The sequence below is a fragment of the Schistocerca piceifrons genome, chromosome 3, assembly GCF_021461385.2.
Source record: "Schistocerca piceifrons isolate TAMUIC-IGC-003096 chromosome 3, iqSchPice1.1, whole genome shotgun sequence".
Lineage (NCBI taxonomy): Eukaryota > Metazoa > Arthropoda > Insecta > Orthoptera > Acrididae > Schistocerca > Schistocerca piceifrons.
The window spans coordinates 292,342,278-292,630,635 of NC_060140.1; the positions used below are offsets into that span (position 1 = coordinate 292,342,278).

General features: G+C 40.8%; 1 protein-coding gene across 2 annotated transcripts; it reads right to left on the reverse strand.

The window, feature by feature from the left end:
• Positions 1-4,453: 4,453 nt before the first annotated feature.
• Positions 4,454-127,945, reverse strand: LOC124787948 (histone-lysine N-methyltransferase NSD3). Of its 2 annotated transcripts, none has more exons than XM_047254947.1 (19): positions 127,782-127,945; positions 126,596-127,288; positions 121,557-121,699; positions 106,617-106,723; positions 106,395-106,536; positions 85,335-85,543; positions 66,199-67,283; positions 65,410-65,640; positions 65,196-65,327; positions 57,223-57,379; positions 56,949-57,099; positions 44,918-45,052; positions 44,694-44,839; positions 43,215-43,366; positions 42,843-42,999; positions 42,289-42,505; positions 16,535-16,706; positions 9,314-9,468; positions 4,454-7,168 (listed from the first exon to the last, which is right to left on the reverse strand). In XM_047254947.1, the coding sequence occupies exons 2-19, from the start codon at positions 127,242-127,244 to the stop codon at positions 5,594-5,596; spliced, it is 5,715 nt and encodes a 1,904-aa protein (XP_047110903.1). In that variant the 5' UTR covers positions 127,245-127,288; positions 127,782-127,945; the 3' UTR covers positions 4,454-5,593. The 2 variants fall into 2 exon arrangements, with proteins under 2 accessions (XP_047110903.1, XP_047110902.1); XM_047254946.1 differs by having other exon boundaries at positions 127,608-127,945.
• Between the last annotated feature and the right edge of the window lie 160,413 nt (positions 127,946-288,358).

The window sequence follows — 288,358 nt, forward strand, 5'->3', positions numbered from 1 at the left end:
AGCTGCATCAAACCAGTCTCAGGACTGAAGACCACAACAACAACATGAAATCTTAACTGTGTATTACTGTTGACAGACAAGAAAATTATAAAATTAACTTGGGGTACAAAACTACCATAACTTACGTTCAAATATTAGGAAAGTTCCCTGATTTTTTATCATTTTTATATCTAAATAGTTAGTTGATGTAAATGGTTACCTAGGAAATGTGTTCAAGTAAATTACCAAAAAAATTAATACAAAAATTCATATGAATGTCCAATATCATTAGAAATATCAGTACAGACTTCGGAGACAGAAAACTGAGTAAGTCCTAAAGGTATTTGCAGGCTACCATACTTGTATTTTGGATAAATAAAAAAATAAGAGGGCTGTATTTTATGTGGCGTCACAAAGGCAACTACTCTCCACTCCTTTATAAACTAAAAGACATGAGATAAGGGAAACTGCTTTGCAGTGAAGATCACATCTGTGAAAGAGGAAACTAAGTGAGGTTGGTTGTAACCTCAAATACTGTCATTCAATTATTTTACTTTTTTACATTAATGACTTACCTGTCAATGTAAATTCTCATTCATTATCATTCATAAATGATACTACAGTGCAGACTGAAAGAAATCTTAAGAAGCAAATTCTACCCAACGTTAAATTCTCTAAATATGATACCCAGTTTCAGCTAAACAGCTTAAACATTGAAAATTCCAAATGTTGACTTTTTAGGTACAGCAATCAAGAGGAAATGAACTTTAAATGATTCATAGAAACCATTAACTCAGGAAACAACATATCCAACACCTAGATATGTAGAACCTGTTGTGGGGTACACATGAAAGAATTTGGAATATAAATTAAATAGTTTAGTGCTCACCATGTGTTTACTAACCATGTCTAGAAGCATTATCACAGGAGTAGTAGTGTAATATTTCTGTTTTTGAAGTGGTACTCAGAAGTCAGTTTTTCCTTGAAGGAACACAAATAATATCCCAAAAATAATAATTACTATATATACATGTCATGCAAAACCTCAAGACTCATGCATTCTGGTCTTCAGCGATCAGAAGACACTACACATTCCTTCTACGTAGATCTTTAAGCTAGTTTACTTCAGCATAAAAACGAAAATTATTTGAAGATAATGTTTTCAATAAATATGTGAAACCAGAAACAGCGCCAGTTTCACAGTCTCTCCCCACAGGTTAAAACTGTATACTCATATCAACAGACAATTCGTCAAGCGATGTATGTAATGCTAACTGAACTGATTATGTTTGTTAATAATAGGTGATGCTTTAGTCATAAAATTTTATTTTCCTGTTTTAGACCAAACGTTGTGGGGCTACAACTAATTTTACACGAACTACAATGCCACCTGCCCCTCTATGCTTTCTTTTGCTTCAGTTTATCATCTTCATTCATCAAAGAAATATTCACTGATGCTGAAGATCAACAATTCAAGGCCAAATTAAGATGATATATTGAAGCTGATGTAACACCTGAAATGCATTGGACTGAAAACGTAAAGTAAAATATTCTACTGAAAATGGTGAATTACCAACAAAAATATTTTTCACAAGAATACTCAGACTCCACAACACACACACCATGAAAATTTAAAAAAACTGAAGGACCTAAATATCCAATCATAAAAAGTTGAGAACACTGAAAGAGACGCTAAACAGTGTCAAAATTCCTTGCAGGTAGTTCTGGATGACAATATAACATTAAATACAGAATGTAATACTCAAACTGTGTACTGTGAATCATAATGCTCATGTGTAACAAAGTTTCCAGTACAATAAGAAAATTATAAATTTTGGCAGGTCTCTTCTGTCATAAATCTATTAACCATTTTTTTTAAATTTTTTTTAAACCCTTTGAACAACTTAACTTGTGTGTGTGTGTGTGTGTGTGTGTGTGTGTGTGTGTGTGTGTGTGTGTCAGTTCCATAACACTATCTGTTTCCATAAATAATTTTGTACCTTTTGCAACTTTTATTTCATCTTTTTATTGTTTTGAATAAATTTCAATTTCACTCAGGGGAGAAACAAAGAACAAAGCCAGTGAGAGGGGAGGTTGCAGATTCCATGAATACGGTTGGTGCAAACCCCTGACCCCCCTCTCTTTTTTGCTAGGAACTGCTTGACATTTAACACTGTATGATTGGAAGCACTTTTGTGATGAGGCCCATTCTTTGATATCAGCAATGGAGGCAGTTCATCAAGGCAATACTGGTAAAATGTGCTACCACAAGGAACAAGTTCATGCTGAGCTACCCATTTGATGGTGAGAAAGAAATAAACATTATTTTCACAATGGTTCTCATCTGTTATGTTTTCTTAAGTCACAGTGATGAAGCACAATTCCACAGGCTTGCCTGTTGGTCATTTTCTTTGTCATGTCTATAACATCACACCTTGCCATCTGTAATAATTTCTGGGCAATAGTTCACATTAGCTGTTCTGCAGTGTTCAAAATCCATGCTTCTGCATGAATGACAGTTTATCAACCGATGCAAAACAGTGCATAGCAGAGCCACCTAGCAGAACAGCCCGTCAATACCTCTGTTGCAAAGGTTTTCAATTTATGGATTCAATCCCCAGAAGGTGAAGGCTACATATGGTTATGTACTCTCAAACCACACATTCCTACCTTCAAGGAGCACAACACAGAACTGCAAAATATGTCCCAAAAGTTTTATATAACTCATTGCTTGGAATAAAATACTTTATTCCACATTAGAACTGGCTGATTTCAACACAAAGTCATTTTTCAAATATGCAACAAAAGACAGTATGTACCTTCTATGAAGATACTGGGCAGTTATAACTGAAGTGTAGCTATTCATGGAGGTCCTGTGTGGGCTGTAATTATCATATGGCAGTATACTTTTAGATATGCTAATGTGGAACCGATATATGCTGGAAAAAAGTGTGTTCCAATTTTGGCCGCCAACAGGTGCAAATCTGGTGCTGTGCACTGTTTGTTTGATGGTATGACATCCATGCTGTCACGTGACAAACCATAATGTGAGTGAACAGTATGGATATTGCAAACACACTGTGCGCTGTTATTGAAACTGTTTTAGGTGAATGGCAGCAATTACAGTACTGAATTGAAAGAAAATCTCAGAGTGAAAGGTCTGAGGAAAGGACCGATATCATTAAATGATTTAAAGATTATGATAAAATTTGAAAACATGGGTGAGCTTGGTGTGGAGAAGAAGAGGAAGGCATCTTTTCCCAGTGGAAGTTATTGACGAGGTTGCTGTTGCTGTAACTGCTGTGCTGCATCAGTGCTTGTGCTCAAGTATTATCAAAAGAACTGTCCATCCCATGGTCACCAGTACGGAAAGTTTTGCGGTCTATTTTACACTGGTACCTGTAAAAGATTCAGATAGTGCAGCAACTGAAATCTCATGATCTGTAGAAAGATTCTGAATTTGCTCTTCAGTTTCTGGCATGATTTGATGATAACAATGTGACCAAGCATTATTCAACGAAGTGACGAGGCACATTTTTCACTATAGGAGGCAACGAATATACAGAACTTGGGATGCTGTTAAAAAGAATGTTGTGCACTAACTGTATGTTACTCACTGTATGTGACTGTGTGATGTGGATTCACAAGTAACTAAATTCTCGGCCCGTTGTTCTACAAAGAGAATACACGCAAAGGGCTTGGCAGGTGTACTGTGATGTCTGCTTATTACCGAGAATACCTTGTACAGCATGCGATTCTTGCTTTGGAAGATCACAATTGTGTGGAAATCTCTGCTTTCATGCAAGATAGGAACAAAAAAAAACTGTCACTCACCCAATGAATGATTTGCTCAATGCAACTTTCTATGAACATGTTATCTCCAACCGTTCATGTCTCCACCTGATCTGAAGGCTGGTGCAACTATTGATCAAGTCTTTTTATGGATGTAACATCTCACTGATGTCTCCGGTGCTCTCTTACACTAACAGTGTAAGCAGTTGTTAACAATAAAATCTACATTATTCCTTTCTCTGCTGTCCGAGCACCTCTACCCACGTCCCGTTCCTAATCCATTACACATGGAAACATTTCTATATGTCTTTCTTATATTCACACTGCCAGAATTGCACCTTGTGGCCAAAATTAGAATTAATTTTTTTTTCCAGTGTAAATCAGTTCCACATTAGTGCATTGCATATCTACCATGTTTTGCTGCCGTATGATAATTACAGCCCACACTTGACCTACGTGAGTAGCTGCCCTTTTAAATATAACCGCGTGAAACATTCGTATACCCCAGAATAAACTGCCACTTCAGTGTAACAGAATCCACAATGCTCTAAACACAATAGCATGTACACTTCAGTTCACTAGACCCCACTGTTTCACACATTCCAGTGGGCAGGACGACATTAATACAACAACTAGTTTTACTCCCACCCAACAGGACAAACAAAATGACATCATGCAATCATTATATGGACTGAAGTATTTTATTAGGTGACATAAGCAAGAAAACTTCTTTCAATATACAGTAAATGGTTTTCGGATCGTAGCCATAGCAGCCTGATGACGTAGAATAAACAACAAAGCTGTACCTAGGTGGATACAATAACATTTAAATAAGACACATACAAATAACACTTTCTGACATAATTTAAATGAAATGGTAAGTCAAAGACAAAATTCGGAGTGCTAAGACATTTAATCTTGTGAAGTACCTGGCATGCCAAATGACACACCAAGCAACTGGCCAAAGGCGAATGGAACAGTAAAATATGCTGTACACTAATATGTTCATGAAAATACATGACACATTTGATTCAGTAAGTATTAATAGAATTTACACAAATCAAGTAACATTAAGCAGAAATCATAGTTTCTAGAACAAGTATAGCACAAAGCAAAGGGAATAATAAAAAATCATTTTCAGAAACTTTATTTCTGTATTAATATTCAGTAGTTCATTGGAATAATATTTGTATTTGATGAAATTTTTGGCTAAAATTTCATTAAACAAATTGTGCCATATATATATGTACAACAAAAAAGAATCGAGACTAAAAAGTAATCATAACATCGCACACAAATTCATAAAAACTAAAAATTAAGAAATGTCAAATGTAAATATGTGAGATGTGTGTGGATGCTTGTAAATGATTGAAATGGATGTGATTATAAATGATGCTAATACAAAATATAGTCACTTTTCATAAACTAATTGCACATGCAGTGATGACAGCAGAATACGAGACCAATTTTCTAATGTCAGTTTTAGCAATGGCAGTCACATATGTTTAAAATTCATTTCACACAATTTTTGGTTTCAGCTGAAAAATTGTTGAACACAACTGGAAATCTTCACACAAGGAGGTCGAAGGTAGTACGCAACTAACACATCTATAACACATATAAATGCAATTTTAATTTTAGGTAAAAAACACACTTTTGGAAGAGGGAGAAAAAGGGATTCTAAAAACCTCTACTACTGACAGGAATGTTATCAATATCTATTCCAATTGGTTGTCAATTCTGTTGTCAAAAACAAGCCAATAACAACTACTCACACTAATATTCTCACCCATTAGTATAAAATTCACAGAGTCAATGAGATTCAACCATGTACTGGTAATAGTAACGGTGATATGCACGTCCTGTCTACTTTGTCTACTATTGATTTGTTTTCTAAACTACTTCGTAAAACACTAGCCTCTTCTGAAATTTCTGTTTCCATGCTGCCATCTAAATTGCTTCCAACAATTTTTGCTCCCTTTTTTGATTTAAAATGTGCTTCTTTTGACCACCTCCTTCTTTGTTCCGCAGGACTGCAAGATTTTAACTGGAACCTTGTTGCTCCCTGCAATGGCTTTCTCAATTTTGGGGTTTTCTGGGCAGGAACATCCTCAAAATCATCATAAAACCGATTTGGTATCCTGCCACGCTTTTTGGACGGGTGCTCATCACATTTATCAGGAGATACATCATTAGCAGTTACCCTAATACCATTCTTTTTAGCAGTATTTGTCTTGGCATTGCTGGATGTTTTACTGTCATCGGATCGATGGCTAATCAATTCTGCTGTTTCATCTTCATTAGCAATATTAGGTGATCTAACTGTTCCACTGCCTGGTAATTTCTTCCTTGCAAGATTTTTTTTTTGGTCTGCTGTTGAACCTGTTTCCACAACTTTACCTGCTAAATGACTCGTCCCATTTTCAGCTGTATGGCTGTCCTTATCCTTTGCTCGCTGGCCACTTAAAGTTTCCTTTGGCTTCAAACTTTTATTCCTTGAGTCTGTTTCTTGTAAACTAATAGGATATTGTTTTCCTTTTGCAGTTTCTTTTGATAACTTCGTAATCCCTTCACACTGCTGCTCGAGATCTGCACTGCGTATGGTAGTCAACGACACTTCTGATTCAACTGCACTCTCTGAAGCATTAAGTTTTTTTGAATCACTAGTTATTTCAGGTTTTAACAAAAACTTATCTATTGGTCCTTCCCCTGCAACATGTTTTCTTGGTCTGCCCCTTTTTCGAGGAACTGAAACTTGTTGAATAACTGTTGTATTGTTTGTGGTATGCGCACTTTTCTGAGACACATCAGAGACTCCCGGATCATTTACATTTGGTGTATTAGCTAAACTATCACTTCCTTTAGTTTGTTCCAACACCTGTTTGGAAGAACTTTTCTTACCAACACTCTCAGAAAACACTTCAGTCTCATCACCTGAGGATCCAATGCCACTTTGCCGAGTTTCCTTCTGGTTTCTTTCACTGTTATTATTGTAGATCGTCTTCCTTGTACGAACTTGTTTGTTTAAAAAGGATGTTGAATTATTTTTAGTATCAATATTATTTACATCTAACAAGTTCTGTGCATTGTTGCTGTTCACTCCAATGACACTACTTGCTGAAGCCTCACTGTGTATACCACTTTTTGAACTATCTTTTTCCACATCACTTTGAATATTCCCAGCACACGACGAAGTGCTCTGCAATTCATGCCTTTTTACTGACTGCTGTTTGTCAACAAAACTACTCTCAGCATTTCGGTTCTTCTTGGGGTCTTCAGCTGATTTTTCACTGTTACTGGTTTGTTTCATTACTTTATTCAATGGTGACTTCTGATTATGTTTTCCTGATGAGCTTGCTGCAGTCTTATCAACTGACTTTGATTTGGAGCTGCTACCCTGAAATCAAGCACAGGAAATGTTTAAAACATAATTAAGAGGCATATTTCAACCAATATTAATATAATTTTTATGACTGACATGTGGCAGAAATGTGATATTCACTAAAGGTGGCCAGTTCTGAATTATCAAAAATCTATTTTTTCAGTTGCTTCAGATAACAAATGTCAATATGAAATATAGCAGTCCCTTCCAAATTGTTGAAAAGGACAATGAAAAGAAAAACACAAGGATATTTCTTATCTTTAAATGTCATGAACGGACCCTCACTTTCTCTGTGTTACCTTTATGTGCGTGCATAAAACTTTGACCTCTGTAACGTGAAATTTTTCTTTCAATTTGTCTACATAATGCTTTAGACAAAGTAAAATCAAGCAATCACAACATTTCGAAATGAAGTTGCAGATAACGGACAAATTTATGAGGAGGCTAACTAACTTCTCTAAGTTTCGAGTTGTGCTATTCTTTTAAAACAACGGGCACAAATAGTTACCCTAAAACTTTTTGGGAAGTTGTTTGTATTATCTCCTGATATTTCGCCCTTTATTCTGAGCTCTTCCTGAAGAAGACTCCAAGATTAGGATCGAAACTTCAGGAAAGAATAACAGAAGAAGCAATGATGCAACATCAGTAATCAAAGTTTTATAGGAATAGATACAAAACACACAACTAGTCAGTGACTTCATTCTATAGTATCTCATGCATGATAAAGAAATAAGCGAACTAGTTTCAATAATTTGTATAATTGTTTTGTATCCGTAATTATTTTCTGTTTATGACACTTTTGCCATTCTCTATTTTTGATTTATGATAATTTGAATCTTTCCTATTTTAAATTATGAACAGTATAGGACTATCAGCATTATATCTCTCTTCACTTGATACAGAAAATCTGACTCCTATCTAATTCAATAAGGAAACTGGCCACTATGACAGCTCTCCTCTGCTAAGTGAAGCAGAAAGCATATTAGATGACACTTATTTGTATGGAAGTGATGGGCTAGCAACTTATACTTACAGCACCATCATTTTGTATGTGTGTTCCTTTATTTTGGCCAAAATAAAATTACAGACTGTCTTCAAAAACACACATGCACTGTGAACATTGAAAAAGAGAAAAATCAGATTTGAAGAATACTAAAGAAAACTGTAAAATGCTGACAGATTTCCTTCCAGTACATTCAAATAATGCTATGCATTGGAACAGCATGCATGCACTGTGGTAATATTTGAATATTTAAGCAAGTGAAGACAAAAACTGAACCAAAAGTGAAGGTAGATTAGCAGTATACTTTCCGGTAAATTCATTTTTTACTTTGTGTGTTTGAGCAGTGGAGATTCCTGCTTTCCACAACACACAATAAGAGTTTTCCATTTTTAACAGTCTGATTTTTGCACAAAAAATTAAGCACACGGATTGGCAAACATGACAGGAGAAAATACTTACCACTGTTCACTACATTTTTGAATTAAAGAGCATAAGATGGTCACACATGTAAGAAAACCAAATAAACATGCCATATAGTAATATAGTTACATGAATAATTCAGTAATGTGAAGTATTCATTATTCCAAGTTTTGAAATCAGCCAATAACAACAACTTATAGTGAAACTTCCTGGCAGATTAAAACTGTGTGCCAGACCGTGACTCGAGCTCGGGACCTTTGCCTTTCGCGGGCAAATGCTCTACCACTGGTGGTAGAAGACTTGCCCGCAAAAGGCAAAGGTCCCGAGTTCGAGTCTCAGTCCAGCACACAGTTTTAATCGGCCAGGAAGTTTCATATCAACGTACACTCCATTGCAGAGTGAAAATCTCATTCTGAACAACTTATAGTACTATCATTTTACAACTACATCAATTTTTGAGCTCTATATGAGATAAATTAGATGTTTTAATGGATCAGCACTATTAGCAATTATGTCTAGAAGAAAGAGTGGAAATACTGTACAAATTTCAAAACATATGGGCGACTACCACCGATTTCAAATTATAAAACTGGCAAGACAAATTTTCTCTCACATGACTAAATACAACCCCCCCTCCCAACTATATTACAACATTACAAGCTTTTTACAAAAGCAATTGTGTTTTTCTTGTACCCTGTCAATTATCTTCACATATACAACAACAATATAGTTATTACCTTATCATGATAAGGACAAAGGTAGCCTCGCTTCCCATCAGGTCGAATTCTCCCCTTAGCATGCTGTATACAAAACGAGTTTGTACACATGTTGCATTTCTGGACAGTTCGTTTGTTGCAGATGTTGCAGTAATGCCAAGGACACACCCATTTCTCTGAAACAGTACATATTAGTTTGCATATCTGAAATGGCTTAAGCATTCTTTACATACAAAAAAGTACCACACACATCCTTTTACTTGTTCATAAATCATGCAAGTCCAGGGGGGTGATAAAGAGGTTGTCATGTAATGCTCTGTAGCACAAAAGGTGCAAAAAAAAATTGAATTTTACTACTTTACCAATCCAAAGAGACTTACATTTTTCTTGTAGTGCAGAGCCATCAAGATGGAAATAGTGACCCAAGAAAATATGTAGGTACAACATATTTAGAGCAGAGAGATCAGTGCTTTGTTCAGTATGATAGTTTAAGGATATGGCGATAAGATGCAACATCTTGTCTCAATAATCTTCCAACACATAAAGAGGCAACAAATGCCATTCACCTACTTGAAACCATCTGCAAGCTTGAACACAATCAGCTGGCTTAGTTCACAGGTACTACACTTTTGAGGCTATAGGGTCTATCAAAGATTCATAAGGGAGTGGTCCACTTCAACCTGGCAGCAACATGGGTAGTCTGACATACTATCTTGTGAAATGACTGCTGCTGGTGTGAGCTCTCTGTGAGTAATAAACTCTTGAGGATTTTGTACGTTACCATTCAATTTGGTACTTTGACCACCTTTGGTATTTGGAAAGATTTTGCAAATTGTCAAAAGATGTGTCGTCCTACAAGAAACCCTTCAGAAACAATAACTGACTAAACAAAAAACAGCTTCTTGTGAAATTGCACAAAAGTAACATATGGATTTGCGGAAGTTACTGCAACAATAAAAGCTAGAGATTGCTGTTATGCACATTTCTTGTATGGTTGCCTAAATTTTGTACATTATTTGCAGCTATAATGTTGTGAAAAGGGGTGGTGGTGGTGGTGGTGGTGGTGGTGGTGGTGGAAAATCACATGCTAAGGATTAATGAGCAGCTCATGGAACCCTCGCAAAGAATTTGATGATATGTGACAAGTTTACACCAAAGGGGAGATCATAAACACACAGAAAGTGCTGGAAACAGTTAATTCAGCCACTTAAAGTAACAAAACACAATACTATTCTTTGTTCCTGTTACGCAAAGAAAACTGCCACACATCAATCCTGTGCTAAGTCTATGTGCAGTGAACACCAAATCAAACAACACCATCGCTCCTAACAGCAGGAAGTCAAATCATTGTGTTTCTTTTAACAAATAACATAATTTGTACTGAATAAAATAAAAGTTTGCTGTATTAAAATACACATGCACTATCATTTAAGTAATTTCTACATAATTCTGCTTAACACACAGATGTGGCAAATGTTGATTCCCGTAACGACCAAAATGACTTCTGGCTGTGAGGAAAAGCACATTAATGCAGAGAGAGTATGGACGCAGCCAATATTGACACTGGTTAGGGCCTGTGGAGAGGAGAAAAAACAAAAAAAATTGTGATTGTCTTGTGCTGCTTGGAAACAGAATGCAGTACTGAGTACACCAAGACTCCCTCCTCCTCAGACTCATTACCAAACAGGCTCCTTACATATGTGCAATAGATAATTCAGTTAATATAAACATTAGATATCATCTCAGTGAGACGGGGGATTTGGGGCTGGGTGTGCTTAAATAATGTTTACTGATGACTACAAATAATGAAGCAACAAGAGAAGTAAAAACACTATTTTGTGCCTTTGAATGCAGCAGCCCATCTGATTATGTTTGCCATCTTTCAACAGAACATGCTAGTATAATAACATCAGAGATGAGAACTATTGCTTTGAGCCTTTTCCCAGTTAGTGCTTGTGCATTACATGTTCCACTACAGCTCACACATCATCCTGATGGAATCTTCCACCCATGAACACCACTGCTAGATGACGAGTAAGACCTTTTGCAAAATAATGCAATGTAAGACACGAATGTCTTAGTAACATCCTAAAACAATTTACATGAGTAATGAATCAATGCAGTTCAGAAAATGTCACAAAGTAAACATTAACTAAAGGTATTATATCAAAACACAAAAGTACAAAAAGAAATTCTGAATCAAGTGTTCAAGGGATGAACTTCTTAACATCATCATCATCATCGAACACAACAATAATAATCATCAAACACAACAATAGTAATCATCAAACACAACAATAGTAATCATCAAACACAACAATAGTAATCATCAAACACAACAATAGTAATCATCAAACACAACAATAGTAATCATCAAACACAACGATAGTAATCATCAAACACAACGATAGTAATCATCAAACACAACGATAATAATCATCTTTCCTTGGAACCCTCTTGATTGTCTTGCCACACTACAGACAGTTTGGTGCAACGTTTAATGAGTTGTTGTTCTTGTCTGGCATGTTCCATGTGCATGAGTTGTTGATCTTGTACAGCATGTTGCATGCGCTACATCAAAGGCTATGAGGTACTCTATTGTTGGCCTAAATATGAACCAAAGCAAACACTACTGTACGACACTCATCTTCTAAGGCGTCTCAATATTGTAAAGTGGTAACTGGAATGCAGATAGACCCTCACTCCCCTATTAGCAGTGTCTGTGGGGAAAGAGAGCACAGTGATTATTTATGGAGATAACTCACCCGCTCAGTTTTAAAATATGTCTCTCTTCTGATAAGAGGATCTATACAACTCAGTCCCACACAGGTTACAGTAGTGCAACAAAACACGGTACAATATGTGCATCAAAATCCACCTTTGTATGATGGACATGGGAGCTGCAAGACGATATCAGTGAACCACCTCATCTTGGGTGCAAGGAGCTCAAAGTATAAGGAACATACTGTCTCCCTATTAAGCAGTTATAAGGGGGAGAGGTGAAACATTATACATGCTATGTTATCAAAAGTATCCGGACACACACACACACACACACACACACACACACACACACACAAAGTTTTTCATTTTAGATGCATTGTGCTGCCAGGTACTCCATATCAGCAACCTCAGTAGTCATTAGACATCTTGAGAGAGCAGAATCACTGTATCAGTACTGGTTCCTACTCATACCAAAACACCAGCCTTAAAAATTTCCAGCCCTGCAAGTGGGGCATCATAATCTGGAAACAATACTTGGGCCACTGAGCTAAAATGATTATCTAAACTAGTTATATGGACGTTATCTGTTACCTTTACTTTCAGTGTGACCATCAGACCTGAGATCACACGACCATTTCCTGAACATCAAAGATGATGTGACTGACTTCCTCAATTGTTCCTAATTAGTATAACACTTTCTGCAGCAAGGAGACACTAAAATTAGCCCAGCAACTCCTATTACATTTTTCCTCTGTTCAGCAGGCCACTTAAGTCTCCTCAGCTAACCAAGTTCCATGAAACCTGTGTGAGGAGAGGGGGAGCCCAAGTCCATGTACATTTGCACATTTACTCAAGTTCCTGCAGGTCCTGAGTCAACTTACTTGTGTTTTTAGCAGTTTATTAAACATATGCAAGTCAATAAACAATTTGTTTGGGGAGACAGTCATTGTACAGATACAGTTTAGTCCATCGGTACCACTGTGTCAGTCACATCTGTGAAGGAGTTAGAGACCGATGCAATGTCGCATTTCTTTCGACAGGCGAATACTTAAGGCACAGAGCACGCTCATATTGGACGAAGCAGTAGAGGCAAGACTGAAGGGGGGCATGTCGCCACAGTTGTAACACGCGCTGTTGCTGCTATGGCTGTAACCGGTGCTGACCCGTGCGATGCCGAGTAGGCAGTTGTACTGATGCTACAGCTTCCCCATCATCCTGAACAGCTGCACTGTGCCTAACAGGGTTTAACTGAGCAAGTTCTGATACCTCCCCCACACACCAATGTGATCACCTTGACTTGTGAACTTCAAATGACTGCTTTATTGAGCACATCCGTTACTGTCGGATTCTCACACTGAAGTGTTTTTTGTGGACTTCCCTATCCCAGGCTAGACAAGTAATAACACTGTGCACAACGTGATCAGTGTAAGACTTTTGATGGGTGCTGTAACAAATTTACAATGGTGGCTCAACCCATGTAATTCTGCAGTCCAGGATTTTTAAAACTCACTTGGGCCTTTCTGACAATGGGTAAAATTCTACATGCATTGCAATGACATGCATTCTGTTGCAGTAAGATGTCGAGAGACACTTGCACACATCATCAAACAATAAGCTGTCCAGGTCTTGGAAAGGCGCAAGTTGGCACAACTAACAAATCAGTGGTGAAAGCCAGAGAAAAAATAAAGCCCTACACAGGTGTGCATCAACCACGCAAAAAACCTGGAAATGCTGGTGTAACCGTTACTTGTAGGAGTCCCAATCTTCAGCGGATTCATCATATACCCGAAAGGGCAATGGTTGCATTGACGGGAGACTAGCCTCCCGTGAACATGAAGCTGCCACTTGACAGAGCTGCTGCTGTTCTGTGAAAGCTTTCTGCTGGACAGTGATAAGTTGGAGTATTTCTTTCATCGAGATATTTGTCAGGTGACTTAGCACTGACATTAACACATGGAGAAAATGCAACCCTCACTTGTTGCCAAGTTTGCTATAGCTAGATCAAACAAGATTTATGGAACACAGTACTTTACAGAATAACACATAAGATACAGTGTAGTACAGGTTGTGTGTAGCACTGAACACATCGACTAGACAACAGTAACAGAAGTTACAGAAATAGGCCAAGCACTTGTTTGTGATTGCTTAAATAACACTGTTTCTTTGGCGGCTCACTAGAGCCCACCTGGGATCTGACCAAGGTGGCCTCTGTACATAGATCTGTGAAGTGCATGAACGTGCAATCTCTGAAACTGCATGCATCACGAGTGAAGCTACATGACAATCACATATTTTCCTATTTTTATTATTTTTGATCTGTACAAGCTTGAGGCGTTCTGAACAACCCGTATGAGTATCATTCCTGTGAGTTGTGTTCATGTGCTTCCATATCAAATTTTATAAAGACTTCCAAAGTTGATAAATTATTACCGGCTGCATAGTAGGAGCATCCATGACAAAAAGGTCTCATCTATTATAGCTACAGTATTTAGTACTGTGACAGCATATAGACGTCACGGAAAAGTCATCTCCAAAACTTCACAGTGGAACAAAAACTGCTTGGTAGAGATACAATTGTAGTACAGAGAACTGTTACTTTTAATAAGACAATTGCTCCTATCAAAATGACAGTTCATCTAACGAACACAGTGGCAATGAAAGCAATGTGACCAGAGCTGCATAAGGATAAAACATTGTGAAACTGCTACTTCCAAACCTCCTGTAGCCAGGCGCACGTTAAGATAAGTAAGTGGCCCACTGATCAATGGAAAAATGTAACTTGAGTTGTTGGACTAACTTTACTCTCTCCTTGTTGCACAAAATGTCTTACTCATTATGAACAGTTGAGGAAGTCAGTCGCATCATCATGGATGTTCAGCAAACGGATTCGGCAGTTGCGTAATTTCAGGTCTGATTATTACACTGACAGTAAAGATAACACCCAGGTAACTAGTTTTGACAACCACTTTAGCTCAGTGGCCCATGTATTGTTTCCTGATTATGATGCACCACTATTGCTCAGCCCTGCATGTGCTTTTGCATGAAAATTTACCTTTTTCTGGTCCCCAGCTTGTGACCAAGTGTTCGCTTTGCTTAAATCTGCCTCATGTCTTGCCAATTTTCAGCTGAGTCAGCATTTTGTATTGGCTACTGAAGCCTCTCAGCACATTCTTGGTGCAGCATTGGCGCACAAATATGAGGATGGATCTGAATGACCCAAGGCTTATGCTTCTCAGGCTAACTCCCGCTGCTTTACACCATAATTTACTGATGTTTCTGCAGGTTTGCCACTGGAAGACCTCTTGCACCAAAGCTTTGGCTCACTGGCATGTATATTGGTCGGATATAGATGAAGACATTACACGGCTTCTTACCACTTGCACTCACTGTGTTCAGTAACAAGCAGCCCAATGGGCACCAAATTCTCCCTGGCTGACACTGCAGCTCCTGTGGAAATGTCTAAATATAAATTTTGATGGGTCCTTCCAAATAAGTACTGGCTCATTTTAGTGGATGACTATTCCAAGTTTCCCTACGTTGTGTGTTGTCTGTCCATGTCCGCAGCGGTCACATTTTGCTTCTGTCTCATAAGATTTTTGCAACTGAAGGACTTCCATGTACCGTGGTTACTGATAACGGTTCCCAGTTTGTTTCTCGATAATTTGCAACTTCTTGGCAGGCTGATGGCGTTTACCATCTCACAACTCCCTCTGTTTCATCCTCAATCTAATGGTGAGGTCGAACACATGGTTCGGACGCCTCAAACTCAGATGCAGAAGTATGTATCGAGCAGGTCCCCAAAAACTGCTTTTTTTTCACCTTTTCACTCCAGTGAAGGACAAGAGCCTGCCAGAGTTGGTACATGAACACCAACCATGGAGCCTTCTTCACCCGCTGCATACAATGCTCCCCGCCACACACTGCAGCAGCCGCAATCGTCGGGCGATGAAATGGATGTCCGTGTCAACACTAGTGTTTTCCATGGCTCATAATCTCAGTTCCTTGTGAAATCAGTGCTTTTTTTCAACCGTACCTTTTTCCTGCACTGTGCATTTTTCTGTGTTTTCTCACCCCCTAGAAGGGAAGAGTGGTGTACCTTCACACATGACACATGCAATTTCAGAGATCATGTGTCCATACGGTTCCCAGACCCGCTTACAGAGGCAACCTGGGGCGTTCCCCTGGAGCACCCTGGTGAGCCACTAAAAAAATAGTATCATTTAAGCAATCAAAATCAGTGCCCAGCCTATTTCTGTGACCTGTGTTACTGTTGTCCAGTCAATGTATTCAGAGCTATACACAACCTGTACTTCACTGTATCTTATGTGTTGCTCTATAAAGTGTTATGTTCCATAAATCATGTTTGTTCTTGCTATAGCAGATTGACAGACAAGACATTATGTACAACAATTTCATTGTTTTAAAAACAATCCCAACCACAATTGAGAATGTACGTATTAACATTCATTCCTGGCATTAACTACAAAAAATAATGGAGTTATTTAACTTCATACTTACTGTTATGAGGGTGAGAAAGACTGACACAGTCTTTGTGGTATGCCTTTGGACAGGTCTTGTGTTCACATACAATGAGGTCTCCAGCATCACCACAACTGAAGCAGATCTTTTCACCCCTCACTCGTTTCTCATCTGCTTTGGTTGGCCGAGGCCTCTGCTCTTCTTCTGCAGGCTGCAATTATGCAAATAATATGCATTATTATTACAGGCTAAATCAAAATCGTATGTCTCACCATTATTCAAAAGAAGTGTCACTAAATTTTTATATTTATATATTTATTATTTACATTCATTCAAAGATTTCCAAAATCAGTGTAATGTGTTAACAATGATGTATCTCCTCCACAAAGATACTGTAAATGTAACAATAACAACACTGACTCTATTGCAGCATCAGTCTCAGGCAAGCCATCACAGTTTGCAAAAGGATGACTACTGTGGGTTTAAAAGGACATTGTAACTGTAAGTCCCTTGGTGCCCTGCAAATTCATGTACAACCATGTTGAATGAAAAAGAATTGTCAGCTCCAGGGTATGTGATTTTGTCATCGAGGTTGACAATTTGGGTGACAGCAACTAAAGTCAGATGGTTACAAGTGAGATAAAACCCAGGTAGCTAAGAACTATAGCCGGTCACTGAAGTATAATGCAAGAAGAGTCATCATAGTCAGTACTACTAAAATGGGGAGAGAAAATAAAGACTGTACAAACTAGTTACCTAGCAACTTAAACTGTTAGATAAATAAAACACATACTCAAAAATTTAAAAATGCATGACAATGCAGAAGTAGAAAGTAGCTGGAGGCTACTCAGAGCACTTCTATGGTGAGAGGACAGCCACCACGAAATTCAGAAGTTTGGCACTAAAATAAAGCTGACATAGCATTTTGCAATGCAGCATTCCACAGTAGCAGTGAACTAGATAATAACATGTTGTAACACAATCATGCACTTCAGTGGCCAACTACATGTCACAACACAACTGCCTGGAGCAAGTATAAATGCTTTCCATTCGGCCATTAGCAGCACTTGTACTTCTGACTAAAGCCAGCACCACTGAGTCGAGGTCATCCCCCCAGATGCCATAGCCTGACACCCCAGCCAGCCTCTCTGAGGGTCCTGGGTTCTATGTGGAACATCTACGTGTCTTTGCCAGTCAGTTGCGGCTGCCTGCAGTATAAGCAATTCCAGCCCCAAGCTTGCGAGCTGCTGAGCTGACTCCAGTCTTGCATCTGCAAGGCGATGCACACCACTGTTATACTGCTGCATCATTCTGTTGCCTAAGCCTACCCACATGCTGCCTACTTGCCACAGCAGGCTCCTAGAAGCAGTGATACACTTCCTGTATGTACGCAATGATTACTAAAGGATGTTGTACACACATCAAAAAAAGTTTTGCATCACCCTGGTTCCCAGAGCTCCTGAAGATAGATGTTGACTGTGGATATTGTACCACAGACACAATCCCTTTGATTGTACAGAGATGTCACTAAACCTGCCCAAATATGTAAACAACCATGCATGAGCAGCACCTATTACATGGAGGTGGTCCGACAGCTGATCAGTTCCAGTCATTCCACCAGGAAGGAGGTACACGGCTCGTGTTGTCTGTAGTTCAACCATGCCTAGACAGTCAATACCACAGTTCGATTGTGTCCGCATTGTTACTTTGTGCCAGGAAGGGCTCTCAATAAGGGAAATGTCAGGGTGTCTCAGAGTGAACCAAAGCGATGTTGTTTGAACATTGACGAGATACAGAGAGACAGGGCCTGTCGAGGACAAGCCTCGCTCAGGCTGCCCAAGGGCTACTACTGCCGTGGATGACTGCTACCTATAGATTATGGCTCGGAGGAACACTGACAGCAACATCGCCATGTTGAATAATGCTTTTCGTGCAGCCACAGGACATCGTGTTAGACTCTAACTGTGCACAATAGGCTGCTTGGTGCGCAACTTCACTCCCGACGTCCATGGGAAAGCCCATCTTTGCAACCACAACATCACGCAGTGTGGTACACATGGGGCCAACAACATGCCAAATGGACTGCTCAGTATTGGCATCACGTTCTCTTCACCAATGAGTGTCGCATATGCCTTCAACCAGACAATTGCCGGAGACGTATTTGAAGCAACCCGGCCAGGCTGAATGCCTTAGACACACTGTCCAGCGAGTGCTCCAAGGTGGAGGTTCCCTGCTGTTTTGGGGTGGTGGTATGTGGGGCCGACGTATGCCGCTGGTGGTCATGGAAGGCACCATAATGGCTGTACGATATGTGAATGCTATCCTCCGTCCGATAGTGCAACCATATCGGTGAAGCATTCGTCTTCATGGATGACAATTCGCGCTACCATTGTGCACGTCTTGTGAATGACTTCCTCCAGGATAAAGACCTCGCTCGACCAGAGTGGTCAGCATGTTCTCCAGACATGAACCCTATCAAACATGCCTGGCATGGATTATAAAGGGATGTTTATGGACGATGTGACTGACCAACCACTCTGAGGGATCTACGCCGAATCGCCTTTGAGGAATGGGACAATCTGGACCAACAATGTCTTGATGAACTTGTAGATAGTATGCCATGACTAATACTGGCATGCACCAATGCTAGAGGACATGCTACTGGGTATTAGAGGTACTGGTGTGTACAGCGATCTGGACCACCACCTATGAAGGTCGCAGATAGACACAACAAGAAGACTTTCACAATTAAAGCTTTCAACCATTGGCCTTTATCAACAATACACACATGCACAACTGGAGCCTCAGGCAACTGAAACCACACTGCGAGCAGCAGCACCGGCGCATGACGGCACTGGTGACTGGGTGGGGGTAAAGAGGCCGAGGTGGGGAGGGGGAGGAATGGTATGGTGACAGTGAAGTGCTACAGGTTATATGGTGGGCAGGGGAGATGTGGGGAGGGGGGCGAAGTAGCGGTAAAGGAGAGAAATAAAAAGACTGGATGTGGTGGTGGTGGTGGTGGAGGAATGATGGCTGTGTAGTGCTGAATGGGAACTGGGAAGGGGCCAGATGGGTGAGGACAGTGATTAACAAAGGGTGAGGCCAGGAGGGTTAGGGAACGTAAAATGTATTCCAGGGAAAGTCCCCACCTGCGCAATTCAGAAAAGCTGGTGTTGGTGGGAAGGATCCATATGGCACAGGCTGTGAATCAGTCATTGAAATGAAGCATATCATGTTTGGCAGCTTTTTCAGCAACAGGGCAGTCCATTTGTTTCTTGGCCACAGTTTGTCGGTGGCCATTCATGCACACAGACAGCTTGTTGTTTGTCATGCCTACATAGAATGCAGCACAGTGGTTGCAGCCTAGGTTGTAGACCACACGACTGGTTTCACAGGTAGCTCTGCCTCTGATGGGAAAGGTGATGTTAGTGACTGGACTGGAGTGGGTTGTGGTGGGAGGATGTACGGACCTGGATTCAAGACCTGTCCCACACATCCTCCCATCACCATCTACTCCAGTCTCGTCACTAACATCACCTACCCCGTCAAAGACAGGGCTACCTGTGGAACCAGTCATGTGGTCTACAAGCTAAGCTGCAACCACTGTGCTGCATTCTATGCAGGCATGACAAACAACAAGCTGTCAGTCCGCATGAATGGCCACCGACAAAATGTGGCCAAGAAACAAGTCGACCACCCTGTTGCTGAACATGCTGCCGAACATAATATCCATCTTTTCAATGACTGCTTTGCAGCCTGGGCCATATGGATCCTTCCCACCAACACCAGCTTTTCTGAACTGTGCAAGTAGGAACTTACCCCGCAATACATCCTACATTCCCAATATCCCCCTGGCCTCAACATTTATTAGTCATGTCCTCACCCATCCAGCCCCTTCCATGGTCCCATTCCAGCACAACACAGCCGTCATTCCACCACCACACCGTGTCTTTCTCTCCTTTCCCACTGCCCCCCCCCCCACCCCCTCCCCACATCACCCCTGCCCTCTGTCTAATCTGTAGCACTTTACTGTCCGCAACCCCCACCCAGTTGAGACTCCTATCGTGCACTGGTGCTGCTTTAATCGTGAAAGTCTTCTGCGACTCGGCATCTCCACTATATGGCAAGTAGCAACTTTCCTTCTCATAATATTGTTGCATTCCATCCTGGATTTTCTATTGTTTGATTTCAATCTACAAATGAGATTTCTTCCAAATCACTTGTGCGATCAATTCTAGGGTACCTGCTCAAGTGTGTGGGATCCGTACCAAATAGGACTAACAGGGGATACTGAATGTATATATACACACAGAAGGGCAGGACAAATGGTCACAGGTTTGTTTAATCCATGGGAGTGTGTCACAGAGATACTGAAGGAACTGAAATGGCAGACACTTAAAGACAGATGTAAACTATCCCGAGAAAGTCTATTAACAAAGTTTCAAGAACCAGCTTTAAAAGATTTCTCAAGGAATGTACTATAATCCCCTATGTATCGCTCACATAGTAATCGTGGAGGTAAGATTAAAATAATTACTGCATGCAAAGAGGCATTCAAACAGTCATTCTTCCCATGCGCTAGATGTGAATGGAACAGGAACAAAGCCTAATAACTGGTACAATGGGAGGTACCCTCTGACATGCACCTCACGGTGGTTTGCAACGTACATATGTAGATGTAGAAATCCTTGGACACCACATAACATTTTGAATCTGATGAAAGGAGAAAATATCAAAAAGCAGAAAATGAAGCACACAAACGAGAATACAGATGTTTAAAAAAGAAGATTGACAGAATGTGCAAAATGTCTAAGCGAGCCTGTAGAAGCATATATAACTAGGGGAAAGATAGATACCACCTGTATGAAAATTACAGAAAACTGGAGAAAAGAGAAGCAGCTGTATGAATATCATGAGCTCAGATGGAAAATCGGTACTAAGCAAAGACGGGAAATCAGAAAGGAGGGAGGAATATACAGGATGTCCCTCATCAAGCGCATTTTTCTCGTGTGTTTCATTGTTTCGTCATTTTGTTTTAGGAATGTATAACCCAAACAACTACTGCTGATCACATCTTTCACCTGATGGCCAGTGTCTAAAGAAAAATGTTGGTTTGTTTCCCGTTACACACAAAATTATTTTTAAAGTGGAATTTTTTGTGACCGTTCGATAGATCGATCCCAAATTAGTCCCATGCAATGTGTGTTTTTCCATGCGTGTTAAAAGGGACAGTAAAACCTTAAGAATAACCATAATCCAGCAACAGCAGCTCCGCCCTGTCCTGCGCTAACTGCTACTCCCGTACAGAAGCACTGCTCAGTATTTTACAACCCCTGTTAATGCACATCGATAAAACAAATACCGGTATTACATTAGACTAATATGGGAGCACTCTATTGAATGGGCACATAAAATTCTGCTTTAAAAATAATTTTGTTTGTAACTGGAAACAAAATAATTTTGTTTTTAACTGGAAACAAAATAATTTTGTTTTTAACTGGAAACAAAATAATTTTGTTTTTAACTGGAAACAAAATAATTTTGTTTTTAACTGGAAACAAAATAATTTTGTTTTTAACTGGAAACAAAATAATTTTGTTTTTAACTGGAAACAAAATAATTTTGTTTTTAACTGGAAACAAAATAATTTTGTTTTTAACTGGAAACAAAATAATTTTGTTTTTAACTGGAAACAAAATAATTTTGTTTTTAACTGGAAACAAAATAATTTTGTTTTTAACTGGAAACAAAATAATTTTGTTTTTAACTGGAAACAAAATAATTTTGTTTTTAACTGGAAACAAAATAATTTTGTTTTTAACTGGAAACATATCGATGTTTCCAGTCGACTCTGGACGTCGCCTGAAAGCCGCCATGCGCTTGGGCTGACACCAGCAATATACTGCACAAAACTGCAAACAAGAAAAAATGAATGCGAATCAATACAAGCGCTATTAACTTGTAAGCAATATTATAGAAAAGGATGAGGTTTGTAGATGAAGATGAGATGCGAGATACAATACTGTGAGAAGAATTCGACAGAGTACTGAATGACTTAAGTCGGAACTACTGATATCCTAGGGAGAGCCAGCCATGACATAAGTATCACATCTGAAGTGCAAGATGTATGAGGCAGAGGAAATACCCTCAGACTTCAAAAATACTTAATAACTCAAATTACAAAGAAATATGATGCCAACAGCTGTCAATATCAGTCAACTATCAGTTAAAAGCCATGGTTGCAAAATACCGACTCAATTGTTCACAGAAGAATGGAAAAAACTGGTAGATACCACCCTCAGTGAAGCTCAGTTTGGGTTCCACGGAAACTGAGGAACACATAAAGCAATATCGTCCCTATAAGTTAGCTTAGAAGATAGTTACAAAAAGGCCAACCTACGTTTATAGCATCTGTAGACTCGGAGAAAGTTTTAGACATGTTGACTGGACTACTCTTTCAAATTTTGGAGGCATTAGGGGTAAAAAAAGGGAAGGGGGAGCAAAAGGCTGCATACAAATTGTATAGCAATCTGATGGCAGTTATGAGAGTGGATAGGTATAAAACAGTGCTGAGAACGGAGTGAGAGAGAATTTTAACGTGTCCCATGTTATTCAATCTACACATTGAGCAAAATTAAAGAAAACCAAGAAGGAGAAGGAATTAAAGCTCAGGGAGAAGAAATAAAAACCCTTGTGTTTGTTGATGACACCGTAATAATACTACTATCAAAGACAGCAAAGAACTTAGAAAATCAGTTGAACAGAATTGATAGTGTCTTGGAAATAGGTTGCAAGATGAACATCAACAAAAGCTATCAGAGAATTCAGTGCATATTTTGATCTAAAAATAACTCTAATTACAGGCATATGTGCAATACACAACCCACTATTCTGTTACAGAATGTGCCACGCCAGGATAAATCTGCCACGTCAGAATAATGTAAGAATGCTTTGTACAGTTCAAGTCAAATCTGCAGTTAAAAATCTCAGGAACTAATGTTGGTTCAAACCCAAGGTAAGTAAATGAAACTCGGACCTCATATTGTGGTCCCATCTACACTGCAAAATTAAATATTAAAGCAGGTGTGTGATCACATATTAGCAGAGCATGGAGAGCACAAAACACCAAATTACACGCAGCTGAACAATACTGATAGCGGACATGTACGCAGGTCATAGCACAATTCGTAAAGAACTAAGTACCATGTGTGCAACAAGCTGAATTAACGTTCAAATTTCAGGCTTGCAGCTGGTTGTCAATTCATTGCATGATATTTTAAAATTCATACCAAGGTGAATAAATTCATCAGTGTATTTCACGGCAGAGATTACTGGAAGCTGTAAACTGATGGAGGTTATAAAGTTGGACAACTTAGGTCCTTTTGGGTGAACGCCGGTAGGAAATCTTCGTGCGTTGGTGATAAACCATTTTTCACACTATGTAGAAATGACAGCCATTACAAATCAGCATACGCCATGATTACTAATCGATTATTAAAGTTCAGTACTCCAGAGACCTCGATTATGACCCAATGCAAGAACTTCATGTCGAAACTAATGAAGCACGGAATTTGTAAATTAAAAACAAGTATATTACACTCACTAGTACATGGAAGAATGGAACGAGTTCACGGGAATGATATGAAGGGTCTCAAGTCACTTTGGGAACTGCCTTCACAATGACTGGAATATGCTGTTACCTTACATTGTTGTGGTTTACAATTTGAAGATTCGTAAGAGTCTATGACTATAGAAAGTAGAGTATGTGTGGAAGATGCTTCTAAAATTTGAGATATGACACCCGTCGTGGTGGAAAAACAGTGCGTCAGTGCAGAGTTTTGTTAAGACCTTAAGGATGATATGGCGTCAAGTGCAAAAAGTGAATACCAAGGCCCTATAATGACAGAAGCACATGTTACATAGGAAGACAAGTTACCTAAATACCATGTAGGGCAGTGGATAATGTTGACCAGCCCCTACAGCCCAAGGGGAAATATTAAAAAAAGAATGCTCATTATCAAGGCCCCTAAAAAGTGGTCAAGACGACATTGCTGGTAAATATGAAATTAAAACTCTCAACCCTTTCAGAGTATGCTGTAGGCATCCATCTCAAAAAGGGCGGAAGAGGTAAGAAAGGAAAAGTGGCATGAAGAAGTGAACAAGCCACTCCAGCAGCTGATAATACTTACTTTGCCAGGTGTGTTAAGACCTAGAGTTAGGCAGAGAGAGAGAGAGAGAGAGAGAGAGAGAGAGAGAGAGAGAGAGAGAGAGAGAGGGGGGGGGGGGGGGGTGAACAATTGAAATATTTGAAAGAGACAATGACTATGTTATGAGGACGAAAGAAAATTGAATGAATGTAAGGCAAGTATCATAATAGCCCAGTCAGTGGCATTATCATTTATTAAGTGAAAAAGAGCACACTAGGATACTCTTGCTTTGTGTTACAGCTGTTCTGTACTGCCAGTGTAGCTAATTCTTGGAACACTGGAAGAGGTGGTCAACACAAGAAATATACACCTGATATATATAAAACAGGAAAGCAATGCCAACAGAATAATGTAGAGAAATGACATTCTGGGACTACATTTGTCTTGGTAACAAACGTAGGTGGTTAATGTTACAAGATCACAGGTTAATGTAGGTGCGAGATTAGCCACTGCAAATGTGAAAAGCTGGTACATTAATACATGGTGTAACCACCAGAATGTTGAACGCAAGCATGAAGATGTACATGCGTTGTGTTCTATAGATGCCAGATATCAGTTAGTGGAACAATGTACCACGTCTGTTGCACTTGGTTAGTCTATACAGGAATGGTTAATGTTGTTTGTGGATGACTCTGGAGTTGTCATCCGATGAAATCCCATATGTGCTCCACTGGAGACAGATCTGGTGAATGAGCAGGCCAAGGCAACATGTCGACACTCTGCAGAGCATGTTGGGTTGCACAGCGGTATGGGGGCAAGCATTTTGCTGTCGGAAAATACCTCCTAGAATGCTGTTCATGAGTAGCAGTACAACAGGTCAGAACTACACTTATGAACAAATCTGCAGTCAGGGTAGGTGGAATAGCCACGGAAGTGCTCCTGCTCCCCAGACCACAACTCAGGTGTAGGTCCAGTGTGTATAGCATGCACACAGTTTGGTAACAGGCCCTCACCTCCCTCCTCCTAACCAAAACAAGGCCATCACTGGCACTGAGGCAGAACAGCTTTCATCAGAAAAAACAACAGACCTCCAATAAGCTCTCGCATGACAACACTGAAGTTGCAAATGGTGGTGTTTTCAGGTTAGAAGAATGCACACTCAGGGTGTATACATGGACAAGGAAAAAAAATTCCCGGATTTCCCGGTTAAAAACACACTTTCTCCCGGGTGAAAACATACTTTTTCCCTGTTAACTGACAGTATATTTTCTTTACTAACAAAGAGATAGAGGGGCTGGCCAGTACTTACCTCAGCTCAGTACAGCCGATAGATACACATAAAACAGAACTGAAAATTTACATTCCTAGCTTTCGGAACTTTGTTCCTTCATCAGGGAGGAGAGAGGGGAAAAAAAGGGAAGAAGGGAAAGTGGATTCAGTTACTCACAACCCAGGTTATGAAGCAACAGGGAAAGGTAAACAGGGAGGGTAGCAAGGATGGAGGCATGGTTGTCCAAAACACTGAAGAAGAGAAAGTGTTAAGATGACAGACGTAAGTGATAGCTAACAAAAGGGACAAAACAATGAAGGATGTGGACCATATAGGTGATCTAAATGATTAATGGAAAATCTCATATAAGATGTGAAACAAATACTAACAAAGAGATAGAGGGGCTGGCCAGTACTTACCTCAGCTCAGTACAGCCGATAGATACACATAAAACAGAACTGAAAATTTACATTCCTAGCTTTCGGAACTTTGTTCCTTCATCAGGGAGGAGAGAGGGGAAAAAAAGGGAAGAAGGGAAAGTGGATTCAGTTACTCACAACCCAGGTTATGAAGCAACAGGGAAAGGTAAACAGGGAGGGTAGCAAGGATGGAGGCATGGTTGTCCATGACAACCATGCCTCCATCCTTGCTACCCTCCCTGTTTACCTTTCCCTGTTGCTTCATAACCTGGGTTGTGAGTAACTGAATCCACTTTCCCTTCTTCCCTTTTTTTCCCCTCTCTCCTCCCTGATGAAGGAACAAAGTTCCGAAAGCTAGGAATGTAAATTTTCAGTTCTGTTTTATGTGTATCTATCGGCTGTACTGAGCTGAGGTAAGTACTGGCCAGCCCCTCTATCTCTTTGTTAGTATTTGTTTCACATCTTATATGAGATTTTCCATTAATCATTTAGTATATTTTCTTTCTGAACTGTAAAAGTCCTTTGAATAATTATGGTTTTATACACGGGAATAGAATTTCCCCGCACTTTATAAAACTAAACGCAGGGGAAAAAAACGCGTTTTGGAAAGATCTTTGATGTGCAGCAATATGCACGCTGCATGTTTTCGTATAACAAAAGTATAAATTCGAATTCCACCGAACACAGCATGTTACTTTCCGAAGCATTGAAATCGACATTGCGATGCGATTTTGTAAGCCAGTCATAGCTCATGTCACATGATCTCGCCAGCCGATGACAGCGGGTATTCAGGGCTTAGGACACGTGATGTAGTCACCAATAGCAACATCACTGTTAAGTACCGCAAACACACAAACAGAAAAAGTTAATGGTTTAAATTAATATACATAGTGTTGCTACACGAAACATATAATATTGGTCTGTCAGATTAATACGCTGCAAGAGAAGCTATGCTTTCACATACAATGTTGGTCTTTTATGGGCGTATTACAATTTACGATATATCACACAAATGTGATTGTAAAATTTTTAATAACGACTTAAATGTCTGATCTTCTGGGCTTGAAATTCATCTAAATGGCTCGTCATTAAAGAGTTGATTTTTAAATGAGAGTCAAACGCTCTGTGATTTAAGAAATTCTTCGTACATTATTGCACATAGGTCCGTTGTTAACTGCCAGAATGGTACTTTGATGGTAACGCTTTTCAAACCACCATTCGGAATATTTTTCCATGACCTGTTAGAAATAGGTTCATTTCCGCAGTTGCCAGAGAGCGCCAGATGACAGGCGTCACCGCGCTTGCGCAGCTACGATGTTGCAGGGAGCCCGTATGTTCGTACGTGTAAAACATTAAAAGATCGTACATTAAGTCATAGAAGAAACAAGACATCAGAGGATACTCCAAAAGCATCGGAATTTTGAGACCCTCACTAAAATGTGCACATTTAAAGTGCACATTTGTATGGCCATATTCCCAGTTAAGTAGGCCACGACCTGATATTAAGCTTTTCAATGTGGTTTTCAGGATGTAAATTTTCTTGGAGTATCAGTACTGTGTTCTCTCATGTTTGGTTCTTTATTATGGTATAATGACATACATGCTAGAAGTTGAAAATGTGCACCTGAAATGCAGCGAACACTGTGTGGAATTAAAAAGAAAATTTCTTTAGCGAACCAACAAAAGTAACTTCATTGTTCTGCAAGGCAATTAATGCTTGACTGTCAGAAAGGTGGAAATGCATAAGACATGTGTGTTCGAGGAAATGTAAGACATGTTATTTGGTCTTAAGTGTGCCAAAGGGCAGTGCCTCGCCTCCTCACACAGCATTCTTCTATCGCACGACACTGTACTTCGCTCTGTGGAATTGAAACGTGTATATTTTGTAATGGATGCCATCAAACCGTATTCAGGATCAGGACAGTGGAAATTAAAATGTCCTGTGGTGCCTCTCCTGCTTACAATTGGCCGGTTTGACATCCTGCCCCTTTTTTTAAAAAAAAGAAGAAGAAGAAGAAAGAAAGAAAGAAAGAAAGAAAGAAAGAAAAAGAACTCTTCAGAAAATTTGCACACTCTATTCCCTATCAGCTAACAACTTGCTGCTTTGTGTGACATAAAATTGAATATAGGATACATAAACCCAGTAAAGACATGAGACAAGCAAGGCAATACACATTTCTTCAATCCTTAGATCCTAGAATTTTTTTCTCTCTAATCTTGCTACAGCTTTACATGGCGTCCTTTCCTTTCTGTGAAAGAATCTATTACCTCATCAAAGTTCGTCAAATGTTTTGCTACATGAAAAGTCAAAATGTCGTCCAATACCGTAAAAGCTGTTAATGCAAACAGGACCCAAGACTGGTGTGGTTTCCTGATCTGATTACCTCTATTTTGTCACTCTCTGCTAGATAAAACAAATAGGCCTTTCTAATATTGCAACAATTGTAATACACACCAAACAAACGAGACTGTTTTCTCACAAACGGTCTTTTATGTAACGACAGAATATAATTCATAAAGTACCAATATCAAATGCATATTAGGCCTAGAATGAGCAAAAAGCCTTACGTTAGGGAATAGTTTCACACTTCATTCATACTCTCCAGTTTCTCAAGTATGAGATCAAAAAGTAGTAGTACGAAATTTTTATACAAACTTGGAATCGTCATATTGTTCCATAATTTATGTGATGTCCACGTTTCTTCTCCCTCCTCGTTCTAACAAACAGTCTTGTTATCACTAATTCTGTAACTATTCCTGCCGATGTCAAAGCTTATTCGCAGGTTAACTCCACTAACTCTGCCAGAATCACCTGTTTAGTTATCCCGCGATTATTCTCCGGTTAGGCGTTGCTACATGTTCGTACAACACTTTTTCCGCGCTTCTTCCAGAATAGAATTTAAAGCGGCTGCTAGCCGGGGACTGTACAACTGGCCCTTACTAGTATACGAATCTGGCCAAAAATTTTCTGGCAACATTTCATTTTCTTAGATACACCGAGAAGGTAATACGTAATCTTTCTTACCTGTTATTCGTTTATTTCCACTCCCGTAGTCTGAATCTATGGATTTAGCTAGTAATTATAACAACGCTCATCATTCGCTAACCCGATCAACCACACAATCAGACAACGGTTGGCATTCATCCGTTCGGCCTTACTCCGCTCAGCTCGTAGGCCAATAGCCCCTTTTGTCTGTAGGATAGTTTGTTTCTACATGCAACGAGGATTCCCCTGACAGAGACATCACGTACACTATGCACACATTCACAAATCAAGTTACGATTCATTCAGAAATCAACTTAGAATGTGTTAAAAAATGTTCAAAAACTGACAGGGATGCGTTTCAAAGTCATATGAATAATCGATGGACTAACGTGCGCTGGATGCTAGTCGCATTGTGAAACAAGGTTTTTTCCCTCAATAGTATGAATTTGCCCCCCACCCACCTTCTAGAACTGGGCATGCTGCGCATGCAAGAATTTGGCAGCTTGGGCGCTCCAGTAAAATTTTTCCCGGTAGCATACAGCCACTTGCTGCAATTGCTTACACAGCCAACAGCCACATTTCTGAAGCCAGAAGTGGGAGAAGGTACTAGTCAACTGCACATGCACATGATCCCGCTTGTAACTGCGAAAACGAATCTAATGTAAACAGTTGTGACGTAACGTTCATCGGAGGCAATTTGTTGTTACGGAACATTGCATAGTCTTCCTAAAGCCTTTGACACATATTGCTGTTGGCAGAAGCTTGTATGAGCACTGTGTTTTGTTGCTGTATATGGCGCATTTCCTGTGCAATTTAAGTTTTATTTTCGTTTTTTCTCTCGTTCATGTTTTACTGTTGTAGTATTATTCTGAAATAGCGGTATACAGTAATATCCTTTGTTAGAGTATCGGTTCTCGCCACTCAATATTACAAAAATTTAACTGAAAACAAAAACAATGAAAACTTCCCGGAATTCTAAAAAATTCCCAGGTTTTTCCCGGATCTCCCGATTGTTCCGGGTCGTATACACCCTGACATTACAGAACATCTGGCTTGGAGCTGTGCTTGAAATAACCAGTTTATAACAGTTTGTCGTGCCACTGTGGTGTCAAGCACTGCTGATATTGCTGCTACAGATACAGTACAATGCGCAAGAGCCAAATGCAAAATACAATGGTCTTCCCTCTCGGTAGTGCCACATGGCCGTCCAGAGTCTGGCCTTCTAGTAACTGTACATTCTTGTGACGATCACAGGCAGCTCGTGTACAGTGGCTAAATTCCTGACAAGTCTTTCTGCAGAATCACAGAAGCAACATCCAGCTTCTTGTAGCCTTATTACACGAACTCATGCAAACTCAGAGAGGTGTTGATAATTTCGCCTTAAAGACATTCTTGACTAACATCAACTCCCTATGTCCAGTCTCAAAGGTAACTAATGCCCAAAAATGTTACAGAATGTATTTAAAGCAAATCTTATTTGCCTCCTCATAGTGGTGCTACTGGCACCACTTTTATGCAACTGATGTGAAATCTGAACAGATATCATCTTTCAGATGTACAAACAGGCCTATCTCAGCTCCTGCTCGGTATTGCCCCCCCCCACCCCCCCCCCCTTTTGCAGACTGTTGACACAAGGCCTATTCCATATATTTCAGTGTAATTATGCATGTTTTAGATTTATATGAAACACTAGAAAAGAAAGTAACCTACAGCTGGCATGTAGTGTAGCACTGGAGAGAGAGAGAGAGAGAGAGAGAGAGAGAGAGAGATGTAGTTGAATGGTTTTGGTGGGCAGTGATTTTTGCACATGTTCCTTCCAGGGTGGGGCAGAAAGAAAGCAGTGATCTATCATTAAGATGACAGCAGAAGAGCTGCACCAATGTGCAGGTATGATATTTCCCTGCCAGGTGGTCCAAATTCTCATAGGGACATATGAGATATGACTATTTCTCATGGATTGGTTGGTTTAAAAGGGGGGGAAAGGGACCAAACTGTGAAGTCATCGGTCCCTTGTTCCCAGTAGAACACTTACCCAAGGAAAAGAGGAAAACAAAGAAGACATATGGTGCAATAACAAGAGATAGGAAGAACAATAGGACAACAAACACTACAATGGACAAAACGGGACAACAAAACCACAGACACACGCAAGAAACAGGGAGAGGAGATTAAAAACAAGAAAGCAGATTACCATGGCTGGCTGGCCATGAGAATAAAAAAGGAGAAGCCAGCAACTCTGCAAAACATTAAAACCTACATCCTAAAAGTCCTAGGGTGGAGGACAAAGAGGGGCAAAGGACATGCGCTAAAACTCAGATCAAATGATAAAACCCACACTCACAAATAAAACGTAAAACTAAAGCTGCTGTTGAGGCATTGTTGGAAAGTTGAAAAGATGAAAGTCCACCACAGAGCACCTAAAAGTGGGCAATCCACCAACAGGTGGACGACCGTCACTTGGGAGCCACAGCGACACTGAGGTGGGTCCTCGTGACGGAGGAGGTAACCATGTGTGAGCCACGTATGGCCAATGCAGAGCCAACAGGGGACAACTGATTATCAGCGACAAGCCTGCAGGAACACTTCCGCACATTTGCAGTCTCCTTAATGACATGCAGTTTGTTGTGCATACTGTTATGCTAAGACAGAATGCAGGTGATTCTGACATGTCCTGGGGTCCACACAAACACCACTGAACGGCTGGACCATTCCAGGGCAGATATGGACTCCTACATGTTCACTACCAAAGGATGCGATGGTAGCACTCGTCGATAGCTTGTAAGCTGCTCAGGGAGTAAGAACAGAGAAGAAACGACTCACCAGAACAGGAACGGATGTACTGAAGTGCATGAGATATGCCCACAAGCTCTGCAATGAATACACTGCAGCCAGCAGGCGAGGAATGTTATTCAATATGGCCTCTGTGGGCATAGGCGAAGCCAACATTACCATCAGCCATCAAGCTGTCGCTGTAAACAACTTCAGAGCCCCAAAACACGTCAAGAATCGAGAGGAAGTGACAGTGGAGAGCGGCGGGGTTAACGGAGTCCTTAGGGCCATGCAGAAGGTCCAGATGAAGCTGTGGCCGAGATGTACACCATGGAGGTGTACGTGAATGGACTTCGAATAGAGGTGGTAGAGGGAAGGACTCCAGTTCGGAGAGAAGGGATTGCACGCAAACCGCAATCTTGAGCCTAACCTGGCCTGTCGATGCGGGAGATGAACTGCCGCAGGTGGGAAAAGTAGACGGTAATTCGGATTCTCAGGAGAACTACAAATGGGTGCAACACAAATGGTGAGCAGTTATGCACATCGCATCCGAAATGGAGGGACTCTGGCCTCCACCAGGGCACTGGTCACTGGACTCGTTCTAAAAGTTCCCATTGCTATGTGAATGCACTGCATCGAGTACACGCAACGCTGAGGGCACCATAAACCAGACTCCCATAGTCAAGGCGGGATTGAACAATGGCTCTGTAGAGCTGCAGCAGCGTAGAGTGACCTGCACCCCAGTTGGTGTTGCTCAGGCGTGGGAGGGCACTGAGGTGCTGCCAACACATCTACTTAAGCTAACGAAGGTGAGGTAGCGAAGTCAATCTGGTGTCAGAACACAATCCTAAGAATCGATATATCTCCATTACAGTGAGTGGATCATCATTAAGATAACTTTCTGATTCTGGATGAACAGTATGATGTCAACAGAAGTGCACGACATATGACTTCGTGGCTGAAAACTGGAAGCCATAAGCTAGAGTCCATGACTGCACCTTGTGAATGGCTCCCTAGAAGCGCCACTCAGCAACACCAATACTGGAGGAGCAATACGAAATGCAGAAGTCATCCACATACAGAGAAGGGGGACCAACGGCCCTACAGCTGCTGCTAGGATGTTAATGGTCACTAACAATAGAGATACAATTAATACAGAGCCCTGCGGAACACCATTCTCCTGAATACGTGGGAACTATGGGAGGCACCAACTTGGACACGGGACGTACGGAGTGACAGGAAGTTTTGGATAAAAATTGGGAGTGGGTTCCAGAGACCCCACTCATACAATACAGCATGGGTATCATGTTGAAAGTTCGTGTCGTACACTTTACGCAAGTCAAAAAAGACGGTAACCACATGTTGGTGTCTGGAAAAGGCTGTTTGGATGGCAGGCTTGAGGGACACAAGATTATCAGCTGTAGAGCGATCCTGTTGGAAGCCATCCTGACATGGAGCCCGTACGCCACATGACTCCAGGACCCAACCCAAATGCCGACACACCATACGTTCCAGCAGCTTACAGAGAATGTTGGTGAGGCTGATGGGCCGATAGCTATCCACATCAAGCAGATTTTTACCGGGTTCCAGCACTGGAATGATGGTGCCCTCCCACCATTGCGATGGAAAGACGCCATCGCACCAGATCCGGTTGTAGATGACAAGGAGATGTTGCTTGTAGTCAAATGAGAGATCTTGAAACATCTGGCTGCAGATCCAATCCGGACAAGGAGCTGTATCGGGGCAATGTGCGAGGGCGCTGAGGAGCTCCTACTCTGTAAAGGAGGTGTTATATGGTTCACTGTGGCATGTAGTGAATGACAGGACTTGCCTTTCCATCCGTTTGAGGGTGCGAAAGGATGGGGGTAGTTCTCTGATGCAGAGGCTCAAGCGTAGTGCTCAGCAAAGTGCTCAGCAATCACATCTGTGTCGGTAGAGAGCACGCCGCTGATGTTAATGCTATGGACACCTGTTGAGGTCTGGTACCCAAAAAGACATCTGATCTTCGTCCAGACTTGGGAAGGTGAAGTATCGCACCCAATGGTTGACACATACCTCTCCCAAAACTCCTGTTTCTGTCATTTTATGAGCAGGTGGACGTGAGCACGGAGCTGCTTAGAGGCTATTAGGTGCTCTATGGAAGGGTGCCACTTATGCCACTGTGGAGCTTGCAGACACTCTTTAATTGCCTCAGTGACGTCCTTTGACCACCAAGGGACTGTCTTTCACCGGGGGGCACCCTTGAGAATGAGGGACCACATTTTCTGCCACAGAAACGATTGTTGTAGTGACCTGCTCAATCACAATATCGATGGCACCATGAAGAGGGAGAGTCAACGGTGACAGCTGATGTGAAGGCTACCCAGTCTGCCTTGTTTAAAGCCCATCTGGGTAGGTGTCTGTGGGCATGACGCTGGGGGAGTGACAGGAAGATGGGGAAGTGGTCACTACCACACAGGTTGTTATGTGCTGTCCAGTGGATAGATTGGAGAAGTCCTGGGCTACAAATTGATAAATCAATGGCCGAGTAAATACCATGAGCCACACTGAAATGTGTGGCAGCCCCAGTATTTAAGAGGCAGAGGTCAAGTTGGGACAGTAAATTTTTGACACCTCTGCCACGGCCAGTAAGCGTGGTGCTACGCCACAAGGGGTTATGGGCGTTAAAATCTCCCAATAGTAGGAAAGGTTTAGGGAGTTGATCAATCACTGCAGCCAATGCGTTCAGGGGTACTGCAGCATCTGGAGGGAAATATACATTGCAGACAGTTATTTCCTGCGCCGTCCATATCCTGACAGCCACAGCTTCGAGAGGAGTTTGAACGGGCACAGGTTCCTACATATCGAGTTCAGGACATACATGCAAACTCCACCTGACACACTATTATATTCGCCACAGTTCCTGTAATATCCCCCGTCGCTGTGAAGGGCAGGGGACCACATTGCCAGGAACCAGGTTTCCTGGAGGGCCATGCAGAAAGCAGGTGTAATGCTTAACAGTTGCCATAGCTCAGCCAGGTGGTTGAAAAAAATGAAACAATTCCACTGGAGGAAGAAGTGATTGTGAGACTGGGATGTTATGAAACACTCAATGAGGCGGTCTACACTTCAGGGCCACCTGTTGCCACTGACATATTTCCTGAAAAGGCTATATCCATTGTGTCTCAGGGTCTGGCGAGATCTAGGGCCTCAGCAGACACCATAATCTTCACCTCATCCTCATGCACAGAGCTTGTAGACAGCGGCAGTGTGGGTGCCACTGCAATTGCCATGGTATTCGGGGTCTTCTTTCTGGATTTCTCTTGCTGATCCTTGGGTTTCTCTGGCTTAGAGAGCTTCACTGATTCTGTCCCAAGGGCGGACGATGATTGTTTAGCCCTACGACCAGCTGGTTTTGGACACTTCAGCCAATGGCGGGTGTCATCTTTTCCACTAGCAGACACCTGGGAAGGGAGTGGCCCCTTCCTAGTGAGAGGAGCTGAAGAAAACATACGCTTCTCTGGCTGAGAAGTGAGGACTGGTGTCTCCAATGGTTTGGGGGAGGGGGGGGGGGGGCAGTGCTCCCGAGGTAGGTTGTGGGAGCAACAACAGGGAGGGAAGTGCCCCCCCTCATCAAGGGGGCAAGTGTAGTCTTCCAGCTCACAGCCGACTGGAACCCATGAAACTGATGGGGCTACAACTGTTCTCATAGCAGCGGCATAAGGGGAGGTCATAGCCACAGGATGTAGGTGCTCTAATTTTCTCTTAGCCTCAGTGTAGGGTCTTGTATCCCATGATTTTCCTTTCCCACTGTAAAATCCTGCAGTCTGGTGAGTATGGGGAATGATGCTCTCCGCAGTTGACACAGATGGGAGGTGGGGCACATGGAGTATTGGGATGGGATGGACGTCCGCAATATCAACATGTGATGCTATTAGTACAGCGGGAAGCCATTTGGCCAAACATCGAGCACTTAAAGCACTGCATTGGGGGAGGGCTATATGGCTTGACATCACAGCGGTAGACATCACCTTGACCTTCTCGGGTACTGTGTCAGCCTTGGAGGTCAAGATGAAGGCAACATTGGCAACCTGATAATCCCTCGGACCCCGAAGCCCACGCCGGATGAAACGAACTGCTCGTCGTTCTAAGTTGGTGTGCAGCTCATTGTCGGACTGCAAAAGAAGGTCCCTGTGGAATATAATACTCTGGACCATATTTAAGCTCTTATGAGGCGTGATGGTAATGGAAACATCCCCCAGCTTATCAGAAGCAAGTAACGCTCATGACTGGGCAGAGGATGCCGTTTTTATCAAGACTGACCCTGACTGCATTTTGGACAAGCCCTCCACCTCCCCAAACTTGTCCTCTGAATGCTCTACAAAAAAACTGATGCTTCAGTGAGACAAAGGAGTCCCCATCAGGATCATACTGCCTTGCATTGTACTGAGACTTGGAACGCTTAGAGACTGCTGGCATTTGATCACCAACAAGTGATGATGAGGTACGCTTCATTGCGCATCATCCGCCCTGATTCCATCCACTCCGACCAGGGGCCCTTCCCACGGGTGCCACCCAGTCACAGCAAAGGCCACCTGGCAGGATGGCCATTGCCGGGCGTCCCGATGCCCCAGGGTGACGGACATCTACTCCTTGGCATACATGGGGAGTTAATGCCGCAGGCATCAGCAGAGCGATCCCCGTGTAGTTAGGGGGCTACAATCAACAGGGTACATGGTGGCCCCACCACAACGGTCTCGCTACCATACTGGATATGAGGTGCAAAGCATTCCATGGTCATTGTCGGCACAGAAAATGACATTGCATAATGGGTGGAGGAAAATGCACCCAGGAAGGTGTCCTCACCCAAGAGATGGGACTGCAATGCTACGATGAGAAAGTGGGCTAAAGATCTCAACACACGATGGACTCTATGCACCATGTAAGGCGCCCTTCTCCAATTGGCTCGCTCTTCGGGAAAATTTTGAAATATGGAGGTCAAACCCTACAGGGGACCGTCACACAAAGGCCGAAAGGTGTAAGACTCCTTTTAGTCACCCCTTAGAACAGGCGGGAATACCTCGGGCCTATTCTAACCCCCAGGCCCGCAGGGGGGTATTTCTCGTGAAACAGATGTGGGAGGATGCAAACTACGTATCCTTACCGGCCACCCACTTATTTTCATAAAGTAGTTCCTCACTGGCTGTGTTTATTGTATGACTCGATCCTAGTGATCACTGCCTTTTGTGAGCAAGGAAGCTCAAGGGGAACAGAACTATCTAAATTACCAAACAATGGGGTATTGTTTAATGGGACTCTGTGTGACATCTCGAGACAGACTTTTCGGCTTCCTGCGACAAGAGGCTACGACCCGAGACAGACTTTTCGGCTTGCTATGACCCTCAATCTAATGTGTCCTCTGCTACATCTAACTGACAATCCTTTTTAACTGAAAGGAGGGAGGGCAGGGGAGGGACAGGGTGGCACGGAAGACAATAAAAAACCTGAATAATACAACTGATACCACTATGCTTGTTTCTCTTTGAAAGTTCATAGCTGCACTGAATGGGCGCGTCAGTGCAGAACTGGTGTTCCAGACCATGTAACAATACCATGTTATTTTAGTAGCTCACATGTTCAGCAACAGCCTGACATTCTCCAAAAGTGGGATGAAATGTTGTGGTGCAGGGTGTATACATGGTCAAGAAAACAAAATCCTGTATTTTCCCAGTTAAAAATACACTTCTTTCCCCAGGTGAAAAAACACTTTTTCTATGGTGAAAATTCACTATAACCAGGGTGAAAGAACATTTTTTTCCATGTTGAGTGACAATACACTTTCTCTTGGTGCTATAAAACTTACAAATCCTTGAGTGATAATGATTTTATACAGCGGTGTAGAGCTTCTCACCACTTTAGGGGGGAGGGGGCGTTTTGGAAAGATCTTTTATGCATGGCAACATGTACACTGCATATCTTTGTATTAGGGAAATATAAACATGAATTCCATCAAATACAGCACGGTAACTTCTGAATCACTGACATCAATATTTCAATCCATTTTTATCAGCCAGTCACAGCTCATGTCACATGATTTGCCAGCCAATGGCAGCAGATATTTAGAGCATAGGACATGTGATGTAGTCAGACAGTAGCAACATCATTGCTGAGTAGCTGGTCCTTAAAGTGTTCAGTTTAGAACGAGATTCAAATGCTTCGTGATTTGAGAAATTTGTTGCACATTCTCACACTTAACACAATTCATCTTACCTAAAAGAAAATTTACTTTGACAATGTTTCTCACACCACCACTACACTTCTCAAACCACCATTTGCAGTGTTTCCCTGCGACCTATTATAAATGTACACAGACTTTCTTTTAAACCTTTTAACATATTTTGCTATCGGCAGATACTTGTGTGTACACTTTTGTTTAGTTGCTGCAAATGGTGCATTCTCTTTGCAACTAAAGTTTTATTTTGGTCTCTTGTTTATGTTTTATTGCTGCAGTATTAGGCTGCAGTAGCAGTAGCACACTATAGTAATTTTTTGTGTTAGATATCAGTTCTTATCAGTCAAAACTACAAAAATTTAACTGAAAACTAAAATAATGAAAAATGCCCAGAATTCTAAAAATTTCCGGGTATGAAAAAATTTCCAGGTTTATCTCTGTTTTCCTGTCTGTCCTGGAGCGTATAGATACTGTGGCGTCAGTATCCCATAAGCCATCACAATTAGCAAAGGGGTATGCAGGCTAGCCTCGTACAAAATTCAGGCATAGCATTCTGGAATGTAGTATTCCACAGTAGCAGTGGACTGGATTACTACATGTTTTAGCACAATGCTGAGCTTCTTTGGGCAACTACACGACTGGAAGCAGACTCTTGTCACAACACCCCCAGCTGGAGTGAATATAAATGCTTTCCATCCACCCATTAGCAACACTTGCACTAGGACTTTGACTTCCAACTTCTACTGGTTCCATGACAATATTCCATAAACTGCAAGCCACTGTACAGTCCATGGCGGAGAGTACCACCACTAGCCATTTCCTTTCCTGTTTCACATGCAAACAGAGCATGGGAAAAACGACTGTCTACAAGCCTCCATATGAGCCGTAATTCCTTTCAACTTATCTCCGTGGTCTTTACGTGAAATGTATGTCAGGGGTACTAGGATCATTCTGCAGTCAACCTCAAATGTCAGTTCTTGGAATTTCCTCGACAGTGCCTCATGAAAAGATCATCATCTTTCCACCTGGGATTCCCATTTGATTTCACGAAGCATCTCTGTGATACTTCCGTAATGACTGAACCTACTGGTAACAAATGTAGCAGCATGCCTCTGACCCGCTTCGATCTCTTTCTTTAATCTGATCTAGCGGGAATCCCAAACAATCTAGTAGTACTTGAGAATGGTTTGCACCAGCATTCTATATGCCATTTCTCTTACAGATGAACTATGCTGTCCCAAAATTCTTCCAATGAAATGAAGTCTACCCCTTGTCTTCCCTGCTACCTTACATGCTCATTCCACTTCATATCGCTTTACATATTTAACTGATGTTACTGTGTCAAGCAGCATCCCTTATCCTGTATTCAAATGTTACAAGATCTTTTTCTCTACTCATCGACATTAATTAATATTTTTCTACATTTAGAACAAGCTGTCATTCATCCATGACAAACTATCACAATTTCAAACTGGTACCATTGAGGTGAAGCCATCCCCTAAACTTCAGCCAGTCTGAGATTATCTTTTGAGTTTGACATGGAGCATTTGCATGCCCTTGCCAGCCATCTACAAATGAACTAGTTCAGCCGTAAGCTAACAGGTTACTGAGCTGAGTCCACATCGCTAACATCACCAGCCACTGTTACATCATGGCAGCACTCCATCACCTCAGCACTCCCATACAGCTCCTGCTAGCTATGGCTAGCTCTTTGATCAATCTTTGACCTCCTGTATGGAAGCAATCATTAATAAAGAATATTGTCACTGAGTAATCAGTCTTGACTCTGTGCTTGCCGTGGTACTGAAATATCTCAGCCCACAGATCCTGCACATGCCATTCTGGAGCAAAACTGGCCATCTTGCAAGTACTGGTGTCGGTGTTGATTCCGCATTCCCGATACCATTACAGCTTCTCATTTCATGATAAGTGCAAGTACGGACAATATAACCTTCTATGAACTGCTTTAATTCATCTGTTTTTTAATTATAAGCATTTGTGGACTATTTGTTTCCCCACAGCACAACAGTTGAATGAGGCTACCATTTGCTTTGTTGGCATGTAGACCTTAGAAACTGTTTCAGTCGTATTGGGCGACACAGAAAGTTGCCTCACATCGTGAAGTAGGTAATGAGTTTTGATGTGCTTGGACGAAACAGTATACTGCATACCGGTCTGAAAGACATAATCTGTCCAATTATTTCGGAGGCATCTATCGACTATTGCAAAATTAATAGTGTCACACATTATGTACGAGGGTCGGTCAAAAAGTAATGCCTCCCATTTTTTTTCTACTTAAAGAAATTAAGTTAAGTGAAAAATTTGAATTTGGCGCCATTCCTCAAACCTTCTTCTGCAATCCACTGCAGTAGTAACTTTCTGTGTCAACAGGTGGCAGCACAGCAGAAGTTTGTAAGATGGCCGACATCGATGTTCGTTTGAGACAGCGTTGTGTGATTGAATTCTTGAATGCAGAAGGTGAAACGCCCATACGCATTCATGAAAGACTGAAGAAGGTGTATGGTGTTGTGACAGTGGATGTCAGCACTGTTAGACGATGGGTTCGTCGTTGTAAGGAAGCTGAAGGGCAAACACCGTTGACTGACGAAAAGCGGAGCGGCAGGCCGGTGAGTGCAGTGACTCCACACAACATTCAGCAAGTTGATGACATCATTCCTGGTGACCGTCGGGTGACTGCAGATGAAGTGTGTCGCATTATTTCTCTTAGTAAAGGCAGTGTGATCACGATTATTAAACAATTGGGGTACTCAAAAGTTTGTGCACGGTGGGTTCCAAGAATGTTAACCGATCAGAATAAAGAGGCAAGGAAAACAATAGCCTCCCAACACTTGCAGCGCTTCCGTTTGGAGGGAGATGAGTTTCTGAAAAAAATTGTGACCGGGGACGAAACATGGGTGCATTTTTTTGAACCCGAATCAAAGAGGCAGTCAATGGAGTGGCGTCACACAAGCTCACCGAGGAAGAAAAAATTCAAAACTGTGCGATCGGCAGGGAAAGTTATGGCAACAGTTTTCTGGGATACAGAGGGTGTGATTCTGGTTGATTTTTTGGAGCAGGGATGCACAATAAATTCTGTTCAATACGTCACAACCCTCAACAAACTTAAAGCACGTCTTCAGCGAGTTCGCCCAACAAAATCAATGGCAGATGTTCTTCTTTTGCATGACAATGCAAGACCACACACCAGTCGTCACACCTCTGACGAGATTGTCAAAATTGGATGGGAAGTTTTGCCTCATCCCCCATACAGCCCTGACCTGGCACCATCAGACTTCTATCTGTTCGGGCCACTAAAAGAAGCTCATCGTGGGATTCATTTTGAAGATGAGGAGGCCGTCAAAACATTCGTGCGTCAATGGCTTAGGAAGCAGAGCTGTGATTTTTACCGTGCTGGGATACATGCCCTTGTTCAAAGATGGACCAAAACTGTAGAGATGGGCGGAGATTACATTGAAAAATGACAAAATGATCCTCAATGTTGTGGTTTTCAACCTATGTAATTGCATTTAAATTTCCTGACAATTAAACGCAGAAAAAAAAATAGGAGGCATTACTTTTTGACTGACCCTCGTATTTGTAAATTATAAAAAGAAATTTGTCAGACAATAGATCTTTGTGCTGTAAAGAAACAAGCATTAATAATCCTGAATGAATTCACATGGATTAAAAGTGATCTCAATGTGATCATTCCACCTCTCACCATGTGTACGTGAGAGAGTACTTTAGCACTTCCACAGGAAATCATGTTTTCCGTAACTTGAACTGGCAGTGTCATTTTGGTGACAATATTTTTTTTGTGCACATACTGATCTGTAAAAAAGCAGCAATTAAGGCCCTTTTCTCAAGACCAGTCTGTTAGCTACAAAAACTAAATGACATTTCACATCATTTCATGGTGGTATTAGTAACAAAGGAAAAATAGAATACTTTATTGAACAATAAAGACATAATTTAGTTTTTTTTTCCTCACCTTGTTATTATTGGCCTTAACACCAATGAAACCACTGCAGTTTGGTGCTCTGCACATACAGGGTTTCCTGTCTGTCCCAATTGACTCCAGATTATAATTAAATGTTAATTCCGTATTTGCAGGAATATCTTGCAAAGCAAAAAGACCCACTCTTGTATCACCATTTACTGTCCATTTTTGAGTTTCACAATTTGGCTGACAGGAATGATTCATGAACCTATAAAACACATATTTAACAGATAAAATATTTTTGCATTCAATACAAAATAGATAGTGAGAGGTATGGGGAAATAAGCAAATGGATTGCATTAATAGGCAAACCATTAACACCAAGTCAGTTGACAGACTACTGTATTCATACATCAAATATGGTCAGCAAATACATTACTTCTACAGTACACTGCTGAAAGGCTCCGCAGTGTGTTTTATTATTATTATTATTATTATTATTATTATTATTAAAGGAAGGATGATATGTGAGTTAATGAGTTCTTTTAAAAAATTGGTCATATTTACATCTATTGTACATGTTATTGTGTGTGTATAGTACTAACCGCGCAACATTCCCTTTGGGTCCAGCATCCAAGAGCCTATCTTTGTCTATAATAAGGAAGTAAAAGTTCTCATCCTTTTCTTCATGTTTACGTTGGATTCGTCGACGATATTCTTCCTCATTTATCATTTCACCAACATATTCAATAACAAACTGTCCTGGAAACGGTAAACACACAAGAGCAGTAATTTATGAGGAAATAATTTGTGCTTAAACAGTAAAATTTGGTTTCTGAAATATTTTTACTATCATCCCAAGTATCCCTCGGAAATCAGGTTACAACCACATTACATTATCAGTTAGCAGAAATGAGTTTAAGAACTAGTCATATTTCTTATGGATGTTATGTTAAACAAAAGACACTTTCACTGACCCTTTTTGAGATCTGTCAATGTTTTGAGGCCCCAACCACGATCTTCAGTGAGATATGGTTGCAGTTCAGGGTATTCTCTCTTCTCAAAACACTGATTGCCACAACGATCACCAGCTCTGCACACCAATGGTGAACATTCAACGAGTAGTATCCTATGCACAAACACAAAATTGTAGTATAATACTCCAACTCCTGACAGCTGATATCATCACATAGTGCAAGAAATGGACACTGAGAACCTCTCCTCGTGTAACATGTCACACGCAAATATAATAGTTCCAAAGTAGTCATAAATGAAACTAATTTACAACAGTGACAGGCTTCGCCTGCCAACCAAACATAAGCACATATTGGAGAAAGAAAATATACAACTTCCAAAAGAGGGTCAAAAGTAATGTGCATCTGGATTAAAGGCATTATGGGCAATGCAACGGCAGACTGGCTGCTGGCACGTAATCGGGCTGTGAAACGGTCACGATGATTCCGAGCTCAGAAATTCAGAAGCACTGATGGTGCTGTCAGCACAGCTCTGCCATAGTACACCAGGGTCTGGCAAGCTAGTGTACCACCACAGGTAGGGTAGTATGAGGTCTTATTCAGACATTTGAGTTCCTGGAACATCAGTTCCGTGGCCTGAGTGAAAGAATAGCTCATCAGTTATCAGGCGGTACTCAGTGGACTGTACTTTTGGTGATTTTTCATCTTGTAATTTCTTTTTAAAGACGCTATCTATTCCATCCAATTAATCTTCCAAGTCCTTTGCAGTCTATGACGTAATTCTGTCATCAGCGAAGAATCAAAAATTTCACTAATCCTTGAATTTTAAATCCCTTTCCAAATTTCTCACTGGTTTCCTTCACAGCTTGCTCAATGTACTGACCGAATAACATTGGAGATATTCTACAACGCTGTCTTACTCTCCTCAACTAAAGCTCCAATAAGGTCTATTGCTCTATTATATGCCATCTATATGTAACGAGACTAACAGAAGAGATGAAGTGTTAGCAAAAGGAAGGGTGCAAAAATCACAAGTTTATTTCTTGAAGGCTGAGTAACCACTATGTTGAGAAATTTTAACTGTCATGTGCTTTGCAAGAGATGATGTGCATCTCACAAAAACCTAAGAAACTCCAACATATGGCTTATGGAGTGGGTACTATGAACATTCGTCAGCTTACTAGGCATCACTGACTGTGAAGCTAAAATTAGACAAACAGCAGCTCATATCACGTAATCATACTTTTTATGGTCAGCTATGAATGAAGAAAGATGAAACCTTAATATATTTTTCAGTTAAATATATCCCTCTTCCTACACTTTACAGTAATTCACAGGGTACTAATGTAGACACCACTACCTTACTTGTTCTGAAGGAAAGGCTCTCAGTGTAGCAACAGCATCAAGGTCTTTTTTATACAATGAATGTACCAAATGTTTTAATTAAAATTTGGCTCTACCACTGTAGCCATGAGTACTCACCTGTTAAGACAATCACTATCTGGACCACATGGATTCTCGGATTTAGGATCACAATCACAAGGTGTCATGTTTGATACATCACCTTCCATATGCCGCACATTACCAACTGGTTTATTGGTTTTGATGCGAATATATGATGGTGGTTTCTAAAATTAAAAACAATCCGTTAGCATGTAAGATAGGAACAAGTGATTATCTTAATCTTACTAAGCACAGCTACTCACAATGGATGGTCTGACTTTAGCATCACGAGCCTCTTTTATTTCCACATATCTTTTAAGAGCATCTCTTGCTTCCTCCAGTGCTTTAAAAAAGGTTGTGTCTGTTTTGGTTTTGTTTACAGATGAGTGTACATCATCCTGGAAAACACACACAAATAAACCGACTTCAAGACTGAGTGACAGACAGAGACAACTTTTAATTGGATTACACAGTACAGGCAAAGCAGGAGGCTTATGCCTGTGAAACTAACGTTAAGTATTTTCCCAGTGATTTCCATTTGTTTATACAAAAATATAACACACATAGCAAAAACAAGAAGAAAAGTGTGAACAAATATGATTGATGGATCTCAACAAATCACCCCTAGTGAGTAATTTCTTTTAATAAAGTATAGTTCGACTTATTTTATATTTTACCTATTAGCAGTTAATTTCTTTGATGGTTACAATACTTCACTTTGCTTACGTTTATGCCAGTAGGCACAATAACATCTTTGCTAAATCAATGAAACAGTGGCAAAAGGTGTTTCTCTCAAAAGCGAAGAAAATATTACAGCAATAAATTCCACAATTCAAAATACTTCATCCTACGAAATTCACCTTTATTTACTTATTTATTTTTACAAATTACTCATGCCGCTAATGGCATTGGTAAGAAGTGATATTACTCTTGTTTTAAAATTTGTCATTTGTTATTACCAAAACGTCATTTGTTATTACCAAAACAGCAACAGCTCATAAGTTGACCAAGTAATTTGTCTACAGTGAGCATTTACAGAAACAGAGATGTAAAAAAAAAAAAAAATGGCAATTTCACACAGAAATTTTTGTTGAATGGGTTTTGTAAAGGTTTAACTCTGCAGCAACCATCTCAGGGACTTGAATCATTTCATTCAACCTTTAGTAATCAATCACCTTCATAAAAGCAATATCTTTAAAAAAATCTCTTTACTATAGTTTAAATTTCTCACCAATAGTGCAATATTTCCACACAACTACCTGTTTCCTCTAAAGCAATGTTTGAAATTTTATTATCAATACATAAAAACTGCTGTCATGAAGTCAGTTGCTGTGGTGTGCCTTGCACATATTATAATTGTAAGTATTATAACTCTAAAATTATGTTCCACTTAAGTTTCCCCATTACACTGCAGTGTACACTGTTGATACATGTCACACATTAGCACAGATTTTGGCATTATTACACGAAACTGCTAGATAATATTGACAAAATTCAAGACAAAGTTACCTTCAAGGAACCTGCAAATTTTATTCCAGGTTTTTCTCCTGCTAGAGCACAAACTAAAATCTTTTAGTGTGGATATTAAAAAGAACTTCCAACCCTTATACCTTAATATGTTCTGAAATTAAAACAGAATCAACAAAGCAAATTAAAAGTTACTTCTTTAGTGTTCAGGTAAATATTTTAAGAACCACAAGGCTGCCCCAATGTGAATACTGTTCTCAGGGATGGGATGAGTTTGTTGCTGTTTCTAAGTGGCTGAAAATCATTAACTGCTGTCGAGTCACTGGAAGCTGCTTAGAACGGGTGTGTTAGGCTAACTAGTGAGAGTCATGTACTAGGAAATTGCTAACCTCTCCTCTGGATGAACTGCAAGATTTATCACCTCTCACCCAATGACTTATTTGTGTCACCGGTAGATCTAGGGGCCATACACAGGGGAGAACGGATCAGGGCCAATTTGGGCCATTATGCCCATCCCTTAACCAACAAATATCTTCTACTTAAATTGAAACTGATCCAGTGAGACATGCTTCACCTGTTGGGAAAGTTGATGTGGCCCTTGATGCTGGAAAGCAAGAACAAAAGGGTAGGGAGGTCGATTAGCCAAGATACAGCTGTTGTCCTTCAGGAGGGATTTTTGCAGAAGAGCCTTGAACTTCTTTTACTACTTTCTTTATTATACCTTCCAACTGAAGACAACAGTATATACTGTTTAAAACAACATTTGGCTCCCACAGTAGAATCAGCATAATTCTGAGTGTATGAGAACTTTGTTTGCTGAAAGTGGATAATCTGCCTGACCATCTAGTTGATGGGTAAATATAACTTCCCTCTGTACGTATGTATTACAGAAATAGCTATTCACATATTCTCTCAGAATGTCATATTGATCTAGTAAAGAGTAATATGGGTATTTGCATACCCAATATAACCTCAATGACTGCCTCTTCAAGCACATTCTTCTAGAAGTACATTAGTTTTAAGCACACAAAAATCAAATATATTGTTTTCTGCTTTTCTGTGTTTTGCCTTAACATAAGTACACATGTGAAGATAAAACATTTTGTACAGCATGGGGCAAAGCTGTTTATTCAAGCCAAACCTATAAGATACAGGATTAAGTTTTGGTGTGGCGGGCCAAGTAATCGATATTTGACATGGCTTGAACCATACCAGGATGCTAGTACATTACCAGAAAAATATATATTTCCACAAAAATATGCTGACAATGGCCTTGGTTACAGAGCAGTCATGACATTTGTCAATCAGCTGGAAAAGCTACCTTGCAGATTGTATTTATTTACTTCATTTCATCTACTATGTGGATTGCATCTAAGAAATATTCAGGTCAAAGGTACAATAAGAGCCAACAGAATTATTACAGGTTGTGATCTACAGAAGGGGTGGGGTGGGGTGGGGGGGGATACAGAGACAGTGACATTAGACTTCAGATCTGACAGTTCAGCCAATATGTTAGTGGCTTCATCAAATGGTGACAGCATGGTGACACAGTCAACAAACTTTGATGCTATGCAAGTTGTCCAGTAATGTGACATTCACATCAGCAGAAAAGATGGACAGCAATTCAACCACCAAGAGTCATTTACCACTACAAGTTTATGGGTGAAACTGGTAGAGCTGAGCAAAATATTTCATTCTACAGAGTACCTATCAGGGGTAAGAAACGGTACTACACATTTTGTCAATGTGAACGAGCACACCTCATGACACTTATGGTGGTAAATTGGACCACAAAGCATTTTGTCGAATTGTCACTGCAATTCTGGAATTAAACTGGCTTGTTGCTATGCAAAGAGAATGAGCATTTAAATCACAAATTGATTTTAGACACTATAAACTGAAACATTACGTCACATATTTGCCACTAGATCCTGTTTCAAAAAATATGTTAGAAAAAAATCTGCAAGACAGTGTAATGTATCTTGTTTCATACTCGTCCATACAAAAGTAATAAATTAGTGACATTGTATTAAGCGCATGTGTATATACGACTGAGGTCCTTCCAGAAGGACGGGAAATTTTTCAAAAACTATGGAAATAAAAAATGTAAAACAACTGTATAAATACAATTTTTACTATGATTAAGTGATAATTAAAGTTTTATTAAAATGAAAACAAAAAATAATTTAGCCTTATCTGGGTTTATCAATGGAGGTTGAGGGTTGGTCCCCAGAGGTTCCCACTAAATGGGCCATATTGACACTAAACATCAGAGCCTGCTAAATAGAAGGTTGTCTGCTGCATGCACACAAGGGTTTTTAGCTTAGGCGATCCTCCAGTCAATCCTGATAATGACTATCGCCTGAGCCACCAAAGTACTAACGTAAGATTTGTGTGGTGATTAAACATTACTTTACGAAAGGCAAAACGCCCCAGGAGACTAAATAGAAGCTTGATAAACATTATGGTGCCTCTGCACCTTCGATTAGAACAGTTTATAAGTGGTTTCAAAATTTTTGGAGTGGCCATATGGGCACAAGTGATGCTGAACTTTCTGGATGCCCTGCGGAGGTTACAACTCCAGAAATCATTGATAAAATACATGATATGGTGATGGATGACAGAAGAGTTCAGGTGCGTGAGATTGCTAGTGCTGTGGGCATCTCGAATGAATGGGTACATAATATTTTGCATAAACATTTGGAAGTGAGACAGCTATCCGCAAGATGGGTTCCGCGATTGCTCACGCTTGACCAAAAACGGAATCATGTGAAGTGTTGCAAGGATGGTATGCAGCTGTTCATGAAGAATCTGCAGGACTTTAAGCATCATTTTGTCACTGTGGATGAAACATGGATACATTACTATACTCCCGAGACCAAATAACAATCTCAAAAATGGGTTACCAAGGGAGAATCTACATCAAAAAAGGCGAAGACCATTCCTTCAGCCGGAACGGTTATGCTGAGTCTTTTGGGATTCGCAAGGGATAATCCTCATCGACTATCTGGAAAAGGGTAAAACTATTACAGGTGCATAATATTCATCGTTATTGGACTGTTTGAAAACTGAGCTGCAAGAAAAACGCCAGCGATTGGACCACTAAAGTTCTTTTCCATAATAACAATGCACCAGCAAACACTTCAGCAGTTGTGGTCGCAAAATTAATGGAAATAGGGTTCCAACTCTTTTGCTATTATCCAGACTTGGCTCCCTCTGACTACTATTTGTTCCCCAATTTGAAGAAATGGCCATCGGGACAAAGATTTTATTCAATCCAGGAGGTGATGCAGCAACTAATAGCTATTTTGCAAACTTGGACAATTTCTATTATTCGGAAGGGATGAACAAATTAGAACTGCATTGGACGAATTGTATAAGTGTAAAAGGAGACTATGTCGAAAAATAAAAAAGGTTTACCCCAAACAAGTAAGTAGTTTTTATTTTTGCAGGGACTTTTCAAATGCCCCTTGTAGACAATCAGCACAATTGGTACTGAGAAACAACTAAAATTACACAAGGCTACAACGTGTGATGGAATCCCTATCAGACTCTATGCAGAATTTGCAGAGCTCACATTGTAACAATTCTATAAGGCCAATCCCTCAAATAGAACAATATGCCTGGTGATGCGAGGAAAGCACAGGCCACATCGGAACATGAAATGCAATGATTGCGTAAGCTGTTGGTTTGGGTTGTTTTGGGGGAGGAGACCAGACAGCGAGGTCATCGGTCTCGTCAGATTAGGAAAGGAAGTCGGCCATGCCCTTTCAAAGGAACCATCCCGGCATTTGCCTGTAGCAATTTAGGGAAATCACGGAAAACCTAAACCAGGATGGCCGGACACAGGATTGAACTGTAGCCCTCCTGAATGCGAGTCCAGTGTGCTAGCCAATGCGCCACCTGACTCGGTACATAGGCTGTGTAGGTTGTCAGATCTAGGTACTTTGGTAGGATACTGGGAAAATAGTCAGTCTATAAAGAAAATTGCTTACAAATCACTTGTGTGGCCCATCCTACAATAACCCTCATACGTGTGTGTTTGTTCTAGGGTGCAAAAACAACTAAAGTCGTAAGCACCCATATCATAACCTTAGATCATCAAGAAGTAAAGGAACTTAAAATATGTTGAGCCCAATCGACAGAAGGAACGTGAGCTAAGAACAAGGACTCATGAAGAAAGGTCCACAGAATACTCTGTAGACACAGCGAAAGTCCTGCACTAAAGATTAAATGTCCTCTGCCATATCACTATACGACAGATAAAAAGTAAAACACAGTTACCAGCCCGCATGTCATTCACTAAAATGGCTGATAATTCAGATAGCAAACATAAGTGGTTTAAAAAAAAGGGGGGGGGGGGGGGGCATTGCATCAGGAAATGGCGAATTGTCAAAGGTTAACGACAATGAGCATAAGGTCGTGGGGAATCACCACTTAACAAATAGCAATAGCAAAATCGACAGGGCCCAATACACAACCTAGCTAAAATGATCTCACAGCGAGAGGGCTGAGAGATGGTCAGCCATTCTGCTGGGAGATGTTTAATTCCCCACAGCTTGTTCCTATGAAGGGAAGACCAGTGGTGGTACTGAGGTGAGACTACCTGCTGACAAACAGCAACACAGAGACCATCAGAGGGAATGGAAGAACTAGTGGGCTGAGGTAGGAGGACTGCAGCCTTAGCAGCAGTGTCAGAAGCCTCATTTCCTGTCAGACTGACATGACCAGGAACCCACACGAACACTGCAGTAGCTCCCTCAAGAGTCAGCAAATGGAAGTTTTCTTGCACCCGTTGCACTAACAGATGGACTGTGTACAGCACACAGAGGCTCTGAAGGGCACCGAGAGGATCTGAGCACATGACAAAATTAAAAAGCTTGTGTCACCGAATGTTCTGGATGGCCTGATACAGGGCAAAGAGCTCTGCTGTGAATGTTTAGCAGTATTCTGGAGGCCAATACTGAAGATGGTCGGTACCACTGAGGAAAGCACACCCAACACCATGGTCGGCCTTAGAGCCACCAGTGTATACGAAGGTGCTGTCAGTAAAAGTTGGTGAGAAGGTCGAGAAACTAACTGCAATTGATCAAATCCGGAGTAGTTTCATTATGAAGCAGATGAAGTCCAAAATGAACATGGGTTACCACATGAAGCCACAGTGATGAAGGATAAAAAAACAAAGATGATGTGACTTACGAGACGAAAGCGCTGGCACGTCGATACACACACAAACAAACACAAACACACACACAAAATTCAAGCTTTCGCAACAAACTGTTGCCTCATCAGGAAAGAGGGAAGGAGAGGGAAAGACGAAAGGAAGTGGGTTTTAAGGGAGAGGGTAAGGAGTCATTCCAATCCCGGGAGCGGAAAGACTTACCTTAGGGGGAAAAAAGGACAGTTATACACTCGCGCACACACACACACATATCCATCCACACATATACAGACACAAGCAGACATATATGTATATGTGTGGATGGATATGTGCGTGTGCGCGCGCGAGTGTATACCCGTCCTTTTTTTTCCCCCTAGGGTAGGTCTTTCCGCTCCCGGGATTGGAATGACTCCTTACCCTCTCCCTTAAAACCCAAATCCTTTCGTCTTTCCCCCTCCTTCCCTCTTTCCTGACGAGGCAACCATTGGTTGCGAAAGCTAGAATTTTGTGTGTATGTTTGTGTGTCTATCGACGTGCCAGCGCTTTCGTTTGGTAAGTCACATCATCTTTGTTTTTAGATATATTTTTTCCCACGTGGAATGTTTCCTTACACACACACACACACACACACACACACACTGCCAGTGTAAGATGATGTAACTTACTTACCAAATGAAAGCGTTGGTATGTTGATAGACACACAAATAAACACACACACACACACACACACACACACACTCACAAAAGGCCTTTACAAATGTCTGCTTGTGTGTGTGTGTGTGTGTGTGTGTGTGTGTGTGTGTGTATACCTGTCCTTGAAGTCACCGAGCAGCAAAAAAGGGGTGAGGGAGTTGATCAATCACCTGAAGGAAGTCTGCCCTGGTGACATCGAATTACAGAGTGATGTAGATGTTGAAAAGAGAAAAGCTGAAGTGAGGGAGGATAATGTGGACTGCAACAGCTTGCAGCCAAGTGTTCAGTGAGATGGTTTGGCTACGATCATCATCCCGGATGAGCAGCATTACTCCCCCATGAGATGGAGTGCCGTCCTTGGGGGGAAGGTCAAAGTTGACCAGACAGAAATGGAAGAGGTCAAAGTGGTTGTGAGGTCACAATTTTGTTCCTTGGAGGCAGAGAACAAGTGGACGCTGGAGAAGAGTCATAACAGAGATTGTAGAGGAGGGAACAAATGAAGCGTAGTCACCTAGGCAGCTGCCGAGTGCCATCCTTCGGAGACTTATTGGTACAGGGCGCAGATGCTGAAAGGTCCTGTTGCATAAGATCTACAGAGGAGTTGGCATTCTCACCGGGTCAGCCTGAGGATTCCATGGCAGAAAAGCAGTAGAAGTTAAGCACTGGCAAAATGGAGGTCAACCAGATGAAAGTATCACATGACGATGCAATTAAGGAGGCTCTCCGAAAGGTCCTGTTGCATAAGATCTACAGAGGCGTTGGCATTCTCACTGGGTCAGCCTGCGGATTTGCCTTTGATTTCTTAGAGCCTTTGTGGTTGGCAGATGAAGACTCAGATGTTTGCTGGCTGGAGGGACATAAGAAGTCTTCACAGGAGTATTCCTTTATCTTTTCAGCCTGTTGGTTGTGTAGCAGGTGATTTCGTCGCTGGAGGAGAAGATTTGGTGACTTCTTGTACAGCTGGAGAAGGGGACAGGGATGCTACCGTGATAATGGGCAATTTTACAACTGCAGCGCTGAATTTAAGGTCACAAGTCTGTGTGGCCATGACCTACGTGGAGCGAGGCATGGCAAGTACAGTACTGTAAGTGCCAAATGATAAAACACAGGGCTTTCAACTAGCCAACAACTTGTGAGCAATAGGATACAGTACTTTTTCCTTTACCCCCGGATCTCCTGGATGGCCCATTCATTGAGATACATGGGACATTCTCGGGGTGAGGCTGCATGGTCACCACTCCAACTGATACAGTGGAAATGGAAATGAGCATACGGCATTGTGGGCCGGGAATCCGCCACTCGGGGAAGTTCTGCCCGCAAGGGTAAGTACTTACTGCATTCGATGCCACATTGGGCGACTTGTGTGTCGGAGATGTGGATGAAATAATGATGAGGACAACACAACACCCAGTCCATGAGCGAAGAAAATCTCTTGCCCCAGCTGGGAATCGAACCCAGGCCCCTTGGCGTGGCATTCCACCATGGACTGACACAGCGGAGAGGAGGCAGCAGGCAATCGCCCTTGTGAGCATCCCTACAAGTAACACATTTGGTCGTGTTTCGACAGGACATGCGAGTGTGACTAACGCTGAAACTGGTAGCAAAGCATTGTGTTTGCGATATATGCCGGACCGTGATGACTTCATAGCCTGCTTTGAAATTCGATGGAAGCACTGCTCTATCAAACATGAGAAAGAGTGTGTGTCGACACTAAGGTTGCCTAAACCTTTTGCATTACTCAATGAACTGGAGTGACACCCAGATAAGAGAGATAAATTTTGATTTCTCCCAGGGTCAGAACACTAAGCAAGCTAGTGTAAACAACACCACATGAAAAACCTCAGCATTTGCTGGGCCTTGACACAAACAGGATAGCCATGGAGGAGCAAAGCTGCAAGCAATTGTTGAGTTCAAGCATCACAATCGGTCTCCTATAGCAAAATTTCATTATATAAACTGGAGCAAGTATTTCACAGGACCTGCAAATGCATCAACATCTTTCTGAATAATAAAGGGATTAACAGTAGTAAAGGACTGACTTCCTTCCATGAGGAACCGAGGCACCACTGGGAAATTCTTTGAATCTTTACCCTCATTCCGTTAACGTTTAGTAGATGGAGACTGACATGGTGATCGGGTCATTGCCAGAAAATCTCCCATGATTGCCAACATCTCCGATGGTGGTCTCCTTCCAACTGTGGTAGTGGGGGAGGGAGGGAGGGGGGGGGGGCTTAGAGGGGGGCTCACCTGCCTTAGGCATTTGTTCACATCTCAGGTCACACCTCCCGAACTCCTGACAGAGGGACCAATTGACAATTTGGGGAGGTAACAGCTCCCCAATCACCCCTCCGTGGGCCTGGCCTGTACCAGTGGGTTAAGTGTGAACCCTATCTGTTGACCCTGCGGTTGGGAATTGCACATTACCCAGTCACATTAACTGTCAAACGCATGGGCCATCCTTCACAAAAAAAAAAAAAAAAAAAAAAAAAAAAAAAAAAAAAAAAAAAAAAAAAAAAAAAAGATGAACCTAAAACGCCAAAGCGGAGGAATGGTAGGAGATGGAGAATGAAGAAAGAAAGAAAAAGAGAGTTGAGTGACTGTTCTGGTGTCAGGCTACTAAATCTTCAGAACACATTCCCAAAAATATCCCCGACATGTTCCCCAAGCGACAGGAAAAAGAACAGCTGGAGAATGGACACAGGTGCCGCAAAGTATGGGGACCTTTGGTAACCAAGCACAAACCCACAAAAGAGTGGTGAGCCCAGGAGAGGGAGGGGGGGAGGCGGGAGGGCTCGCATGTGTGACATATACTCCAGACCAACAGAGGATACTGAATGTGTACTATACATAGTCACAGCCCTGTCTGAAGCGCAGAAGAGCGTAGTAGAAATGGTGAAAATTTTCAACTGGTACACTCTTGCAGATATATGCTAATCATGCTGCGAAAAGCAACTTCTAAAGTTTCAGGAACTAGTAGTTAAGTGACGAATCTATAAGTAAATTTTACTAGTTATAGAATGCAAGCAAGCTCTTAGGCAATCGTTATTCCCATCTTCCTTCCTACCCTCCATACGCAATTGGAACAGGAAGAATTCCTAACGTGCAACAAGAAGCATCCTCTGCCGTGCACTTTACAGTGGTTTGCAGAGCATAGATGCAGATGAGAGTGCTTACAATTACTTTGCACAATTTTGTCATGGTCGTACTTCCTTTGAGAATAAATTTTGTTCATTTGTTACAATAAACTTTGATATTATGCTCAACAGTCCTGCAGAAGGTAGGTGTATGATTTACCCTGAGACACGCATCTAGGTGTATCAAAGATTAAAGTACATTAAATTTTCCACAAACATTAAACTGCGAAGATCTGCTCCTGATGAATTCCACGCAATCTGGCCAAAGCTTGAATGCATGCTCCTGTCGGCTGGTGTAAGAAAACAAAAAATCCATATAAAACACCTTAATGGGAAACTAAACTTGGGGACATTCATATGAGCCAGAAACTCAGCAGCTATCAACTGCATGGGTGCTTCACAATGAACCAAAATCATAGGAAGTGACAAATTCGCAAAGCACTTCTATGAAAATGACTGCCAATTCTCAAAGCACTTCTACGAAAATAACTGAATTTTACTTTAGTTGCACTGGACATGTCAAACCCATTATTTTAGATGTTCAAAGAAAAGTTAATGCTAAATGCTATGCTACAATTTGCTTGTCCCAAGCTTCAACACGGAAAACAGTTGTTATTCTTCATCATGACAATACTCCTGTCACACACAACATGACAAGGGATTGATTATTGGATGCAGAAAAACATCAATGCAATGCCTTGTTGTCTGTATTCACCTGTTTACAACTTAACCACTTTCTGTTCCCTTATGTTAAACAAAAGATGTGTTGTCATTTTGTTCATCTTAAAAAGCTGTGGATGTCTTCCAAAATAATTCTTCAAGTACCAGAATTTGTTTGAAAGTAGGTAAAAGTGTATAAATTTGGAACATTAATATTTTGAGAATCTGTACTAAAAAAAAATGTTTGTCTGGAAATAAGAACACTTCCGTCAAGTTCATTTCTTGTGAAATAACTGGTTTCTCTTTGTAAAAACTTAAAAGGTAGTTTTCATGTTAATGGGAGTATGTGGAGGTGAAATTTTACTGAATTAAAAACCACTTCTAGCTTACAGGCATATCACAAAACTCTGCAGGAACAGCATATCTACCAGCACCAAAAGAAAACAGGCACGAAAGTTGAGACATTCATACTGCAAAAATTAACCCATTTCCATTACACTTTGCTTACATCACAGCTGACCATCTTAACACTCCAAAACAAAGCTCGCAAATCAAGTCACTTGCTAATCATCTGACTCTTTTCGTTTGGTATAAATGTTCACATCAAAGTGCTCAAGAATAATATATAAAACAATAAAATCAGTTACATGCTTTTATACACTAAACAGTTATTCATGTATTGCCAATACCTATTCACATATTATTCCAGGTAACATTCCGGAAATTTTTAGTTTTTTAAAGTTTCCGGTAATGGCCGGAACTCTGTCACAATATTTTCGCAGAGCTCATGACTACATTACAATAATCATTAATTACTATGAAACGGTATGCAAGGCACACTGCAAGGAGCTCACACTACAAACCAGTGGCATCTTTCATATTTATTGATACTCTGTCATGACTAGACTCTTTTCTTTATCATACTTAAAGTTACGCAAACAATAGAAACTCCAGGTAGGAAAATCAACATCATTTTTATGGTAAGTAGCAATGTGTCTTCTCCTACAAAACAGCAATAGCAATCTGTCTTTTCCTATACTGTTATTACTTAAATTAAGCTTTTATGATCACCCTATTTCATAATTTCTTCCACACCTCTTCAGACACTGTTGTCTTTATGTCCAGATGAAGTTCATTAATGCGTTTGGAGTTTTGTGTTCCGACAACGCAAATACTTACACCATCCTGATATAAAAAGACACGACCTCTGTTCACCCAGAAATGATCATTTGATCCAAAGAATTTCACACAGAATTCACCATAAGTGTGAGGTATTTTGTTCACATTTTCAGGAACTTCACTTGGGAACAGAATCCTTGCTGGCCACCACCTGAAATGTAAACATGACCTAGTAATGGTGGTTTCACTTAAAACCACAAGATTTATTTAAATTAAGGCAGTATACTCGCCACAAGAATGATCTGAGTAGTAATTATAGGATGAAGTATAATACCTGTAATGACCTAGTTTCACCCACACAATTTCTCCAAACAATGGATATCTTCCAGTTTCACAATCCTCACATATGAAACTGCCTTCTGGGGGTGATATTCGCAAACAGTCTGCGTGAAATGATGTTGGACATAAATCACAGCAAATTAGGGACCCACCTGAAAAGATGTGAAATAATGTAATTTATTAAAAATTATGCCATATGTTAAGGAACACATTCACAAATCTGATAAAAAAAAATGAACATATACCACACTGAGGAGTTTTATTTATTTAAAGAAGTCAACACTTGACTTCAGTAACAACAGTACAGAAAATAAATCTGTACATATATTTTAATAAAAAATGTAGTTGCTCATTTGTTCAATACAGCAGAACACAGATTTTTAGAACAGGAATACATTAAGTGATCATGAACCATTTCGGTGTGTCAGTATCCAAATTCAAATGTCCAGAATTCGATCTTCAGTTGGTTCATTTTTTTCTGTCATTTATTGCTCAGTAGTGATTTGTTAACATGAAAAATTCTGAATTCCACCATGATTGGAAATTCATATTACGCTGTAGGTCTCTCTCTAACCAACTGGGTAAATCACTTCAAATGTCAGAGTAATCCAACGGTACACCATATCCCACAGAACCACACCTAGTAACACACTGTGGTTTCCAAACCACCTTTCAGATTGACAGCTTTACCTTACTTTCAACTACTTCTGTTTTGAGAAGTGTCACAGAAAACACTAGTGAATTTCAGTTCTCACAATTACAAAATTTATGAATCAGTAACACATCCAAATGCATGCAACAAATATATTGTGACTGGGTGTGTAGAAATAAATCAAAGGCTTAACCTGAAAATACTGCTCACCCCAACTAGCACACCTGTCACAGCTGCGCTGCCAGTTACACAAAAAAATCCCATGAATTAAAACAATAATGCAGGAGTTAAGTTCTCATATAACATACAAAGTTGCAGGTTTGAGTCAGTAGTCTGTAAATTTGTGCTGTGTGTTATTGATGCCCAACAATACTTGGCAATGCTATAGTTAACTTGTAGCAAATCTGCCAAAAGTAACACACATGTTTATGGTAAAATACTTGGGGCATTCCCTTGTACCAGTGAGAATGACTGCTCCTACAACTCATGGCCGATTTCCAAATCATTATAATGCACTGCAATGACCTACTAGAATGCTATTCTAAATTTCCAAGTCATTATAATGCACTGTAGTGACCTACTAGAATGCTATTCTAAACTGCAGAGAACGAGCACTAGTGAGAAATATGTGTGGGGGAAGGAGAGGATTAGTGTATAACATGCATTAGACATCAATAAAGGGATTACCAAACCCAATGGTTACAGGATTCAACAATTTCCTTTTTCTGGCAACTTCCTGAAGAGTGGTTGAGTGGGAGAAGAGGAGAGATGGGGATAGGAGTAAGCAGAAAAAGAATCACTGTATGTGATACTTCCAGCCAGAAAAATACACTCACTGACAAAATAATACATGCACTGAAAACACTTCAGGAGTTGTTAATTGAAAATATCCGTGGTCCACATGTGTCTTTGATTCCTCTGCATTCTATCGACTTTTTAGCAGATTGAATGGTTGTTATACAGGCTTTTATGACAAAAGTAAAGTGCATACACACTCTTCACAACTACTCTTTTTGATAACTCTGTTCTCCTCTATTTCCTTATTTCCAAATGTTGGAAACACCCTGCTCCTGTCAAAAGTCCCCCCTCCCCGCCATGTGTGATACTTTCCCAGCATCAACATAAAAAATGACATTATTTTCACTCTCCGTAAAGAAGACACTAAGTTGCAGAGAGGCACAATTACAAGACACTAGCATGTAGCTTTCGGCCACAGTCTTAGTCAGTCTTACACACACACACACACACACACACACACTCAAGCATCTCGGGCTGGAATGCAACATCATGTGGGATGCAAGCAGCAGTTTGGAGAGGGTGGGGAAGGGGAAGTAGTGTCCAGGTAGAGAGAGAGAGAGAGAGAGAGAGAGAGAGAGAGAGAGAGAAATGCTGTCTGGTAGAGTGTGCAGGACTAAACTCCAACAGGCGCAGTGTCAGGCAGCTGTGGGGCAGGGAGGTGAGGAAAAAAAAGGAACAAAAAATTAAGAGAGTTGGGCAAAATGGGCAGATGCATTGGAAGAGGGCTGCTAATAAACAGGGTGGAAGACAAGAATGGGGAGGAGATGACAGGACATAGAGGGTGAAAACTGTTGGGTGGAGGGTATGGGGACAATATGTTACTGTCGGTTGAGGCCAGGATAACTGCGGAAGCAGAGAATGTGTTGTAAGGATATCTCCCACCTGCGCAGTTCAGAAAAGTTGGTGGTGGAGGGAAGGATCCAGATGGCTCAGGTAGTAAAGCAGCCATTGAAATCTGACATGTCATATTCAGCTGCTTGTTGTACCATGGGGTGATCTACTTTGCTCTTGGGTGCAGTTTGGCAGTGGTTATTCATCCTGGCAGACAGGTGGTTGGTAGTCATACCAATATTAAAAGCTGTGCAATGATGGCAGCAGAGCTGGTAAATGGCATGGCAGCTTTCACAGGTGGCCCGGCCCCTGATGGGGTACGATAAACCTGTGACGGGACTGGAATAAGAAGTGCTGGGTGGGTAGATTGGGCAGATTTTGCACCTGAGTCTTCCACAAGGATATCATCCTTGTGGCAGGGGTTGGGATTGGGAGTGGCACAAGGATGGACTAGGATGTTGTGGAGTTTGAGTAGACAATGGAACATCATTTTAGAAGGGGTAGGAAGTAGAGCTCTGCATTTCGATGAAAACAACCGCTCAAGCATTTCCCGTTTCGTGCCGCTGCTCGACGGCTGGGAAAGGCCCACGCTGCGATACGGCTGTGGCCGTCTAATGCGCCATGTGACCGGTTGTCCTCCACCTCTCGGTTATCGGTTGGACTCTCGAGCACTGCCGGGCGCTCGAGCGTACTCACAATCTCAGCCGGTGACAGTACAACCGCCGCGCACTCTACAGTGCCGAATCGCATTAGAAACTGTGTGTAAACGCAGTTGATGACCTGGCTTTGAGCAGCGCAGACAGCGTTATGGATAAATCAAGTATACGTCGTAAACGTTCCATTCATGAAACGAAGAGAAGTACTATGGAGAGAATTAGGAGCGGCTCATTAGTCCTGAAGAAGAAAGACATGTTGGAAGAGGAGGCGAAAAGTGAAGCTTGGAAATCGTTTGCACTTTTAGTGGATCCTGTCACGCAGGCTTCTGCTGGTTTCGTGCAATGTACCACATGCGATACCATACTTTCGTACCAGTCAAGCACAACAGGTATGATTCGGCACTGCAAAAGTAAATGCGGAAGAGAAGTCCACCGCCCATTTTCTGTACCAAGTAGCATAAAGAAAGTTGTTGTTGATAGGCTGGTCGATACGAGTGGAATAGATTTGCTACCGTTAAATACTTGTAGTAAGATTGGCTTCAAGATTTATTCACAGGAGCTCATTAATGTTGGCGCCACTTAACGGCAAAGTCAGTATAGCAGATGTTCTTCCGCACCCTACAACTGTATCGCGGCATATTAAAGAAAAGGCAGACAAAATACGGGTGACAATGGTGCCCAAGCTAATATGTGCCTTAAAGAACAAAATGTGCACTTTAGACGCTGGTCTTTGGTCTGATAACTACAAGAAGAGAAATTTTTTGACTGATGTCGCATTATGTGAATGATGAGTGGCAGCTGGAAATGCTTGTTTTGATAACAACAGAGTTTCCGGACATACCTAAGACAGGAGAGAACATACGGCACGAAATCGAAGAGCGGATGCTTGAGTTAGGAATTAACAAGAATGATCTTACGAAATGTTACTTTGTCACCGACCAAGGAGCTAATATGAAGAAGGCACTTGAATCTTACGACCGTTTGCCTTGCTTTGATCACTGCTTGATGACTGCGCTTCGTCACACATTTCAAGAGACTTTTTAGAAGACGAAGCCCCTGAAATCCTGTCGTGTCTACTAGCAGGCTATTTGAAGAGATCGGGTCACTCGGGGCGTCTGTGGCACTCTGTGAAGCAAGAAGGTGTAACTCGGTGGAACAGTATACTGTTAATGCTCAATTCCATCTTAGAAACCTTCCAAGAAGGGTGCGTACGAGACGTTGTCGCTTTTCTAGCCCCCTTTAAAGAAGCAAGTTTGGATTTGGAAACTGCAAAGATAACAACGCTGGAACGTGTGCTGCCGTGGTACAAGAGTCTGTTACATCATTGTGAACCAATAGACAGCGACAATGAGGTAAGAACACTTTCTACAGGTTACGATCCTTTATACAACTGTTGAATTATCAGAGTGCAGTTATGTATATTGGGTTTCCTTTTCAGCTCATGGCGAAAATAAAAAGGAGAGCAGCATATTTCATCACACAGAAGTGCAAAATTGAGTCTATCCATTATGTTGCCACGGTTCTACGGCCATCACGGCGTCATTTGAAGAAACTCACAGCAGACGAAAAGCAAGCCGCGTATGCTGAAGTTCGACGATTGTACTCGGAACTGCCCGTAAATGGTAAGGTTCATTCACTGAAACCAATTAGTAAACGAATGTTTGTTTGTCTAATCTGCCATCTTTCGTTAGAGTAACCAGTAATTCTAACTATGATGATATCTTATGGTTGTTTTCATTCATGTTTAGAGTCCATTCAAGCAAACAGTGACCAAGTTCATCACATGAAAAAGTCCAGGATGGACTGAAGTTCGGATGAGGACGACGAAGATGGACACACAGTTACTACCAATGAACTTGACAGGTATCTTTCGCTCTCCAAATCCGCCTGTAGTTGTGCCGAAGGACAAATTTTGCAGTGGTGGAAAACACACGCGGGGCTATTTCCAAGGCTGTAGGTAGTAGCTAGAAGAGTTCTCTGTATTCCTGCCACTAGTGCTGCCAGCGATAGAAATTTTAGCCAGGCCGGTCACCTGCTGTCCAGCAAAAGATCGTGCCTGGTATCAGACAAGGTTATTGATCTCTTATTGATCCATCACAATTACGTAAGTATTCACAACATACCACGTAATCACAAGGAAGGAAACATTCCTCAAACTCTATAAATGTATGATTCCACTTTCATTGACTTCACAGGAAGAAGTTCAAACCGCCAGCTGTAGTAATAGCTCCAGGAACACAAATGACGCCTGTGTATCAGGGAGCACCAATGACGAAAAACGAATTGTATAGTCATGATTCACTTGTAATGTTTTTACAGGTCATAATTTCTTCAGAAATTAATGTTTGTGCAACAAAATTTCGTGAGTATTACTTTTAACACCGTCATTCCTTCCCGATCCTGCATTCAATATTAGTACAACGTATACATGGCCGAGTTTGGAGATAGGTTACACATAGTCGATGATTAGACTACTGTGTTCCCGTTTGTCTACCGAACGGAACAAAATACTAAATACAGACATTACTGTTTTTAACGTTACAATTACTGGAATACATGATAACCTCAAAGGCGAAACTCCAGTAGTCTGCAACATATTAACAAACATCAAATTTAACATATACAAGAGTATTATTTAGGTCACAGAACTGGTAGTAAACAACGAAATACATTTGTAAAAGAAATAAGTGAGTGGTTAATGTGTAGCGGTGGCCTCTGATCTCAAGGAGTGTGACGAAGCGCCGCTCGCTGGCACTGAGTCCACCGGTTACTGGCGACCGGCCGAGCGTTTGGCACACTCGGCCAAGCGCTGGCGATCGGCTGCCCACGGCCGGTGGAAGAGGACGCTTGGCCGCACACTCTCGAGAGCCAGAGGGGTGAGTGGGACTCGCCGGTAAAAATCGGAGATAATGCAGACCTCTAGCGGAAACTATCTCGGGTAGGATGTCCCTAATATCAGGGCACAATGATAGGTAATCAAAGCCCTGCGAAGGATATGGTGCAGTTGTTCCAATCCGGGGTGGTACTGGATGACAAAGGGGACACTCCTTTGTGACTGGTTTTTGGGAGTGGTGGGAGGACTGGAGTTGTGAGGGGAAATGGCATGGGAGATCTGTTTGCGGACTAGGTCTGGGAAATAGTGTCTGTCTGTGAAGGCACTGCTGAGACCCTCAGCATACTGGGCTAGGGAGTTTTTGTCACTGCAGATACACCTTCTCCAGATAGCCAGGCAATATGGGAGGGATTTTTTGGTATGAAAGGAATGACAGCTGTCAAAATGCAGATACTGTTGGTGGGCTTAATATGGACAGAGTGCGGCTGGAGCCATCAGAGAGGAGGAGGTCAACATCTAGGAAGATGGCACACTGGGTTGAGGAGGACCATGTGAAGCAGATGAGAGAGGTGGTGGTGAGGTTGTGAAGGAACAAAGATAGGGTGTCTTGGCCCTGGGTCCAGATCATGAGGATATCATCAATGAATCTGAACCACACTAGGGGCTTGGTGTTTTGGGAGGCTAGGAAGGTCTCTTTTCGGTGGCCCATAAAAAGGTTGGCATAGGAAGGTGCCTTGCAGGTGTCCGTGTGTGTGCCATGGATTTTTTTATACACCATTCCTTCAAATGAGAAGTAGCATACCATATGACCTTGCATTCCAGTCCGAGATTCTGGAGTTGGTGGTCCTGAGCGTGAAGTGTGCTTGCTTGTGTGTATCTCTTTACTGACTAAGGCTATGGCCGATAGATACATGTAAGTGTCTTTTAATCATGCCTGTCTGCAAACAAGAAGTGTCTTCTTTATGGTAAGTAGCAATCTATCTTTTCCTATGGTGTTGATATTCCTACCTGGAGTATCCATTGTTTGATTATTTCCACTCTGAACTTTACCACTGCAGTCACACATTTCATTACCACTAAATAGAGTAAAAATTTCATCTGACAGCCAAAGCAATGACAGCTGCACACAAATCATTGCTAAACACAACTATACAGCGGTAGCAACCAAGGACATTAACAACTGCCCTTCAACTGATCTTGCTATCTTTAGAAAATACAAGCGGTTACTGATGTCTCTTGGTGGCCTCTTTCCTCTTGACTTCTTATGCTTGAGTCTACCTGGCCTCTGCATAAATCTGGTCCTGTTTACAATTCCCGCCTATTAGGAAGATAATTTAGTGTAGTTGATATGTAATTAAAATGTTCCAGATAATTTCATATCAATGCACTTTACACCATGTATTGATGGAATATTTTTTTAAGACAAAATATCTCTGTAACATCAATAATTTTAAGTCATTTTGACTGGATGAAGCAGAAAATGAGGCAATTATCATTCAGCTTTGGATTACTTCAATCAGTATTTCACAAACAAAAAATTTATCAAATTATATAAGCTTCCATATATTAATTCATGTATTCATGTCGCTCTTTTCCTTTCATGAGTACAAGTCTCAAAATACTGTTCATAATTTGCATAACACATTACCTAGGAGTTAGGTAAACTTCTGTCCTTTCCCCGGATACATTTACACAGGTTACGGAGTTTCACAGCATGTTATGCCCACCAGATTAGATTAGTTAGTACAAGAATCTTATGAAAAGGAGGACAAAATATGATTCAATTCCAGTACTCGCAAAGTGCTGGCCAGTGCCAAAACACTTTGTCTGATAAAAGATTCCTAATTCTTCAATAAATGCTATTTGTGAATCTAATTATAACCTTGGATCACATTAAATGCCACACTGTTGTTGATACTTCACTTAAGAATTTTTACACATGGCAACAACTCGGCAAGGTTATTACTATTTTACAACTATTTTAATATGCCAGTTTTACAATCACATGCAAAAATACAACAATCTGACCTTGTGGCATTATGAACCGATTTTGCAGGTTTTCAGAGTCTTGCAGTAATCATAATATAACAATGCACAATTTCAATTAATGGTACACATCACATTGTTGCTTTACAACTAAGACACCTATTAAACTTCACAACTTTTTTTGTTTGTTTCCTTACATCATTAATACTTACCCATTGAACAAAGGAAGCACCATGCGGTGTTAAAATGAGGAATTTTTGCACCTTTGAGTGGCTGGTAATGACGAGCACACAATATCTGGGTAGCTGACAAAACCTCAGATCCAGCAGGCACACAATAATCACCTGAGGGGGAAAAAAGCACTTCATTCAGTTAATGTGGAAAAGTAATGTAAAACTGATCCAAAAATCAATGTCAATCACAAACCTGCATGGTAAGCTGTTGGGCACCGAATACAGCGAACCATTACCTCATTCGTGTAACGTCCAACAGCGTTACGAGGATCATCAGAAACACAAGTGTGACATTTATGCTGTGGACAGACGAGATTAACAGATCCGTTGGGACCTTTGTTTTTATTTTTCCTTGATATGCCATTTGTTGTAGCTTGTGGCCACAATTTCAAGCATTCTGTATGGTAAATTTTGTTACAATGTGCTGTAACAGAAGTTACTGGGTGTAAATATTGCACAATGGTTTCCACATTCACAGTTAATTATGACAACTGAAGAGATAACAGCATTACTAGAAATATTACAATTTTTCAACAGACAACACAATACGCTTATAAGTTGGACCAAAGAGCCACTGACAGCTTTGAAATGAACTGATTCTTTTTCTGGACAAGATTACATGAACGCAGAAGAGTATGTTTTGTGGCAAATGCTTTCAGTTCTACCACATCTATTTTCTTACACTGCAATTTTACAATTCCCTTGTACATAACATGTCACATTACCTTCATGAAATCACATCACTCATTCTCAAAACCAAGTAGTTCTGAGTAATTTTTTTAAATATGAAGCAGCTGCTTTGCAAAACAAGTACACAAAGGAGATTCAATATTTTTGAAGAGCAAATTGTAAATTACAGAGCCAACAGATGTTAACTCACATTTACCTTTCCATACAAAGAACACACGCAAATTGTAAAGACAGCAATGTGACTGGAGAATTTAAACATGTTATTAGGTACTAAATAAGAAGTGACACTTACCCACAGAACAATACTGTATCTCTGATTCTTGTTGTTCACTCCCACAAACAAAACATTTTGGTTTAACTCCTTTCACACATTCATGACAAATGAAGTTCATCATAGCTTCTGCTTCCTTCTCAGCAACATTTTTCTCACTAGCGTTATCTCCCTCTTCATTGCCATTAGATTCTTCACTACTATCCCCATTGGGTGTTTTTGATTTCTTTTTTCCATTTCCTTCAAAACTTCCCGAAGTTGCATTTGAGTCAAATGCATTACTTACTTTAGAGTTCCCACTTGTACTGGTATGAGATTTTTGAGGCTGTTTTGTGTTACTACCCTTTCCTTTTTTGGGTTCTGCAGCTGTGAAATTGTCATCAGTACTGTCTCCAGCAATAGTATTTACCATTGCACTACCAGTAACAGAATCGGCCTTCTCAACTTCTTCTTTCTCAACTTCTTTTTTAATCTCATTTACTTCTAACAACTCAGAATTCTTATCATCTTTTGCGGTGGCTTCTTCCAAGTTATCAAACTTTGTTTCCACATCAGTGTCTTCATTTTCTACGATTTCTATTTTAATAGTAATATTAGTTTTCAAACTGTCATTGGTAGCTCCATTGGTAATCAGTCTGCTATTTCCAAACTGCGACGTACCTTCATTCTCTTTGTCACTCTTACTGTGTTCATCCACATTATCTGAAGATGTTTCTTTAATGGGAATAACTGTCTCAATGGGTTCAGTTTTGATTTTGATAGCTAGTTTCCTTGGGCGGCCCTTTTTCTTCTTCTTAAAAAATCTCTTTTTATCATCTTCAAGTGTAATACCATCAGCTAGGGCCTGTGCCCTACTTAGCTCAATCGCAACACATTCTGGGTGATAGTAATTCCCACAAATGCCACGACATTTGAAGGCATTCCCTGATTTGAGGCACAACAAACATGCTTTGTCCCGACGTACACCACGGAAAAGGCATCCCCCAGTTGTGCGTGCAACATCTGTCTCTGGACCTGCGGGACCACTCTCTGGAGTGCTTTCACGAGAACTCTGAACTGACTGTTCAGAGGAATCTGTTTTCCCAGAGTCAGCACTGCTTTCAGACCTGAAAAAATAACAATTTCAGTGTACAATAATCAATAACAATCAAAGCTACAATAAAAATATTCAAATTAATGAAACAAAATTTATCTTGGAAAGTAATATCTCGAGTAGAAGTGAAGGACCAACGGACCAGTTGATGAAACAAGGATGGATACTCACTTGAAGCATTCACAATCAGTAAATTCAACTGAAATCTTTAGCTTTTGAATGTTAAAAATTTCTTTACAAGGATAGTGATTTGTCTGTTTGTTTAGGTAGCTAGTGACCGCTTGTTGGCATTAGTCAGGCAGCAGCAGCCGGCCAAGACAGAAGCAGCAACAGGGAAGCAACCGATTTTGCGACTTTTACAAATTCCTAACGAGGAGCAAATTGTATAATTTCATCAGTGTGATTTGATAGTTTAGTTTCTTGAGTTTCTGCATGTTAATCTGATAGATAATAGCCACACTTCTTGCATTTTCGTTTGAGTCGGAAAGTAAACTGATTTTGTGACATATTACAGGGTCCTAATCGGGACAAATTTCACCAGAGTGCTTTGGTAGTTAGGTTTTTGAATCTCTGCGTACTAATCTAATTTATTAGACACAATTCCTGGATTTTTGTCAGCATCTACAGTAGAGTTCCATAGCACTGTCGATAGTCCGTTATCTGGGTAGTTTAGTTTTCCATGGTCTTTAGTATGCATAGGGACTGGGATTGTTGTATGTGGATGCGAGCCCAGTTGGTGACACTTTGCTCTCAGATCCAGGCTGTGATGGCTTCAATTACACAGCTTAAAGCTGCAGTGGATGGGCACCGCTGTTGTGGGCCAGCCGTGGAAATCCCACGGACATCCAGCACATCAGAGACCTCCGATCGGTCCTCACCAGTGGCTAGGCCATTTACTGCTAGCACTGAGGTTCACTCCTCAACCATGGTCAAGTGGGAGGTCGCCCGGGGCGTAGCAGGTGGTGAAAGACTTCCCAGGGAGCCACACATAAGGCCTGCCCAGTTAGTCTGACAAACAGGTTCCAGGTGCTGTCTGTGGCTGACACTGTTGCTCAGCCAAATGCTGTTGTCTGTCCTCTTTCAGAGAAAACCTCTCAACCTGCAAGATCCAGAAAATCACAGAGGGTGGGATTATTGACAATTGGGGGCTCCAACGTTAGGCACGTTATGGGGCCCCTTAGGAACATGGTTGCAGAGAAGGGGAAGAAAGCCAATGTGCACTCCGTATGCATACTGGGTGGAGTCATTCCAGATGTGGAAGAGATCCTTCCGCATGCCATGAAGAGCACAGGGTGCAGCCAATGTGGGAAGCAATGATGTGTCACTTTGGATCGGAAGAGATTCTCTCTGGTTTCAAACAGCTAAGAAAGTGGTAAAGGCTGTCAGGCTTGCTTGTGAGATTAAAGCAGAGCTGACCATTTGCAGCATAGTTGACAAGGACAGATTGCGAAACTCCAGTACAGAGCCAAGTGGAGGGTCTGAATCAGAGGCTCAGACGGCCCTGCAACCGTGTAGGCTGCAGATTCCTCGACTTGTGCCATAGGGTGGTTGGGTTTTGAGTTCGGCTGAATAGGTCAGGAGTCCCCTACACGCAGGAGGCATCTACACAGGTAGCTGTGTAGTGTGGCCTGGGCAGTATTTTTTACACTAGAGGGTCTCAGGAAAACACAGAAAGGGCTTCATTAACAAACGGTGCAGGCCAAACACAGGAAGAACGTAGATACAGTAACCATCGATATAACAGTTGTAAATTGTCTTAGCTCCAAGCGCTAATAGAAAGCACTGAAGTTCGCATTGTTAAAGGCATTGAAAACTGGATAAAGCCAGAGATAGGTTCACTCGAAATTTTTGCGAAGAATCTAGCGGTGATCCAAAACGACGGACTAAACACAGTTGGCGGTGGCATATTTGTTGCTGTTAGAAGTAGTTTACCTTGTCGCAAAATTGAAGTGGGTACTCCTCTGAGTTAGTATGGGCAGAGGTCATCCACTGTTGGCAACCGGAATAAAATAATAATTGGATCCTTTTACCAACCTCCCAATTCAGGTGATACAATTGCTGAAAGGTTCAAAGAAAACTCGAGTGTGAGTTCAAACACGTACCCGACTCATACAAATATAGTTGGCGATGACTTTAATTTACCCTCAATATGTTGGCGAAAATCCATGTTTAATTAGAAAACTAAAAATATACCTATTCAGAAAAGCAGATAATTCACTTGACGCCTTCCTGAGAGACTACTCTCCACTCCTTCCAAATTAACAATGTAAGTACAGACCAGATGTGGTTTGAATTCAAATAAATAGTATCAGCAGCAACTGAGAGATTTACACCAAGTAAATTAACAAACGATGGAGCTGATCCTCCTTGGCACCCAAAATAAGTCAGAATCTGTTGCAAAAACAACGAAAAAACATGCCAAATTCAAACAGATGAAAATCTCCAAGATTGGTGATCTTTACAGAAGCTTGAAATTTAGCGCGGACTTCAATGCGAGATGCTTATAACAGTTTCCATAATGAACTTTGTCTCCAAACCTGGCAGAAAATCCAAAGACATTCTGGTCATATGTGAAGTATACTAGTGGCAAGAAACAATCAATGCCTTTTCTCTGCAATAGCAATGGAGATATTATCGAAGACAGTGTTGTCAAAGCAGAGTTACTACACACAGCCTTCCAAATTGCCTTCACAAAATAAGGCGAAGTAAATATTCCAGAATTCGAATCAAGAACAGCTGTCAACTTGAGTAACATAGAAGTAGATATTCTTGGAATAGTGAAGCAGCTTAAATTACTTAACAAAAGCAAGTATTCCGGTCAGAATCATATACAATCATTCGCTCAACGGAAGATCCGTACCCAAAGACTGGAAAGTTGCACAGATCACACCAATATTCAAGAAAGGTAGTAGAAGTAATCCACTAAATTACAGGCCCATATCATTAATGTCGATATGCAGCAGGACTTTAGAACACATATTGTGTTCGAAAATTATGAATTACCTCGAAGAAAACGGTCTATTGGCACACAGTCAACACATCATTCTTGTTAAACACAACTAACTCTTTACTTGCAGGAAGTGTTGAGTGCTATCGACAAGGAATTTCAAATTGATTCTGTATTTCTGGAAGGCTTTTGATACTGTACCACACAAGCGGCTAGTAGAGAAATTGCGTGCCTATGGAGTATCGTCTCGGTTATGTGACTGGATTCGTGATTTCCTGTCTGAGAGGTCACAGTTCATAGTGACTAACGGAAAGTAATCGAGTAAAACAGAAGTGATTTCTGGCATACCCCAAGGTAGTGTTGTAGACTCTTTGCTGTTCATTATCTATATAAACGATTTGGGAGACAATCTGAGCAGCCGTCTTAGGTTGTTTGCAGATGATGCTGCTGTTTATCGATTAGTAAAGCCATCAGAAGATCACAACAAATTGCAAATGCAAAACGATTTAGAAAATATATATGTATGGTGAGAAAATTGGCAATTGACGCTAAATAACAGAAAGTGTGAAGTCATCCACAAGAGTACTAAAAGGAATCCGTCACACTTTGGTTGCACGATACATCAGTCAAATCTAAAGGCCATAAATTCAACTAAATACCTGGAAATTACAGTTACGAACAATTTAAATTGGAAGGAACACACTGAAAATGTTGTAGGGAAGGCTAACCAAAACTGCATTTTAATGGCAAGACACTTAGGAACTGAAATGGATCTACTAAGGAGACAGCATACACTACTTTTTCCACCCTCTTTTAGAATACTGCTGCGCAGTGTGGGATCCTTACCAGATAGGATTGATGGAGTACATTGAGGGGTTTAAAGAAAGGCAGCATGTTTTGTATTATCGCGAAAAAGGGGAGAGAATGTCACTGAAATGATAAAGTATTTAGGATGGACATAATTAAAACAAAGGCATTTTTCGCTGCGGAGGAATCTTCTCACGAAATTACAATCACCAACTTTCTCCTCTGAGTGCGAAAATATTTTGTTGATGTTGACCTACATAGGGAGAAACCATCACCTTGATAAAATAAGGGAAATCATAGCTCATATGGAAAGATATATGTAATCATTCTTTCCATGCACTATACGAGACTGGAATAATAGAGAATTGTGAAGGTGGTTTGATGAAACCTCTGTCAAGCACTTAAATATGACTTGCAGAGTTCCTATGTAGATGAAGAATAATAGTAAAAAGAATGACATTCAAAGCCCAAGAACAACTGACACAAGGGGGGGTAAAGAAATCAAATTTATCGTAAGAACTGTTCACAGAGTAAACGTGCAAGTCTAAGAAAACATTATTTTCCCAAATTACGTGGCACACACATTGGTTCATTTCATGGTATCACTTGTTCGCCACGTCTCCTGATGCTTAAAAAGTAGAATGGTCATGTTTATTGCAAATACTGTCAAATGTGAAGTTGGTGTTAAGATTTTCTGCACTTTTTTGAAACTAGCACGCTTGCATGAGCCAACTTTGAACCTCCATGAATTTTTTCTCGCCTGCAAGCAGCAGATAAGTGAAGTAGTGTTTTCATTGCAAGGGAAATGACGCAATGACTGAAGCAGCTCTAGTGCATCAAACTTTGCCAGAAACTGGGTAACAGTGAGGTGGAAACCATTTGCAAGATTCAGACAGCTTTGAGTGACAATACTTCAGACAGCTTTGAGTGACAATACTATGGGCACCACACAGATTAAGGAGTGGTTCAACTGACTGACAAACTGGTGCACTTCGGTGGACAATGAGAGACACTCCAATCGGCCATCAACATGCCAAAATGACCAGGTCATTGCCAATGTGAATGCTGTGGTGATGTAGGACCATTGTGTGACTATCAGAGAAATTGTGGAAGAGATAGGCATCAGTACTTTTTTTGGCACATATCACTGTGACTGAAAATTTGGCCATGAAGAGAGAGTTAGCGAAATTCGTGCCAAAGCTGCTGATGGGGGAACAAAAGCAATTTTATGATTTTTGGCGATAAAACAGATGCCTGTGCTTCAAAATGCCCCTTACTCTCCTGATATGGCCTCCTGCAACGTCACACTGTTCAAAAGGCCATTGAAACAACACAATTTCGGGAAAGAGAGCACACTATGGCAGCAGCGACAGCCAAACTAAACTGCTTTCCAAATGAGGTAGAAGTGGAGGATCATCAGCTGTGACTGATGAATTGATGCCAATGACTGAAGAAAAATTCAGACATGGTAAGCAGTTGACTGTTTATCATAAATGCCCAAATGTGTCAAACTGTTCTCGTCGAAATAGTAACAAAGAGAATGCATATCATACACTGTACACAGAAGTAAAGTAATGCTTTGCAGACTGGAACTGACACCACATGGTACCAACTGGCCACCATGTCACCCTCTGTCAGTGACGTCATTTGCATTTGGATGGAGGGTTATGGGGTGAACACACTGCTCTTCTTGCTGTTGTCGGCTTCCCACACCTTCAAGACACTGCATCTCACTCACTCATCTCCTCAAGTGGCATCATGGTACTGACTGCACCATGTTCCAGTCCTCCAACCAAGGAAAAACCCAAGCACTCTGGAAATCACACCTGGGTCCTCCACATAGCAATCAGACATTCTGGCCACTTAGCTATGGAGGCAGACACGGCACACGGTGGCTACTGAAAGTGCTAACTGAAGACCACAAACTAATTTCATTGGCTGATACAAGCATTTCCCACCATTCTGAATAAGATGACCGTTTGGAATGAACTGCAATTAGCAATAAGAATTGAGTACAAAATTGCAAGCTAATGTGCCGTCAATGAAGAGAAATAGAAGTGGAATACATCTACAACATTGAAGGAAAAAAGGGGAATCTCTTACAAAATGTATGAACACAGGAAGCATAATGTACAAAAGCAACAAAAGTATTATAAGAAGTGAATGAAAAACATAGTGCTTCAAAAATACTGTCTTTGTCTTCTAGCTTTCCCTTCCAGCCATCCCACATATTACATAAAAAGATTATAAATAAAATAAAAGTAACTGAAAGTCATCAGCCTGCAATACTCATACGAATAATTGTAACAGTAATAGAACTGAAGTGATCTTACCTTTACAGTAACCAAGAGGGACTACAGGCAAGACAGTGGCAACTGACACAAAACTTTGTAATTAGATGCCTTAGAAGAAATCTTTCTCAACCCCCCCCCCCCCCCCCCCTCCTTTCACTATGTCAGTACTGCAATGTTTACAAGGTCTGTCACAGCTGCAATATCATTTATGTAGGAACAACGCAAGAAATATTGAATTTAATCGATGAAAGGTGAAAATATAAACATGTCACAAATGAAGCAGATGAAAGGGAATGCAAAAGTCTAAAAAATGAGATCGACAGGAAGTGCAAAATAGCTAAGCAGAAAGAAGCATATATATCGCAAAGGGAAAGACAGATGCTGCCCGCAGGAAAATTAAAAAGATCTTTAGAGAAAAGATAACCACCTATATGAATATCAAGAGCTCAGATGGAAAACCAGTCCTAAGCATAAAAGGGAAAGCAGAAAGGTGGAAGGAATATATAGAGGGTCTACACAAGGCAGATGTACTTGAGGGCAATACTATGGAAACAGAAGAGGATGAGGATGTGAAGGGATATATGATACTGCTTGAACAATCTGACAGAGCACTGAAAGATCTAAATCGAAACAAGGTCCCGGGAGTAGACAAACATTCCGTTAGAACTACTGGTAGCCTTGGGAGAGTCAGCAACGAGAAAACTCTTCCGTATGGTGAGTAAGACATATGAGACAGGCGGATTACCCTCAGACTTCAAGAAGAATATTATAATTCCAATTCCAAAGAAAGCAGCTGCTGACAGTGTGAAAAACTGAACCATCAGTTTAATAAGTCACAGTTGCAAAATACTAACACAAGTCCTTTATAGAAGAATGGAAAAACTGGTAGAAGCTGAGCTTGGGAAAGACCAGTTTGGATTCCAGATAAATGTTAGAATACGCGAGGCAATATTGACCCTACAACTAATCTTAGAAGATAATTTAAGGGAAGGCGAATCTATGTTTCTAGCATTTGTACACTTACAGAAAGCTTTTGACAACGCTGACTGGAATACTCTCTTTTAAAGTCTAAAGTTGGCTGGGGCAGAATACAGGGAACGAAAGACTATCCACAATTTGTTCAGAAATCAGATGGCAGTTATAAGAGTCAAGGTGCATGAAAGGGAGCCACTGGTTGAGAAGGGAGTGAGGCAGGGTTATAGCCTATTCCCAGTGTTATTCAGCCTGTATATTGAGCAAGCAATAAAGGAAACAAAACAAAAAATTGGAATAGGAATTTAAGTCCAGGGAGAAGAAATAAAAACTGAGGTTTGCCAATGACATTGTAATTCTGTTGGAGACAGAAAATGACTTGCAAGAGCAGTTGAATGGAATGAACAGTGTCTTGAAAGAGGAAGTGAAGATCAACAAAAGCAAAAAGGAAGATAATGGAAAGTAGTGAAATTAAATCAGGTGACGATGAGGGAATTCCATTACGAAATGGGACAAGTAGGAGATGAGCTTCGCCATTTGAAAGCAAAGTAACTGATGACGGTCAAAGTAGGGAGGATATAAGGTGTAGACTGACAACAGCAAGAAAAGTGTGTCTGAAGAAAAGAAATTTGTTAACATCGAGTATAGATTTAAGAGTAAGGAAGTCCTTCGTGGAAGTATTTGTCTTGAGTGTAGCCATGTATGGAAGTTTAACTTGGATGACAAACAGTTTAGACAATAAGAGAATAGAAGCTTTTGAAATGTTGTGAAGATTGGGTGAGTATATCATGTAACTCATGAGGTGGTACTGAATAGAATTGAGGAGAAGACAAATTTGTGGCACAACCTGACTAGAAGGAGAAATCTGTTAGTGGGGCACATTCTGAGGTGTCAAGGGATCACCAATCTAATACAGGAGGGTAGCATGGGGGGTAAAAATCTTAGAGGAAGACTAAGAGATGAATACATTAAGCAGATTCAGAAAGATTGAGGTTGCAGTAGTTGCTCGAGGATGAAGAGGTTTGCACAGGATAGAGTAGCATGGAGAGCTGCTCTCAAACCACTCTCTGGACTGAAGACCGCAACCACCACCACCACCACCACCACCACCACCACCAACAACAACAGGGACAACTTTGTCAACAGTAGCAATGAGTCACTATATAGCACATACTTAAAAGTATTATGAAAAGGATAGATTGCTACTCCCTCTATAAATGAAGATGCTGAGTAGCAGACAGGCACAAAGATAAAGACTGTCATACAATTTAGCTTTCGACCAAAAGCCCTTCTTTCAAAGTAGAAAACACACACACACACACACACACACACACACACACACACACACACACACATTCACACAAGTACAACTCACTTATTCCTGTTATCTGTGTTTGTGTAAACGTGTGCTTTCTACTTCGGAACGAGGCCTTTTGACCGAAAGCTAAAATGAATAATAGTCTCTTCTTTGTGCTTGTATGCAACTCAGAATCTCCTCTACAGGGTGAGCAAAATTTCCTTTTCATACCAATGCTGTTAATCTATCTTAGACCTTCCATTGTCAGATATATTTAAGAGTGTACTTCAAGAAATTGTGTGTGTCTGAGAGGTTATTTCAATCATGGAAAAGGTAAGACACTCATATATTTATATTTCGTGACTACAGAATAGTTCTAAAACCTTCCAAATCCATGAAGTCAATAGCCAAGACCGAGATCTGTAGTGCAACTTGTGTGCTGACACATAAGCCAATTGGTTGTGTACCTGTATAAGAGCAGCTATGTGTGATACATAGCCTGACAAAGGTGGTACTGCATGACATTTGGCAGTACCTTGGCAGTTCCTCTTGTTTGTACTGCGTGATACAGGATACCTCTTATGCTACAGCCACCAACTTCAGTCAGGAAATTTCTTGTTCGAAGTTATTTGGTCGTGGCAATCATATGTGATTGCATGCATTGGTCTAATACTTTAATTTGAATTCTTTTGGCCAGACTAACATATCATCAACATCAGTGCCATTGGTAATTTACCACCCACGAAACTTATGTACCTGGGTTTGAGTCCTGCTCTGGCACACAGTTTTAACATGTTAAAAATGTTCCACACTTCATATACTCCACTAAAGTATAAATAAGACCTCTCAACATCTTATTTCTTGTTTACAACCAACATATGCTATGAAAAATGAGTATCCATCCCCCACTCAAGCTGTATGTCTGCCACATAGTTTTTATCAGTGCGCCCTCACATACACATTTACACATACTGCAACAAGTTCTACAGAAATGGATAGTTACTGAGGAACATATTTAGACAGTTATTGCAGGCACTATGGCAATAGTCCGAGTTTAACTGCATTGTGTGAAAAATAATGCATCTAACAACAGCTCATCACACGGACTATCTAATTGTTTACAGACCCTGTGAGTATGAGTCAGCAACTGCTGCAGAATACTACTGCTAGTACTTTCCTATAATAGCATTTCAGACTGAAATATGGTTGCCATAGTTTGAGATAGGATATCATTAGTACAGTGCATTTTCTAGTACTCAATGTCATCTGAACAAGTCCACTGACACAATGTGAAAGACGAGAAAAGCAAGATTACTGACAGGATACACTGTAGCCAAACAACCACTGCAATAGGCTCAACTGCTTTCATTTTCAGACTGTGCTAAAACTGTACAAAGGGCATAATTCCTAAGTACACACAATTTTGCTTTAGATACTGATGTGACTAGCTGTATGACTCTTCTGATATTTTGCAATTACAAAATTACTCACCACATATAAATCTGCAATCGTGATAAGTCATTTGTGGCCTCCCAGAGACAAAAACTCTCAATTTCTGGAAACATCCCCCAGAATGTGGCTAAGCCATGTCTCCGCAATATTTCTTTCAGGAGTGCTAGTTCTGCAAGGTTCCCAGGAGAGCTTCTGTAAAGTTTGGAAGGTAGGAGACGAGGTACTGGCAGAAGTAAAGCTGTGAGTACCGGGCGTGAGTCGTGCTTCGGTAGCTCAGTTGGTAGAGCACTTGCCCGCGAAAGGCAAAGGTCCCGAGTTCGAGTCTCGGTCGGGCACACAGTTTTAATCTGCCAGGAAGTTTCAAAAACTCTCAATATTGCAATTATAAAATTTTAATTTTATTTCTCAACAGGTGTGTGGTCTGTCTCAAACGGTTGGCAAATTTTTATGCACAATGTTGTACTTCAATCCAACAGGAAGCGTTCAACTACAATTTTTACCAAAAATGTCATTTTTATGTGATATAGTCTTACCACTTCTCAGCGAAAACTCAGATTATGATGCAAACTTAGGTTTAACATAGTCTGCCTTTTGCTTTTGTCACTCTACTTACACACCAGTAATCCAATCTCCCATTCAGTTTTCACATCTCTTGAATGATCTATTAGTATAATCATTAGCTGCCACATACTAAAATCTCCCTCCAGTGCCTTTCAACATTTATCAATTACTGTTTCCTTGCACTAACATGTTATTAGTAACTGATAGTCTGCCAATGGCTGTTTGATATTTATTCACCACCACCACCACGTCTGAATAATTTCATCTTTTAAGGTGTAAGAAGTCTAACACAACACTTAGTTTATTTCTGAATAAGCTAGCTTACAAAGAAATGGCAGCGAAGATGACTGGTGAAACAACTGTTCTCAACAAAAACAGCTGTATAACTGGTAGCCTGATACTTGGAGAACTCACCATACATGGATGTATTTTCACAATGTGTTACAAGATTTCTATTGTGTGTCCTTAGTACCTGTACAGGCGTGACAATAACACTAAACAGCAATGTCATCATAAAATACTGCAGGCTGGAGCCAGCAGTGGCTCAACAAGCCAGGGAACAGAACCCTGCCAGAGGAAATGCAATCCACTGTAAGTTAATCTATGGGGAAGCAGAAAGTCCGAAGCCATGTAGAGATGTGGACAGGGATGAATAGAACACACAGCAGGTTTGGGCAGCTGATGACTGAGTGCACGGCAATGGCAAGAGGGCAAGGTGAGACCCACAGTAGTTGAGCTCAGCATTAGAAATGCACCGCCCAGCTTGCTGTCGCCCATAGGTAAACACTTTGTTCGGTGGGTTTGCCTATACAATGTGTCATCTGTGAACCGTTTGTAGTCGTCTGTACTGGTCTGCTCCACTACCCACGCCAGCCCACCTGCCTCCACTGCACGTCCGCTAGTGGCAATACTGAAGTGTCAATTCTACAATATCTTCCAGAGATCTCCATGAAAAGCCTTGGTACTTTGACAAATGTTTCACGATACACACTCATTAATCTTCTTTGTCAATACAAATATCTCTCTTCTCGCAAACAAATATTGCAAAAATACACCTATACAAAAACAACCTCTACAAACACTTCAGAGGTTGACCATTAGTGCAGAAAGGAGTCAGATATATGGCTACATGTGCCTTCAACAATATACCAGAACATATTAAATGTCCTGTTGGTAATGTGGGATTTAAGACTGAGAAAGAATTTCCTGTTTGGCAACTCCTACTTCACTGAAGAGCATTTTTGCAGAAACTCCAGCTTACTGTTTTGTCATTACATTTTTTTGCAATTTAATAAAATATACATTTTTGATGATTTTCCATATCCCTCAGATTCATCCCTATGAGAACCATGGACCATGACATGACAAACTCAATGCGATTGAAACATAGGGGAATTTAATACTTTTGGTTGCTATATCTTCTAATTTAAAAGTAAACCAGTGCCAATTTACAAATTTCTTTTAGTGGACAACCAGCGACAAAATTATAGACACTGTCTAAAGGCGCTGTCCCGATCCATTTCTGCATGCTGCAAGGAAAACGGAAGGCAAATGTATATACAGACATGAGAGTGAATCCTATAATATACTAATGCTGCTGACAGAAACTGAAGCCTGCACTCACATATGCACTTCCAAGTAGACGTGAGAAAAAAAGACAGTTTGCACCTGTGCACTTCTCAACTTCCACACAGCACCAACCACGTAATTTTGAGGAACTCAAGTGTAGAATATTTGAAAATTTCCCTTAAGTATAAGAGGTGCTGAAATTTACTGTACACTCCTCATCTACAAATGAGCAAGCATGTGTAAATTTTTTGTAGCCTTGCTATCTATAAATGAGCAAATATACATGTACAATTCACTTTCTTACAATTTTAATAAGTGTGTGGGACAAAAAATGTTATTTGTATGTAGACGATATTCAGCGTATGTAGAGGTATTTGTTTCATTTTTTTATTTGTAGCAAATAATGAAAGTAGATTATTAATTCATTACAATTAAAGCAGTGTTTTGTACCTATTTAGAAATGTTGAGAAGTGAAGCTGCAGTAATCAAGGAATGTAATAAAGAAAGGTGAATAAGTCTGACTTGGACAAATGTTATATGTTTTTTTCCGAAAATTCAAAAAGAAGAGACTTATTGAAAAGCACACCCACATTATTTTAATTCTGACTCAACGATATCCAGAATTTACACCACTTTTACAGGACGGACATGCTGAAGACAATCTGTAAGAAGTTAGCAAATTCAGCCTACACTGTCATGCATGGGAGCATTACACTACAATGATTTAAGGCTAAGAAACTGTACCACTTAAAAATAATTTTGCGATCATTTCAGGTTTTATAATAAAACTGAAGACTGGTTTAAAAATTTTCTTTCTACCGCGAATTGACAGAATATTTTAAAGTGGTACCGAAGCACTGTGATTCAGTGGTGCGCGAGTTTCATGTACTTAACAGTGATGAAACATCAACAATCAGTTGAAGTCTGATTAATGCATCCAGAAGTTGTCAAATGCTATACTGTTTGAACATTAAACAATTTTAAAATCATTAATATTGCATTTGTGAAGTACAAAAGAGTGAGTTTTCATTGCAACATAAATAAACAATGCATCTCCAAAACATTCAATAGCGAGAACAAGAAGTAAGAACCATTGTTCCGCAATATTTACCAATAACTAGTAAATAAGAAGACTTTCTGAAAATTTAATTTAATTTTGAATAGTATTCAGCGATGAAGACTAAAAAGTTGAAAGTTGATAATACATACACTATAGAAGTGACAGGTGTGCAGCTTGTTTTCCGGGGAGAACCCAGACAGCGAAGTGGGTGTGCTCAACCTGCCTAGCAGTGATTCGCACTCAGTAATTGCAGTCAGCAGTTCCACACATTTGGGGAATTTGGCATAATGGACCTTCGGTGACGATCAAGCATATGTAGTCTTACAGAGTGTATACGGGGACAAGGAAAAAAAAATTCCCGGATTTCTCCCGGATATCCCGTTTAAAAATATGCTTTTTCCCGGGCGAAAATATACTTTTTCTGTGCTAAGTGACAGTAGGTTTTCCGTAGATTTTCCCTTGGAACTCATAAATTTATCACTCCTTTGAATGGTTAACGTTTAATACAATCGCATAGAACTTCCCGGAAAAAAAAGAAAAGACAAGGCAAAGAAGTTTTGGAGAGACTTAATAATTAAAAAAAAAAAAAAAAAAGGAGAGAAGTTCTGGAAAGACCTTTGATTTGCAGCAACATATACGCTGCATATTTTCGTATTACGAAAGTATAAATTCGAATTGCACCAAACACAGCGCGTTAGTTTCCGGAGCGTTGAAACCGAGGTTGCGATGTCCTTTCGTAGGCCAATCATATCTCATGCCACGAGATCTCATCAGCCGATGACAGCAGCTATTCAGAGCATATGACACGCATTATAGTCAGCCAATAGCAAGATCACTGGTTACGTAGCGCGAACACGCAAGAGGAAAAGTTAACGGTTTACATTAATGTACACAATACCATATATCTACAAGAAAAGCTAAGCTTTCACATGTAATATTTATCTTTTTTGCGTGTGTTATACTTTAAGACACATCACACAAATGTGCCAGTAAATTTAAAATTATGACATAAATGTCTCGGCTCAAAATTCTTGTTAAGTGGCTGGTCCTCAAATTGTTCAGTTTCAAACGCTCTGTGATTTTGATATCCATCCCACTTTCTCACACGTAACATAAATTCATCTTGCGTAAAAAGAAATTTACTTTGAAAGTAACGCTTTTCTAACCACCATTCGCAATACTATCCGGAGATTGTTAGAAATAGGTTCAATTTACCAGTTGCCAGAGAGCACCAGAAAACAGGCATTATTGAGCATGTGCAACTCCAGTGGTGTAGGAAGCCCGTATGCTTGTTTGTATAAAGCATGAAGAGAGCTTACATTACACCATAAAAGAAACAGTGCATCAGAGGATACTCCAAAGGGCATCGGAATTTCGTAAAACATACTAAAATGCATAATTCGGCTTGAAGTGCAAATTGGCTTTTTCCAGATTCACAATGAAGTAGGTCCCATCTGATATTAAGCTTTTCAGTGTGGTTTTTGGGATGTAAATTTTCTTGGAGTACCATTGCTCTACGATCTCATTTTTGGTTCTTTATTATGGCATAATGTCATATATGGCAGAAGATGATAACATGCACTTGAAATTCAGCGAACAGTTGGAACTAGCCAATACTGTAGAATGAAACACTTCGTTTCAAATAAAATGATTGCCTCAGCTGAAAGATTAATAAAGCCAAATTTCTTTAGCAAACTTGCAAAAATAACTTCACTGTTCTGCAAGGCGATTAATGCTTGACTGCTACAAACTTGGAAATAAAATAAAATCAGAAAACTGAAATTAATAATATATTTTTGCCCTCTGTAATTATGTGAATGTATTTTAATTCACTTGATAGCTCCCGGCCACAGAAATCTGTTTTGTTTTCATTTGACATGGGAGCTGAACACGAAGAGAATCAGCGAAATCACTTAACGTAAACACGGGTCATGTGGCGGTTAACCCCCTCCCCACTACAACTCGGACAACTCTGTGCAAGTGTGAATCTGGCAGCTAGGGCGCCCGAGAAAAATTTTTCTCGTTTGCATCTGGCTGCTTGCTGCTACTACCGATACAGCTAACAGCCAAACTTCAAGTAGCGGGAAGCAGGAGAAGGTACTGCTTATACGCGAGTCAAATGCGCATGCGCAACAGCCCGCTGGCAATTGGTCAAACGAACCTAATATGTACAGTTGTGACGTCATGCTCATAGCAAGCAGTTTATTGTTACGAAGAATTACAGTCTGTGCCCTACGACCTTTGACATATTTTTGCTATTTGCAGACGCTTGTGCGTGCATGGTTTTTTGTTGTTGTAAATTGCACATTTCCTTTGTCACTAAAGTTTTATTTTTTTCCCTCTCGTTTATATTTTATTGCTGCAGTATCATTCTCCAGTAGCAGGATACAATAACATTCTCTGCTAGAGAATCAATTCTGCAGTCAAAATTACAAAAATTTAACAAAGCTAAAACAATTAAAAATTCCCGGAATTCCGAAAAATTCCCGGTTTTCTCCCGGATGAAAAAATTCCTGGGTTTTTCCCGGAACTCCCGGTTGACCCGGATCGTATACACCCTGTCTTAACAGATAGGCAGCAGATGCGCCCTTTATGAACTCTAATTGGTATTCAATTTATCAAAACACAATGTGTTCTGCTCAAATAAGGTAATATTCATCATACAGTGGATTTTCAATTCCAATTCACACAGTGACCTTGTAAGGTGAATTCCAATTTATATAGTGATCTTCATTGGTTGTTGAACGATTGTGATAAAAAATATTTACTATTACAAGGTGTACAACTTTGCTTTTGCCGTTTTTTCCTCAACATTTGAGGCTTTAATGAAACAAATTGGTTATACATGTCTCATTCAAAGCATTTTCCATCACTGGCCACTACTTTTTCCTATCTTTCAGGCAGGGTACAAATCCCACGTCAAAAAAAATTGTTCATCTTTCGAAACAATCCACGAATCGATCCAATTTGTGACTTCTTCATGAGATCGGAAGTGCTGGTCAGCCAGGCCATGTGCCTTGATCTAAACAGGTGATAGTCAGAGGGAGCAATGTATGGAGAACAGAATGGGAATATTTCACCTTTCCACAATTACATAATACACGCAAATTCAGCAAAATATGCATCCCTGAAAGACTGATGATTATATCGTTTCTTAGTTGAACTCATCACGAAAACACTAAATCGCACACAAATTCGTCACATAGTTGCATGCATACCAGAACCACAACAAACACTGCATAAACAAAGCTTTCCCACTAACATGCAGTTGAAGCACAACACGTAAACACTAAATCTGACACCAATTCGTCACACAATTGCATGAATATCAGAACATACTGCATACACCACATAAAAGCAAGCATAAACAAAGCTTTCCCACTAACATGCATTCTAAGCACGAAGAGTATGCAGCAATAATCTGCGAGATGCGATTATCGATAGAACATTTGATCAACTTTCGCCAGCGGTGTTTCAAACACACAGAGTTAATGACAAAAGCACAGTGATATTCCGCACGAAGGTATTATCGATAATATTATTGGTCAACTTTCAGTCGAATTTCAAATACTCGCATCTCAGAACAGCAGCTATAATTTAAAGTCAAAACTGAAACGCAATATGAAAGCACAGGGTGGAAAGAAGCCCAGGAGTTGGAAAAAAATGTTCATCTGGAGAACTGGAAGGGAAGAAGACACAAGAAAAGTGGAAACAAAACATTACAACTGACCAGACAAAATGTAGGGTAAAGGCAGGGAGAATCTGGCCAATGTGGAGGCAAGGTCAAGGCCTCCATAACCAACATCTATGCAAATTGAGAGACTAAAATTCCAAATGAAAAATCAAGGATTTATACCCGAGACGACAAACCACTTTTGCAAAGAAAACCAAGGACAAGCATAACCAAGCGAGGGTCGTCCACTAACACTCGAGACAAGGAAGCTGGAAGTGCGAAGGGCCAAAAGGCTGGGGGAGATCAGCAAAATATGGATCACCATGAGGAGAACCCTGCAACTACAAGGGGTGATCAGCTCATTGCAGAGTAAAAAACCGGAGGTCAACCTAATATGGCCAATACGATGACGGCAGAGGGTAGTAGATTCCAGCCGAGAGAGGCAGAAGGAAGAACACCACATGGTCGGAGTCTCCTTGATGGTGCAAAGTTTATTAGAAAGAGGGGTAGCTCCCAAGAACTGGCCCACGATTGAGCAAAAAGGGATTTGATGTAAAGCCACAAATCCAGTCTCAGAGGTGTCGCCTAGAATGGTCAGCAAGTTCATTACCCAGGATACCAACGTGGCCAGGAACCCAAAGGAAATCAACCAAACAAGCAGCATCACCAAGATCAGCAAGAAGGTCAGGGTTGGCAGAGACTGAGGGGTGGCAGGAGAAACAACGAGCGATAGCCTGAAAGCCACTCATTGAGTCTGTACATAACAAAACTTGGGTGAGTGAGGACCATTTAAAGGAGCAGAGGGCCTCATAAATTGCCATCAATTCTGCAGTAAACACTCCATACATGGCGCACAGGGGATGGTGCCCCATACCAACAGAAGACTTGAAGGCATATCCCACATGATTGGCAGATGTAGAGCCATTGGTGTAAAAAACAATGGCATCCTGAAACTGCCTTATTCTTAACTTCCTATCTGTTTTACTTCGCGGATATATCAGAAGAAAATTTATTTGAGGAAACTAATAAATTACGAGACAGAATTATTCATCAGTACTTACCTATGATAAATATGTATTAATGCCAAAAGACACACATAAAATTAAAAGTGACATCACTATCCTAGCTTTCGGAACTGTTAGATCCTTGCCCGGTCAACAGAGGAGGACAGGTTGGGGATGACTGGAAAGGACAGGTGGGTCACTTAGACCCCGGGATGAGAGGGACTCACTTGTGAAGAGTATGTAGATAGGCAAGTAGGCATGGCATGGCATTACATCGCAACACACACACAAAATGAAAGAAAGAGAGAGAGAGAGAGAGAGAGAGAGAGAGAGAGAGAGCTTAAATATTCACACCACGGCTTAGAAGCAGGTTTTTTCCCCAGTAACAAAGTCTCTAGAAATAGGATTACTTTTTGACTTGAACTTACTTTGCTTTTGTGCTTTTCTTCACACTTTTCGGCTTTTTTTCTGTGATCTGCTTCAGTTCACCAGATTCTGCATTTTTGTCATCAGCTGAAGATTCTTCAGATCTGTCATTCACTGGGAAGTTTTTCACTGAATCCGGAACTGTACTGAGACTACTATTTGTGTCAGATGTATCATCAGATGTACTGTCCGGTGTTTTTTCCAGTTTTATCTGTTGAATATAGAAAGCAGATTTAAATCACCGTACATGTTTTGATAAACAAACTGAGTATGAAAACTCTCTCAAAGGAATAAATATTAAACTGCTGCAGCGCATGTAAAAGAAATTAAGACAGGGAGTCATTTGTAGCTGCCATTGCAATGGGTTAAAAAAACTAGTTTCCTACTGAACTCATAAAATGGACAGTTAAATATTCATTACTGTAGGAACTTTTATATTGTACAACATACCAGAAAACAAAGTAGTATTGACACATACGCTACTCTTACACTGCCAAACATCGACTGGAAAATGCTATGACCAGGAAATTACAATAACATAAAAACAGTAATATTAGATGTCTTGTATGGTTGAGATGGACATAAGCGCAAAGAGAGGGTGAGTGGGTGGATGTGGGTGTGAGGGAGAAAGGTACTTTAGAATGTAAGGTGAGAGGCATGGAGGACTCCAAGGTACATTGGACATAGCATGTTTCCCATCATCTATCTTGAACAACGTCATTAACAGCTTTCTAACTTAACATCTAAATAATCTCTTTTCCTATACATTGCCAAAACAAAGCACTCAAAAGGTAAGAATGAATTCATCTATGCTCCTGGCCATTAAAACTGCAACACCAAGAAAGTGACATGCAGAACACATCAAATTGGCATGAAAATAGCTTGTGGTCTTGTGGTAGCTTTCTCACTTTCCGCGCATGGGGTCCCGGGTTCGATTCGCAGCGGGGTCAGGGATTTTCCCTGCCTCCAGATAACTGGGTGGTGGTGTGTTATCATCATCATCATCATCATCATCATCATAAAACATGTAAAATATGAACAAGAGCCATGAGGGAGCAATAAGAGTGGGCGACCAAGAACAAAGTGCTTGGATAAAAAAGAACGTACGGGATGTAGTCTTCCAACACTACTGTTCAATTTACACATCAAAGAAGCAATGATGGGAATAAAAGATAGGTTCAGCAGAGGAATTAAAATTCAAGGTGAAAGAATATCAATGATGCAATTTGCTGATGGCATTGCTATTGTTAGTGAAAGGGAAGTGACGAAGAATTACATGATCTGCTGAATGGAATGAACAGTCTCATAAGCACAGAATATGGATAGAGAGTAAATCGAAGAAAGACGAAAGTAATGAGAAGCAGCAGAAATGAGAGCAGCGAGAAACTTATCAGGATTGATGGTCACGAAATATATGAAGTTAAGGAATTCTACTACGTAGATAGCAAAATAACCAGTGATGAACGGAGCAAGAACATCAAAAGCAGACTAGCACTGGCAAAAAGGGCATTCCTGGCAACAAGAAGTCTATTGGTATCAAACATAGGCCTTAATTTGAGGAAGAAATTTCTGAGAATGTACGTCTGGAGCACAGCATTGTATGGTAGTGATACAGGGACAATGCGAAAACTGGAACAGAAGAGAATCAAAGCATTTGAGATGTGGTGCTACACACAAATGTTGAAAATTAGGTGGACTGATAAGCTAAGGAATGAGGAAAAACAAAAACAGTAGAGAAAGCCAGAGATTGGAATACATTCCGCAAACAACTGAGGTCATAGGTTGCAAGTGCTACTCTAAGATGAAGAGATTGGGACAGGAGTGAAATTCGTGGCAGGCCACATCAAACCAATCAAAAGACCATTGATATAAAAAATAAATAAATAAATAAAACACATTTGTGATATGCAAATGATTACGTTTGCAGTATAACCATGCAAAAATAGATAGGGGTAACACCACCCACATTGTATAAGTGAAGCTTATGCCGTGGGTTCCTAATTCAGAAATCAAATTTCAATTATGGTTGCTTGTAAGAAGATTGTGTTATGCCTCACGTAACAAAGATACCTCTACCATCAAGTGTCAGAGTTTGATAGCAGCAGCACCATAGCCTACCAAGACTGTGGTTTATTGTTGGTTGGGATGCCACAATTCATGGAATTAATGTGTTCAGGAAGGACATACTCAACACCATGCAGGGTCTCAAATGGCCCCAAACAACTACAGTCAGAGAGGACATGCAGAATTTACAACCACATCACATATTTCAATACATTAAATAGGATTGTTCACAGTAAAGCCGGGAACGCACACATACAGTGCAATACTGTCTGTAACAGCATGAACAATCAACACTGCAACCATTTTTATGGCTTCCCTTGATGTGACCACAGACAGAGGTGCATTAACAGTGGTGGTCTCCAAGACAACATTGCACACGTGCGCACATGCATGCACACATGCACACGCACACAAAGTAGCACCACATCGACTTCTTGGAAATGTCACTGTTATGCATATAGTATCACAATGGACATACAGGTATTTATGTGTGGAGGCTCTTGAGGAGCGAAAGTTTCCAGATCACATTCATCATTGTCATACGGGGTCAGCACCTGAAGTGGTAGGACAAGGGTGCCGTAGGATACACAATTCACTCACCCCTTCTATGTATAGCTGGTAATCTGGACAGCAGCTGTTACATTTCTGATGTGTCAAGGTTAGTAGCTGTGCCCTATCTCTAACTTCTCTTCCAACAAGATAACACAAAATCATGTGTTGCCCACATCAAGCTGACCCAAATCAATACAAAAGTGTTAGGCTCTTGTCTTGGCAAGCACATAGACTGTTGTCTTGGTCAGTACATTTCTTAGTCATGTCACCCATTGAAAACATTTGGTCATCACTTGCCAAGAGATGGGCACACCTCTACTTGGCAGTTATACACAGATGAACCATCACAGTATGGAATGACCTACCCGTATCTGTCATCCAAGCTCACTTCAACTATGCCCAGTTGGGTTACAGCCAATGCTGCCAGAGGTCACAGTTCTGTGTACTAAATATCACACCTGTTATGAACACAAATCATCTACAAAATATATAATGTATTCTTCCAGTTATACAGCATACATACAGTAAGTAAAATTTTGTTATTCTCTATTCTGCCTAATGTTTCAGTTGTAATGGTCACCACTGTATTTCCACTGGTGTGTAAATTCCATTTGGTCTACATTTGTAAGTAGTTTTAGATTGTCCCAATATTTCTTTCTATTACTTTAACTGTAGCTCATAATGGAAATGAGGCAGTATGAATGACAGACTTAAATGTCACTTTTACATCTACACTCGTGCTCATAAATTAAGGATAATGCTGATACATGGTGAAACAACGCTCTGGTGGGCAGTTTGCAGGCATAATCACCTCGGGGTATGACCATGCAGTGCATTTGACCTGCGGTTGTCGCGCGGTGACACTGGCAGCAGTCCACATACACAGAAGTATGTTGGTGCATGTCAGAGCACGGTGTAGCGAGTAAGTGTGCAGACATTTGCAGACATGCTAATGGTGACTGTGTGTTGAAAATGGCTCAAAGAACATATATTGATGACGTTATGAGGAGTAGAATACTAGGGCGACTGGAGGCTGGTCAAACACAGTAGGTCGTAGCACGGGCCCTCTGTGTGCCACAAAGTGTGATCTCAAGATTATGGCAACGATTTCAGCAGACAGGAAACGTGTCCAGGCACTACAGTGTGGGACGTCCACAGTGTACAACACCACAAGAAGACCGATATCTAACAATCGGTGACCGCAGACAGCCCGGAGTACTGCAGGTACCCTTGCTCGGGACCTTACCGTATCCACTGAAACAGTTGTCTCCAGACATACAGTCTGCAGGCGACTGAACAGACATTTTTTATTCGCCTCGAGACCTGCAAGGTGCATTCCACTGGCCCCTGGTCACAGGAGAGCCCATAAAGCCTGGTGTCAAGAACACAGTATGTGGTCATTGGAGCAGTGGTCCCTGGTTATGTTCACGGATGAGTCCAGGTGTAATCTGAACAGTGATTCCCGCTGGGTTTTCATCTGGCGTGAACCAGGAACTGGATACCAACCCCTTAACGTCCTTGAAAGGAACCTGTATGGAGGTCGTGGTTTGATGGTGTGGGGGTGGGATTATGATTGGTGCACGTACACCCCTGCATGTCTTTGACAGGGGAACTGTAACAAGTCAGGTGTATCTGGACATCATTTTGCACCAGTATGTCCTCCCTTTCAAGGGTGCAGTGGGTCCCACCTTCCTCCCGATGGATGATAACGCATGTCCCCATTCAGCTGCCATCGTGGAGGATTACCTTGAAACAGAAGATATCAGGCAAATGGAGCGGCCTGCCTGTTCTCCAGACCTAAACCCCATCATGCACGTCTGGGATGCTCTCGATCGACGTATCGCTGCACGTCTTCAAACCCTTAGGACACTTCAGGAGCTCCGACAGGCATTGGTGCAAGAATTGGAGGCTATAACCCAGCAGCTGCTAGACAACCTGATCCAGAGTATGCCAACCCACTGTGCGGCCTGTGTACATGTGCATGGTGATCATATCCCATATTGATGTCGGGGTACATGTACAGGAAACAGTCGCGTTTTGTAGCGCTTGTTTTGGAACAGTTTTCTCAACTTATCACCAATACCGTGGGCTTACAGATCTGTGTCCGTGTGTGTTCCCTATGTGCTTATGCTATTAGCGCCAGTTTTGTGTAGTGCCACATTGTGTGGCATCACATTCTGCAATTATCCTTAATTTATGAGCATGAGTGTATATCTACATGTATACTCTGCAAATCACTGTGAGGTGCATGGTAGAGGGTACACCCCACTGTACCAGTTATTCAGATTTCTTCCTGTTCCATTCACGTATGGAGCATGTGAAGAATGACTGAAAGCCTCTAAGGCTGCAGTTATTATTGTAATCTTATCTTCATGACCCCTTTGTGAGCGATACATAGGAGGTTGTAGTATATTCTTAGGGTAACCACTTACAGCCAGTTCTTGAAACACATTTTCTTGAGATGGTTTATGCCTATCTTCAAGAGTATTCCAGTTCAGTTTCTTCAGTATCTCTGTGACACTTTCCCATGGATTAAACAAACCTTTGACTATTTGTGCTGCCCTCCTCTGTGTACATTCAATATCCTGTTAGCCCTGTCTGATACAATTCCACACACTTGGGCAATATTTGAGAATTGGTTGCACTAATGATTTGTAAGCGATCTCCTTTGTAGACAGATTGCACTTCCCCAATATTCTACCCATAAACTGAAGTCTAACACCAACTTTATCCACATTAACCTATGTCATACTTCCATTTCATACCCCTACAAAGTGTTACACCCAGATATTTGTATGAATTGACCAATTCCAACAGTGACTCATTATTATAGTCATCGGATATTATGTTTTTTTTCGTTTTGTGTAGTGCAGAATTTTACATTTCTGAATGTGTAGAGCAAGTTGCCAATGGCTGCACCACATAGAAATCTAATCAAGATCTGACTAAATACTTATGCAGCTTCTTCAGATAGTACTTCATTATAGGTAACTGCATCATTGGCCAAAAGCCCAATTTTACTACTAATATTGTTTACAATGTCATTAATACACAACATGAACAGCAAGAGTCCTAACACACTTCCCTGGGTTCACACCTGAAGTTACGTCTACATCTGACAATGACTATCCACCCAAGATAGCATGCTGTGTTCTCCGCACCAAAAATTCCTTGATCCAGTCACAAATTTCACTTGATATCCCATATGATCGTACATTTGACGAAAAATGTAGGAGTGATAACAGTCAAATGCTTTTTGGAAATCAAGAAATACAGCATCTACCTGACTGCCTTATCTTTTTCTTATAATTGGCCTTTGTTTTCTGCTGCTTCAAACTTTATTGCAAATCATTTTTGGTTAAATTTTTTGAATAACTAACCTGTATGTCTTCCGTTCCTCAATAACTAATATATCAATGTTCTTTATGGCTTTAAAATTTTATAGTATACACAAAAATGTGAAACATATTAATCTCCTTCACTATTTTATTAACAAATTTAAATGGAATACTGATTTTTCAAATAATTGTCATCTACTTCCCTATTTCCTATACTGACTGTTTAAATAAATCCAATTAATGTCAACATTACAAGCTCACATGCTCAACATTAAGGGGAGGGGGGGGGGGGGTCGCTGTAACAATACTGGCAGGGAGATAACCCCATCCCCCCCCCCCCCACACCACCTTTACCCCTTCCTTTTGCATTTTTACACATTCCAAACAATTTATTCTTTTCTAACTGTTAAATGCTCTCTCAATAGTGTTTCATTACTTCTACTTACTACACTGAAGAGCCAAAGACACTGGTACTCCAGCTTAATATTGCATAGGTTATCTGCAAGCTCGCAGAAATGCCGCAACATGACATGGGATAGACTAGACTAATGTCTGAAGTAGTTATGGTGGGAATTTAACAATAAATCCTGCAGGGCCATCCATAAATCTTTAAGAGTACATGGGGGTGGAGATCTCTTCTGAACAGCATGTTGCAAGGCATCCCAGATATGCTCAATAATGTTCATGTCTGGAGAGTCTGATGGCCAGCAGAAGTGTTTAAACTCAGAAGACTGTTGAAACTTCCTGGCAGATTAAAACTGTGTGCCTGACCGAGACTCGAACTCGGGACCTTTGCCTTTCGCGGGCAAGTGCTCTACCATCTGAGCTACCGAAGCACAACTCACGCCCGCGCGTCACAACTTTACTTCTGCCAGTATCTCGTCTCCTACCTTCCAAACTTTACAGAAGCTCTCCTGCGAACCTTGTAGAACTAGCACTCCTGAAAGAAAGGAGTGCTAGTTCTGCAAGATTTGCAGGAGAGCTTCTGTAAAGTTTGGAAGGTTTCATATCAGTGCACACTCCACTGCAGAGTGAAAATCTCATTCTCAGTAGACTGTTACTGGAGCCACTCTGTAGCAAGCCTGGGCGTGTGGACTGTCACACTGTCCCGCTGGAATTGTCCAAGTCCGTCGGAATGCACAATGGACACTAATGGATGCAGGTGATTGGACAGGATGCTTACGTACGTGTCACATGAAAGAGTCGTATCTAGACATATCAGGTATCCCATATCACTTCAACCGCACTCACCCCACACCATTACAGAGCCTCCACCAGCTTGAACAGTCCCCTTCTGACATGCAGAGTCCATGGATTCATGAGGTTGTCTCCATATCCGGACACATCCATCATGTTTCCAGTCAACATCAGCCCAATGTCGGTGTTAATAGGCCCAGGCGAGACATAAAGCCTGTGTCGTGCAGTCATCAAGGGTACATGAGTGGGCCTTTGACTCCAAAAGCCTGTATCTATGTTGTTTCATTGAACAGTTCACATGCTGATACTTTTTGCTGGCCCAGCACTGAAATCTGCAGCAATTTGTGGAAGGGTTGTACTTCTGTCACACTGAATGATTCTTTTCAGTCGTCGTCGGTGCCATTCTTGCAAGATCTTTTTCTGGCCGCTGCAATGTTGGACATTTGATGTCTGACCGGATTCTTGATATTCACGGTACACTCTTGAAATGGTCATATGGGACAATCCCCACTTCTGCTGTGTCCAATCACTCGTGCGCCGACCATTTTCAAACTCACTTAAATCTTGATAACCTGCCATTGTAGCAGCAGTAACTGATCTAACAACTGCACCAGACACTCGTTGACTCATATAGACGTTGCCCACCACAGTGCCGTATTCTGCCTGTTTACATATCTCTGTATTTGAATACACATGCCCATATCAGTTTCTTTGGCACTTCAGTATAAATGGTGAAACATTTTTAGCTCTTAGTCTTGTTGATCAATAGTGAAATGGCAATTAAAGATCCAATGATGATGAAATAATAATAATAATAATAATAATATTTGTTGTATTGGGTATGGATATTTCGATTAGTTGTGTTAATTTCTTCTTTTTATTGGTGAGTATGATGTCAGGTTTCTTATGTGGTGTTGTTTTATCTGTTGTAATGGTTCTGTTCCAGTATAATTTGTATTCATCATTCTCCAGTACATTTTGTGGTGCATACTTGTATGTGGGAACGTGTTGTTTTATAAGTTTATGTTGTAAGGCAAGCTGTTGATGTATTATTTTTGCTACATTGTCATGTCTTCTGGGGTATTCTGTATTTGCTAGTATTGTACATCCACTTGTGATGTGATCTACTGTTTCTATTTGTTGTTTGCAAAGTCTGCATTTATCTGTTGTGGTATTGGGATCTTTAATAATATGCTTGCTGTAATATCTGGTGTTTATTGTTTGATCCTGTATTGCAATCATGAATCCTTCCATCTCACTGTATATATTGCCTTTCCTTAGCCATGTGTTGGATCCGTCTTGATCGATGTGTGGCTGTGTTAGATGATACGGGTGCTTGCCATGTAGTGTTTTCTTTTTCCAATTTACTTTCTTCGTATCTGCTGATGTTACATGATCTAAAGGGTTGTAAAGGTGGTTATGAAATTGCAGTGGTGTAGCCGATGTATTTATATGAGTGATTGCTTTGTGTATTTTGCTAGTTTCTGCTCGTTCTAGAAAGAATTTTCTTAAATTGTCTACCCGTCCACAATGTAGGTTTTTTATGTCGATGAATCCCCTTCCTCCTTCCTTTCTGCTTAATGTGAATCTTTCTGTTGCTGAATGTATGTGATGTATTCTATATTTGTGGCATTGTGAACGTGTAAGTGTATTGAGTGCTTCTAGGTCTGTGTTACTCCATTTCACTACTCCAAATGAGTAGGTCAATATTGGTATAGCATAAATATTTATAGCTTTTGTCTTGTTTCTTGCTGTCAATTCTGTTTTCAGTATTTTGTTAGCCTTTGTCTATATTTTTCTTTTAGTTCTTCTTTAATATTTGTATTATCTATTCCTATTTTTTGTCTGTATCCTAGATATTTATAGGCATCTGTTTTTTCCATCGCTTCTATGGAGTCACTGTGGTTATTCAATATGTAATCTTCTTGTTTAGTGTGTTTTCCCTTGACTATGCTATTTTTCTTACATTTGTCTGTTCCAAAAGCCATATTTATATCATTGCTGAATACTTCTGTTATCTTTAGTAATTGGTAGAGTTGTTGATTGGTTGCTGCCAGTAGTTTTAGATCATCCATGTATAGCAAATGTGTGATTTTGTGTGGGTATGTTCCAGTAATATTATATCCATAATTTGTATTATTTAGCACGTTGGATAGTGGGTTCAGAGCAAGACAGAACCAGAAAGGACTTAATGAGTCTCCTTGGTATATGCCACGCTTAATCTGTATTGGCTGTGATGTGATGTTATCTGAATTTGTTTGAATATTAAGTGTGGTTTTCCAGTTTTTCATTACTATGTTTAGAAACTGTATCAATTTAGGATCTACTTTGTATATTTCCAATATCTGTAGTAACCATGAGTGGGGTACACTATCAAAGGCTTTTTGGTAATCAATGTATGCGTAGTGTAGCGACCTTTGTTTAGTTTTAGCTTGATATGTCACCTCTGTATCTATTATCAGTTGCTCTTTACATCCTCGTGCTCCTTTGCAGCAGCCTTTTTGTTCTTCATTTATAATATTGTTCTGTGTTGTATGTGTCATTAATTTCTGTGTAATGACTGAAGTTAATATTTTGTAGATTGTTGGTAGGCATGTTATGGGGCGATATTTAGCTGGGTTTGCTGTGTCTGCTTGATCTTTAGGTTTCAGATAGGTTATTCCATGTGCAAGTGTATCAGGGAATGTGTATGGGTCTGCAATGTAACTGTTAAATAATTTAGTTAGATGTGAATGTGTTGAGGTGAACTTCTTTAGCCAGTAATTTGCTATTTTATCATTTCCAGGGGCTTTCCAATTGTGTGTAGAATTAATTGCTCGGGTGACTTCATGTTGCAAAATTATCACTTCAGGCATTTGTGGTATCATCTTGTATGTGTCTGTTTCTGCTTGTATCCACTGTGCATGCCTGTTATGTTGTACCGGGTTTGATCATATGTTGCTCCAGAAGTGTTCCATGTCTGTTATGTTTGGTGGATTGTCTATTTTAATGTGTGTGTTATCTATTGTTTGGTAAAATCTCTTTTGGTTTGTGTTGAATGTTTGGTTTTGTTTCCTTCTATTTTCACTTTTTTTGTATCTTCTAAGTCGTTTGGCCAATGCATGTAATTTCTGCTTCTTTTCATCAAATTGCTCTATTGCTTCTTGTTGTGAGATTTTACCTAACCTTTTTCCTTTTTTGTCTGATATTTCATTTCTTATAAATTGTGTAAGCTGCCCGATGTCTTTTCTCAGTTTTTCTATTCTGATCTGTAGCCTGTGTTGCCATGCTGGTTTTGTGGGTTTCTTCTGTGTGTTGGTTGGTTCTGATCTCTGCCTAGTGTGTATATTTATTGTAGTGAGTGCTCCTATATAAACCAGTAGTTGTAACTCTTCCATAGTTGTGTTTTCATTTATTTTGTTGTGTATGATTGTGTTGATAGTTTTTATTGTTGTTTCGACTTGTGGGTTATTTAGCGGTCTATGCAAGAATGGTCTAATGTCTGTATTTGTGTCTTTGTATTCTATATATGTCAGCTGAAATTTCTCTTCTATATCTAACACGTGTGTCTCTTCGTGTTCTATTTGTGCTTGTTCTGGTGGCTGTCTTAAGATTTGTTTGCTCTGGGATGTTTGAGTCCATTACTGTATTTTCTTCTTCTTCTGATTGCACATTATTTTGTTCCAGTATTTGTTGTACTTGTTGTTTGATGTTTTCTAATTCTGACTGGGGTATCCTGTTATTTTTTATTATTACACGGATCTGATCAGCTAGTCGTCGTTCTGTTAAAAATTTTAATTCCGGGTATCTGGTAATAAATGTTGTGTATACTTGTGATCTGTATCCAGTTGTGTTGGTTCCTAGGTTTGTTGCTTGGTAATAACAGAACATGAGGTGTCGATTAACTTCATCTGACCATCTCATCCTCTGTCTTTTGTTTTCCTTCTAGGGTGGTTGCAGGAAGCATATCCTGCAAAACACCTCTATTTGGATTTAAATCATTTTCCAGTTGGCTAGCAGTGTCGTTACCATTGTGGGCGGGCATAGGGTTCAAGTGTCGTCCCCGACCATGACGCTTGTCCGAGGATTCTTTAGTTCTGTCCTGAACCAAGTAATCACACTAAAAGGGGGGTTAGCCCTATTAGTGGTTTGTTCTTTTCGTCGCGTTTTACGACTGGCAGAACATACCAGAGGCCTATTCTTTCCCCGGGCCTCCACCCAATACAACAAATATACAAAAGAAAACAGGAGAAAAAATTGAAAAATACATCCAACTGGCTGAGGAAGTCAAGGACATGTGGCATCAGGATAAAGTTGACATCATACCAATTATACTATCAACTACAGGAGTCATACCACACAATATCCACCATTACATCAATACAATACAGCTACATCCATACTTATATATACAATTACAGAAATCCGTAATTATTGATACATGTTCAATTACCCGAAAGTTCCTAAATGCAATATAACATATACCGTACAGTTAAAAGGAAGTGACGCTTGATCAAGGTCCGCGTCACGTCCCATTTTTAACCAGACTTAACGTCTGAGAAAGTAAAGAAATAATAATATAATAATAATAATAATTGTTGTTGTTGTTGTGGTCTTCAGTCCTGAGACTGGTTTGATGCAGCTCTCCATGCTACTCTATCCTGTGCAAGCTTTTTCATCTCCCAGTACCTACTGCAACCTACATCCTTCTGAATCTGCTTAGTGTATTCATCTCTTGGTCTCCCTCTACGATTTTTACCCTCCACGCTGCCCTCCAATACTAAATTGGTGATCCCTTGATGCCTCAGAACATGTCCTACCAACCGATCCCTTCTTCTGGTCAAGTTGTGCCACAAACTTCTCTTCTCCCCAATCCTATTCAATACTTCCTCATTAGTTATGTGATCTACCCATCTAATCTTCAGCATTCTTCTGTAGCACCACATTTCGAAAGCTTCTATTCTCTTCTTGTCCAAACTATTTATCGTCCATGTTTCACTTCCATACATGGCTACACTCCATACGAATACTTTCAGAAATGACTTCCTGACACTTAAATCAATACTGGATGTTAACAAATTTCTCTTCTTCAGGAACGCTTTCCTTGCCATTGCCAGCCTACATTTTATATCCCCTCTACTTCGACCATCATCAGTTATTTTGCTCCCCAAATAGCAAAACTCCTTTACTACTTTAAGTGCCTCATTTCCTAATCTAATTCCCTCAGCATCACCCGACTTAATTTGACTACATTCCATTATCCTTGTTTTGCTTTTGTTGATGTTCATCTTATATCCTCCTTTCAAGACACTGTCCATTCCATTCAACTGCTCTTCCGAGTCCTTTGCTGTCTCTGACAGAATTACAATGTCATCGGCGAACCTCAAAGTTTTTATTTCTTCTCCATGAATTTTAATACCTACTCCGAATTTTTCTTTTGTTTCCTTTACTGCTTGCTCAATATACAGATTGAACAACATCGGGGAGAGGCTACAACCCTGTCTTACTCCCTTCCCAACCACTGCTTCCCTTTCATGTCCCTCGACTCTTATAACTGCCATCTGGTTTCTGTACAAATTGTAAATAGCCTTTCGCTCCCTGTATTTTACCCCTGCCACCTTTAGAATTTGAAAGAGAGTATTCCAGTCAACATTGTCAAAAGCTTTCTCTAAGTCTACAAATGCTAGAAACGTAGGTTTGCCTTTCCGTAATCTTTCTTCTAAGATAAGTCGTAAGGTCAGTATTGCCTCACGTGTTCCAGTGTTTCTACGGAATCCAAACTGATCTTCCCCGAGGTTGGCTTCTACTAGTTTTTCCATTTGTCTGTAAAGAATTCGTGTTAGTATTTTGCCGCTGTGACTTATTAAGCTGATAGTTCGGTAATTTTCACATCTGTCAACACCTGCTTTCTTTGGGATTGGAATTATTATATTCTTCTTGAAGTCTGAGGGTATTTCGCCTGTTTCATACATCTTGCTCACCAGATGGTAGAGTTTTATCAGGACTGGCTCCCCCACGGCCGTCAGTAGTTCCAATGGAATATTGTCTACTCCGGGGGCCTTGTTTCGACTCAGGTCTTTCAGTGCTCTGTCAAACTCTTCACGCAGTATCATATCTCCCATTTCATCTTCATCTACATCCTCTTCCATTTCCATTATATTGTCCTCAAGTACATCGCCCTTGTATAGACCCTCTATATACTCCTTCCACCTTTCTGCTTTCCCTTCTTTGCTTAGAACTGGGTTTCCATCTGAGCTCTTGATATTCATACAAGTCGTTCTCTTATCTCCAAAGGTCTCTTTAATTTTCCTGTAGGCGGTATCTATCTTACTCCTAGTGAGATAGGCCTCTACATCCTTACATTTGTCCTCTAGCCATCCCTGCTTAGCCATTTTGCACTTCCTGTCGATCTCATTTTTGAGACGTTTGTATTCCTTTTTGCCTGTTTCACTTACTGCATTTTTATATTTTCTCCTTTCATCAATTAAATTCAATATTTCTTCTGTTACCCAAGGATTTCTACTAGCCCTCGTCTTTTTACCTACTTGATCCTCTGCTGCCTTCACTACTTCATCTCTCAAAGCTACCCATACTTCTTCTACTGTATTTATTTCCCCCATTCCTGTCAATTGCTCCCTTATGCTCTCCCTGAATCTCTGTACAACCTCTGGTTCTTTTAGTTTATCCAGGTCCCATCTCCTTAAATTCCCACCTTTTTGCAGTTTCTTCAGTTTTAATCTACAGGTCATAACCAATAGATTGTGGTCAGAGTCCACATCTGCCCCTGGAAATGTCTTACAATTTAAAACCTGGTTCCTAAATCTCTGTCTTACCATTATATAATCCATCTGATACCTTTTAGTATCTCCAGGGTTCTTCCATGTATACAACCTTCTTTCATGATTCTTAAACCAAGTGTTAGTTATGATTATGTTGTGCTCTGTGCAAAATTCGACCAGGCGGCTTCCTCTTTCATTTCTGTCCCCCAATCCATATTCACCTACTATGTTTCCTTCTCTCCCTTTTCCTACACTCTAATTCCAGTCACCCATGACTATTAAATTTTCGTCTCCCTTCACAATCTGAATAATTTCTTTTATTTCATCGTACATTTCTTCAATTTCTTCGTCATCTGCAGAGCTAGTTGGCATATAAACTTGTACTACTGTAGTAGGCGTGGGCTTCGTATCTATCTTGGCCACAATAATGCGCTCACTATGCTGTTTGTAGTAGCTTACCCGCATTCCTATTTTCCTGTTCATTATTAAACCTACTCCTGCATTACCCCTATTTGATTTTGTGTTTATAACCCTTTAGTCACCTGACCAGAAGTCTTGTTCCTCCTGCCACCGAACTTCACTAATTCCCACTATATCTAACTTCAACCTATCCATTTCCCTTTTTAAATTTTCTAACCTACCTGCCCGATTAAGGGATCTGACATTCCACGCTCCGATCCGTAGAACGCCAGTTTTCTTTCTCCTGATAACGACATCCTCTTGAGTAGTCCCCACCCGGAGATCCGAATGGGGGACTATTTTACCTCCGGAATATTTTACCCAAGAGGACGCCATCATCATGTAATCATACAGTAAAGCTGCACGCCCTCGGGAAAAATTACGGCTGTAGTTTCCCCTCGCTTTCAGCCGTTCGCAGTACCAGCACAGCAAGGCCGTTTTGGTTATTGTTACAAGGCCAGATCAGTCAATCACCCAGAATGTTGCCCTTGCAACTACTGAAAAGGCTGCTGCCCCTCTTCAGGAACCACACGTTTGTCTGGCCTCTCAACAGATACCCCTCCGTTGTGGTTGCACCTACGGTACGGCTATCTGTATCGCTGAGGCACGCAAGCCTCCCCACCAACGCCAAGGTCCATGGTTCATGGGTGGGGAATAATAATAATAATAATAATAATAATTATTATTATTATTATTATTAATTTTGTGTGGTTCAATGATGCGGTGCAAGCCTTTCTATTGGATGCCATTTCAGCAACTTGCCTGTCCCCCTATCCGACCTTAGTTATCCAACTCGGTTACGAGGACCTACACTTGGACATGAACTATGAACCATATGCTGTCGCTAGAGAATCTTCACATTACTGAGAGATGGATGTTATGTTAAAAGTAGACTGAAAGAACCCATGGTCTGACAGAGATTCGATCCCGTGACCTTTCAGTTTCCGGGCACTCACTTTATTCGGGTCTGGGGGTCTAGCACTAATCAATGGCTGTGACATATTAAGTATATGAAATATGTACAGACAATAAGAGCTTAATGCAAGAGATTTTGTTTGTTTTATGGCATTTAACACATTCCTCAAGTGCATGTGACCTTCACAATTGACTTGTCCCCTCCTGTCAACAAGAATCTACCCTTCTAGTAGCAGCCATAGGTTGATGATCAGTTATATGGAAAAAATTATGTCTTGTTAGAATGAAATGTATTGCCCACAACACCAACCAGCTGTCAAATATTGTTTCGAGTTGTTTAAAAATATTGTGATACTTACAATTAGGTACTAAAAATGCAGCACTTAAACAGTCTCTATGGAAGATAGATTTATGCTGCATATTAAGTTAGATGAACAGAAATATTTCACTAGGCATCTGAACAAAAATACTCATTTTTAAAGTGTACTGCTTGAATTATCCATTCCTTTGTTGAATTTTGATGCATCCTGTAATAATGTACTATCAACTAACAGACAATGTTAATCAAGCTAAATAATATTTAAAGATCATAATCTAAAATGAAAATAGAATTACAGTAATTAATGTCTGATGAAGAGTGAATTTTTGCAGCAAATATCACAAACAACAAATTAGTATCCAGTAGCAATGTTGTTAATACTGAATTATTTATTACTAACGCAAGCTGAATTAGTCTAAAGTTATGCTGAGGCAATTCTAACTCTCTTTTACATTAGCTCTGGAATTGGGTAGTCTCCCACCATAAATCATAATCGCTCTGGCCACATGAGCAAAATTTTCATTTTGGAAGGAACCAATGAGTGACTCTGTATACAATGTTTAGCAGCTTGGGTCGTTCTACTGAGTATGTCCACATGGTTCATTTACTGGTTGGGTTATAAAATTATTCCAACGTATTTTCCTGTCACTATTCCAGTCTGTATTGATCATGTAACTAAGTCATTAAATATTTTTGAAATAATTACATTAATAAAAAAATTCAAGTTTTCTGTTATAAAGTTGAAAATATTACTGGAAAGTCAATTACTTTACTACATTAACACTTGAAAAACTTTTTAATATTTCTCCTATAATAAGTCACTGTACAGTCATCAAAAGAAATTTATATTTTGTTGCAATCAAATCTAAAGACCGCAAATGTTTTACAGTTCGTTTACTATTTGATTGACTAGTTAGGACAGTTGATTTTAAAACAGTGTGGAACTGTCCGTTCCTTAAACTGTGTTTGTCAAAGTCATAAAGATCTCTATAAATCATAGTAAAACAAGATATATTTTTGGTTTAATAACATAAGAAATCTGGAGCCACAAAGGGAACTTGGCAGGTGAACAAAACAGTATTTCAGGAAAACTGTGAACCCCTAGTTGCTCATCTACCTAGACGACTGCTTTTTCTAGAGCAAGGGATGAAACAACTGCTGGGAGATTGAAAAGGCAGCTAGGAAATGTTTAATAGCCATTCAGATTTCAAATTTAACAATATCTTAAAGATACTTTGAAAGGCTGAGGGACAAGATACTGTGAATGTGTTCCTATTGGGATCAGTGTCATAGCTTGTTACTGTTTTCTAGCACCTATCCAGATTCTTCCTAGTTTTTTTCTCTTCTTCTTCTTCTTCTTCTTCTTCTTCTTCTTCTTCTCAGTGCTGTCAAGAGAGAATGTAAAACCCTCCTCATTATGCTACGTGTTTGAAAGCAAGGGCTGTTCTGATACTTGGAAGTAATAAAACACTTCCACAGCATGAATTAGTTTACTTTGCGAAGAATGTTTCCAACAACAGAAGTAACAAAGATGTGCAAAGCAGAAAACACACACACACACACTTAGCTTGGAAATATGCCAATATCACTCCAGTTGCAGTTTTCATGGTTATGTTATCAAAATATTTCAGGGCATTTTCCGCTCTACAACTTCCGAAGTTTCATAATAGATGGAAGAGTACCAACAAACCTCAAAGAAACAATTGTGAATTGGAAAGCGAAAAGGGGACCACTTTTCTGAGAAGTACAATTTTCAGTATAAGCAAAAACTTTCAGTACATTGTAGAAATTTACTTCATTCTGCACATACTCATATCTACTTGAAAGTTGTTTGAATCCACCCGAAGTCAATAATATCATTAAAAGCAATCAATGTCAGTCTTCTGAAAAAAGAAACACTTATCGTTATGGAGAAATAGAACTGGCCCGACAAGAAGGCCCTTTTCTAGATCTTACAGTTGTGTATGCAATGCTTCACAAAACACTACCTCCTAAATATTATTGTTATTTTAAGGAGCTGAGCAGCTTTGTATGAAAGAAGAATGTTTTATGAATATAATAACACCAAATAAGAGAAGCGGTCCGTTTTTATACGAGACTTAGGCCGCGTTCACACTGCGGGCCGGGCCGCCGCCCGCTTCGATATCAAACGCGGTGTTCACACTGGCGGCCGGGCCGCGCCGACACGGCGTGAGCCTCCCGGAGCCGAGCCGGCGACATCCCGAGTGTTTAATATTGCCGGCGCGAGCCGACCGCAGGCGCGAGCCTGTGGAGCAGCACTACAGCTTCTGCAGTACACGCATCACACGTCTCCCTTCTGCTTTCATCACAAGTGTGACTGCACACGTCTTTTATTTTAAGATGTTACCTCACATTTCACAATCAGTGAGGAAAAATTACGTTTATTATAATGATACATGCGAAATTACTTTTATTTCATTTATTTAATCTACCGTATTTACATGCATTTATAACAATAGCTTGCCAGCGATCGCGGCATTGCTGCCACTGAACAGTTCGCATTTACTTGTAAACGGAGACAGATATGAGTGTCACTGAGGGACGGAAATGTGTCCCTACCAGATGATAATGCAATTGTAAAGTCATGCTGTGGCAGATCCTTATCAGTGGAAATAGAACCACTAAGTCAAAGGGCATTATCTCAAAACTCTTCGCCTATCAATCTGTCTATCTTACAAGAAAATGAAAAGAATTCTGTGAGGTCATCAGCGGCTCCACATGATGAACCATTACCACTGCCAAGCGCTGCATCATGAAGAAAAAAGTTGGAAAATTCTGAAGGAGTATTTCTGCGATCCTTCATTGAAGGCACAGCAAGACATTACCTAAAATGACGAAGCTAATTACTTCCTAATGATTCTCAGGAGTCCCATAAACACTCTTCCCCTCAGAGGTAAGCGTTTGTGAAATTTAAAATGCAAAAGCATGACTACAATTAATTGGAGGTAGTGAATGCTGTACAAAGTTCTACTGCAAACCAAAAAGTGTGTACTAACGAATCTTACCTTATCGTTATACACAATTTTTCTTCTGCTGTTATACTTCTGCGAAAATTGGTGTTCTGTTTAGAAATTTTGCCTTGAATGTTCTGCAGCACATACTGAAATGTATTATGATTCATTCTGTAATTTGAATAAAATTTTTCAGGATAGTTTTTAAGTTCTTCATATAAAGAAAAAAACTCTCCTAAATGTCTGTCGCTATTTATGGGATGAATCCATAACCTCCTAGTTCTTCTGTACTTCAAAACTCGACGAGTTACTGCAGAGTCAAAACAATGCCAATAAAAGAATGAAGACATTGTTCTACACGACAGCACAGGCGAGCAACTGTTGACTGCAGCTGCGTTTTCTACTGACTTGCTTGTCAGCTGTCGAAGGGTGGGGATCTTTCTAAATTTATTTATTTGGCCTCCCGCCAGCCATTTAGCCAAAGAGTGGGGATTACCTTGACAGTGCAGCGCAGCCCGCCAAGGAAGACAAAAAAAAACAATGAAGAACAATGAAACGCACATCTGTGCCGATCTATAGTAGTTTCATTAACTCTCCACTATTTTTTCTGCCAAAGTAGACAACGGGACTACAGAATTGCGCTTCAGTTGTCTTTTAGTTCGAAATACGAAATGTACATCATACTAATTGTAGGATATTGATGACAAATAATTGTTTGTCTTTTGTGATGCAACGTGTGGCCAATTATAAAAGCACAGCAGATGATTGTCCAGTTTGCCGAGGGAAAAATTCTTATACATTTGGATTTATCTAGAGAATGAGACCATTAAAATAATAAGATGGGCCGGCACTAGGTCTGCTCTGATCACTAGTAGTTAGTTTTTTTTCTGTGCTGCATTATATGACTACACTACACCAAGCTGTAACCGCGCGTACTCCGTGGCTTGCGGACGCGGCACTGACGCCACTGAATAGCTCGCATTACTCGAGACCAGAGACAGATATCAGTATCATTATCATTTCAAAAACTTTTTGGTACTTTTAGCTACATTTCATTTCCAACAATGTATGGTCTAAAACAGATCTAACAGTAAGTTACCCGATACATACCTTTTTCACTACAAGATTTGTAAATCAAGTGCACAACGTTGACAAATAGCATCATTTCACAATGACTGTTAAGAAATATGGAAAGATAAATGATTCAATACGAAGCTAAGATGTTGCACTACCACGTGTACAAAAATCAGATTCTTTAGCCGCATACTTTCTTCAAAATCGGTTGGGAAGCGTTACGAAACTAAGAAATCACGCGAAACGAAAAGTAGACTTTTTCTTTTTTCACGACGTAAGTAACGCTTTTAAGGAAAAAATAAGTTCATAAAACGATGTGGCGAAGTCTTATATACCGCTAAGAATTTTTAAAACATGAAAATCGGAGAAGTAGATTTTCCCCCATTTCGCCGTCCCGGCTCGGCGCGGCGCACAATGTGAATGCACTACTCGTCGGCCTGAGCTGGCTAGGCATGAGCCGAGACAGTACGCGTCAGCCCGGCCCGGCCTGGCCGGCAGTGTGAACGCAGCCATATAAATGCCTACAGATGTCACCAATTTGCAGTTGGAGGCCCTAAAATGGTAGCTGACAGTTGGGATGACTGCAGCAACAAGAACCTACACTTAGAAGACATGTTAACACAACTGTTGCTGCTAGAAATCAGGAAGGTGAAGTTGCTATGAATACATATGACAGGCCAAATGTCTTTAAGAACGGTACTTCTAACATAACCAAGCATATCCATTTCGAATTTATCACCAGCTCCAAATGTAGAGTACACTACAAAATGGAAATTGATGGAAATCAGCTTGTGCACCACATCTTGCCTCAAGAAAATGGATGTGTTGGGTTTCCCAGTACTGTAATTCCACAGTAAGAACAACAAAACAAAAAGATTATCTTTTTGAAAACATCAGGACTATTACAAAGAGGAATAAAAAGGTGTTCTGTGTCCTTAAGCAAAACCAGAACCTCCAGACAGTGATAATGAGGATCCTGAGGAAGAAGCTTACCAGCCAGATATTCCAGAACAAAAAAAAAAAAAAAAAAGGAGGTGAAAATGCTGTTTGTGGGCAATCTCCAAACCTTCAGACGCAAGAATATTAGAAATGGAAAATCAAATCCACTAGCTACTATAAAACATAATATCTCAAAAATCTGTTCCTTGGGATTTTGTGAATTCAAAATTTTTGTTTGCAATACATATGCAGAATGTGTTTCTTAAATCTGTCAAATTAAACAGTGGTAACAAACTGAAACATTACTAAACATTACCTCAAACCATCTATTTTCCATTGGCAACATTCAACCGGCCAAAATTCAAATTTAAAAAAAAGAGGTCCCTTTTCACTTTCTGTCTCACAATTGCAGTAAATCAATGACTTGAATGTGCTAAATACTTTTCAAATAAATGACAATCATTACACAACTGACCTTCTTTACAGGTTTTCTCAAGTCTTCTTGAATGCTTAGCTTTCTCTTCTGTTGCTTTGTATATGCTGGCAAAAAATTCTCTCTGTCTTTAGTTTTCTGTGGCGGTGGATAATTTTTAGCAAACGTTTCTTGTCTTTCCTCTCTACAAACACATAATTAAATTACGTTAAGTGCAGCAAAGTAATACTATACATTACTACAGAATTATTAATCACAACAAACCTTGTCATATCAATCATCTCATTTGCCTCCTCTGCTGCAGACAAAAATTTTGCTCTTTGGGATCGTTTCACATGAAATGCAGACATCATTTTTGGATTCTTTCGTATCTGCAACAAGAAAAATGCATAAATATCACTATTGCTAAAAGACACTACCACAGTAACAACAATAAAGAGACAAAGTACCATCTCATACTGTCCAGTAAGTCTCCCATGAACCTGGTTTCTGGGTGACTTTTCTGCAACCCTCCCCAATTCCTAAACCTCACCAGTCATTTTACTTCATCCCTCTTCCTTCCCCTTCTGTCAGGAGGAGGAGCTAATGGCTCCCAAAGTTCACAAATTTCCTTAACTTTTTGGATGTGTTTTCTTGTGCCACTGCTTGCTGAGAAAATTTCTTATCCCCAATTATATTATCAAAAATTGCTTATTTTCGTTGCTATAGTAACTGCGTAACAATGATTGTAACGTTACAGATGACAGTGTTACTAAGCATGGCTACTGGACACAGTTTTCTTGCACCAAGATGATTCTGCCCAGAACATGAATCAAGAATAGCTACCTTGGAAGCAGATTCCTCAATCTAGTGAAGCAAATTTAGTTAATGAAGGCAAGTCTCCCAGTCCAGATAATATACCAATTAAGTTTCTTTCGGAGGACACAGACGAATTTTTAGCAATAGTGTACTCTTGTTCACTCAAGGAAAGATCCGTACCTGAAGAAGGAAAGTTGCACACAATATACCAATACACAAGAAAGGAAATATGGGGCTGTGTCGTAAAGTATTGTCTCTAAATTTTTATGAGAAAACTCTTACAACTTTTACAATACAATGAACATACTAACATTCTACATCTTTACTCTTCTTGTCTACATATTTATTTCCCAAAATAGTCGCTCTGACAATGAACACATTTTTCCAAACAAGATACCATTTTGTTGGTACTGTCACTGTACAATGTGTGACTTAGCTGACGGAGCCACAACCTCACCTCTGCTTGCACCACTTCATCACTATCAAAGTGAAGTCCTCGATGGCATTACTTCAGTTTTGGGAACGGATGAAACTCAGGTGGGATTAAGTCAGGACTGTAAGAGGAGGATCAATAATAGTGAAACCAAAGTGTCCATTTCCTGCAGATGTCACAGTGCTCGTGTGTTGTCTGGTATCGTCATGCAGATGGAGAGGATGCTCCATGTGTGGACAAACTCTTTGAATTGGAAACTCAATTACAACACGCCGTTTCCCAAGCAACAACATAGTTATGTCCCATACTGCTGTGTTTCATGCTACAATTCAGAGCCCTCTAGCACTAAAGGGCTGCATAAAAATGTAGAACATTAATAACATCCATTTTATTTAAAAATCTCTTAACAGTTTTCACATTGAAAATTTGGAGGCATTACTGTTCAGCATGTCCTCGTAGAAATAATCTGTTGAATTATAGACCCATGTCATTGACACGGATTTATAATACGATGCCACAATTTACTGTATTCCGACAACAAGAAATACCTCGAAGAAAATGATCTACTGACATATAACTAGCGTGTTACAGAAAATATCTTACTTGTGAAATGCTACTGGCTTCTCATTCACACAAAGTAATGAGTGCTATCAACAGGGAATCTCAAGTTAATTCCACTTTCCTAGATTTCCAGAAGGCTTTTGGCACTACCCCTTACAAGCATCTCCTATTAAAACTGCATGCCAAAAGAGGTTTGTTCCATTTGTGCTACAAGATGATTAGTGATTTCCCATGAATGGTCATACTTCATGTTATGTCCAATCGATGGAAGGAAAGAGAGCTAAAACCACGGACTTCCCCTCGGGGAAAGGCCCAAAAAATACACCACAGAGACAGCAGAGGTCACAAATCAAAGATTAAATGTCCTTCGCCATAATGCTACAACAGACAAAAAATAAATGTGGTCGACAGCCCACACATCATTCACTGAAACGGCCAATAGCTCTGACAACAAACATACACTAGAACACAAACACTCAAAACAAGGGCGTTCAGTCAGGAAATGGCGAATCTTCAAAGGTTGATGACAATGAACACAAAGTGGTGGGGGATTACCACTAAACAATGGCCAAAAAAGAACAGTCCTAAATATGCAACCTAGCTAAAATGATCTCCTCACGATGAGATAAGGTCAGCCGAGCCACTAGGAGAAGTTAAATTCCCCAGAGTTTGTTCCCTGAAGGGAAGACCAGTAGCGATGCCAATGACACCACCTGCCAATAAATGGCAACATGAAGATCATCCAAACAAATGGAAGAGCTAACAGGCTGAGATAGGAGATTATTTACAGATGGTGCTGTCATTTCCTATCTACTAAATTCATCATAAGATCAAAACAATTTAGACAAGATATCTGCACGGTATGAAAACTGACACCTGCCCTGAACAATGAGTAGTGTCAAGTTCTCCATACGAGTACTAAAAAATGCTAATATCTAGTGATTACAATTAAGAACAATTTAATTGTTAATGGTTAATAATTAACCAATCTACCAGAGAGACTGCCTACACTGGGGTTGACAGACGATATCAAAGAAGATCTAAGAGCGGCAGCTAGCTTTGTAATACCACAAAACAAGGGAGACAGTTTAACTGATACGATAAGTGAGTTGGGGTGACAAATACTGAGACAAAGACATTCATCACTGCAGCAAGATCTTTTCACAAAATGACAATAACCAACTTTCTTCCCCAAATGTAAAAACATTTTGTTGACTCACACCTACACTGTCAGAAATGATGATCATGATAAAATAAACAAAATCACAGCTCAAAGGGAAAGATGTAGATCTTAATTTTTCTTATGTACTGTTTGAGCATGGAATAGCTGAGAAAGTCTGAAAGTGGATCTAAAACTAGTTTCTCAAACTCTTGTGTGAAGTGTACAGTGATGATGGGCATGTACACAAGAGACAAGGCTTTGTTGTATGAATCTATTTGAGCTTTCTCGAATCAGTATCTACAACTTTAAGCCTTTTAGGAAGGATTGCAACAACTGTTGAGAAAGTGACAACATAAACCCCAGGTACAAAGCAGCCATAATACAATGTATACTTCAATAACTTTGTTCCTGGAGTTACAATGAGTGCAGTGGTGGGGGCAAGACATCACCTAACACAGCTGTGTCTCAGCCTACACGTACGTGCTATGTTGCCTGTTCTGCAGGCACAGGCAGAAGTGCCTTGCCAGGTGCTGCATAGGGTGGAAGGGAAGGGGATGGGAGGTGAGGTGATCATGTTATTGTACACATTGCCATCCCTATAGTTGCTGTAGTCACCACCACCACTTTATCTACTACCAAGAACGATTGTGATTACAGCCCACAAGTACCTCTCTCCCCCCCCCCCCCACACACACACACACACCAAGCACAACTATCAATCGTATGAGCAAGTGGCACACTGTGTACAAGCCAGTAACTTTGCTCCCTAGTACTGACATCTGTGAATCAAAAACTAATTTTATTCTAAGTATACAAACTAGTGATGTCATAGGCCACTATCAAACAAGACACATCCACATGGTTTGTTTAAACAACAATGCTTCATATATTGCTATCTCAAGCCTACTCTTTTGAAGGTCTTCCCCATTCCATCTGATGACATTGCAATAGCAACAATTAAATGATTCATCCATCTATCACGTAGACAAGAGTTAAGGTAGGTATTGACAAAAGGCAAGCAATTAATAAGAACTTAATTTGCACATTGTATCAACAGTAAACTATCGCTATACTGCTTGTATTATACTGTATTAAGCCGGGAACCTAGAAACGACAGAGAGGCTTCATCCTGCCATAACCCTCAGTGGTTCACAATCTCACAAGAGGCCACAGCAGTCCACCCACTCCACCGCCACCCCATACCGAACCCAGGGTTATTGTGCGGTTCAGCACCCAGTGGACTGGGAGGGCACCATGCTTCTTTCTCAACATGCTCCATTTGGATTCCATGTTTCCATTAAATATAACAGTACAAATTCCCAGCATCATGGTAAGCGAAGAAGATAGGCAAGGCGCATCTGCAATGGGATCAAGTGTAGGATTTGTCCAAATGATGGTTGCTGATGAGTGTTGAGGTCGCCATGCACAAATGCACATTTCAGTCGAAGGCACCAATATTTCAGGTGAACAGTCCTGTGGCATTCAGCAGAGAGCTGGGCCAGTCATGATGTGGTTCGGCATCATGTTCAGATGTGTGACACCAATCATCACTACTGAATGCATGGTTATGCTGCAGGCTACCCTGCTTGCACATAGTCGGCACAGCTCGATGATGATGAAACCAGCCTCCTGTTATCATCACCTTTACCCTGCAACATTGCTGCTTGAACACTACCACTTGCCAGTTGAGGATATCAAGCTGGTTTGTGTTAAGAGCAGGAACCATTGCCGGCCATCCTGAAATTTGAGCTGTGGTTGGTTGCTTCTTGGTCACTCTAGCAACACTGCTGTCAAGCAGATTATTCACAAACATTTTCTCTAACAACATGCACAGAAATTACTGTCCCTTTTTACCTGTGGAAATAATTCCAATAGTGAAAACTATGAATAATGATATTACACAGACACTTATCAGTTTTTGACAGTATGGCTATCTTGGACAAGTGGCATAAAGATGATCACAACTGCATCACATTGGATACTATTCGATGTGAGGCTTTTTTTTTTTTTTTTAAGGAGAAAAATAGTGGCACTAATCACTAAAAAACATCAGTTTTAACCAGAAAAATATCACAACAGAACTCAACATACGAAAGATTTGGGACAGGGATTAGACATAAATAAAACTGACAAAATATTACCTCACAGGAAATGTGAATTATCATTACTCCATCCTGGATCATCCCTTGTTTAGAATAAGGAAGGTTTATTGTGATGACCTTAAAATGATGTCTGTAACTGTCTGAAAAAGTGCTCCAGATAATTTCTGAGCTGTTGAAAGAACTGATGGAAATATCCGTAGTGTTAATGTTTTGCATTCAAATGTGCATTTCATACCACTTCCTCTTTCTCCTTACCAAGAACCGTAATTTCTGTCATACGTAAACATTACAATGTGCAACCAATGTGCTGTGCTTGTTCACTGCACAGAGCAGATGCCGAAAATTCATTTTCATCTCATATTAGAGGTAGCCAAATGGAAGACAGTAGGTGGCAGTCAATGAACAGCTATTGGCTAGATAAATCTTAATGCCACTGACATTCAAATTAATGTATTTTCTTCACATTTTGCTTCTGCTGTATATTGATGTTCCTATTATACACAGGATGAACCAGAACTCCAGTAAACAAACAAAGGCTGTTCAGGGACACCTACCAAGTATTTTGGTACAATATATACACCGCTCCGACAGCTCTTTGCGGAGTAATAGTGCAATTATGATTGATTCAGTTTATTACTGCAATCACCCCTGATTCTGTGAAAATACCTTCACTAAAGTGGAGATACCTGTAATACCCGATTACAAAAATGTACATTACACAACACTGAATGATGCAAACACCCTCAAATGAAACTACTGTGATGTGGCTCGCACCACTGCTGGAACAGTTCAGTATACGAGGTGTGGCTAGAAAAAAACCGGACTAGTACTGGTGAAACAATAAAACGAATGCAATAAGGCTGAAAGTCGCATGGCCTGTCACGTGACTCTCGCTCCGCCTACTGCTCGAGTTTCATCTGCCTCCTGCACTCAGTCTGCCCGTGGCGTCCGTTTTAAGTAGTTGACGTTTTGTCTGTGCGGCGGAAAATGTTGAGTGTACAGAAAGAACAGCGTGTTAACATCAAATTTTGTTTCAAACTAGGAAAATCTGCAAGTGAAACGTTTGTAATGTTACAACGAGTGTACGGCGATGATTGTTTATCGCGAACACAAGTGTTTGAGTGGTTTAAACGATTTAAAGATGGCCGCGAAGACACCAGTGATGACACTCGCACTGGCAGACCATTGTCAGCAAAAACTGATGCAAACATTGAAAAAATCGGTAAACTTGTTCGACAAGATCGCCGTTTAACAATCAGAGCAGTGTCTGAGTTAACAGGAGTTGACAAGGAAAGTGTTAGGCAGATTCTTCATGAAAGTTTCAACATGAACAAAGTGTGTTCAAAAATGGTTCCAAAGTGTCTCACAATTGAACAGAAGGAACGCCGAAGAATGATTTGTTCTGACATCCTGGAAAACATTGAAAGTGATCCCACTTTCTTACAAAATGTTATTACCTGCGATGAATCGTGGTTTTTTACTTACAATCCCGAAACTAAACGCCAATCGATGCATTGGAAAACTCCTGGTTCTCCACGACAAAAAAAGCACGAATGTCAAAATCGAAATTCAAGGCAATGATGATTTTTTTTTTGACATCAAAGGGATTGTGCACATTGATTGGGTACCAGAGGGACAAACAGTGAATCAGCATTACTACATTAGCGTCCTGGCTACCCTACGTGAGCGAGTACGGAGAAAACGGAACGATTTGTGGAGAAAAAAGTCATGGATCCTTCACCAAGACAATGCCCCAGCTCACAGTGCGTTGTCAGTGAAGACGTTTTTGGCAAAACACAACATTCCCATCTTAGATCATCCACCCTACTCACCTGATTTGGCCCCCTGTGACTTTTTTCTTTTCCCTAAAGTCAAGTCAGCTTTGAAAGAAACTAGATTTGAGACTGTTGAAGCAGTAAAAGAAAAAGCGATGGAAGTAATGTATGAACTTACCGAAAATGATCTGCAGCATTGCTATGAACAGTGGAAAATTCGTATGGAGCGGTGTAGAGACCGAGGTGGAGAGTACATTGAAGGAGATAACATGAAATTGTAAATAATTGTAAATAAATGTTTTTTCCAGCATCAGTCCGGTTTTTTTCTAGCCGCACCTCGTAGTGTTATTGTGCTACTCTTCCATTGCTTTCAGTGACCCAATACACGAGGTACATATCAGCCAACTATTTATCAGTAAACTTATCCATACAGATCTTGACGGAGTGCTCAACTTTACAGAGCATTTTCTAAGAACTGTCACTCAGATGAAGCGAAGAAACATATTGTATTAACTTTGTGGTACGATGTGGGTTTCATTGGTTCCAATACAACGAACTTCTTGACTGGTGTTTCCTGTGGCAGAATACTGTACTGCAGTCTGGATCAACAGCCCGTACACTACACTTGCTGAGTCACAGCTCAACCTTATGTGCGTCATCACAGGAACAACCAGACACACTCCAACTTTCTGGTTGCCTATTCTCAGCCATACAGCTCCCTCATTTTTGTGGCAAGGATATGCTCTCAAATGGGAGTTTACAAAAATAACTGTCAATCCCGTCTCCCTGTACATGACATTCCTGCACTCAATAAAAACAGAACTCACTCTTGTCACCCAGCTCTACAAGATCCAATTTTTTTTTTCAGACTGTGTATCACATTTGTACTTTTTATATTGACATGTTATTAATGATTCTATCTGAAATACAAATCTTGGTTGTGGTAATAACATGATATGAATCACTCATGAGAGGATGGCTCTTTCCTCATTTTCTGCTTTAGCTGTTTACAGACATTTCTGTTATTGGTACACACAGCACATTTGTACTAGAAACACCAAGCTATGGGAAAAGCAGAAAATGAAGACTCAAATTTAAATTATTTACTCTACGACTGTATTTGTCCTTGCAAACCAAGTGTTTTTGTTTGAAGATTCATTTCATTACACTCTAGCACCTGGTATGTTAAAATGGTTAAGTTAAGCATTTAATATTTCCACCGAGATAAAAAAAAAATCATCAGTACAAATCAACTGCTCCTCCATCAGTTTTCCATGACTGTTTGTGATAGGTGCTAGCAAATTAACTTCATGGTTCGAATGTGGATGGCCCCTCTTAAAGTTTTACTTTTTATCCTTTATGAATACTGTAACTGGTGTAAGATGATGCAGAGAGCATAGTTTTCATTTTACACAGCTGGAAATAATGTGCTCAGCTAACGAGGTGAACTGCTACAGCGCAAATACTCCACGCAAAAAGCGAGATGGCAGCGATGGCCGAGAGGTGTCAGCAGTGAGGCTGCAGTGTGTGGGAACCCTAATTTTAGGGCTGTACAACATTGGGAGAGGAGTTTCCTAACTATCGTTTAGCCCTACAGTGTTGGGTTCCTTTTCAAGACATGGGTACATGAAGTCTACCTTGTCAGGGTGTATACGTGGACAAGGAAAAAAAAATCCCGGATTTCCTGGTTAAAAATACACTTTCTCCCGGGTGACAATACATTTTCCCTTATCAATCCTTTGAATGGTTATGGTTTTATACACGGGCATACAATTTCCTGGCACTTCAGAAAACGAAACTCGGGGAAAAAGATGCGTTTTGGAAATATCTTTGATGTGCAGCAACATGTATGCTGTATATTTTCGTATTACGAAAGTATACATTGGAATTCCACCAAACACCGCATGTTACTTTCCAAATCATTGAAATTGAGATTTCAATGCGTTTTTGTAAGCCATTCGTAGCTCATGTCACGTGATCTCGCCAGCCGATGACAGCAAATATTCAGAGCATAGGACACCCGATGTAGTCAGCCAACAGCAACATCACTGTTAAGTAGCACAAACACATAAACAGGGAAAGTTAATAGTTTAAATTAATATACATAGTGATGCTACAAGAAAAGAAAAGCTTTCACATATAATATTGGTCTCAAGCTGCAAGAGAAGCTCAGCTTTCGCATATACTGTTGATCTTTTTTGCGCGTGTTACACTTTAAGATATATCACACAAATGTGCCAGTAAAATTTTTAATAATGACATAAATCTCTGATCTTCAGGGTTCAAAATTCTTCGAAATGGCTCATCATCAAAGAGTTGATTTTTAAATGAGAGTCAAATGCTCTGTGATTTAATAAATTCATGGTACATCGTTGCACATAGTTCAACTTACGTAAAAGGATATTTACTTTGAAAGTAACGTTTTTCAAACCACCATTCGCAATATTTTCCCGCGACCTGTTAGAAATAGGTTCGTTTCAGCAGTTGCCAGAGAGTGCAGATAACAGGCGACACCGCGTTTGAGTGGCTATCATGACGTAGGAAGCCCGTACGTACGTACGTGTAAAACATTGAAAGATTATACATTATGTCATAAAAGAAACAAGACATCAAAGGATACTGCAAGAGCATTGGAATTTCGTGAACCATAATAAAATGTGCACATTTAAAGTGCATACTTAAAGGGCACATTCGTATGTCCAGATTCCCAATGAAGTAGACCTCGACCCGATATTAAGCTTTTCAGTGTGATTTTCGGGATGTAAATTATCTTGGAGCACCAATACTGTATTATATCATGTTTGGTTCTTTATTATGGCAAAATGCCATACATGCTAGAAAATGAAAACGTAATTTCTTTAGCAAACAGACAAAAATAACTTCCTTGTTCCGCAAGGCGATTAATGCTTGACTGTCAGAAAGGTGGAAATAAAATGAAATCTTAAACTAATGACATATTTCAGCCTTCCGCGATTATGTGAATGTGTTTTAATTCACTTGAGAGCTCCCGGCCACAGATATCCATTTTGTTTTCATTTGAGATGAGAGTAAACGAAGGGGAAACAGCAAAATCACTAAATGTACACACGGGTCACGTGGAGACTACCCACCATAACTCAGACTGCTTTGCGCATCAGCCCCGGATCTACCACATTTGCGAACTGGGTCAATGCTAAAAAAAATTGAATTTTCAAAATATGTTCATCTGGTAGTGCACATCTTTCTGAAAAGTCTGAAACATAAAACATACGTATTCGAGGAAATTAAGACATATTATTTGGTCTTAAATATGCCAAAGTGCAGTGCCACGACTCTTCACAACGCATTTTGCTACCGCACGTCCAAACTATATTCAGGAGAAGGGAAATTTAAATGTCCTGTGGTGGCTCTCCTTCTCCCAGGCGGCCGATTTGACAGCCTGCCCCTCTTAAAAAAAAATCTCACAATTAATAGCAGATGGGATTATTTGTAATCGAGAGAACAAGAACTCGACAGAAAATCTTAACTCTTTATTGCCAATTAGTTAATAACTTGATGTTTTGTGTGACATAAAATTAAATATAGGATGTATAAAACCAATACTGACAAGAGTTAAGCAAAAATAAAAAAAAATTACACATTTCTTCAAACCTTAGCTCCAAGCATTTTCTCCTCTCTAATCTTGCTACAGCTTTACATAGCGTGCTTTCCTTTCTGCGAAAGAATCTATTAACTCAACAAAGTTCACAAACGTTTTGCTACATGAAAAATCGAAATGTCGTTATCTAATACTGAAAAAGCTGTTAATGCAAATAATACCCAAGACTGGTGTGGTTTCTCGATCTGATTACGTCTCTTTTGTCACTGTCTGCTAGATAAAACAAAATAGGCCTTTCTAATATGGCAGCAATTTTGTAACACACCAAATAAACAAGACTGTTTTGACACAAATGACCATTTTTATAACATGACAGAATATAATCCACTAAGTACCAACATCAAATGCCTTTTAGGCCTACTACAAGCAAAAAGCTTTATGTTAGGAAATAGTTTCACATTTCATTCATATGAACCAGCTTCTGAAGCATGAGATCGAAAAGTAGTATTACGAAATTTTTATATAAATTTGGAATCGTCTTATTCTTCCATAATTTGTGTGATGTCCCCATTTCTTCTCCTTCCTCATTCTAACAAACAATCTTGTCATCAAAAATTCTGTAGCTATTGCTGCCACTGTCAAAATTTGTTTGCCAATTAACTTCACAAACCCTGCCAAAATCACAGGTTTAATTATCCTGCGATTATTTTCCGGTTAGGCGTTATTACATGTTCGAACAACACATTTTCTGCGTTACTTCCAGAACAGAACTCACGCGGCTGCTAGCCACTAGTCTAGTGATCTGGCCAAAAATTTTCTGTCAAAATTTCATTTTCTTGGATACACCGAGAAGATAGATTACGTACTTTCTCACCTTTTTTTCCTGTCAGTCATTTATTTCCATTCTGGTAGTCTGAATCTATGGATTTCGATAGTAATTATAACAATGCTGATCATTCGTAAACCCAATCAACCGCATAATCAGACAGCGATTGGCATTCATCTGTTCGGCTTTGCTCCCTCAGCTCGTATAGCCCCGTCCCCTTTTGTCCGCGTAAAGTTTATTTCTAGATACAACAAGGATTCTCCTGACATACATCACGTGCACTATGCATGCATTCATAAGTCAACTTATGATTCATTCAGAAATCAACTTCAAATGTGTACAAAAATTTTCAAAAACTAACAGGGAAGTGTTTCAAAATCATATGAATAATCGATAGACAAACATGCGCTAACTAGGCTCTTTGTGAAACAAGTTTTTTTCCTCAAGAATATTAATTTGGCGTCCCCTTTTCCCGGTAGATTGGAGGCAATTTGTTGTTATGAAGTACTGCATAGTCTTCCTAAAGCCTTTGACACATTTTCAATTGGCAGGCGCTTGCATGAGCACTGTGTGTCATTGTTGTATTTGGCGCATTTCCTTCACAATTTAAGTTATTTTCGTTTTTTCCTCTCGTTTATGTTGTATTGTTGAAGTATTATTCTGCAGTAGTGGGATACAGTAATATCCTTTGTTAGAGTATCGGTTATTACCAGTCAAAATTACAAAAATCTACCTGAAAACTAAAAAACGAAAAATTCCCGGAATTCTAAAAATATCCCAGGTTTTTCCTGGTTTTCTCCCAGATGAAAAAATTCCCGGGTTTTTCCCGGATCTCCCAGTTGTCCCAGGCTGCATACACCCTGCTTGTGAACAGGAGACAGGAATCAACGAAATGGAATGGGCTGGTGTATCTGCTTACATGAACCTGATTTAGCATGCTTGGGAAAAGCTGACATTTGTGGTGCATCATCGCAGGAATCCTCCTCTCATCCTGGACAACCTCCAGAAGGCCACCACGAAGAGTGGGACAGGCTCAAGCAGCAATGTCTTTACCACCTTGCAGCAGCATGCTAAAGGCAACCAAAGCATGTTACAATACATGCATTGGAACACACAGTATTGAATGTTATCCAGCAGCAGATTTGGATTTTGCAATGTGCAAAAATGTGCACTTTCACCCAGACTTCCTTTGCCTTTATCATTGTTTAGGTTTTATTTATTATGTACACAGGATACTGTGGCAGTCAGCTGCGACCATACACAAATCAGAACTTAACACTGCCCGAGGCACGAGGGGCAATAAGCCCTGCCTCCCTCTTGAAGGGCTGCCATCCTACATCTGCATTCTGTGCTTCCATGAAAGCAGAACTGACAAAACGGTCACAGAGATTACTGATTCCTTTTGTTGTTGTGAGAGGCACATTTGAATCCCTTTGTGTACCAGGATTAGTCTCTTCATTCATTAAATAGAAGAAAAAACAAACAAGCAATCCACAACGGAAAGCAAATTGGAGCACACAAAGCATTTGGTAGTGCCTACAGCACAACTGCTTGCTGCAGTTGGCAGGGGTAGTTCAGGCCTGACCTCTAACAGTATCTTACGCGACAACAGTTCAAATCACTCCCCACCTAAAACTACCACAATATAGTGTCCACATAATAACAGTGAACTTGTGTTTTTGTTAATTTCACAAGTCTTTCCATTCCATACTCCCCTTCAAACAATGGAAACTCCAGATAGGAATATCAACAATACAGGAAAAAACAGATTGCTACTTACTGTAAGGAAGACACATTAAATTGTGTCTGCACAATTAAGAGACACTTACGTAAAGCTTTCAGCAACAGCTTTCATCAGCAAAACGGGAACACACACAATTCATACATACAACCAAGCACCTCATGCACACATGACTGCCAACTCCAGCATCTCAGGACAGAATTGCAGTCATGTGTGCATAAGGTGTGCTCGCTTAGTGTATGAATGGTGTGCATTTTTCTTTTGCTAGTGAAGGCTGTGTCCGACAGCTTTATAAAGTGTCTTTTAACAGTGCCTTTCTACAACGTAATATGTCTTTTTGATGGTAAGAATACTCCCCTTCAGTCTCGGCCCACATATTGCTCAGGGATATGTATGTGGCGCAAAACATTTTTGAAGCAATTTATTTAACACTCTGCTAAAGAATGACAAATTAGATGCTTTATGCTAACTGATATTTTAAATACTTTTCTTTAACACAGTTTTGAATTAAGTCATGGGGAAAGGAGAATTTCTCAGTCAAATAATTTTTAACACAGGATGAAGTTCATTCACTGCAATTGAGGGCCAGAAATGTGGGAAAGAGCAAACAACCCCATGATGTTTCGAAGTATACACAAAATAGTGCAAGGAAATGTGAAAATTATGTTATAATATGATTTACAAGACAGAACAGCAACACTATGGCACAATGCCAATGGCATTGGGGATGTGTTAAGAGTGAAAAAGTTAACGGGGGGGTGGGGGGGGGGGGGAGTGATGGTTAATGGGAATGAGTCGACAGAAGTGTCCGATCCCACACGTCGGCTTTGACCCGTGACGTGAGGGTGTTGTGTGTGACGTCACGATGGCGCGGAGTTTGGTTTGTGAGTGTGGCGCGTTTGTAGATGTCGTCGGGTTGTGGTTGGTTGTTTTCGACTGTGTGGTGTAATGGGCTCAGTTTGCTTTTGCTCATTATCCAGAATTGTTAGTGTCGGTTGTGTTTGTAATGGAATTCGTTTCAGTGAGTTAACGATTTTGTGTGAAGGTTAATTTAGTGCTGTTCGCTGTACATCGTGTCGTAATTTTGGTAAAATTAATCGGTTGTTGTTTTTGTTCAGGAATGGATATGACAGATAAAATTAACAGCGCGCAGGTCAAGGGAAGTGTTCGATACCAATGTGTGGCTGTGTATGTTGATACTGGTATCGAGAGATGTTTTTGAGCTATATACGCCAAGGGAAGTGTTTGATCCTAATTTATGGGATCGGGAGCTGCTGTTGAGTTATATAGGTCGAGGGAAGTGTCCGATTCCAGATGATGTGTTTAGTGGTATTTGGGAAGTTTTGTGACGTCGGTTTTTTTCGTCATTTTGTGTGGTTTTGTATAGGGGCGGGTGTCTAAATTTGTTTCTATTTAGTTTGCCCCCACCCAAAAACACCCTATTTCCCGCGCTTGTCCCGTTAGTGTCATTAGGCTTTTTGTGGAAAGCGTGTGTGTTTGTTTTTAGATGTATTTTCGTCCTCATAATGTGTACATACCAACTTTACATGCGCCATATTGGAATCATGGTTTATGGTCGTTTTAGTCATATTTGTGACGTCATGGGTTGTTTTTGTGTGTGTGTGTGTGTGTGTGTGTGTGTGTGTGTGGGGGGGGGGGGTTGCTTTTGTTTCTCATAGTTTTCGTAGTTTTATGTATAGGTATTGGTATCGTCAGCTGTGATCAAGGGCAATATCTGATTCCAATTTCCGTAGTTTTTGCTGTAGGCGTTGGTATTTCGGTATCATCAGCTGTGGTTGATCAACATAGGTCAAGGGAAGTGTCTTATTCCTGTAGATTTTGTAATTACCTTTATTTTAGGAGGGAGATGTTACTGTCTTATTTATACATATATTCGTGTTTATTGCCATGTGTATGTAGTAACATCACTGGCACCATATTGGAGACTCTTAGAATAACCATTTTCGCCATATTGATGAGGTCGTGTGTCAAAGCAGTACGGGTGGAATCGGACACTTCCATAATCCATATATACCATAATATACTGTCCATAGTAAACAGCAAAGGCAAACATGAACATCAGTCAGTACTTATATTTATCTGTAAAACAATACTAACTGTAATGGTTGCAGATAGCTAAACTCTATGTACTAGAATTTTGTTGCAGTGTTGCTTCATTTCTTTTCTACCCTTAATTAACTAAACGATATATTCTTATAATGGACTCACCTCAGCCAATTCTTCATTATTAGCCTCCACAAATGCAAATGAGCTGTAGGGCACAACAGATGAGTATGGCAGCCAACTATGTCTTCCCTGGTCTTTGAAAAACTGAACATGCAAATGAGGCTGAGACAGCACACGTCCAATGGCTGAAAAGTTGATTAATTATAATACAAAGGACAACAACTTACATACAAAGCGAATGAATGACACTTATACAAACATGCAGTTATTCAATGTCTGGCTAAAATGCTTATTACTGTTTTAACATACAAACCTGTGCAAATGTGTACACACATTGTAAGTCTGACCTGACATGGGAAAAAACATTACAAATAAATTAACTTTGTGCAATTTTTTCCTTAGTAAAGCATTCAACCAACACTAGCACTATCCAATCTGGTAGTCTCGAGATCCGTGATCAACATCACAAAATACACAATCTGACCAAAAATTACCTTTAAGAAATGAATCTACACGTACAAGCAATAGAAAAACACAAATATAGATTACAACACTTATAACTTCTATAATAATAACTTCATGCTTCCTGGCGGAAAGATACTGGTTCTGGAAGTTGGATAAGAAAGGGGGTTGCCAAGAAATTTGTGTGTTCCAGCAAACAGTATTTGGGATTTGCACCTTCTAAAGTTAAGTATTGGTCAGTATTTCTGTCCCTTATGTGAACAGTTTTCTGAATTCAGTTTTCCTTTTTATACATGGTGTATTTGAAGAGGTCTCAGCACATGCACAACAAATTGGAGGAGAGTGGGGGATTGCTTACTTGGCCTTTAGCAAATCAGTTGATATGGAGCGATTCTTGGGAGCAGACCGCGCATTCTGTATGTGAGAATTTCACAAAAATTGTGATTTAGCAACTGTAGGTTGGAGGAAATTTTGCAGCGATCATGGATTGCATTATGTGAATGAGAAATTAATCAAAACATTTCAGGAGACTGGTTCAGCCCTGGCCAAATCGAAATCCAAGTGATCAAGGCCATAGTGAACGGGCAACTCTGTGGAGTGTTTAACTCAATGTTTTTGATGATCCTAACATCTCCATTCGTATGCAGGAGAGTTCTTTCAGTGTGCACAAATAATCATTGCACCGAATTCTGCAGAAAGACCTTACACTGCACCCTTACAAAATCCAACTGACGGAAGAATTAAAGCCTCAGGACGCCAGACAGAGGCTGCAGTTCATTCATGATGTGACTGAGTGCCCTTCATTTAACAACATCTTGCCTCTGACCACACTCATTTTCACCTGAATGGTAACATCAATAAGCAAAATTGCCACTACTGGAAGGCAGCGAATCGTACACAGAAGCATGAGAAACTCTGCAGTGTCGGCTTGAGGAACAATAGCCTTGCACTTTCTCGATGACGAAAGCAGTTGTGCAGTTACAGTGAATATGCAACATTACGTGACAATGTTGAAAGACTTTTTGGTGCCTGAATTGCAAAACTTTCCTGGTTATAGCCAAAGAACATGGTTTCAGCAAGACTGAGCCGCAGCACACTTGTCCAACGCATCTACACTGCGAGTTCGTGAAATTTTCCCTGGCAAATTGATCTCCAGGAGTGAAAAAGTGGCAACCACGCAGTCCAGATTTGAGCCCTATAGATTTTTTCCTATGGGGATATGTCAAATCTATAATGTATGTCAATAATGCAACCTCTGCAGCAACTGAAAGAAAATATCCACAGCAATATGGCAGCCGTGCCAGTGTCTACATGCTGAGTCGTCTTGCAAAATTTTGTTCACCATTTAAATGAGTACCGTAGGCATGCTGGATTGCACTTAAATGACATTGTTTTTAAGAAGTACATTCCTAAACTGTATACTGCAATAATATATAAAAATTTCATGATAGACTTCAACCATATATTTTATTCTGAGACACAAAATACAAACTTTCTATTGGGACATCCTGAATGACTCTGAGATCTATTACTGTTTTACATTTGTTGCTGGACATTTCAGTTGCTCACAAGCTGTCTAGAATATATATCAATGATATCCAAGACAGTATAAGGCATGAAGAAAAAGTTCTTTTTTACTGATTACATCAACATCATAGTCACAGATAAAACTCTGATCTCTTATTTGAGAAAGCAAATGAAACCTTCAAGGATGTTCAGACATATAATAAACTAACAACGAATACCAAGAAAATAGTATGCAATTCAGAATGAAGAGGGAAAATAATTTTGTCACATTAAGTGTAGATGATAAGTCTACAAAATGTGAAACAACCACGTGGTTTTTACGGATGAATGCTGACTGTCTATTAACTTGGAATTATACAGAAAGATGTTGGCAAAAAGAATTTCATCAGCATGTTTCACTCCTTGGGTTCTCTCATTTTGTAACAGCCAATTTCATGTGAGATGTAATGCCTAATATCCCTACAGACACTCATTTCTTCGCTATGGGATTCTTTTCTGGGAACCAAAGGCACTACAGAAAATGGCTGTAAAATAAATCATAACTACAAGTAGTAGATGGGTTCATCACAATGAACAGTTTTAAAAAATTAAAAAACTGGGTATTCTTACTGCACCATGAGAATACATCTACCAATCTGTTACCCATATCAGGTAAAACAATAGATCTTATTTCACTAATATTCCATACTTCAATCACGGAACAAGAGCTAGTTTAGACTTACGTTTACCAAGGAAAAACAAACATCTAACTTTATAAACAACATTTTCTATCTGGAAATAGATGTTAACATAAATTGCGCAAAGAGATGAATTATATTATTAACATGAATCTGTTTAAAAATTCAGCTAATGCCTCAATAAGTAATGCATACTTCACAATCAAAGACAGAAAACAGAGAACAGGAGCTAACAACAAAAGAGGAAACTACAACACCCTGCCACATTACAATGCAAGTTCACTATGTAATGCTTCTGCAAGAAAAGCAAATGCCAAATACATAGTGTATGATAGTAATGTCTTTTTATTCCCCCGAGTTCAACATCTCTCTCATTATGGGAGGTTGCATACTCAGGTTTTCATATGGACTGAGGGGAGGACATGAAGACATTCATGGGGCGTAGCAGTATGTTTATGGACCTGGGCCAGTTTTATGAACTGTCTAAAGTTAATGCAAGGGGCATAGCAGTGTGGTCAAGGTTCACGAGTTAACAGTGGATGTCCTCGATATGTACAGCAATGAAGAGCAAAACTATGTTTATAATATATCTGATCTAGACCAAACTGTGTGTGTATACATCAAGGAAAACTGTACAATACTGACAACTGAATGAGGCAGTGATTGTTAAAGACCCTGACCTCATATTCAAGACGGAGTTTGCTTTGTCCAGCCATTCTTATACATGTATGTTATAAATATATATTATGCAAGGGTATAAATTTTAGAGCCATTTATTTTCATTGTATTATGACAAATTCTATATTATTGAACGGTGATCACTGGATGAATAAATAAACTGGATTCTAATAACGGGTTGCAAGTAATCTTACCGCTGTCAAATTAAGTTTAGCTGTGAAAACTATAATTAATAGTAGACGCCATAGTTTGCCAGTTATTTAACAGATTTCTACATCTAACACAAACATGAGTACATAGGGTACTGTTAAATGATCACCAATATGGTGTTGGAAAACCATTTCAAACAGCCACCTACATAACGCTCCCAGTGAAACATCAACTAGGACACTGGACACACATCTGGGAGGAATTTGGTTCAAAATCCCATATGGTTCAATGAATCACATCATCCACATCCTTTTTTCTGTAAGTTCTGTTAATACATTATGGTGAGAAAGGGTAATTTCCTTTAAACAAGATATGGCTGTATTCTTGACCAAATAAAGTTTATGCTCCACCACTAATGACCTTATTCATGGGGCATAAAATGGTAAAATCTAAATGACAGCGGCGGCCTAGTGTGCTGATGTCAGCAACCACCAGCCATGAAGTAAATAATTAATGTTATTCCTGCTCTATGGTTGACACATTATCGTTTGTATCCTTGTCCACTCAGTAAATTAATTATCCTCATAAAGTGACCATTTCAAAACAAAATGTTTGTGTTAGGCCTAATATGAACATCACATAATTGCGAGCATTCAACAGTTGTTGCCAACATCAGGAAACTACAAGGACACTGCCATAAGTAACATTTAAAACACAAAATATTAACCTCCTTTCCTTTTTTTTCTTCCGAGTAAATAAACAGTTCAGTTTGGATGGCATAGGCCTACTTCATGTAAATAAATCTGGAGGATAAATTATTGTGTAAGCTGAGAAATTTGTTAAGACGGAAGACTAGAATGTAGTTACGATCACCAGCAAAGTCAACTCTGCAGTGGAACACTAACACAGCCTCAGCTGCCATTCAAATACACTGTTTAGTATGCAATGGGTGGCTGGAAAGAATAAATAAACAACAAAAGATACATCACAATTTTAGATCATGAGGAAAACAATACAAATAAGCTTTCAATGAATCAGAGTAAAACTTTTTATCCACATTTGCAAGAAACCCCATACAATGGTGTTCACATCATTTTTTTGAATTCAGGGTGTAGGACGACGATATATTTGTTAGATTACAGGTGAAACCAGTAAAAAGATGAGCACCTGATTACTACCCACTAACCATGGCAGTTAACTACTTGATAGTACTTTTTATAATGAGGTAAACTTGGTACACAATATGTGCAGCAGTAAGTTTTTCTTTGGAATTTGCTATTTACAGGTGAAAAAGTTTTGAATTTTTAAGTACAGATGAAACAAGTTAGTCATACATTATTACCACCACACTGCCAACCTCATTAAAAAGTTGGAGACTGAACAAATAATGATAAAGAACTACAAATTTGAACATAAATGCTAACAAATTATCATACAAGTGACTGCTAAAACAACACTACTTATAGTAGTTCCATGATAACTAGGTTAAAAAAGAAATTAGAGATTTAAACCATACTCTTGTTACAATCTGCAGCCCAGTCAACTGCAATTAACTGACAGAATCAAACTGCAACTGAAGCACCTTACCTTTATTTTTTGTGAAGCCTTGCAACTCCCTGTCCAAAGTAATAAGTGCTGGCCAGAAAGGGTAACCATACACACGGGCCCATACTAAGTCACCAGCTTCCCAGCTAGGTGGTTCACATCCTAACTGACCCACAGGTTTAATCACATATTCCTTTACCACAAACTCAACCTTTTCACTATTTGGCAGCTCCTGATCTACCTGTTGATCTGTAGTGTTCTCTGAAATATTGTTACTTCCTCTCCTTTCTGCATCTGGGCTTGAAAATGGTGAAACACTGGGGGCCCTTAGTGCCTCTTGAAGCTGTCTAGCTTTCTGTCTTGCGCTTAAAGCAGCATTTCGGTTCGTAGCACTTGTATTTGCATTGTTTGGGCTTCGTTTCGGACTTTGGCCAAACATTGCACCTACTTTCCTGTCAGTCATTAAAAAATCGTCGGATATTTTTGGTTTATGTGCACGACCGTAGCGGCTTTTGCTACGTGGAGTTGTTATTTCGGTGTTGCTAGCGTTAAGGGACTGCACTTCATTATTAACCTCACTGTCTGGTTCTTGTGTTAAATCTTTTTCGTCATTCTCTGCTTCCAAAATATTTTTGTCCATTTTGTTCCTTTCTCCCAAAAGTATTGTGCTGTCGTCAGAACTTACTTCCATGAGATAAATATTGTTTTATAAAGCGATTAATTCTGCAACAAACTCTGAAAAAAAGGGGTACGTTAGTTTCAGTACAATCACTTCATTCAGCGCCCCAACATCACTTTCATGTCAAACCACAACAATAAATTTATCTAAAACAACTCCGATCAGTCAGAATTTGCTGTATGTACTACGTAAACACAATAAAACATAAAGGTTAAGAACATAAATGTGGTACTGCACTACATCATTTAGCAATGTAAACATCTTCAGTCATGTATTGGAACGGCGTTACGTGCTGCAGTATATGTATTCATACCATTTATAACAGTTTAGCTTTGATAATATACGTACATAATAGGACAAATTCATTAAACTTACCTAAGCATGTAAGAACTAACGTAAATATAACTGAACCCCTATCTTTTGCGGGCATCGTAGTTGCTACCATCCAACAGCACACCCAAGCAGAAACACAAAGCACTACACAATGATGGATAAACTAATATTCGTAACAAGTATTACATACTAGGCAGAAGCTGCGAGAACGCTTACTTTTGTCGCAAATCTATACAGTTAGACTCCTCACCACTAGCAACAACCCTGTTCACGTACACAGCTTCTTCTGGTGTCCATTGCTTTCCCGCGAAATTTTGATGCAATTTTATTGGTGAGTTTGAAAGTGATTTCTGCTGCGTACCCCGGTATTATATGTTGATGTTTAAATAGTGCTAATATTTTGCTAAATATCAGCCGGCGCACAGATCAGACGCCTTCATATACCTAAGTAGTTACAATGTACGTATTTGGAATAAAACAATTTCAGATGGTTGCCACCAGCGAACTGCAACAAACATCACTCTTCAGCTGAAACTACTAATTAGTTATGTGACACTAATAAATTTAATCGAATTCTACACCTAAAATGTTCAGAAAGTGAGACATATTTTAATTTTGTTTACCTTCACTTTTACTGCAGTCAGAAATTCATATAACTGATGCAAGGTAGATGGCTTCAGTGAAGAGACAAAATTTGTTGTGAGCAACTGCATTACCTGAAAATAAACTTTTCACGCCTTGTTAACATCAATAAATGGCATTTGATCGCGCGACACAACTGATTTCATACAAATAATGCGTCTTGTTAATGCCAATCAATGCATACATATTTAAATTGGTGCAGAATTGATGCACTTGTTGAACAAAAATTCAGAAGATAAAATAACCATCTGTTGTCTGTTTCTTTTTATCATTCACGTTACTACAAGGAAAATAGATTAAAATGTGAGGAAAATGATAGTAATTTGTTGATACTGACGCCTGATCATTAATCCAACGTTAGTGAATATGTTGAAAAGCTTTGTCTAATTTGTGGACATTAGGTTTTTACGGGGAGACGAATACAATTTGGTTTTTTTATGGAAAGACGATAACAATTTCCTCGTATTGCAAATTTTCTCCTGGTTAGGAAAGTGAATATTTCATTTATCAAATGTAACAGCGATGGCAGATAAAATGTGGAGAGTATGCCTATTGAACTTTCATGAGAGTGTGGCCTCTGACGCAGCAGTCCGAAACTCATGAGGTAATCCTATCCGTTCACCGCAACTTATGAGGGGCTAGTGCATTTAATGTGCATGTATATATGGGTATTATACTGGCCGCAAATGAGACGTGCTCGAAATTGTAAAACAGGAGAGAATTTACATTGTTGGAACATTCATATCCAGACTCTAAAGAAAATGTGTTACAGTTGGCCAAGAGTTTTGGCAAATAGAGCGAATGAGACTTTTCGTTGTTCGTTACTGCATGGCAAGAATCTTACAATTTACAATGCCCTGTTTCTTCCACAAACTTCGAAACCTAACCTATAAGGAAAATTTAGAACTTCACATGCAGCATTGATCTAGGAGCTTCCCAAACTGGCTATACTCTTACATCTTTTTGATAGTGTGCTACAGCGCTTACAGTTAGTTGTACCTAAAACAAGCAGCTATCCAGCTGTTATCAACGTATTCATTCAGTAAATATTAATTAATGATATTGGTTTTTTGTCCATCTAATTTAACAAATGCATTGCTTTTCGGTGGGTATAATCTTCAGTTACATAAAACGTTCCCAGTTAACGTAAGCATTTCATATTCTTTTGATCTTTTCATAAAAACATGCTTGTTTTATCTTTCGTATGATGAAATTTATCATCAACAGCTCCTGGTGAACACTAAGCAGAACATGCTATTTTCAGTAACTCAGCTACATAGGCAGTGGTAACTCCTTATGAAGCATGTAAGACCTCCCTGCCTTAGCTTTGACTGGAATTAGAGAGGATGAGGAGGAGGAGGAGGATGATGAGATTAGTGTTTAATGTCCCGTCGACAACAAGGCCATTAGAGATAGGTAATTATGGAGAAGTGCTCTATACAGATCTTGAATTAGAACTTTTATTTATTCATTTAATTCATCCAAATTATAGATTTTTGGATACAGTATAAATACTGTCAACGAATGTGTACACAAACGTAATGTGACACACACAAACTTACTCTTACACGCAGTACAGAAAATCTGACAGTAATTTTTCATTAAATAAATGACTTTTTGCTTTCCTGTTAAACAGAAATACTTATGTCATTTGGGTAACAAAAGTCATTTTGCAAGATAATCTTTGAATGCTGATATTGCCATAACAGTCTGAGTTAAGAAGTTTTTGTTGTTGTGCACAGTACATATTATTGCAGAGTTTTAAAATTGTTTGCTATTTGAAGATAAGTTTCCATAATTATTTTTCTTTCAGCTCAGTTTGAGAACAGTTTTATACCCTTCAAAGCTTTGCTCACTGCATTGGTGTTTTCCAGCAAAGTCCAGTATCGCCATTTTCTTACATAACCTTAAAGAATACTTTAACTTATTTGCTAGTTCACATTAATTGTTTCCCAAACAATGTTTTTTATGTAAATGGGGTAACATAAGCCACCTATAAAATCGTGGCATTGTGACTAAAGACAAGTTTCCTTGATTTTTGAAGAAGTCTACTGTTTATTAGATGAAGAAACCATCAAGAACAAATTGAAGATGGGTTTTAAAGGAGCAGAGATTGTGCCTCAGCACTGGCAGCATATTCAGTAGAGGATTCCAAGTAGTAAATTGGAAGAGGATCAAAATTTTTATTCTTACAATATCAGGCTTCAGTCATTTGAAGATTTTCTTCAAGAGAGCATAAAAATAGAGACATAACCTATAAGAACACAGAAGAAAAGGGATCTGAATATTCTAGCTGAAAGAAGTATTGAAGCACTTTGGAAGCCCAAGGCTGCGGCTTTGAGCCTGAACCAAGAACTTTGAGAAAGAGATGAAAAATTGCAAGTAATTTAAATGCAAGTGATGATGATGGGAAGTTCCCAGTGCCAGACTCTATTTGGATCTAGTTGTAAGTTATTCTTCTGATGCTGAGTTCAACATAGAAACTAAGCCAGAAGAAATAACTATGGAGCCAAAGAAAATAATAATGCAAATAGATTGTGGTAAACCTGATGACTGTACTGTTGTAACAATTATCTTTGATAAAAATGATCTACACTGTTGTAAGAAAAAGATAAACTTAAGGAAGAAAGCACAAGAGCAATTTTTTTGAAAAGGTTCCAAATTACTGTGAAACGGTTGTATGTTCCCAATAATGGATTATAAGATGACTACCCATTGTCAGTGCTGTAAAGCCTATAAAAGTTTGTGAGGGACATTGGGACATTAAACAATCTCTTTTGCATTTAAAGAGTAGGCTTTAACAAGCCAACATTGTAACAAAAATCTTGAGCTTCCTAGCTATCAAACTTGATACGAGCAGTATAAAACTGAGAACTATAAAGACTTAATGCACATTATCATTGATTTTGAGGCCTTAGATATATGGTTGCTCCTGACACCTGTTGACCTTATGGGAACCAGATTTATTTATATCTGTTGTCCCACACTGTGTATATGAACATTCATAAAAAGTTGTCTCACTGATTTCTCAGATATTCATTTCCATATAGGCCCAAAGAACAAAGTATAACATTGTTGCTCTGCACTGTTCAATTGTTATCTAGGGTACAAAACATAATTTAGTGTCTGTATCATGTATGTAGTGGTAATAGTTCATAATCAGAGCTGTATCAGCAGTTTTATCTGAACCTCAAGTCTCAGAATAACAAGGACCATGAAATGTTGGTAGGTGTCTTTAGTATCTGTCCTTTATGTTCTGATTTAGTTTCATATAAATTACAAATTTTGTAACTGTAAAAAGACACTATTGTCACTAGCCTGCATATGGAGGTTTTGTGAATTAACATTAATAATAAATATAATCTTAAATTAATATTTTATAACAAAAAGTGGGTACATTATTGTTTCATAGTACGTATAGGATCTTTAAGTTGGATAACAAATAATTCACACTTTTATAACTGTTAGTTTGTCCATAAATTTGATCTTCACAAACATCTATTTTTCGCAAAACTTTATTTCTGTTTTGTGTGTCCTAATAGTTCTCAGTGCCTCAGTTGTTTTCAATTTTTTTATCATAATTTGTGTTTCAAGCAATTGGTAAATTTGGTTTAGTACAGTGTACAATAATTTGTTATCCTAATCCGAGCTAACTTGAACAAAACATTGAATTCTAACCACTGGTCTTTATTACCCCATATCATCAGATAACTATATCCTACATATTTCCAGTTTATACTATCTGTCATACATGCTCTGAACATTTTGTTGTATCTAAATATAAATTAGAATTTCAATTAAATCAGTTGCTCTCTAATAGTTTTTGAACATTAATTATTTATAGTTGTAAATGGTTCAAGTAGCCCCATTTTGTTGCACCAATAGAACAACCTGCACTCTTTGCAGTATCAGATTATACATTATCTTGTTTGATGTCTGTTGTACCTCTCATGTTATAAAAATTCTGCTACTGGATAGAAGTAGTGAATTAATAAAAATGGCTTTAGGACTTTACAGAAACATTAGAATGATGAAATAATGTATATCTTTTGTGGAAGACTGTTGTAAATCTGTATCACACTGTTTTTGTTCGTTGTTTTAAAAGCTGATATCCTTTCTGAGTGGACATAGAACCTTTCTTTTTGGTGTGTATCTTATTTATGGATATTATAGTATTTAGATGCAAGGGAGTGGGAATGTTGACACCCTTTGAAAGAGGGGCTTACAATACTCTGTTTACGAAGCATGTTGCACTGCTCTTACAGCTCTTTTCCGAATTAATAAGCAGACTGAAGTATGTGGTGTATCACTTTAGAATATAGTTCTGTGCAGCAGGAAGCTGTGACATTGGGGATAGTATACACTTAGGACACTGTGAAGGCTAGATCTAACAGAAAGTAAATGTAGATTCTAACATATGTTAATTAGGTTTCCCTTTATTTTGCAAATACGTGTATGCTGCTTGAAGTCATCTTGAGCCCAAATCCATAAACCTTTGTTTCGAGAGAAGATAAAATCTGTTGATGTTTATTGTCACACTGGTGTTGCATCTATCATTTTTAATCAGAACTTTATGAATGTTGTTTGTTGGTGTTTATTAATAGCCTATTCTCTTCAAACCATAAATTTAGTTGGGCTGTTGCTTACTTGTGTTAAAAGGCGGTGGGCTACCTGTAGTAATGGTGCTTGTGTCATCTACTATGTATATGTGATTCAATGTTCAGATTCAAGTAATTAATGTACGAGGGCCGTTCAGAAAGTAACCTCCGGTTGATTTAAAAAAATACACCAAGTTAAATAAAAATATTTTAATATATACATCTTACAACTACATCTTTGCACTGTTTTTCTACATCGTCTCCATAGCGATTGAGGCACTTATTGTATCTCTTCACAAGCTTTGAAATTCCTTCTGCATAAAAATCACCCGCTTGTGCCTGGAGCCAGCCTGTGACCGCATCTTTGAGGTCTTCGTCATCATCAAACCGCTGTGACCCGAGCCATTTCTTCAAATTCATGAAGAGGTGATAATCACTTGGCGCCAGGTCTGGGCTGTAAGGTGGATGGTTGATAACGTCCCACTTGAAGGACTCAAGAAGGGCCGTTGTTCTGCGAGCAGAGTGAGGACGGGCGTTATCGTGCAAAAAAACGATACCGGAAGTCAGCATACCACGGAGTTTGTTCTGTATAGCCCGTTGTAACTTTTTTATTGTTTCACAGTACACATCTTGATTAATGGTCGTACCACGTTCCATGAATTCAACCAACAACACCCCTTTGGCATCCCAAAACACCGTTGCCATCAGTTTTCTGGCACAAAAATCTTGCGAGGCTTTTCTTGGTTTGGTAGGCGAATTTGAATGTGCCCACATCTTTGATTGTTCTTTTGTCTCAGGGTTCACGTACTTAATCCAGCTTTTGTCACCGGTCACGATTCTGTTTAACATTGGTTCTCCTTCGTCCTCATAACGTGACAGAAAGTCTAATGCAGAGGCCATTCTTTGAGTTTTGTGGTGGTCGGTAAGAATTTTGGGCACCCATCGTGCACAGAACTTACGGTAACCCAATCTTGCTGTCACTATCTCGTACAAGAGAGTCTTAGAAATCTGTGGAAAACCAGTAGACAACTCCGACATTGAGAAACGTCGATTTTCACGAACTTTTGCATCAACTGTCTGAACGAGTTCGTCAGTCACCAATGATGGTCTACCACTCCTCTCTTCATCATGAACGTTTTCTCATCCACTTTTAAATAAACGTACCCATTCACGGACAACTCCTTCACTCATAACTCTTGGTCCGTACACGGCACAAAGCTCACGATGAATAGCTGCTGCAGAATATCCTTTGGCTGTAAAAAACCTTATGAGAGCACGTACTTCACATTTGGCGGGGTTTTCTATTGCAGCACACATTTCAAACTGCCACAAAAACTAAACTAGCGCAGGTACGACGTTCACTCGACCACGGCTTGATGCCGACTGACCTGTTGAGTGCGTGAACGCACAGATGGCGTCGCTACTCCCCCCACAACCCGCACTGTGACCAATCGGAGGTTACTTTCTGAACCGCCCTCGTATATAGGGGGAAAAGGATTGGTCCACGAATGGATTCTTAAGAAACACCTTTTTGTAACAATTTTGTTATCTGACAAGCATGTCTTAGTATTTTCCTTTAGTTAATGTGTTATTTCGGTTTTCTGTTTCCTGTTTGTCAAGTGGGAGGTGAACTGTTTAAATTAATGTCTCTACAGCCATACACATTGAGCTTTTGTTTTTAACAACACACAGGAATTCAGTACTAAAAGCAATCCTCATTGTTTACCTGTTAGGTATGGCAACCAAGCTGAATTTTTTGAAACATAAGTTACTTTTCACAGTTAATTCCTGTTAGCAGAAAAAGATCAACCACAGTAAATGTATGCCACAAGATATTCATAGATACAGATCATAAAGCAGCATTTAGAACATAAATGGACTTGTATACATCCAGCGACAGATAATGGATTGCTACATATGGCTTTGTACATATGATTTTGTATGTATTATGATTATATTATGTAAAAATAAAATTCTTGCTTTGATAGGAAGAGAGTATTCTACCTCTTTTATCTTTTCTGCAACACACTATTGTTATTCATAACTAACAGGCACTGAAATTGGAATAAATAAACTAAAATCCTTATAGATTAAAACATGGTACAGTGATGGCAGTACACAAAGCTGATGAGAGTCATGTAATATTTAACTATCAGCCTGTCTCCCTGCTGATATTTCCTCCAAAAATATTTCACGTGATAACATATAACAGCATATATGAACACTTAACACAAAATGACTTACTGACATCCTTTCAGTTTAGTTTTCGCAAATGTCTCTCTTCAGGGGAAGGAATTTTCAGTCTTACAAAAAGTGTTTGTTAAACTGTAAGGCGATCCCTTGGGAGTTTTCTATAATTTCACTAAAGGTTTTGACTGTGTGAAACCTAACACATAACTATATAAACTCCTACAAATTGGCATCAAAGTCCAACCACTACATTGGCTAGAATCTTACATAACAGAAAATAAAAAGTCACCCTAACAGGTGCAGGTGAAACAATAAAACAGGAGTTGGGAACTATTAACTACGATGTTCGTCAAGGCTCAATTCTTGGACCATTGATCTTCTTAGTGCACATTAACGAGATATCAGATTCAGTGAATAATATGGAAAATATAGGAATTTTTGCTAACAAATCAAGTACCTTGACAAATTTGTAAAATCCTCACTGCTGATTACAGCAACTATACCGATGGTTCACAGCAAATAATCTATGATTAAATCTTTCGAAAATCATTCTAACGCCATTTCAGACAGCAAATAACAAGCTACAAGTTCCTGTAATAGATATCAGTAGATTGAAAATTAATGAAACCTCAAATATAATGTTTCTAGTCATATTGATGGATAATAGTTCATGTTGGAATGGACATATTGATCATGTACTCAAGAAAGCAAGCTCCACATGTTTTGTACTAAGAGTTTTTTGCCCTACATTGACAGGGAAACAATAGTGTTGCTAGATTTTTCATATTTCCATTCTATGATCTTCAGTGGTGCTACATTCTGGGGAAATGCTGCAAAAACGGGAAAAGTTTTTAGACTCTAAAAACGATGTTTGAGGCTGATCTGTGGTGTTACAAATCGGACATCTTGTAGGCAGTCTGCACGAAGTCTCAGTAACTCTCAATATAGTGGATAAAGGAATTATTCAATCTGAACTAAGAATTTTCAACAATCTCCCATTGAATATAAAAAATAACATTGACAACCCTTACATAATCGAGAGTAAACTGAAACAGTTCCTCCTAAACCATAACTTTAGGTGAATTTCTAGAGCCGTAAATTACGTAAAAGATGTATCATATTATAACTGATATTGTAACATTTCATGTCAAGTTATACACTATGTGATCGGAAGTATCAGGACACCTGGCTGAAAATGACTTACAAGTTCATGGCGCCCTCCATCGGTAATGCTGGAATTCAATACGGTGTCTTGATGACAGCTTCCACTCCCGCAGGCATACATTCAGTCAGGTCTTGAAGGTTTCTTGGGGAATGGCAGCCCATACTTCAAGGAGTGCTGCACTGAAGAGAGCTATCGATGTCGGTTGGTGAGGTCTGTCACGAAGTCGGCGTTCCAAAACATCCCAAAGGTGTCCTTTGGGATCCAGGCCAGGACTCTGTGCAGGCCAGTCCATTACAGAGATGTTATTGTCGTGTAACCAATCCGCCACAGTCCGTGCAATACGTACAGGTGCTGCATCATGTTGAAAGATGCAATAGCCACACCCTAATTTGTCTTCAACAGTGGGAAGCAGGAAGGTGCTTAAAACATCAATGTAGGCATGTGCTGTGATAGTGACATGCAAAACAACAGGGGGAGCAAGTCTCCTCCATGAAACACAAGATCACACCATAACACCACTGACTCTGAATTTTACTGTTGGCACTACACATGATGACGCTCACCGGGCATTCGCCATACCCACACTCTGTCATCAGATCGCCACATTGTATACCGAGATTCGTCACTCCACACAACGTTTTTCCACTGTTCAATCGTCCAATGTTTACGCTCCTTACACGAGGCGAGGCGTCGTTTGGCATTTAGCGGCATGATGTGTGGCTATGAGCAGCTGCTCGACCATGAAATCCAAGTTTTCTCACCTCCCACCTAACTGTCACAGTACTTCTATTGGATCCTGGTGCAGTTTGGAATTCCTGTGTGATTGCGTGGATAGATGTCTGCATATTACACATTACGAACCTCTTCAACTGTCGGCTGTCTCTGTCAGTCAACAGATGAGGTCAGCCTGTACACTTTTCTGCTGTACATGTCTCTTCACGTTTCCACTTCACTATCACATCGGAAACAGTAGACCTAGGGATGTGCAAATCTCACGTACAGACGTATGACACAAGTTACACTCAATCACCTGATCACATTCCAAGTCCATGAGTTCTGTGGAATGCCCCTTTTGCTCTGTCACGACGTCTAATGACTACTGAGGTCAATAATATGGAGTACCTGGCAGTAGGTGGCAGCACAATGCACCTAATATGAAAAAGGTATGTTTCTGTGGGTGTCCAGATACTTTTGATCATATGGTGTATAATATTATGCACCTTGTATGTATGTTGTTTCCATTATTATTTGCATTTCTTTTTTCTCCAGGTAATATTAGATTACTTGACTTGTGTTACCTTACAGTATTACCTTTGTACAGAATGTAATATAAAATTACCAAATAAAAACCAACTCAGTCAAATCAAATCAGATTTCCTTAGTAAAGCCATACATGACCATACATACCACACCCATGAAATATCAAATTGACAGTGAGAGTTCCAGAAGAAGCAGACAAAAGTTTTTTAACAAGCTACCAAACTCAATTAAGTAATAAAAGGAATTATTTAAAAAATCACTTAAAACTTATTGCAAAAAATGTACTTAAAGTATTAGTGAGTACTTGAAACGAAATCAAATGTTAGATGTTACAGTGTAACAGAAAATATACGGTAATATTTTATGTGTCTCCAAAGTGTATTCATGTTTTCTTTCACTGTACATTTATTGTAGTTACATTGTGTTTAAGCCTTCATGCGATGTAACATGTTAAATGCAGACAGAATAAAGATGTTATAGCCATCTTAGCCTGACTCTGAAAATTATCAGCTAAAATCCATAGTAAATAACAAATAAATATATAAATAAAAATTAAACTGATAGCCTTCTTTAAATATGAGCTCATGTGGGTAGTAATTATCTGATTTTTATCTACAAGTACAGTTATGAGACACTGAATTAGAGCGATTTACCAAGTAGCCCAGGCAAAGATGGAAATCCTTAACAAGACAAATCTACTAGCATCTTTACTGAGAACATACATTTGGAACACATATTGTATGGAAGCCATTCGAGGACTGTGAGAATGCTGGAAACAGAGAGACTTGAAGCTTTTAGGATGTGGTGTGACAGAAAAATGTTGAAAATGAAGCAGACTAACAAGGTAAAATATGAGGAGATTCTCCAAAGAATTGGCAAAGAAAGAAACATGGGGAGAACAGTGACTAGAAGAAGACACAGGATGATAGAAGATATGTTAAGAGATCATGGAATAACTTCCATAGCACTAGAGGAAGCCACAGAGGGTAAAAACTATGGGGGCAGAGAAACATTAAGATATATTCAACAAATAATCTACGACATTTCGTTTAAGCACTACCCTGAAATGAAATGGATAGAAGGAGAAAAAGCTGTGGCAGGACACATCAAATCATTGTGAAGCCTCATGTCCCCTCAGTAAATAATAAACAAATCTACTAACGATTTAGAATCTATTCCAGTCTTCATAACATCAACAACAAGGACTCTTTGAGCCACCAAAAATGTTGGGGAACCATCCTGCTATAGGTGACAACACAACCAGCTCCACAACTCATGGAGGTTAATCAGAGCTGTAGCTAAGGCAGACCCCTAAGGGAATCTCAGATTTCTAGAACCTAGATCACAGGATCAAGAGGGTCACACAATTAGTCTCTTATCCACATCCAAAAAATATCAATGTTCACTAAAGTCATTGAACTTTCATACAAAAAAGTGCTGAATCTGTGCCAATCAGAGTATGGTAATACATGTGATGTGGTGTTCCTATATTAGAGTGTCTGACAGAAGCATAATTTGTATGTTATTGCAAATTAATGTATCATCAATAAAAAAGAAGCATATTTACAAATATAACACAAAAAGTGCTTTTAATTTTGCAGCTGTAGTATTTGGTGAAGTTTGTTAATGACAAATTCTTATCAATTTCAGTCATCAGTTTGTTAAAAAATCAGTAGCTGAACAGGAACAATATGAATGATGGATTCTGAGAATGTATTATTATTTGAGAAAAACAAAGCGAAAAATTATAAATTATGGGATTATTTTGTAAGCAATCTGACAAAAGAAGATATTCATAAAATTTTTGAATGTGTCATCTAACACTAAATATCAAAGTGAAACACTCGCTGACAAAATTAAGCACAGAATCATTTGAACATTCTAAGATTAAATGAAAACTCTGATATGAACTAAAATTAAAACAACACTTGGCACACACACTACGAGTGTATAATAAATAAATTTCGACTTCTGAAATAATGAAGCTGTAGTTCCTGTGGTGCAGGAAAAGTATACTCAAATCTTTGACATGCTAGTACTCAGGAATCAGATAAACTGACACACACACACACACACATACACACACACACACACAGAGAGAGAGAGAGAGAGAGAGAGGGGGGGGGGGGGTGAGGGAGGGAGGGGAGGAGAGAGTGAGAATGTTAGATACTGCTGCTAACTGTCATAATCTGATTGTAGTGTTATGGCCAAAGATTGTTTGGTGTTCTTCTGAAATTCAGTGTTCTTGCTCACAGAGATTGAATAATCAACATACTAACAAATGAATTATGGGGCTGAAGAAAAAGTATTTCCAATATTGGTAACAATGAATTCAGTCATATATTGTACGAACAAAGAAATATGCACATATATTACTGAACATCATCTTCCCTTTTTGAAGGAGACTGGATGTAATCACAGCAACAACCATACTCATTGAATAATGTAAGTAATTTCAATACAAATTCAGTGAGGGTGTAGGAAGAGCGTATTTAATGAAAGTTTCTAAGAAATTTCTAATTATAAATGTAGTATCCTTACTGGCAGACATACACTATGCGATCAAAAGTATCCAGACAGATACAAAAATATATGTTTTTCATATTACGAGCATTGTGATGTCACCTACTGCCAGGTACCCCATATCAGTGACATCAGTAGTCATTAGACATCGTGAGAGAGCAGAATGGGGTGCTGCGCAGAACTCACGCAATTCAAACGTGAACAGGTGATTAGCTGTCACTTGTGTCATACGTCTGTATGCGAGATTTCCCTACTCCTAAACATCCCTAGGTCCACTATTTCCGATGTGATAGTGAAGTGGAAACATGAAGGGACACATACAGCACAAAAGTGTACAGGCCGGCCTTGTCTGTTAACTGACAAAGACTGCCAACAGTCGAAGAGGATCGTAATGTGTAATAGGCAGACATCTATCCAGATCATCACACAGTAATTCCAAACTGCATCAGGATCCACTGCAAGTACTGTGACAGTTAGGCAGAAGCTGAGAAACCTTGGATTTCATGGTCGAGCAGCTGCTCATAAGCCACACATCACGCTGCTAAATGCCAAACGACGCCTCGCTTCGTGTAAGGAGCGTAAACATTGGACGATTGAACAGTGGAAAACCGTTGTATGGAGTGATGAATCACGGTACACAATGTGGTGATCCGATGGCAGGGTGTGGGTATGGCGAGTGCCCGGTAACGTCATCTGCCATCGTGTGTAGTGCCAACAGTAAAATTTGGAGGCGGTAGTGTTATGGTGTGGTCGTGTTTTTCATGGAGGGGGCTTGCATCCCTTGTTGTTTTGCATTGCACTATCACAGAACAGGTCTACGTTGACGGTTTAAGCACCTTCTTGCTTCCAACTGTTGAAGAGCAATTCGGGGATGGCGACTGCATTTTTCAACACAATCGATCACCTGTTCGTAATGCACGGCCTGTGGCGGAGTGGTTACACGACAATAACATCTCTGTAGTGGACTGGACTGCACAGAGTGCTGGCCTGGATCCCATAGAACACCTTTGGGATGTTTTGGAACGCCGACTTCGTGACAGTCGTCACCGACCGACATCTATACCGCTCCTCAGTGCAGCACTCCGTGAAGAAACCTTCCAGCATCTCATTGAACGTAAACCTGAGTGAGTGGAAGCTTTCATCAAGACTAAGATTGGGCCAACACATATTGAACTGCAGCATTACCGATGGAGGGCGCCACGAACTTGTAAGTAATTTCTAGCCACATGTCTGGATTCTTTTGTTCACATAGAATACATATGGACAAAGATGAGCCAGCATATGTCTCACTGTTGAGTAGTGCAGGAAGCTATCAAAGACAGAATGAGTGGGTAGACCCATTGACACAAATGTTTATTTGCTGGTGGTGACAGACCGACCCAGTCAGTTCATGTGCTGAGACTGAACTAACAAGGACGTGGCATTTCCATCGTGCTGCTCTCTTGGTTCTGCATGCTAGTTGTTTGAATCATTCACGCTAACCACATTTGTGCTTTATCCACGCTAGTCCCTACACAATTTGGTGATACTCTGCTCCCCATGGACTGGCTACACCTTACATTTTTGGTTTTCCAGGGTTCAAGTCGGCTGGTTTCCTAGTTGAGCTGCTACTAACAGGTAGAATAGTGACATTTGCACTAACAAAACAGTTTAGAGACGTTGTCACGCCTGTGCAGATACGAAAATATTGAAGCAGAATGTTCTCACACATGTGATGCTTTTATTTATTTATTTATTTGAAACTGTTAATTTCTGGGCGTCATGGACCTGACACTTATGCAGTGCCAGCAGAAACAGTTAGACCTCCAGAAGCAACAACAACAGTTACAGCAGGTGCAGATTCAGTAGCTGCTCACACAGAATGCCGGACTGATCCGTTTTTGCACTGTACTAAGGGTGGTCAAGGCACCTGCAGTGAAACCTTCTACCCTGCCACCACCAACGCTGTTCACTATTCTGATGACTCTACGGAAAGGTGGGAGAATTAACTACACTTCTTCTTGCTGTTCTGCCAGGTAAGTTGCCTCGTTAATCCAGCTGATAAAGTGGCCTTGGCATTGTCCACCAGTGTGGGATTGCATGAAATCGTGCTCAATTTGAAGCACTCTACTGAGCCCTAGAAAATTAGCTTTGAGGAACTCTGTTGGTTGCTCACACAGTAATTTAGACATCAAACCCAAGTGGTGGCAGTATGCATGCAGTTCAACCAGCACTACAAGTGCCTTAGGCATATGCAGTCTGGATACCAACCTGCAAGATCTATCACACAAGCATCAGTTTGAATATCCCCATTGTGTAACCCCATATGCAGACTCGCTAATTAGAGATGCAGCCATCTGATTGGCACCTGACCCTGAGATCCAAACTCAGGTGTTGGCCTTCTTTGAGCCTTCTCCAGCAGAAGATGCCCAGATCGCTGAATCACATGAACTTACAGCACTGGCAAGAGACAAATTTCTGATAAATGGTAGGTGGTAAACAGGCATTGACGATCTCTGTGGTGGGTTAGGTGGCCTTGCGTTTCACTGAGCCACTGTGTGATGATGCCATTGACAATTCCAGTGTGGTGACATAGTAGTGCTGTCTGTCTTCACATGCTGTGAGCTCAGTATGTACTAGTAAGTCAAAATGTCAGGGATCCTGCTTGGGCTCTCAGCATCATTCTCCTTCTGCTCAATGGGCAAGTCAGTGGCCTTGCCTCCAATTGTTATTTGGTACACATTAGACAGAACTGGGCGTTTGTAGATACCATGTGAGAAGCAGTCTGCTAATGTTGGTCATGGATGGGCCACCAGTTGAGCTTTAGGTCAACATGGGGGCAATGGTCAGTCCAATTAACCTAAACACATACTGGCTCTTGGACTACCCTGTGTTGCAACAACCATTTGCATAAGTAGTATCTTATAGTAAACAGCATACACCATGTTAGGGGTAATTCTACATCTCAGCACATTATGAGAATGTGGAACAAAAGCTTACATTGTCTGTGATAAATTCACCATTGCTGCAAAATCAAGTATTTTTGGGCTTGACACTTTTTCTGTTCCCTTTAGTGTACCAATCAGTTACGTTTCAAGATTACGACTCGTTAATACAGTTGTACAACCAGTTGTTAGACAGTACCTTGGGTTGGTGGGAAAATTTCGAGGCCTATGTTTGCCTACGAAGTCAGCAGTACCTACATTTTGTCACCCCCACCCTATTCCAAAGGCCCAGGCCGAGTTGCAACATTAGCTGCAACTCGGCATTGTCTCTCCTATTTTATGTATTCAGTGGATCACTCATTGGTGGTGATTCGGAAGTCTGAGGGCGCCTTGCACCTTTCTACTATTTTAAATAGGCAGTCAACGATGTGTCACAGACTGGTATCTCAGTCCTCATATGCAGGCAAAGTAATCAGGGGGCAGGTATTTTTGTCACATCATTTTGCGCAGCACATACCTGCAGTTGCCATTAGATGCCGCTTCTCAGCATTTCTTAGTGCTCAGCACCTCATTTAACCTTTAGCTTTACCTTTAGTGCTTACCATTTCGAATTTCATCTGCTATGGGAATTATCAAAGATGTTTGGAGATTTGATTAAGGACATTTCTTGTTGTGTCAGCTATTTTGGCTACATCTGGGACATAGGCTCCACACAACAGGAGCATTTATGAAATCTGGAAGCGGTTTTCCAACACCTTCTGGAGAGTGGCCTTCACTGCAAATTGGAAAAAAGTCGTTTTTTATCTGAGAGTGCATTTTTTTGGATAATGAGTTTAGCAGTGATGGTATCAACCCTGTGAATGAGCAAATCAAGCCACTGTCAACCTGGCAGCACCCAATGACCTGAAGGAACTCCAGGCCTTTTGAAGTGAGATTTCTTATTACGCTAAGTTTCTTCTGCAGGCTGTGCACATCTTCCAACCCCTTAACTGGCTCCACCAGATGGGTGTCACGTTTGTGTAGTCTGTGAAGTTTCATGGGCTATTGAGTCTCTCAAGCAGTGTTTCTGTTCCATTCCCAGTGTGGCTTCTTTTACAATTGGTAAGCCATTAACCTTGGCCACAGGTATGCATTGGTGCAGTCCTGTTGCATTGTAGCTCAGATGGCTCCAAGCAACCCATCGCTTATGCATCGAAGAGTATCTCAGTGGCACAAACTAGCTATTCACAGGTGGAAAAAGAGGTACTGAATATCATTTTCAATATAAAAGTTTCATGTTCTTTTGTATGGAACGAAGTTCCTACTGATCACCAACCACAAACCATGAATATCAGTATTTTATCTCTGTCCCAAGGTACCAGATTGGATTTCTTGCTGACAGCAGATGTGGGTACTCTTCCTCAGTAATTTTTGCTATTATATTTGCAACCAGTCCACTGCATAATACACTAATGCAGATACACTATTGTGGTCGCTAGTGGATACCAATTCAGAGTTTGATCGAAAGGAGGCTCTCGTTTTTGCAGTGGACAAAACTTTGCAGCAAACACTGCTGGATTTTCTATTTACAGTGAAGAGGTCATGACCGCCACAGTGGGTGACCCCGTTCCCAGAAAATTAAATCAACAGTACAGAAGTATTGGCCTAAGTGAACATTGTCCAGGAATTCTCAGGGTTGTATGGAAAAGCAAAGCTGTTGAGTAGCCACCTCTCTGGCTTTGCATCCTCGCTTATTCCTGCTGCTGCATGTGTTGTGCTGGATATGCCTTATATGAAGTCTTTAGCATGGTGCCACGTCTGCTGGTGATTGATCATGAGACTGAACATCTTGTGCTAGTTTGCAGAGCCTCTGTACAGAACTAGACGGTGGCACTGTGGCAGTCTTCTTCTTGACCACTCTGTGGGAAGCTTGAGGTTATTGGTAGAGCATGACTTGCCCAATTTCCCCTACGTAGCCAAATTGTCCTCCATGACATCGACAGCAACTATCTACGCATTGTCAGTCATTGTTGCTATTGAGGGCTCCCCCTACCCCTCATATCTGATAACAGTCGGCAATTTGTAGTGTAGGAATTTGTATTTTCTATGGTATCCAGCATATGACTAATGCCCCATTTCATCTGGCTTCAACTCAGAAGCTGAGTGATTCCACTGAACTTTCAAGACCGAAATGATGAAGTCTGTGACTGTCCCATCCCACGGCGATGCACTGTCTAACTTTCTGGCTATGTATGGGGTGATGCTGTTTAACAGGTGCAGTCCAGAGGAATGTTTGCATGGATGTCTTGGCTTTGTTGCACCCTGAGTTGCATAGCCCAGGACATTGCAGCCAGCTGCTTTTCACTTGCAGGGTTGCAGTGTTTCGCCCAGCAGCAGGAGTGGTCAATAGGTGGAGTGGTGGGCCACAAAGGTTGGTATTTGTTTGTGATGGATGTTGGTTGGGAGCAGCTGACTCGTCATTCAAATTTTGTTGAGTCAATGACCATTTTGACCTGTGACAGTGCTGTCTCCATGTAAGCAGAGTGACAAGGTCAGTCACAGCATTTTCCCACTAGCAGGTTTCCAAATGCGACATTCACTACTGTTCCCACCACTCCTGCTGATTCCCTACTTTCATCTGTGGAGTAGGGCGCAGGTGACATAATATTTCACGAACAGCACGCCGGAAGATGATGGTCTCCTTCTTCTGTGATCAGTGTGCTGTTATTTTCATCGACTTTTTGGAACCTGGCTCCATTATTAACCGGGACGATTACTGTTTGTCATTGGACAGGCTCTGACGTGCCATCAAGCCCCACAGACCACAGCTTCAGGGTCAGTTCATCAGACTACACCATGACAATGCCAAACCCTATACAGCCCTTATGATGCAGGAGAAAATCAGGAAAATGGGTTGGAGAATTGTTCCTCATCCTCCCTACAGTCCGGACTTGGCTCCGTCCGATTTTTACCTCTATAGTCGCCTGAAGGCCCATCTACAGGGCAAAACATTTGATAGTGAGAAAGACCTTATTTCCTGTGCCAAGCGATGGTGTAAAAGTCAATCCCAAGAATTTTGCCAAAGTGCATTTACATCATGGGAAGAACATTGGGCCAGATTAGTCACAGCTGATGCAGGCTACATTAAGTAGGCTGAATGTATAGCTAAATGTTCCAAGTAAATTCACAAAAAAATCGTTCTCCTCCTGCAAAAAATAAAAAAATGGGAGACAACTGTGCAAAACTTTTTGAATGCCCTTTGTACTTTCGAATAATTTTAGTTCTCAACAGTGTCATCACTTATATTATGAATGTTGAAGTAACTACAATAAGAGTTTATTGTCAAAGTAGATGGTCTTTGTTATTTGTTGAACAGTTTCTAAATCCTGACACTGAACAGAGAAGAAAGTATTATTTAAAGAAGATTGACAAACAATCTCATATTGAAGAAGCAGTAATTACATTGTGTGTACAAATGCAAAAAATACTGTAAACTGTAAATATCATGTCACCTTTGAAACAGGTTAATGGCAGAGATAACGAAAATGATGAGATGATGTATGGCTTGGTAGTACACTTGAAGTCTAGAATTTCTGAAATCAGTCTCAGGATGATCATGAGATTTTTTTTATCTGGCACATAACACAGTTTTGAGCTACATTAAAGATGGCGGATATGGAAGACGCCGAGTTGTAACTTATTCGATATTCAGCAATGAATTGTAGCTTAATGCAACTTAACCCTTTGCCAGAGCAGCTTTTCAGATAAATGGAAAACAAATGAATACAATTTCCAATACAATTATGTACATTTTGTCATACACGAAAGCTAGTTATGGAGTATCCCGTAATAGATAAATTATTATTTTTAGTTTTGTGGATGATGTTTACAACATTTTTAAGCATTAGAGACAGTGTTGTTTTGGATAATAACATTCTTCTTTTAAAGGATATAGTGAAGTTGATTAACAGCAACTGCCAACTAAAGACACACAAAGATGTTTACAGACAACTACATTGCTCTAAGATAAATGTAGAAAAAATAAGTAACTAGGCTGTCATCATCTTGAAGATCGATTTGAACAATACAGAGCTTTACTAGACATAGTTCTAATGAAGGTAATATGCCCTTGGACTGACTTCACAACCACTTTATAATGGAGCCCACAATTTGACATAGGTTCCAAACAATGGTGCAGCTCGGTATTTTTCACTTTCAAATGTCATTGCCAAAGGAGGAAGAAGAGAGCAATATAATGTTAGAATTAGGAGACTACGGCATTGAATTTTACCTTACACAAAACTTTCAAAACTGTAGTTACAAGATGATTTAAAATGGGAACCATAAGAAGTCATGTCATACAATAACACAAGAAATTATTGTAGTAGAATGGGTAAAGGGCCTTTGGTGCACAGTTCAAGGGACTATTTCTAGCTTGCACTACAGTGATCGAAGGATCCAATGTGGTAGCTATGGGAAGTTTAAAAATGCAAATTGGTATTGGCAGAAAATTAAAAAATACAAGACAGTGATGGCAGGAAATTCAAAAATATCTATGATGTTGGTGGTGAGAAATTTTAAAAATTGAAGTGGCAGATATATCTCAGTTATATTTTGCAAGTCCACTGACACCATAATCCAAGATGGCGCTTTTTTCATAAGTATTTGAATTATTTATTGAAAACTATGTAAAGGTACTGACTTACAGTATTTCGATGTCAAAACTTTGTAAGGACACAAGGACACACACACACACACACACACACACACACACACACACACACACATCTGAGGAAGATTTACTATCACTCCCAGATTGGAGTGCAACTGGAAGGGTGAAGAAAAAGTTTCTGCAAAGGGAGTTACTACTTCAGTGCTGGTTAATGTACATCCCAGTAATGACCTTGTTAAGTCAGCTGAGCAGAGTTTGTTTCATGCCAGTTGCAGGTGACATATGATAAGACATGCCTCTCCCAAGATTACTGTCCTGAAGAGAAGCCAGCAGCCTAGTGTTGAAATTGCATTCTATGATGACCTATCATTATCAGTATAGATTCATGTTTGGGTTCTAAAAATATCAACAGATCCAAAGGTTCATGCTCTTGCAAATAAAAGTTTGGGAGCTATCAGTATTTCATCGATGTTTCACTGAATTTGAGATTTGATATATTAATATGATTGAAACTGCAAACACCAATGGTTTCATTATACATTATATTCGTGAGCTTAGTGTCAGACTGCATAGTTTTTTAGTTTTTGTGCAAATAAATTTTCACTTTTAGTAAACTCAAGTCAAAAGTTGATAATTTTGATAGTTGTATTCATCTTAAATATATTCATGAGACAGCTACTGCAGCTGATGTTTGATATTTTAAAAACATCATCAGATTACAATTTTAGTGTTTTCTCTTCTATTTCTTTATTACATACCAATATACACTCCTGGAAATGGAAAAAAGAACACATTGACACCGGTGTGTCAGACTCACCATACTTGCTCCGGACACTGCGAGAGGGCTGTATAAGCAATGATCACACGCACGGCACAGCGGACACACCAGGAACCACGGTGTTGGCCGTCGAATGGCGCTAGCTGCGCAGCATTTGTGCACCGCCGCCGTCAGTGTCAGCCAGTTTGCCGTGGCATACGGAGCTCCATCGCAGTCTTTAACACTGGTAGCATGCCGCGACAGCGTGGACGTGAACCGTATGTGCAGTTGACGGACTTTGAGCGAGGGCGTATAGTGGGCATGCGGGAGGCCGGGTGGACGTACCGCCGAATTGCTCAACACGTGGGGCGTGAGGTCTCCAAAGTACATCGATGTTGTCGCCAGTGGTCGGCGGAAGGTGCACGTGTCCGTCGACCTGGGACCGGACCGCAGCGACGCATGGATGCACGCCAAGACTGTAGGATCCTATGCAGTGCCGTAGGGGACCGCACCGCCACTTCCCAGCAAATTAGGGACACTGTTGCTCCTTGGGTATCGGCGAGGACCATTCGCAACCGTCTCCATGAAGCTGGGCTACGGTCCCGCACACCGTTAGGCCGTCTTCCGCTCACGCTCCAACATCGTGCAGCCCGCCTCCAGTGGTGTCGCGACAGGCGTGAATGGAGGGACGAATGGAGACGTGTCGTCTTCAGCGATGAGAGTCGCTTCTGCCTTGGTGGCAATGATGGTCGTATGCGTGTTTGGCGCCGTGCAGGTGAGCGCCACAATCAGGACTGCATACGACCGAGGCACACAGGGCCAACACCCGGCATCATGGTGTGGGGAGCGATCTCCTACACTGGCCGTACACCACTGGTGATCGTCGAGGGGACACTGAATAGTGCACGGTACATCCAAACCGTCATCGAACCCATCGTTCTACCATTCCTAGACCGGCAAGGGAACTTGCTGTTCCAACAGGACAATGCACGTCCGCATGTATCCCGTGCCACCCAACGTGCTCTAGAAGGTGTAAGTCAACTACCCTGGCCAGCAAGATCTCCGGATCTGTCCCCCATTGAGCATGTTTGGGACTGGATGAAGCGTCGTCTCACGCGGTCTGCACGTTCAGCACGAACGCTGGTCCAACTGAGGCGCCAGGTGGAAATGGCATGGCAAGACGTTCCACAGGACTACATCCAGCATCTCTACGATCGTCTCCATGGGAGAATAGCAGCCTGCATTGCTGCAAAAGGTGGATATACACTGTACTAGTGCCGACATTGTGCATGCTCTGTTGCCTGTGTCTATGTGCCTGTGGTTCTGTCAGTGTGATCATGTGATGTATCTGACCCCAGGAATGTGTCAATAAAGTTTCCCCTTCCTGGGACAATGAATTCATGGTGTTCTTATTTCAATTTCCAGGAGTGTAGATATCCAATATACTATGATAATGATTGTTATTTAAGCCATCATCTTTGCTTATAACTAGAAAATTGTATGCATTATCACTCCTTGCTCATTTAAACATTTCAGGGAACACATAAAATGTCCAATTGGGATTAACATGATTTCTGACTATATGTCTCAAATTATGTTCATCTTATTTGAAAAGAATAATTACATCGGCATTAACTCTAACTAACTTTTTTGCAGTTTTGCTAAATTTTTGACATGTAAAAATATGTCTAAACCATAATACATATCCATAGAAAAGTACACCTTCAAAAATGATAATCGAAAATGGTAGACCTTCGTTGGGTGATTTCACATCTTCCTTACTTGAAAATGTGAGAAATTCAGTATCATTCAACTCTGCACATACGTGTGGTAAAACACAGTTGGAAAGACCATATATAATGCATCTAATTGTCTCTGGAAATAGATCGCCATGTTTGCAATTTTTTGATTGTTATCCGTTTTCATCAGTAGTGGGACTCATGGAAAGTTGAAGTGCATGCTTCTTGAATCACATCTTTAAACACACTGTAGCTTGTGGTGCTTCAAATATGTCTCCTAGAGCTTCTTTGTGTGCAGGAGGAAAATCACTTTTCCTTCCTAAGTTCAGATCTGATTCACTTTCACTCTTTAATCTGATTTTCAGTGTGCTGAAATGCATTTTAAAATTGTTTGCAGACTTTCTAATCGATAAACCTTTGACATCAGCTTGTTTTACTTTTTTCAAATTTTTGGTGGTCCTTTTAGCTATATCTGTCTTTTTCTAACAACATGAAACATAAAAAATGGACACTGTTGGTTCATAAATAGCCAGTTCACAGGATGGCTGCCATTACTCCTCTACCATAGTGACTACTATTATACCAAATGCATGATATTATTCAACAATTTAAAAAATAATGTGCTTAAAATCCTTAATAAACAACTATGTGATTAAAAGTAGGGCTTACCCTGATGATGTGTAATCACTAATTTGTCGGCAGACATAGTGAATTGGGCAATTAACTGTTATTTATACTATTGCTTTGCTTCCAACAAACACTCTAACTCCCTCAACATGAAAACAAAGGCTGCAAAAATAGCCACACTGTGCCTACTTAGAAGGCACTCACCAATGTGAATGATGGTCTGTTGACAGGGTGACCACCATTAACCTGAATGCTATTGGATGTTGCAATTACGTTCAGATAAGAGGATGACTGTCATTACGGTGGTGCTGTTGGGTGGGGCATTGATGGTCAATTTACAGACTGACTACTGTTACCCTTAGACACAATTGGGTGGGGCAATGAAGGCCAATTCACAGGGTGACTGCCTTTGCTCTAGATAATGTTAGGTTGGGCAATGATAGCCAGCTCACACAGGTTTACTGCCATTACCATGGAAATTATTATGGGGAAATGATGCTCAGCTTACAGCATTACTGCGATAATCCCAGATCTATTGGGTGGAGAGGTGCAATGAAAGGCAGTTTCCAGGTTGACTGCCATTCCCCTCATTCATGATAACTACCATTACCCTGAACACATGATTTTATTTAACAGAAAAGTAAATTCTTAACAAACAACTATGTACTAGAGAATTAGAGCTTACCTTGACGCCATGTAATCCTTAGAATGTTTGCAGAAACAGTAAAACAGGCAAGTATTTGTGATGTGTGCTATGGCTTTGCTTACAACAAACACTCTATCTAGCCAGCATCCAAAGTGTTATGAAACGATTCTGCTGATTGCAACATATACAGTATGTTCCAGATTTCCTTTGAATGGCATTACACTCTTTTCCCCAGAGAATATCATAATGATGTTACTAAAAGTATAACGTTAAATTGACAGACAGCACAGTTACCCTCAAGTATTTCGAATTAAAGAGCAATTGCCCAGCAATCTGTTTTTGAAGATGGAGGGCAGTGGCTAGGGAATGACTGATAGCCGATAAGCTGTAGCTTGCTCATCACTAGTGTCGTTATATGCTGCCAAGTGGCAGTTAATTTAGCTGTGAAATTGTAGTTATTGCTATAAAGCCAGTCAATACAACTGTATCGTTAGTTATGCTGCTTAGAGTAGACGGGATGAAGACTACTGGAAGATACATTGGAGAATGTGTTACTTATTCCTTGACTGTGGATATGGTGACATGTCACTGAGAGCACATGTGAATTCTAGATTATGTAACTATTCCTTGATGGACAAGTCCTGGAAGTACAAGTGTATTCCAGTCATCTCATCAACCTATGACGATTCCTTTAATACACATATACACACAAACACACACACACACACACACACACACAACTTGCTGGCTAAGGCTTTTTGGTTCATGGAACAAATTCTAATTTATTGGAACAGGCGTCTGAGTTTGCTGATTCAGCAGGACGGTGTATTATAAAAGTCAGGCTGCTAGTTGGAGTAGCTTGTTTTCGATGTTGTGCCACCACAATCAACATCATTCAACGCATTTATTCTTGAACATGTGTATAACTCTCCAAAAATGTAAGTATGACATATATTACTACCAATGGTTTTGCCTACTGATTTCTTAGTGTAACTGAAGATCGTTTTTGTCACTCAGTGTTGTAGAATCTGCAGCAGCTGGGGGACAGAGGAGCAAATGTCGTCTTCCAGATAAAAACACTAGATTATAACGAAATTCGGAGTGGTGGTCGAAGGACTGCAAAAGACTAGAGACCAAGTTTTTCCCACTCTGGACAAATTTTGGTAGCTGAACAACGTGGGCATTGGCGACTTTGAGACTAAACCAGCTATATATTAGCTCAACAGCATGGGTCTGAATGTTTAGAAGTGAAGTGTCTTGCAAAAAATAGTGAGACAATATTTGAGATCAAGTTTAATTATTCTGGTTGTACTCTACATTTTGCCTGTTGCTTACAATAATCGTTTAACCATCTCCAAAGGATGTTAAATTAAATCCAACCAGTGATCCTGAATGGGTTTCCATTGAATGCACACTTCAGGGACGAATATCTATGGGTATGATAGTTAATCATGTTGGGTTAAAGAACACTAAACACTCCTGGAATGCCCATTTTTACGACTTTCAGAGTGGAGTGAATAAAATTTATCAGCCTCTTAAAAATTATATATTCACTAATCTACAATGTTCTCCTGGCTGAATCATGTGAGGTAAAATAAATGTACCTAAATTCAATGACTGTAAGTATAATGCCAACCGAAATAAGTGATGATTAGTAACCAACTGTTGTTAGTGATAACATTAAAGAAACTGGGCACATTTAAAGAGAGAAATTCGGTTGGGCGTTAAAATAAATAGTTACACTGTATGTTACCATTAATGCAAATAAAGGGTTTATACAGGAATGTACAAAAAAATTGATACGAAATAAAAATTGAGTAACAAACATTAACTCATATGATAATGCCTGTTTTAATGGTCAGTTCCACCTGGTTTGTATCCTGTATCTAAGTATACACAATGACTAAACATTTTCCCCCTATAAACAAATTTAACTTTGTTAACTTACCATGTTAACTAAGCATCTTCACATATGAGAAAAGCGGAACGAAAGCAGCTGTTAGCGTCTATGGCATCAAGTATTCTGATAATGGGTGGATGATTTTAGAAGACAAGAAGTGTGAGAAAGATTTTCGAATCATGCTATTATGTGTTGCAAAGCATAAAGCTGTTAATATTGCTGGTTACTAATGCAGGTATGTATCATTTTCATCACATAAAAAAACTTTAAAGACTAGTACTTAGCGGCATTACTGCTTATAAGTATTCAATGGAAATATGTGGGAGCTGCTTGCGCTATTTTTATTCCAAAGAGAAGATAGATGCACACTTGAATAACTAGGAATAGTTTAAGCCAGTCAACAGTATTATACCTATTTGTGGTCAACAAGTTTAGCAACAAACTAAAACAAACTAAAGCTTCCCTTTATAATATATGCTAATATAGAATACTTGGTAGAACCAGTTGCTGCTTGCAGTTGTAATAGTAACTCTGGTTCATATTCCACTCAAGTACATTTCATGCAATTTTCAGTATAGCCCATTACATACACTGTAGCTGTGATAAAGAATATTCAGAGCCTGTCTAGCAATTTGGACTATAGTATTAGGTGTGACCTGGATGTATTAGGAGCAGCAACAGCTCACACTTGTGTGGGGTTTGTGGATGTTTTGCAGCGCTATGACCAGCCCTTGGTTAACACGGCTGTTCACCGTGTTAACAGAGAGCTGGGAGGGGGGGGGGGAGATGGTTACCGTTGGCAGAAATTAAATCTCATATCTGTGCTGTGCCTGTTGATGCAATTGGGAGGTGCGGTTACACTAGTCATGGCCTGCACCTGAATAGGAGGGGGAAGGATAAATTAGTTTATCTTCTCGCAGAAAATGTAACGGGGGACACATGCACACAAGACAAGATACCTGTGATTACCAAAGTCAGAGGGACACAATTTTTAGGTTAGAGTCAGGACACAGACAGAGGGTTTTTAAAGAGATTAAAACAGAACAGTGCTGCAATGTCTGTAGCAGTACCCAAAGAAATAAAATTTGTGTGTTTCATCAGAACATTAGAGGATTGAAAAATAAGATAGATGAGCTTCTTGTACGCCTAGAAAATGGGGTAAATTATGAAGGTATAGATGTTTTGTGTCTCTCTGAACACCAGGTAACCACAGGGATGGAGAAGTTAAATTTAAGGGATTACAGATTAGCATCTTTTCATGTAGAGTCAACATGGAAAGAGGAGTTGCTACTTATATAAAAACTGGACACAAAGTCAAAAATATTGGAACAAATAGTTTTTTTGCAGATCAGATCCTTGAAGCATGTGCTTGTGAGTTGCTACTTCAATATACTTCTATAGTAATTGTAACAATCTACAGATCCCCTCAAGATAACTTTCAGCAATTCATGAAAAATCTAGAGGCATTATTGAACTACCTGTCAGATAAAAAGAAGCAGTTAGTGGTTTGTGGTGATTTTAGTGTAGATTTCTTAAAAGATACAGATAGGAAAAATGAACTAAAATCTTTGCTTGGTTGTTTCATTCTAGTATCTGTTGTAAATTTTCCAACTCGTGTGCAGCAGGGTAGTAGGTTACTTATCAATAACATTTTTGTAGACAGTGCTCAGGCAGAAACAATTAATGTGTTCCCAGTTGTTAATGGGCTATCTGATCACGATGCACAGTTAATGGAAATAACACATATAGCATCTTACAGGCTTCAGGTAGTTTCATATAAGGCAGTGGGGCTTATTGATGCTAATAGGGTACAGAGTTTTAAGAGCAGCCTAGAAGAGGTAGAATGAGTTGAAGTATACACAGAAAATGATGCTGATGCCAAATTCAATTTATTCCACCGTTAATTTGTCTCAATATTTGAGAGTTGCTTTCCTGAAACATTATTCGAAATTGCCATTACAAAGTCAAGTAAGCCATGGATTACTGAGCGAATTAAGATATTGTGTAAGAGGAAGAGGGAAATATATGTTCAGGCCAGAATAAGTCAGGATCTGATGTTACTTGCTTACTACAAAAGATACTGTAATCTTTTAAGTAAAGTCATTAAGAAGTCGAGAAGCTCCTGTGTTCTGACAGGAATTAAAAATGTGGATAATAAAATTAAAACTGTATGGAATATTGTCAACTGGGAGATGGGCAGCCTGACAGTGCACTGCATACCATAGCAATAAAGCTAAATAATGATGTTGTGAGTGACAATTCACAAGTTGCAAGTATTTTTAACGATCACTGCCTGAATGTAGCAGCAAAAATAGGATATAAGTGTAAAGTTGAATAAGAAAAAAATGTTAAAAATGTCATTCGCAGGACTTAAGGCCTTTAGAAATAGCACCAACATCCCCCACTGGAATTAAGGGAATTATAAATATACTGAAAAACAAGAGCTCATGTGGTATTGATGGAGTCTCTCTAACAGAATTTTGAAGTGTTGTTCTAATTTAATAAGTGGAGTCCTTAGTGATATATGTAATGCTTCGCTGGCACAGGGAACGTTTCCAGACAGATTGAAATATGCAGTTGTCAAACCTCTTCATAAGAAAGGGACAAGAATGACTTAAATAATTATAGACCAGTCTCATTGCTGATTCAGTTTCCAAAATATTCGAAAAAGTTATGTATTCAAGAGTAGTCTCACATTTAAGTGAAAATAATTTACTCAGCATATCTCAGTTCGGATTCTGGGAGTGTTACTCGACTGAGAATGCTATATACACATTTACCTATAAAATAGTACAAGCCCTAAATAATAAATTATTTCTAGTTGGAATTTATTGTGATCTTTTCAAGGTGTTTAACTGTGTGGATCATGTCACACTCTAAGAAAAACTCAGATTTTATGGAATTGAAGGCTATACACACATCTGATTTGAATCATACTTAACGAACAAAAAGCAAAACGTTTTGCTGAATAACACAAATAATGTTGGCAGGGTGGTAAATTCTAGTGAATGGGGAGTTATCACAAATGGAGTCCCAGAGGGTTCAATTTTGGCTCATCTGCTGTTTCTTATTCATGTGAATGACCTCTCATTTAACTTTCAAGAAGCAGAACTAGTACGTTTTGCAGATGACATAAATGCTATAATAAATCCCATTCCAGAAAAAGCAGCTGGAGATATTGTTACTGATGTCTTTCAAAGAATTATTAAGTGGTTCTCAGAAAATGGACTCTCCCTTAATTAAAAAAAAGAAACTCACTATGTCCAGTTCTGTGCACTGAACAGAGCCATACTGTCTATTGATGTATTATATGAACAGGGCTCAGTTAACAGGGTAGATTTCTCAAAAATTTTTGGATGTTCACATTGACGACAACTGGAACTGGAAGAAGCATATTACTGAGCTTCTCAAACAACTAAGTTCAGTTTCTTTCGCTCTTTTTATAATCGCCAGTCTTGGTAATAAACAGATCATCCTCCTAACGTACTCTGCATATTTCCACTCAATAATGTCTTATGGAATAGTTTTCTGGGGTAACTCACCACGTAGACATAAAGTATTGATTGCACAAAAGAGAGCAGTGAGAATAATTAGTGGTGTTCACCCAAGAACGTCATCTAGGCACCTATTCAAGGAGTTAGGTATTTTAACTGCACCATCATAATACATATATTCCCTAATGAAATTTGTTATAAATAACCCATCTCAATTCGTGAAGAACAGTGATGTTCATATGTACATCACTAGAGGGAAAAATTATCTTTACTATCTGTTATTGAAGCTGTCAGTTGCACAAAAAGGAGTACATTATACAGCAAGAAAAATCTTTGGTCATTTGCCCAACAACATAAAGGGTCTGGCAGGTAGCAGATGTAGTTTTAAATCTAGCTTAAAATCATTTCTTTTAGACAGCTCTTTCTATTCCATGGACGAGTTTCTCTTTCAGAACTGGTAAAAAAATTGTATCTCTAAACGTAGTAGCTTGTGTAGAACCAAAAATTTCAGTAATATTATTATTAGAAATATTCTTTTATATATATATATATATATATATATATATATATATATATATATATTTGTGTGTGTGTGTGTCTGTGTGTGTGTGTGTGTGTGTGTGTGTGTGTGTGTGTTGTAATCTGACTTGTTTCACATCGTATCGATAAAATAATTGTGAAAATGATCTACGGAACATGACATAACTAAACTAAACTGAACTAAATTGTACAGATGCAGCAGTTGCATGTAATGGCTCTGAACAGCTGTATAGAGTTCCTGACTGTAATAGAGTTTTACTGCAAAATAAAAAGCTGGACTTATGTCCTGTAGAAGATTTAGTATTTCGCTCAGCGGAGGTCTGTCGTAATTGCTGAGAATGGTTTAAGGAAACAGAGGTCACTGTCAATTTACTGATGTGTATGTATGTGCTGCATCTGCCAGCAGAAACTTGAACTATAGGCTTCACTTTACAGTCCCAGTCACATTTCACAATCTGTGCAATTGCAATGTTCACTTCTTGATCACAAAAATATGTGATAAAATAAAAATCGATAACAGACTGCAACAAAAAAGAAAAACTAAACCTGGGTCTGATTTCCCTATTATCATTGAACATGGAGAAGTACAAATTTATTACAAAGAGTTCTGCACTAATTCTCTGAGAGTCGAGATCCAATATCAATTTTTGATTTACAGATTTGCTTAACTTTGCCACTTGTTCCCTCACAAAGTCTGCAGCATACTTGAAATTGTAGGAACTCAAGAATGAAAACAAATTGTCCTGATCATAAATTAAAATTAGTGAATCAGAAAGGCGTATTTCTATATGAGTATATGAGCAATGAGTCATTATTAGAAGATCATTTTCAATTTAAGAAGTTTAAAAGTTTATTAACAAGAGAAACTGTAAAAAAAATAGAATATCAAAAAAGTGGCAATGGATGAAATTTATTCAAATGTAAGAAACTAAGAAAGTATTCTATTTATATTTGAAAACTAATGTGGTGTGGCTTCCTGTCATCTTCAAAACCTTTCATAGTTAGTATCTCAAAACATAGGAACTGTGTCACATTAAAACTTCAAAAATGTTTTAATAATTTAGGTTTCATTGTAAATAACACATATCACATTCCACTTGTAAATAAAAAGGAGGTGGGGTTAATGAAAGAAAATTTGAATGGTGAACCTGTTACTGAATTTGTTAGTCAGTAAGCTAACATGTATGTGCTCAACAATGAATTAGGACGTGAAATGCACAGAGAAAAGGGTGTGAAACAGTGTGCTATTATAGTGTTAACTGTCAACGAATATTGGCAATGTGCACTGAATTCTGAAGTTAAAACTATTGTATAGTATGTTATTCAATCCAAATGCCATGTAGATTCTCATGTTAAAAAGGACAAGATAATAAACATTTTAAAAAATGTATACTTTAGCTTGAGATTACTACCACCCGAAAAATGATGATGATGAATGGTTTTATTGTGTATGTGTAATAATGTAAAATGTAATTTGTAACTGGTCTTACTGATGTGTGAAAAATACAAAAACATTAAATGTGATTTATAACTGATTCATAGTGTACAAAGATATAACCAGCAATGAATACCAGCAATGTCTATTGAATTCCGATGTAAAAAACACCTGAACAGTAAGTTAATCAGTGCAAGTGCCATTTAATTTCTACTGTTAAAAAGCACGAGTTGTTAAACATTTTATACTTCTAGATAAAGTGAATATCTTAGCTTGGAATCACTATCACCTGGAAGATGACTGATTTTATGTATATGTATAGCAATATATGTTGTTGTTGTTGTTGTGGTCTTCAGTCCTGAGACTGGTTTGATGCAGCTACCCTATCCTGTGCAAGCTTCTTCATCTCCCAGTACCTACTTCAACCTACATCCATCTGAATCTGCTTGGTGTATTCATCTCTTGGTCTCCGTCTACGATTTTTACCCTCTATGCTGCCCTCCAATACTAAATTGGTGATCCCTTGATGCCTCAGAACATGTCCTACCAACCGATCCCTTCTTCTAGTCAAGTTGTGCCACAAACGTCTCTTCTCCCCAATCCTATTCAACACCTCATTAGATATGTGATCTACCCATCTAATCTTCAGCATCCTTCTGTAGCACCACATTTCGAAAGCTTCTATTCTCTTCTTGTCTAAACTATTTATCGTCCGTGTTTCACTTCCATACATGGCTACACTCCATACAAATACTATCAGAAACGACCTCCTGACACTTAAATCTATACGCGATGTTAACAAATTTCTCTTCTTCAGAAACGCTTTCCTTCCCATTGCCAGTCTACATATTATGTCCTCTCTACTTCGACCATCATCAGTTATTTTGCTCCCCAAATAGCAGAACTCCTTTACTATTTCAAGTGTCTGATTTGATAATCTAATTCCCTCAGTATCACCTGGTTTAATTCAGCTAGATTCCATTATCCTTGTTTTGCTTTTATTGATGTTAATCTTACAACCTCCTTTCAAGACACTGTCTATTCCATTCAACTGTTCTTCCAAGTCCTTTGCTATCTGACAGAATTACAGTGTCATCAGCAAACCTCAAAGTTTTCATTTCTTCTCCCTGGATTTTAATTCCTACTCCAAGTTTTTCTTTCGTTTCCTTTACTGCTTGCTCAATATATAGATTGAATAACATCGGGGAGATGCTACAACCCTGTCTCACTCCCTTGCCAACCAACATTTCTACGGAATCCAAACTGATCTTCCCCGAGGTCGGTTTCTACCCGTTTTTCCATTCGTCTGTAAAGAATTCGTGTTAGTATTTTTCAGTTGTGACTTATTAAACTGATAGTTTGGTAATTTTCACATCTGTCAACACCTGCTTTCTCTGTGGATTGGAATTATTATATTCTTCTTGAAGTCTGACGGTACTTCGCCTGTCTCAAAAATGTTCCTCACCAGATGGTAGAGTTTTGTCAGGACTGGCTCTCCCAAGGCCGTCAGTAGTTCTAATGGAATGTTGTCTACTCCCGAGGCCTTGTTTCGGCTCAGGTCTTTCAGATATAAAAAGCATTAAATGTGATTTGTAACTGATTTTAACATATGTTTGAAAACATTAAAAGTGATTTGTAACTGATTTAAATGTGTCAAAATAAACGAAAATAGTATATTACTTTTATTTGTGTCATCTCTAATTTCCTTCTATTTAATGGATGGTGGGCCATTAATCTGACATCTTAAAATGTTATTTTTGAATGTGGTAAAAATTTCAGATCTTTCTGATTGACTGTTTCGTTTTTGTGACTGGTAAAATATTGGGCTGCAGTTGGGAGAGCAAAATGTGTGTGTGTGTGTGTGTGTGTGTGTGTGTGTGTGTGTGTGTTTGTTTGTGTGTGTCTGTGTCTATGTATGTCTGTCTGTGCATCTGTGCACATATATGTGTGAGTGTATTTATGTAAACTAGCGAATTTTTGTTGTATAAATATCGTAAGTCAATATCATCATGCTTTATTGATAAATAATTCAGATCATTCAGGTACTTTTGATCAATAGTGCCATCTTCGATTGTTGCATCGGTATAACTTCAAAGCATAACGTGGCTAGCTCATTATCTTGGATTTTTAAATTTACTGTCACAACCACCTTGTATTTTTATATTTCCTGCCAATGCTATCTTACATTTTTTAATTTCCTCCTTTTGCTATCCCGGATTTTTCGGCAACTGCAACAGTGACTAGTAGTGCTAGCTTGAACTGTATGACAGAGACCTATAGCCATTCTACTTTCATATCTTACACCAACCTGACGAGCATTCATAATAACTATAATATCTTGTTATGTCTACTTCAGTATAATCATTGATTGTAGAGAAAATTCCAATAGTTAAAGTATGATGGATTTTATTTATTCTTTATTCCCACTTAATTCTTTTGTTGTGCAATATGTGTAATATAATGTTTATAAATCAATTTATAATATTTTGGAAATGTTGAAATTCATTCTGTATTCCACTGTCAGCTGGTGTGGTGGTGTATTGATAACATGGTAGCGTGATCACATACATACAGATTTAAATTTCTAGGAATATTTAAATAGACAGGCATGATTATATATACACTTAAAATAAAATAGTATTCAGTATACAGTATGTTTAAATAACATTAAATGTTTATATTTTAAGATATTCATTTCCTCTGCAGTTTATTTCACCAAACTGGAGGGTCTTAAAGACCCCTTTAAACAATGAAGTATATTCTTTATAGTTTTGATATGAAGGTGTAGTTTTTATAATTGTTTCCCATCTTGTTGCCCAAGCACTATTTGTGTATTTTCAGTTTGGATATTAAGTTTTTGTCTGATATTGTATGTGTGGAAATCTTGGTTCACCCATATTAGATTCCTTTCGGTATATGTAATTTTCTATATATATCTTGTTGGTTCTATGATATATTTATCGTAATATTTACAGCTTTTGATATCGTTACAGGACATAAGAGCTGTAAGAAATATGCGTGAAAAGGCCACCCACATTGTATATTTGCAGCAGTATAGTGTTAATATTGCTGACACGACTCTGCGCCATTGGCAAGAGATTATGTGGTTGGACGAACTAGCAGTTAGTGAGGGGATAGAGAAGTGTGTGGATACGTTTTTTCTTGGTGCAGATCCTTGTGCTGGTAGGATGTGCATTGTAAAATGGGGATGGATGTTGTTGTAATGTTTGAGTAGCGGAATTATTGACAACTAATAATATTTGGAACTTGGTGTCAATGAATAAGGTAATATTTTCTAAATACATTCTTTGCTCTTCAAAAAAAATGTTTCTTTTGCTAACCACATGCCTCCTAGTAGTTAGAGTCTATAGTAGTTAGAATCTTTTTATTTAGGTGGCTGTACCTGCTGCTTGTTGTAATTGCTGTAGTTTGTGTTATGAAGATTTTCTGTGAGGTAAGTAACTTATAAAAAAAGGGATCCATGATTGAAACGAATTTAGGCAATTAAAAGAGTTGGAGGTAGTGTCATATTTATTTAATTTTATATTTTTTGGATTTTTATTGTCGTTAAAATTTCTTGCAATTTAGGGCCATTCTTTTTTGTTAATTATTGGGAGTCATGTTGTCACTGTATAGCAGTCAGATTGCGTTGGGCTTGTATATTGTGGGTAATAAATGAATAGGTTAATTTTGAGGTGTCTTTGTCAGGGAAAATTCTGTAGATCACTGTTTAAATGATAAAAGTAATTAAAGAATAGTTTCACAGTTTGGGAGGGTCTTGGTGCATGGTTCCTATTTGAGCTACGACCATGGGATGAAAAGTTTTTAGTTTAACCTGGACCAGAAGTCAATTATACAGTTATTCGAACACTTGTCTTGCTGTAGCTTTGTTACAGTATGTTAACCAAGTTTTGAACGATGACCTGAATCGAGCGCCCTGAAAAATTGTGCTAATCGATTAATTCCTTCCACAAAAGATTTAAATTAACACCCAGTAAATGACACCATTTATATATGCACTGTTCGGATTTTAGCTGAAACAACAGTCACCCTCATTCAGATTTTATGTGCAAGAACATTCACCCTTAAATAATTCTGGACTGATGATTCAAATTTGGTCCATTGGTGTATAACTCGTTAGCCTTAGTTAAGTTTAACTGTCTGACAAAATCTTACTATGCTTGGATGTCAAGTGTGAAAACTCGTTTTTCTGGGAGGTTTTTAAAGTGCATCACTTTTATACTTTAAACTTGTACGACTTGTTTCAGACTATTCACGAAGGTAGATAAATGGATAAAGTGAAAACGAATTTTTTTTAGCTAACAATCTTTATCCATTGACGACACATGATGGTTCAAAGTCGAGTTGTACGTAACACATAGAATTCGTTCTTTTGTGTATAGAATGAAAGACATTGTTTAAAGTGAATTAAATAAAAGAAATGCAGTATTAGGATAAAATTGAATACTTACTTTCAATAATCTACTTTCAGTCAGATATATTGCGCAAAAAAACCGGTTTTAAGTTAGTAGTCTTACGTGTGCCATTTCTATGTTTCAGACTTTTTTGAATGGATTCAATTTTTGTATGAAGGTAGACAGAAACATTTAACTAATGGTCATTCTGTACTTTAGTCGAAGCTTTATCCATTATCCTAAATAGTTGCCTAAAGTTGCACATAAAATGCAATTAAAATATGGTTTTACACGAATCACACATGCTGAGATGGTTTAAAGTAATACACATGACAATAAAAAATACATTTTTACCATAATTATAAGAAATGTTTGCAAAAAAGTTTCATTGTTCCGCTTTTATTTCTCAAAAATCATGTGTTTTCACATGAAAATCTGTTTGGTTGAAATGTGTTGCATTTTAAGCACTGTATTTGGACGTAATTAAAAAAACTGATTATTGCAGTTGATTATCGTTTTGTTATCCACACAGAAAAGATTTCATTCATCCCTGGCTTAAAATTATGGAAAAATCTTTGAACATGCAAACCAATGAATGTACCAGAACAGAATTTTGCTCAGCCTTGTAGAAAATGATATACTTTTTGACTGATCATTTAAAACTTAATCGATAACCGCTCAGGAAATTAAATTAACCCGAAAATCGATATAAAAATAATTGTCTGTGGAAGAGTCACCTATTTCTAAACTGTGTTTTGTGTGTGGCTCCCTGCCACCGTTGGATAAGCAGCAGCCAGCAGCAAGTTGTACTCTGAGCTCACTTATTTGTTTTATTGTTTAATTCTTAATTTCTTTGAATAGTTTTTAGGCACTTGCATAGTTTCATTCATAAATTTTGGGCGTATTATAGTATTTGAGAGTTGTAGGATCGCGTTTTAGTACCTGAATAGTGTAAATTCGCGTAGTCGTCAGTCATCAGTTTTTGTTTTGAGTGGCCTGTGTCGGTTGGTCAGAGCCAGTGAGCTTCCTGCCGCCATTGGATAAGCAGCAGCCAGCAGCAAGTCGTACTCTGAGCTCACTTACTTGTTTTATTGTTTAATTCTTAATTTCTTTGAATGTTTTTTGGTACTTGCATAGTTTAATTCATAAATTTCGGGCGTATTATAGTATTTGAGATTCGTAGCATCGCGTTTTAGTACTCATATAGTGTAAATTCGCGTAGTCATCAGTCATCTATTTGTTTCGAACGGCTTGTGAGATAAAAGAGAGGAAAAAATTGTTAGGAATGGATAGGGACTGCACCTGTTGTGTACAGATTCAGGGGGAATTGGCCACCATCTATAAACCACTGGAAGCTGTGTTGGCCGTGGTCGACAGGCTCCAGGCTGTTGCCCTGGGCCGCGGTGACATTGGGACACCCGGGGTGAGCACTGTGGCCCCTGTAGCATCGCCTGGGATCTCTGATGCCATTACGCCCTCGGATTCTGACTGTGAATGGCGAACCTTGGCGTGGTCGCGAATCCCTGGGCAGAAGGCGAAAGTTGGTGCTGGCAGCAAGGCTGTACCCTTACGCCTCTGTAAGAGGTTTGAGGTGCTGCCCACTGCTAAAAGTACTTCTGAGCCAGCAAGGGCGGCCTCGCCTGTTGTGGCAGTGGTTGGTATTCCAGAGGTCCAGACAAGTGCAGAGGGTGGGATACTTGTGATTAGGAGCTCCAATGTTAGGTGGGTGATGGAGCCCCTTAGGGATATGGCAGCTACAGACGGGCGATGTTCTTGAGGACAGTATTATGGAAATGGAAGAGGATATAGATGAAGATGAAATGGGAGATACGATACTGTGTGAAGAGTTTGACAGAGCACTGAAAGACCTAAATCGAAACAAGGCTCCAGGAGTAGACAACATTCCATTACAACTACTGACAGCCTTGGGAGAGCCAGTCCTGACAAACCTCTACCATCTGGTGAGCAAGATGTATGAGACAGGCGAAATACCCTCAGACTTCAAGAAGAATATAATAATTCCAATCCCAAAGAAAGCAGGCGTTGACAGATGTGAAAATTACCGAACTATCAGTTTAATAAGTCATGTATGCAAAGTACTAACACGAATTCTTCACACACAAATGGAAAAACTGGTAGAAGCTGATCTCGGGGAAGATCAATTTGGATTCCGTAGAAATGTTGAAACACATGGGGCAATACTAACGCTATGACTTATTTTAGAAGATTGATTAATAACAGGCAAACGTTGCTAACATTTGTAGACTTAGAGAAACCTTTTTACAATGTTTACTGGAATACTCTCAAATTCTGAAAGACTAATTGTACAGTAACCAGATGGCAGTTTAAGAGTCGAGGGGCATGAAAAGGAAGCAGTGATTGAGAAGGGAGTGAGACAGGGATGTAGCCTATCCGTGATGTTATTCAATCTGTATATTGAGCTAACATTAAAGGGAACAAAAGAAAAATTTGGAGTAGGAATTAAAATCTATGGAGAAGAAATAAAAGCTTTAAGGTTTGCTGACGACTTTGTAATGTTGTCAGAAACAGCAAAGAACTTGGGAGAGCAGTTGAACGGAATGGTCAGTGTCTTGAAAAGAAGATATAAGATGAACATCAACAAAAGCTAAACGATAATAATGGAATGTATTAGAATTAAAACAGGTGATGTTGGGGGAATCAGATGAGGAAATGAGACACTTAAAGTAGTAGATGACTTTTGCTATTTGGGGAGCAAAATAACTGATGATGGTCGAGGTAGAGAGGATACAAAATGTAGACTGGCAATGGCAAGGAAAGCGTTTCTGAAGAAGAGAAATTTGTTAACATCAAGCATAGACTTAAGTGTCAGGAAGTCTTTTGTGAAAATATTTGTATGGCACATAGGCATGGATGGAAATGAAACATGAATGATACATAGTTTAGACAAGAAGAGAATAGATGCTTTCGAAATGTAGTGCTACAGAAGAATGCTGAAGATTAGATGGGTAGATCACATAACAAATGAGGAGGTACTGAATATAATTGTGGAGAAGAGGAATTTGTGGCACAACTTAACTGGAAGAAGGGATCGGTTGGTAGGACCCATTCTCAGGCATAAAGGTATCATCAGTTTAGTATTGGAGGGAAGTGTGGAGGGTAAAAATCGTAGATGGAGACCAAGACATGAATACACAATTCAAATTCAGAAGGATGTAGGTTGCAGTGGTTACTCAGAGATGAAGAAGCTTGCACAGGATACAGTAGCATGGAGAGCTGCATCAAAGCACTCTCTGGACTGAAGACCACAACAACAACAACAACAACAACAACAACAACAATGCTCTCCCCAGTAATCATTGTTTTAATCTACCACCCAAACCACTATTCATACATAAATATTTTAGTATGCTGCCTCCCACATCTGGCTTCACCAGAATTAAACAGGTTGAGGCAAATAAAAGTGGCTTAGGGAAAGGAGTTTCATGGCACAAAGAAACACAGCAGAGGACAGGAAATAACAGTACTCACCTGACTACAGCAGATGTTGAAATTGACCAGCATTCATCTCGTGGCACTTTTGGGGCCTGGTCAGGAAGTTGCTGAAGGCAGACTGAAGCTGGACTGCTGGAATTGCTGCAATATCTTCCAAAATGTTCTGCTGCAGTTCTTGAAGAGTATAAGTTTTGTTACAATGAAATTTAGACTTGAGAGCTCCCCACACAAAGTAATCACACTGTGACAGATCATGTGACTTGGGTGGCCAGCTAGGGCTGTGACCAGTGCGAGTTCTGCTAATGACTCTATAAGGTGCGAAGAGTATGTATATGTGCTCCAAAGTTTGGCTGGCTGTATGGGCAGTTGCTCCATCCTGTTGGGGTATGGTTATATGCATACATTCACTTCCAGTTGTATCATTTCATTGGGACCTCTTTTATTTGTCCCATTCTGTATCTTATCATTTTTATCGTATTTCACAACTTTAGTTTCTTGGCTCTACCTTTATTATGTTATGTTTCTCCTATAGCTTCACATCCACTTATAACAATCTCTGGTTACTTCACTTTTCTTCTGCCATCTGTACTATGTCTCTGAACATTATATTTGAACATCCCTCCTGTTTAGATGCACCCCACAAAGGCAAACAACTATAGATAAAGCAAGAGAGAAAGAGAATCAAACTACAGAAAGAAGAACTGTTCTTTACAGCTCAGGTGCACACAGTTGCCCAGCTGTGAGGTTTCCTAAAGCACAGGAAACTCCATAAGCTTTTACTTTAGGAAACTTTATCATCCCCCATCATGCATTCATCTGCCTGTCATTCATAATTTTCACTCCTATAGCACCCATTCTCTGCTTCTCTTTGAATTCTCAGATCATCAATTTATACTCTGCATTTCTTTTTTGTTATTCCTTTTGACCCTATTCTGAAGGGCAGTAGTTCGTTGGCTCATTTTAATGTATAAATGGTACCATGATGACTTTTCCTTTAACATACATTTTCATATATCACAATTTAAAGTTCAGCCTATAACCAAATAAATTCAACAAGTCAACACCTAAGATGCTGAAAAATGCGAGAATTTAAATATCAAACACATAATTATAGAATCTCAAATGAAAAAGCATTTTTAAAGAGAAAAAAGGTAAATTATATCATGAATATCTGAATTACAAGCTTGAGGCTCAGGCTGGACATTGAGTAGAATTCTTGAATTACAGTTAGCAATTAATAAATATATTCTGTTGGTGGGCTTATCATATGTTGAGGTACCAGAAAAAATATAAAGGCTTCCATTACCAACAAAAATAATGATCAATTATGTTTTTAATAGGTCATAGAATCTGCATCATACTTTGTAGGTAAACATGTTGATAGAGTGAGTTACAGTACACAAAAATGTAGGTGCTAATATTTATGAAAAACTTGACTATTTTGATTTTCCAGTAGGAACTGGTGATATTCCAGAAAGTGAGACTAAAACTATTGTGTCTGATTCCTATACCTATTTTTATCCAAAAAGCATTTGATCCTCCTTTTTCTGAAAATTCTAGCTATTTGGCAAAAAGTCCAAGAATTTCATTTGGAAGATAATAAATTTATTGATATGCATTTTTCTTTATCTTACACCACAAAATTCCTCCATTATTCTTCTATTAAATTCATATTTAATTTTCCCAAAGCTTTATTTACTTCTGGAATGTTAATATTATCTTTCAGTATAACAAAGCTCATTTTGTACTCCATATTTAGGTTTTATGACTCTATAGTGAAAAATCGTACATCAGATCTTTATATAGATTAAGTACTCCCTTACCAAGATAAATAGGTTAATTAAATACAATTTTAGTTTTATTCATATGAATTGCAAAAAGATTTTCATTAGTTACTGTTCTTCACTTAAAATTTAGTTTTGATATAAGTTTTTGGCCCGTTCTTATATTTTATCTTATTTTTCCAAAAAGTATTATTCCTTAATTTCTAGTTGCTTTTTTCAAAGTCATTTTGAGCCCCAGTCCTCATTGCTGTATTAAACTCTATATCTATTTTGATCCAAGCTGATTTTGTTTTGCTTTTGATACTTTATATATTTTTGTAGTTTCCATGCCTAGTGAAAAACATTATTTAAGATACTGTATCTATAGTGAACAACTTAGTTGTGTTTCTCATTGAAAGTAATCAATAATTTATTTATTTAGTGCTGGCACCTTTTTTATTTTCAGGAGAGAGCAGAAAATCTTTATGGAAGTCATGCAGTTTGCATATAAAGTAATTAAATAATTCGACTGTTCTTTACATTATAATTTTTCAGATATATATAGCTGGCTCAGAAGTATTATCAGCACTGGGTAGCACCTCGAATCTGTTGCTATGTAGTAAAGAGACACTCATGCGCACATTCCCTGTTGATCTTCTGCACAGTGACGTGCTAACCCACCACTGCAAAACCAAAAACAGTACATTCACACAATCACTTAACGCATCTACATGTATCATCCTGGAATCAGATCGTTGTTTAATGGTGCAAAAATACTCTTCCAAGAGTAAAGTCCATCTTGAGTGAGAACGGACCAGACAGATTTGCGTATTGAAATAGGCGGCAACAACCAGGCCACTACGGGATTCCAGCGGCACCAAAGATGTAGCAGGTCTTCTCAGCAGCGCCCAAATGTCGCTGCAGCTTTGAGAAGTAGTCTGTAGACTGTGGCCACTGCAGGTTCCAGCTGTTTACAGCCAACTGTCAATTCTCCTTCTGTCTGTTCACAACGAGCACAGACCCTAACCATATCGTTCTATGCAACAACGTAGATACGTAAAACGTGCAAGAGGGAACCCATTATGTGCTTATGAGAGTTGATAGCAGCAGACTATATTATTCGTTTCCGACCTCTTGATAAGTATGGAGGTGTGATTACGCATGTCAATCACATCGCGATTACGGGCAGCATGGGGTTCATGCCTGAGCCTCAGGACGTGCGCTAGCAGCGCATGTCGTGTGTTTCAAGCGTCAACTTCGCGTCTCAATATCTCGGGATGTAATGGGAATATTGCGATGCAATCAAGGCCATTGTGTATGTGCTTTGTCATGCTATGGATTGCTGAAGGAAAAATATAGGAGGTCCATTTAAAGAAACATAAGTTTGTGTTAAAAAGCACATATGCTTTCGTTTTAGAATGTTTCCAAATATGCACATTCATGGGCCCCAGCCCTACATTGATACCGGTGAAAGTCGTTTTCCAATAGCTGTTATTGTTCCAGAGATATTTTGGGTGGACAAGATAGCTGGCACACCCTGTATAACGGTAGACCGATACTGCCATTTTTCCAGTTAAGCTGTAGATTATCACAGCGCCACTGCAGCGCCACAGTGGCACGAAATCGAAGTGGCTAGCAGCCAACACAGGCATGCCATTCTTCACACTACCGAAAAGTGTGGTTAGAGTACGTGATACTGTTCAAATTTCGCTGACTATGGGCTCCCATGAACACATGATAATGATAGAATATTGACTGTGTTCTGGAAACTGTCGTAAATGTGACATTACGTCATTTTATTCTCATTCACATCGACGTCTTGTTTTGGATTTTACGTTTCGGAATATGAGTTGGAATGGAGTATAGTACCACATTTCATCTATAGAAACACCTGAAAAATTCATTGTTTCTGTTTTCCGTTGTCCCTTATTTGCTTCAAAATTCATGGAGGTACATTCCGTCTATGCTACTAATTAAAGGCAGTTTACTTATTGCCATACGTCTTTCGCTTCCTTTATTTGCGATGATACTTCACAAATAAAAGAAGTGAAATGTGTAGGGGAATAAACTGCCTTGAATTAGTTGCATAGATGGAACACATCTTCCTGAACTTGGAAAATTGTTTAAGAGAGTGTCAAAGAATAAGAAGATGCATGGAATGTGGTTGTAGCTCGCTCCTAGAGATCCAAATGATGGAGTAACCTACTTCCGTATGCGATACATCAACGATTTGCTTCATAAAAACAAAACTGAAAAAATTGCCTTTTCGAGAGTATGTGGCGAGAGCAGATATAGAAGTTCGTTGTAGTTTATAACATGCATCTGATGAATCAAAATTCTTCATGTATGGTCGTATAGTCTGAAAATATTGTGGTGGGAACCTTTCATCTCTGTCTACTATTGTTAAGGATTTGATCGAATTTACGTTGTGCTCTTAGATTCCTGTCTGACCACACTCTCGGAAATCGCTACATATTCCGAAAAAAATGGTGAATTATTTGTGACAAGAAGTAGTATAAATGTCACTGTCAGTTGTTTCATGCACAGTAATTCAATCTTTCATTTCTTAAACATATGGAAGTCACGAAATCGGAGATACTCGTTACCGAGAAAGCGCTCTCTTACGTGTAAATTACAACGAATATTTCAGAAAAATGCATAACTTTGACGATTAACGAAGTCTCAGAATGTGGTGCGAACACGAAGAGGGGAAAAAATATTTTCTCACCCAGCAGTATAAGAACCTACCCCCATTGCCACAGCAGTTCATCGCCTTACCAACTGCAACTGGCATGCTAGCTTTGCTTTATTTTATGTAATTCCTTGGAGAGAGACGCAGGCTGACTTCGTTGCCAAATGATATGGGTGTAAGCCGTAAATGCATGAAATTTTGGAAGGTTTCCTGTATCAGACTTCATAAAATTACTTTGCATTGTCACTTAAAAGTTTTAAACACTTTTCGATAATTGATAGGTAAACCATTTGCGGAAAAGAATATGTGAAGTCAGTAGTAATTTCAGCTAACAATCATGTAACATAAGTGAACAGAGCCGATGTCTTGATATTTAATGATCTTTAAACTCTTAATTGAATAAAATAACAGGTATTTTGAGAGAATATTGACTGAGAACGTTTCTTTTTGGATGTTGTAATCATTCACAGTAACAATGTAACCTAACCATAATTTTAACAAAAAAAAAACACTCCGTTATGAACTCACTTTCCAACAGAACGTGTCCTGTGGTGATTCTTTAGTAACACAATCACTAAATCCAAAGCTAAAACGGCTCAATATGTTTAAAATAACAAATTATAGATGTAAATAAACCACAGCTAACTGAGCGACAGGGCCATACTGAAATACAAAACCTGTCGGTATAGTTGTCGAAAAATCGTCGGGAGGACCGTTCGGTAACAGGTCTCAGAAACTTACTGAATAGGAAATTCAGAATTCGGATGAAGAACCGAAAATCACGTCACTACCGAGAGTAACCTACAGCACCGATCGGTATGAACGATATTTGAATAGGGACCCTGACGTTGTCTTTCAGCATTCCTCATGAGATCAGACGATCTCAGTAGACTTGCGATTTCAGGTAGCCCCACAATCAATAATTACACGGATTGCTGACTAGGAACCTGGGAAGCTAAACATGGAGGAAGTGGCGGCTAAGCACGCGGTCCTTACCAAACGATATGCGCAACAGATCTTTCATACATGTAGCAACGTGGAATGGAGTGCCTTGCTGTATAAAAGTTGTATCTTCTAGCAGGTGCTTATCAGCCAGGCTTGGAATTATATGGCTCCCTCTCTCCATTACAGCTCATTTTATACACGATTTGCATGCGGGGTCACTGACATGCTGCTGTCCAGAGCCATCTGTTGGCCAATTTTGCAGTTTATGTTCAAATAAAACCCCATTCATTTCAGGAATGTGTGTCAGTTTTTACCTTTCTGCCTATTCCGTGAATTAGTGCTTTTTCAAAAGTTAACGCATTTTTGTGTCACCCTGTATATAAGAAATGACAGAGGATTAAAAATATAATCTTGTGCAACACTGCATTTGAGATCTTAACATTTCTAATATGCATATTGTTTAAGTAGCCGAATTCGATGTCAGAAATCTCTCTCAGGCTAAAAATTTTAATGTCGTTGCCAAATAATGTATAACTACAATTTTATGTGTACGAAGTTACGTTCACGTTAAGATGTTTCTACATTAGAAATCGACACACTGCTGCCGGCGTAATTTGCGAAACGAACTTGCTTACACAACGGAGGAGAAGGTTCGCTCAAACTTCTAGCCAAATGATGAAGGGCGCACACCAAAAAGGCCTGGGAAGCCCTGATGTAAGTCACTGGCATTGTGAATCGCGGCGAAGCCCCAAAAGCGAGGCGGCAGGCGGAGGGTGTCGGGTGCAAACGACTGAGAGAGCGGGTGAGGGGTCGTCGGTCGATCCTCTGGCTACTTCGCTCAGACGCGCAGATCGATAACGGCGCCATTCGACGCTCGCGCGGCGTTCTTTCATCAAGGCGATAACTGGCTCTTGTCGCGCAGGTCGTAAAGTAACCCTGGCACATCTTCTGAACTCTGTACCATCACAGCATAGACAAGACAAGCTTATACTCACCAGAAGAAGTGCTTCGGCGACGTGGCGACACTGTTTACACGGTGTGGCCATATTTGGGTTTAAAAAGCATTATCATCTTTTATTTATTTTTCTACGGTGCAAACTATGTGACAAAGACCCGTTGCACAACAATAACAGGTCATACACTGCTACTCTACAAATTATATAACAGACAATCCACAATATTCACATCTATGTCAACAGAGTGTTCCAGGAGGAATGGTCAGTATTCAGGAGTATGATAGGAGCGATCATTACAGGCAAAAAAATCCAATAAACATGTACTCCAAAATGCATACCTTAAGAGCTATGAGCACTTGCTCATCTCGCCTACTGTGAAAGACGTATATTCTAATGAACTAGTGTTCATATGTGTAGCTTTTAAGGTGCGCATTTTAGAGCCAATGTTCACCAGAAAATTTTTCTTGCATAGGTTTATGCTGCCTCCTCCCATGATATAGAAAGTAAAGAGCTTGAAGGGATTTGTTTAACAGTGTAGAAGATGAACAAATGCTCACACTGCAGCTTAAACACATGTTTAACAGAATTTCACGGTTCGAATTATCATTTCTGTCATATCACTACATACCGATGGACCTTCTGGGACACCCTGTATACTCTGCAAGCCACTTGTTGGTGCGTCGTGGAGGGTATTTTGGGTCCCACTGTCACATCATTTTTCTGTTCCAGACAGGCATCATGCACGGAAGCAACAATTGTTGCTAATCCTCCATGTGAGCTCCACTCTCTCTAACTTCACCTTTACTGTTTTTGCACGAGATATGTGTGGGGGACTGCTAGGAAATTTTGCTCCCAAAACAATAAGTCACATTGTGATGCATAACGCCTGCCTTGCAGCATTTACCATCTGCCTCTCCAGTTGGATGAATAGCTACATTATTCTTTAGCACGTACTAATGGAACCTGTGGCCAAATGCTCTGGTCTTCTTTGGATCTTCTCTATTCCCTTTATCTAACCTATATGGTAAAGGGCTCGGAATGAACAGTAGTATTCAGGCATCAGTCAAGCAAGATATTCCAGTGGGGTGCACGTTGCTCGACTGCTGTTAGGTCCCCTCTGACAAAACTAGTTGCAGTCATACCCAAAATTTTTAGAAATTTTATAGAAAGTTATCAATTTTTTTAGATATTCCTGTCTTTCCTACTAATTCCCAAGCAGTCAGATCACTGAACGAAATGAAGTAGAAATATAATTATGACCGCAATGAAACTGAAATGGATGTGAAAGCAACTTGTAATCAGGCAAATGGATTGTAGTTGGACCAAGGATATTCTTTCCTGTATTCCAACGTATATCAAAAGACTGGGGGATCCATGAGGTCCTGAAACATGCAGAACCATCATCATCATCGTCTGCAAGAATTAGGTCTTTTGACCTTCAAGAGGGATGTCCAACATTCCTCTTGCCAGTTGGTTTATTGCCACTTTAGTTATTCTGTCATTAACATATGTTGGACATCGTCTTTCCAGTACAGTCGTTATTTTTCAGTTATATTTGCAATAGGTCCAACATTCAGTTCTTGTCTGAGATCGGTATTTATTTTACGGTGCAACAATGAATATCCCGCTACAAAGTGGAAGAACTTCTCCTCTGATGATTTGATTTGTCGTAACTGACAAGATTTAGGGTCCAACATTCGCTGTCATACAGTAGCAAAAGTAACGCTATTACTTTGTAGAGTTTAATTAATGTTTCTTTCCATACTTTATCTTTTAATGTACCTTGTATAGTTCCACAAAAAAGGCTGAATTTGGCCAATTTTACCTCTACATTATCTGACTTCGCAAATTTAAAACTGTGTCTTAAATATTTAATCTGTCTCTTGTTCAATTATCTGTCCATCTACAAAAGTTTTGGCTGTTATGGGTTCCAGTTCTTGAAATGTCGTCACTTTTGTTTTACCTGGCGTTATTCTCATTCGATATTTAGCGGCAGTTTGACTCAATTTGTGTTCTGAAACTTGAACCTTTTCTTCATATTATTCTCCTATTATAATCTGATCATCAGCAAATATCATCGTCATAAAATTAAAATTATCACTTCTTAATGTCTCATTTAATAAAATTAACTGTTTACGAGAATTATATTGTCAATGTAAACGTTAAAAAGGTTCCTGGGCAATGGACAGTCTTTTATGATTTATTAACTGATATGGGTAGATTCTGTCCCATTTCTCACAACAAAGATCCTCATTTTATTATTTTTGTATAATGACTGAATTGCTGTAATCAGTTGTGCTGGAACTCTCAATGCCTTAAGTGATTCCTACAGCAGTTTACACTTTTCCTTGTCAAACACCTTTTCATAGTCGATTAAAACATGGTAAGTTAGTAATCTAAATTCCTTTATTTTTTTTGGTTACTTGTGCCAAAGTAAAAAGACAATCAAAACATGAGATAACTTTTCTAAAACCATATTGTACATACATTCTTCCGCTATTGCTACTAATATCTTATTCATAATTTTAACAGACAGTTTGTAGTATGGATTTAGTAGACTTATTCCTTGGTAATTTGTCATTGTGATTTATCACCTTTCTTGTAAACAACGCATACCACAGCTTCATTACATTCGCCTGGAACACGCCTGCTCAGCCAGCAAACATTTATAAAGTTTAAGAGACTATGCTTTGATTGATCAGATGAACATTTAATCAGCTCCATTCGTATATTACGAGTACCAGCCAACTTTTGGCTTTTTTGTTTGTTTAATCATGTAGCTCTTCCTCTATGATGAGATCTAAGAGTCGCTGGTATTGGTGTTTATTTCTGGATCTTCTTCATTATAAGTCCACAGACATCTGAAGTATTTTAAACACTCTTTTTCGGATGTTATATTTAATTGTGAAGTATATCGTTCTTGTTCATTCAAGTGCTTCATGATCTTGTGTGCTTTGTTTTGTCTTCGATAAATATTATGTTCTATTTCACTCACATATTGGCACCATCTTTCCCATTCAAGTTTTCGTATATCTCTCTTTACTAAAGCAGATTTACTTTTACAATCCTCTCTGTAATTCACATTATTAGGTAATGACGAAATATTTAGATATACCTCCTTTTTATCTTTTATTAACTGGTTTATATGATCATTCGTTAATCGCCTTTTAGGGTAGCCTACTTCTCTTTTCTCATTCCTAATGCTTCAGCAGCTGTGCACATTATAATTTCGATAATGGTATTCCTGTTCTCTATTTGCGTTTTTCTTCGGTTTCTATGCTTCTCATTTTCGTTCGTTGGGAACTCAAATGTGCTTCGCGCTCTTCGTCTGTTTTTTTTTTTTTTTTTTTTTTTGCCGTTTTACTTCAGAACTGGCAAGATCTCCTCTTTTAGACTTGGACATTCTCTAAAGCATAAATCAAAAACTTTTTATTAACAAATACACTAAGTACACTTCAGACATTTTCACACTTTATTTTTGATTTATATTCAGCCACTGTACCACTTTCACAATTCACACTTACTGTTTGTTTTCATTCACTCACTGCACTACATTTTCGGATCCTCCCTTCTTCACTGACAAGAAGCTGACGTTCGAACCCGCGTACGCACACTTCAAGGAAGAAGATGTCCTCGTCTGGGAGCGAAGTACTAGCGCGCGAGGCGCTTCTCCTTCTAACATGCTGGTTTGGGGGGGAAAATCCTTGGCTTTATCGTATTTGCTTGACTTTGTGCTTTTTTCCTTTTTTTGTGATTTTGTATTATTTTTATATTAAAATAAGAAAGATTAAAGGATAGTGAGAGGGACAGTGAGCGAAGTAGAAAGACGTTCGAACCCACGACGGGTGTTGCTTTATATACCCCTACCAATGGGTAGCCCCACCATAATCCGTTCGTCATAAGAATAAACCGGAAATTACGAACACAAACGCGATGATTGGTCAGAAGCTGTAGTGCACGTGGACAGATGTTGTTACGCTCTTGGAAGTAGGTCCTACTTATGTGTTAGATATCTTTAAGTTACGTTAAATGAAACTTTAAGATATTCAAATTTATTAACAGCCATCAACATTTTTCTTATTCACGCTTTAGCTACGTAGTTTTTATGTCAAAACTCGTGTACATTCACAGCCTCTGCTGCGTTGTGCTCTGATTGCCGCGCTGTTAATACGCAGTATAAAAATGGCAGAGGCTGCTTTGTGTCCCGTAGTGAAATATGCGCGTGGAACACGGTTAAAAAGTGCCGAAAATAGCCTGTTCTTAAGGTTTCCATAACTTTACGGAGATAATAGGCTTTGAAGTTTTCCCATCGTTGTATATAACGCTGTTCGTTAAACGACCTCTAGATTGAACGAGTTGCGCAGTCGGTAGCGTAATCGTATTTGAATAAATTGCGGTGACTCGTACATTGGTACAAAGCTCCTTAGTATCATTTTTTCTCGTTCAATTTGAAATACCTACATCTCGTAATTATAAAAGTCATCATCATTTTTTATGAATAATGCACGTCTTCTTGTTTCTAATTAAATATTGGACGCGAAATTCCTGTTTCCATTTCAAAGACAAATTCTTAATTATCGATGTTTTATGAAATACTGTTCATAAAAGTTGTTTAAATTAAGAAAAAAACAATTTAATTTTTTGAGGCAAAAATGGAAAAGCGAATCCTCTTTATTTGGATCATTTTATACCACAGAGATAGATAAGTGTCGTAGAAACATGCAAAACATTTTCACAGCATCGGGCACATATACAAATGCTGCACCATTACAATATGAACCCAACAGAACTGATATGGAGCCAAGCTGCGGGATTTGGCCAGAGAAGTAACAAGACTGTTAAGCTGCCAGACGTACTGGAACTAACGTCGGAACTTTTTCACGTCACTGCCGAACGCTGGTGGGATATAGAACGGTTCGCCATAAAAGAAGAAGAGAAAATACTGCGTCTGGTTGGCTTCGTGAATTCTGTTGCTGATAGGCTCGTTATCAACGTAGCAGGTGACACTTCCAGAACTGAAATTTATTTCTACGATTCGGATAAGGAAGGAGCTAAGAGATTACCAGACGACTGAAAGTAATTCCTTAAGTGGCTTCAATATTTACCTATATGGTAAAATCCTTCAATACTCTCTTACGTTACATGCAGCTTATGCAGAAAAATTACCTTGTCGTTAAGTAAGGAATTTTCATCATTCTTGTTTTTAATTAGAACAGTAGGTCAGCTAAAAACGATAATGTGTTGTAGTTTTCGTCTAGTCGTCTAAGGAGTGTATAGTGGGAGATATGCAGTGTATTACTTCGTTCTGCTTAAAAATTAAATGACAAAGTCGATGTGCGCGTAACGTACAGCACAAAACGTACCCTTATTATCGTACTTGACAGTACTCGAGACAGCTTGGCTGCAGTCTTACGTGAAACGGAAATCCAATGAGGTTCCAGCCAACACGGAAGAATACATAGTGCAATGGTTAGCTCAGGTTTATTCTTATGATGAACGGATTATAGTGGCGAATTCCAGAACATACAAAAAAAAGGCTTCGTATGATCCACAATGTTCCAGAACATTCCACAACATTCCAGAGTGTTCTGGAATGGTCCACAATGATCTGGGATGTTCCGGAATGTTCCCGAACATTCTGAAATCTTCCTGAATGATCCAGACTATACCCGAACATTCCAGAACATCCGGGACCATTGTGGAACATTCAGGGATGTTGTGGAATGCTCTCGAATACTCTCGAATGTTCTATAATGTTTTCAAACACCTCTCGAATGTTCTGAAATGTTCTAGAAATTTCTAGAAGGCGAAACTTCCCAGCCCTTATATCTTGTAAAGCATGGCCGTCAGGTATAACTGGAAACCTTCTCCATGAATGGTGGATAGAGGGCTACCACGCCATATAACTCCCTTGATCGTACCAGGACTAGTTTGAGTTTTAGTGGAACGTACATTGTACATAATACAGAGTGTTGATTATTGAAGCTGTACCTCTAGCTGCACTGTATATTTTAAGAAGCTATTGGTTATTCGTAATTCTTTGTTTGTGGCAGACTATATTAGCTTGTTTCCATTGTTAATTAGCGTATTTCCACCCTCTGTACCTACTGTATCTTTAATGGGTCTCTTACCCACTCGGGCGTTTCAGTCTCCCATGAGAAGTGTAAAATCATTTTTATTTATTTTTCCTATAATGTTCTGTAACAGGACATAAAATTCAATAGAATTTTGAGTTCTTCCTCCATCTGGCCCATACAAAGCTGTACGAAGACGTATCCTCTACCAACTTTACGATGCAAAACTAGTATTCTTTCATTTATAAATGTGTACTAATGAATTCTGTACTTCAGCTCTTTTTGCAGCCAGATGGAGATTCCAGCAGCAACTATTTGTTCTTGCAAGACTCCGAAATAGATCATTACGTGATTTTGAAATTCGATCGTTCTCTGTAATTTACTTTTTGCTGCCCACAGTGCTGAAACGCTCCAGCAACTCAAATTGAAAGTACTGGATCATCCTTCATATAGTCCCGATCTTGCCCCTTATAACTATCACTTGTTTGGTCCACTCAAACAGGCATTAAAGGGCCGTCTATTTGCCTCGGACGAAGCAGTGGAAGAAGCGGTCCATTCCTGGCTCGCAGTTCAACCGAGAACCTTCTTTTATGAGGGCAACAGGAAGCTTGTACAACGATGGACCAAGTGCATTGAAACGCAAAGAGACTATGTCGAAAAATGGTGTTCTTGTAAGATTCCTATTTGCTTACAATAAAATTTTATAAATACTTCGCGGATAATAATTGACTTACCCTCGTATATTGAAAAAAAATCATCATGACTGAATCTTGATTTCCTCATTCCCGCTTTTTTCGCTCTTGGTGAATTTGGGCTTTCCCACTGCATGGATTGCCGCTTAGTTTCTCGAGCATAAGTGAAAAATCGAGATTCGTCAAATGTTATCACTCTTTCCAGGAATTAGTATCTTTTTCAGATTCAGAGTTTTTCCACAAGCTTATTTTTGTTCGATTGCGAGAATTTTCGGAACCTGTTTCGCACACACTTTTCTCGTGGCAAATTGGTCATGTAAAATTTGCCTTACGCATTCTTTTTCAATTCCCACAGTTTCAGAAATCGATCGAATACTGAACTGATTGTCATATCGAATCAGGTTAACTACTTTTTCTATATTTTCGTCCGTTGATGTTGAAGTACATTCTGGGCGTGGGTCATCATCAGCGTTTTCTAGGCCATCTTGGAAACGCTTTAACCACCCAAAAAAGCTCACGTACGTGGTAAACAGCCTTCACCGTACACCTCTTTTAATAAAAGAGGTTTCAGCAGCAGTTTTCCAAGGTTCTTGCGAAACTCCACAACAGTTCGTTGGTCTGTTGTTACACTTATCATTTTCCAGCAAAACGAAATAACAGCTCTTACACAAACGAAGACCACAGGCACACTGATTTGTCTGCATCTTATAAACTTGTAAACAAATACGTAATCTGTGCCGTTTGTTGCATTGTATAATGTTAATTACATCCGGAGATATTGTAACCTAAAGTTGACGCTTGAGTACCACTCCTCCGCTGTTCGATCGTGTGTATCAGAGAGCACCGAATTTCGTAGGGATCCAAAGGGAACGGTGATGGACCTTAGGTACAGAAGAGACTGGAACAGCACATTACGTCCACATGCTAACACCTTTTTATTGGTCTTTTTCACTGACGCACATGTACATTACCATGAGGGGTGAGGTACACGTACACACCTGGTTTCCGTTTTCAATTACGGAGTGGAATAGAGTGTGTCCCGACATGTCAGGCCAATAGATGTTCAATGTGGTGGCCATCATTTGCTGCACACAATTGCAATCTCTGGCGTAATGAATGTACACGCCGCAGTACATCTGGTGTAATGTCGCCGCAGGCTGCCACAATACGTTGTTTCATATCCTCTGGGGTTGTAGGCACATCACGGCACACATTCTCCTTTAACGTACCGCACAGAAAGAAGTCCAGAATTGTAAGATCAGGAGAACTGGCTGACCAATTTATGCGTCCTCCACGTCCTATGAAACGCCCGTCGAACATCCTGTCAAGGGTCAGCCTAGTGTTAATTGCGGAATGTGCAGGTGCACCATCATGCTGATACCACGTACGTCGACGCGTTTCCAGTGGAACATTTTCGAGCAACGTTGGCAGATTATTCTGTAAAAACGCGATGTATGTTGCAGCTGTTTGGGCCCCTGCAATGAAGTGAGGACCAATGAGGTGGTCGCCAATGATTCCGCACCATACATTTACAGTCCACGGTCGCTGTCGCTCTACCTGTCTGAGCCAGCGAGGATTGTCCACGGACCAGTAATGCATGTTCCGTAGATTCACTGCCCCGTGGTTTGTGAAACCCGCTTCATCGGTAAACAGGTAGAACTGCAACGCATTCTCTGTTAATGCCCATTGACAGAATTGCACTCGATGATTAAAGTCATCACCATGTAATTGCTGATGTAGCGACACATGAAACGGATGAAAGCGGTGACGATGCAGTATGCGCATGACACTACTTTGACTCAGTCCACCGGCTCTCGCAATGTCCCGTGTACTCATGTGTGGGTTCCTGGCAACAGCAACTATCACACCAACTGCACCCGCTTCTCCTGAGCCGGCCGAGGTGGCCGAGCGGTTCTAGGCGCTACAGTCTGGAACCGCGCGACCGCTACGGTCGCAGGTTCGAATCCTGCCTCGGGTATGGAAGTGTGTGATGTCCTTAGGTTAGTTAGGTTTAAGTAGTTCTAAGTTCTAGGGGACTGATGACCTCAGAAGTTAAGTCCCATAGTGCTCAGAGCCATTTGGACCAGCTTCTCCTGTGACGGGCCTGTTACGGACCCGTTTGCGTGCTACGACCATACCTGTTGCATACAGTTGGCGGCAGATGTTTTGCAATGTACGGCACGTTAGATGCTCTCTGTCCGGGTACCGTCCTGCATACACCCTGCAGGCTTCAGCTGCATTTCGTCGACACTCGCCATAGATGAGTATCATCTCCGCCTTTTCAGAGTTCGAATACACCATGGTCACAGTTCCTACAACACTACACTATCACAGACGTCAGGTAACACGGTGTACTACAGTTGGTCTGCGTGCAGACGAATGCAGAATAACAATAGCAGCAAGCGCTACATGCGGGCACTGCGACAGCTAGACCAAACCACAACAGTGCACTACAGCCACACTCGTAAACACGGTCGTCATCGTAAACATGTCCCTGCAGATGCTGCTCGCCGACCGTGGCCCGTGTTTGTTACAACACGCTGGCTGTCTCTGAGCACTATGGGACTCAAACAACACGCAACTGAACGTCGGAGGTTTCAAGCGTCAACTTTAGGTTAAAATATCTCCGGATGTAATTAACATTTTACAATGCAACAAACGGCACTGATTACGTATTTCTTTATATGTTCAGATGTGCTAACAAAACTAACGTGGTTCCATTTAAAAAAACGTAGGTTTATGTTAAAAAACATACTTCCGTGCATTTTTGTATGGTTTGTATTAAACAATTACACTAGCTCCTCTCCTCACGTTCGGTCTGTGGAATCGGTTCGTCAGTATTTGACGTGGTTTACGAAATATATCCAGCGGTAACGTTAGGTGACTCACCCTGTATATATATATATATATATATATATATATATATATATATATATATATATATATCTCAATTCATGACATCCATCTTTACAAATTTCTTTTTTCTGGCGAACACACGTCCAGATCGTCCGCTCTCAAAACTGTGGCATCTCTCTCTCTCCACATCCACCACTGCTGGCGGCTCACCTCCAACTGCACAACGCTATGCGCTGTTCACACCCAACTGCCCAACACTACAATAGCGAATATTCCAACAGTGAGTCCAACCAGCCACAGACTGCACACAGCGCAGTGATTTTCATACAGAGCGCTACGTGGTGTTACCAACATAAAAACCTAAACAGCATACTTACAACCTGTCTTTCGCCAAGCATATTGCAACACTGGCGTAGGACTTCGTTGCAGAAAACTGAATGTAAATCATACAGTGAAATTTGATGTTGAATTAACGCTCATGTATCTTCACTTGTTATTTGGGTATGTTGTAGTATTACGAAATCAGCAGTCCTTCTTATACAGAGCTTATAGTGCGAAAGAAGTAAACATCAACGGATTGGCTATATTTTGTTGTTTTCAGTGGCAAGATCTTCAGCATAACACCTTTGTTTGGAAAATTTGCATCTAGAAGAGTACAATCTGTATGTTCTGACTAGGAATCACACAGCTATAGACACTTTCCACTTGTCATACGTCCGCCAAGAATTGAAGTTAGTAAACGTTCCATGTGTTCTTTAGTCATTTTTCCACTTTCGGTCGCCTCCACATAAATATTTTGTGGGCACGTTGTTTCAACTTACTTTGAAATATTTGGGCCAAAAGTGCCTTCTGCCCCTTGAAAACAGATGTACGACTTGTTTACTTCCTTGCCTACCAGTGACAAAGCCACATCAGTTGTGCAACTGTGGGTACAGCTACGAACAGACTGTAACACACTAGCTGTAGTTTCATCTCCTCTGTGAGACAGTGTTGAGCATGAAGACATTTCATACTGGAATCGACTCTCGTCACTGTTTCGAACATTTTCTTTCTCCACACCGTGCTCTGTCATAAAAATGCTCACCTCCTGGATAAACTGTTGCTCCTTCTGTCATACCGTCTTCTATGTCGTTACATGTAACAAGCATAGTAATATTCCTGGATGAAATGCCTTATTCAGCCTTAAGATCGTCGATAAAAGTAATCGAAGCTATGGAATTGTCCAAGCCAGCCATTTCAGGCACTTCTAGTGTCCACATTTGCCGATGCCAATAGTGAACGGTAGATGCACACGACCTTGCTCTACCAAACTGCAATATAACATGATATTCTATAGCTTGTACTTGTGACATTCTATTTCCTTCGAAACGAGCTCCCTCTCGCCTCTTGTTAGACGCATAATTTAGAATCAATCTGCAATCTGATTTACTTTTAATGCACTTGTAGCGCCTCATTGGTTTCGTATAGTAATTGAAGCTACGATTGTAATACTCTTCATAGATGTTCTATAGTAAGCTGTCATCAGTGTCTTCTAATACACCGGTCCTCGACTATTTGGATGCAGGTAGTTCGTCCTTACTTCGACTGGCCTGTTCCTGTTGCTCTAGAGAAGAATGTCATGTATTGCTTGAACAGCCACCTTCAGGTTCAGATTCTTTCTGTCCTTCAGTATCAGTATATCTATCCAGTATAATGTCCTGTGTTTCTGTGTTATCCCCATTATATTTCTGAATTATTATGCTGTATATATATACAGGGTGTTACAAAAAGGTACGGCCAAACTTTCAGGAAACATTCCTCACACACAAAGAAAAAAAATATGTTATGTGGACATGTGTCCGGAAACGCTTACTTTCCATGTTAGAGCTCATTTTATTACTTCTGTTCAAATCACATTAATCATGGAATGGAAACACACAGCAACAGAACGTACCAGCGTGACTTCAAACACTTTGTTACAGGAAATGTTCAAAATGTCCTCCGTTAGCGAGGATACATGCATCCACCCTCCGTCGCATGGAATCCCTGATGCGCTGATGCAGCCCTGGAGAATGGCGTATTGTATCACAGCCGTCCACAATACGAGCACGAAGAGTCTCTACATTTGGTACCGGGGTTGCGTAGACAAGAGCTTTCAAATGCCCCCATATATGAAAGCCAAGAGAGTTGAGGTCAGGAGAGCGTGGAGGCCACGGAATTGGTCCGACTCTACCAATCCGTCGGTCACCGAATCTATTGTTGAGAAGAGTACGAACACTTCGACTGAAATGTGCAGTAGCTTCATCCTGCATGAACCACATGTTGTGTCGTACTTGTAAAGGCGCATGTTCTAGCACACAGGTAGCGTATCCCGTATGAAATCATGATAACGTGCTCCATTGAGCGTAGGTGGAAGAACATGGGGCCCAATCAAGACATCACCAACAATGCCTGCCCAAACGTTCACAGAAAATCTGTGTTGATGACGTGATTGCGCAATTGCGTGCGGATTCTCGTCAGCCCACACATGTTGATTGTGAAAAATTACAATTTGATCACGTTGGAATGAAGCCTCATCCGTAAAGAGAACATTTGCACTAAAATGAGGATTGACACATTGTTGGATGAACCATTCGCAGAAGTGTACCCGTGGAGGCCAATCAGCTGCTAACAGTGCCTGCATACGCTGTACATGGTACGGAAACAACTGGTTCTCCCGTAGCACTCTCCATATAGTGACGTGGTCAACGATACCTTCTACAGCAGCAACTTCTCTGACGCTGACATTAGGGTTATCGTCAACTGCACGAAGAATTGCCTCGTCCATTGCTGGAATGTTCCGTGCTCTCTACGACGCCGATCAATTGCTTCGAACGTCTTCCTGTCGGGACACCTTTGTTCTGGAAATCTGTCTCGATACAAACGTTACCGCGCCACGGCTACTGCACAGTGCTAAACCATATATCAAATGGGCATCTGCCAACTCCGCATTTGTAAACATTGCACTGACTGCAAAACAACGTTCGTGATGAACACTAACCAGTTGATGCTACGTACTGATGTGCTTGATGCTAGTACTGTAGAGCAATGAGTCGCATGTCAACACAAGCACCGAAGTCAACATTACCATCCTTCAATTGGGCCAACTGGCGGTGAATCTAGGAAGTACAGTACATACTGACGAAACTAAAATGAGCTCTAACACCGAAATTAAGCGTTTCTGGACACATGTCCACATAACATCTTTTCTTTTTTTGTGTGTGAGGAATGTTTCCTGAAGGTTTGGCACACACACACACACACACACACACACACACACATACACACATATATATATATATATATATATATATATATATATATATATATATATATATAGTTATAATAGAGGGAAACATTCCACGTAGGAAATATATATCTAAAAACAAAGATGATGTGACTTACCAAATGAAAGTGCTGGCAGGTCGACAGACACACAAACAAACACAAACATACACACAAAATTCAAGCTTTCGCAACAAACTGTTGCCTCATCAGGAAAGAGGGAAGGAGAGGGAAAGACGAAAGGAAGTGGGGTTTAAGGGAGAGGGTAAGGAGTCATTCCAATCCCGGGAGCGGAAAGACTTACCTTAGGGGGAAAAAAGGACGGGTATACACTCGCACACACACACATATCCATCCACACATATACAGACACAAGCAGACATATTTAAAGGTAAGTCTTTCCGCTCCCGGGATTGGAATGACTCCTTACCCTCTCCCTTAAAACCCACTTCCTTTCGTCTTTCCCTCTCCTTCCCTCTTTCCTCATGAGGCAACAGTTTGTTGCGAAAGCTTGAATTTTGTGTGTATGTTTGTGTTTGTTTGTGTGTCTGTCGACCTGCCAGCACTTTCATTTGGTAAGTCACATCATCTTTGTTTATATATATATATATATATATATATATATATATATATATATATATATATATATATATATATATGTGTGTGTGTGTGTGTGTGTGTGTGTGAGAGAGAGAGAGAGAGAGAGAGAGAGAGAGAGAGAGAGAGAGGGAGAGAGAGAGAGAGAGAGAGAGAGAGAGAGCCCTCCATCCTCAATCCCAATTTCAGTTCCACATTCAACACATTAAAATTTTGTCCCTAATATTTGGACCATATTCATAGGATTAATTCTCTTCATGATATCACTGTGCACAGTTTGCAGAGTAAACTGCATGCAAACACTGTAAGAGACACATTTGTGCTGCAGCTATGCCATTCACGCAAATTGATTATTTGTTAGTGCAGCTACAACATGCCACCATGTGATGGTGCTAGTAGACATGTGTGGAGTTTTTCATGGAAGTGACACAGACCACTGTTGTTTTTATGATCTTATGTTAGTATATGGTTTCATGTGGTACCAAGCATTTGAGGTCTCTAAAAGTGTCCCATGCGAGAATGTTTCAAACTTCAAAGCTATTGGTTGTTCATCTTTTTTGTATGTATACTTACTGTGTGACAGCATCAGTCCTGTTATTTTATAGCCACACCTCATATGCCACAGCATAGCCATGCCCAGAACTTGATTCTCAGCTATGTACTAGCAGAATAGTGCTATTCACCAATGTGTACAAATTGACTGCAAGAGAATCTAAACATGTGAATGTATGCCTACCACCCCTACGCCAGTTTGATGTAGTGATTGAGGTGGAGAACATTCAACATGTTGGTACTACAGTGCACTATGCATAGTGCAAATGGGACTATTTGTGTAGTATGGTAGAGCTTATACAGAGAAATATGATGACTGAATACATCCCATCATGTACTCCTATTAACATTAGCACATTAAAGGATGAGGCATCAAGTGTTGATATTTATGGAGTGGCAGTGCTGAAGTCAAAATCTGAAGTTACAGTCATGTACATTAAAGAAACAAGTGCAGTGAATTTAAAGAACACATACAATCCTTTACTGATTGTGGCAGACAGACCAAGCTGCTGATGTCTTTGCATTAGAGCTGCATACTCTGATTTTATTGACTATGAGCATGTGCACAGTGTGAATATAAATCAATTAGAACAGTGTATAAATCACCAGTTCATCCAGCAACAAAGTATTCATCTGAAAACCCCATAAGTATAAAAACTGTGGTGACCATATGTACTGAAGGAATGTCTATACATGTAAGTGCACCTGTGATTCAGGATGAATTCAAGACACACAGAAAAGAATTATTTGGACAATACTGTAATATAAACATATGACTTCTATTTGTTTCCATCCAACAATAATTTTTGTGGAAAAAGGATTTGGATCTTTTATAAATAAATAGACAGATCTAAAAAATCAACTTGTTGTTTATTGTTGTTAACAATACATTTTTCAACGTGATTTACAACTTTTACTAATTATTCTTTTTTGAAAAAGAGATTGGTAACGTACAGAGTTACATCACACTAATACAATTAGTTGTGTTATACATGACCAGCAGCATTTGATTGCTTATATGCAGAGAGAGATCATACTAGTACTAAAAGAGAAGGAAAATCATTTTATATGCAGTTCATTGTTTTTTATACATGACTATCAGAATGTGATTGCTTATATGCAGAGATCCATTATATTAATAACATAGGAGAAGAATGATTTTATATATAATATTTGCATAACAGCAGCTGATTGCTGTGATACATCACACTAATAACACTGCTATAGATTTTTATGTACCATACTTACATTGTATGGGGACTAACAGCTGCAGGTGAAGAAGAAAGAACTGCACATACATACAATATATATACAAGCACATATAGTGTGCAAGAAAACATGTACATGGTACACATTGTAATAACATGCATACTATTTGCAAGCATACATAGTGTGCAATGTTCCACGCACACACACACACACACACACACACACACACACACACACACACACACAATATCACTCAAACGAATATAGTGAGAACTGGAAGGTCGCCGATCCCATCTGCAGAAATGAATTGTTTGTTGTTATGATATGCCACACCGACTTTCACTTGCAGTGCAGTGTACCTCAGATGACCTCACTTCAATAGTAAGAGCCTTTGAGGGTGCACAAATATAGCTTTCTACATTGTCAGATATGACATTGACCTTATCATTCATCAGCCCAAAATCGCCAACAAAAAAAGCATGAAACTCGCTCAAATTACGCAAGAAGACAGGTATGTTTCATGGCAGTTGCTAGTTTCAAGTTGCATGCAATGTGAGCTGCACCACAGAACCTCCCCATTACCTCATAGTGGTCCCCATGTGGAGTTTCCACTTTTCTAATGGCAGCCCACAAATATAACATTCAACTGCCTATGGAACTGCAATATCTTGTCCCTGAAGGCAGCAGCAACTGCAGAGTAGTCTAATGTTGCTGCATGATTTACCTGGTGTTCATTAAAAGATGGACTTCGCGACTCATACTGCTGCTAGACCCAAGATATTGCCATGGTGATCAATCGCAAAGCGAGAACGGCACATGTGTGACATTCCAGGGCTGAGTGATGCGGTTACATGTGGCAGTGACTATGGAAAATGTGCCAGAGGCGATGGTTCACATCAAGCTGATACTCCAGGCTGAGATTACAGGGCTGCCACATGTGGTGCAATGAAGGAGTCACAAGTGATGGTCACTATGAGCGTGATGATCCAGGCTGTGGTGACAAGGCTACCATATGCAGTGGCCAGATTGACAACCTAGGCTGGGGTGATGATGAGCACACTGACATTGATGGATGGTGTGGTAAGTCAGCCTCCAGACAGTTCCAGTACAGCTGCACAGAAAGAGCTTTATTGACAGGTGCTGCACACACACACACACACACACACACACACACACACACACACACACACACACACAAACACAAGCAACAGATATATACATCCATCAATGATACTAATTTACAATAATTATGTTGTGGTTCACCAACACTAATAAGTGACTTTAGTTACTTGTCGTCACCATTAATTATTCAGGGTAATGAACATGTATTCTGATATTATTTTGCTCAATGAAACATTCACATCAATGGCTATGTTGTTATCAAATGCATCTACACTACTGGCCAATAAAATTGCTACACCAATAAGAAATGCATATGATAAACGGGTATTCATTGGACAAATATATTATACTTGAACTGACATGTGATTACATTTTTACGCAGTTTGAGTGCACAGGTCCTGAGAAATCAGTACACAGAATAACCACCTCTGGCCGTAATAACGGCCTTGATACGCCTGGGCATTGAGTCAAACTGAGCTGGATGGCGTGTACAGGTACAGCTGCCCATGCAGCTTCAACACGATACCATAGTTCACCAAGAGTAGTGACAGGCGTATTGTGACGAGCCACTTGCTTAGCCACCATGGGTGAGAGATCTGGAGAATGTGCTGGCCAGGGCAGCAGTCGAACATTTTTTGTATCCAGAAAGGTCCGTACAAGACCTGCAACATGCGGTTGTGCATTGTCCTGCTGAAATGTAGGGTTTCGCAGGGATCTAATGAAGGGTAGAGCCACGGGTCGTAACACATCTGAAATGTAACGTCCACTATTCAAAGTGCCGTCAATGCGAACAAGAGGTGACCGAGACGTGTAACCAATGGCACCCCATACCATCACGCCGGGTGATACACTAGTATGGCGATGACGAATACACGCTTCCAATGTGCGTTCACCGCGATGTCGCCAGACACAGATGCGACATCATGATGCTGTTAACAAAACATGGATTCATCCGAAAAAATGACGTTTTGCCATTCGTACACCCAGATTCGTCGTTGAGTACACCATCGCAGGCGCTCCTGTCTGTGATGCAGCCTCCAGGGTAACCGAGCCATGGTCTCCGAACTGATAGTCCATGCTGCTGCAAACGTCGTCGAACTGTTCGTGCAGATGGTTGTTGTCTTGCAAACATCCGCAACTGTTGACTCAGGGATCGAGACGTGGCTGCACGTTCCGTTACAGCCATGCGGATAAGATACCTGTCATCTCGACTGCTAGTGATACGAGGCCGTTGGGATCCAGCACTGCGTTCCGTATTATCCTCCTGAACCCACCGATTCCATATTCTGCTAACAGTCATTGGATCTCGACCAACGCGAGCAGCAATGTGGTGATACGATAAACCGCAATCGTGATAGGCTACAATCCGACCTTCATCAAAGTCGGAAACGTGATGGTACGCATTTGTCCTCCTTACACAAGGCATCACAACAACGTTTCACGAGGCAACGCCGGTCAACTGCTGTTTGTGTATGAGAAATCGGTTGAAAGCTTTCCTCATGTCAGCACGTTATAGGTGTCGCCACCGGCGCCAGCCTTGTGTGAATGCTCTGAAAAGCTAATCATTTGCATATCACAGCATCTTCTTCCTGTCGGTTAAATTTCGCGTCTGTAGCACGTCATCTTCGTGGTGTAGCAATTTTAATGGCCAGATGTGTAAAAAATAAGAAAAACACATCATAAGCACTCATTACCCATGAGCTATGACTACAAAATGGCGTTATGGCCTGTGACAGATTGACGTCGCTAGTACCTATAGAAAAAAATTGGAATGCATAAGCACTGCATGCAAATCTGAAATAAATTTAAGACACATGCATATAACTACGATTGCCCCCCCCCCCTGCAGATCACACATCAGGAAAGCCATAGTTTCATTGTTAATATGTAGCAGCATCTTGCCACTGTGCTGTTCACACATACTTATAAGAGAATTGTGATCCCATAGAAAAAAAATAATTTTATAAATACTGTCCACAGTATTTTTTTCTAAGTTATGCATAACACAAAAATATGTATACTTACATTCCTGCAAATTATTCAGTAGGAAAGCTATACTGTGCCCATCAATGAGTAGTGATAGATGTCACCATCACCCAATAAACAAGGATGCTTACCTACACCATCATCATTAGCACTGCCAGACTGACGGTTTATATTTGAACTATAGTTGTCGATGATGCCTGAAGTTAGGAGGAGGTGCTCAGACCAACTTTCATTTTCTCGACATATCCTGACAGGCCAGATCCTGGAAAGAAAGTATGACTACATGATGGCATATCATGGTACGGAAGCAGTCAGCACAAACATGTGTAATTTCGGGAATTCAAGTAACGCCAAACATCCTTTGCACTATTGAGAGGGCAGTGCATTCAGTAGTGATAGCTGCATGCAGACACGTAATTTTGGGATCTCAAATCACACCAAACATATGTTCTTGCAGTGTATGCAGTATCGTGCGGAACCTGGGCCTGGGCTTAGTTGACCAATGGCGTTTGCGGTGAACACAGATTGTGTGCCCTCAGGCCTGGCATTGCAGAACACGAAGGCTAGAAAAAGAGCACCCTTTCAAGATGAGATTTGTCTATCAATTCACATACGAAATGATTGGGAATCTACCATATATAGAGAGGTCTACTTTGGAATATGGCAGCTGCTGGACATGCACTGCTTCCGCTTCCAATCTCATATAGACGAAATCTCTAAAATTATTTCTCCAATTATTTATAAGCAACGTAAGCAATGTATGTTAAATGGTTGCCTGAAGCCTGTAAGTGGGGTGTTGGACACTATGAAGTGAATAAATAAATACAAAGCATTTTTCTAAAAAAATATTTGTTAGTAATCCAGCTTAAAAGTATTTATACATTTTCTGAAGCACACACATAACTGCTACTGTTGTTGTCACCATATGTTTGCTTGAGTCTTAGAATTGTGGGGTAACTGAAGTCCTCGAGATTGTGTATTGGTACACTCTTGAAGATATCATGCAGTCACAAAACTTTTTCACGGCCTTTCAAGTAAACTATGCTGTCACCATGATCATAGGTTCGGGGCAATGTCACCATATTTTTGTATGATACCTCGTCACGAACCCATCACAGTCCGTGACGGCAGCGAGTAAGCATGCAATGGTTTGATGAATCTTAGCAGAGTGTAATGTACAGAACGTTTTGGTGAAGTAGCGGTTGTGAAATATTTCGCTAATACTTGTTCAGCATTGGAGAATACAGTGAATGCAACATCTTTCAACACAAATTGTCGACATTCATCGTAATTAATTTGAATTAAACAAATAAAATGTTACAGTAGTAATTCTACCGACTTGGAGTTCTTACATTTCAATCGTTTCTACGTGCTCGAATAATGATTTTCAAAAGAAATGATGCGATGCGTTAAATTGCAATGAATTTCGACATATACTGTATTCTAACTGTTATGATGCTTCTGTTTGACAGTATAAACACCAAGCTGTAGCTCCACAGACCGCTCGAGTTGCGAACTCTGGCATTTCCGAACTTGGACATGCGCAGTGCTTTGTTCTTGAACTCTAAATTATTCGTGCCGGGCAACCTTGGGAGGAAACACACAAAATTCAAATGAAAAATTTGAACGCGTGTGTTTGGAAGTTAGCCCCCAAGCATTTGTACTCTGGTGCGAAGACTGTGGAGACGCGACTTTCCTGGCAGTGAGCAGCTTCATCGAAGGGTATTCAGCAATTCTGAAGACCATGACAACGATGGACGTCACCCTGGGACTCTGTTCGACGCAGTTCGCCCAGCATTCGAACGAGCGCCGGATTCAAGCGGCCGAAAACCGCTTGTCATCGGCCGTACGAGAGGCTCTGTAGCAGCGCCGGATGACCTAAATCGAGCAGAACAGCCTCTATGGAGAAGAGGAAGGAGTAGTTTATGGATCCGGAATAGCAGATTGAACGTAAGTTGCATAACACTGCATTTACATGTAGTCAAAACATCAAACGCGATTTTCTCGAAATGACTTTTTTTATCGCGTGGTATGGTAACTTCAAATTTACTGAACCGATTGGCATGATTCTTTGTCTCCGACGAAGCTAAATAAATTGTCTAGGAGCTGTAACAATTTTATTCCGATCCAGCAACTTTAAATAATTTTACTGGGCGACGAAGTCGAAAAATAGATGAAAAAACCCTGTTTTCTTTCAGGTGGCCTCCATTTTGTTCCCTATGGTCCAAATAACTTAAGCGAGGTACAACTCCTAAAGAATCTTATATACTTCGCTAACATCAACTCAATTTTGATTTTTTTTTTAAATGGTTCAAATGGCTCTGAGCACTATGGGACTCAACTTCTGAGGTCATCAGTCCCCTAGAACTTAGAACTACTTAAACCTAACTAACCTAAGGACATCACACACATCCATGCTCGGGGCAGGATTCGAGCCTGCGACCGTAGCGGTCTCGCGGTTCCAGACTATAACGCCTAGAACCGCAAAGGCCACTCCGGCCGGCAATTTTGATTTCAGACGAGCCGGCTGACCTGTGGCATACCGCGCGTGGAGGTCTACATCGAAATTTTGTTTCGTTCCCACAGCACTTCCGCTTTTGCTCTTCGACAATTCCCGTCGAAAAAAATCCAGTTTGTAAAAGAAATATCAATAAACATTTTGACCAAATTTGACATTGAAATCTATAACAAATCCCGAGAAAAAAATTCTCAAAGAACATGTTTTTTTCGGGTAAAAGATAGTAAACCGCCCTTAAACAGCCGGCCGCGGTGGTCTAGCGGTTCTAGGCGCGCAGTCCGGAACCGCGCGGCTGCTACGGTCGTAGGTTCGAATCCTGCCTCGGGCATGGATGTGTGTGATGTCCTTAGGTTAGTTAGGTTTAAGTAGTTCTAAGTTCTAGGGGACTGATGACCACAGATGTTAAGTCCCATAGTGCTCAGAGCCATTTGAACCCTTAAACAAAACAAACGTTATTAACATTCTTGATCTTTATTCTTCATGTCCACAAATTTCTTTCTCAACAGTCACCCTGGTGACGAACACATTTCTCCCAATGAGGGATCAGTTTGTTTATATCATCAGTGTAGAACGTTTGACTTTGTCGACGGAGTCACCGTACCACCTGTGCCTGCACCGCTTCATCACTATCAAGTGAAGTCATCGAAGATACTCTTTAAGTTTTGGAAACAGGTGAAACTCCGATGGGCCCAAGCCGAGACTGTACGGAGGATGATCGATCACAGTGAACCCAAGACATCGGATTATTGCAGCTGCGGCAGCTCTCGCGTGGGGACTGACATTGTCACGCTGGAGAGCGTACTGTGGACGAACTCTTCGAATTCGAAACTCGAGCAGAGAACACTGTTTCTCAATCACCGACATAGCTCCATTGCACACTGCCATGTTAACGCCAGAATGCAGAGTCCCCCAGTGGCAAAAGGCGGCAAACACCTAGACATGAAGAATAACGATGTACAATGTTAATAATGTTTGTTTAATTTTTAAAAAGTTTAAGAGCTTTCACATTAAAAAATTAGGAGTCGTTACTTTTCAGCATGTCCTCGTACATCCATACGTAACTGAATACTACGACTGCTGCTGCTAAATAATAATAGTAATAATACACTACTGGCCATTAAAATTGCTACACCAAGAAGAAATGCAGATGATAAACGGATATTCATTGGACAAATATATTATACTAGAACTGAAATGTGATTACATTTTCAAGCAATTTGGGTGTATAGATCCTGAGAAATCAGTACCCAGAACAGCCACCTCTGGCCGTAATAACGTCGTTGATACGCCTGGGCATTGAATCAAACAGAGCTTGGATGGCGTGTACATGTACAGCTGCCCATGCAGCTTCAACACGATACCGCAGTTCATCAACAGTAGTGATTGGCGTATTGTGACGATCCAGTTGCTCGGTCACCATTGACCAGACGTTTTCAATTGGTCAGAGATCTGGAGAATGTGCTGGCTAGGGCAGCAGTCGAACATTTTCTGTATCCAGAAAAGCCCGTACAGGACCTGCAACATGCGGTCGTGCATTATCATGCTAATAATAATGTCGTGTGACGAGGGCCTCCCGTCGGGTAGACCGCTCGCCTGGTGCAAGTCTTTCGATTAGACACCACTTCGGCGACATGCGCGTCGATGGGGACGAAATGATGATGATTAGGACAACACAACACATGCTGAAATGTAGGGTTTCGCAGGGATCGAATGAACTGTTCAAAATGCCGTCGGTGCGACCAAGAGGTGACCGAGACGTGTAACCAATGGCACCCCATAACATCACGCCGGGTGATACGCCAGTATGGCGATGACGAATACACGCTTCCAATGTGCGTTCACCGCGATGTCGCCAAACACGGATGCGACCATCATGATGCTGTAAATAGAATATGGATTCATCCGAAAAAATGACGTTTTGCCATTCGTGCACCCAGGTTTGTCGCTGAGTACACCATCGCAGGCGCTCCTGTCTGTGATGCAGCGTCAAGGATAACTGCAGCCATGGTCTCCGACCTGATAGTCCATGCTGCTGCAAACGTAGTCAAACTGTTCGTGCAGATTGTTGTCGTCTTGCAAACGTCCCCATCTGTTGACTCAGGGATCGAGACGTGGCTGCACGATCCGTTACAGCAATGCGGATAAAATGCCTGTCATCTCGACTGCTAGTGATACGAGGCCGTTGGGATCCTGTAAGGCGTTCCGTATTACCCTCCTGACCCCACCGATTCCATATTCTGCTAACAGTCATTGGATCTCGACCAACGCGAGCAGCAATGTGGCGATACAATAAACAGCAATCGCGATAGGCTACAATCCGACCTTTATTAAAGTCCGAAACGTGATGGTACGCATTTGTCCTCTTTACACAAGGCATCACAACAACGTTTCACCAGGCAACGCCGGTCAACTGCTGTTTGTGTATGAGAAATCTGTTGGAAACTTTCCTCATGTCAGCACGTTGTAGGTGTCGCCACCGGCGCCAACCTTGTGTGACTGCTCTGAAATGCTAATCATTTGCATATCACAGCATCTTCTTCCTGTCGGTTAAATTTCGCGCCTGTAGCACGTCATCTTCGTGGTGTAGCAATTTTAATGGCCAGTAGTAATAATAAAACCATCCACATTGAATTCACCATACTCAAGTCAGACAAATCTGTTTGTGGCGTGTTTTCTTTGTAGAATATTCGTCCATACATCGTCATAGTCTAATTGCTGTGTTATGACAGAATTCATGGAAATGGCGGCAAGACTGTCGACTCCGTCCTGCGACGTGAATGACCGCAAATAACTCTTGAGTCTTTTGAGAAGTGAGAAAGAGCGTTTGGCCGAACAATCGGTTGCAGCTGGTAACAAAAAGATTCGTAATGCAGACTCCAAAGTAGGAAACAGTTCTTGAACATGGTTTTCACGCAACTCTGTAAAGAAGGTACTTAGGAAGGAGTTTTTATTTCCTTGCTCTTCACGTCAGTATTAAAATGAATAACCTCATCATTCAAAAATTCTTCCGCATCGGCTACGTAACGCAGTTGCAGTTTTCCGCCATATTTCAGTAGTTCAGTGACGTCCCGTTCAGCAAAATTGCTTAGGAACTAAAAATTGCTATAAAACTCTTCGAATGATTTTTTTTCTTTTCTCCAATTGCGATATCACTCTGTCTGTAATAACTAGAAATGTATTCACCGAAACTTTTCCTTTCCTTCAAAAGTGATACCAGGCTCGACTGTTTTGTTCACTTTCAGTTTTACTGACTTTCTTCTTTTTTCGGCTCTTTTGTACATATTTATCTTGGTGTTTTCGATGCCAGCTTTTTCATAAGTGTCGTACGTAGAACGATTCTCTGGAACGTATTCAAGTAAAGAATCATACAGCTTTATTACATTATTACAGTCCCAATTTATTAGTAGCATTAAATCTCACACTGGACTCGCACTCGGGAGGGCGACGGTTCAATCCCGCATCCGGCCATCCTGATTTAGGTTTTCCGTGATTTCCCTAAATCGCTCCAGGCAAATGCCGGGATGGTTCCTTTGAAAGGGCACGGCCGACTTCCATCCCTGTCCTTCCCTGAGCCGATGAGATCGATGACCTCGCTGTCTCGTCTCCTCCCCCAAACAACCCAACCATTAAATCTCTTCAATATTGCTGACCAAAGCACTGTCATTATTGCAGTTTCCAGACTCTGTAGACTGCTCGGCACTCCAGTCTCCTCGCAGAAGTCTATTAAGTTTGTAGCGGGACTTTGAATTTCGCCGCGCTACACTCGTTTCCTCAGCTGTATGAGCGCTCGACGACAGAGAAAATATTTACAAGAAAATGAAGGTACAAAAATTGTAACTCTTTTTGTTTTCTACCCGCTCTTGTCTCTTGAGAGCGAAAGCTTAACTTCACTTATTCGCTAGTCTTGGTATGATTCAGACTTAAAACTTATTCGTTAGTCTTGGTCTGATCAAGACGGAAAAACGTATTGATGTGCGGACGTATTGTGGAAGCTTGTATGAAATTTGGAGGCTGGAAGCAGCAACGTAAAATACATTGCATTCAATATCAAGATAGTTTTAATTTGTATATATTAGTAATTCCTGGACGGTGAAATTTACTGCAAGATTTTGGAGCAGCTACGACTTTTCATGCAGAAATGAAGCAGAACATTGTTGGAGAACAAGACCTGGACGCCGCACGAGAGAAGACATATTAAATTGGCAATGAATGAACTCTTATCTAAGCCATTTCCCCCTGTTAATCACATTTTGTTATTCTCTGTTCTCTTTCAAATAATTTTTGTAGTGGAAATTGGTTTGACTTTTGCTCAGAAACGCCACAAGGACCACCCCAACAATAACTTTTCCGAATCACGAAGTCCGATAGCTTTTCTGTAATACGAAGTCCGATTTGCATTTCATTCTTTCCCTTTTTCACGGTCATTAACGATTTTAAACCCCTTTTTATTCACCATTTCTTCCCACATTTTCAACCTTTTCTTTTATTCTCTTCTCTTTTTCTTTTTTATTAACCACTACAAGTTTCACCATCCATAACTTCCAAAGCTGATATTATTTCTACCGGTTAAGATTGAGACTATAGCACTCCCTGACCACCATGTTTCTGGAGGTCGTTTTAAGGAAAATTAGCTACCTAATTTTCACTGTAAAATATTCCAACGGCTGGTCGAAGCAGAGAATAGTGATTATTTGCTGCAACAAACGGAAGAATAAAGCCGTTTGTGGACGAGTCTGTGCTGCACACGATCCAACTAAGTTAACGGTGTGAGCTGCACACGGAATATACGCAGCAACAGGGTTGATCTGATTAATTCTAGCTTGGTGACCAGAACAAGTACCAGCCATATTGTATAAGGGAATGATCAAATCAAATTTACTTAAAAAATATAACAGTGAATCAGCTAATTCTTCTGATTTGTTACCTGAATTTGGGACGAAACAGATAAATCTTTCAACGGGAATTTATCTTTTGGTAAGTAGTTTGTAACAAAACACAGGTTATCCACTTGAATAATGTCTGGGGTGGTGTCTATTATGGTGGAAAAATATTTAGTTTCTATCACTTGCTCTACAATATACTTCACCACCGTGTGTGCCAGAACTGATACAAACTCTTCATACGTTTGAAAAGGCTGTGTTGCCTCTTCCTTTGTTTCCGCGTAGTTCTACGTGTTTAGCCAGAAAGGTATCGAAGTCTGCTGTCAGCCGTATTGCCAAATGTGTTGACGCAAGCCCATAGTTGCGACCCCTGAAAGATACGCCTTGTACGGAAAAGTTTCTGACCACAGCAACAACTCGCTTTAACACGTTCCTCCCTCAACTTGAGATGTTAATTTCTTATTTATTCTCTCCATGAATTGAGTTTTTAAAGTTAACACGCATTTCCTGTGTTCGGTTGAATTTTCGTGGGCAGTTATTCGAAACTGAAGATCTTTCCAGTCATTACATTCATGGGGTTTTGCAAACTGTAATGTTCCATTAAACAATAAACGTGGGACACAAAATGCGCTAAACCAGCTTTGAGAGTACGGTTTTGTTGTTGTGGTCTTCAGTCCTGAGACTGCTTTGATGCAGCTCTCCATGCTACTCTATCCTATGCAAGCTTCTTCATCTCCCAGTACCTACTGCAACCTACATCCTTCTGAATCTGCTTAGTGTATTCATCTCTTGGTCTGCCTCTACGATTTTTTTTTGCCTCCACGCTGCCCTCAAATGCTAAATTGGTGATTCCTTGATGCCTCAGAACATGTCCTACCAACCGACCCGTCTTCTAGTCAAGTTGTACCACAAACTCAACTTCTCCCCAATCCTATTCAATACCTCCTCATTATTTATGTAACCTACTCATCTAATTTTCTGCATTGTTCTGTAGCACCACATTTCGAAAGCTTCTATTCGCTTCTTGTCCAAACTATTTATCGTCCACGTTTCACTTTCATACATGGCTACACTCCATACAAATACTTTCAGAAACGACTTCCAGACACTTAAATCTATGCTCTATGTTAACAAATTTCTCTTCTTCAGAAACGCTTTCCTTGCCATTGCCAGTCTACATTTTATATCCTCTCTACTTCGACCATCATCAACTATTTTGCTCCCCAAATAGCAAAACTTCTTTACTACTTTAAGTATCTCATTTCCTAATCTAGAGTACGGTAAACTATTTGATTCCTCGCCATTCCGCACAATTCTCGAACACAAATCTTTATTTAAGTCAGTGTACTGCCTGCATAAGTTACTGAAATCATCGTCTGTATTCTGTGCCACACGACCTTATTGAACGATACGATCACGAAGGAATTCATTTAATACCCAGTTCGCAGGATCGTCAGAAACAGAATCATTATCATCATTCGCTTTATATGCGTCATTTGGCTGAACTGAAGTGATTGTTTCCGGGCCGTTGTTATTTTTTCCATTATTGGAAACAGCGGAATCAAACCACACGGTTGTTCGGTACTGTTCCCACATTATTACACTGTTTCTAGATTCGAGCTCGAGCTGGAACTAGCCAGCTGTGTTTGATTTTTAAATATCACATTAGTTTTTCCACTCTTTCTCTCAATTTCCTCTTTCTTTATTGCCTTATCTTCCAAGAGTTTCCGGTGCCGAAGACCACTTAGTCTTCTCCGACTGTCATTCATTTTAATCGATACTAAAATATAAATCATAAACTAAACATGTGTACTCTTTACGGTTTAAAATTATACTGAGCTGTCGGTCAATCAATCGGCTGGTAGAATGGCAGGCGGTATTTTCTTTGACTTTGAAATTGAATGGGCGTCACTGATTGTCGGCACTTGCTACTTCTATGGAAGTGTTCGCGGCGTCTCCCATCAAAAAGCTTAATCGCGAGCAATGAGATTTGCCTTCTAACGTAAGCCACATGAGAAATCACGACACTGAATAATTGTCACAGTGTCAAGACGTAACATCATTACTAAAAGCCTGCCCTTTTTCCGTTCATGAAATTTAAGCCGTTCGTTCCCGGTGTTATTCACATCTGTTTCATTGTGGATTAATTTCTTTCTTTTTTCAAGAGTCCTTGAGAAATGTTTTGGAAGAACAGTAACAGCTTATCAGCCACCCAATAAATTCCAGCATCCTTAAAATCCGCCGTTCTAGGCGCTGACTCGTCTGCGTAGCCCTAATTACGCCTTTGCGCAGACCAGATGAAATGCTTTAGTACTTCATGTACAGTACGACACGATTCCGGATGATATGGCTCAACGATGTAGGTAATATCACAATAGAAAATTTCAGTTCAGCATAGTCTCCGCCAGTTGCCAAGCACCTCATTATATATGGCTTTCACAAACACTTACCGATTATTTCTGAACAGTGTCATATTTCCTTAGATGCTGAATAATATACTTCAACAGCACAAAGAACGGGTTGCCTTCGTCTTAGATTGTTAAACAAATCTCCTTTTTCAATATTCAGGTCCTTCAGAAGATAAACATGCGAAAATATTTCACGTATTTGAAGTCATTCTTTTGTCCATCTTCTTCTTGCTACTCTCTTATTTTTTACAGCTTCAGAAATAGCGCTTCCTCTAGCCACATTAATAGCTATTTACTTGATACGACTGCTTTCTTCTAAAATTCGGTATGTTTTTACATCTGACAGAGCACGTCACGTTCTCGGTGTAGGCACCTGCTTCATTGTACACAAGAATACTTACTCTGCTTGTAGAGGATGTAATATTTGTATAATTCGTCCACGCGATAACATTGACCGGATCGCACGTTACTACAACAAAGAAACAAACTAAAAGAGAAGCACCGTGGCGTTTCATAAAAGTACAAGAAATTGTTACGTAATAACTCCCGTGCGAGAAAAATCTAACAATGCGCCACGGCTTCAAAGAAAGCCGGTACTAGCAGGCTTTACTTTTATTTAACCAACGAAAGACCCATGTACTGTAGCGATGTCGAAGAAAGAGTTGGTACAACATCAATACTTTAATATTACCAAAGTACAGTCTATTCAAATATTTCAGAAAATTTTATTTCTCTAGCGCGAGCGATCCCTGGATCATTTCTATTTACTTCCTGTGCATCGGAAATGGACGATTGTCTGCATCTGATCTTTCTTTGACGCATTTTAGTTTCTTGAGCGGAAATTAAAAATGCAAAGGTGAAAAATTCAAACTTTTATTGTTCATCTGTGTTAGTTCAAAAACTCTCCTGCAGGCAACTTTCGAGGGAAATCGTCTGCCTACTGGAGAACTCTTTGGAAGTTTAACATTCTGTGTAAAGATCATAAAGGCAATATAATTTCACTTGTCGGACTCAAAACCAGATAATAAGTTTCCGAGTACTTTTCATTGGTGTCCGAGTAATACTTGTGTATCGTGAATTTTGTACAACACGTACTTTACAATGTGTTCTTGCACCTTTCACACCTTCTGTATATATTTTTTATTCTTCTATTTCATTCGGGATTTGGCCCGGCACAGGCGAAGTTAATTTTTTTTTTCGTTTAGTTTTAGAACCGGTCCCTGTACTGTCATCTTTTCTATGCGGTTATCCGTGGTTAATAAATTTTTTGTATGATAAGCCCAAAACATGGCACCACACATAGGGGTATAAGCATGTTCTGCATTCGTACCTTGTTTCTCGACGCACTTTCTGTTTCAAGCAAACTGCACGTCTACGCAATGGTGTACTCTTCTTTGAGTGTTCGCTTTCAATAATATTTGGGAAATACCTGCCAATAAATCGTAGAGGATTTTCTTCATCAAAACGCCTTCCACTGCCAGCTGTCTTCCATTCTGTGACAATAGGTTTCAACAATTTCTTTCTGTTACCTGAGGCAGAAGAAACTGCTATTTGCATTTTTCGTCCTGTTACTACTCGTTGGAGAGCTTGAGCATTTAAAAGTCACTGATCGAGTAGCGGAAAAAAGAACTTTTTATACCACTTCAAGCTCTTCCGCACTGATTCGATTGAACTTAAGAGCATGACAATACCGCTGTCCTCCCCCTACTTTCGAGTTATAATCTTTAACGTCCACGATTCTGTTTTGTCGCACCACATAAGGGCAAGCATTGTATAAGTTTATCTTGTAGTTTTGGCATGTTGCGTCTGTTGCTGCGAACAGTACCAGATGCGATCGTTCCGTGTTATGAAGCCAGAGGAAGAGGTCTTGCTATGAATATCAATTGTCGATATTTACAGCGAGTCCCAGGTTCAAATACAGCTTCATGAGTGTTCCTACTAAGCCGCTACCTCACCCCAAATTGTGGAAACTAATTTCCGTGGTTGCACCTGTATACACAATAGAATCCAGGACATAACCAGTCCGACAGTCAAACAGCACAAATGCTTTCGTTCCAAACCTGTTTCTTTTGAGTGGGATATATTGTTTGAAACACAATCGCCCTTTAGACAACAACAGGCTTTCATCACTGCAGAGTTTTCCAGTCGGATGAAATGCGCTCTGGCATGTTGTGCGAACTTAATCGACAATGTTTCTAATTTTTGAATAACCTTTCTCCTTCGTTGCTGGCAGAACTGGCACTAAAATGACGTATTCTCAAAATTAATCTCCCTTGACCAACAGTCACTGATTTTCAGCTTTTCCACACGAGCCATAAGCTGACGAATAGCAATGAAGGAATAGAGTTCCTTGGGTCGTGTTGCTTTCTACTTTGACAAGCGAGAATGCACTGATTCTGCCTTATTTACCCTGATGTATAAATAAAATCTGTTGGTTTCACCTGCTATTGATTTTATCAGGTCTTCTGTTAAAATATAGGGAAATATGAGACAATGCTGGAGTCTTAACCTAAGCCACACTTGTGCCCCGAAGCTGAATCGTCAAATGCGGGCACAAATGGACGAAAATCACTTTTTTCAGTCAAACTTCTGGCTAAAGTGTGCTGTTTTACAAAACAATTCGTTCTCTTCATCAGAAACTTCAGATTCTGAAGAAATTTTATCTCTTGTAGAGGCACGTGAATGTGTTGCACCAACTGATGTACCTGGCTCAGGAAAGTTATTTCCAGATTCTGTCGAAGAGCCATCACTATCAAAGAGCTCATTCTCACAGTCGCTTCTATTTAGAATCTACATGATTTCTTCCTGTGTACAACCACACGTCGGCGTGCCATTTTATCGCTCAAAAACGAAAATACAAACAGCAACACAAATAAAATTACAGCAGCCGACGCACACAGGCCGAATGTGGGGAAGCTGCTGAGCCCTCTGGGTGGAAAAATATGGCTGCTTGGCCGCTCTACCTGAATCTTGAACACCTGACGCAAGGATCAAAGGTCCACGTAAACTCGTCCTGAGTACCGGAAAACAGATGCAGCGGCGCGTGTTAACACGCCCGATTAGCCAAAGGGCTAGAATGTTCAGTACTGCACCAGATCAGATCCATACACAAATCTTCTAAGTTCAAGCTATACATGTGATGATCATGAGTCCCATACTTCTTTACAGAGCGTAGGGGAGCGACGCGGGAGACCCGCGCCGCCTTACTAGGCAAGGTCCTTGTGGAGGTGGTTTGCCATTGCCTTCCTCCGACCGTAATGGAGATGAATGATGATGATGAAGACGACACAACACCCAGTCATCTCGGCCGGCCGAAGTGGCCGTGCGGTTAAAGGCGCTGCAGTCTGGAATCGCAAGACCGCTACGGTCGCAGGTTCGAATCCTGCCTCGGGCATGGATGTTTGTGATGTCCTTAGGTTAGTTAGGTTTAACTAGTTCTAAGTTCTGGGGGACTAATGACCTCAGCAGTTTAGTCTCATAGTGCTCAGAGGCATTTGAACCATTTGAACCCAGTCATCTCGAGGCAGGAAAAATCCCTGACCCCGCCGGGAATCGAACCTGGGACCCCCGTGGTCGGGAAGCGAGAACGCTACCGCGAGACCACGAGCTGCGGACGCTGTGCATGTACAATAGAAAAAAATAAGTTGTAGCTAGCCCAATGTGTTCAGATCCCTTCAGTCATCTGGAAGTGCCTCCTTTTTCAACCCTGGCGCAAAACTCCTCGAGTATACATTGTGAGGTAATATTCTAAGTTGGCGTGGACGCACAGGACGCTCGACAAAGCCGGGGCCAGGCAGCAAACACGTGGTGGCAAACGTTAGCCGGTCGAGAGTGGCAGCCCCAGCGCATGGTCCAGCCACGTGGCTGGGAATTCCGCTGTGACGAGGACGGTGCTTTGTGACAACGAAGGAGACACGCTGACACGCCGGGAGTGCCAAAGATGACGGACTTTGTGAAACCTTAATGGCAGACATTTCACAGTTCGTATAGAAATTAATAGTAGCCAGATCAATCATGACACCTCTAAAAGAAACATGTCCATTACTATTATTTGCTCGACGATTCTGATGGTGTAATCAGGTTTTCAATATCTTTATTAGTTAAAAGTTTAGGATTTGACGGTAAATTATACATGTAACACCCAGCAACGAATTTCCAAAATTTAAACGCTTAAGCCGATTTCGTCGATAGACGTGTCTTTAGAAAGCTAGTAGTGTAAACCTAAATTGGTATGAATTACAAGCATGTAACTTAAATAGTACATGAGTTATTGGAGGTCCAAGTGGCCGATTACTATCGATCTCGTCCGGCCATAAGAACTCCACAGTTAACGAAAAAACAATAGCAGCATGCTTATAAATATATTTATTCATCTATGTCTTTGTTTACATCCGATATATACTATTCATGAAGAAATTGGTTAAATATTTACTGTGTTTTAGAAAGCAAAGACACATTAGGCTACTGGCCTACCTTTTGCTTCTTTTCTTTTGATATATGTTTATTTAATTGTTTGTTTATGCATTTAACCCTTTCATTATGCATTTACTCTCAGCGGCTCCCGCCCTGTGCGCGTTATTTTCACCCGGTGCGTATATATACGGCTGTCTGCCGGCCGGGGTGCCCGAGCGGTTCTAGGCGCTACAGTCTGGAACCGCGCGACTGCTACGGTCGCAGGTTCGCATCCTGCCTCGGGCATAGGTGCGTGTGATGTCCTTAGGTTAGTTAGGTTTAATTAGTTCTAAGTTCTAGGGGACTGATGAGCTCGGAAGTTAAGTCCCATAGTGCTCAGAGCCATTTTTTTTTTTTTTTTGGAGCAGTCTACCATTGTTATTGAGATAAAAATGAGAAGCAAAATCCAGTATTGTCGGTGTAAATCGTTTCCTTTTTTTAAATCTTTGTTCAGAAAGTCTTATTTTGTTCAAAAAAGGTACTTCATTAGGAGAAAAAATACAAAATCTATTACATTAGTAATACTTCAAAGTGTGATATCTCTCGAAACAAAAATTCAAACATAAAGGCACATTACATTTTACACAAATGTATCTTTTGTCACTTCGTTTATCATGTTTTGCACATACAATGCACCTTCTCTGGGCGGCCTTCTTCTTTGAAGTTCCTGGGATTATCGAGATTAAGTGGCGCTGGGTTAGGCGTAAGGTATTGTCATCATTAGCCGATCTCCTTCCACGACGTCCCTCTGTTTGCGGTTGGTGGTGAATCTCTAGGATCTCCTTGATAAGTTTCTGTTGAAAATCAGATACTGAAATATTTCGTCCCGTTTGAATTTTATATAATGCATGCACATGCACATTGAGCAGAGACAGACCCACCAAATGAAAAAATACTTTTTTATACCATTTTACAGTTTTTCGTACACATTCTACTGAACTTAGCATCATGTCGCTCCTGTCGACGGCCCCCATATTTTCAGTGTGGCTTACGACGCACGCTGCTTTTGTTTTTGGTTCATTCGTGGTTCTGTCAATTTTGTCAGTCGCTGTAATTTCGCTTGTATGAATAGTTGAAAGCATCCTCACTTCCCGCTTGCCCTGCCACTTCAGACCAAGAAGTTTGTCTGTTGACATAAACTCGATCTAGCCTTTTCTAAGTTTTTTTGATAAAGCAGGCATGCCTTTGCGGTTTGTTCTCACAGTTCCACAACCATTAGTCACTGTGTCATGCAAATAAGGAAATTACGTTGGGCTAGTGTACCAATTGTCAACATATAATGTGTGACCTTTACCAAGGTATGTTCTAGTAAAGTGAGAACAATGCTTCCAGGTATTCCAACATTTACACCAAAGTCAGTTTCTTTTTTTACGTCTGTTGCTGCACCCACACAAATAATAAAGTCAAGAATGTAACCAGTTTCACAATCACATAACACAAAAAATTTTACACCAAATCTGTGGCGTTTGGAAGGAATGTACTGCTTGAAGAAGACACGACCTTTGAAGAGAACTAAACTTTCGTCAATGCACAAATTTTTAAAAGGATAGAAAGCACCTGGATGAGGAGCTCGTTTTCCTCATAATGGTTATTACTGGAAAAGAGTATGGTCTTCTATAGAGCTTAGTTGTGTTGTGTTAAAATTTTAATATGTGATATGATTGCCATTGGTTGGTGTCCCTAGTATTTATGCAAGACATTGGTCTATGTGATGCTAAGCTCGTACTGCATGAGGTGGTTGCCAGTTCTAACTCCTGATTTTACTTACACATCTAAATTTTAGCCTGTCACTTACAAAAACATTTGACGTGTTTCATGAGTTTTTCTCATATGTATATTTTTTCATCGGTTTACAAAAAACTCGGATATTATTTAGCTATATTGTTTCCTTCAGCCTTGTTAATTTGCGTACTTATGGTTATAACAAAAGAGATGATATGCTTACAATAGGAAAATTCTCGTAGAATGAAAGCACACTAAGGGAGACTACTCGCTGAGAAGCAGAAGCTCTGAGTCTTCATCAGGAGATCTTGGAAAAAAGAAACTTTCTAGCAATGAATCCTCTTCCAAGCCAGAGTACAAATGCACACTCAAACACACACACACACACACACACACACATACATACACACCTCTGTGCCACTACATGCTGCTGTCTGGACACTGTTCACTGTTTTGTGTGTGTATTTATACTCTAGTTTGAGAAAGGATCCATCCTGGAAGCTAGCAATTTTCTTTCTTTCTTGTGTGTGCCTGTTGAGGTTATATGTTTGTATTTTCGTTAGTGGCTGTTAAGTAATGTATCTGCTATTTGTCATAGTGGTGACTCTGAATGTTCTATCTCCTACTTTTTTGAAAAACGTTGTGAGATTGTCCTTATACATGCCATGGTAACTGTACTTTGTACCTGGCACAGTGATATTTCCTGGTGGTGCATACTGTGCCTGTGACATGAGGTTTCAGGACATTGGGGGTTGATTCTGTTGTGTTAAACCTTTCTTGTGTCACATGATTGCCTAGGATAATGGCTGCAGTCTAGGTGCAAGAGTTTGATCTGTGTCATGGTAAATTCTTATTTTGTGACTAGGTTGCTAGTTCTAGTTCTTAACTTTAATTTACAAATATGGATTATAATCCATCACTCTGTGTAATGGAGATGGCACAATACTTCTAAGTAGAAAAATAAAAATACTATCTCTAACATTAGCATATACAATTAATTTCAAGATTCATTTGTCCAATTTTCCGATGCAGTATAACACCTAAAAGGCAACTATAGTGGAAGAGAAGCAGAAAATCACATATGCAAACATCACAAGAAATGTTTATGACAACAAATGCACTAGAAACTGAAATAAATTTTCGAAATGCGTTTTGTTAAGCATGAAAAAATAAGTAACAAGTGCAGTTAAATGTTGTATAAGCATTGATGATGTTGAGCAATTCATGATCAGAGATTACAAAACCTTCTTCTCCAGTTTCAAAGACCTGTTCCTCTGGCAAATAATCAAGGAAAGTGGAATGACATAGAAAATCATCGAGTATTGTTAATAATTGTGTGATTGCAAGCTATAAGATAAGGTGGACCATGTGCACAGGTAAATTCATATGCATCGACTTCAAATGAGCATTCAACCTTTGCTTGTACAGGTATATCAAGTTATTTTCGTGAATTATGGTAAGATCACTGTCTTTTTTAAGATATATGTTCAATAATCGTTCTTGCTAAGCTTTTAGTGTTGATGATATAAAAGTTCTTTAAAATGTCTAGTTGTGCACTTATCTCACTAAGGTGGTGTAAGTGCATAACATAGCCTGTTAAAGTTCTCTTTTTAAAACCAAGATTTATTGTGTCAAAGAATATATTTTAATAATACATCATAGAAACCGGTCTTTTTCCTTCAGATAGAGGGATGACAAAGGGTAAAAGTGCATATCTTTACACTTAGCTTACAATGAAGGGGGAAACTACAAGTGATAGCACATCTTATCATCTTAAGCAATACACCAAAACAGACAAACAGTAGTTCTACTAAATAACAAATAACAATGAAATGTACTGAAACAAGCATTACTGCACATTACAATTAAGGAATCCAGTGTTAAAGGCCACTTCCCCCAACTTCTTTCTACTCTGGTTCATTGATGAATAATCAGAATATCATTATTTCCTACTGAGCAAATATCTTCTGTAGGACAGGGTTTGAATGTAGTTTGGCCATTAATCACTGAATATTTTCTTCAAAACTTAAAAATACGGTCAACTGCACCAAACTCGAGCACCTCTCCCAAACAATATTTTATTTGTGTTTAGGCAGTATACTTCACTACTACCAATCAGCTGTCCTTAACTCCTCAAAAGCTTTCAAAGCCAAATCATTCCCTTGTTCTTCCTCCACAGCTCCGAGTGTTACAGTTTCCTCTTCCTCCTCTTGTGCCACACTTTCCTCAAGAATATCGTTACAGTAGTCCTCAGAGGAATCTCTAATGATGTATTCATCATCATCTGATTCTGATGAACTCCCCGTAATTTGTCTCTTTTTTGAGTTTCTTCTGTGAGAAGCAGCAATCTTCTTACTCGTTGTGCTATAGAAAACAGCTGAAAGGCTAATGCATTAAACTACGATATCAACAGTATCTACTCACCCTCTGAAAATAGAAAAAACTGCAAACAGTCCATTGATGATGATGCAGTAGAGAAACACACTTGCACTTAGCAACTTTGGTTCTGGAAATGATAAGCATGACACCATTGCACTCTAGCTAAGACAGAACAAAACACATACAGTTCACTATATGATCACACGGTGGAAACTCTGTACGAAGTATTTCATGGAAACAAAGAACTAATTGTGAGCATGTACTGAAAATACACTTACCCCACCTTACCTTACCACAAGTCATCTGGCCACTGATACATTTTAATTCTGACAGAAACGAATTCATAATCATTGGAAACAAAAATGTGCTAATGAAGGTGACATACCAACAAAAACTCCTGAGTTGTAGACATTGTAAAATATGTAGCATCCATTGATCCCCATCATCGCTGATAACCTGGAAGCACTGATACGTAAGTATGGGACACAAAAGGAGGAACATACTGATTCAGAAAATGAAGTCTGAAATTCTGATTTAAAAGCGTGAATGTATTATCAACACTATTTTAAATACATTTTCACTTTTAACTATTCATTGGATTTCACTGATATGAAACAAGGCTACATTTATATGTGTATTAGTTAGCTGCATACAAAGTATCTGTCTAATAATCTAAATAATATCAGATAAATAATATCAGAGGTAAATGAAAATAATGTATTACCTTAGAAGTAAGGTTGATGAACTTGTGTTACTGTGGAAGTCATGGCTTCAGTTCGTCTTATTCCTAATGGTTCTAGCTGTTTAGTAGACTTTTATGGTCAGCAGTATCAAAGGCTTGTGATAGATCTAGACACATATCTGTTAGGTGTTTATTCCGGCCCAGAGTATCAAATACCATTTTTGTAAATTCTGCTATGGCTGATTCTCTACTTCCACCACCCATGGAACTGACCTATGCTTCACTGAGGACGTTTATTTATTCAAATAATTCTGTCTTACTTAATGGATTTTATTATTTTGGAAAATGATGGTATCAGAGAAATTGGCCTGTAGTTTTCTACATCTTCTGCATTATCTTTCTTTAATTTGCTGCCCTCCGTTACAACAGAAAATTAGCTGCACCGTAAAACTCAGTTTTGTGTCAACTAATGGGGCTTTTATACTGTCTACAGACAGATCCTTTAAGTACAAAGATTGGCACTTTCATTTTTGTATTGTTTTCCTGCCTTCATACTCTGTGGTGAGCAGTATCATTGCACTTGTTGCACAGTTTTTTACTGGAGATGTGGTGACCTCCGTGAAACCACACACACAAATAATAATTCCCAGATATTACAACACAAAAATGAATGAAAGTAATTTACAATAAAATGTTCATAGGGGCGCTATTTCATGTAGGTTGGAATGACACATACAATAAAATCTTTCAGAACAAGGAGTCACAAGACTGGTTGTCTAAAATGGTGCTACAGGAGCATGGAAATTTTTTAAGCAAAAATTGCGAGATATTTTCAAGTTGTTGCGACTGGAGGGTGGGTAATGCCTCTGTGGCAGGGGAAACGCTTTGGTTTCGAGTTTGTTGACAAATATGAAGGACTGGCAGAGAGTTCAGTGGCATCGTAAGGGACGTCACGGAATGTTCATTAAGTGTACGACCATTGAGAACTGGACAACTATTAAGGTCTGGCAGTGAGGTCTGTAGCATCATGAGTGACGTGTGGAATATTTATTGTCAGTATGAGCACTGAGATTGTCTCGAGAAGCCTAGTAGGCAATTCAATGGGCCGTTAACAGAACATGTGACAGGGTACTAGGAGGCACAACAGGGTTAAGTACTTGAAGAATTTGATATGCATGAGCACCATTGTAAGTGAGGAGAAAAATTCATCATCTGGAGACACCTTGAATTATGGAGGTCATGAAATGCTGTTTCCACCTTGTGATGAAGGCTAACCATGGCTCCAACTTCTCACTAAATTCTGGAAATGGTGGAGACTGTGTCGTCCTTGCATGGGATACGGAATTGTATGGGTAGGACGAAGTTTCCAGAAGAAGCTTCTGTAGTTGCTGGACATGCTGGGCTGGGTCGACATGTCCAGTTTCACGTATTCACATGGAACGAGAAAATCTAATTAGTGTACCTGGAACCTTTGCGGCCAAACTGCACTTAAGTCCTGAAAATGTTTCTGAATGAACTAACAAAGCTGGGAATATACGTAAGCACTGGAGTCCTAACAACCTTATCAACATTGACTGTTAGGACAGAACTGCTGCTCTTACTATCCTTGTCGCCATTAACTGTAGTGACCTGAGTGCAACCCCACAACAAATATTTTATTTCTATCACAAAATGAAAGGAAGTAATCCACAATAATATGTCCATGATATACGCTAGCTTCACATAAGACTGAAAGACATAGACAATAAAATCTTCCAGGATATGCTGTAACAATAAAATCACAACTCACTGAAATTACACACATCAAACAAAGCTTTGCATCACCCCGGTTCCCAGAACTCCTGAAGATAGACGTTGACTGTTGACTTTGTCTGTTATACAATAACAGACAAAGTTCCTTTGACTGTTCAAAGGTGTCACTAAACCCGCCCAAAGTTGTATACAACTGTGCATGAGCAACGCCTAATAGACGGAGGGGGTCCGACAGCCGATCAGTTCCAGTCGTTCCAGGAAGAATGCACACGGCTCATGTTGTCTGTAATTCAGTCATGCCTAGACGGTCAATACCGCGATTCGATCGCTTCCGCATTGCTAGTTTGTGCCAGGAAGGACTATCAACAAGGGCAGTGTCCAGGCGTCACGGAGTGAACCAAAGCGATGTTGTTCAGACATGGAGGAGGTACATAGAGACAGGAACTATCGACGACATGCCTTGCACAGGCTGCCCAAGGGCTACTACTGCAGTGGACGACCGCTACCTACGGATTATGGCTCGGAGGAACCCTGACAGCAACTCCACCATGTTAAATAATGCTTTTAGTGCAGCCGCAGGACGTCGTGTTACGACTCAAACTGTGCGCAGTACGCTGCACGATGCGCAACTTCACTCCCGACGTCCATGGCGAGGTCCAACTTTGCAACCACGACACCATGCAGCTCGGTACAGATGGGCCCAACTACATGCCGAATGGACCGCTCAGAATTGGCATCACGTACTCTTCACCGATGGGTGTCGCATATGCCTTCAACCAGACAATCGTTGGAGACGTGTTTGGAGGCAACACGGTCAGGCTAAACGCCTTAGACACACTCTCCAGCGCGTGCAGCAAGGTGGAGGTTCCCTGCTGTTTTGCGGTGGCATTGTGTGGGGCCGACTTACCCCGCTAGTGGTCATGGAAGGCACCGTAACGGCTGTGCGGTACGTGAATGCCATCCTCCGACCGATAGTACAACCATATCGGCGGCATATTGGCGAGGCATTCGTTTTCATGGACGACAATTCACGTCCCCATCGTGCACATCTTGTGAATGACTTGCTTCAGGATAACGACATCGCTCGACTAAAGTGGCCCTATCGAACATGCCTGAGATAGATTGAAAAGGGCTGTTTACGGACGACGTGACCCACCAACCACTGTGAGGGATCTATGCCGAATCGTCGTTGAGGACTGGGACAATCTGGGCCAACAGCGCCTTGATGAGCTGGTCAATAGAATGCCACGACGGATACAGGCATGCATCAATGCAAGAGGACGAGCTACTGGGTATTAGAGGTACTGATTTGTACGGCAATCTGGACCACCACCTCTGAAGGTCTCGAAGTATGGCGGTACAACATGCAATGTGTGGTTTTCATGATCAATAAGTAGGGCGGAAATGATGTTTATGTTGATCTCTATTCCAATTTTCTGTACAGGTTCCGGAACTCTCGGAACCGAGGCGATGCAAAGCTTTTTTTGATGTATGTACTACACTCATGCTCATAAATTAAGGATTATGCTGATACATGGTGAAACAATGCTCTAGTGGGCGATTTACGGGTTTAAATCACCTCAGGGTATGACCTGCGGTCGTCGCACGGTGGCGCTGGCACCAGATCACATACGCAGAGGTGTGTTGGTGCATGTCAGAGTATGGTGCAGCGAGTAAGTGTGCAGACGTTTTCAGACGTGCTAATGATGACTGTGTACTGAAAATGGCTCAAAGAACACATATTGATGACGTTATGAGGGGTAGAGTACTAGGGTGACTGGAGGCTGGTGAAACACAGCAGGTCGTAGCACGGGCCCTCCGTGTGCCACAAAGCGTGATCTCAAGGTAATGGCAACGATTCCAGCAGACAGGAAACGTGTCCAGGCGTTACAGTACGGGACGTCCACGCTGTTCAACACCATAAGAAGACCGATATCTCATCACCAGTGCCCACAGACAGCCACGGAGAACTGCAGGTAGCCTTGCCTGGGACCTTACTGCAGCCACTGGAACAGTTGTCTCCAGACACATAGTCTACAGACGACTAATAGACATGTTTTATTCGCCCAGAGACTTGCAAGATGCATTCCACTGACCCCTGGTAATAGGAGAGCCCATAAAGCCTGGTCATTGGAACAGTGATCCCGGGCTATGTTCACGGACGAGTCCAGGTATAGTCTAAACAATGATTTTCGCCGGGTTTTCATCTGGCGTGATCCAGGAACCAGATACCGACCGCTTAATGTCCTTGAAAGTTACCTGTATGGAGATCGTGGTTTGATGGTGTGGGGTGAGATTATGATTGGTGCACGTACACCCCTACATGTCTTTGACAGAGGAATTGTCACAGGTCAGGTGTTTCGGGACGTCTTTGAGCACCAGTATGTCCGCATTTTCAGGGGTGCAGTGGGTCCCACCTTCCTCCCGATAGATGATAACGCACAGCTCCATCGAGCTGCCATCGTGGAGGAGTACCTTGAAACAGAATACATTAGGTGAATGGAGTGGCCTGCCTGTTCTCCAGACTTAAACCCCATCGAGCACGTCTGGGATGCTCTCGGTCGACGTATCGCTGCACGTCTTCAAACCCCTGCTACACTTCAGGAGCTCCGCCAAGCACTGGTGCAAGAATGGGAGGCTATACCCCAGCAGCTGCTCGACCACCTGCTCCAGAGTATGCCAACCCGTTGTGCGGCCTGTGTACCTGTGCATGGTCATCATATCGCATATTGATGTCGCGCCACATGCGCAGGAAACAGTGGCGTTTTGTAGCACATGTGTTTCGGGGCGGTTTTCTCAACTCATCACCAATACCGTGGACTTACAGATGCGTGTCGTGTGTGTTCCCTATGTGCCTTTGCTATTAGCGCCAGTTTTGTGTAGTGCCACGTTGTGTGCAATTACCCTTAATTTATGAGCATGAGAGTTGTTTGTCCATTGGGATGAACAACACTTGAATTATTCAAGTCTAGTAGAATGTTGTCTGTGAAGGCACTTTCCTTGACACAGGCACAAGGTTTCCGTTCAATCTTCGTTTACTGCGCCAGGAGTGCAGTACCGTTGAGGGCAAGGTCGGTACAGGTGATGGCCACGGTAGCGACTGCTGGCTGCTAGTTGCGGTGTTGCTGCGACTTGCCCGGCGATTATACTCTTCCTAGCTCTGGATGCTGCGAGGTGTAGACTCCATTGTGACTCCATGATTAGAACTGCTCTGCTAGCTGTCAGGCAGTACCTTAAGTACATGCCGGTGAACGGATGTCTGCTCCACGCTTGGTGGTCACGTGCCTCGAATACACTGCTGCTGACACCGATATGAGTTCTGCGAGTGGAGTAGCAGAAAGCACACGTACACTTGGCAGTTGCTGTAGACTAGTTTGTAAATACCTTGGACGGTTAGTGTGTGTATATCAATTGCATTTCTTTGCATTAAGAACACGCTGGCCGGTGTTGCGATTGACAAGCTGTGCCTACCAGCCTGTGCTGTGGAGCCTGTGATTCTGTAGCTCAGTTACTCACCAATTCTGACTTTACTGCTGGGTAGTTGTATTCGTAAGTAACAACTTGGGTGTACAGCAGGAACAGCATTTGATTTTGGAAAATTTTCTGGTAGTTTATCTATTATGACAAATATTTATTTATTAAATTTCTAGTTTCTGTGAATCATTTGTCTGTAAGTAATTGTGATTTTATTCCTGTTTTCCTTTTTCTTGTTTTTCAACCTTCCAGACTACTTGCTTTTACTTTTTGAGCTAAGTATTGGTTTGTCATTTGCTTGTTTATGGTAAGGAACACCTTCCTGTAAATCTCTGTATCCTAGATAACAGTGAAGGAACTCTGGTTCTTCATGGTATTTTCTTATGGAAATGAGATTTTTCTTGGTCTGGGAGGCCTTTCTTATACCTACTGTTATCCACTCATTTTTACTGTGCTTTGTTAGTTATATAGATATTTTTGCTCGAAGTTTAGCCAATATCTTGTACGGAACTTAGGAAACTTGGCGTCTACATTGTTTTCTGTATATATTTCATCCCACGTATCTACTTATTTTACTGGGCTTTGCTATTTATGTAGGTACTTTTGGTAAAAAGTGCTCGAAGTTTAGTCTATATCTTGTACATAATTTAGAAAACTTTGCATCTACAGTGTTTTCTGTATGTAATTTATCTCAGCTTTTCCAATAACAACCATAAAATCCTGAGTAGATATTTTTGTAGGCCTGCAGTCTGCTGGGCTTATCCAATACAGATTGTCCAAGATCTTTTACATGTACAATGCAGCGTGCCGGCCGATGTGGCCGAGCGGTTCTAGGCCCTACAGTCTGGAACCGCGCGACCGCTACGGTCGCAGGTTCGAATCCTGCCTCGGGCGTGGATGTGTGTGACGTCCTTAGGTTAGTTAGGTTTAAGTAGTTCTAAGTTCTAGGGGACTGATGACCTCAGAAGTTAAGTCCCATAGTGCTCAGAGCCGTTTGAACCATTTTTACAATGCAGTGTTCCCTCTCTGCATCTGCAGAAACATGATTGGTTATTGATGCTGAGGTTTTGTTACCATTGTTGCATTTTTGATCAAATGTGACTCGCCAAAACTTTAAAAATGTTATTGAAATTCCATCTATTTTATATTTTGTGTTCACATTTACATTTACACATAAGAGTATGTTGTTCTTGAGCACTGAAATGTGGTCCAGAACTTCAGCTAATGTATTACAAAAGGTATTTATATTATCACTAGGTGATAGGTACACACGAAAATGATTAGTCTTCTTAGTTTTGTAAATGCAAGCATCTGTTAGTTCAATACTTGTTATTTCAGAATGTTTATTATCACTAATTGTGGTAAATATATCTATGTACGTATGATTTGCGCCCTCTTTAGTTGGGTCATCATTATTATCGGAACAATTGATTATTGTAGGTTACGAATTTCGTTAAGGACTGGACCGAGTGAAATATCTCCATGTAATTTTCTTTTGATGTATTACTGCAAGACAAAGTGTTTACTGTGATGCATGATGTAAACGTGAGCTCTGTTCTGTGCTGCACTCATAATTTTGTTTTGAAGACTTTTATAACAACCATCGATCCTTTGATAGTATTTCAAAAAATTGTGCTCCAGCGACGTTATAGTTTAACTGAAAATTCTGCTTCTGAACTGTTGGCGGATGTGAGAGCTAAGCTAATTTATGTGCTGCTTGTGCTGCAAAGTTAAGGAAGTGGCCATTGTCTGTACAATATAACGCCAAGTTTTATAAACGTGTGCAAAAGTGAACAAAAATTGTGGAGCTATGTACATTGTTATGTACACACCATCCATTACACATAAGGTTTTCAGTTTCATGGCCACAGCCTGGTGTGCTACAGAACAGACAAAGAAACAGAGTGACAAAAATCAGATTGGTTATCTTAGAAGACCACTGCTGGAGTCTGCTGCATAGTTCCTACGCCTACTTCTGAGTCACCTCTACACTTAACGCCGACAGCAAGCTGAAATCTGTTTGTGTCCTTCAGGGCTCTCTCATACCACATTCGCTTCCTCCCCACCTTTCTGTCAACTACCAGTTTCAACTCCCCCCCGTTCCAACCTCTCCTTCCCTAGTTCTTAGCCGGCCGGGATGGTCGAGCGGCTCTAGGCGCTTCAGTCTGGAACCGCGCGACCGCTACGGTCGCAGGTTCGAATCCTGCCTCGGGCATGGATGTGTGTGATGTCCTTAGGTTAGTTAGGTTTAAGTAGTTCTTAGTTCTAGGGGACTGATGACCTCAGATGTTAAGTCCCATAGTGCTCAGAGCCATTTGAACCATTTTGAAGCCGGCCTGAGTGGCCGTGCGGTTCTAAGCGCTACAGTCTGGAGCCGAGCGACCGCTACGGTCTCCGGTTCGAATCCTGCCTCATTCTAAGTTCTAGGCGACTGATGATCTCAGATGTTAAGTCCCATAGTGCTCAGAGCCATTTGAACCATTTGAACCACCAATTTGAACCTAGTTCTTAGCTATTCTTTCCTTGCTTCGTTCAACTGTGCCTGAAGGGCCTTCTTGTTTCTGAATCAAATTATTCTAACTATGTATCATTCAATTCTGGGAAAGGACTTTCTTGGCATTCCCAATAAGCACCCTACTGCACTCGTGCGCGATCACCCCCCCCCCCCCCCCCCCCCCCGCCCGTCCCACCTCCTGTCGCCAATGTCTAAACAAGAATGCGCGTGTACACTAAGTTATGTAAATATGCGACAATGTACAACGTCCACAAGCTCAGTAATGTCGGATGCATGTAAACAAACGGTAATAATACCGTAATTTGTCCGCCTGCCTGCTTACGGGTGAACAGCAGTACCGTTTAGCGTTTACCTATGCTTGAAAGGATTTCATGTAACAAGGTTATTTAATAATATTATTATGAATTTATTGCTTGGAAAATGAAGTCTAGATCGTCAGTACTGGAAATTCAAGATAAACATGATATAATCGTAAAATGTACAGTACGACCTCAACTCCTCCCTCCTCTGACAATGGCAGGCACTAAAATGGTTCAAATGGCTCTGAGCACTATGGGACTTAACATCTGAGGTCATCAGTCCCCTAGAACTTAGAACTACTTAAATCTAACTAACCTTCGGACATCACACACATCCATGCCCGAGGCAGGATTCGAACCTGCGACCGTAGCGGTCGCACGGTTCCAGACTGAAGCGCTTAGAACCGCTCGGCCAACCCGGCCGGTGATCGCAGACACTAATCAATACAATAGATTAAGAGCCAATAATAAGCTTTTACGTAGTTTAGCACTCGGAAAGTTAGGCCTTGATCATGAGTCTTGGAATTTCAAAATAGCAGACAAGATGTACTTCCTGAAAACGTACTGTAAACTGTCGAAACTTTATTTGTTTGCAGTGATAAGTAACAACGTGCGTAGTTGCTACGAAATATACTAAAAACGTCCGCCCCGGAAGCTTCGAGATTAATTCGGCGAATTGTTTACCGAAGGGCCTGGGTTCGATTCCCGCACAAGTCTGTGATTTTTCTCCTCTCGAGGATTGGGTGTTGTGTTGCCCTTACGTTCGCATTGACATCATTGACATTCCGTTATTGAGATGGCTGTATAGGCATGTCCCGAAAGACAACAAAATTAAAAAGAGAACTAAAAACTTTTAAATAACTTAGAATTACGCACGGCATATACAAACGCGTCTCATTCGTCGGGTGTAACGTCTGTCAAATCCGTTTTGAACGTCATATTTATGTTTTACTGAATCAAAAACTGATTTCTGAACGTCGTTCAGTGTTATGTTCCACTTAAAGCACACAGCGTAAGGAAGTTGCAGTCAGAATTCATCTTTGCTGTGGAACACGAACATAAAGATAGTTCAGAACCATTAAAAAGCCAAGATCGCACAAAATATTATTTATTCAAGACAACCGGTTTCAACAGTCTCAGCAATCATCTTCAGGTCTTAAACGTTTTTTGTAGTAAAAATGTACATTTTATGCTGACCTCCTGCACAAGATGTCAAGTGGATAAAACTCAGTACACTGTAAACGTTTGCAATCGCTACAATATTCAAAAACACGCAGCATCTTGTCCAAAAGGCCATGTCCATATAAATATTGCTCACAAATGCTCGTTACATGGTACAAATATGGCACACAATAGCACATCTGTTTACATGTGTTGGACATCCAGCTTGTCATTATTTTGCATGTCATTTACCTTCATCAGTCCCTTCATTTTAAGAGTTCTGACACTTTTTGTCATTTAATCTCCATCCTCTATGAACGTTCAACAGGCAGAGCCTCAGTTCTCTTGTGTAGTGTAGTGTATTAACCATTCGAAATATCTGTAACTTGGAGAGTGCAAGTCATCTTACCTGATCCAAGTTGTATCTCAAAATAATTTGGAAGTAAATTAATGTGATGTGCGTAAAATAATCATAAAGTGGTGCAAGTCTTTGTTAAAAGCAAAATATCAAGAAAGCAGCTCTTTTAATGATCTGCCAGTATTACAGAAATCCATTTTATTTCATACGCATTCATTTTAAACCCCTGTAAGACAGCTCACATACCTTAACGTTAATTTCTCCAAAACAGACGTCGAACTCCTAAAAGTTGCTAAACCAGTCTTCACCTAAGGACTGCCTATGACTCTTTCTGTTCATGAACTCGATTTTAGCTTGTCATGTTTCCTGATATTACTGGATCGTCACCCCAGACATTGCGCCTTGTAGCATCTACAAGTAATCTATACGCCTACTGTGCAAACCGCTGGGAAGGGATTGCCAGAGGGTTTTCCCATTGTACTAGTTACTACGAATTCTTCCCGGTCCATTAAAGTATGGAACGAACGAAGAATGATTGCTTAAATGCCTCTTTGTGCGCTGTAATTAGCCTAATCTTGTTTTTGAGATCCCTGCGGGAGTGATACGTACGGGTGTGGTATATTAATTGATTCCACACCTAAATCTGGTTCTTGAAATTTTGATCAACGCTGATTTTTTCGAATAAGGCACACAAATGATCCTCTTTTGCGTAATACGATAGGTGTCACTGCAGGCCAGTCAAAACTTTCCAGCGCTAATGACCTAGATGTCAAGCACCTCAAGAAATAGTATTTTCTTATTACGTTACTCATATACCTTGTCGCTGACAGGAAATTTGTTTATCGCTGTCTTGGTATTCTAAATATCGCTCAGTCGACAGACTGAAAATTTTAAGTACTATGCACACATACTGCTGCGCGACAACGAAGATGAAATTGTGTATCCGACTCGAATAATCTGCGGAACATCAATATGAAGCAGCGTGAACGCACAGATAGAAGGCCTGCACACAGAAATTTCCCACAGCGCCTCTAGCGGTGGCGTGTGAGACTATCGCCGCGAAGCACTGTTGGCTGCAGTGGTGGGGAGACCAGGAAGTTGAATCGATGGGCACTTCCCGCTCGCGCAGCAGACAGCGTTCCGCTACATGCGCAAGCGCTTGGGAGCTAAACGCATAGCGAAGAGATGACGTTTCCGTCGGAAGCACACTGTAACCAGTGAGCTTGCTGAGTGTAACACAACCGCCAGAGAGCATATTTACGCGTGCAAATTAGGAATCTATACTGCCTTCATTATAAGAATAATCGTGATGTACTCATTACGCGGTGTATTCTGCGTTTGCTGGAATCTCATTGGATTTCGTTTCACTTGGAGTGGAAGCCAAGCTGTCTCGATTACAGACAAGAACGGTGATAGAATGTACGTTTTGTGTTGTGCGTTACGTGCACATCGACTCAACGATAGTACGGGACAGTATCTTTACCGGTGCAATTAAATTTGATAGCACTGGCCAGCCAGCTGGTCCAACTAATATGCAGTGATGTGTGAAAAGTTGCAGTTAAGAGGTAAAAAGAGACGAATAATTTACGGCAAAATTCCGCCAACACTCTTCTTAGGGGATCAGACGGAAAACGTAATACTCTCTCTCTCTCTCTTGTCTAACATAGGATAATTCATCTGGATGAGCTATTAGTGAGGTAACGGCATATTGCAGAGATTTCAACGTACAGTTAAATATTGAAGCCACTGAAGATATTAATTGCAGTCACATCGGAATCCGAGGAATACATATCAGTACTGGAACTGTCACCGCTACATTGATAACGAGGCGATCAACAACAACAGAATCCCTGAAGCGTTCAAAGTGCCGTACTTTCTCATTTTATGATGTGCAGTTATACATGCCGTCAGCGTTCAGCATTGACGTATGACAAAGCTTCGTACATTAGATCCAGTACATCTTGCAGCTTAAATGTCGTCTTATTTTTGCGACAAATTCCTCAACTTGGTTACAGATGAATCTGTTGGGTTCAGATGCAGTGGTACAGTGGGTATAAATGAAATGTGGCATTTGTACGATGTGGTGGACGTCGTGAAAACTGTTTTCGTTGTTTCTATGACACTTATCACTCTGGCTCATGTGAGACCATATCTGTGGTACAAAATAATGGACATATTCCAAATAAAGAGTATTTGATATTTCATTTTTTGGTCCAAAAATTTAAGTTGAAATGTTTCCTTAATTTAAACAATCTTAACTCACTATATTTTTATATACACTCCTGGAAATGGAAAAAAGAACACATTGACACCGGTGTGTCAGACCCACCATACTTGCTCCGGACACTGCGAGAGGGCTGTACAAGCAATGATCACACGCACGGCACAGCGGACACACCAGGAACCGCGGTGTTGGCCGTCGAATGGCGCTAGCTGCGCAGCATTTGTGCACCGCCGCCGTCAGTGTCAGCCAGTTTGCCGTGGCATACGGAGCTCCATCGCAGTCTTTAACACTGGTAGCATGCCGCGACAGCGTGGACGTGAACCGTATGTGCAGTTGACGGACTTTGAGCGAGGGCGTATAGTGGGCATGCGGGAGGCCGGGTGGACGTACCGCCGAATTGCTCAACACGTGGGGCGTGAGGTCTCCACAGTACATCGATGTTGTCGCCAGTGGTCGGCGGAAGGTGCACGTGCCCGTCGACCTGGGACCGGACCGCAGCGACGCATGGATGCACGCCAAGACCGTAGGATCCTACGCAGTGCCGTAGGGGACCGCACCGCCACTTCCCAGCAAATTAGGGACACTGTTGCTCCTGGGGTATCGGCGAGGACCATTCGCAACCGTCTCCATGAAGCTGGGCTACGGTCCCGCACACCGTTAGGCCGTCTTCCGCTCACGCCCCAACATCGTGCAGCCCGCCTCCAGTGGTGTCGCGACAGGCGTGAATGGAGGGACGAATGGAGACGTGTCGTCTTCAGCGATGAGAGTCGCTTCTGCCTTGGTGCCAATGATGGTCGTATGCGTGTTTGGCGCCGTGCAGGTGAGCGCCACAATCAGGACTGCATACGACCGAGGCACACAGGGCCAACACCCGGCATCATGGTGTGGGGAGCGATCTCCTACACTGGCCGTACACCACTGGTGATCGTCGAGGGGACACTGAATAGTGCACGGTACATCCAAACCGTCATCGAACCCATCGTGCTACCATTCCTAGACCGGCAAGGGAACTTGCTGTTCCAACAGGACAATGCACGTCCGCATGTATCCCGTGCCACCTAACGTGCTCTAGAAGGTGTAAGTCAACTACCCTGGCCAGCAAGATCTCCGGATCTGTCCCCCATTGAGCATGTTTGGGACTGGATGAAGCGTCGTCTCACGCGGTCTGCACGTCCAGCACGAACGCTGGTCCAACTGAGGCGCCAGGTGGAAATGGCATGGCAAGCCGTTCCACAGGACTACATCCAGCATCTCTACGATCGTCTCCATGGGAGAATAGCAGCCTGCATTGCTGCGAAAGGTGGATATACACTGTACTAGTGCCGACATTGTGCATGCTCTGTTGCCTGTGTCTATGTGCCTGTGGTTCTGTCAGTGTGATCATGTGATGTATCTGACCCCAGGAATGTGTCAATAAAGTTTCCCCTTCCTGGGACAATGAATTCACGGTGTTCTTATTTCAATTTCCAGGAGTGTAATATAGATAATTAAGAATATCTATTTGCAATGAAAACTGGAATTTTGAGTACAATTTCTAATTGGAAATCAGGGGATCGGAATTTATCATAAAAATGATAATTAAAGAGTGTTAGTTAGTAGATACTTGACGAATTTTCTATGTAAATGATGCAGGTACTTGAAATGAACGAAAAAAAATTAAAAAATGACCAAAGCGAGATTGTAACCAACGATCCACTTATTCTAGCTGCTCACGACTCTGCAACGATACCAGTTCAGCCACGCATCGCAGTATACACGTTTTACCTTTTGTGACTTCCTCGTCATGACACTTTAAAACTGATTATCTCTGGATATTTGTGAAATTGTTAAGAACAACCTTTCTCTCTCTATTTTTAACGATTCTCCACAAGCGTGTTTCACTACGGAACTGGAAGCTGCGTTAGCCATTTAACAGTACGTATTAACAGGGGGACAATCAGAGCACAGCAAGCGTTTACAGAAACTGCGTCTGTACATGATATTTGAAGTAAAAGCCACATAGCTCAAGAATGATTAAGAAAAACATTTGTAGCTGTTCTAAATTATAATATCTTAAAGTTTCATTTACAGTAACATAGTAACAAGATACATCTATTACATAAGTTGCACCTACTTCCAAGATTGCAACAATACCAGCAATCGTGTGCTACGGCTGCTGATCAGTCATGTCGTTTGTGTTTGTTTACACATGATTTATTCTTACGATGAACGAAGTACAGCAGCATTCGGCAAACCACGACTACCTATGTTGCTTTTATTACACTACTAGCCACTAAAATTGCTACACCACGAAGATGACGTGCTACAGACGCGAAATTTAACCGACAGGAAGAAGATGCTGTGATATGCAAATGATTGGCTTTACAGAGCATTCACACAAGGTTGGCGCCGGTGGCGACACCTACAACGTGCTGACGTGAGGAGAGTTTCCAACCGATTTCTCATACAGAAACAGCAGTTGACCGCCGTTGCCTGGTGAATCGTTGTTGTGATGCCTCGTGTAAGGAGGGGAAATGCGTACTATCACGTTTCCGACTTTGATAAAGGTCGGATTGTAGCCTATCACGATTGCGGTTTATCGTATCGCCACATTGCTGCTCGCGTTGGTCGAGATCCAATGACTGTTAGCAGAATATGGAATCGGTGGGTTCAAGAGGGTAATACGGAACGCCGTGCTGGATCCCAGCGGCCTCGTCTAACAGTCGAGATGACAGGCATCTTATCCGCATGGCTGTAACGGATCGTGCAGCTACGTCTCGATCCCTGAGTCAACGGTAGGGGACGATTGCAAGACAATAACCATCTGCACGAACAGTTCGACGACGTTTACAGCAGCATGGACTATCAGCTCGGAGACCATGGCTGCGGTTACCCTTGACGCTGCATCACAGACAGGAGCGCCTGCGATGGTGTACTCAACGACGAACCTGGGTGCACGAATGGCAAAACGTCATTTTTTCGGATGAATCCAGGTTCTGTTTACAGCATCATGATGGTCGCATCCGTGTTTGGCGACATCGCGGTGAACGCACATTGGAAGCGTGTATTCGTCACCGCCGTACTGGCGTATCATCCGGCGTGATGGTATGGGGTGCCATTGGTTACACGTCTCAGTCACCTCTTGTTCGAATTGACGGCACTTTGAACAGTGGACATTACATTTAAGATGTGTTACGACCCGTGGCTCTATCCTTCATTAGATCCCTGCGAAACCCTACATTTCAGCAGGATAATGAACAACCGCATGTTGCAGGTCCTGTACGGGCCTTTCTGGATACAAAAAATGTTCGGCTGCTGCCCTGGCCAGCACATTCTCCAGATCTCTCACCAACTGAAAACGTCTGGTCAACGGTGGCCGAGCAACTGACTCGTCAGAATATGCCAGTCACTACTCTTGATGAACTGTGGTATCGTGTTGAAGCTGCATGGGCAGCTGCCGGCCGGAGTGGCCGAGCGGTTCTAGGCGCTTCAGTCTGGAACCGCGCGACCGCTACGGTCGCAGGTTCGTATCCTGACTCGGGCATGGATGTGTGTGATGTCCTTGGGTTAGTTAGGTTAAGTAGTTCTAAGTCTAGGGAACTGATGACCTCAGATGTTAAGTCCCATAGTGCACAGAGCCATTTGAACAACTTTTTGCATGGCCAGCTGTACCTGTACACGCCATCCAAGCTCTGTTTGACTCAATGCCCAGGAGTATCACGGCCGTTATTACGGCCAGACGTGGTTGTTCTGGGTACTGATTTCTCAGGATGTATGCACCTAAATTGTGTGAAATGTAATCACATGGCCGGCCGGAGTGGCCGTGCGGTTCTGGGCGCTACAGTCTGGAGCCGAGCGACCGCAACGGTCGCAGGTTCGAATCCTGCCTCGGGCATGGATGTGTGTGATGTCCTTAGGTTAGTTAGGTTTAATTAGTTCTAAGTTCTAAGCGACTGATGACCTTAGAAGCTAAGTCGCATGGTGCTCAGTGCCATTTGAACCATTTGTAATCACATGTCAGTTATAGTATAATATATTTGTTCAATGAATACCCGTTTATCATCTGCATTTCTTCTTGGTGTAGCAATTTTAAAGGCCGTTAGTGTATAATGAGAGATATAGGATGTAACATCGTTACGGAGTGCACCTAGACTGTAGCATTTGCGTCTCGTCTTTATATAAATATGAGATTCCGTCTAAGAAACCACATAATTTATCACAGGTCAGTTCGAAAACCGGGATTTAAAAATGGATCTTCGCATACACATCCATGCCACGTCATTCGAGATCTGGAAATTGCTCTCATTGTAATAAGCAGATCAGAAGATATTCACCAAGGTGTTCTAGTACGTAGAACCGTTGCGGCTATAATGTAATTCCATTAGCAGACGTTGAATTTTGAGAGATAACATCATTTACGCTGTAGTTTAGCACACGTAGTGATGGACACTAGCGATTTCTCGTAGGGATAAACAGTCGGCGCTTGTTTCGTTCGGCTTTTGCATCTGTACTCCACGACTTCAGTGGTGGAGAGTACTTGTTATATGAGTAACAGCTTCCCCTTTCTTACTGCATTCACGGATCGTGCGCGAAAAGTAAGAGTATCGATGCTTCTTAGCATGAATCGGAATTTCTCTAAGTAGTGTCACAGTCATTATGCAAGACGTATGTTGGAGAAAGTAGTATGTTTCTTGACTCGTTTCAGGTTGTGGTTTTCGGAATTCTGTAAGTAAATGTATTTGCAGTTCTCAAAACTTTTCTTGTAGTTAATTCTACTGAGCATCTGTGCAACACTCATGCTGAATAGACGCACTCGTGGGCCGTCATTAATCATGTAGCCCTCCTTTGAAAAGCTTCTATCACTTCCATTAGTCCAGTACGTTAAGAGCTCCAGATCGTCGAACAATTAGAACAAAAAACGGAGCAGGAAGTGTACTTGCAAATGCGAGACTAATGAACGTTGCAAATTCAAGTTCCCTGAAGTAGCGTCCATACCCGCTGCAGAGTTTCCAGGAATTGTAGAGCGACATAACTAGGCAAGATAAGGTCAAGAAGAAACGACCATTGTTTTTAACAAGTTCACACTTGGCACTGATGCTGTTAAAATGCTACGATGTCAAAAACACCAAAATTATGTGTTATACCACATTGTAGAAGTAGTTCAGAAACTCCCACCCAAATAAGAATACCACCAAGTTTTAGGTGAAGGCGTACAGCGGAATAAAGGGAAATTAAGAAGTAGGTACTATGGTTAAGGAAGCTGCGTACACTGGTTCAGAGAAATATGATGAAGTACCACATGACGAATTCCTACGTATCATAAGGACTAGCCAGCCATTGTGGCCGAGCGGTTCTAGGCGCTTCAGTCCGGAACCACGCTGCTGCTACGGTCGCAGGTTCGAATCCTGCGTCGGGCATGGATGTGTGTGATGTCCTTAGGTTAGTTAGGTTTAAGTAATTCTAAGTCTAGGGGACTGATGACCTCAGATGCTAAGTCCCATAGTGCTCCGAGCCATTTGAACCATAAGGACTAGAATCAGGAATCGATGGATTGAAAAATCTCTATCGATCTTATGAAATTAATGGTATCTGCTATGCCGCAGTGGTAACCTGATCTCTCACCACGTCCTTGGTACCAAAATTGCAAACGTAGCAGAAATTTATAGTGACAATGGCACGATATAGATTCCACAACGGGAGGTCCCGGGAAAACCTCATCGTCGCAACACGATCAGATCTTCTTCACTTGAATGTGGCATTGAGGAAAACGATTTTAACCATATTTTCTTCAGCTGTGACAGAAGATATCAAGAAAATACAAAACTAATGCAGCGTCTGACTTCCTCTGGCAATGCTTTGCCAACAAACATTCAACCGCTCTTAGCGACAGAAGACAAAAGAATGTATAAACTCCTGTACGATTTTATAGTCTGACAAATTAAAATATGGAAAAAACGATTTTTAAAATTTTTACGTTAAAACATAGTAAATGAATAGGTATGATTTGTGTTATCACCCATCCTTTCATGTTAATGAATGTTCTGGTACTGCTGACTGGTGACAGCAAGGGGAAGCTACACCAGTATTATTCCCGGAGAAAAAATGTATAAACTCCTATACGATTTTATAGACTGACAAATTAAAATATGGAAAAAGAGATTTTTTAAATTTTTACGTTAAAATATAGTAAATGAATAGGTATGATTTGTGTTATCAACCATTCTTTCATGTTAATGAATGTTCTGGTACTGCTGACTGGTGAAAGCAAGGGGAAGCTACACCAGTATTATTCCCGGAGGGTCTGCAGCTCTACTGTGTGGTTAAAAGATGATGGCATTCTCTTGAGTAAAATATAACGTAGGTGAAATAGCCTATCATTCGGATCTCCGGACGGGGATTACTCAGAAGGATGTCGTCATTAGGAGAAACAAAACTGGCGTTCTACGGATAGGAGTGTGGATGCTATATCCCTTAACCGCGCAGATAGAAAATTTAAAAAGGGAAATTGGTAGGTTGAAATGGCTCTGAGCACTGTGGGACTTAACTTCTGAGGTCATCATTCCCCTAGTACTTAGAACTACTTAAACCTAACCAACCTAAGGACATCACACACATCCATGCCCGAGGCAGGATTCGAACCTGCGACCGTAGCAGTCGCGCGGTTCCAGACTGAAGCGCCTAGAACCGCTCGGCCACACTGGCCGGCGGTAGGTTGAAGTTAGATATAGTGGGAATTAGAGAAATTCGGTGGCAGGAGGAACAGGACTTCTGGTCAGGTGAGTACATTGTTACAAATTCAGAATCAAATAGGTGTGACGTAGGACTAGTTTTAATAATAATAAGAAAGAAGAAATGTGAGTAAGCTACTATGAGCAGCAAAGTGAACGTGTTATTGTAGCCACCATAGACCCAAACACCCACCACAGTAGTACTGGTTTATATGCCGACTAGTTCCGCAGATGATGATGGGATTGAAGCGATATGTAATCAGATAATAGAAAACATGCAAATAATTGGCGAAAATTTAATTGTGATGGCGGACTGGAATTCGATAGCAGGAACAGGAATTGAAGGAAAAATTGTAGGAGAATGTGGGCTGGTAGAATTCTGCACAGAACGTAATTTGATCATCGCTACAAGCAGTAAAGGAAAGAAAAGAAAAATTTGGAGTAGGAATTACAGTTCAGGAAGAAGAAAAAATACTTTGGGGTTTGCTGATGACATTGTAATTCTGTCAGGGACAGCAAAGGACTTGGAAGGGAAGTTGAACGGAATGGACAGTGTCTTGAAAGTAGCGTATAAGAAGAACAACAACAAAAGCAAAGCAAAGATTGTGGAGTGTAAACGAATTAAATCAGATGATACTGAGAGAACCAGATTAGTAAAACGAGACACTTAAAGTAGTAGATGAGTTTTGTTAAATGGGCAGCAAAATAACTGATGATGACGGAAGTAGGGAGGATATAAGATGTAGACTGATAATGGCAAGAAAAGTGTTTCTGAAGAAGAGAAATCTGTTAACAGTGAATATAGATTTCAGTGTTGGGAAGTATTATCTGAAAGCATTTGTACGGCATGTTGCCATGGATGGAAGTGGAACATGGACAATAAACAGTTTAGACAAGAAGACAATAGTACTGTTTGAGACGTGATGCTACAGAAGGATGCTAAAGGTTAGATGGGTAGACCACGTAACTAATGAGGAGGTACTGAATAGAATTGGGGAGACAACAAATTCGTGGCACAACGTGACCAAAAGAAGGGATCAGTTGACAGGACACATTCTGAGACATCAAGGGATCGCCAATTTAGTATTGGAAGGAAGCGTGCCGGGTAAAAATCGTAGAAGTCCAAGACATGAATAAAGTAAGCAGATTCAGAAGGATGTAAGTTGCAGTAGTTATTCGGAGATGACGAGGCTTGCAGAGGATAGAGTAGCATGGAGATCTGCATCAAACCAGTCTTCAGATTGAAAACAAATGGTTCAAATGGCTCTGAGCACTATGGGACTTAACTACTGTGGTTATCAGTCACCTAGAACTTAGAACTACTTAAACCTAACCAACCTAAGGACATCACACACATCCATGCCCGAGGCAGGATTCGAACCTGCGACCGTAGCAGTCGCGCGGTTCCTGACTGCGCGCCTAGAACCGCTAGACCACCGCGGCCGACAGACTGAAAACAACAACAGCAACAGATCAGTGACTTAATTTCATAGTGAATGGGTGTAACGAATAGTTATTATTTTTATCGGTGCAGGCTATTTATGAGGCTGACTGTGTGTGTGATTTCCGAAAGCCATCAATAAATTTAAAAACAGTGTTGGAGCAATTTCTTCCATGTGTAGATTAAACTATAACTGGAATCTTCCTGTATATCATAGTATAGCATACGCTTTTCTTGTTGCTAATCTTACGCTTTCGTTCACCGTCAAATCGCTCTAGACACGTACAAATAAGTTCTTGTGGATTATGGCGGGTACTACTAGACATTTGTTGATTATCGTGGATTCCAGTGGCTGAGTGTTAATAACGCTGAGGTAAAGAGAAGGATTCGACACAGAATTAAACCAAAAATTTCCGTCTGTATTTATACACGGTCCACTCACATTAATGTGACCACCACCTATGCTAGACGTACAATAACCACTTACAGGCTGCAGATGGCAGCACGAGAAGTGGAAGGCAAATAAAGCGTATAAGGGGGACGCGGGGAACAGTGCAGTCGTTGTCGTATTGCGGAAAAGGGCGTAGCAATTGATTTCAGGCGATGACAGGGGCGAACGATGGCTGCCGAGATATATACGAGGGAATAGCCCTGCAACTATAGAGTAATTGACTGTCCAGAAGAACCAAGGGGCTACTAACAAGTCTTCTGGTCCAGACTGTATACCAATTAGTATCCTTTCAGAGTATGCTGATGCAATAGCTCCATGCTTCACAGTCATATACAACCGTTCGTCGACGAAAGATCCGTACCCAAAGACTGGAAAGTAGCACAGATCACACCAATATTCGAGAAAGGTAGTTGGAGTAATCCACTAAATTACAAGCCCATATCATTAACGTCGATATGCAGCAGATTTTGGAACACATATTGTGTTCGAACATTATAAATTACCTCGAAGAAAACGGTCTTTTGACACACAGTCAACACGGATTTAGAAAACATGGTTCTTGTGAAACACATCTAGCTCTTTACTCGCACGAAGTGCTGAGTGCTATTGACAACGGATCTCAAATGGGTTCCTTATTTCTGGATTTCCGGAAGGCTTTTGACACTGAACCCCACAAGTGGTTTGTAGTGAAATTGCGTGCTTATAGAATATCGTCTCAGTTTTGTGACTGGACTCGTGATCTCCTGTCAGAGAGGTCACAGTTTGTAGTAATTGACGGACAGTCATCGAGTAAAACAGAAGTGATTTCTGGCGTTCCCCAAGGTAGTGTTACAGTCCCTTTGCTGTTCCTTATCTATATAAACGGTTTAGGAGTGGAGTCATGAAGTTGCTGCCATCGATATCCGAGCTCTATGCCGGGTGCATCTGAATATGCTTAGACGTGCACAACTGTGTATTGATGTTGGAGGGTATTACTTTCAATGTTTTCTATAAATGTATTTTCCACTGTATTTTTTATTGAAAATAAATGGAAAGTCCATGTCAGCTCTTCGTATCTGTAATGTCACCACATTTCTTTTATACTTACACGGGCTACTTTTTAACTGCGCCACTGTATTACAAGATATTTAGGGCGGGGGAAAATTGTGTGTCGAATTCAAGACCAGATGTAAGTGCAAACTTTAAGTTTTTAATGTGTCGCCGAACGCTGAATAAAATAGTGATGCTTGTATTAGCAGATGTGGAAAACGTTGAGTCTGCGTCGACAGAAATAACAAACTTTTTGTCAAGAGAAAGTGAGGGGGAGATTTTAGGAAATAAATTTGTGCTCGAGGATAGTGTTGCTGCTGGATTGAATATTTCTGAAGAGGGAATCAGTGCTTTCAGTTCTGTAGCGGGAGGTGAGCCAGTGGCGTTAGATGGCGATAGAGTGTCAAAAAGGTTTCGAAACAGACCAGGAGACAACGTAAGAGACTTTGGAGAAACTACTGAGTTAGATTCAGAAATTAACACTGACAATGAGTGGTACGTGAAGGAAGAAGCGGATTATAGTATTAATGACTGGAGATCATCTGGGAGATTTTTAAAAAAAATTATACCAAAATCGTGAGCGAAAGAAAAATTTCAAGTAGCAAGGGACTTCAGGGAGGAAGAGAAGATCTGGGTGCTAGGAAAGTGTGTAATGCTTTGCTTGAAACACATAAGGTATCTATAGCTAATGCCTGTTTTGCAAATGTTGGGGTCATGCATTAGAGCAAAGGGAGAAAATCAGCCCGAAACAGACAGAATTTAAAGGTACCACGAATTTGTAGTGACAAGGAAGATTTGTTATGCGTAAGTGAAAATTTAATGTTAAGTACCGTCGGTGTAGGCGATGTACCTATATTCTCATCAGCGGGAGATAGTAAATTTGAATTTGACTTAGATAATAAGAAACGTAAGGTAAAGTTCAAAGGTATGCCGACACTGCATAGGTTAACAACTGGCATAGTTCTGAAATAAAGACACAAAATGCCGTAGTTCTTTGTGCAAGGATGGATAAAAATTTGAGACCATCTGCACACTCTAGGAGAGTGAAGGTCGGAAAATCGTGAGGAATTAAGTATTTAAGAAATGGTTAAACGGAATATGATGTCAATACTCGTTTATGAACAATAGATTGTAACTTTAAGTATCATATTTAGGTGGGAAGAAGTACGTAAATGCTTGGCTGAAATAAAATTTGGTATGAATTCTACACAGGTATAGAATCAAAATTTTAACTCACTTGTCAGATGAAGAAATTAATTAGGATTACTTACTGAATAAACCGATGGAGTTTTTGTGGGCAAATAAAAGGACTATTAGGAAATTTTCACATAATAAAGCATTTCTGCCAGATAACTATGTCATTTGCACTGCCACTTATGTGTGTGTCGATTCCACTGGGGAGGACGTTTAGGGTCGGAACTACGGGCATTCGATAGAATATAATTTATTATCATCTGTACTTTGGTCACTTTTTGGCAGGTCTCACATCATCATTGCTGACTGTGGCCGCAAAGTAACACGTGTGTGGTCGCAGTACTTGGCGTCTGGTGCCAGGCTCATTACGAAGAGATACTGGAGAACCTGCAACTCGAAGTGTAAGGATCCCGACGCCAGAACGTCATTAAAGTGCTGTGAAATAATCCAGTATTGTGAAGCAAAAGCGTGTGCTGTTTAAGAGGATATAAAAATAGTTGCAAATGAATTAATTTATTGTTGTTGTTGTTGTTGTGGTCTTCAGTCCAGAGACTGGTTTGATGCAGCTCTCCATGCTACTCTATCCTGTGCAAGCTTCATCATCTCCCAGTACCTACTCCAACCTACATCCTTCTGAATCTGTTTAGTATATTCATCTCTTGGTCTCCCTCTACGATTTTTACCGTCCGCGCTGCCCTCCAATATTAAATTGGTGATCCCTTGTTGCCTCAGAACGTGTCCTACCAACCGATCCCTTCTTCTAGTTAAGTTGTGCCACAAACTCCTCTTCTCCCCAATCCTATTCAACACCTCCTCATTATTTATGTGATCTACCCATCCAATCTTCAGCAGTCTTCTGTAGCACCACATTTCGAAAGCTTCTATTCTTTTCTTGTCCAAACTATTTATCGTCCATGTTTCACTTCCATGCATGACTACACTCCATACAAATACTTTCAGAAAAGACTTCCTGAGACTTAAATCTGTACTCTTCTTCAGAAACGCTTTCCTTGCCATTGCCAGTCTACATTTTATATCCTTTCTACTTCGACCATCATCAGTTATTTTGCTCCCCAAATAGCAAAACTCCTTTACTACTTTAAGTGTCTCATTTCCTAATCTAATACCCTCAGCATTACCCGATTTCATTCGACTACATTCCATTTTCCTCGTTTTGCTTTTGTTGATGTTCATCTTATATCCTCCTTTCAAAACACTGTCCATTCCGTTCAGCTGCTCTTCCAACTCCTTTGCTGTCTCTGACAGAATTACAATGTCATCGGCGAACCTCAAAGTTTTAATTTCTTCTCCATGGATTTTAATTCCTACTCCGAATTTTTCTTTTGTTTCCTTTACTGCTTGCTCAATTTACAGATTGAATAACATCGGTGATAGGCTGCAACCCTGTCTCACTCCCTTCCCAACCGCTGCTTCCCTTTCATGCCCCTCGACTCTTATAACTGCCATCTGATTTCTGTACAAATTGTAAATAGCCTTTCGCTCCCTATATTTTACCCGTGCCACCTTCAGAATTCACCTAAAACTTTGAAATCTAAAACTACTATTATTCTAATTTAAACGTTCAAATTAATTTAATAGTTGCCTGTGTTGAATCTTTGCAATTTATTTAGGTAAGTCATACTGCTTCATGCACGACCTCAAGTCGGGCTGCAGGTTAAGACACCAATAGCGAGTATGCTCAGCGTCACCTGTTATGCTAGGTGCTGCTTAATATGCCATCCAGTAAACCAAATGTCACACGAAGTGGAGGTATTCTAACTTAACGAGCCTAGGGAGAAACCCTTGGTGGCACTGAACATAACAAGTAGTTAACGTTTGTTGAGCAGCCGAGGAAGCGCTTATTGTTTCTTAACAAGTCTTGCGAGAATCCCGAGACTGCAGTGAAACCTAAAGAGAGTTAAGTGGGTCTTAAGTCTGAGTAAGTGTAAACAGAAAACTAAAAACTTGGAAATGGTTTCCACTAAGCAGGTATAGAGAGGACCTACGGACAATGACAAGACTAGCGCGAGCGGGCGACTGGGTTTTACCAGCAGGGCGGTTTCAGACGGCCGCAGAGCAGCCGCGACGGACCGAAGGTAGTTGGACGCTAAAGTGTACGGCTGGCTAACAGCAGAGATGGTATACACTTCAGCAACATGAAATGAGGCTAGGAAGGCTACAACAGTAAATGCAAGAGCATCAAGTTCAATCAACAGACTGCAATACTGCGTATAAAAATTGCCACCTGCAATCATAAACATTCATTCCACTACAAATGTTACACTTGTTGTGTGATAAATAATTTTGTGATACACAATGAACCTTGTCCAATGGTGTCGAGCCAGGTCGTTCCCCACAATTACTCTGATAATATGAAGCGATATTTAGTTATTAGTGAATCTATTTATTAATCCACGATCGATACTGATTACAGTATGAATACGGGTGCTTGAGAAGCACAAATAGGTCGATGTTAATAAGAAACGTAATTAAAAATGATAAGAATTGACGTCAGCAGACAAACCATGACATAACCTGCATATTAGAATATTTCTTTTAGTTATAGAATAATTAGAATAGGAATGGTGGTCCATTAGCACGTAAGTCAAATGTGCGAAGTGCGTAACTTGGTGGGGAGTTGCTCGAGCACTATCTGGCTGAAGTATCATGATGTTGGGAGATGTTGGTGGTGGAAGACGTTCTCTTGGGAACAAGAGGAATGAAGGAAAGAGAGAACAGTTCGGGACATCGATCGAGAACGAGAGACTGTAGCTTTTCTGCCATCGGAATGCACGGCAGAGTGGTGTGACTGATCTTCTGTAAAGACACTTCGGATCGCTTATTGGATCTAAGTTACGGGCATCTAAGAATGCAGGTGCAGAAATTTGTGTATCGAGTACTTGTTGTGGCTTGATCTGAGTCGGAATACTGTTATCTTCTCTGCCACACTAGATAATTCGAGGCCTTTGATATAGTTCAGTCATTAATTTTACTGGATCTTACTGAATAAATCATCTGTTCTTAAAAGTTGAACCGTCAACGTTACCTACATTTATTACAATTGCTTTCCTTTTTGTTTGCGTTCATTAATTTATAATTCGCATAATTTCTCTCAATTATTCGATTGCAAGATCACCGTTTAACAAATATTTTGCTAATACAGGAACAGGGCGGAAAGCAGAAGGTGTACGGTTCGTCCATATGACATTTAGGAGCCAAGCGGTATTTGGAGCCGTACATTTGCCCCTCTGCCTCACTTAATGCACAGCAGAAACGTCGCACGGTACAACACGGACGTGTTCTATCTTTTTTCTTTTTTTTATCAGTCCTATGATTGGTTTGATGCGGCCTCCACGAATCCCTCTTTCGTGCCACCCTTTTCATCTGAGAGTAGCACTTACAACGTACGTCCTCTTTTTTGGTGAATGTATTCAAATCTCTGTCTTGCTCTACAGTTTTTATCCTCTACAGCTCCTTCTAGTACCACGGAAGTTACTCCCTGACGTCTTAACGATGTCCTACAATCCTGTCCCTTCTTCTTGTCAGTGTTTTCCACATATTCCTTTCCTGGCCGATTCTGTAGAACCGAGCGGAGTGGCCGCGCGGTTTGAGGCGCCTTGTCACGGACTGCGCAGCCCCTCCCGCCGGAGGTTCGAGTCCTCTCTCGGGCATAGGTGTGCGTGTTGATGTTTGCGTAAGTTAGTTCAAGTAGTGTGTAAGTCTAGGGACCTATGACCTTCGCAGTTTGTTGCCACAGGAATTCACACACATATGAACATTCTGTAGAGAACTTCTTCATTCCTTACCTTATCAGTCTACCCAATTTTCAACATTCTGTAGCACCACATCTCAAATGCTTCGTTTCTCTTCTGTTCCGGTTTTCCGACAGTCCGTGTTTCACTGCCATACTATGCTCTGCACCAAACATACATTCTCAGAAATTTCTTCCTCAAATTAAGGCGTTTGTTTCTCTTGGCCAGGAATGCCCTTTTTACCAGTGCTACCCTGCCCTTTATCTCCTCTTTGCTCCGTCCATCATGGGTAACTCTGCTGCCTAGCTAGCAGAATTTCTTAGCATCTACTTCCTGATCATCAGTTCTGATGTTAAGTTTCACGCTGTTCTCATGGCTGCTACTTCTCATGTCTGCTACTTCTCAATATTTTCGTCTTTCTTCGTTTTACTCTGAGTCCGTATTCTGTATTCATTAGACTGTTCATTCCATTCAACAGATCCTGCAGTTCTTCTTCACTTTAATTGAGGATAACAATGTCATCAGCGAAGAGCTCTGTGGGTCAAAAATCAGGCGCCTGGGCAGACCAGTCAGGTATCTGTATATTCATCAAGGTGTTTATAGTATGAACTGCATTGTGGGATCTCACGTGTGAGGTTCTTACATTATCCTGCTGGAAAATTTCATTTGGTACCTGGTCATGAAGAGTATGAGAACAGGATTTATTGTTCTTGACACATGCTGGCTAGCATTTAAATTCCCTTCAACAATTACCAAATCAGTAGTGTTGTCATTTGCAATATCTCCAGGTGGTTTGGGTCTCCAGAATCACTACTTTCTCTGAGCAATCTTCAGGGCGTCTACGAACACGTTGACATCGATCCGACCGCCACAGGCAGGAGCGAGACCCATCGCTGACCACCAAGCAATACCTCAATGACCCATTTCATTCTGGCTCGGCACCAGGCAAGTCCAGGATGTCTGTGGTATGGTATCAGTGATAAGCTAAGCATGGAAACGAGAGAACAGAACCAAAACAGTAATCAATGTCCAACGATTCATGGTGACACTTTGAATGTAACCTTTGTACAGAGCTCACCTATTATCGTGCGTCTACTCTTCAGAGCCAGTCCAATAAACCTACCATCCTCTAATGGTGTAGAACTTCCAGAAGGACCCATACCTGCCCTTCTAGCCACATTGTTATCCCGAGTCCATCTCGACACCACTCGTTGCTGTCGTTGTATTACAACCGACAGTCTGGCCGATCTGTCGGTATGATGCTCCCAAGACGCTCAAGCCAATGGTTCGACCTTTCTCAAAGTCAAAAAAGATTGCGATAACCTGCTCGTACACGTCATCTGGGCATGATGTGTTGCGATATACTGAAAACTGCATGTAATGTGAGACACACCCAAGAGGCCTCATATATTCATACCATTTTCCGTCCGAAGGAATGGCTTTTTCCTGCACTGAAAATAAGCTTACGTAAGGATCAAAAACGTATCCCACATACTTGCAAATACTGGAGTATCAGTTTGCTGTCGTTTGGGCGGGGTGTTCATGGTGTAGCATTTCCCAGTTCCGTCAGTGATACTTAGTCTTCACGAATGGGGCTAAAGCGCTAAATCAGTAGAGTTAAAGAGTCGAATGAAAGGCTGAGATTCATTGGGGCCGTTCCTTGAAGAATGGAAGGAAGATTAAAGTTTAACCTAGCATCGACGACAAGCTTTTTAGCAACAGCGCACAAGCTCGAACTCAGGAAGACTGGCGGAGGAAATCGGTTGTCTCCTTTTCAGAGAGTAGCCACGGCATTTGCTTTCCTTCACATAGAAAAACTACCGAGTTCTTGTACCTGTTAAGTCTTGGGATTCAATAAGGGAACCTTCAAATCAAATGTGTCTAATTCTAAGTTACTGTTGCAGCATGAGGAGTCCTTAGCAGGATGCCATTGGAGCACACATCGAACGAATTTAGACACGCGTTACTGGAATAGTAATAGCTCAGTGCAGTTTATACGAAAGTATAACGGAGATGTTCAGGGCTCTTACATAGTAATCTTTCGAAGGAAGGTGACGTTATAACAGTGAACCCGTTCGCCAACTTAAGAAACCAGTATTCAAGAAAGCTGAGCAATACCTCTGCTGCTTCTATCGTATATCTCACGGAGGGTTTTTGCACGTAAGACATGAGAGATAAACGCTTGTACTAAATCATACAGACACTTTTACATCGCTCTAGGCCTGAACGAGTAGGAAGCAAAGAGAGTGGCTAAAATTAGCTCAAAGTACTCCCCAACATACATTGCACGGTACAAAACAACGGACCCGACCGGCTGCCGTGTCATCCACACCCTTAGGCGTCACCGGATGCGGATACAGGTGTTCGTGTGGTCAGCACACCGCTGTCCTGGTCATTGTCAGTTTTCGTGACTGGTACTACTATTTCTCAATTAGTGAACTCCTCAGTTGGCCTCACAAGGCCTGAGTGCACCCCGATTGCGAACAGTATTCGGCGGACTCGGACGGTGACCCATTCAGGTACTAACCAAGCCCGACAGCGCGTAACTTTAGTGATCTGATGGTAAACGGTATTATCACTGCGTCAAGACTGTTGGCAACATGCATTGTACAGTCAACCGCAGATTACCCATTGTCTGACAAAAGAAGTGAAACACTCAAAGACATGGTCAGACGTCAACGTAACTTCGCTCCCGTTCATCCCTTCGCCAGGAATGAAAAAGATTTGAGTTGTACTACTCTGTGACATGTAGAAGAGCCGCCAAAGTACATTAGTGTTGTAGGTTTTTAGTGGTGTTACCAGGCCTGGTAGGGTATATAAAGGACATGAACAAATACTGAATGATCAGTGTGAAATACACGGAGATGTCGCGTACTCGGGTGAGACAGCATTATCAGCGCCTGACAGAGTTCGGAAGGGACCTCATTGAGGGTCTGCATTCAGCCGCCTGGTCGAATAGCTCATATGCGGATTTCTGGGGCATTTGGATGTGAAGTGGTCCGATGTTGGACTGCATGGGAACGTGAGTGCAGGCATACGCGTCGTCAAGATTCTAATCGATCTGACCGCCATAAGGAAGGATCGCAGTAAAGTAACCCCATCAAAACTGCACCAGCCCTCCGAATAAAAATAACAGTGTAAGTAGGCTGTTTAGGTTCTATATTGGTAACGCCACGTAGCGCTCTGTATGAAAATCACTGACTGTGCTGCGTGCAGTCTGTGGCTGGTTTGCATTGTTGGAATTTGCTATTGTAGTGTTGGGCAGTTGGAGGTGAACAGCGCGTAGCGTTGCGCAGTTGGAGGTGAGCCGCCAGCAGTGGTGGATGTGGGGAGAGACATGGCGGAGTTTTGAGAGCGGATGATCTGGACGTGTGTCCATCAGAGACAGTAAATTTGTAAGACTGGATGTCATGAACTGATATATATATATATATATATATCTTTCATTTGCTAACTATGCCTATCAGTAGTTAGTGACTTCAGTAGTTAGAATCTTTTATTTAGCTGGCAGTATTGGCGCTCGCTGTATTGCAGTAGTTCGAGTAATGAAGATTTTTGTGAGGTATGTGATTCATGAAAGGTATAGGTTATTCTTATAGTCAGGGCCATTCTTTTGTAGGGATTTTTGAAAGTCAGACTGCGTTGCGCTAAAAATGTTGTGTGTCAGTTTAGTATTGATCAGAATAGGTAAAGAGCGAAATGTCTTAGTACGTTCAGTTCTGCTCAAATAATGTAAGAGGTTTATCAGCACAATCATTCATAAAATTTTCTAAGGGGACGTTTCAACAGACTTCCTGCAACATTACGTTCATCCCGCATTATTGGACGGAGATTTGCAGCAGCTTGACTAGGGAATTATGGTGTTACGCGTATGCTGCCATTAACGCCGCAGCAGCGGTGCCGTGACTGGGAAGGACGGACTGCTGATGAATAGCGTCGCGCTGTACTAAGCTACGAATCGCTGTTCCGCACTCTTCTGGATGATGTTCGTCGGCGAGTATGGCAGCGACCCGGGGGGTGGTCCCACACTTCCAATGTTTTTGACAGGCACAACTGTGCTACTCCTGGCGTCGTGTTGTGGGAGCCAAGGGTATGACTTCTAGTCGTGGCTGGTAGTTTTTGAGAGAATTCTGACGGCATAACGGTACGTCACGGTATTCTTTCGTCCTCATGTGTTGCCTTTCGTGCCAAAGTATCGTGGTGCCATTTTCCAACAGGACAATGCTGGTTCATACTTAGCATATGTCTTCGAATGGTCTGGGTGACGTTGAGGTACTCTCGTGGCCAACAGGAGTACATGTGTGGGACTTGTTCGGACGTCAGCTCCGTCCCAGGGTCAGTTCCAGGATATCAAGGACCACTTACAACAGTGCGTCACCTTCCCTCAGGAGAGGATCCAACGGCTTTTGACACCCATCCCAACCGAATAAGTAAATATGCTAGCCAGAAGGGGAGCAACGTCATACTGATAAGTAGGGTCATACTGTCAAGCTCTCTGTAAATATGAGTTGATTTTGTAATCACTGAAATAACCTCACGTATCGTCTCAACCCGTGAAGTTTCATTTCGTTTCCTCCTTCCCTTCTGGCCACTTTCCTTTTTTTCTCATACGTGTGACAGTGTACGCAGATATAAAACTCTCCACGATGCTGCAGCTGCCAAAACAGTAACGTAATTTACCTCCGACTTTCTGAAGATGAGCCAGCATTTGACCAGAAAGTATTCGTGTGTGAAACATACTTATACTTCCTGCAACATGCTGCGACTTTATATGGATGAATACCGGTTTCGACTCTTATCGTCCAGCTTCAGATGTTTTCGGCTTTGTTGCAGAGTAACGTGTCAACTTCGCTGCTGTGCGTGACCAACACAATATTAAAACTGTAACAGAGGTGGAAAAGTTCTGAAGATGGCTGATAATGAGTGAAACCCGTAATCGCCTGTAGTGAATTTGGGGTTTTAAATTGCGCCTTCTGCAAAACACAACGCATTTCTTTTTCTGTTTACCCAAACATGTTTCGATACCTGTGTTTCACATTATGTGCGTTCCTATTAATTTACGTGGAATATCATAAAATGTTCACGGTTGTCTTTTGTTTTACGCCTAAAAATTTGTATTTTATTTATTTTGTTTCGATTGCTCATCTTAAACTATTTGTGAAGATAGATTTCTACATGTCGCCTCTTTTTATGCCTTTTATTGTAACTTGTCATTGTTAACATCTCCCTCGTATACAGGTAGTACTACTCATGTAAGTGCACGTGTTTCAGGCCACTTATTTAAGGTATGAACTATTAAATATCACAGCGTTGCCATCTGTCCAAGCTCTTCTTTACACATTACAGATTAGACTGAACTGGAAAATTTTATACGACTCCATAATCAAAATTAAACGAGTTTAAATTAACTGAATCAAGTTATGCAAAATCAAATCGCGCAATCACACGACAAAATATGTGGTAGATCAATAAAACTTGGGTTATACATTCCATTGGTGTGGGAACCTTCTCAGATTATGTTTCATTACTATCACTGCCCCTTTTCAGCAGCTTGTAAAAGCAACACTGAAATTATTCTGAGAAAACCAAAGTATTCAGCCCACTATATTTTGCAATGAAGGTGACTATGTGATAAGTCAGAAAGAAAACGGTGGAACATATGGCAATACCTTTTTCAATGGGAACTTTTATTCCTAAATTCACATATGAGAAATAAGGTAGAACTTGCCAACTCAGTAGCGGGCTGGTGCCTGAGCATGAAACAAGTCACCAGGTCACATTGAAATAATGCAACTTTGTACATCTTAATCAATCGTATAGGCGGTGAAAGGAGAGGAAAAGGAGTGTACAGCTTATGCAGTCAGAAGATAAAGTTCAGAGAGAAATTAATGAAAACCATAAACATGAAATTAAGGCAAAGAGATTTATACCGATTGAAACAATTTTGTTGATATAAGATATGTGAATTCGCACCCACTACATACATGAGAAAAGAGAAGAATCATGTATGTAAGTAAATCACTCATCGAGTAAAACCTTAGTGAAACCGATAAAAATCGCGAGATTACTGAATAAAGAGCACATGGAGGACCGCGAACAGAACAAAGGGGACCAGGAAAGCTGAAGGATTCCCTGCTTCATGCAAAACTCGGTCCCCACAAACAAAGGAGGTTACAAAAATCTCTCAAAACTACGAAAATACAAGTGCTCAAATAACACGCTAGATACTGATCATTCAGTCTAATTAGGACCACGCGCTGAAATACAGAAACTAGAGCTGAGGACTCACTGAACGAGGACACGTGGAAATAAGTGTAACTAAGCACACATGGAAATCGATATATCTAAGCACACATTAATCTGAGGCAGGAAAAGACCCGTGAATTAGAACAGAACGAAACACACGCACACGAAAACGCAATTATACACACATTCACAAAGGTTGCTTTAACTTGGCCTAATCATTATGCGATGGAGAACATTCCACATCACAAGCTTCCGAAGGGACCCAGCAAATCCAGTAGAATAAATAAATCGATACCACCAACATTCCGTAGCATTAATGAAGCAGTATGCTTTTAATACACATCCGGGAAAAGGAGATAAAACCCTTCAGTTAGGCTGAAGAACTTACACATTCACAACGACTTTACAGTTGCAAGACCGCGCTTACGAACTACGAACCAAACTCACCATTAGCCAGCAGAAGAATGCCTCCAGAGCGGTAGCACTCAGAGAACCATACTGGTCGACTGATGACTTCAGAAGTTAAGTCCCGTAGCTCTCAGAGCCAACCACCTTGGTCGGGCTGACAAGCCCAAAGGGGACGTTTTTGCCACCAACATAACAAATAGAAAAGACGCGGACTGTGGGGACTTCTATTTGCCTAGGTAAGGGAACACTAAGTTGATTACCCTGTACCCCCACCAGCATACAAAAAGCAGTTAGTCTGCTGTATGCCTTGTAAACCCAAAAAGACACATATACTCTCATTTTTTCACACAAAAGGCAAGGTAAAGGAGGAAATATTATAATATAGGATACCATTATATAAATATGGATGTGCATTACACAGTACATAAAAATTCTGATGCAGAGCACAACTCGCTAGGGTCTAAACGTCAGATAATTATTGAATTTATATCAGTCCATTGCTCAGTTTTCCTGGGCGACTTTAAAGAAGTACACCGCGGAAAAGCGGTGCAGAAAATGAGGTGGCAACGAGATAAAATTGGTCAAATGTATTATGAAACGATTCTATAGTGACTTTTCATCATCTGCAAAGTAGTCGGAGGAATTTGCTTAAAACATTGCAGCTAACATGATGTCAAAGATAAAAAGCATAAACACAAGCCGACCTGTAGAAATTCACTTTCGCACATAATATAGTTTTAGGTGAGCAATCAAAACAAAATTTTAGGCCTAAAATAGAAAAACAACCACGAAATAAACCGAGACCCACAGAAGATGACACGTAGGTGTCGAAACATGTTCTAGTAAACGGAAAAAGAAATACATTGTGTTTTGCAGAAGGCGTAGTTCCGCAAACACGGAAAATATATCAACAGTAGTTTCCAATGGCAGTAAAATCACCTATATTTAATCGCAAATGTGACTGAAATAAATAATGCGGTATAGCTTTCGAACAGTAGCTGCCTCTCTCCACAATCATTATCTCTTCCCTTATAACATTTAGTTTTACTTATAGAACCGTTACAGAATTCAGTTGCGTCCAGGAGAGGCAAAAGTGATTTACGACACGATCGTTTAAGGTTTCAGCTAAGAGAAACAAATACCCATAAACCGTCACAAGCTATATTGGGTGATGACAATTTCACCTTTAGACGGGCTGCAGGTAGGTAAGCCAACTGACTGCTGGAAAGTCTTGTTTTCTTCATTAAAATGAGAGAGAAGAAACAAATTTCATAACAGACCAGCAAACTAATACTTACGTCAAAATGAATTAACTTTAAATTTGTCCTGTAGTTGGCGACTATGAAATGTTTAAGTGCGGCGTAAAAGGAAGGAAAAAAGAAGGAAGGTTAGAGTGCAGAGTGCCGTGGGCGATGACGTCATTAGAAACGGAGCACACGCTCGAAATTCACAGTGTTGGTGACAGGACCATCCAGGCCTTTCGTTCGAACTATTTAAGGGAACTAAGGAAAACCGAAATGTGGATAGTGGGGCGGGGATATGAAGCGCGGTCCTTACGAATGCTAGACGCTGCTGTGCCATTTCGCTCCGTTACAATTAGTAATTTCCATGTGTTGCTTACCAAATGAAGTAGATACGGAGAGAAAACGAGCTAGCTCTCAACCTTTGCTGGAGCGGGTGAAGAGCAGCTTTAAATGCTACGCCCAGGATGGTTGGCGTTATCTTATCGCGTTTGCTTTCACTGCCCGCGAGTCAATAAGTGTGCTTGCCCAGCCAAGCTGCGGACATGTCCGTAGGTAAACATATAATCCACGGCTCAATTAGCAAACGATCCGGGGACAGCGAGTGTTGGTTGTGGGTCTGAAAGTGGCAAACAGATCACACAGAAATCTGTGCTTATTGGGAGATGTGTATTTTAGGTCATTCCACAATGACTGAAACTACCGCATCAAAGCAGAACTCTATAACAAGTGAATTTACAACTTGGGAAGTGGTTCGCTTAGTGTCCCTGCAGTTTCATACGCCGACATCGTCGCCTCAGCTCCAAACTGTTCTACAACACAAAACCAATGTTTTGGGGCTTTCATTTGACTCACAGGCAGTTTCTTACATTTACATCAGTTAACATGTTTTCTGTTGAGGAATCCACGAGGAGAGGATACTCTTTTGTGGCATGTTGAAGTGAGGGGATAGTCCTTATTCGCGATACTGCCTTCGCCCCATCTGAACGTTGTAGCTTGAATTGGTAGAGTATTTTTGCAGTTTGCTATTCATCGGTGCATATGATTCGCTCTAACATAATGCTTCCCTAAAAACCAAGGTGTTAAATTCTAACCATGTTGAAACACCAATTTCCCACTACTATCACCACTATTGTCTCACCATAACGTACAAGTTACAAAATCTTCACGACTCTTTAAGATATTGTCACTTGCACGCTGGTCGAACAGCGAGCTTCTTTACGAACCATGCTCCATCTGTCAGACAATAGTGCCATTTCCACATACGAAGGGGGTTTGAAAAGTCCGTGCAAAAATAGTTACGTGTTTGGGGTAAACCTTTATTATTTTTCGACATAGTCTCCTTTTAGACTTATACGCTTTGTCCAGCGCTGTTCTAATTTGTTGAAATAGGAATTGTCCAAGTCTGCAAAATGGCTATTAGTTGCTGCAATCACCTCCTCATCTGAATAAAATCCTTGTCTCACCAGCCATTTCTTCAAATTGGGGAACAAATAGTAGTCCAAGGGAGCCAAGTTTGGAGAATATGGGGGATGTGAAGCGAGTTGGAATCCTATTTCCATTAATTTTGCGGCCACAACTGCTGAGGTGTGTAGTGGTCATTGTCGTGATGGAAAAGGACTTTTTTTGTGGTCCAATCGCCGGCGTTTTTCTTGCAGCTCGGTTTTCAAACGGTCCGATAACGATGAATAATATGTACCTGTAATAGTTTTACCCTTTTTCAGATAGTCAATGAGGATTATCCCTTGTGAATCCCAAAAGACAGTAGCCATAACCTTTCGGCCGAAGGGCTGGTCTTCGCCTTTCTTGTTGCAGATTCTCCCTTGGTAACCCATTGTTTAGATTGTTGTTTGGTCTCAGGAGTATAGTAATGTGTCCATGTTTCATCCACAGTGACGAAACGTCACTTAAAGTCCTGTGGACCATCCTTGCAACACTTCACACGATTCCGTTTTTGGTCAAGCGTGAGCAATCGCGGAACCCATTTTGCGGATAGCTTTCTCATGTCCAAATGTTTATGCAAAATATTGTGTACCCGTTCACGCGAGATGCCCACAGCACTAGCAATCTCACGCACCTTAACTCTTCTGTCATCCATCACCATATCATAGATTTTATCAATGATTTCTGGAGTCGTAACCTCCACAGGACGTCCAGAACATTCAGCATCACTTGTGCCCATATGGCCACTCTGAAAATTTTGAAACCACTTATAAACTGTTCTAATCGAAGGTGTAGAGTCACCATAAGCTTCTCTTTAGTCTCATGGGGCGTTTTGCCTTTCGTAAAGCAATGTTTAATCACCACACGAAATTCTTCTTCGTCCATTTTTTGACAATCACTCGACTTCCTTGATTCATAAGAATACCAAACACAAAGAAATAAACCAATATGGCTGAAACTTGGTGTGTGCATGGCGTGCGTTCTTTCCGAAGATGCTGCTAACTAAACATGACCTCGATACGCGGGGTGGTGCCATCTCTCGGACTTTGCACGAACTTTTGAAAAGCCCCTCGTATTGTTTATCGTAAGAAAATGAAACGCCAACAGCCGTCCGTATGATCTCATTTATTGTGTAACTACCAGTTTCGGCGCTTCAGTTCGCCTTCTTCTGGTCTTATTCGACGCTGAAAGGGGTTATCATATGCATCAGTGGCCAACATAACCATTGCATCACAAACGCTGCTTTAAGACAGGATGCACTATCACGCTGATGCGAAAAGTCCTTCTCCAGACCATTACTCTACTGTACACAGTACATAATGCTGTAAAATGTGTTCATATCCTCTCGCATTTAGCGTATCCTTAAGCACAATAAGGGTGTCACGCTATAAACACGTAAAACACCTCTCTCTTCTCTAGACATCCATCAAAGCCAAATGCTTCCATTGAACTGTCACACGGTACAGAGCGATTCATAACTCCATATCACTTGTTGAAAGTCATCCACTGGCCAGTGGAGTCGTTCTTTACACCATCTCAAGTGTAGCTTAGTACTGACTGCAGAAATGTGTGGCTTGTGAGCGTAGCGTAGTCATTGTACTAACTGGACTGCCGGTAGAACTTCGGAATTCGTGGGTGATTCCATCCACTCATTTCATGCGATGTTTCACAACCACCCTTCACAATGTATGACGGTCCTTATCTGTCGGTACATGAGGTGTGCCTGGCCTTATCTGTGGTTGTTCTTTCGCGTTTCCACTTCGTCACATCAGATACATTCGACTTGGCCCCCTTGGATGGGATGAAATGTCCCTGATGGATATGTTACTCAAGTGACATCCAATGACTAGTCCACATTCTAAGACACTGCGTTCTCCTTACTACCCATTCTGCTGTTACAGTTTCTCTACTGACGACGTAATACTCCTCGCATCCTTTTCCATTTATTTTGGTGGTTCTGCCCTCTATGATATCTAGTCGTAAATTCTGCTTTACGTAGGGGTGTTCGGATACTTTTGATGAGTTAATGTATACGTCACAGAAAGTAGAGTACAACCAGAGGATTACGTGGCAATTTCACTTCAGACTTAATTAGTGTATTTATACTATTCTTTGACATTTTCCCCTCAATAAACGAAAAGAATGGTACCTGTTGCCATTTACTACCATGTGTGACTATGATTTTTTATCACTTATTGTCGTGCTCTGTACGTTCTTAGCGTATTTATTCCATACCTTGCCCTTTTTTCCTCAATAGCCGAAAAGAATGGTACTTGTTACCAGTTACCACGATGCGTGATTGTGACATGTTATCACTTATTGTGTACCCTGTAAGTTCTTAGAGATTTACGTCTTTATTTGTCATAGGGTGTACCGTATGTAATAAGATGCTGGAGTAGTATACACTGAAGAGCCAAAGAAAGTGGTACACCTGCCTAATATCGTGTAGGTTCCCCGCGAGTACGCAGAAGTGCCGCAGACGTGGCAGGGACTCGACTAATGTCTGAAGTAGTGCTCGAGGAAATTGACAGCATGAGTCCTGCAGGGCTGTCCATAAATCCGTAAGGGTACGAGAGGGTGAAGATCTCTTCTGAACAGCACGTTGCAAGGCAGCCAAGATTGCTCAATAATGGTCATGTGTGGGGAGTCTGGGGGCCAGCGGAAGTGTTGAAACTCAGAAGAGTATTCCTGGAACCAATCTCTAGCAATTCTGGACGTGTGGGGTGTTCTATTGTCCTTTTGGAATTACCCAAATCCGTCGAAATGCAGACTGGAGATGAATGGAGGCAGGTGATCAGACAGGATGCTCACTTACGTATCAGGGCTCCCATATCACTCCAACTGCACGCGCCCCACATCATTACAGAGCTTCCAGCGACTTGAACAGTTCCCTGCTGACATGTAGGGTCCATAGATTCATGAGTTTGCCTCCATACCCGTACACGTCCATCCGCTCGATACAATTTGAAACGAGACTCGTCCGACCAAGCAACATGTTTCCAGTCGTCAACAGTCCAATGTCGGTATTGACGGGAGCCGGGTGAGGCGTAAAGCTTTGTGTCGTGCAGCCATCAAGGGTACACGCGTGGGCCTTCGGCTCCGAAAGACCGTATTGATGATGTTTCGTTGAATGGTTCGCACGCTGACAATTGTTGATTGGCCAGCGCCGGCCGGTGTCGCCGAGCGGTTCTAGGCGCTACAGTCTGGAACCGCGTGACCGCTACGGTCGCAGGTTCGAATCCTGCCTCGGGCATGGATGTGTGTGATGTCTTTAGGTTAGTTAGGTTTAAGTAGTTCTAAGTTCTAGGGGACTAATGACCTCAGATGTTAAGTCCCATAGTGCTCAGAGCCATTTGAACCAATTTTTTGATTGGCCAGCATTGAAATCTACAGCAATTTGCGGAAGGATTGTATTTCTGTCACGTTGAACGATTCTCTTCAGTCTTCGTTGGTCCCGTTCTTGTAGGATCCTTTTCCGTCCGCAGTGATGTCGGAGATTTGACGTTTTACCGGATTCCTGATATTCACGGTACACTCGTGAAATGGTCGTACGGGAAAATCCCTTCATTGCTACCTCAGAGATACTGTGTCCCATCGCTCGTGCGTCGACTGCAATACCACGATCAAACTCATTTTAATCTTGATAACCTGCCATTGTAGCAGCAGTAGTCGATCTAACAACTGCGCTAGACACTTGTTGTCTTGTATAGGCGTTGCCGACCGTGCGCCGTAATCGGTCTGTTTACATGTCTGTATTTGAACGCGCATGCCTATACCAGTTTCTTTGGTGCTTCAGTGTGTGTGCACCAAACGCCAACAAATGAAAATTAAACGGAACACCACGCAACACAGCCATTAGGTTAGCTACGTGGCGCCACTTCTACGACTATGCGGCGTGTCATGACTGTCTGGTCAGTTACAAACCTCCCGAGAACGACCAATAATATCAAGCAAAACATGAAAAAAGTCATATTTCAGAACTGCCCCAGAAGCTGCTGCTGAAATGAGTCTTCAACTACAGTTTCGATCATCACCTTCAGGTATCATAAAATTATTGACAGCAGCCTGTATGACAACGTTCTTACTGTGGCGTCAAGTAATGCAATACAGTAGTTAATTAACCTTCGTACACTGTCATGATCAGAGCCAATCATTCTGTGTGAAGTCTACTCTACATACAGATGAATATGACCTTCTTCTAATATCTAAGAGCTGCATAGCACCACCCACTGTAATATCACAAAAAAGGGTTTCTAATGAAAGTACTGTCTTTTCAACACATTGTGTGGCAGTGTCTTTAAATTGCACAGGCCCTTTCACCGCTTTTAAAAAACAGAAAAAGCGCAGAAACTTGCAAATAGATCATGTTCGATACTATTCACGGGTTTCTTTCTTGGACCTGGGTCGTAGGCAGGAATGTCCTTTATATCCCAATGAAAAATTCCATCGGAGGGAAATCGGATAGTTAATCGATTACTGCGCCACATTCTATCATCCTGTCAGGGAAGTCTGTATGCAGAAAGACTTGAACACCAATGGAGCAGAGTTATTTAAAATTACCGTTGATTGGAATTCTTACTTTGGGCGAAGTGCGCACAGTCCAAATACATCACAGTGGGATATCACACGAAAAGGACTCCAGAAAAGAGAAACGACAATATCGCAAAGTCATGTATAAACCTAGGGCAAACATTTAAGAGTTCAGCCGGAATGTATTGTTCGCGCGAACCAAGTTGACACTCGGCGCGGTGGCTGATGGGAGCGACTGTGAATGGGAAATGCCTTTACGGTCGCTCCCATCAGCCACCGCGCCGAGTGTCAACTTTGTTTGCGCTTTTTAGTAACGGTCTTTGTAAGGATCCATTATCTTCGCCGATTAAATTCAGAACCGAGCAAAACACTCCGTAACGCATAGAACGATCGTGTTGTAGCAGCGTTTCGACAATTTAAGCATTATAAGCACGAAAATCTAACAGTTTACGAGTAATTTTATAGATAGCTGACTTTATTTTGCTTGGTTCCCGACATTCCGTACTGTTCGAGAACTGGCTTACGAGAGCTAATTGAAATTTAAATTGAATGTTATTAACACTTTGTTCAGACATCCTAGGTCGCCTCAGCTATACCTTAACGTTTTAAAAAATAAAATAAAGAAAAACATGCACTACGAAGAATTTATTTGAATTAACGGAAATCTGTAGATGTGACGTGTACATACAGACAAACAAATGATTACAATTTAGAAAAAACGGGTGATTTATTCAAGTGAAAGAGCTTCACAGTTTGAGCAAGTCAAGAACGTGTTGGTTCACCATTGTCTCTTCCCAGCTTCAAACGTTCTCAGTTGAGGAGAGATCCGGTGACCTTTTTGGCCAAGGTGTGGCTTGGCCAGCACGAAGACAACCAGCAGAAACTCTCACCGTCTGTGGGCAGCCATTATATGGCTGAAATGTACGCCCAGAATGGGTTTCCACGAAGGGCAACAAAACGGGTCGTAGAAAGTCATAAACATACCGTTGTTCTGTAAGGAGGCCGCGGATGACAGCAGAAGAAGCCTGCAATGAAATAAAATGGCAACCCAGTCTGTCATTCCTGGCTGTTGGGCCATATTTCGGCGATAGTTAGGCTGGTATCCCAGCACTATCTGGGCCATCGCCAGACACGTCTTTAGCTGGGAATCTCATTGACTGGAGTGGAATTGTCATAAGTGATGAGTCCCGGTTCGAACTGAGCCCCGATGACCAGTGAAGACATGTCTGGAGACACTTCAGACAGCAGTGGGATACCAACCTGACTGTCGCTCACCATACGGTCCATCAACGGACTGATGGTCTAGGGTGCCGTTTCTTTCATAGCAGGACCCCTATAGTTATTATCCGTGCCCATCATTAAGCACAGCGGTACATCGGCGATATTATACACCTCGTTTTGTTGTCCTTCGTGGTAAGCCATCATGGGCTTGCATTTCAGCAACGTAATGCCCTTCCACTCATGATGAGAGTTCCTACTGTTTGTCTTTGTCCTTGTTAGCCCGTACTTTGTCCAGAAAAGTCGCCAGATCTTCCCAACCGAGAACATTTGTAGCATTATGGGCATGGCCCTTCTACCAGCTCGGGATTTCGACAACTCAGTACGCCAATTGGACAGAATTTAGCCGATAACCTTCACGAGGACATCCAACAACTCCATCAGTCAGTGCTAAGCAGAATAACTGTTTGCATAAGGGCCAGAGGTGGATCAACTTGTAGTTGGCTTACTCAATTTGCGAAGCTCTTTCTCTTGAATAAATCATCCAATTTTTCTGAGAATGTAATCGTATGTCTAACAATAACAACATTCAACACTCAGCAACCATTCAAAATACACTCCTGGAAATGGAAAAAAGAACACATTGACACCGGTGTGTCAGACCCACCATACTTGCTCCGGACACTGCGAGAGGGCTGTACAAGCAATGATCACACGCACGGCACAGCGGACACACCAGGAACCGCGGTGTTGGCCGTCGAATGGCGCTAGCTGCGCAGCATTTGTGCACCGCCGCCGTCAGTGTCAGCCAGTTTGCCGTGGCATACGGAGCTCCATCGCAGTCTTTAACACTGGTAGCATGCCGCGACAGCGTGGACGTGAACCGTATGTGCAGTTGACGGACTTTGAGCGAGGGCGTATAGTGGGCATGCGGGAGGCCGGGTGGACGTACCGCCGAATTGCTCAACACGTGGGGCGTGAGGTCTCCATAGTACATCGATGTTGTCGCCAGTGGTCGGCGGAAGGTGCACGTGCCCGTCGACCTGGGACCGGACCGCAGCGACGCACGGATGCACGCCAAGACCGTAGGATCCTACGCAGTGCCGTAGGGGACCGCACCACCACTTCCCAGGAAATTAGGGACACTGTTGCTCCTGGGGTATCGGCGAGGACCATTCGCAACCGTCTCCATGAAGCTGGGCTACGGTCCCGCACACCGTTAGGCCGTCTTCCGCTCACGCCCCAACATCGTGCAGCCCGCCTCCAGTGGTGTCGCGACAGGCGTGAATGGAGGGACGAATGGAGACGTGTCGTCTTCAGCGATGAGAGTCGCTTCTGCCTTGGTGCCAATGATGGTCGTATGCGTGTTTGGCGCCGTGCAGGTGAGCGCCACAATCAGGACTGCATACAACCGAGGCACACAGGGCCAACACCCGGCATCATGGTGTGGGGAGCGATCTCCTACACTGGCCGTACACCACTGGTGATCGTCGAGGGGACACTGAATAGTGCACGGTACATCCAAACCGTCATCGAACCCATCGTTCTACCATTCCTAGACCGGCAAGGGAACTTGCTGTTCCAACAGGACAATGCACGTCCGCATGTATCCCGTGCCACCCAACGTGCTCTAGAAGGTGTAAGTCAACTACCCTGGCCAGCAAGATCTCCGGATCTGTCCCCCATTGAGCATGTTTGGGACTGGATGAAGCGTCGTCTCACGCGGTCTGCACGTCCAGCACGAACGCTGGTCCAACTGAGGCGCCAGGTGGAAATGGCATGGCAAGCCGTTCCACAGGACTACATCCAGCATCTCTACGATCGTCTCCATGGGAGAATAGCAGCCTGCATTGCTGCGAAAGGTGGATATACACTGTACTAGTGCCGACATTGTGCATGCTCTGTTGCCTGTGTCTATGTGCCTGTGGTTCTGTCAGTGTGATCATGTGATGTATCTGACCCCAGGAATGTGTCAATAAAGCTTCCCCTTCCTGGGACAATGAATTCACGGTGTTCTCATTTCAATTTCCAGGAGTGTATTACAAAAAATATAAAAGTTAAAAAAAAACAAGAATAATAAGGTATTTCTAAAAGCCGCATACCTGTATGAAGTTGTTTTATTTAAAAAAAAATGTTCAAATGTGTGTGAAATCGTATGGGACTTAACTGCTAAGGTCATCAGTCCTTAAGCTTACATACTACCTAACCTAAATTATCCTAAGGACAAACACACACACCCATGCCCGAGGGAGGAATCGAACCTCCGCCGGGACCAGCCGCACAGCGCCTGCAGCGCCTGAGACCGCTCGGCTAATCCCGCGCGGCGAAGTTGTTTTATTCCCAACTACCAGTTTCACATCACTATAGACACTTTTCAGGTTTATGTGTCAAGAAAACAAATCACTATGTGAAAATTTTGAAATAGTAGAAATACAGAACCACAGTGCTCTCATTCAACAAAAACCAATGACAAGTACTCACAATAGTTATATTTCCATATTGTATATGGACAATTATGGAGTCCAAGCTTTCGGGAAGTTCTCCACGATAAGAGCACCCATGGTCTAGGGGTAGCGTCTTTGATTCATAATCAAAAGGTTTCCTGTCCCGGGTTCGAATCCCGCTGCTGCTTAAATTCTGATTAATAATCATCATTGGCGGCCGAAGACTTCCGGCATAAGAAGTCAACCTCATACTGTCAACGGCATTGTCAAAGAGGGCGGAGGAGCGGACAGAGGTTCAGGGCATTCTCTTGTCCTAGGCGGAAGAATCAGCAATGATCAACGGCATGAGGATGCAGAAGGCAATGGAAACCATTGCATTAAAGACACGTAACGTGTATCCACGGGACATGTGGCCTGTAATTGAAGAAGTGTCAGGATGACCTCTCCACTGGCAAAAGATTCCGGAATAGTCCCCCATTTGGGTCTCCGGGAGGAGACTGCCAAGGGGGAGGTTACCATGAGAAGAATATTGAATAATCAGCGTAAGGATAACGTTCTACGAGCCGAGACATGGAATATCAGAAGTTTGAGCGTGGTAGGAAAACTAGAAAATCTGAAGAGGGAAATGCAAAGGCTCAATCTAAATATAACAGGGGTCAGTGAAGTGAAGTGGAAAGAAGACAAGGATTTCTGGTCGGATGAGTATAGGGTAATATCAACAACAGCAGAAAATGGTATAACAGGGGTAGGTTTCGTTATGAATAGGAAGATAGGGCAGAGAGTGTGTTAGTGTGAACAGTTCAGTGACAGGGTTGTTCTTATCAGAATCGACAGCAAACCGATGACGATAGTTCAGGTATACATGCCGACGTCGCAAGCTGAAGATAAAGAGATAAAGTGTATGAGGATATTGAAAGGGTAATACAGAATGTAAATGGGGATGAAAATCTAATAGTCACGGGGGACTAGAATGCAGTTGTACGGGAAGGGGTAGAAGAAAAGGTCACAGGAGAATATGGGCTTGACACAAGAAATGAGAGAGAAGAAAGACTGATGGCGTTCTGTAACAAGTTTCAGCTAGTAATAGCGAATGTTACAAGAATCACAAGAGGAGGAGGTATACGTGGAAAAGGCCGAGTGATACGGGAAGATTTCAGTTAGATTACATCATGGTCAGACAGAGATTCCGAAACCAGATACTGGATTCTAATGCGTACCCAGGAGCAGATATAGACGCAGTGTACAATATAGTAGTGATGAAGAGTAGGCTGAAGTTTAAGACAGTAGTCAGGAAGAATCAATACGCAAAGAAGTGCGCTACGGAAGTACTAAGGAATGACGAGATACGCTTAAAGTTCTCTAAGGCTATGTTGTTGTTGTGGTCTTCAGTCCTGATACTGGTTTGATGCAGCTCTCCATGCTACTCTATCCTGTGCAAGTTGCTTTATCTCCCAGTACCTACTGCAGCCTACATCCTTCTCATTCTGATTAGTGTATTCATCTCTTGGTCGCCCTCTACGATTTTTACCCTCCATGCTGCCCTTCAGTACTAAATTGGTGATCCCTTGATGCATCAGAACATGTCCTACCAACCGATCCCTTCTTCTAGTCAAGTTGTGCCGCAAGCTCCTCTTTTCCCCAATTATATTCAATACCTCCTCATTAGTTATGTGATCTACCCATCGAATTTTCAGCATTCTTCTGTAGCACCACATTTCGAAAGCTTCTATTCTCTTCTTGTCCAAACTATTTATCGTCCATGTTTCACTTCCATACATGGCTGCCCTCCATACAAATACTTTCAGAAAAGACTTCCTGAGACTTAAATCTATACTCGATGTTAACAAATTTCTCTTCTTCAGAAACGCTTTCCTTGCCATTGCCAGTCTACATTTTATATCCTTTCTGCTTCGACCATCATCAGTTATTTTGCTCCCCAAATAGCAAAACTCCTTTACTACTTTAAGTGTCTCATTTCCTAATTCCCTCAGCATCACCCGACTTCATTCGACTACATTCCATTATCCTCGTTTTGCTTTCGTTGATGTTCATCTTATATCCTCCTTTCAAGACACTGTCCATTCCGTTCAACTGCTCTTCCAAGTCCTTTGCTGTCTCTGACAGAATTACAACGTCGTTGGCGAACCTCAAACTTTTTGTTTCTGCTCCATGGATTTTAATACCTACTCCGAACTTTCCTTTTGTTTCCTTTACTGCATGTTCAATATACAGATTGAATAGCATCGGGGAGAGGCTAAAACCCTGTCTCACTCTCTTCCACTGCTTCCCTTTCATGCCCATCTACTCGTATAACTGCCATCTGGTTTCTTTACAAATTGTAAAGAGCCTTTCGCTCCCTGTATTTTACCCCTGCCACCTTCAGAATTTGAAAGAGAGTATTCCAGTCAGCATTGTCAAAAGCTTTCTCTAAGTCTACAAATGCTAGAAACGTAGGTTTACCTTTCCTTAGTCTTTCTTCTAAGATAAATCGTAAGGTCAGTATTGCCTCACGTATTCCAACATTTCTACGGAATCCAAACTGATCTTCCCCGAGGTCGGTTTCTACCAATTTTTCCATTCGTCTGTAAAGAATTCGCGTTAGTATTTTGCAGCTGTGACTTATTAAACTGATAGTTCGGTAATTTTCACATCTGTCAACACCTGCTTTCTTTGGGATTAGAATTATTATATTCTTCTTGAAGTCTGAGGGTATTTCGCCTGTCTCATACATCTTGTTCACCAGATGGTAGAGTTTTGTCAGGACTGACTCTCCCAAAGCTATCAGTAATGGAATGTTGTCTACTACCGGGGCCTTGTTTCGACTCATGTCTTTCAGTGCTCTGTCAAACTCTTCACGCAGTATCATATCTCCCATTTCATCTTCATCTACATCCTCTTCCATTTCCATAATATTGTCCTCCCGAACATCGCCCCTGTATCGACCCTCTATATAGTCCTTCCACCTTTCTGCTTTCCCTTCTTTGCTTGGAACTGGGTTTCCATCTGAGCTCTTGATATTCATACAAGTGTTTCTCTTTTTTCCAAAGGTCTCTTTAATTTTCCTGTAGGCATATCTATCTTACCCCTCGTGAGATAAGACTCTACATCCTTACATTTGTCCTCTAACCATCCCTAACTTAGCCATTTTGCACTTCCTGTCGATCTCATTTTTGAGACGTTTGTATTCCTTTTTGCCTGCTTCATTTACTGCATTTTTGAATTTTCTCCTTTCATCAATTAAATTCAGTATCCTTTCTGTTACCCAAGGATTTCTACTAGCCCTCGTCTTTTTACCTACTTCATCCTCTGCTGCCTTCATATTTCATTCCTCAAAGCTACCCATTCCTCTTCTGCTGTATTTCTTTGCCCCATTCCTGTCAATTGTTCCCTTATGTTCTCCCTGAAACTCTGTACAACCTCTGGTTCTTTCAGTTTATCCAGGTCATCTCCTTAAACTCCCAACTTTTTGCAGTTTCTTCAGTTTTAATCTACAGTTCATAACCAATAGATTGTGATCAGAGTCCACATCTGCCCCTGGAAATGTCTTACAATTTAAAACCTGGTTCCTAAATCTCTGTCCTACCATTAATAATCTATCTGAAACCTTCTAGTATCTTCAGGGTTCTTCCATGTATACAACCTTCTTTCATGATTCTTGAACCAAGTGTTAGCTATGATTAAGTTATGCTCTGTGCAAAATTCTAGCAGGCGGCTTCCTCTTTCATTTCTTAGCCCCAATCTATATTCACCTACTACATTTCCTTCTCTTCCTTTTCCTACTGTCGAATTCCAGTCACCCATGGCTATTAAATTTTCGTCTCCCTTCACTACCTGAATAATTTCTATTATCTCATCATACATTTCATCAATTTCTTCCTCATCTGCAGAGCTAGTTGGCATATAAACTTGTACTACTGTAGTAGGCGTGGGCTTCGTGTCTATCTTGGCCACAATAATGCGTTCACTATGCTGTTTGTTGTAGCTTACCCGCACTCCTATTTTCCTATTCATTATTAAAGCTACTCCCGCATTACCCCTATTTGATTTTGTATTCACCTGACCAAAAGTCTTGTTCCGCCTGCCACTGAACTTCACTAATTCCCACTATACCTAACTTTAACTGATCCATTTCCCTTTTTAAATTTTCTAACCTACCTGCCCGATTAAGGGATCTGACATTCTACGCTTCGATCCGTAGAACACCAGTTTTCTTTCTCCTGATAACGACGTCATCTTGAGTAATCCCCGCCCGGAGATCCGAATGGGGGACTAATTTACCTCCGGAATATTTTACCCAAGAGGACGCCATCATCATTTAATCATACAGTAAAGCTGCATGCCCTCGGGAAAAATGGCGGCTGTAGTTTCCCCTTGCTTTCAGCCGTTCGCAGTACCACAACAGCAAGGCCGTTTTGGTTAGTGTTACAAGGCCAGATCAGTCAATCATCCAGACTGTTGCCCCTGCAACTACTGAAAAGGTTGAAGCCCCTCTTCAGGAACCACGCGTTTGTCTGGCCTCTCAACAGATACCCCTCCGTTGTGGTTGCATCTACGGTACGGCTATCGTTGAGGCACGCAAGCCTCCCCACCAACGGCAAGGTCCATGGTTCATGGGCCGGGGGGTGGGGGGGGGGGTGTCTAAGGCTATAGATACAGCAATAAAGAATAGCTCAGTAGGCAGTAGAGATGAAGAGGAATGGACAGCTCTAAAAAGGGCCATCACAGAAGTTGGGAAGGAAAACATAGGTAAAAAGAAGGTAACTGCGAAGAAACCGTGGGTAACAGAAGAAATACTTCAGTTGATTGATGAAAGGAGGAAGTACAAAAATGCTCCGGGAAAGTCAGGAATACAGAAATACAAGTCGCTGAGGAATGAAATAAATAGGAAGTGCAGGGGAGCTAAGAAGAAATGGCTACAGGAAAAATGTGAAGACATCGAAAAAGAAATGACTGTCGGAAGGACAGAGTCCTCCAGGTAGGACCTAAAGGAAGCAGCTGCTTTCCTACACAGGCAAAGAGATTACATCGAGCTTTCGATTTCATACTGAAGAGCGGACCGGTCAGGTTCAGACAAGTGAATATTTTCTGAGCTGTGTGCTACCAATTGGTTATCATGGACTGTGTCCTTTACCTCGACTGATTCTTTCTTTGCAGTCTATCAGCACACTTACAGTATGTCATCACAGTTACAAGTCTTGTTCTAGTTTTGTATGAATGCATGGTTTCGCAGCGATACGAATTAATATAATTTTCTCGGGGTTCCAGCCGCTTCAGGTGGTTAAACTCCCAGGGAGTTTCTGTTATTTCCTCAATGTTTTTTTTTACTTTCTTGGCCAATTCTAGACGTGTTTTGCAAACTTCAATGTTGATGAACTCTTTTATTAGCATACAGTTCACCAATTTCTTAATATAACCACGTTATCACTGCCTTCTTGTTTCTTTTTCTTGTTGCAGACGAAGTACTGTTCACAGAGCGTTTTATACTGATCGGAATTACATTACGTGCTATACAAGGTTTATTAAACTGTAAGATGAGGACAGTCTTCTGATGTGTGATTAAGATGTTCCCGTATTTACCATAGAACTTGCTGGAGAATGTCTGGCCAAACGATGGACTATCCATCAGTTGGTTTATGTAGCTCTAGTAATGGCCGCTTCTGCAGACAAAAATACATGAAAGATGATACGAACAGATAAGACACACACACACACACACACACACACACACACACACACACACACACTTACACACACACAAACACATAAAGAGACAGGAAAACTAAACAAAAATACTTAGCGCCAAACTGACATGAAAACAAGTGAACATGAACGGGGTCTGGACACAATGTAGCAGTATAAACACTGTTTTTAGTGAAGCGAAAATGTGGAAGTTGTGAGTGGAGCTCTGCAAAAACATATAGCGTGTTTACGTGTGCATTTTCGTTATAGGTGAGAAGGAATATTTTGCAACTAACTGTAAGTAATCACGAAACGTATAGTCGTGAAATTTTTTTCTCCAAGAAAGTACATTTCATAGATAAGGTGACTTGCTAACTCACCAACTACAATCACAGTGACATCCCACCAGTACTGTATACAGTAATGAAAGATGTCCTACAGAACCAAACAAAGTAATAACCTCGTAAACTGGTTTTATGTCTAATTTCGTTAGAATAATTATTACTTACACGTGTTTATATTTTATAGAACTGAATAAAAATGCGGTATTCTCTGATGATTTCACAACAGTGCTAAAACATGTTTGGTCATTTATAAATAATTTGCATAATAGAGGACCTGAAACCCAGTAACGTAAGTAACGTAATTGTGGAACCGAATACCGCAGGATCCTTTATTGTATGATTATATGATAGCGGAACAAACACTGTTAGCAGTTACTTCTGTAAAATATCTGGGAGTATGCGTGCGGAACGATTTGAAGTGGAATGATCATATAAAATTAATTGTTGGTAAGGCGGGTACCAGGTTGAGATTCATTGGGAGAGTCCTTAGAAAATGTAGTCCATCAACAAAGGAGGTGGCTTACAAAACACTCGTTCGACCTATACTTGAGTATTGCTCATCAGTGTGGGATCTGTACCAGATCGGGTTGACGGAGGAGATAGAGAAGATCCAAAGAAGAGCGGTGCGTTTCGTCACAGGGTTATTTGGTAACCGTGATAGCGTTACGGAGAAGTTTAACAAACTCAAGTGGCAGAGTCTGCCAGAAAGGCGCTCTGCATCGCGGTGTAGCTTGCTCGCCAAGTTTCGAGAGGGTGCGTTTCTGGATGAGGTATCGAATATATTGCTTCCCCCTACTTATGCCTCCCGAGGAGATCACGAATGTAAAATTAGAGAGATTAGAGCGCGCACGGAGGCTTTCAGACAGCCGTTCTTCCCGCGAACCATACGCGACTGGAACAGGAAAGGGAGGTAATGACAGTGGCACGTAAAGTGCCCTCCGCCACACACCGTTGGGTGGCTTGCGGAGTATAAATGTAGATGTAAATGTAGATTCTGTCATCCATCGATTTCTGCATTCCTATGGAACACAAAGTTTAACCATTTTCACATAATCACTGTAAAGGCGAAAGTAGAAAAACTACAAACAATTAAGAATGCCTCTCTCTAATATGGCGGCTTCATCAATGATGGATTTCTAGGCAAATACACGTTTGGGTAGTCTCTCTAATTTAGTATTGAGCTCACTGCTGGTTACAAGATACATAAGCATCAAAAATACTGTAACACAGAGATACAACACAAAGTTATGACATTCAAGAAAAGGAGGCGTGCGTTACCGCTAAGTTAAAGTAGGTATTATAGGCATTGGAGAGAAAGACAGAGATAAACTGGCATTTAGGAATTTATAAAATTACTCACTTACAGCGGCTGACAAAACATAGTGAAGAAAGTATGTGCCATCTGAATAGTGCAGTCAACACCACATAACAAATTTACTATACGAAAGCGTGTTGAAAAGTAATGCCTCTCAATTTTTTTTGGTGTGAAAACTCTTAAAGCTTTCTACATTCATGCTGACAAATTAAGGATAAAGCTGATACATGGTGAAACAACGCTCTGGTGGGCGGTTTGCGGGTTTAAATCACCTCGGGGTAGGTGTTGGTGCACGTCAGAGTACGGTGCAGCGAGTAAGTGGCAGACGTTTTCAGGCGTGCTAATGGTGACCGTGTGTTGAAAATGGCTCAAAGAACAAATATTGATGACGTTATGAGGGGTAGAATACTAGGGCGACTGAAGGCTGGTCAAACACAGCAGGTCGTAACACCGGTCCTCCGTGTGCCACAAAGTGTGATCTCAAGATTATGGCAACGATTTCAGCAGATACGAAACGTGTCCAGGCGCTACAGTACGGGACGTCTACAATGTACAACACCACAAGAAGACCGATATCTCACCATCAGTGCCCGCGGAGGCCAGGGAGTAGTGCAGGTACCCTTGCTCGAGACCTTACCTCAGCCACTGGAACAGTTGTCTTCAGACACACAGTCTACAGACGACTGAACAGACATAGTTCATACGGAGACCTGCAAGGTGCATTCCACTGACCCCTAGTCACAGGAGAGCCTGTAAGGTCTGGTATCAATAACGAAGTACATGGTCATTGGAACAGTGGTCCCAGGTTATGGTCACGGACGAGTCCAGGTATAGTCTGAACAGTGATTCTCGCCGAGTTTTTCATGTGGCGTGAACCAGGAACCAGATACCAACCCCTTAATGTCCTTGAAAGTTACCTGTATGGAGATCGTGGTTTGATGGTGTGGGGTGAGATTATGATTGGTGCACGAACATCACAGGATGTCTTTGACAGAGGAACTGTAACAGGTCAGGTGTATCGGGACGTCATTTTGCACCAGTATGTCCGCCTTTTCAGGGATGGATTGGGTCCCGCCTTCTTCCTGATGGATGATAACGCACGGCCCCACCGAGCTGCCATCTTGGAGGAGTACCTTGAAACAGAAGATATCAGGCGAACGGAGTGGCCTGCCTGTTCTCCACACCTAAACCCCATCGAGCACGTCTGGGATGCTCTCGGTCGACGTATAGCTGCACGTCTTCAAACCCCTACGACACTTCAGGAGCTCCGACAGGCACTGGTGCAAGAGTGGGAGGCTATACCCCAGCAGCTGCTAGACCACCTGATCCAGAGTATGCCACCCCTTTCTCTGGCCTGTGTACGTGTGCATGGTGACCATATTCCATATTGATATCGGCGTACGTGCGCAGGAAACCGTGGCGTTTTGTGGCACATGTGTTTCGGGACGGTTTTCTCAACTTATCACCAATACCGTGGCCTTTCAGATGTGTGTCGTGTGTGTTCCCTTTGTGCCTATGCTATTAGCGTCAGTTTTGTGTAGTGCCACATTGTGTGGCACCACATTCTGGAATTATCCTTAATTTATGAGCATGAGTGCATATAAAAGAAACGTTGATGATATTCTGCAGCCTTATTCTTCACGTCTACATATTTGCAGACCTCTGCCGCTAGAAGGCTTCAAATTGTATTGTGTAACATGGCGATGTGTACTGCAACTACGTCGACAAGTGAGAATCAGTGTGTTGTACTCGAGTTTCGATTTAGAAGAGTTCGTCCACACATGGAGCACTCTCTCGTCCAGAATGAGAATGCCAGACTACACACGAGCACTGCGACATCGGCAACAGTCCGACGCCCTGGGTTCACAGTCTTCGATTATCCTCCATACAGTGCCGACTTGGCCCCATCCGATTTTCTGTTTCTAAAACTTAAAGAACACCTTCGAGGACTTCACTTTGATAGTGATGAAGCTGTGAAAGAAGGGGTGAGGCTGCGGCTCCGTCAACAAAGTCAAACATTCTACAGTGACGGCATTAACGAACTAGTCTCTCGTTGCGAGATAGTTCGTCACCAGGGCGACTATGTTGAGAAACAAATATGTACACATGAAGAATAAAGGTGTAGAATGTTAATGACGTTTATTTTATTTAAAAAAAGGTTTAAGAGTTTTTACATAAAAAATTCTGAAGCATTACTTTTCAGCACTCCTTCATATATTTTGCGGCATAAAACTTTTCGACTACAGAAAAGAAATACAATATTGTAAGATTAATTACTTGATTTGCAGACAGGTGGAGAAACGTTATTTATAGTTCAAGGTGGAAAACACTTTGTGGAAGTGTTTTAGGAAAGCGGTATTAAGGGAGTTCACACGCAACGATCTGTGTAGACTGATATCTGGCAAAAAATTTGTGCATGCCGCAAACTGCTGCAAATCTTCTGCGTGTATTCGATACAGTTTCGGTCCACTGCTAGTCCGACATCTGTGGGTCTAGAAAAAAAAATTCAGCGATAAATAGTTATAGTCTAGCAAAGGAAGTGGGACCAAGAGGACAAGTACTCTTTCTCATCGTCTGCTCTAAGCACTCTTCACTTTCTCTTTATTTACGCATGTATTCTTTTTGCACTTTCCAATCTCGCGTCGAAGACGCTTCGGATTCGAAGTTTGCAGCACTAATGTCTTTTTTTTTTTTTTTTTTTTTGACATAACCAGCTGGCATTGGTGCCGAATACATGTGGTGTTCAATAGTAATGCAAGACTTTCTTTTCTTAGCCAGTTAAGGTTGAAAAAATACAAAATTTGCGATAGGTGGCAGCGCTATACGCGGCATTCAAAATGACGTCTGTAACGGAGGGGCATTCTAAGCAGAGAGCTGTCACTGAAATAATTTTGGCGGAAAACCAGAGACTAGCAGATTTTAATAGGCGCTTGCAGGGTGTCTACGGAGACATGGCAGAGAACAAAAGCACAGTGAGTCGTTGGGCGAGGCGTCTGTCATCATCGCAACAAGGTCACGCAAGCTGTCCATTCTGCCGCGTACGGGCCAGCCGCACATAACAGTGACTCCTGCAGTGTTGGAGGTGCCACAAAAATGCAAACGAATTTCTCCTTCTCCATAACAACGCAAGGCCTCTCACAAGTCTGGACACCCTAGAGGAGCTCACAAAACTACATTGGACTGTTCTTCCTCATCCACCCTGCAGCCCGGACACCGCACCTGCCGACTTCCATCTGTCTGGACAGATGAAGGATGCACTCTGCGGGAAGCAGTACAACTATGAAGGGGAGGTTATTGATGCAGCAAGAAATTGGCTCCGACGTCGACCAGTAGAGTGGTACAAGGCAGGCATAGAGGCCATCCCAGTAAGTTGGAGTAAGGCCGTCGCATTGAACGGAGACTATAAGAAAAACTTGACTTTGTAACGAAACGAGTGGGAGTAATATGGCGTATTGGAATCCTGTATAAAATTAACCTGCTGTGCCGGCCGGAGTGGCCGAGCGGTTCTAGGCGCTACAGTCTGGAACCGCGCGACCGCTACGGTCGCAGGTTCGAATTCTGCCTCGGGCTTGGATGTGTGTGATGTCCTTAGGTTAGTTAGGTTTAAGTAGTTCTAAGTTCTAGGGGACTGATGACCTCAGAAGTTGAGTCTCATAGTGCTCAGAGCCATTTGAACCATTAACCTGCTTTCAGAACAAAAAGTGTTGCATTACTTACTGAACGACCCTCGTATTAAGCTTATGCACAACCGATTCGATACTCACTTACCACTGAATATTAATGCTTCATTCATACGTTTCCGTATGCCGTGCTTATGTTGACAGAAAGTGATTTAGCATAATGCAAGATTTTGTGACATACTGAGTTGACAGTACACGTACCGCTCAGTGTGGACATTTATCCAATTAGTTTGCATTTGCTACTTGCGTAAATGTCTTCATTAACTCCTTGCCATCCCCCCCCCCCCGCCCCCCATGCGCTCCGATGGGTGTGTATCATCAACTAATGAGCCGCTGCTCACAAGATCAGTACAAAAACTGAAATGGCACGTTGGAAATGTAAATTTGAAGCTAGTTTTGAGAATGACTACCCTGGCATAATCCTAATTAAAGACGATGACTGCAAGGCTGAATGTATCACCTGCATTGTAGTTTAGTCAATTCAGAACAAAGGGAAGCATGATATTGCGCAGCATTTAAATACACCGCTGTATAACCTAAAAGTGCAACAAAGTCCTGCTTTCAAAACTAAATTAGAAATATCTTTCCGAACATAACTGTGTTTCGAGTCATATAGAACTTGTGTGGTTGTATCATAAGGTTGCTGATAATTATTCATAATGAGGAACCCTTTCAAAAAAGAGTCATGTGATCAGCAAATTTCTGCTGCAAGGACTAAATCAATGACTATTGTTACGAACGTTCAACATAACTAGTTTGAAGAAAGATGAGTTAAAATCAGCAAATTTCGTTGTGACTCATCAAATAATTAATAGGAAAGACAGGAAGATGCTTCCTGTTTTGTTTATGTTTACAAATTTTCACGTAAAAATGAGGCTTCTGCTAGTGTGCACTCTTCCAATTGGGACTGCCGAGACTGTTGCAGAACATGTTCTTCCCGTTTTAGTGTTACATGCCGAAAGAAAGAGTTATTGGTTATGTTGAAGATAATGCACCTGTCAGCTCTGCCTCTATTACATAGCATAACCAGGGTTTCACTTACGGGATTTGGGGGGAGGGGCGATGAGGGTCAACAAATGAACATCGTAATAAAAATGAACTTCTAGCCAAAACTAGACCGGCACTGACTAATATATGTATATACCAGCTAACAAATCCAGCATTGCCCAGGTATTCATTTTACCAGTTTTCTATTAGAAACGAAAACAAAAACGAAGTATGTTCGTAGTTCAATATTCCGGACGTTTCTGCAAGCTGGACGCAGCTGCTTCGCGTGTCTACAACGCGACTTTGTAATGTCTCTCTCTCTTCATAGCTCCGTAAAAGGCAATTGTTTTATCCTACGGCAATTTGTGCCTCAGTTGAAAGCTGTCAAAAGCGCACCCAGGTGTCAGCGACTTCCTTAAGTTTAATCGACTGTAAGAGTGTCTCTCTAGTAAAGAATAAAAGTTTTAAAACTTAATACATGGTGTGGCATTTTTCCCTGCATCTCAGTGTTTATGAGATCATATCCCTGAACTGTGTGCGATTCCATGATAAAATATTGTAGGTGCATTTGAATATTGTCTGCAAAATTTAATGCGAATAGTGTTAGTAGCACTGAAGTGATAAATTTAAACGTAATGCATGCTGGGCAGTTTCTCATGGATCGCAAAATGATCATTCTAAGAAGTAATTTCAGTGACTCTGGATATCACTTTCAGCTTCATCGAAGAATATGTCTCCACTTCATAAATTCGCGATCTAATGTCTTTCGATATTACAGCAACAGTTTCAATAGTTCAACTGAGTTCCTGTTGTTGGCCTTTGCGTCTGGCGTCCTAAAACACGTCAGATATCATGGAATAGCCTGTGTTTCGAAAGCGTATCACAGTTTCCTTTTGCTGATTTAATTTTCCAACGAATAACAAATCTTCATAGAACTTTTCGAACGTCCGTTTCTATATCGTCTCGGTCTTTGGGAAGTATCTATTATGATTCTTCAGGATCTCTTAGGAGTGGGAACTGTCATTAATCTTCATTTGCTTCCAAATGCTCACAAATGAAATTCCCTGAGGAGATAGCTCATCAGCTTTTGGTCGTCCAACGCTACTTTAAATTGCAACATCTGATTTGAAAAACCTTTTCGCACAATTACCGTGGTTTCTACCTTCAACAACAAGATCGTTTTCGTGCCCTACTCGAAATTTTACTTGATTGCCCCAGTAATTATTCCATTTTGTCACCATTTCCTTTACCGATTTTGAGAACGTCTTTTTAACGTTACGAACAACATTTACAAAATTTTCAAAAAAAAAAAATGGTTCAAATGGCTCTGAGCACTATGGGACTTAACATCTATGGTCATCAGTCCCCTAGAACTTAGAACTACTTAAACCTAACTAACCTAAGGACATCACACAACACCCAGTCATCACCACAAAATTTTCAAATAATCCTGTAATGCACCCACCCGCAAAATAAAGTTTGTTTTAAGATAAAATTTTTGAACAGATGATCAATAAATGTGGTAGTCATTTTACACTGTACCCGTTCTAGCCAAATCGTCCTTCTAATGAGATTTCCTGCACTTTTTATGAACAACAACAGCGGCACAGTTCACCAAAACAACATGTTAACCATCGTTTCTCGTCTTAACTCTTTCAATAAACATTTCTATACCTTTTTCCTTCACTGTGTCAGGTCTAGCCCATCCATAACACTTCCACCACAAATAAAACATTCAGACATCACACTGAACCCCACTAATGAACGTAACTAGGCAATCGTCAGTCAATAAAATTTTTCTGGGTATTTGACCGCATTGTTAAGTGTAAAATTCTCCAACCTTTTGGCCGCCGTTGCAAACGGCCTTCATCAGGGTGGTTTTGGTAACCGCAAAAACACACTAAGTAGTAAGTAGCGGCTAATCCCGCGCGGCCAAGACCATTGTTCTCACGGACGTGAGACAGCGGCTAGTGACATAATTAAAGAAAACGAACCACCGCAGTATCTTCAAAGAAATTAATTTCAAATGAATACTTTCTGGATCTGAAGATCGTGTACGTGTTGCGGGCAGACTAGTCGTATGAAATACATTTCTTTGATGATACTGCGGTGGTTCGTTTTCTTTATTTATGTCACTAGCCGCTGTCTCACGTCCGTGAGAATAATGGTCTTGGCCGCGCGGGTTTAGCCGAGCGGTCTTGGGCGCTGCAGTCATGGACTGTGCGGCTGGTCCCGGCGGAGGTTCGAGTCCTCCCTCGGGCATGGATGTGTGTGTTTGTCTTAAGGATAATTTAGGTTAAGTAGTGTGTAAGCTTAGGGACTGATGACCTTAGCAGTTAAGTCCCATAAGATTTCACACACATTTGAACATTTTGAACAATGGTCTTGCACAATTTGCAACAGTGACCGAAACGCATGAGAATTTTGCACATTGTCACATACCCATAAGAATTATCCTTGGCTGTGACAACGGCCGCAGAAGCCTGCGCTTACATTTAAACAATGCTCAATTGACGACTGACGCCGCCTCCACTGCCAGATTTAACATTGGTCAATAAAAGACCCAACAGAGAGCACACGTTTTCGGCAACGGAGTAAAAAATTTCAGAGAATGATTGTCCCGATAAATAAATGAAACAGCAAGAGTGAATACTGCAAAAACCATTGAATGGAATGTAAAAAATCGCAACTCATTAACCATGCGATTCCCAAAATATGAGAAATGGCGATACTTACTAACCAACTAGGTTTTTTAACAGTTCTTTGCCTTTTTGAAAACACATTTTAATGTTCTTCAACTCCCCTCCTAAAAATTTTTTTCTTCAAATTGGTCTATTCACAAATATTGCACGTTTTATAACGATAAAACAATTGTTTATCGAAAGAAGAAAAACTAGTGTTTCCTGATGTAGCGTGGAAAGCGTGGAAGTAACATCGTTTTATGGACTTAAATTAATCCTAATCTAACACAATTATTGACTGCCAAGGTTGACAGGGACCTCAAACAAAATACAAATGGTACTACGACTTCCGGTTGTCAAAAGCTAAAGATGAAATAAGTAGGCCTCTGTGTGGGAGAAAGTCGATAAACTTCGTGTAGTAGGTGGGCATTGCTAAGCGTTGCTATCTAACATTTTTACAACACATTTAATTTAATTTCATATGTATTACTGTTAATAAGTACCACATCTGAACCTAAAGGTCTCTGCTCTGCGCTTTCACGAAAACTTATAGCTTTCTACTAAAGCAATGAGCGAAGTGGCGTAGTGCCAAACGCACTAGACTGGCATTCAGGAGAACCGGGTTCAGCCACCGAGGTGCCCGTCTAGATTAGGGTTTTCTATGGTCTAGGAGAATGCCAGGACGGTTCCTCGAAAAGACCACATCGCTTTCCTCCTCTACAGTAATAAAAATTCCAGCAAGGCTCCGGCTCTAATGGCATTAGCTGTCGACGAGACATGAACCACTAAACTTACTTCCTTACATCTACCATAGCAAATCATCAATGTGCCTCCAAAACAGAAACCGTGAGTGTGTTGTCAGCTTTGATGAAAAGGGAAATTATTTTCCTTATACTTCTACTTCCTGACTATCATTGTTTTGCTTTTCCCGCTAACTAATTGTTATTGTCTGACACTACAGGTGTACCATTTTTGGAAAAACGTGGGTTGCCGAAATGTATGCACAGATGTTCACTGTCATCTCTAAACAACGTTTACTCCTGTACAAAAACAGTTCTCCTAGGCTATACCGTCAACGAAAGAAATTTATAGTATTTTTTCAAATACACAACTATATCTTGAGAAAACTGCATACAAAAATATGGATCAAGAGATCTTGTAGATGTGTTATTTTAAATTAACCCCATAATGACATCAGACAGCCTGAAGTATGCATTACTCAAAAAGCAGTAAAAATCTCTCAAGGCAATTCTTTTTCTCAGTTTGTGTTCAGTAAACTGTAATGTGTTCAAAGATCTGGCGGTCAGTACGCCCGTGCAACTTTGCACGCTGAGGTGATGAAAGTCATGGAACACATTCAAATATTGCGTCGGAGCTTTTGCCTGGCGTAGTGCAGCAACTTGACATGTTGTGGACTCAACAGTTCGTTGGACGTCTCCTACAGAAATATTGTGCCAGCAGCGTCCAAGTCATTGAAAATAATCATTTCCTGTCAATGGTCGATTTAGTTGGACCACGGGAACCAGTTCATTCCATGTAAACACATCCCACGCCATCATGTAACCAACAACAGCTTTCACAGTGCTTCGTGTGAAATTTCGTATTCTCGAGACACTCTTGACTCTGTGGATTTCGGAATATTGAATTCCCATGCATCTAGCTCCAACTACTATTCCGCTTTCAAAAGTCTGTGCGATCACAATCATGTCGGAAACCTTTTCACATGAATCGTCTGAGCACAAATGACAGCTCCGCCAATGCACCCACCTGGAACATCAAAACCATCATGTTCTGTAATGTCCCTATGTGCGTTTGGTGTTGACACACCTCGCCATATGAGGATACTTCCAGCATTGTCGAAAAGGATCATTTTTGTGGTCCACATAATATGTTGTGGTGGCCCAGACATGATGTTGCAGTGACGTGCTGACATCCAAGTCTTTAAACGTCGATATGCAGCAGGATTTTTGAACATATACTGTGTTCGAACATTATGAATTACCTCGATGAAAACGGTCTATTGACACATAGTCAACATGGGTTTAGAAAACATCGTTCCTGTGAAACACAACTAGCTCTCTATTCATATGAAGTTTTGAGTGCTATTAACAAGTGATTTCAGATCGATTCCGTATTTCTGGATTTCCGGAAGGCTTTTGACACTGTACCACACAAGCGGCTCATAGTGAAATTGCATGCTTATGGAATATCGTCTCAGTTATGTAAATGGATCTGTGATTTCCTGTCAGAGAGGTCACAGTTCGTAGTAATTGACGGAAAGTCATCGAGTAAAACAGAAGTGATTTCTGGCGTTCCTCAAGGTAGTGTTATAGGCCCCTTTGCTGTTCGTTATCTACATAAACGATTTTGGAAACAAGTTAAGCAGCCGTCTTCGGTTGTTTGCAGATGAAGCTGTCGTTTATCGACTGATATTGTAAGTAGGCTGTTTAGGTTTTTGTGTTGCTAACACCACGTAGCGCTCTATATGGAAATCACTGGCTGTGCTGTTTGCACTCTGTGGCTGGTTTGCATTGTTGGAATTTTGCTATTGTAGTGTTGGGCAGTTGGATGTGAACAGCACGTAGCGTTGCGCAGTTGGAGGTGAGCCGCCAACAGTGGTGGATGTGGGGAGAGAGATGGCGGAGTTTTGAGAGCGGATGATCTGGACGTGTGTCCATTAGAAACAGTAAATTTGTAAGACTGGATGTCATGAACTGATATATATATATATATATATATATATATATATATATATATATATATATATATATATATAATGACTTTTGAACACTATTAAGGTAAATACATTGTTCGTTCTCTATCAAAATCTTTCATTTGCTAACTATGCCTAACAGTAGTTAGTGCCTTCAGTGGTTAGAATCTTTTATTCATCTGGTAGTATTGGCGCACGCTGTATTGGAGTAGTTTGAGTAACGAAGATTTTTGTGAGGTAAGTGATTCATGGAAGGTATAAGTTATTGTTAGTCAGGCCCATTCCTTTGTAGGGATTTTTGAAAGTCAGATTGCGTTGCGCTAAAAATATTGTGTGTCAGTTTAGTGTTGATCAGAATAAGTAAAAAGAGTAATGTCTGAGTACGTTCAGTTTTGCTCAGCTGTTTGAAAAGCAAATAACGTAAGGGTTTATCAGCACAGTCATTCATAAATTTTTCTGAGGGGATGTTTCAATATAAAGTAATCAGAAGATCAAAACAAACGGCAAAACGATTTAGAAAAGATATCTGAATGGTGCGAAAAGCGACAATTGACCCTAAATAACGAAAAGTGTGAGGTCATCCACATGAGTGCTTAAAGGAACTCGTTAAACTTCGGTTACACGATAAATCAGTCTAATCTAAAAGCCGTAAATTCAGCTACAATTACGAACAACTTAAATTGGAAGGAACACATAGAAAATGTGGGGAAGGCTAACCAAAGGCTGCGTTTTATTGGCAGGACACTTAGAAAATGTAACAGACCTACTAAGGAGACTGCCTACACTACGATTGTCCGTCCTCTTTTAGAATACTATCGCGCAGTGTGGGATCCTTACCACATAGGCCTGAAGGAGTACGTCGAAAAAGTTCAGAGAAAGGCAGCGCGTTTTGCATTATCGCGAAATATGGGAGAGGGTGTCACAGAAATGATACAGGATTTGGGCTGGACATCATTAGAAGAATGGCGTTTTTCGTCGCGACGGAATTTTTCACGAAATTCCAATCACCAACTTTCTCCTCCGAATGTGAAAACATTTTGTTGATACCGACCTACATAGGGAGGAACGATCACCACGATAAAATAAGGGAAATCAGATATCGTACGGAAAGATATAGGTGTTCATTCTTTCCGCGCGCTATACGAGATTGGAATAACAGAGAATTGTGAAGGAGGTTCGATGAACACTCTGCCAGGCACTTGAATGTGATTTGCACAGTATCCATGTAGATGTAGATGTAGACTGACCGATCAACGTTCTTGTGATACCGTACTCCCTCGCCATGTGTGTCTTTACAGAGCTGAATCCAGTTCTGGCTTAATTTTTGTGGATGACAGTGTAAGACTGAATTGCACTTCGCTAGTGGACGAGCTCGTGGAACGTGAGAATATTCGGTGAGAACCGGCTTACCCGTTCCCCCGATTCAAATCCCATTAAGCACACGTTGTGGAGCAGTATTGCATGCAGCATGTCCACATGCACCAAGGGCTTCCATCAATCGTCGACCGTGCTGGTAGAGGAACCTCATGGTCAGCACGTGAGCATATGCGCTGCCGTCCATAGTGATTACACATCCCATGAAGAACTACGTCCCGCTTTTATTGTGTCCGGGGTTGGGCATCACGGATCGTGGTGACTGCAGTGTGATTACCGTCTTTCAGTAGAGTTATTTCTGTTCGTCTCATAACGTATTCTAGTTACCTTCTGTGCTATCTGTACCAGTTCTTTCTATGTACGGCCCTAGTTTCATCGAGCTAAGTTACTTGGCAGTGCCACATCATCCAAAAGTTACTTTCGTCCTTACGTTTCGCACACCAGTGCTCATGTGTACTTACCAGCTACGATTTTCGTCACTTCCTTAGACTTTTGAAAAATCGTTTTGATTCTCTACAACTTTTCTTTTATGTACACATCAAAAAAAGTTATGCATTACACCGTTTCCAGGACCTCCTGAAGATAGACGTTGACTGTGGATGTTTTATCACAGACACAGTCCCTTTGACTGTTCAGAGCTGTCACTAAACCCGCCCAAAGATGTAAACAACCATGCACGAGCAGCGTCTATTAGACTTAGGGGTTCCGATCAGTTCCAGTCATTCCACCAGGAAGGATGTACACAGCTCGTGTTGTCAATACTTTAACCACGCCTAGACGGTCAATACCGCGGTTCGATCGCGTCCGAATTGTTACTTTGTGCCAGGAAGGGCTCTCAACAAAGAGTGTCCAGGCGTCGCTGAGTAAACCAAAGCGATGTTGTTCGGACGTGGAGGAGATACAGAGACACGGAACTGTCGATGACATGTTTCGCTCAGGCCGCCCAAGGGCTACTAGTGCAGTGGATGAGCGCTACCTACGGATTATGGCTAGGAGGAACCCTGACAGCAACGTCACCACGTTGAATAGTGCTTTCCGTGCAGCCACAGGACGTGGTGTTACGACTCAAACTGTGTGCAATACGCTGCATGATGAGTAACTTCACTCCCGACGTCCATGGCGAGTTCCATCTTTGCAACCACGACACCATGCAGCGCCGTACAGCTCGTCCCAAAAACATGCGAAATGGACCGCTCAGGATTGGTATCACGTTCTCTTCACCGATGAGTGTCGTATATGCCTTCAACCAGACAATCGTCGGACACATGTTTGGAGGCAGCTCGGTCAGGCTGACGCCTTAGACACACTGCAGCAAGGTGGAGGTTCCCTGCTGTTTTGGGTTGGCATTATGTGGGGCCGACGTAAGCCGCTGGTGGTCATGGAAGGCGCCGTAGTGGCTGTACGATACGTGAATGCCATCCTTCGACCGATAGTGCAACCATATCGGGAGCATATTGGCGAGGCATTCGTTTTCATGGACGACAATTCGCGCCCCCATCCTGCGCATCTTGTGAATGACTTCCTTCAGGATAACGACATCGCTCGGCTAGAGTGGCCAGCATGTTCTCCAGACATAAACCATATCGAATATGCCTGGTTGAAAAGGGCTGTTTGTGGACGACGTGACCCACCAACCACTCTGAGGAATCTACGCCGTTGGGGAGTGGGACAATCTGGACCAACAGTGCCTTGATGAACTTGTGGATAGTATGCCACAACGAATACGGGCATGGATCAGTGCAAGAGGTACTGGGTATTAGATGTACCGTTGTGTACAGCAATCTGGACCACCACCTCCGAAGGTCTGGCTGTATGGTGGTACAACATGCAATGTGTGGTTTTCATGATCAATAAAAAGGTCGCAGTTCAGTCATTTGTCACTTAAAATCTGCTGTGGACAGAGCATCTCGCATTTACGACTTACCTTGCGCCCTGCCACTTCCAACATTGCCTCGCGTTACACATGAACAGCGTTTGTGAAGTGACTTTCCATGTTTGTGTGTTACCTGTAACCGAGCGGTAGTCGGCGCCCGACCTGACAACACCCTAGCGGCAAATGGCAGACGTCAGCTATCAAGTCATTTTAAACGTATTATAGAAAGAGAGAGACCCAGCGAGTCTTCACACGCTGCAGCACTTGCTGATACTGAATTTCAGTGTCTTTTCCAGTATAGAGCATATCTTGTTCCCCTGACCTGTAAGTGGCGTCGATGAGCTTTCGTTTCGACAATATTTGCACCAACGTGTGTCCTGAGCCTCAAAGGAATGTTGTTTGTCTGGAGTGCTGGAAAGTCCAGGTAGCGCTGTCCCTGCAACAGGGCTGTACGAATTATCACAGACTTTCGTTCACACGTCAGCAACTTAGTACTACTGTCATCGTCGCACTTCCTGGAAACATCTAAGTAATGTTATGTAGAAGTGAGGACCACTTAGCGTGCGCAAATGATATTCTCTAGTTTTTTTTTTTTTTTCATTTACTGTTCGACATCTGCATGTTATCGGCAATATATGAGAATTCACCAATTTGACGCAAAATTGTACACACATCAAAAAACTTTTGCGTCACCTCGGTTCCGAGAGGTCCGGAACCTGTACAGAAAATTGGAATAGAGATCATCATCCTAAATTTGAACTCACATTCTAAGCTAACCACAACCTCGTGATGTGTAATGTAATTGAGAGAGCAGAGGTCAACACTCCCGTAGAACTAAAACTACGATCCCTTTTTACAAGCAAACTCAAGATAGAAAAACTTCAGTTTCAGCGCTGAAAGTAAACTGTAATTTCGCGCAATCATTGGTCACATAAAACTATTCTCTCACTGGCTACACGAGCTGCCGCGTTACCAAGCGATGAACAGTACTCGTTGGCACTTAGTTGCAGATTATAGATGACACAGGCAGATTCCAAACGAAGAAAGAATGATAGACAGAAAAATGAGAGCAAATTAAATTGTCAATGCGACGATGAAAATGACGTCGCAAAAAGTTATAAATGAAAAAATACATTTAAACTAATTAACTGAATAGAATGGTTAACTGTTTTATTTGATGCAGAAATAATTTTTTTTAACTACATTTGACGTGCTTCAAACCTTCGACCTTCAACATGGCATATTACTGCGCTAACCATTGCGCTAAAGTACAACACTCAGGCAACTTGTTATATTTTTGACTGTGAACACACAGTCGTAGTGATGAACTGCATCCTTCAAAAACTCTGTTTCACACAATGCCGTGCGGAGCTTATCTAATATGAGCCATTCTCTGTGATTATGATAACCGCATATGTGATAATGAATTGTGTCTTGTGCGGAAGTATCCAATAGTGTTTAGTTAATGCTGTGTACGAAACGTGTCTATTTCATTAGCATCGTTATGTGTGTGTGCTGTTTGTGGTGTGGTTCCCATGTACGATGAAATACGACATAAAAGTGGCAGACACATGATTCGGGATCCAAACACATCAAGAAAGAATGCCGGATAAGAAATTAGAAGCGAAATGACAAATTGTTCTGGCAGTTTGGCAACGGCGAACGGTTCGCGCATGATATTGAGCGCTCTGATTGAAGGAAACCAGCTCCAACGCAAGAAGTGTGAAGTGTAAATAATTTAATCAGATTATAGTGGTGATACGTATCATAAAATTGTCTGAACTGTTGAAGAGCTACTTTTTAAGTAATGGGGACTCCCCAAGAAGTTTAAAGAAGTTCTTTGAACAGAAAGACAGAGAACTGTGGTTTCTGCTTACTCACGCACAATTTAAACTGCTCAGCAATTTTCTTAAAAGAATTCAGGGGAAAGATATTACTGCAATTGAAGAGGCAGCAAATTTTAACATTTTACTTCAGAAATTAGAATATATGTATTCCGCTTACAGTCACGACAGAGCACAACACAATACAGAATGGTGTTCTAAACAAATCCTTAGGTTCCGGAAACTGTCAGGATATTTACAATGACTGTATCTTATATCTGACAAATTGGCCTAAACGAAGTATTAGAGTCTAGCTTAGCGCTTTCTGCTTCGTTCACATAGAGTGAACCAACTGCACAGATCTTTTTCGTTTTTTTCTAATCGTAATTTTATGTTTTTCCCCAACTGCAACACCTTCTAAACTCTTCTCTCTAATTAAGGTCATAGAAGCACGGTCTTTTCTGAAGGTAGTTCTGACCAAACAGCGATTCTGGTAGCCTTTGCGTTCTTGTGGTGATACTTCCATAGAAACTTCCATCGCCTAACACGTGTATCTTTATATTTAACCAAGAAGTGAAATATCAGTTTTCAGAGATTTAGCTTTAAAAATTTTTTAATATGGCGAAACATTTTCTTAAAAATTTTCTTCGCGCATTTCACCCCGTTACGGGCTGACTTTTCGAAAACAGTAGAACATATATTTTTTATTTCTAACAGCGAACTCAAATATAAATTATCATAGATTTAGATTTTAAAATGGTTTCATAATGAAATAATTTCATGAAACTTTTCACCCTATGTTTCATTCCCTTAGGGGTTGAATTTCCAATTTTTTAAAATTTCTAACCGAGAAGTCATATGCCAATTTTTATATATGTAGCTTTAAAAATGCTTCAGTAGTTCCTTAATAATGATTTATTTTCAAAAAACTCTAACCCACTCTCTTACCCCTTAATGACTGAATTTTCAAAAATGCTGAAAGCCATTTTTTATTTCTGTCTGGGAAACCAAATACCAAATTCCGTAGCTCTAAGGTTCAAACTTGCCTTAATAGCGAGATATTTTCAAAAAGCCTCTAATCCCCTATTTAACCCCCTTAGGAATGGAATTCCAAAGAATTCCATCTTAAGCGATGCCTACGTATAAAATCCTCACCCATTTCCAATTCCTAGCTTGTATCCTTAACTTTTTGGGATGGACGATGATGAGTCATTGAATCAGTCCGGCACTCTTTCACGTACTTCGGAGTTGAGTTCCAAAAAATAGTGGCATACCTATTTTTTCATTTCTAACACAGAAGCCTGATGCAAGTTATTGAAGATGTAGCTTTAAAAAACTTTCACAATGAAATATTTTCATAAAACATTTCACCTCCTTTACAGGTTGATTTCAAAAACAGTGAAATGCATATTTTTATTTCTGACAGAGAAGCAAACAAAATTTTCATTTATTTAGCTTCAAAAATGCTTGCGTATTGAAATATTTCTACAAAACCTTTCAGCCCTCATTTTACCTCCATAGGTGTTGAATTTCCAAGAACAGTAAAACCAATATTTATTTCTAACCAAGAAGACAAACTCAGATTTTCATAGATTTAGTTTTGAAAATGCTTTGATAATTAAACAGTTTCATAAAACATTTCATCCCCTAGTTCATCCACATAGGGATCGAATTTACAAAAACGCTAAAGCATGTATTTTTTTTCTTTCTGACCGAAAAGTCAAATACCGATTTTCATGGCTCTAGGTTCGAAATTGCCTTAATAAAAACATTTTTCTAAAACCTGTCATTCTCCATTTCATGCCTGAGGGGTTGAATGTCCAAAAATGCCGAAATATGTATTTTTTATTTCTGACGAAGAAACCAAAGAAGTTACCAATTTCAGTAGTTCTAGCTTCAAAATTGCTTAATAGCGACATATTTTTACAAAGCGTTTCTTCCCACATTTCACCTTCTTAAGAATAGGATATCGAAAAATACTTTCTTAAACGACGTCTATAGCACACGATCAACACCCTTTGCAAATTTCAAGTTTCTATTATTAGTGGTTTGGGCTGGCCGTTGATGAGTCAGTGAGTGACTCAGTCAGTCGAGACATTGCTTGTCATACAGGGTGTTTCACAATTCACGTTACACACTTCTAGAGTGGCCTTAGTAGATTAAGTTTTACGTAGGAACTCATGTCTGGTAACCTCATCCAACGACGCTACAAAAATTCAAAGTTATAGTGCCGGCTCCTGTAAATGTATGTACATTCAGGGTGATTCCGTGATGACGTTACAAATGTTCTAGTATCATGAAGAAGGATAAATTGCGAGGTGCCGGGGCTAGCAGTGTATTTAACACTAAATTCTAGAATCTACATATGTAAATGATGCTCTAAGCCCCCACTATTCCAACTCCGACTTCTGCTGTTGCACAAGGATTAAAAAATATACGCGAACTGACTGTAATCAACCCTGCAAGTGGAGTAGAAAAGAGTTTGGCACCTGCAATAATTTAATTTGATAAATAAGTTAAATAAAGGAAGGTTTCATTAACGTAGTGAGAAATGATGGGTTGCTCTACCGATTAACAGAGTGAAAGTTCTGTCCAAAATAACAATATGATTTATTAAGACTAAACATAAAATAATAAACAAAACACATGAAACATTTATAATACATCAAATTGGCTCAAATTGGATACTCAAACAAACGCTGTGAAGGTGAAGTTGTCCGTAAACTAGATTGTGAGGTTTATGGTGAAGTGGTATGTGGAGCCAATTCCTTGCCACTCAAATCTTAAGAGAGACACACAGCTAGCCCAACATTAATTGCTGCTACTCAAGACAGAACAAAGTTAGAAAAAGACGAACAGGCGCGCTCTGCTGAGCTCTGATTATCACCTAGGAAAATCCCTATCTGCCGGTGCTGCGGACATACATTACCAAACTGTCTTCTTAACTGCCAGAACACGATGTAGCGTACCGGAGGCGATGGCTGGTTGCTTCGACGTCCTGGACCGAAAGGCGAGAGCCGACTACTTAGAGCAACCGTACAGGCCGAACACACAACATTCCCGCCCCCACGACAGTGGCCGTGGTTAAACGTTCCAATCAGCAACTCGAAAACCGGCGGAAAATTCCACTCCATTGCCAGAGCACTACCATTCCACCAATGGAGATTCTTGGCGCCAATTTTTGCTACGTCACGGAGCTATGCCCTGAGCAAGCCAATCACAGTTACTATTTTGCAGAAAGCGTGGGAATTTTCCTTCACAACTGCCTGGGTACACAAGTCATTCCCACGCCTCGCTGGTAGCCCGCCAGAAAGTGTTTTCGCTAAGATTCTGTGAAGTAACGGAACCTCTAGCCCAGCCGCTACTTCAGACCCCTCCGGGCGTGTCTTTTGACAATGTCGGCGTCTGCAAAGCATTCACTCGACTTCCTCACACCCGTCGGCTTAACCATTTCCCGATTAGCAGAGCCCGCCTGTCACCGGACCACCCGGGTGACGAGAGACGCTGCGTGGGAAGTCCGCGTGTGAAGGAATAGCGACTTTTCACTGCATGCAATTAGAGAGGAAAATCGTAAGATAGAAATATGAGAGGGGGCTCATGCCACCTCTCATAGCCCCTACGCCATTTTAGATTGTAACTGGTGAGCGGTTGGCTCATTTAGGAGCAAGGTAGTGAGTCAATCGCCCAAGAACAATCTCGCAAACTGGCTGCACATGCTGCACTCTTTAAAGAAAATCACTGCAACTGAAAAATGCAGCTCGCCGGCCGATGTGGCCGTGCGGTTAAAGGCGCTGCAGTCTGGAACCGCAAGACCGCTACGGTCGCAGGTTCGAATCCTGCCTTGGGCATGGATGTTTGTGATGTCCTTAGGTTAGTTAGGTTTAACTAGTTCTAAGTTCTAGGGGACTATTGACCTCAGCAGTTGAGTCCCATAGTGCTCAGAGCCATTTGAACCATTTTGAAAAATGCAGCTCATAGAGGGAGGATTATTTATGATGTAGCCAACTTCACGTTCTTAATATGGAACACTAACACTCACATCACACATCCATACCCAGGGAGCCCCTTCCAAACACCGATTCACACAGACATTCACTCTCTAAATATGGCCCAGGCATGTGAGCCAAATATGGAGCAATTTATTCTTTACAATCAGAGTTGTAGTGCTCCGCAATCAAATGCCCAAGATGTTACAACAATTTTAATCATTAAACTAACCTGAACTCACTCACACATGATACTATTTAAGTTAACAATCTCTTTGTGAGCTTTCAGAATCTAATTACAACCTCCGATTCATTCTGTCTCCCTGCAGCAAGAATAATCTTTACAAAATGTTCCCTGAACTGATGGTCCATTCACAATGACAGTGGTGGTATCTGCTTCAGTTTATGGGGACTTCAGGCACACTGTTTGCATACACACAACAATAAATACGAAATACAAAAAAAAACATGGTGTGGAGAACAATACAGTAATTTGTAATAAGAATTACAGTGTAAAACACAAACACATACAAAGTATAACATACATTACAAAAACAACACTAGAGAAAGAAATTTAAGAAAAAAAAACAAGGTTCATGGGGCATCAAGTTGTGCGTGCACGTTGCACAAAGTTCACGACTGTGCTGAGAATGAGGCACTAAATCACATTGTTAGAAATATTCGAAGCACTTCACAAATTCCACAGTACTGACATCACATAGGGCTAAATGTCGGGTGTTGTTGCTACGTTGTTGCAACGGCAATAGGGTGTGCTAGAGCATCTGCAGTACTCTGTTGAGATTGCACTAAGACCCACGCGTATGATCACGACAGTACGGTAGGAAGACACAGTGATAGGCTCTCCTCACGTCGATTAATTGTCTCTGATGTCTACTTGTTGGGATACATCACTAGTCTAGGTCTCTTCTCTCGCTGGACAGTACTTTACGTTTCCCAATATTGCAGTGCGACGAGGGATGATGGCATGTGAAGTGACTCCACAAGTGTGTGAGGTCATCCATACAGGATCGAACTAGGAGCGACGATTGCTACAACTGCTCTATAATAGAGAAGTTAGTGTGGCACGATACTGCTTTGTGTATGCAGATCGGCCAATGCTAGTGAGTTGTAAAAACCCAAACAGGTGAGTATATAGCGTCCCTTTCTGTCCTGAGGCACATGAGGCACAGGGTCTGACACGATATGTGATCTTCTTCGTGTACTCACGACAACGTGGTCTGCCGCAGGGAATCCCTCCAAACGGCTGCCGTGTCCGGAGAGCTAGCAGGTTGTCGCGTGTGGGTCGCGTGTGAGTGTCAATGGCCAGCCTCACTTTCGCTTGTGGCCCGGCGAGGATCCCGCCTGATCCCGCAGGTATACGGCCCGGTGACTGTCAGCTTGCAGGACCGGACGCTCGCCTTCTTGCAGGTAGCTGAAGACCTCTTGTTTTTGCGCTGGCTGGCCTCTGCATTGCCACGATACCCGTCATCTGCACAGTTCTGACAAAAATCTTATGCCTAACTTTTTCCCATGACCTTCTATGTTATAATAAATTTACATAATGACACATTGATGGTCTGTCATTTCAGACACCCTTATTTTACTTTTATAGTTATTAATCTATGGCTATCATTTTAACAAAATCTTGGTGTATCAAATTTAGACATGGAAATAATTTATCTTGATATTTGTGTAGAGACCGGTCTCACTACTGTACATGGTGTGTGACGCTACACTGGATGAACAGCTAAATGTGCGGGCCCGCACTAATATTACTATTAATTATATAGATCGACAGTAGACATGCTCAAGAATTAACTGCCATTTGCCAACGATCTACATTCTATGTCTTTTGAATAAATTGTGTTATTATGCAGGTCGAAGTTTTACTGAGCTTATAAAGAACAAGCAACTATTCTACGTTCGCTCGCCGGTCGTCCCTCCATCTTGGGTCTGTGATTTGATGACCTGAAAAATAACATACCAACAGGCGCGCGCCAAACACTTCTTGTAGAAAACCCCCACAATATTAATCTAGTTATTGTTAAATCCTACAGTTTAACTTATCCTAGTATATCGTAACTTTTTTTGTTTGTTTACCTTATACAATACTCTTACATAATTCCTGTTACGTTGAGATGTATCGCTGCTCGCCGCTATTGACGACAGTGATGTGCGCGCCGTACGACATGACCTCCGAGTTTTCATTACGCCTCACTGAAACTCCAGAGGCTGGGTTAGCCATGGCTATACACGACAATAAATTTATAGTTGCAACTTCCTTCTCTATGTGATGCGGTTTTCGTGGTCAAAGCACACCTTTCCAGAGGCAATGTAATATGACCACGCCAGGACTGGTTCCTGTTGCGGATTCAGTCGTCCAACAAACGCCAGCTACACAGTGTGTCACGAATATCCAAGTATAAGTCGCTGGTTATTCATCTGTGACAGTCACGAGCAGCACGCTAAATCCCCAACCAGCACATTGGCATGGTAGGCTCTATGCCCGCATTTCTATCGTCTAGGGCACCATTGGAGTCAAACGCTCACAGGTTCACCCCGACTTGCAAGACAACGATGCTGGCGCAGCTCTGCAAAAACTATACTGCCAATATTCATTCTCGAAATCACGCAATATACCACAATCTTGCAGTGCACTGACGCGTGCCTGCAAACTTTGGTATGAACGTCTCACGAACTGGTTGTGGCCGCTATGGAGCGTATCACGACTTCTCAGAACGCTTCTAAGTGCACGTTCTTGTATGCGCCCGTTTGTGCGACATCTCGTCACTCATCTTTATCCCTTAACATGGACACCAGATAGGAAAGGACAGAAACATTGCTCATGGAAAGGTAGTGCCTCTTATTGCAACGACAGAGGAGATCCCGAACATAGACAAAAAAAGTTAACAGCAGTAAATTCTTATGCGAGAAAACGCAACGTGTTAATACTTTAACAACCTTAATCTATTAATCCAACGATTATTGTTCCCCGAAGAAAGGTTCATATATTTGCCTATTCTACTATGTACACCACATAAACTACTATTATTCCACGAACTTCTTTATGTGATAGAAGTGGTGGAGTCCTATGGACTAGCGTCAATCCCTTCTTAGACTCCCCCTCCTCTGACGTGCATTAGGATTTGGAGGTCTAATTTCAATCTCCTGGTTCTCCTGTTGTCCTTGATTTCGCTCTCTCCAATTACGGTCGCTTTGCCGTTCGTCATTCCTCCTGTCCCAGATTGCTTGTCTAGATTGACCCTGTACCCTGACGTTCTGGTTTACGTGTCTCTGGTTTCCATAACCTTGAATAGCGTAACCTTGATTTCCGTAACCCTGGTTTCCTAACTGACCAGTGCGATTATGCGATCTGTTGTCGTCTTCCCTTGCTGGCCCGTTGTATTTGTTATTTTGCGCCTTCTTCCTGTCCTTTGCGTCTTGTTTATCGAAGACTACTTCGAGTTCGCGCAGTAGACTCTTGAATGCATCTATGTCAGACCACACTTCCCGACAATTGTCTGTTGATACCTAACTGGCAATTTGGAAAAGCAAAATTTAATGATTTCTCCGTTGCTATATGGACTATCTAAAAACTGATTCTTCTTGAGTAAATCATCAAAAAATTTGGTTGCGCTCCTATGCCCAGACACTTCCAGTTCAGGACAAAATATGATTTCCTCTTTAATCCTGTCTTGCGTTTCCTTTGACCAGTAGGTCCGCAGGAATGCACCAACAAATTCCTAAGTCCGACACGTCGCTGCCACGCCCCGCATCTTTTCCGCGGCTTGGCCTTCGATGTGTCCACACATGAATTCTAATTTGGCCTGGGTTGGCCATGACGACGGTAATGAATTTGTAAATTGCATCACCCAGCTCTTCGGATGCATCGACCCCCCATTATCTTTGAATTTCTGGAGTTTTAGTATCGACAGGAAGTGATTGTGATCAAAATTCTGTCCGATTCTCGCACTGGTGTTGTCTCTCGTTTCCGATACTAGCACGTCTGCTGAGTGTCCTGATCTATCTTGCTGATAACTGTGATGTGCTACGTCTGTATCACAGTGGAAGTGGCATTCAGCATTCACTCTTGTTAAGTGGGCTGCAATTATTGGAGCTATTACTCGCTGTTTCTGCGTGTGCATTGTTCGTTCCACACGCTGTCACTGGGCTAGAGCACGGCGGGCTTTTCCTCGGAGACACAATCCTGTGTACTCCATCATTGGTATCCGAACGCGCAGTGCTCGTGTGCCCGTTTCGCTCTAGTTTTGCTATCCGACTCTCTACTTCTTTCATTCGTTTCGTGATGTTCGTAACCGCAATATTACCTTGAGTCTTTAAGGCCGCTAGGGATTTGGAGTGGACTTGTGTAGCACGTCGCAAGCGCCCTTCGAGTTGAGAAGTTACTCTTGCGATTTTCATTGCCCCTGTTGCTGCAGTTTTGGCTAGGCCTGCTACTTTTTGTGCTACCATTGACATTTGTTTTGCTTCTCCACATTCTTTCTTTATTGTTAATAATTCCCCACGAATTTCCCCTATATGCGAAATTATTGCCTCCGTGTCCTTCTTACGCTGTTCGTCAGCTTCTTCTTTCTCCTTCTTACGTTGTTTCTCAGCTTCTTCCTTCTCCTTCTTACGTTGTTTCTCATCTTCTTCCTTCTCCTTCTTACGTTGTTTCTCATCTTCTTCCTTCTCCTTCTTACATTGTTCATCAGCTTCTTCTTTCATTGATCGTAGGAAGCTCAGTATTGGGTTTACGTCATCTTTTTGATCCTCTTCAAACATGGGCGATGTAACTCTGGACACCTTGGCGCTAGAGCTCTGACGTGACCGAGCTGGCCTCTGTCTGCACTCGTTCGTTTGACTATAAACTTCTGATACTGTCTCGACCTGTGTGCCTGTCTCTGTTCCATCCTCCAATTCACTATCATATTCACGGTCGCGACGTTGCTCTAAGATCGCGTCCAAATCACCTTCCTCATCAATGACCCTGTCGTCCTGTGCTGCTAAAAATGTGCCCATCTCATCTCCGAACCTATCCTCGTCAGTAACCTGCCTCTTATCCATTATGCTATCCTCTTTTGTTTTAGTTTCGCTCGATAATAGTCGTGCCTTACTTCTCGTGATCATTCATGAAAAAACAAATTTATCTAAAATTCACAATAAAAATCATCTACTCCCAATATTTTTCCACAGAGACATAAAATTTCAACAACGCTGTTCCAACGCTGTAACTACAAGCACGATTTGTTGTGGTACAGAAACTGCACACAAACCCGACAAAGTGTAATGAGGTACGACACCACATCAAAGAAACACAAAAAAACAATGAACACACAAAAAATATATACACTGAAAACAAAAACTGTAATCATGCGCCGCTAATAAAAACTAATCGCGGAACTACAAGAAAAAGAACTTGGGTACTAATCATAAAAATAGTAGAGAAAAAAATTTGAATGTTCCTACTAAGAATACTGTTTGTTAATCAGTGATTCACAGGAAAGATCCTGGCAGGGTCGCCATTTTATGCGAGGTGCCGGGGCTAGCAGTATATTTAACACTAAATTCTAGAATCTACATATGTAAATAATGCTCTAAGCCCCCCCTATTCTAACTCCGACTTTTGCTGTTGCACAAGGATTAAAAAATATACGCGAACTGACTGTAATCAACCCTGCAAGTGGAGTAGAAAAGAGTTTGGCACCTGCAATAATTTAATTGATAAATAAGTTAAATAAAGGAAGGTTTCATTAACGTAATGAGAAATGATGGGTTGCTCTACCGATTAACAGAATGAAAGTTCTGTCCAAAATAACAATATGATTTATTAAGACTAAACATAAAATAATAAACAAAAACACATGAAACATTTATAATACATCAAATTGGCTCAAATTGGATACTCAAACAAATGCTGTGAAGGTGAAGTTGTCCGTAAACTAGATTGTGAGGCTTATGACGAAGTGGTATGTGGAGTCAATTCCTTGCCACTCAAATCTTAAGAGAGACACACAGCTAGCCCAACATTAATTGCTGCTACTCAAGACAGAACAAAGTTAGAAAAAGACGAACAGGCGCGCTCTGCTGAGCTCTGATTATCACCTAGGAAAATCCCTATCTGCCGGTGCTGCGGACATACATTACCAAACTGTCTTCTTAACTGCCAGAACACGATCTGGCGTACTGGAGGCGATGACTGGTTGCTTCAACGTCCTGGACCGAAAGGCGAGAGCCGACTACTTAGAGCACCCGTACAGGCCGAACACACAACATTCCCGCCCCCACGACAGTGGCTGTGGTTAACTCGAAAACCGGCGGAAAATTCCACTCCATTGCCGGAGCACTACCATTCCACCAATGGAGATTCTTGGCGCCAATTTTTGCTACGTCACGGAGCTATGCCCTGAGCAAGCCAATCACAGTTACTATTTTGCAGAAAGCGCGGGAATTTTCCCGCCACAACTGCCTGGGTACACAAGTCATTCCCACGTCTCGCTGGTAGCCCGCCAGAAAGTGTTTTCGCTAAGATTCTGCGAAGTAACGGAACCTCTAGCCCAGCCGCTACTTCAGACCCCTCCGGGCGTGTCTTTTGACAATGTCGGCGTCTGCAAAGCATTCACTAGACTTCCTCACACCAGTCGGCTTAACCCTTTCCCGATCAGCAGAGCCCGCCTGTCACCGGACCACCCGGGTGACGAGAGACGCTGCGTGGGAAGTCCGCGTGTGAAGGAATAGCGACTTTTCACTGCATGCAATTAGAGAGGAAAATCGTAAGATAGAAATATGAGAGGGGGCTCATGCCACCTCTCAAAATGTCTGAAGTAAGCGTCCCTGTACCGGAAACAAACGAGTTGAAGTTATAAACGAAAACCGTTCTGATACCTCTGACAGTGAAATAGACATATTGGTACTGTTGTTACTAAGACTGAAGGGTAGCCAACTTTCAGAGGTGGTAGTATGACTGAAAACTAGGAAAAAATGTCCTGTGAACCTGGTCTCTAAAATGCATACGTGAGGAGCTATACGCCCTTATTTATCTCTGCTATTGAACAAGTGCTCATAATTCTTAAGGTATGCGCTTTAGAGCCGATGTTTAGTAGACATTTTTTCATGTTTTGGTCTGTATTACCCTCTCTGCAAGTTGCCTACCTATACATCTTAGGCTGGTATTACATTACAAAATTTCTTTGTCAAAGTTGTTATGTCAAATATTTATGTCAAAGAAATTTGATGGTGTAATAGGGAACTCTGTCAAATCTCGTCTGTCGTCAAATAAATATGATCAAATCTAGGGCCTTGCCGTAGATTTGATCATAAAAGTCGTTCGTCTCATGTTCACTGCAATGGGAAATGTAACCGATTCGAGCGCTGGCGTCGCTATCGCTATTTCACGTCCCAAGGTGAGTTTGTAAACATGGCTTCAAAGTTCTTTGTTCCTTCGACTCTTTTGGATTAGGAAATGAGACACTTAAAGTAATAAAGGAGTTTTGCTATTTGGGGGGCAAAATAACTGATGATGGTCGAAGTAGAGAGGATATAAGATGTAGACTGGCAATGGCAAGGAAAGCGTTTCTGAAGAAGACAAATTTGTTAACATCGAGTATTGATTCAAGTGTCAGGAAGTCGTTTCTGAAAGTATTTGTATAGAGTGTAGCCATGTATGGAAGTGAAACATGGATG

What these genes read in the sequence shown, in the direction of transcription:
- LOC124787948 (XM_047254947.1), bottom strand. Translation starts at nt 127,244, where the DNA reads ATGGAAGTAAGTTCTGACGACAGCACAATACTTTTGGGAGAAAGGAAC. An exon ending in GATACAGTATTGTTCTGTGG is followed by an intron (nt 65,641 to 66,198) that starts GTAAGTGTCACT and finishes CTTCTGTTACAG; the next exon opens with CACATTGTAACAAAATTTAC. An exon ending in CCCAAAGGGAATGTTGCGCG is followed by an intron (nt 42,506 to 42,842) that starts GTTAGTACTATA and finishes TGTGTTTTATAG; the next exon opens with GTTCATGAATCATTCCTGTC.